This window comes from Orbicella faveolata, unplaced genomic scaffold (genome assembly GCF_042242905.1).
Source record: "Orbicella faveolata isolate gen_17 unplaced genomic scaffold, um_ofav_v1 contig_47, whole genome shotgun sequence".
Classification (NCBI taxonomy): Eukaryota; Metazoa; Cnidaria; class Anthozoa; order Scleractinia; family Merulinidae; genus Orbicella; species Orbicella faveolata.
In genome coordinates this window covers 6,996,876-7,270,000 of record NW_028301577.1, presented here as the reverse complement: position 1 = coordinate 7,270,000, position 273,125 = coordinate 6,996,876, and the positions used below count along the sequence as shown (strand labels likewise).

At 39.6% G+C, this 273,125-nt stretch overlaps 23 protein-coding genes, 2 long non-coding RNA genes and 2 pseudogenes across 34 annotated transcripts; 13 read left to right on the top strand and 14 right to left on the bottom strand.

The window, feature by feature from the left end:
- Positions 1-5,082: 5,082 nt before the first annotated feature.
- Positions 5,083-12,653, bottom strand: LOC149096960 (uncharacterized; annotated as a pseudogene).
- A 33-nt stretch (positions 12,654-12,686) lies between these two features.
- On the top strand, positions 12,687-16,439 carry LOC149096959 (uncharacterized). Its single transcript, XM_089279819.1, has one exon. It carries the CDS (start codon positions 13,218-13,220, stop codon positions 16,437-16,439), a length of 3,222 nt encoding a protein of 1,073 aa, XP_089135945.1. The 5' UTR covers positions 12,687-13,217.
- On the top strand, positions 16,426-17,897 carry LOC149096958 (uncharacterized). Its single transcript, XM_089280525.1, has one exon. The coding sequence runs from the start codon at positions 16,934-16,936 to the stop codon at positions 17,516-17,518; it is 585 nt and encodes a 194-aa protein (XP_089136651.1). The 5' UTR covers positions 16,426-16,933; the 3' UTR covers positions 17,519-17,897.
- A 2,199-nt stretch (positions 17,898-20,096) lies between these two features.
- LOC110051998 (T-box transcription factor TBX4-like) lies at positions 20,097-33,957 on the bottom strand. Of its 2 annotated transcripts, XM_089279812.1 has the most exons (7): positions 33,117-33,954; positions 32,789-33,041; positions 27,383-27,656; positions 26,538-26,705; positions 24,574-24,641; positions 22,802-22,929; positions 20,097-22,173 (listed from the first exon to the last, which is right to left on the bottom strand). In XM_089279812.1, exons 1-7 carry the CDS (start codon positions 33,277-33,279, stop codon positions 21,881-21,883), a joined length of 1,347 nt encoding a protein of 448 aa, XP_089135938.1. In that variant the 5' UTR covers positions 33,280-33,954; the 3' UTR covers positions 20,097-21,880. The 2 variants fall into 2 exon arrangements, with proteins under 2 accessions (XP_089135938.1, XP_089135937.1); XM_089279811.1 differs by having other exon boundaries at positions 32,789-33,957.
- On the top strand, positions 33,038-35,492 carry LOC149096957 (uncharacterized). Its single transcript, XR_016204237.1, has 2 exons — positions 33,038-33,088; positions 35,332-35,492. It is a non-coding gene; the product is annotated as an uncharacterized LOC149096957 (long non-coding RNA).
- A 10,206-nt stretch (positions 35,493-45,698) lies between these two features.
- LOC110051898 (T-box transcription factor TBX5-like) lies at positions 45,699-58,553 on the top strand. The gene is made up of 7 exons (XM_020757987.2): positions 45,699-46,212; positions 46,345-46,615; positions 50,104-50,377; positions 53,104-53,274; positions 57,201-57,268; positions 57,368-57,531; positions 58,171-58,553. Exons 1-7 carry the CDS (start codon positions 46,065-46,067, stop codon positions 58,419-58,421), a joined length of 1,347 nt encoding a protein of 448 aa, XP_020613646.1. The 5' UTR covers positions 45,699-46,064; the 3' UTR covers positions 58,422-58,553.
- Positions 58,554-59,541: 988 nt separating this feature from the next.
- Positions 59,542-67,377, bottom strand: LOC110051896 (uncharacterized). The gene is made up of 8 exons (XM_020757980.2): positions 66,509-67,377; positions 66,015-66,117; positions 65,458-65,526; positions 64,947-65,086; positions 64,708-64,776; positions 63,564-63,651; positions 62,455-62,979; positions 59,542-60,571 (listed from the first exon to the last, which is right to left on the bottom strand). Exons 1-8 carry the CDS (start codon positions 67,340-67,342, stop codon positions 60,342-60,344), a joined length of 2,058 nt encoding a protein of 685 aa, XP_020613639.2. The 5' UTR covers positions 67,343-67,377; the 3' UTR covers positions 59,542-60,341.
- A 37-nt stretch (positions 67,378-67,414) lies between these two features.
- Positions 67,415-76,494, top strand: LOC110051897 (cell cycle checkpoint control protein RAD9B-like). Of its 2 annotated transcripts, none has more exons than XM_020757984.2 (17): positions 67,415-67,633; positions 67,714-67,784; positions 68,751-68,900; positions 69,204-69,318; positions 69,472-69,571; positions 69,983-70,089; positions 70,767-70,873; positions 71,029-71,093; positions 71,370-71,540; positions 71,780-72,079; positions 72,325-72,386; positions 72,814-72,886; positions 73,434-73,477; positions 74,488-74,516; positions 75,038-75,193; positions 75,606-75,641; positions 75,872-76,494. In XM_020757984.2, the coding sequence occupies exons 1-17, from the start codon at positions 67,600-67,602 to the stop codon at positions 75,917-75,919; spliced, it is 1,668 nt and encodes a 555-aa protein (XP_020613643.2). In that variant the 5' UTR covers positions 67,415-67,599; the 3' UTR covers positions 75,920-76,494. The 2 variants fall into 2 exon arrangements, with proteins under 2 accessions (XP_020613643.2, XP_020613641.2); XM_020757982.2 differs by having other exon boundaries at positions 67,416-67,633; positions 72,322-72,386.
- On the bottom strand, positions 76,231-77,816 carry LOC110051900 (CD63 antigen-like). Its single transcript, XM_020757989.2, has one exon. The coding sequence runs from the start codon at positions 77,675-77,677 to the stop codon at positions 76,871-76,873; it is 807 nt and encodes a 268-aa protein (XP_020613648.2). The 5' UTR covers positions 77,678-77,816; the 3' UTR covers positions 76,231-76,870.
- A 6,263-nt stretch (positions 77,817-84,079) lies between these two features.
- Positions 84,080-86,757, bottom strand: LOC149096956 (uncharacterized). Its single transcript, XR_016204021.1, has 3 exons — positions 86,473-86,757; positions 86,061-86,170; positions 84,080-85,527 (listed from the first exon to the last, which is right to left on the bottom strand). It is a non-coding gene; the product is annotated as an uncharacterized LOC149096956 (long non-coding RNA).
- Positions 86,758-88,369: 1,612 nt separating this feature from the next.
- LOC110051975 (uncharacterized) lies at positions 88,370-92,991 on the bottom strand. Its single transcript, XM_089280170.1, has 3 exons — positions 92,855-92,991; positions 91,374-91,515; positions 88,370-90,372 (listed from the first exon to the last, which is right to left on the bottom strand). The coding sequence occupies exons 1-3, from the start codon at positions 92,888-92,890 to the stop codon at positions 89,660-89,662; spliced, it is 891 nt and encodes a 296-aa protein (XP_089136296.1). The 5' UTR covers positions 92,891-92,991; the 3' UTR covers positions 88,370-89,659.
- Positions 92,992-95,918: 2,927 nt separating this feature from the next.
- Positions 95,919-110,328, top strand: LOC149096955 (carbonic anhydrase 2-like). Of its 2 annotated transcripts, none has more exons than XM_089280010.1 (8): positions 95,919-96,266; positions 105,579-105,663; positions 106,143-106,172; positions 106,619-106,929; positions 107,301-107,393; positions 107,902-107,968; positions 108,198-108,355; positions 109,326-110,328. In XM_089280010.1, the coding sequence occupies exons 2-8, from the start codon at positions 105,597-105,599 to the stop codon at positions 109,554-109,556; spliced, it is 957 nt and encodes a 318-aa protein (XP_089136136.1). In that variant the 5' UTR covers positions 95,919-96,266; positions 105,579-105,596; the 3' UTR covers positions 109,557-110,328. The 2 variants fall into 2 exon arrangements, with proteins under 2 accessions (XP_089136136.1, XP_089136135.1); XM_089280009.1 differs by lacking the exon at positions 95,919-96,266 and adding an exon at positions 100,566-100,765.
- A 1,356-nt stretch (positions 110,329-111,684) lies between these two features.
- Positions 111,685-124,688, top strand: LOC110051840 (carbonic anhydrase 2-like). Of its 4 annotated transcripts, none has more exons than XM_089279361.1 (8): positions 111,685-111,861; positions 117,935-118,019; positions 118,512-118,541; positions 120,162-120,472; positions 120,868-120,960; positions 122,490-122,556; positions 122,787-122,944; positions 123,714-124,688. In XM_089279361.1, the coding sequence occupies exons 2-8, from the start codon at positions 117,953-117,955 to the stop codon at positions 123,942-123,944; spliced, it is 957 nt and encodes a 318-aa protein (XP_089135487.1). In that variant the 5' UTR covers positions 111,685-111,861; positions 117,935-117,952; the 3' UTR covers positions 123,945-124,688. The 4 variants fall into 4 exon arrangements, with proteins under 4 accessions (XP_089135487.1, XP_089135486.1, XP_089135485.1 ...); XM_089279360.1 differs by lacking the exon at positions 111,685-111,861 and adding an exon at positions 115,832-116,177; XM_089279359.1 differs by lacking the exon at positions 111,685-111,861 and adding an exon at positions 116,185-116,730.
- A 2,133-nt stretch (positions 124,689-126,821) lies between these two features.
- LOC110051839 (carbonic anhydrase 2-like) lies at positions 126,822-140,297 on the top strand. Of its 2 annotated transcripts, none has more exons than XM_020757914.2 (8): positions 126,822-126,926; positions 132,773-132,849; positions 134,047-134,085; positions 134,546-134,859; positions 135,212-135,304; positions 137,418-137,481; positions 138,100-138,260; positions 138,959-140,297. In XM_020757914.2, exons 2-8 carry the CDS (start codon positions 132,786-132,788, stop codon positions 139,184-139,186), a joined length of 963 nt encoding a protein of 320 aa, XP_020613573.2. In that variant the 5' UTR covers positions 126,822-126,926; positions 132,773-132,785; the 3' UTR covers positions 139,187-140,297. The 2 variants fall into 2 exon arrangements, with proteins under 2 accessions (XP_020613573.2, XP_089135484.1); XM_089279358.1 differs by lacking the exon at positions 126,822-126,926 and adding an exon at positions 132,501-132,638.
- On the bottom strand, positions 140,093-156,666 carry LOC110051838 (uncharacterized). Of its 2 annotated transcripts, XM_089279355.1 has the most exons (10): positions 156,419-156,666; positions 156,240-156,317; positions 155,221-155,317; positions 153,188-153,255; positions 147,036-147,105; positions 146,459-146,530; positions 145,497-145,610; positions 144,251-144,337; positions 143,271-143,405; positions 140,093-142,794 (listed from the first exon to the last, which is right to left on the bottom strand). In XM_089279355.1, the coding sequence occupies exons 1-10, from the start codon at positions 156,457-156,459 to the stop codon at positions 141,607-141,609; spliced, it is 1,950 nt and encodes a 649-aa protein (XP_089135481.1). In that variant the 5' UTR covers positions 156,460-156,666; the 3' UTR covers positions 140,093-141,606. The 2 variants fall into 2 exon arrangements, with proteins under 2 accessions (XP_089135481.1, XP_089135482.1); XM_089279356.1 differs by lacking the exon at positions 145,497-145,610.
- On the top strand, positions 150,118-151,559 carry LOC149096954 (uncharacterized). Its single transcript, XM_089279363.1, has one exon. It carries the CDS (start codon positions 150,771-150,773, stop codon positions 151,554-151,556), a length of 786 nt encoding a protein of 261 aa, XP_089135489.1. The 5' UTR covers positions 150,118-150,770; the 3' UTR covers positions 151,557-151,559.
- A 96-nt stretch (positions 156,667-156,762) lies between the features above and the next one.
- LOC110051822 (potassium channel subfamily K member 9-like) lies at positions 156,763-167,622 on the top strand. 2 transcript variants are annotated; one of them, XM_089279357.1, is made up of 3 exons: positions 156,763-157,039; positions 162,476-162,715; positions 164,807-167,622. In XM_089279357.1, the coding sequence occupies exons 1-3, from the start codon at positions 156,994-156,996 to the stop codon at positions 165,466-165,468; spliced, it is 948 nt and encodes a 315-aa protein (XP_089135483.1). In that variant the 5' UTR covers positions 156,763-156,993; the 3' UTR covers positions 165,469-167,622. The 2 variants fall into 2 exon arrangements, with proteins under 2 accessions (XP_089135483.1, XP_020613556.2); XM_020757897.2 differs by lacking the exon at positions 156,763-157,039 and having other exon boundaries at positions 161,538-162,715.
- A 1,963-nt stretch (positions 167,623-169,585) lies between these two features.
- Positions 169,586-175,492, top strand: LOC110051972 (proline-rich transmembrane protein 4-like). The gene is made up of 2 exons (XM_020758088.2): positions 169,586-170,050; positions 173,935-175,492. Exon 2 carries the CDS (start codon positions 173,964-173,966, stop codon positions 175,029-175,031), a length of 1,068 nt encoding a protein of 355 aa, XP_020613747.2. The 5' UTR covers positions 169,586-170,050; positions 173,935-173,963; the 3' UTR covers positions 175,032-175,492.
- Positions 175,493-176,769: 1,277 nt separating this feature from the next.
- Positions 176,770-194,577, bottom strand: LOC110051970 (putative RNA-binding protein EEED8.10). Its single transcript, XM_020758085.2, has 21 exons — positions 193,924-194,577; positions 192,815-192,898; positions 191,722-191,759; positions 190,119-190,153; positions 189,233-189,327; positions 188,711-188,796; positions 187,292-187,387; positions 186,817-186,930; positions 186,283-186,380; positions 185,887-185,927; positions 185,329-185,404; positions 184,337-184,393; positions 183,476-183,586; positions 182,023-182,071; positions 181,526-181,569; positions 180,691-180,770; positions 180,187-180,292; positions 179,630-179,717; positions 178,489-178,632; positions 178,096-178,215; positions 176,770-177,366 (listed from the first exon to the last, which is right to left on the bottom strand). Exons 1-21 carry the CDS (start codon positions 194,277-194,279, stop codon positions 177,140-177,142), a joined length of 2,145 nt encoding a protein of 714 aa, XP_020613744.2. The 5' UTR covers positions 194,280-194,577; the 3' UTR covers positions 176,770-177,139.
- A 98-nt stretch (positions 194,578-194,675) lies between these two features.
- Positions 194,676-204,082, top strand: LOC110051973 (ubiquitin-conjugating enzyme E2 G1-like). The gene is made up of 5 exons (XM_020758089.2): positions 194,676-194,829; positions 194,931-195,033; positions 195,171-195,268; positions 199,866-200,044; positions 200,796-204,082. Exons 1-5 carry the CDS (start codon positions 194,781-194,783, stop codon positions 200,880-200,882), a joined length of 516 nt encoding a protein of 171 aa, XP_020613748.1. The 5' UTR covers positions 194,676-194,780; the 3' UTR covers positions 200,883-204,082.
- Positions 204,083-205,032: 950 nt separating this feature from the next.
- LOC110051971 (uncharacterized) lies at positions 205,033-211,639 on the bottom strand. The gene is made up of 8 exons (XM_020758086.2): positions 211,379-211,639; positions 211,194-211,244; positions 210,222-210,413; positions 208,892-209,178; positions 207,725-207,807; positions 207,054-207,274; positions 206,274-206,431; positions 205,033-205,800 (listed from the first exon to the last, which is right to left on the bottom strand). Exons 1-8 carry the CDS (start codon positions 211,547-211,549, stop codon positions 205,185-205,187), a joined length of 1,779 nt encoding a protein of 592 aa, XP_020613745.2. The 5' UTR covers positions 211,550-211,639; the 3' UTR covers positions 205,033-205,184.
- A 102-nt stretch (positions 211,640-211,741) lies between these two features.
- LOC110051976 (heterogeneous nuclear ribonucleoprotein L-like) lies at positions 211,742-243,889 on the top strand. Its single transcript, XM_089279353.1, has 22 exons — positions 211,742-212,133; positions 215,495-215,690; positions 220,643-220,691; positions 222,080-222,118; positions 222,877-222,944; positions 225,708-225,804; positions 228,269-228,356; positions 229,028-229,122; positions 229,696-229,771; positions 230,606-230,659; positions 231,307-231,375; positions 231,747-231,818; positions 231,989-232,045; positions 232,698-232,850; positions 233,420-233,520; positions 235,067-235,188; positions 235,875-235,982; positions 236,338-236,366; positions 236,978-237,051; positions 237,722-237,776; positions 238,406-238,504; positions 239,154-243,889. The coding sequence occupies exons 1-22, from the start codon at positions 211,788-211,790 to the stop codon at positions 239,417-239,419; spliced, it is 2,313 nt and encodes a 770-aa protein (XP_089135479.1). The 5' UTR covers positions 211,742-211,787; the 3' UTR covers positions 239,420-243,889.
- Positions 243,890-244,429: 540 nt separating this feature from the next.
- LOC149096953 (E3 ubiquitin-protein ligase TRIM45-like) lies at positions 244,430-247,766 on the bottom strand. The gene has a single exon (XM_089279354.1). The coding sequence runs from the start codon at positions 247,666-247,668 to the stop codon at positions 245,452-245,454; it is 2,217 nt and encodes a 738-aa protein (XP_089135480.1). The 5' UTR covers positions 247,669-247,766; the 3' UTR covers positions 244,430-245,451.
- A 1,616-nt stretch (positions 247,767-249,382) lies between these two features.
- Positions 249,383-251,392, bottom strand: LOC149096952 (ectonucleotide pyrophosphatase/phosphodiesterase family member 5-like; annotated as a pseudogene).
- Positions 251,393-254,667: 3,275 nt separating this feature from the next.
- Positions 254,668-258,342, bottom strand: LOC110051981 (E3 ubiquitin-protein ligase TRIM45-like). The gene has a single exon (XM_089280123.1). The coding sequence runs from the start codon at positions 257,870-257,872 to the stop codon at positions 255,659-255,661; it is 2,214 nt and encodes a 737-aa protein (XP_089136249.1). The 5' UTR covers positions 257,873-258,342; the 3' UTR covers positions 254,668-255,658.
- Positions 258,343-262,265: 3,923 nt separating this feature from the next.
- Positions 262,266-264,872, bottom strand: LOC149096951 (ectonucleotide pyrophosphatase/phosphodiesterase family member 5-like). Its single transcript, XM_089280586.1, has one exon. It carries the CDS (start codon positions 264,750-264,752, stop codon positions 263,427-263,429), a length of 1,326 nt encoding a protein of 441 aa, XP_089136712.1. The 5' UTR covers positions 264,753-264,872; the 3' UTR covers positions 262,266-263,426.
- A 2,435-nt stretch (positions 264,873-267,307) lies between these two features.
- Positions 267,308-271,364, bottom strand: LOC110051983 (E3 ubiquitin-protein ligase TRIM45-like). Its single transcript, XM_089280142.1, has one exon. The coding sequence runs from the start codon at positions 271,314-271,316 to the stop codon at positions 269,100-269,102; it is 2,217 nt and encodes a 738-aa protein (XP_089136268.1). The 5' UTR covers positions 271,317-271,364; the 3' UTR covers positions 267,308-269,099.
- Positions 271,365-273,125: the final 1,761 nt, after the last annotated feature.

The window sequence follows — 273,125 nt, the reverse complement described above, 5'->3', positions numbered from 1 at the left end:
TCCTAACGGGGACAACTCTCAGCGTGGCGAGTGTCACGAAATGTCTAGATTTAGGATTTAAAGTAGAAATGCGTATCAGAGAAGTGAAATTAACTCCGCAAAACCCACTTTGATCGAATGAACGAGACCGAGGAAAACTCAAAGAATTCAAAGAGGGATATTTGCACGTTTGATTATTCAATAAGGGTTATGAATCATCATGCGGGGTCAACTTTGACTCGGACTAAAGAGTCGACGTTTTCACCCCGGGGGAAGGGGGTACTCCCAGAAAAATGGGGTTGGGGTATGTGGCCCGCTTCCCAAAACCCTTACCCTATTTATGACCAAAATCTGCGATTTTCTCTATCCTATTTATGACCTGACCAAATATCCGATACCCTATTTATGGCCGTTGCTGCTGACAAAGTTGCTCTAAACATAATTTATGAAGGGCTTTTGTTGATGGTTTTATCGATAATGATAACAAAGTAGCTTCTTAAAAACATAATTAATTCAAGACCAGAGTGCAAAAACCATATCCAATTTCTGACCAAAATCGATACCCAATTTATGACCAAAACGGCTGATAAAACCATACCCTTTGGGGTCGCACATACCTATATAGCCCATATAAGGGAGTACTCCCCCCCGGGGTTTTCACATATATACGCTCGCTAAAGTTGCCTCAGGGGGAGGGTTGTCTCGGGTACCCGAGACCATATAACTGGGGCCTTAGATGGCCTTGGTTCATCCAGCTGTCTTTTCAAAGTAATTGAGATGGAGAATAACGCAAGGAACTCAGATCTCGCTGTCGTCGTTTGCAGAGATCAATTTACCCGTAATTATATGAGTTATCTTTGGTGATGAACGATCTCGTTGGACGTTACCATTCGCATGTGGCCGTTTCATGGCTCTAGCTGCTCTGCTTCTTCCCAGGGATGGGTGGGTGGGGGGATTTGGCATACTTGTCAACGATGAAAAAGAAGAATTCTGATTGTCTACCTTAATAGAGGTCCGAATTTTACCATATCAGTACATCGTAACAAAACACACTTGTTGGATCAACAGTAAACCACTACAGATTAGAATCCACTTGCATACCTCTGCCTCTAACTGCCAAAATACCGTAAATCCTTGAATTAGGGCCCGGGGCGCTTATTTCAAATTTAGGAGAAGATGGGGGTGGGGAGGGGGGGGGGGGGGGGCGCTTATTTAATTTTTCCCAAATGGTGGCCTGACATGATCATTTTTTTTAATACATCATCTGCGTTTAAACAACAACATAAGCTGTTTATCGACATAAAAAGCTGTTCCTAAACTGGTTTAAATCGCGGCACCGTTAGTTCTTAAAGTGTTCAACGTGTTCACTTAACGTGTTTACAAACTGAAACAATGTACAAATCTAATACTACACGACAAAAACTACACATCCTTTGTTGTCTCAGTCCTCGTCCACAAAATGGGGGTAGGGGAGGGGGCGCTTGTTTTAATTTTTGGCCGATAGGAGGGGCGTTTATTCGAAGGGGCGCTTATTCGAGAGGGGGGGGGGGGGCGCTAATTCGAGGATTTACGGTAACCTCTCGACAGCGGCCAGTCAGTCAATGATTGACGTAAAGTGTATACAAAACCCTAATTTTTATTGTGAAAGGTCACGATCACCAAACGTGATCCATACCACGCGTCGTTGGTCCCTTTCTCTGTTTAGTTTCTGTTTTATTGATCAGTATAATTTTTACAAAAGATGTTGCACCCTCGGAAAAAAAAAACAGGTTTCATATTACACCACTACCTCCTCATAACTGCCACCTCTCTACCCAAGCCGGCCGTCGTGGTCCTGTGGAGAGGTTCAACTGTATAACTCTTTTAAGAATATAACAAAAAGAGCGCTGATAAACATTGTATTCCAACGCATTTTAATACAGAACTTGACGTTTCGTATGCTAGTTAACATACGCTTTCAAAAGTGACCATTGCTCCTGCCATTACAAATTTTTACCACACATGGGCTCTCTCGTTCCGTTCGTGCTTTCCTTTTTAGGAATTATTCTCTTTTCTTTCTTTCTTTCTTTCTTTCTTTCTTTCTTTCTTTCTTTCTTTCTTTCTTTCTTTCTTTCTTTCTTTCTTTCTTTCTTTCTTTCTTTCTTTCTTTCTTTCTTTCTTTCTTTCTTTCTTTCTTTCTTTTTTTGTTTGTTTTGTTTTTTACTATTTGCTGCCGGTATCGGGCGGCCTCCTATCTCGCCTTGAGGTTATCTGTTTGTTAGCAGTTCCCAGACCCCACTGCGTAGAAAGTCTGCGAATCTTTAATTTGATCGTTCGTACCTTGTACATTCGTCGCGTTGTACCTTGTACATTTGTCATCTCTTGATGCGAAAGGAACCTTTTTACTATAACGCTACGTTACTCAGTAGCTTGTCATGTCAGGTGTTAATTTAAGTATTTGGGGAAGTAGTCCTGGGGATAGCGAACGTTTTAGTGACAAATCGAGGGGAAGACGATATTCTTTCATGAGTCTCATTGCCCAGCGAGTAGGCTCGATTCGGGAAATGAGCCCGCGCTCATCTCCCGGGGAGGCACGCGGACCCGATAGAGCGGCGGAAATCGAGCCTACCCAGCGAGGTATAGAGACTGAATTGTAATTTGCCCAAAGAGGGGAATACAACAAGTAAATTGCCCAGCGAAGTGAACAAACTGAATTCTAATTTGCCAGACGAGACGAATAAAACAAGTGAATTGCCCTGAGAGGCGAATAAACTGAATTCTAATTTGCCCAACGAGGCGAATGAAACCACAGGCAGCCCAAGCTCTCTCTCTGAACCACACAAGCAATACAATATGGCATCGAATTATAAGGGTTTATATGAGATTTTCTACAAGATATCCATGGAGGTAATTAAAAGTGAAAATTCTCAATAAAAATGGCTCACCTTATTCCATACGTGTGTTGTTTGCTCCTGGTGTGGTTATTTTACCGATTGAACTTGATTTAAGCGACTTTTTTGAATTCCGGTTTTCCCTTCATAAAGAGAGGACAAGGCGAAACACCTTAGTCGGGACAGCCTGCCGAACGAAGTCAAAAATCCCAGGCTAAAATGTACCCATGGCCACAAATCCACCGCGGAATTCGAGGGCAAAGGTTGATCTTTCATTTCAATTCTCTAGCCACACAATCGCAGCCCTGCGAGCGACGCCAGGCAGCTCTTCGTGTGCCCAATGTAACGAAACGATGGAAGAGCTCCGTGTCCGTTTGATCCGCGACACAACGACCGTTGAAATCGGCTTGGTAACCTCGTCATGTTGGCAAACCAAGACTCGCGGGAGTATTAGACCGCAATTTGTCAACCAAACTTCTTGTAACACCCGGGCTCCTCTCAGGTCGAATTTACAATGCAAAATGACACTCGCACAGACCGCTTTCGCAAAATGGCTTCAAAACCAAAGAAACGTAAGATCAACGGCGAAAGCTCTGTAGAAACTGAGGATTTTTGAAGTTGTCGGAGACTTCGTGTTTCGTGCGTGTTTCTTTGTGGTTTTTATTATAAGTCTAGACATCATGTCAAGAGACAATAGACATTTAGTGACAGACCCAGCAACGACCAATCACATTGTCTAATGAAACAGTATAAAGAGAAACATTTATTTCGTGCATTCAGAGTAGCTATTACACGCCCGTTGTAACAGTGAAAGTTAAGAGAAGAGATTAAAACGTGTGTCAAAACCAAAACGACTTTATTGATTGGGACCTAGTTAGATTACCGAGTGACTAACCCTAGTGAACGGGGCTAAGTTCGCGAAACGTGGCACCTCCGACGGGACATACCGAGGAAGGATAAGGACAACTTTGTGAGTATTTTTTAGTCCTGATTTTCTGTTCGAACGTCTAAAGAAGAAATGGAAGCGACTGAGAAAGCGCTGGACATCAAGCTCACGCAGCTCAAAATGACTATCGGGAAGACGAACGCCGTCATCGAAGCAGGAAAGGCAGAGTCTATCGAGAGGCAGCTTTCGACTTTAAGGTCCATCACTGCCGAAATAAATCGTATGCGACTGGAAGTGGAAGCGAAGAAGATCGAAGCCAAAGAAGAGATGACCGAAATCGAGACATGGAACGCCGAGATTGACGCGCAGTTAGAGAAGGCAGACCTCGAAGTAAAGAAAGTGCTCAAATGGATCGAAGACCGAAAAAGAGAAGCAGAAGCGCTCGTCCAGGAAGAACAGCTTAAGAGGCTGTCCGTGTAAGAACCGACCACTCGATTTTCGGCGGAAAACAGAATTTCTTCAAATTTTCTGTGTGAGACAGTTAGTCCATATGATAAACAAAAATAGCAATAATTTGGCTTTAAGTGCTATTTTTCAATATTTCTGGCGACGATTTCCAAGTACGGTCCAAAACCGTAAAAACCGTTCTGTTTCGAGTCAAATTTAGACGTTGCGCTGAAGGAGCTGAAAAATTACGCTTTTACTCAAATACAATAAAACTGACAGATAATTTTATTTCATGTTTTTTCTTTCGATTAACGGTAAAATATTTAAAATCAGGCTCAAGAAAAATTAATTATGATTTTTTGGGGGCATGCTGCTGGTTGAAGGAGTGTTTCTCAAAAGTATAACGTGATCTGGAGCCCTGACTAATATCCATGTTTAGTACTAGGGCTAGTGTACCGAGAACAGGAAAAAAAACTTTGGGCACTAACCTTTTGGAACTACAGGAGTACGATCAACATAGCTAATATTCAGACGCGAAAGCTTGCGTGACACAATTTCGCACCGATTATTGTTCCTAAGTTTCCCACATAAATTCTTAAGTTTCCCGCATGAAATATTACCTTGAAGCAAATATTCTCAAAACGTGCTTTTTGCTCTGGATTAGGCATGAAAAGCCTTAAATTCACGAAATATTCTTCCAATTGGGAAGTTATAAGCTGAAATGAGCGGCTGCGGTTTAAGTTATCTTCTGTCTGGCCTAAAAGCTGTTTCTAAAATTCAGTTAAATAATTAAGGTTTGGACTATATGTAAAAGGACACTCATATTTAACAACTAGAACCGTTAATCATATAATTTAATGCCTAGAAAGAAAATATTATTGTTCACTAGTGTACTTCAGCTGTAGCGAGAATCTAAAGAAAATGTAGATTTGAGTCGTCTACATTGTAGCACGCTAGAATGTCTAAGTTATTTTTAGCATGTCACGGACATTCTTACCGCGTTGTTTTAAAGTTGCAATAACAATGACTGCAAGATTTTCATGCTGAATTATACGCTTTCTGTCTTTGGCTTCATTTTCTTTGAAATAGCGTTTATCTCTTAATACCAGCATTGTTGGTTGAGTAATTCTCTTCAGCGAATTCAATTGATGCAAATATGGTGCAGGTTTACACCGCGATGTGTCAATAGGGAGTTATAGTTCCTGCGAGCAAAAAAAAAATTGGATAGGGCGCCTGGAATTCAATGTTTATTCTACTCGCTGTGTTTCTGATGGCGTGTAAGAAGGCAAATAAAGTTGACAGTGCTACTAGTTTAACACAGCTGCACAAAGTTCCGCGATTCCCCACAGTATATTTACAATTATTTCACGCTGTTAAAACCATCTTCGTTCACTTAGTTCAATAAAAAGAAAAAAAAAAATTGTTAAGCCGTATGTACAACGCCCAATACATTCTGAAGAAGGCATTTTGTGAACTTGTTTTCCTAACGGCGACATTCACATCCTTCTAAGAATTTGGATAGGTGAACTACCAAATTCTCTTTCCGATCTTTTGAAGCAAAGGGAACTTCAAAATATCTAAGTATCTCCTTCAGCATAACTACACTGAAACTGTCTAGTTTCTCGTCTCGTGAGAGGTTGCACAGGCAGTAGGAATCATAGCAGATTGGATGTCTAGGACTGAGTTGGGCGGCTACATTCTCCAGTACCCCATGCCTTTCTTGCTCTTCCTCTGCGTACACGTCCTCTATCTGCACCTCTTGGTTCCCCTGTCTTCTACGTGTGGCCGCCAGTCTGGAGAAGAAACCTTGCACTTGACTCTTCGTTAGCCAGTCTTTTCTTTCAAACATCCGCGAACCATCTGGTTTCCTCGATGTTCTCATGTCTACAGCCACTTTTCCGGGATCTGCTTTGTTGGCAGTTCTCTCTCCGAGGTCGAATTTCGTGGTTAGGTACTGTTTAACCTCATCCGTAAACCGCACAGCTTGACTTCGAGGCTTGTGTAAAGCCCAGCCAAGCTGTAAGTCACTACAAGAACCAGAAGCTTCATTTTTGTCACTTTGCTCATCGCTAAGTACAACAAGTGCGCGGCCGGTTTCCTCGTTTTTGTTAACAGTAAGGAATTTTTCGGCCCAGTCTCTTCTGAGTTTGTCATACACTGTTTCGGAGCCCCCGCGTACTTGGCGGTGTTCGCCGACATCAAGATGACTCTCAAGCTCACTGAATTTCTTAAACACCATCTGACATCCAGGCTCAGAGCAGAAGAAGAGACCGCTGCTTTGTTCGTCATCACTTGACGTAGCCTTATGGAATCGAGTTTCCTTGACTGCGAAAAAGTCTACATCTACAACAAGATCTGTTGGACCTTGGGGCTTTACGATGATGTCTTGATAGAGAATTATTTTACCTTTCCCTACGCCATAAGCTCTCCACACCCGAATTCCATTTAATTCAAATTCAAAGTCATGATACCTACTGAAACCATCCACTTTATTTACCTCGAGTGTTTTTTGAGTCTCATTTACTGTGCAAACGCAAGCAGTTGTGCCTCGAACAGAACGTTCGGAAAGCGCTGTACACATGTCCTTTGCAGAGAGAACGTCGTTTCCCTCACTGCAATATCGTCCGATCGCTGATTTCATCGGACAAAGGATTCTATCGCACACATCTTTTCCGTACTGTGGCTCGGAAAAGTCATACTGCGTGACAGTAAGGCCAACTCGTTTCCCAGCATCTCTTACGGCCGCCAAGAGGAAGTTGTTGTGGTAACAGCCTGCTTCGTCACTCCTAAGACTCACTTGGGTAATCTGGGGGTGATCCTTTTTTACAACCTCCAGTGTGTTTTCAATAATTGAGCAGACTGCATACGAGTCCTGCTGGCACGAATCAAAGATATGCGCATATGATTTCAGCTCAACCTTCCCAGTGCTAGCATTCTTAGTTATGACCGTTGATACGTGCCAGCTAAGGCCTCGTTTTCCAAACCAATCGGACTGCTTCTCACGATATCTAATTTGAGGAAATTTCATGGCCCAGTCCATTATTAGGATAGCGGACGTGTCGTGGGCTGATCTAAGTGCATCTTGTTTAGCCTCTTCCTGGTTTATCGAACGAATAACGTGGGCTTTCCACACCAAGATGTCTGACTTTGCGCGGTCAAAATCATATAGCAGATCCTCTCGTTGTTCTGAACTGTAAGGTGTCCAGGATGACCCTTCGATCACCAGTCTGACTTCCTGAAGTACATTCTTCATCCCTTGTCAGTCATCGCAACTGAATACGTGCTCATGAGAGCAGGGTTGCTGGAAATCGGCTTCGACAGGATCAGTAGGCGCAAAATGTCGACAGTGGTCAGCGCAAGTAGAATCATGTGGCTGGCAATGTACGCGGAAGTCAGTCTTAAGATAGCGTTTTGCATCTCTGAGCTTTCTACGAACATCAAGACACCACTGTTTCTCCATTCCTCCTTTCTCAAGAGTTTCAACCAGTGTCTCAAGAGTCTGAAATCCCGCCGCGCCATCAGCTGCAGTATTGTCCAAGCCCTGGAGCGACTTACGCTGCGATGCCTCTTGAACCTCCAGGATTTTGAACAAAGTTGACCTACTCAGTGGTTCGTAACATTGTTCTTTGCAATACTCCAAGTATGGTTCAATCATTGTAGATCTGGTCACTGTCCTCACAACATTAGGCATCTCTATTCTGTCGCCACTTTCGAGGATTAATATTTTACTACCATAAGAAACGTCTTGATAGAAGTACGGTCTATTTGTAAATTTCACAAAGTGATCGACCTTACTCATGTCAAGACGTACGCGGTGCTTGGTTGTAACTTCAGGGGTTGTACCAGGGCCGCTTAGATTAGCATGGCAGCGTGCTTGCTTTATTTCCCATGTAGATAGTTTTCCGCATGGTTGGTGAAGTTTTTGCAGCATGCTCATGGGATATCTATAAGCGTAAAGGCTTAGTATCTGTCTCTTTAAATTCTTAGTCTTAGCGTTCTTGTATGCAGTCATAAGTACCACTAGATCACCAGGTGGTGAACCGTCAAACTTTTCTCCTTGTGTAGACTGAGCCATGGACTTGAAGAGCTCCTCGCCACTTCCTGGTGCTATTGCGCTACACACTAGCAAACAGTCTTCACTAGCCTTTTGTACAACATTCAACTGTTCCACTTTGCTCAAGTTTTTCAAGGGGGTTTTCAGTTGGGAGATAAGAGGCTCGCGTTTTGTTTCTTGTGCAGTGAGATTTGCAATCTTGTTCATAGCTGAGTTATACACACGAACGGTATCTGTAACTAAGGGTGTTGGAGGAGACGCGGCATCTGTTCCCGGAGTCCAGCATGGAGTCGAGGCGATATTCTGAGGAGTTGGAGGCTCACGGAATGGGGTCGAGGTGACGAGGAGGCCGATGGTTTCCATGGCAGCCTCTTTGGCAGGTCTATGAAAATGTGAAAGCAAGTACATTTGTCAAGTCACGTTACGCTATTAACAAATGTGACAGTAAAAGTGATTTTTCACTCTTTCTTTTTCAAAACGGATTGCACTCGCTACATACCTTTGATGGGATGCCTTGTCTTCAGGTTCCTTGGGATACAGCCAGTCCGTTTTTTGAGTCACGTCTTCACTGTGTTGCTTCCTGCACGTTGTGCAGATTGCTAGTATAACAAAATAAATGTTAATAAACTTCCTCATAAGGGTTTGTAAAATACCTAGAATCTGCAGCATGAAGATCACACGATTACACACCACGCCCACCTGCCACCATCCAAAACGAAAAAACTCTTAAGAGGCTGTCCGTGTAAGAACCGACCACTCGATTTTCGGCGGAAAACAGAATTTCTTCAAATTTTCTGTGTGAGACAGTTAGTCCATATGATAAATAAAAATAGCAATAATTTGGCTTTAAGTGCTATTTTTCAATATTTCTGGCGACGATTTCCGAGTACGGTCCAAAACCGTAAAAACCGTTCTGTTTCGAGTCAAATTTAGGCGTTGCGCTGAAGGAGCTGAAAAATTCCGCTTTTCTTCAAATACAATAAAACTGACAGATAATTTTATTTCATGTTTTTTCTTTCGATTAACGGTAAAATATTTAAAATCGGGCACAAGAAAAATTAATTATAATTTTTTTGAAAATGCCATACAGAGAGCCTTCGCAAAATTTTAGCGGGCATGCTGCTGGTTGAAGGAGTGTTTCTCAAAAGTATAACGTGATCTGGAGCCCTGACCAATATCTATGTTTAGTACTAGGGCTAGTGTACCGAGAACAGGAAAAAAAACTTTGGGCACTAACCTTTTGGAACTACAGGAGTACGATCAACATAGCTAATATTCAGACGCGAAAGCTTGCGTGACACAGTTTTGCACCGATTATTGTTCCTAAGTTTCCCACATAAATTCTTACGTTTCCCTCATGAAATATTACCTTGAAGCAAATATTCTCAAAACGTACTTTTTGCGCTGGATAGGGCATGAAAAGCCTTAAATTCACGAAATATTCTTCCAATTGGGAATTTATAATCTAAAATGAGCGGATGCAGTTTAAGTTATCTTCTGCCTGGCCTAAAAGCTGTTTCTAAAATTCAGTTAAATAATTAAGGTTTGGACTATATGTAAAAGGACACTCATATTTAACAACTAGAACCGTTAATCACATAATTTAATGCCTAGAAAGAAAAAATTATTGTTCACTAGTGTACGTCAGCTGTAGCGAGAATCTAAAGAAAATGTAGATTTGAGTCGTCTACATTGTAGCACGCTAGAATGTCTAAGTTATTTTTAGCATGTCACGGACATTCTTACCGCGTTGTTTTAAAGTTGCAATAACAATGACTGCAAGATTTTTATGCTGAATTATATGCTTTCTATCTTTGGCTTCATTTTCTTTGAAATAGCGTTTATCTCTTAATACCAGCATTGTTGGTTAAGTAATTCTCTTCAGCGAATTCAATCTATGCAAATTTGGTGCAGGTTTACACCGCGATGTGTCAATAGGGAGTTCATAGTTCCGGCGAGCAAAAAAACAAACAAAAAGAACAGAATGGGCGCCTGGAATTCAATGTTTATTCTACTCGCTGTGTTTCCGATGGCGTGTAAGAAGGCAAATAAAGTTGACAGTGCTACTAGTTTAACACAGCAACACAAAGTTCTGCGATTCCCCACAATATATTTACAATTATTTCACACTGTTAAAACCATTTTCGTTCACTTAGTTCAGTAAAAAGAAAAAAAACAATTGTTAAGCCGTATTTACAACGCCCAATACATTCTGAAGAAGACATTTTGCGAACTTGTTTTCCTAACGGCGACATTCACATCCTTATAAGAATTTGGATAGGTAAACTACCAAATTCTTTTTCCGATCTTTTGAAGCAAAGGGAACTTCAAAATATCTAAGCAGCTCCTTCAGCATAACTACACTGAAACTGTCTAGTTTCTCGTCTCGTGAGAGGTTGCACAGGCAGTAGGAATCATAGCAGATAGGATGTCTAGGACTGAGTTGGGCGGCCACATTCTCCAGTACCCCATGCATTTCTTGCTCTTCCTCCTCTGCGTACACGTTCTCTATCTGCACCTCTTGGTTCCCCTGCCTTCTATATACGTGTGGCCGCCAGTCTCGAGAAGAAGCCTTGCACTTGACTCTTCGTTAGCCAGTCTTTTCTTTCAAACATCCGGGATCTGCTTTGTTGCCAGTTCTCTCTCCGAGGTCGAATTTCGTGGTTATAGGTACTGTTTAACCTCATCCGTAAACCGCACAGCTTGACTTCGAGGCTTGTGTAAAGCCCAGCCAAGCTGTAAGTCACTACAAGAACCAGAAGCTTCATTTTTGTGACGTTGCTCATCGCTATGTACCACAAGTGCGCGGCCGGTTTCCTCGTTGTTGTCAACAGTAAGGGATTTTTCGGCCCACTCTCTTCTGAGTTTGTCATACACTGTTGCGGAGCCCCCACGTACTTGGTGGTGTTCGCCAACATCAAGATGACTCTCAAGCTCACTGAATTTCTTAAACATCATCTGACATCTGACATCTGACATCGGCATCAAAAATGAATGTTAATAAACTTCCATATAAGGGTTGGCAAAATACCCAGAATCCGCGGTATGAAGATCACACGATTACACTCCACGCCCACATTCCCCCATCCAAAACGAAAAAACTCGTAAACCCTGACCAACCAGCCGGAGGTTGTATTGCTAAGCAGCTTTGTAAAAAAAATGAGCAAGTTTGCTAATGTTGTTGTTTTGAATTTTTTGTAATATTCATATTCAGTACAAACTATATTTCATTGCGGCAGGGTGTCCGATAATCTCCCAAACTGCACTCGTGAAATGACTCATGGGAAAATGAAGTCTGTATTACCGTTAAGGCATTCAAACGTAAACAATATGCAGTGGTTACAAAATAAAATCTTCAAAGTTAAAACTTACGCGAACCAACGGGTGTAGCTTCTCCAAAGATGTTTTGAATTTCCCTGGCTAACTTGAAATTAATTACATGGGTTCCAGTCACCGCCGTTTTCTTGCCATGATGTTTTGGATACTGGCAGGTCTTAGGGGCTTGCCAGAACTTTCCCAGGGTAAAAAGATGAGCTAGACAAACCGTCATATTTTTAACCTGTTCTTCTGTGAGCTCTAGAAGACCTGCTCTTGCCAGGATTAGATCCTTCTCCCAAACATTTTCCCTTGACTGGTGGTGATTTTGAAGATGCGAACTGATATCGCCGTCACAGCTGTTTAGGGCTACACATTCTGTAAATCCACGACTACTTCCGCACGTGCCACTTGTAACTGCTGAGAAGGAAAACAATCCTGCCATTGCAAACAGCAAAAACGACGCAAAGCGCAAAAAATAAATTCGTTATCTCTTGTGTAAACTGAGTAATACGCTGTCGACGTCAGACTTCTACAATTTGCATAATTCAATTTTAGCACAAAGGACTACGCAAAAATAGCAACACGAAAAAAAGAGAATGTTGAATAAAAAAGGCAAAGCTTCTAAGCCATTTCTAAAATCAAATATCAACAGTAAAATAATTTACTTCTCAAGTATCCAGGATTGGTATTGCTTTTTAAGGCGCAATGCAAAATAAGCAAAAAGTGGATGAGGAGAGCCGCCAAAATAACTTTGACATTCCAGCGGCCGACTGAAATCGGCATCTTATCTGTGCATCTGAGGTACATTCGCGGTACACTATTATTTTTTTTCTTGGCAATAATCATATGACAAACACTTTTACTTCTTAAATATGTTTAATATGGAATTTCTGTATAGTCCAAGGCCTGTGATGACCCAATTTCAATAATTGTGTTTAGGCGAAACTTACGGCAACTCACACCGCAGCAGTTAGCTAATAAATTCCCAATTTTGGAGGAATCTTTGGTGAATTTAAGGCTATTCATGCCTTATCCCGAACAAAGAGTACGTTTTGAGAATATTTGCTTCAAGATAACATTATTTTATGAGGGAAACTTAAGAATTTTTACACGGACAGCCTCTTAAGTTCCACAAAACGAAGCTAGAGATGCAGGCAGAAATCCAAACTGCGCCACACCCCCAACAAGCTGCGACGGCCAGCGACATGCAAGCAAAGTTACCGAAGCTTGTTATTACTAAATTTGACGGTAGCTTCATGGACTGGCCACGATTTTGGGGACAATTCTCAGAAACGATCGACAAAACAAGTGTGGCAGCGATAACCAAGTTTTCGTATTTAAGAGAACTCTTGGACACTAAGGCGAAGCGCACAGTCGAAGCACTCCCTTTCACGCCCGAAGGATACAATAGGGCGAAGAGTATCCTGCTGGAGAAGTTCGGGAAGGAGTCTGAGATAGTCAAGGCCTATACGAAGGAAATTTTAGATCTACCTACACTGCCCAATGGAAATCCGAAGAAAATCTGCGAATTTGGCGAAAAGCTAATGTATTGCGTGCAGGCATTGCAGACAATGAACAAACTCGCGCAAGTAAATGGGATGGTTTCGATGACTCTAGACAAGTTGCCAGCAATTCGCGAAGATCTGGTCCGCAACGACCCGGAATGGAGAAATGGGACTTCGCACAACTGTCCGAGGCTATTCGTCTGTGGATAAGAAGAAATCCGGTGGATACAAGCCAACGCGAACGTGAACAAGAACAGCAAACAGCGAAACGGAACTTACGCCCATCAAGAATTTACCATGCGCGTCGCGACGCCCATTTGAAGCCCCGCTGTTGGCCTTGCGTTTACTGCGGTGAAGATCACAGGGCAGCAGAATGTACAAAAATAACAAGTGTCGCTGATCGCAGACAAATTCTCCTTAACAAGCGTCTATGCTTTAACTGCACCACAGGAAACCATCGCGCCATCTATTGTAAAAGCAGTTCTGCCTGTCAACACTGCCACAAGCGTCACCACACGTCCATTTGTAATATGCCCGCCCAGGAATCTATTAACCAGCCAACGCCTGCGAGAGGAGTCGCCTTGACTACAAACCAAATTGGAGAAGGTTTATTCCCTGTCATCGTGATAGAAGTCAATGGCATTAAGTGTCGAGCGCTCATCGATTCTGGAGCCGGGAGCTCATACGTTTCCGCAAAACTGATCGAACTACTTCGCATAAAGCCCACTGATGTCCAGACAAAAACAATCGATATGCTAATGTCCTCAAAAGCTGCCAGACTCGAAACTTACGATCTAGAATTACAATCTGTCGACCATCAATTTTCGCTGTCAGTCAAAGCAACCAAAGTAAACAAGACAGAACTGTTGTCCATTGACAACCCTAATTATCGCGCGCTAATTGAGAAGTACTCACATCTGAAAGGCGTAAATGTCAACGACAATGATACGAAAGCGTCTCTTCCGGTCCACGTGATACTTGGCAGCGGAGAATACGCCAGGATTAAAACGGAAACCAGGCCCAGAATCGGACAAGACAACGACCCGATCGCAGAACTGACTAAGTTTGGATGGTTCCTAATGTCCCCAGGGAAAGAATTCGACAAAAACATTATGCTTTTCACCCAGACAAGTCAAAGTAACTACGAAGATCTGTCCAGATTAGACGTCTTGGGATTGCGTGACATGGCAGACCATGATCAGTCAATGGTGTTTGACGAGTTTAAGGAACGATTGACACGCTCGCCAGAGGGCTGGTATGAGACCACTCTCCCGTGGAAAGCTAACCACCCAGAACTGCCGTCGAACAAGGAAGGTAGCTTGAAACGACTAAAGAACCTAAGCAGAAAACTTCAGCGAGAGGGACTAACGGAGCAGTACGACGCGATAATCCAAGAACAACTGTCAGAAGATATTATCGAGAACGCCCCCCCTGTGTCACAGCCGCTGAAAGAATTCTACATCCCGCACAAGAGCGTGATACGCAAGTCCGTCGAAACTACAAAAATGTGCATCGTCTATGACGCCTCAGCCCGAGCGACACCTGATGCACCATCACTAAATGGTTGCCTGTACCCAGGACCAGCACTACAGAACAAACTATGGGACGTACTTATTCAGCAGAGAGCCTACCCAGTAGTCTTAGCGGGGGATATTAAGAAAGCCTTCTTACAAATCCGAATTCACGAGAGTGAACGAGATGCCCTTCGTTTCCACTGGCAAACTGATCTGAATTCAGATGTACAGACATATCGGTTCACGAGAGTTCTGTTTGGTCTCGCGCCATCACCATTTCTATTAGGCGGGGTTCTTGAATGCCAACTTGATACCTGGGCTGAAAAGTACCCGGAAGAAGCGGAGCGACTACGCCGAAGTTTCTATGTAGACGACCTGTTGACAGGTGGTCAAGACGTGCAGCAAGCACAAACACGAAAGAAGATAGCGCAAGAGATTATGAGTGACGCTACATTTGAGTTGCACAAATGGCACTCAAATCATCCACAGCTAGAAGATAACCCCCGGTCTGCATTGAGAGAAGACAGCGCCCAACCTGCATCAAGCGAAGATCAGACCTATGCCAAACAACAATTACCAGTCAAGACAAGTGAGTCCAAACTATTGGGCGTAAAGTGGGACAAGTTCCAAGACACCATCGCCGTGCAGTTCCCAAGTACAAGTGGCGCACCGACAAAACGTGAAGTCTTAGCCAAACTAGCGAAAGTCTACGACCCCCTCGGTCTGGCATCCCCTACTACACTACAAGGGAAGCAAATCTATCGAGAAGTGTGCGACCGCAAAGTACCATGGGACGCAGACATCCCAGAAAACCTTCGAACACGCTGGCAGAAATGGGAGCAATCACTTCCGGCGGAAGTAACCACAAGAAGACCCTTAGCACCTTACCAGCAACCAGTTATCTCGGTTGAGTTGCATGCGTTTGGAGATGCGTCAGCGTACGGGGTCGGAGCGGCGGTTTATTCAGTCGTACGCCAAGAAGACGGAATCACTCAAACCCTGGTTGCGACAAAAGCAAGATTAGCCAAGAGAGCACTTACCATCCCAAGGTTAGCGTTAGTCAGCGCGCACATGGCTACCAATTTAGTTGTCAACGTCCAAAACGCACTGAAGGATCTACCTGAGCCGACGGTTTACGCTTGGCTGGACAGCACCGTCGCCCTTCACTGGATTATAGGAAATGGCCAGTACCGACAGTTCGTCGCCAACCGCGTGCAGAAAATTAGACAACATCCACAGATCCAGTGGAGGTACGTACCCACTGTTGAAAACCCAGCAGACCTAGCGAGTCGAGGAGGCCAGGTGACTAACGCAGAGCTCTGGTGGAATGGCCCAACGTGGCTGCGGGATCCTAACGGTTGGCCAGAGAATCCAGTTACAGTGAAAACCCAAGCTTCCGAAGAAGAGGCGAAAGTTATTAGAGAAGTACTCAGCATGGCAAACGGAAAACCTAAACAAGAACGAAATGTATTCGACGAACTCCTCGAGCGCTATGATCTACGTCGAACTCTGCGCATCCAAGCCTGGGTGCGCCGCTTCACCACCAATAGAGCGCGCAAGGGACCGCTAACTAGCGAAGACATACAAGAAACAAAGAATTGGTGGATAAGAAGAGTCCAGTCCCAAGAAGCGCAAAAGTCTCACTTTGAACAAACGAGACGTGAACTCAACCTCATTCCAAATGCCGACAAAGTGCTTGAATGTCATGGCAGAATCCAGGGACAGTACCCAGTTTATCTACCAGCTGACAGCCTATTCACCAGAAAGCTTGTACAGCGGATTCACGCAGAGACCTTACATGGAGGTGTGTCCCTCACGATGGCAGCGATTCGTGAAGAATACTGGATCCCGACCCTAAGAAGCTAGTAAAGGCTGTACGATCTGCGTGCTGGGGCTGTAAACGTTTCAGAGTCTCACCCGTAACAGTTCCACCCCCTGGACCGCTACCCACAGACCGTACCATAACCCATGGCGGAGCAGCCTCTGAGGTCATTGGGACCGATTTCGCAGGACCAATATTGTACAAACTGACCCACAAACGCGAGGGAAAAGCATACTTGGTGATATTCTCGTGCAGCCTATCGAGAGCAGTACACCTAGAACTAGTTCCCAACTTAGCGACTAGTACGTTTATTCCGTGCCTCAAACGCCTGATAGCTAGACGAGGACGTGCAACTGTCATTTACTCTGATAATGGTAGCACGTTTGTCAAGGCAGCCAAGTGGTTACAGCAGGTTAGAAGGGACGAGCAATTACAAGGTTTCCTCGAGTCCCATGACGTAAGGTGGAAATTCAATCTGAGCCGCGCCCCGTGGTGGGGTGGCCAATTTGAACGCCTAATTGGAGTAGTAAAGAAAGCAATGCACAAGGTCATCGGGAAAGCCACCCTTTCCTGGAATGAATTGACCGAAGTACTCCTAGACGTGGAAACGCAGGTTAATCGTCGTCCACTCGGTTACGTTGAAGACGACGTAGAATTACCCATCCTGACACCAGCCAGCTTTATGTTCCAGCGAACCAATCAGCTTCCCGAACTGCAGACCTGGAGAATCGAGGATACAAATTTGCGACGTGAATATCTGACAGCCTTGAGAGAGCGTCACAACCTTGTCCACAAGACAGCTAACTACAAAGTCAGAGTTGGAGACATAGTGTTAGTACGATCTGATAACAAGAATCGAGGGAAGTGGCCACTCGCTTTCGTCCAGCAGATCTATCCAGGACGTGACGGCCATACTCGTGGAGTTCAGCTGAAAACCAGTAAAGGAGTGATAGAGCGTCCTGTTCAACACCTCTACCCCCTAGAGTTGCAGTGTGAACTTCCAGTAGGAGCTAGACAGCAATTGAACCCTGACGCGAAAACATTCAGACCAACAAGAGCCGCTGCGGCAGCGGCAACTGCAAGAATCAAAGAGATTACCACTAATGAAGAAATCGAACAATGATGAACTTAAATCGAGTGATCGTTGTAGAACGTTTCATTTAGCTTGAAATCGCCTAGTAGTTTTTTTTCAGTCTCCAAAGTAAATGCACCCTCGCATGCAATGCTGCATTGGGGGAGTGTGTCGGAGACTTCGTGTTTCGTGCGTGTTTCTTTGTGGTTTTTATTATAAGTCTAGACATCATGTCAAGAGACAATAGACATTTAGTGACAGACTTTGATCAACCCGTTTTTCTGATTATCACCTAGCAACGACCAATCACATTGTCTAATGAAACAGTATAAAGAGAAACATTTATTTCGCGCATTCAGAGTAGCTATTACACGCCCGTTGTAACAGTGAAAGCTAAGAGAAGAGATTAAAACGTGTGTTAAAACCCAAACGACTTTATTGATTGGGGCCTAGTTAGATTACCGAGTGACTAACCCTAGTGAACGGGGCTAAGTTCGCGAAAAGTGGAAGTCATGGTAAGTTTTCACGTTTATGCACCTTTGAGTTACGTGGTCGTCGCCCCGCCAATTTAACTTCATCTACCCATAATTCGTTAAGAATTCTTCCGAGCAAAACAGAGCTCAATTTGTCGGCGGCATTTTCTTTCTCTTCGTATGCTCTGGACAAAGTTTTCCTGGCTTCCATTACAGTTTCCTCACAATGTTCGTAATTTCACAATACCCTAAGAGAAGCAAATTTAGTTTATCAGCTCGGAAATATTTTATATAAACAGATCAAAAGTGCATAAACGTGAAAACTTACCATGACTTCCACTTCAAAAATCCTCAGTTTCTACCCCCGGGGTGCACTCCCTTATATGGGCTATATAGGTATATGTGGCCCCAAAGGGTATGCAACCGTTTTTTCAGCCGTTTTGGTTAGAAATAGGGCACTGATTTTGGTCTTAAATGGGGTATGCTCTTTTCACTCTAGTCTTGAATTGGGTATGTTTTTAATTAGAATACGCTATCCTACCTATTAAAAGCATATAAACATTGCCTTTAACATTGGTCTCAACTGGGAAACAAATTATTAGGCAGGTCTGAAACAGGGTATGATTTTTAAATCAACAAAAACACCAGCAAGAAGAATTATTATGAAATAAATTACAAAGGCTACGAATTTTTCGGTCTTCCACCGCTTTGCAGAAATTGCTGCAAGTGAAATCCATAATGCTCTTTAAAGTCATACACGTTGTGTCCAAGAGCTTGCAAAGCTTTCGCTAGGCTAGTGGCGTCTGTTTTTGTCAATCCTGCACAAATCACCTTCATTATTCTGAAGTAGAATGAAATCTAGCGAAGTAGTATGGCCACCCTAGGTGTAGACTACGAGTAGTCCCTCTTTCGCTTAACCCGTCGTGCGTGACGCGAAGGAAAAACCGCGAAAATTCGCGCGGCCATTTTTTTCCTCGCGGTTTATTTACGGTCTCGCTCGACGGACTAAGCGAAAGAGGCAGTAGTCGTAGTCTACCCTACGTGCCATGCAGAGGTTTGTATTTTTAATTTCTTTTTCAACTATAGGATACAGGATAAAGGATATCCAATAGGGATAGTGAATGCTGCAGTGCATTTGGTGGAATTTGGTTTATTATGATCGCACTTGTATCACGTGGTCCCAACATAGGATCAACCTGGGATTATTTATATATTTAAGAAATAGAAAACATGTTCTACGTGTTTCTATCGAGTTTTAGTATAAATCTACTAGCGTTCTATCAAGAACGCTGTTCCGTGATTGGGTACGCCTGACTCACTATCTATTCTGTGTTAGACAGTGAGTAGCGTAGCAGTGTACCCTTGTCAACAAAATGAAGGCCGCTTCTTGGCGTTTTCGAAGTGTCTGTGAAGAAGATTTGTATAAAGTTTTGAACGACTAGTATACTTATACTAAAACAATTAGATTATTTGCTTTCGATGTCTATGCGTGATAATTGACTCAGGCTGCGCCCTGGTCAGCTATCGCGCGGTAGAAATCTCGAGCTCATAATCTAATCGTTTAATAGAAACACGAGTGGAAGTTTGGGAGGACGAAAAATGCTGTGGGAACACGAACCGACAGGCGAGTGTTTCCACAGTTTTTTCGAGTTCTCCCAAACTTCCACGAGTGTTTCTATTAACAGCCCTCGTCAACTATCAAGCATAGAAATCGAGAGCGAATAATCTAATTGTTTTAGCATAAGTCTACTGGTTGTCGTTAGTTTAGAACGCTATCTTAATCTTGTTCACAGACGCTTCGAAAAACGGATAGAAACGGTCGTCATTTTGTTAACAAGCGCACTCTGCTAGGCTACTCACTATCGACAACAGAATAGACAGCGAGTAGCGTAGCCGATCAGAGAGCGGCATTCGTGATAGAGCGCTAGTAGATTTATACTAAAACTCAGTAGAAACATGGAGAAAATGTTTTGCATTTCTTTTAGAGAATCCCGCGACCGATGAAAGAAAACAACTTGGCCTACTTTGATAATAAAAAATGTAAATTCTTTTTGCTCGCGCCATCGTGTTAATTCAAATTGTTGTCTAATCACTCTGCAGTGAAACGAAATTAAAATAATTTCTAACTTGGTATAAGTAAGAAAACATCAGTCGTATAGGAGGGGACATCTCGTTTATTGATCAGAAATAAATTGTCCTAGGATAGTTATTAACACAATAAACGTAGTAAACAAAAACACGGAAATTTACTAAAACAAAATTGCCAAAACGAACTGATCAAAAGCGCAGATGCCGTCGAAGTGACAACTCCTAACGGACAAACTCCTTAAATATTAACTTCTTAGCATAATTACGTAACCTGCATACCAACGAATCTACATACCAGCACAAAACTATCTTACAATAACAACGTGAAAAATTATATTTATTCTCGCATTTTGGTTGGTATTTACCTGTGATCTACTGGAGGACGGACGCATAGATGACGTACGTTATTATTACATGCATTTTCTCCTCTGTTTTTTTAAACGGTAGACGGTTTTGAAAGTTTTTATTTCATTTTATTTAAAATTTAGAAAAAAGTCTTGTCGAGGCTGGGAACAGGTACGAGAAGCAAGAAGAAGAAAGAAAAACACGTTTCTTTAAAGAGGATGAGTCGGAAAAATACTCTAGCAGTATCAGTCAAGTGAAACTAAACAAAACACAAAGGAGAGAGAGCCTGGGATCGAGGTTGGGCTTGACCGTGACGATGGTGACGACGAAAGCTTCACCCGAAGCAAAGAATTCTGCCTAAGACCGTTCCTCCGTTTAGTTCTTTGAAGTGTGATCGGCAAAGAATATCGCCAAAGATAAGCAAAAAGAATCCGAACGGATTCACAGACTCTGATTACCATGGTAACGTGGTTTAAAATTGGTTCTTATTCTACAAAGCTATAGACAAATCCAAAGAAAAGAATATTTTAATTAACAATGGCGATGCATGGTTTACCGCAACAGTTGTTAATACTAAGGTCCAAGGAATATGAAAACAAGAAAAGTTCAAATACGAAAAGCAGAGCTCCGCCTCACAAGGCTCATAGCTAAGTATGTGGGGCTCTGTGGGTATAGCAAATGATTTAAAAGACGAAATTTGGGGATTTTTGCACACTGTCGTGATGGGTCATTAAGATATGTATGATTACGTGGCCCTAGGCGTCCCTCTTAGATCATAGCGGGAAATGGTTATGAAACCTGGCAAAGTTCTTTGTTGTATGTTTTTGTTGACTGTTTTGGGGGTTGCGCCTGCACAAAATCTGGTAAAATACAAAAGGATGTCATGTGTTCATATACAACTAACCAATAAAAGCATTGCCACTATGTAAATCATGCATAGTCTATGAACATGAACCAAAAGATGTGCAGGGTCAAGGACCTTCCAACATAAATCTTAGCCTGTTTGTTTGCTTCTTTGATGTTTACCGGGCTTCTTAACCATTTCCCTCTATTAACTATGCTTAGATCAATTGGTGAACTTCGATTCTAGAGATGAAGATTCCATTGTTTGAAAAGAAAACTTAATTATAAACAAAAACGTATAAAAAGACAATAGATTACAAAGCTAGAATTGAAAGCGAATGAATGAAACAGGCTTGGCTAACACTTGTTTTCAATTTTTACGTTTAGCAAAGTAAACTAATCAGAACAATACCATGTGTTCTTAAATAATTATGTTCATTTCTGTCTGCGGACGAAAAATATCTGTACCAACGATTTGTTTTTGCATAATTTTGTAAAATGTCGAAGAAAGAAATGTCGAGAAACCGTGACTGAGCCCGTAGTCCCGTCTTCCCCAGTGGTAGTGAAGTTGCCAGACAACACAAACTGGACTTGTTTCTTCGACGAACAACAGTTAAAAAATACAGTGAAATTCGAATGCAGTCCTCCAGTACTAAACATTTCATCATTGACTTGAAATCGTCCCGGGAGGAGATTGATAGCCAGGTACTTCATTTTGCGGTCCTGAATTGTACCGTAGATAAGGTGTAGGATAAGGCATACTGCGGTGATCTCGTAACGGCGAGAAACCTCTATACACGGCCGTTGTCGCCCCGGGGGAGGTCGGGTGAGGATGGAGCAGCGGTGACGTAATAGTTGGGCTCATGATGGGAGAGCAGGCGGGAACCGTTATGGAGGGAACTGTTAGGGAGGGAATCATACGGCCCATTGGTACCAAAGGTGCAGTTGACATTGGTCCTAGAGAGGAGGGAAAAAAGCACTGTCATCACATTTCACTTTACTGCCTTCATACATATTGTTTGTTACCCTCGGTAGAATTCGGCTTTTCCTACTTGTGATCAATTTTGCTTTTTCTCATAACTTACTTGCTTAATTTTCTGATCGCTGGTGTAAAGAAGTTCGATATTGAAAGCACTGTCTTGGTTAAAATATATTGTAACTGTCTTACCATTCTCGTTTCTCATAACTTCATTGTAACCTTTTTTGAGGGGTATTGTGCTATTTTGGTAGACTATTCTATTAAGGTTTCCTTTGGTTTAATAAAAAGACATTCTAAAATATCGACAGAAAATCGAAAAGTAGGTTCGACCAACGTACAAGTAAATACACAAATTGTGACAGATGACTTGGAAGAAATTTAGATTACAAAGTCCGGGCTGAAGTGAAGAACACTGAATGGGATGGTGGGATAAAAAACTTGATAGATCTCTTCAGGGTTTGGTATTTCAGTTTAGAACAGCAATGCTGGATATTCACTTTTCTTTGGAACTAGTAACAACTGAAGTTAAAAGATAACATGATTAAAAAATGCAATCAATTGTGAAAAGTCCCGCCCATCGAAACAAGCAGAAAGCTGAGCACAAACCTGTGACACCGTCGCCTTCATCTCGGCCAGGATCACATGACTTAGCGGAATACACCTCGCCTTGAAGTCGAGGCTTTGCAGTCGGCATCATGGAGCCCGGTTCTATTTGCTTTATTACTTCTACCACACTAAATTGATATAAAGATGTATTGTTAGAGGGTTTAGTGTATTCTATCGCGCGAGAATGCAAACATCAATTACTGTGTTCATTTTTAACTCGTGAATGGCGATAGCCAGTTACGAGTAGTAGTGTGTTGTAAGGTTATTGTCCCTTATGACCAATCCTAACAGAAGGCTGAATGAACATGTTATCAGGTCATATGGCTGCTCACTCGTTTGTTTTTGACTCGCTAGACGAGCTCGCCGGCCAAACTACAACAGCACTAGTAAAACGAACCACGATACTACTCACAAAATATCTTAAAAACGGAGATATTAATTTACACAAAAACAGAGGTGTACGTATCTTATCACAGGATTATATTAATCATTTAGCATTAGAATGACAAGCAAGGCTTTGGAATTTTTTTTAACAGACACACTTCGAACACAACTTTGCTGGATTAATTTCTTAGTTTAAATTCTTAGTTGCTGTGGTCCCATTCATGATTGCGTTCAATTTAAAAACAAAATGGCGAATTTTTAGTATGATGCAACATTGTTTGCACCATACTAAACAGTCTTTAACAATAAAACGAAAAATCGCGATTTCGCTGACAGATGATTAGAGACGTGAACATGATAATAAAATTAAATCTGGCTTACGCAGGACGGATTGCTTTACATGCCCGTACAACAGTCATAATTTCGTCACTCATCGTCTTGGCATAAAGCTCGTACTTATTTGCATGAAGACAGATTTGGATGGGATAATCCCCTTTCGGTCGTGCTTCAGAACCAAATACAGGATTTGAGAGAAAACGCTATGCAGCGCGTTATCCATGCAAAGTTAATGAAGAGATTGATTATCCGTATTAAAAGATTTATCTGTCTGGTATTCAGTTGGACACGAGCGAATTACAACATACTGTAGGGGACTAATTAGTTCTCGCTTGACTTCAACAACAGGTATCGGGACTCCGAGATTTGATCTGCGTTTAATCTTAAGTCTTCGACGTCTTCCACTACTACTCCTTCTTCTACTTCTCCTTATACTTCTACTTCTTTTTTACTCTACTGAATAAAACTTTGCAATGACCTTCCCTTTTATGCTTAGTCTAGCTACACTCGGGACTCAAGCTAAGCGTAAACCAGGTCGTACAAAACAAAGTACTCGGGTGTTAATCTTAAATAAACGAAGCTGACTAGATAACGCTGCAGAGTTTAACCGATTGAAAACTAGAGAAATACAATGATCTTCAGTTACAGCTAACTTGAGATCTATCTAGCGGAGGTAGAAGCCAAGGTCGCAAGAACGACACAAACATTTACACAGGTGAACTTCCAAACCAAAATTTAAGTTCTAGAATGCAACGTTTCCCGAGCAAACGGAAAAGCCGTTCAAGAATTGAGTGTATGTAAGTTAACCTTGGCTTGCCAAAAAAGATAAAAAAAGGATAACCTTTATTTACCCTCGACAAAAACTAAGCTTTCTTAAAAACATAATTTCTAAATATTTGGCTCCACATGTAAATTTAATATAGAGATTGATTATCCATATTATAAAATTTATCTGTCTGGAATTCAGTTCGATACGAGCGGATTACAATATATTACTTGTCTCAATAAATTTAATTACCCTCTAGGGAGGATAATTCTCTCAAACTACATACCAGTCATCCGGGTCACAATCACGAAATCCTTTGGCGAAAGGGTTGCTTGCTATCTTCAGTTGCGTTATCTGCCAACAGATAAGAATTAAAAATATATGGTAGTTTTTTTTTTTCAGTCTAAATATTAAAGTTTCATTTCGAGGTATCGGAGAGCTAGAGCTCTGTGTAAGACGATGGGCTAGTCTAAACGCAATTGACCCTTGCGTAAGTCCTGCAAACAATGCAAATTCTTTCTTTGAGAAAACATGTGAAAGTGGGATGTTTTGAGAAGGAAGCGTAATACGGCGAAACCTGTATGTTAAGTGGACCCCATATTAAGTGGACACCCTCTATAAAGTGGACACCAGCTTGAGTCCCTAAATTTTGTCCCACGTTTATTGTAAAATAAACCTACATTCAGCGGACACCTCTGTTAAGCGTACGCGGACACCAATATTAACCCACTTTGTTGCACAAAACCTGCAATAAGCGCACACTTCAAGGGCTTTTTATTCTAAAAGCTCTACTCAGACTCCTTTAACAGTGCTCAGCGATGTCTTTTTGAAGCTAAGTAGATTATTCTAGATTGATGCATTGACTGACTGGACATTGTGCTATGAGCAGTCTTTGATCTTACACTGTGTTACAAAAGGGTTAATAATTAATTATTATTGCACAATATATTTTGTGCCTGTTTTGAGCGGACACCCTGTATTAAACGGACACTGGTGATTGTTCCAAGGGTGTCCACCTAATACAGGTTTAACTGTATGTGTTTACAATAGAAGACCCTTAGCCGATGGGCTGGACAATGAGTTTTTGCTTTGAAGAATGAACGAAATGCCTTTCTTCAGGTCATTACTAAATTACACTTATAAGTTTCACGCCGGCCTGCTAATCACTTTGAACTCCACATTGAGTTGTCACTGGAGTGCTTCAGGTTCCAAAACTAGCTGAGTACATTGTTTTGTACTGTTGGAAACGACACTTTTAAACTAATAATACCTTTCTCTATCCAGAAATGCAAAGCGCGCGGGCGCACAAACGTTTAGGGCAACCTAAGAAAACGCTGAACAATAAGGCTAACCTACAACGAATTAGCATTCCATCTAGAAGTATAGCAATACTTGTGGTCTTCTCATGATCATGCTTCAGAAAGCGGGTTATCTGAGCCTTTGGCCGAGTTTCCAGTATATATAATTCAGATTTGGCTTCCCTTGGGTACTTGTAATTTTAACCTAACGCTAAGATTAATTAGGTCTCTAAGCACAATCAGTAGGGTATGTTTGTAACTGCAGTTTCAAGTGTGAGCAATACATCAGACAAATAAAAAATGTTACTGAGAGATCTGCCTTGATCAGCATAATTTGCCTATGTGAAAACTGTCTGAAATGACAGGGACGTTTAACCAGTAGGAAAAGAATGCTAAGATAAAACGGAGTGTATCTAGTTAAACATAATAGTTTCTGATGGAATGTCGGGAATCAAGTTTGGATTACAGAAGTCGGCTTTCAATTGTTCGTAATGAAAATACCATTTTAACAATAATTTTCTCCGTCTGTTTTTTCTTTCATGTTAACCGCCTTTTATTGAGGAAGATACGCGAGAATCACCTTTAATAACGTAACCACGCTCTTTTAAATTGGATAAAAAATATCAAAACGTTTTAAAATTTCTGTCTGGGACAGATAGATACCGGTTTTCGATACATTTGTTACGTAACGAGGTCTATAATTCCCAGATATCCTCCGTGTTTGTCCTATACATGCAGATGATATTTCAGCATAGAATAAATATTTCATGTTATCATACATGCACTTTGCTTCCGAAAAATACCGAAAACGCTTGAAAGAAAAGGATTGAAGATGGTAATCCAAGAACACGAAGGGACATACCTACCACTCCTAACAAAATGTTTCGAGAATCGGTGATTAATGACACAAAGCAATGGGAAAAGCAAACTGATTAACTTATAATCTACCTACCATGTGATTTTGATAAGCGGTTACTGCCATGAACTGCGTTTCTGGAAACACGAACGTTTTAACGTGTTCTGTACTCGCTCCCAGGGCGCTGGTCATTGTGCTCTTCTCCTGGTTGTCAAGGACAACGTGAAAGCGAGGCTGGTATTTATGCATGGAGTTGAGTATAATCTAACAAGAAAAGATAGCATCAATGATCATTAGTTGTCGTTATCATCGACATTACCATCAGCATCATCATCATCATTTTATAACAAACAATTCTTATCTCACGTGTAGAGAGCAAAGTGATAAACAGTAAAGTTATTCATACCATATTAAACGACCTTTTAACGACAAACACAGACAAGACTTTTTCCACAATTTGTCAAGAACAAGAGAACTTGAGATACTTAATATGAGCTTTCATGCTGATACATGAATGCTGTTACATAACGGGGACGGAAGATAGCAGTCAACGGCCTGGGTGAAGTCTGCATACAAGCTAAGTAGCCCATTAGGCCGGATTTTATCCCGGTTTCTGTAGCATGAAGCGACTAGGAATATTTCTACTCCTTCCCGGATGGAATGCTAGTCCATCGCAGGGTTACCCCCAGCACTGAATTCGCCGGTACCCACTTGTACACCTGGGTGGAGAGAGGCACTGTGAGAGTAAAGTTTCTTTCCCAAGAACACAACACAGTGTCCCCGGACTCGAACCCAGACCGCTTGATCTGGAGTCGAGCGTATTTACCATGAGGCCACCGCGCCTCCAGTCTACTAGCGTACTCTGTTTAAAAGGAATCAACACAGCGATACAAGGTTGTAAACTTAAAGCGACCAAAAATAAATAAACGTTCATTACTTACATGTCCGTTGTCATCCATGAGGTTGTTGGTCAATTTGAGTTTGTCAAAAGACACGATTTGTTTCATCCATTGCTGTCCAGTACAGGGTGAGTCAGGGTGAATGTGTACTCTCCCGGGTACACTGGAGTCTGCTTTGCCTGCTACCAGCCACTTGGAGCTGTGAAACGCGTAGCGATAACGTTTGTCGTCCACAGGTACAAAGTCCATCATTAGGATGTACTTGGACGAGGGTTCCAATCCATGTAGGCGCACCTGGAAAGGAGGAAACATGCGCCTAACAAAACAGAAAGAAGTAAATGAGTTTCTGTCTTGGCTTGTGCCGGCATCTTAAACTCTTTTAGCTCATCCGTCAACATACACATCATCCATTTTCGTCTTATACATCTGTGATATGGTGTCAGAAATGTATGAATACCTTTGCAATACGAAATTTACGTGAAATCTAAAGCAGTACTTTTACTTATTATATGTGGTACTGTTTTGTACAAGGAGTGCGGTCTTAACATTTTAGACTGTAGTCAAGGGCCTAACTTTGTGACCATTGAAGTCGAGAAGGCCATTGAAGAGTGGATCAGATGCACTCTCATGTAGTACTATTTATTGTGCTGCATAAGTCTGCGTGAAACCCTAGTGTTTGACCATTCAAATGGAAGCTGTCGATGAGCACTTTCATGTGGTGCTGTCAGTGTTTTTTTTTTAATACGTATTTTGCAACATGTAATTTGGGACTTTTGTCAGAACGCGCCTTCACAATGCCATGTGAGGAGGGGAGCATGCTCGCAGGTTAGCTATCTTAGTCAACATGCCTTTAAAAGCAATTACTGTGTTAGTTTATTTTTACGGAACAATATTTATTTTCTTAAGCCAAACAAAAACAAAACGATTAAATAGCGTAGATTTAATATCCCCGCAAAGGAGGAAGTTTTACTGATGGTCAAATGAAAGGTCTCTCTTAAAAACTTTGATTTTATGTCAATGCATTATGCTTCTACGACTTAACTCGACTTAAATTTTAAATTGGTGCATTCTTGGAGAAGAGACCTAACTTAGACCAGTTATGTTATAATTATTTGTTTATTCGGAATTTTGTTCTCACTTCTTTCTGTAAATCTCAGAACGAAACTTAGTGCCATCTTAATTCATTATTCATAAGTTGTAGTTTGTCACATTTTGAATGAGACATTTGTAGATTTAGATTAAAACTGACGATCGTCCACACAATGAAGGTGGTCAAAATGGCGGCCACTATGGGCGGTTTTCTGACATGTAATGTTTACGTTTTTACTGCCGTGGAGAGAGCAAGCATCGACAAACAGCGAACGTCACCAGCTTACATCATACTTTTGTCCTTAACAGTTTTTCAAGGACGTTTGTTCAGAAATCATATCATATGAGATTCCCTACTCTAAATTTTCCTGTTTAGCCAGCAAGGAAGAGCGGAGACACAGAAGGATGCCACCCATGAAGAAAAAGAAAATTCCCGAGCGAACGTTTTTGCTTACGTTGGAACTTCCCTTAACAGATACAAAATTCCCAGACCTTGAAAAAAACTCGCACTTGTGTTTATTTTCCTTTACTTTACTGAATATATGGAAGACCATATATTTAAACTGAGGAGAAAGCTGCAAAGGCATGAAGGATCATCGCAGTTATATACACAACTTAAGCAGCAGTGAAAACAGAGCCTGAAAAAAAATTCAGGCTTGAAAGGGGTCCCGTTTTTTCAGACTTTATTTTCGCAGCTGCTTAAGTTGTGTATGTAACTGCGATTATCATTCATGTCTTTGCACCGTAGCATCCCTTGCTAGACTTATCTATGAGAATCCTGATAAAATATCTAAGGTTTTTGCCAGCGACTGTCAGTGTGAGTTAATTTGCGAACAAGCACCGTTGAACACTGTTTATGGTGAGGCAAACACTTGCTGTATATTTTTGAGAGCAAGCGCTTTATAATTTTCACAGGAGAATACGAATCAATATCTGTTTTCTTAGTGACTGTCGTGTTCTCAAGATTGTCCTTACTGCATCATCCTTTTCCAGGTCCATTTCTATACATCCTTGCCATTGTTTGATGTTTAAGAGTTCCGTGAGCTCTTTTTTTTTTTTTTTTTTTGAAAAAAAAAAAAAAACCCTATTGGACTTTGCTCTTGGCACCAAAATTGGGGAGAGGGGGATCGGTATGACGCATTCTTAAGTTGACAGAGATAACAATGCCTAAGTGAACACTGTTTGAATTGTCTTGTTTCGTCCTCGGAAACTCCTGATACCTTGAACTGAAATCAATAGACAAAATTGTTGAACCGATTGCTAAAAAGACGGAAAGATAATGGAGTGCATGGTTTTGCTATCTTTATTTCCCAATTATCAAGAAAGTTTTTTAATTTTCCTGAGGCGTTTTGTGGTTTGACATCGAGTTCGCATTGGCAGTGACAGTCACCACGACTATCTACTCCCTTTAGTTGTTGTTAACTCCTAGCCTGCAAACATAAATAACGGTATTCCATGCGATATCAAGACTGATGTTTTTCCTTTGGCAGGTCAATAACACTCCTTGTTTTTATAACGACATTTTTAAAAGAACGTTCAGGCTGTCTGAATTACAAAGGGCAAAATTTTAAGGTCAAAAACATTTTAATTTAAAACATGCAAAAGAACATGTACTCAAAGCTAAAAATTGAGAAAGTACGTTTTCTATTTTTGTGAAAATTACAAATAAATGTACAAAATGTTGAGCTTTACTCTGATAAAGAGGAAATATTTTCTCTTACGATCTCAATCCAAAATGGAGACAATATTTGTCAGATCACTGTAAAGATGTGGACCGTGTGGACATTTTAAGTTTGAATGCGTTTCAGAGTGATTTACTACATTGCTACTTCAACTGTTCTCAATATTGAAATGAAAAGGCAAGAACGTTCAAGAATATTTCCAAGCTTGGCAGCCTTTATAGCCCCGCAGAAATAGACGTTAGAAATACAAATATCTATTACAAGAGGGTAGACCTAAGCCTTAGACATACTACTATATCGCCATCTTCAGTCTCAAACTCAATATAGAATTCTTCTTCCTCCTTACCATGTCCGAGTTTAAATTCACAAATTTCAGGTAAAAACATATCAAAAGCCAAATACATGAACAGGATTGAGTTGACTGGTCAGAGACTCGCTTACGGGTTTCACCCCAACTTTTACTCAGAACAACTTTTCACAGCATATTAAAGAGGACCGCTTTAAAAGACTGTACAAAAGTGTTATTTTAGTAGTCTGGATACACCGTCAAAAGTTCAGGCCTCTTCAGCAGTCTTCCAGTGAAACGTTACTGCATAGATGTTGATTCCAAGAATTTGGCGTCTATCACGATGTCAATATTTTGCAGCTCATTCGAGGATTTCGTAGCTGAAAAATTATTAATAACATGGTAAAGATGCACACAATAGATTTTGTTCTCCTTCGACCTCGGACATCTTGGGAATCCTGCTTTTAGCGTAAACGAAGGGACTTATTGATACTGAAACTTCACGTTGCTTTCTATGGGGTCTATTAGGTTTCCACTCCAATTTTAAAGAAGATTTCATTCTATTGCAAACATTTCCTTTCCTACATGTTGTTCGAATTAAAACCTTGATTAGGGTAATAAAGCACTGAGTAGGCAAATGAGATTTGTGTTAAACGTACATTGAAACGATCTCTCAGTCGAAAAATCACTCTTTGTTAAGTCCGAGGTTTGCGTACCCGTGAGTTCGTGCACGGCCTCTGAAAAGGGGCCTGGAGAATGTGACAACCCACAAATACCAACGCCGTTTCGCCGGCGCCTTTAGCTCTCTTCCATTTAGAGTGCCTTGGAGAGGAAAATTGGAGGAGACTGTTTTGGTTTCTTTAGTAGTGAGCTAAGGGCATGCGATAATTCTTTCTGAAATCCGATATCATGAAATGAGACGTTTGTTTTTTTCCGACAAATGTCGGCCTCAGATCTCAGAGTTGCTTAAGTACCCAGGTTTAATAATTTACCTCCTTTAAAATCAAGTTTTAAGGAAAAAGGATTGCACGAAGTTTATAAGCAAGTTGCTTAACCCAATCAAGAAAATTCATGTACTCCTATAAAGTTTTCCTGCTTTTATATCTAGCCTAGACATAACAATCTTAACGTTTCCTTTCGGCAGTGACTGAAGAATAACATACCCACTTTAGGGTTTAAAAGGTAATGTTGTGCAAGTACAGCTAGTTTTGGACAAACGAACAAGTTGTGTCGCGCCAAATATAGAGGGTATGTGTATTTGCAGAGCCACTGAACTCATGCCAAGAAAATGCGACTTCTTACAAGACAATTATCCACTTTAAAACTTGGACAAAAAAACACCGAAGGTAGGTGGTCTTTCCGAGGTTTACCGCAACTGAAAACCGCCGAAAAGACTGAAGTAAACAAAATTCTGTAAAACAAGCTAAAGCGTATTAACGCGAAATCTTATTAAGACAGTCTTGAAAGTTCTCGCAATTTATGATTCATGATCATTGTTACGTCTGCAAAATGATTTGTCAAAAAGGTCTCAGCGATAAATTCCACTGATTATTAGCCTGAGGCTAATCTACAAAGTCCACAGCCGATATGAAACAATTGTCTGCCTTAAAGTTTACTTTTAAAGACCGAAACATAACAGTAAACAGTAAAGCTGTACTAATTGAGGAGGACACATATGCGAAAATCTCCGAAAAACGCGAATGGTGCGCGCTTGTCTTCACTATCGGCTCAAACCGCTGTTCTCCTGTTATTCGTGTAATCTTACAATCTTTAATTAGCTTAGCATTCATGTAACTTCCTGTCCCTCTCGAGGTAATAGTTTTCTTCAGATATTTCTCAATTTTTTTTTAAAGGCACACTGGTTTCAAATCAAGTGCTTACTGATAATTATTTTGGCCACACGCGCTTCTAGCTCCATGGCGCGTTTGTTCTCAGAGAAAACAAACATGTTCGACATAAGGCTGGATCATAATGGACCGTTGTTGTGATAGCGCCGATTAAGAAATCAAAAACATTTTTTCCGGCTAATGGCATAAACAGACCTTTTCACTGCAAAATAAACGGATTCATGGCAATGTTATTCTTTGACTTCACGAGCGCGCACGCTAGTAATGAGTGATTTCCTTTTACGTTATCGTCCAGCGAGATAACGGCAACAATTTGCGCACAATTTTCGAACAGTTTATCGCCGGCCTTTGTAACCTCCAATTAAAACCAGCATTTAGCTACAAGTTCCTACAGTAAGCGGCTTTCTGCAGCATGTTGTCAATAAAAGCGCATGCTGCATTCAGTTCGCGCGAGACTAGACGCACGAATCTCTCAACAAATTATTTATGCAATGATCGTCCCCTTCCAAGAATGAGGTGTGAAAAGTGAAAATTAATAACTAACCTTCCAGCCTTTGTGACAATCATTTCTGTGCCAAGAGCGAAGAAATCGTCCCATAAATTCTTCATTTCAATGTCAACCTTTACATTCGCTAAAGAACAAGACAACGGGCTCGTCGGCGGCGTTGAAGAGGTAGAACATCGCTCGTCCACTCTTCGTGTAAAATCATGATCCGACCTCGTGGTGTCATTGTTAATTGTTGGAGAATTTTCCGGTGTAGAAACCTTCTTTCCCGTTCCTGCATTTCGTAGCCTCTCTAAACAATGGAAAGAAAACCATGGTGTAATATCAGACGTTTGTGAGGTACGTGCTGAAATATCTACTCTCTCACCTTCCATATCTTTCGTAAGTCTAAAGGAGTCCCAGTTGAACATAATTGGAGCGTGCGTCTGTCGGCTGTTGATGTTCATGAACTCCGGTAGCTGTGAAGCGTCTATCAAATGTGCAATCGAGAACGCGTTGGCCTTGGGAGATAGCAGGCCGGATAGGTCCATCTAACGGTAAATCCGGCTGTTAACCGGTTAATTAAGTCGCAGCCCGAAGGCCCTACGGTTGGCGGTTCTCGAAGCGCGGATAATGGCGCGAATAAGACGCGAATTGTGCACGATGAGCCGACCCTGCGCGTTTCTCTAAAGGTGGAATTTCCAGTATCTTGGCTTTGCTCTCGAATTATACCCTGCTGTCATTCATCATAGTCATTACGAAAACAATAACTGTCATCCGCGTGGAGAAACAGTAGAGTGGAATCCTGCGAGAAATTGCCACGAAATTGCGAAGATCTCCAATTTGTCCTTGTTTACAAGTTACTGGACTGCAACCGCTCTATTTTCAGACACGAGAAATAAATGAAACAATGAATATTCGCGCGGGTCAAGGACGATCATATGTTCTTTATCCCGTTAAGAACGCCACGGGGTGACCGCAAATCTCGCTGTGTAAATTGCCATAATTTGATCCTCGGACAATGTTGTTGTTTTTGCACGTGAGTTAAGAGCCATAAAATGCAATCTGTTGTGTGGGTGACTGCTAGGCTGTTAAAGTTTCACATCATCGGGTAGTTATGACAAGGCTAAGGCTCGAGAGTAGGTCACTAGCTATAGATGGAGAGATATGTAGGGAGATTTTCACCAGAACAGCTTCTTCTCATTTCGACGCACCGTTCTCGAGGGGAGTGTTTTGCGCAAACATCCAAATTTCAAGGTGTTAGATTTGCTATGTAATTGACATTGTTAAACAAACTTCACTGACAGCGTTCGCGCTAGCAAAACAATTACGCCATAATTCTCTGTTATCATTCTCGCTCCTTTTATTAACGAGGTGTCAATCATTTGGGGTGAACGATTGTTGTTGCCCGGTTCGGCTCCATCGGGCGGTGAATTACAGGATTTTAAAAAGCATCTTTCATCGACCATATTATCGGGACAAACTGCAAATGAAATCAAGAGAGCGGCTTTGCGATCGAGAGATGGGAAGCACGGATGAGGGGAAAACGTAAGCAAAATAAAAGATGGTTACCCTTCGTGCTCGAAGCCTGAGTTGCTGAAATTCCATCACATTCTCGAAATCTCTGGCAAAAACCAGATGTCGATAATTTGATGGATTTTGCACAAAATCTCAGTTCTGCATGTAGACTTTCTAGGCTTTATAATTTACTGATTCATCAAAAGATATAGAGCTACAATTAGGTAACATGGCTGTGAGCTCACATTATAAAGCATACATTTTACCTGTTACATCGATTGAAAAATGGCGATTACTCACTTTGAAAATTTGATATTCGGAGCAAACCTAAGTGCGATTTTGAACGACCCCGAACTTGTCATTTTGCCGGGTTGAATTTCGATTAAAAAAACACACGTTCACAGGTTTTCTTGTTTTCATAAGATCCAAGATACTGACAGCCAAAGGGCAAGTTGCTACAAATCCCACAGGCTAAATTTACCTATTTTTCTTTGAACAGAAACTTACTGCTGTAAAAACAACAACTTGGAAAATGTCAGTGTTATTGAGTTCCGCATTCGGAGCGCGAGGGCACATACAATTTTTGCAATTGCTGTTGATAAAGAGGACAGTAAATACTATCAAGAAATGAAAATTGAAATTACTTTTGAACGACTGCAAAATGATGTTCTACGAATGAATAATGGGTAGAAGATAAATAAGGAAGTTTTTAGTTTAGGGCAGCCCCACCCCCATTTTCGAAGAATTCACCCTGCGTACAGCAACTGCATAAAACAAACCTACATACAACGACTTCAGACAGCCCGGCAGTCATAACGTTTTATTCTCAGTAAACAGAACAATTGCGTCGTACTTAAGCCATACAAGCCCTGTAGTCATTGTTTAAAAAAGATGTTTGTACCATAGTCAGTCAGTCAGTTTTTGTTGTTCTTGTTGTTGTTGCTTTTTGTTTTTTTTTTTGGCAGTCAGTCAGTTCCCAGCTATCATACTGAGACGACTGAAGAAAACAACTATCTTTATGCTGTCATTTAGCGACCCTCCCTATCGTTCTTTTCAATTGATTTCCATTTGTACTCTCGCGGCAGAACTATGAGTCGATAAAACTGGAGATGAGAAGAACTTGGAAAGAACTTCGACCTCAACCTAACCGCGGTTTGCTGACGACCCACAAATTACTTGGAAGCCGACCAAAAATAATTTTAAATGTGAAGCAAGATTTGCTAAATAAAGATCTGAAAATGTTGTATTTATTGCCTGTACAAAGCTCCATAAGCCGGTCTTGTGGAGTTTGGTTTTATTAATCTTGAGATTATTACAGCGTCAAAGAGATTACCGCGCAGTGAAAGGCCGAATTGTGGCTTAACCGCACCAAGTGATTGCGATTGCGATCCTATCAGAAGGAAGTGGGGCGGGAAGTGGAAAAAGCTTTCTGTTTTGAAAGCGTCTAACACACAAGCCGCGACATAAACGTTCAGGCGGCTTATACAATAAATACAACATACATCTTCTTTATTCCTTATTCAGCTTATTGAGTAAGACTTCCTTTCTGAGTTCATCAGTACCATCGTCATGGACACCTCAGCGTGCCGGACGAGAACACTCGCCATGTCTACTTGAAGCGCGCGCGCCCTAGTGAAAAATCAGAATTAAGAACATGAAACATAATTTCAGACCTCGTTAAAAATGCATTACATTCATGGTCGTCATTCAGCGTTCGAGGACAGGATTGAGAACATTGTTGACCTCTTTTGAACGCATCATGAGGCGACACCTGAAAATCATTCATCGACTTGGGTAATAGTTTTTGTTCTTGTTCAACGCTGTAAAATAAATCGATCGACTGATAAACGGCGAGAAATGATGCCAACACATGCGTTTTGCGGTATCTTGGTAGATCAATCAGTTTTACTACCAGTTCGTGCTTTACCTAGACCTGTTCTACACAAACGGAAAACCTGGTCTGAATATAACCGAGTAGTTATGGCTTCCCGCACGAAAGTTGCGCTCCTGTTAAAAATGGAAGTTTGCTTTGAGGAGTGAACGGACGGTGAAGCAAGCCCTTAACAAGAGACTGATTTTTATTTAGAGTTCTCGCAATTTGTTCTGCTTTCTTTGAATGATTAAATAGTGACATTTTCGTGTTAAACGTTTTCGTGCACGGTGCTGTCACGGCACTGAGAAGCCGGGGTGCTGAGTCTGTCCTCGAGCGCGTGAGACCGGTTTCGCGCGACAATCTCAAAAATAATCAAATAATGATATTGGACATGTTTTGGAAACACACTGTGTGCTTATTCAGTTTAATGATAGTTGACTCCTCCGCCGAAAATAATTCGACAGGACTTTTTTGTTATGAAACATCACTCCTTAACGAATTTGCTCTTTATTTTCCAATTATACCCCATGGGAGGCACAGGAATTTACAGACACGCGAAAAACTGAGTTCTTTTTTTTTTTTGTATTATTAAACTAATCTTCTATTACGCAGGTATTCATATTCAAAACTCAAAAACTGAGATTTTAGTTAACTTAATCCACTTGGAATGTTCACATTTCTGGAGAGATGACTATCCAGGCTACTACTTCATGTAGTACAGCCGTTTTCTTCACATTTCGCGTCCGCAGAGTTTCAATCTTTTCTCCTCGTGCAGTTTGGATCATATCTCAAGAACTCTTGTCTTGATTACAATCTGGAATGTTTTGCACCGGTTTGAAAATGACGAGACCTCTTCACATCAAAACGACCGCCGTCTGGTCTGGTGCGTACCGCCATTAAGGAGTGCCAAGAATTTTCTCAGAAAAATGTCGGCAGAACTAAAAGAGGGAGGAGGGAAAGCTTTGTGTTCAACCGCGCACCTGATACAAGAAGCGTTTCTCCGAAATCTGCGAGTTTATGCTCGCGAGTTTTAAAGACTTGGTTGTCAAAAAAAGTGTATTCCTCGTTCAAGCTAAAAATGGCCACTGCTGGCTTTTAGAAGTCGTCAACCAGTGTACTTATGAACAGAGAAATCATTTATCAAAGCCGAGCTACGTCACCGTTTTCGCATCTTGAAAAGTTTAGCCTATATTTTTCAAGTTCGTTTGTAATCCGTGTTAATCTTCTCCATCCTTAGCCATCCTTGTTTCTTCATGTTTTGTCATTACCTCTGTAGTGTTTTTCTATCTTAGTAAACTATTATTTTCAGATATTGTTGAATTTAAAAGTAATTTTGTCAGATCGGCCAAAATGACTCAAAATACCGTGACTGAGCTCCTTTAAAATGGCAGGCAACAATTTCTGGTTAGTTCTGGAAATGGTTGCCTATTTCTTTGGGCTTGACTGATTTCCACCACTCTCTTGAATCTGGTTTTAACCTCTCCACATTTGTCCCATTTGGTCGAACATTTCCAGAAAATAGTCAATTATTTCCAATTTTACGAAATGGCTAACCATTGCAAGAAACTTGAGTGAGACCGCAGATTACTGCGCAAGTTTACAGTCCTCTCCCAGAAACGACTAACGTAGTGTGATACGCGTGCCATTTCCATTTATAGTTATTAGAGCTTGCATGCTACTTCACAAATGGCTAGCTGGTTGGTCAGTTTTGTTGCCGGAGAAATCCAGAAATTGCTGGACTTACTAATATTTCTGCGATATATTATTGCAGTAGTGGCAACCTACCTGACCCATTATCTGGGCTCTTTCGATTCCACAATGTTCAAATGCAACTGGCTTGCCTATTTCAGAAATAGCCATCTCGATCGACCTCTCCCTTCCCAGAATGGCCAACTTACTTTCAGTTACAAAATGGTTGCGAATTAGCAGAAATATTGCCATTTTTTAGGAACGAATACTTATCACTGAGACACACAGGCAGGTATAACTTAACTCATCTTAGATCCTTTTATCCCTCGGACCCATGAGCCGAAGGGCCGTTGGTGCGAGGACCCGGCTCCCCAGTTTCAGAAATTTTTAAAATTTTTCGGGCAAAACGCTGATGATTCGGGAAAAAGTACACGGGAGAAAACTTTCTAAAAGGTAGTCCAGGCCAGGCTTGTGGGCTACTTTCTCTGACGTTTGCCTTGTCAAAACAGAGCTATTAAGCTCAAATGATAAAAGGATCCAGGTGTTCTGTTTTGGAAAAGCCATATATCGTTTAATTGTGTATCGTGGGAAACTACGAGATGGATGTTAACTACATCGACAAAACAATGACAAAAGAATCAAAGCAAACGAAGCCCAGGACTTTTTGTGGTGGCTCTGAAAAGAGCCGTTTGGAATGGCTCCAAAAAGAGCTGTTTTAAAATTTTCTTGAACTTTTCGTATGAGGAAGAATTAACTGTTTCATTTTATAAGTTTCTGTTTTTACTAGGCTGTCAATCGAGGTCATAGAGTATGCAAGGTGTTGGAATGATAACAGTTTCATTAGATGTGAGAATTGTGAACGTTTTTTTTTTTCTTACTGCGAGTTGAGTGTGTTTGAACAACATTCACGCTTTTGGGCATTGTGTCATATAATTCTGGCAATGAGGTCAACGCCCCACCACCCACTCCCCTCCAAGTCCGAAGGTGGTAATGAGAGACAGATTATAACAAAGCAGACAAATTTTTGCAATATTACAGGACAAAATATTTTTTTTTTCCTCGGCTGTCAGCAGCTATGATTGAGTTCTGAATTCATTCTCACTAATATTATCCATAAGTCTGTTTCAAATACAGCCAAACCTGTATATAACGGCCCTGTATAAAGCAGTCACCCAGTCTATAACGGTCACTGAGCAACTTCCCAAACATCGTCCCTTATATTTACTGTTAAGCTGATCTGCATATAGCGGTCACCTGTATATAACGGACGCGGTCACACTTTAGACTTCCTGAATCTACAATTTCATTATCTTTTACCTGTATATAACGGTCACGAAATTGGGTTACGATTAACGAATAATGACAAAGTTTATTCATCAGTTCGTTAAACAGCAGCCACCAAGGCAGGAGTCTCACAAAAATACAAATATTAGTACTAAACACAATTACTAATACATGAACATGAAGAACTTTCTTTCACACTGAGTAAAGTTAATGACATACTACATGAAATCAAGCTTCGAGCTCCGAAATATCAGAAAACTATTACAGATATTTTTTTTTCTTCTTGAGATCCATATTTTTACGTTAAAAGCGTTTCCTTATAATTTTATGAGGTGATTTGTTTTTATATGGGATCACGCAACTCTTTTAAAAATTATCCTTATGGCTTATTTTTTTTGTTTGTTGTTCTGTAAATCTGCCATTAAATTGTAATAAATACAAGGAAACGTAGATCCAAGTATACTTCACCTCCCTTAAAGTACACCAAGGACATTTTGTGAGCCTGTTTTATCTTGTTTATTTCGTTGCTGTTACTCGTTATCAAGTTGTCAGTGAAACGTAAATTGAGTGAGTATTTGCACAAAAAATGGTATTTATTGATTTCCAGGGGAGTTTAAAGGAAGCCTGTGTACAGCGGTCACCCTGTATATAACGGTCACCTGGCCATTCCCCGAGGGTGACTGTTATATACAGGTTTGAGTGTATTGGTATAGATCACCATTCCTCCATCCTGTTCCAGTTTTTCAATTTTAAAGAACATAGGTACGCAGTGCGTACAGAGGGGTATAACATCCTAGCCCATGACTGTATGTTCCCCGACAGTGGGGTTCTTCTGTTTTATGCCAATAAGGCGAGGTTAACCTAAAATTCTGTAAAAAAGTTCGAAGTTTTGTTTTTATTGGAATTTGAATCTTACTGTATTGAAGTTTAATTGTGAGAATTTCTGTTACTGTAAGTCAAAGCTCGTTTTCTCAGAACGAGTTATTCTTGCCTTTGAGAAAAGATATTTTGAGAGGGATTTGTCCAATTGAGCCGAAATTTTCAGGATTTGTTTTTCTGAGTAAGTTTTGCGTTTCTCCATCCAAGGTATTTTGTCGAAGTTATGCATTGAAACGTATGTTGGTTTTCTGTGTCCTGAAATTTAACTGATCACCATTTCATGTGTTTTAAAATTTCTCTCTGCTTAAAACAGTACGCTATTTGTCTGTTTTTTTAGAAATGTAAAAATGATTTATTTTGATCAGTCCTTGTAGAAGTTATCTTTCCTCAAGTAAGCCCTGGCATTCCCCAGCAGGTGGCAGATTTAGGGCAGCCGGTGTCAGGTTACAATACAGTTCTAGGGTCCAAAAATATTTTTTTCATACTCTTTGGTCTTCATGATGTCGGCACATACGATGTGCAACTAGTCCCCTGAAGAGTTTACACGAAGGGACTGGTCGCAGGGACTTGTCCCACGAACAATTCACACGAAGCATTTTGAGGGACAAGTCGCAGGGACTTGTCCCAAAACTTCACCAAACTTTGGTCCCTGCGAATAGATTTTGAAGCAAAAATGGTCAGTTCACACGGTGGGACTTGTCCCCGCGACTTGGTGCGGGGACTAGTCGCAGGGATTAGTCCACTCCAGTGTGCCGACCTTAAAGCTTTCTAAAAATGTATACTTCGCCATGGTTTGGAATTAAATCTTACCACGAGAAAAGTTTGAAAAAATGGTGTGCTTTTAGGTTAACCCCCACCTTAAGGGGGTCTTATACTCTCAGATATAAATTTTTCTCCAAAAAACCATTTTTTTGGAACATGAAGATTCAACATCCCTGTCCATTTGTAAATAGTATTTTGAAACGATTTTCCTCTAGTTACTCCTGAATTTACGTTTAAATTAAGAAATCTGAACACTTCTAGCTATATTTCAACATAGCAACACCCATAGCAACCATTGTTTACAGTCTAAAAGTACTCACAAAATGGATTCAATTCAGTACATTTTAATGATACTTTACACAAATGCTTTAAAGATGTGTAGTTATGAGAATTTTGCATCATGGCCCTGAACATTGTTTCTTCTACCATCTTATACACTCCTTATACTTGGTTAACATTTCTATGACTGGTGTGTATTCGGGTGTTCAATGAAACATTTATGTAAAACCTTTCAATATACCCCTTCCCCTGCCCCTAACCACCCTCCCACCTAGTTCACAGGGCTAATTTGGGCTCTCGGAGACTGAAGTAAAACTTTAAAGCCTTATTTCTCAAAATGACCAAATAGACGGATCATCAATATCTCGCACACGACATCTCCACTGGGTTTTAACCGAATGTTGTCAAATTTTCAACATGGATGAAGGACACAATTATCTACATCTTAAACCTCCAAAATTTGCAATGTATGAAAATTTTTCGTGTTATTTAGTTAATACAGTTAATATTAGTTAATATTAGTATACTTTTTCAACATTTCACGAGCAAAACCCCCTCAAAACACTGTTTTCTGAGGTCTGTCTCCTGGACAACTTGCTTATGGACAGGATGAACTTAATTCCATACTTCACGTTATCGTGTTTATTATCGTGTTTATAATGAACACCACTTTTTAACACTTAGGAGCTAGTTATTCATTAACTATCGTGGCACGTGAGCTGGAAAAGCTCATTTTTGAAGTCAGAGTGCAAAGTCCTTTAACGTGATACCAAAACTGTTCCACAGAGTTGTTTTGCCAAAAAAAAAAAAAATTTAGGTATAAGACCACCTTAACTTTACACAGTTTGTGTAATTTTTCGTGACTTCTTTTATAACGTAGCACGCGTAAGAAGAATTCCCGGATTGCATCCTAGGAGTTCTACAGACGCCTTATTTTGGCGCGTGATGCCTGACTGTTGTACCAAACACTGAAAAGCCGTGGTTCCGAAATATAGTTTTGAAATAACAACTGTTTGAAAAAAAAAAAAAACACTTTTCATGTGCATTCTTGCCTAAACTACATTTTTATTCTTGCTCAATTCAAATATGATAATGACGAGTCTGTTTGGCAAAACTGCGTAAGACATTGTTCATAAAAAGATGGCATTGAACTCTCTAGCTAATTCATAGTGCCTAAGGCAACGCAGATCAGTCAAAAGAAACGGCAGACCCCAGCAAACGAACAGACAAAAACAAGCGCTCTTGAAATATTTATTAAAGTACGTTACAAAGGCCTTCGTCCACCTCTCCACGCTTCTTAGTTCGTGCTCTTTGAACTCTCCGTGTACTTTGAAGAATTCCATCACCGTGTTGGGACACTGCGCGTTTTGTTCTAGATTCTATCACGAAACGACGATTCGCCCTCTTTTGGGGTGGGCTCTTTCAGCTGCCCACGGTTATGTTGGTCTTCCTGAGTTTGGACGCTGTCGTGTCGTTGTCACATTACGCTTTCAGCTACGTACTATCGTCCTGTTCCATGTAATATTACGGAGGGGGGATGCCTTAAAGCTACCCTGCCAACTGAAGTTCTAGAAAGGCTCCTGAGAACATAACGACACGAAACATCAAAGAGGAGTCTTATTCTAGGGGTTGTCAGTAATGAAATAGGATGTCGAATTCTTTGTCAAGAGCAAGGCATAAAAATGCTTTTGTTTAAGAGGACTCTCTGCGGATCTCCACTTAGTTAGGCCAAAGTGCTCTAAAGTACTGCGCGGTATTAAAAGTGAATTGAACAGCAAAGTTTAAGAGTCAAACCAATCGTGAAAATCGATATCATGGTTTAGGCAGTTTGCAGACGCATGACTGAAATACGAAGTTCGGTGAACACTCCAGAATTAATCGAGATTGGATTTAGCTCGTGGTCGACGAGTGATGCGTATTCTCAAGGTCAAGTCAAAGTGGACATCGCCGGAGCCATATTTGCTGTCGTGCTGTTAAGCTGAGCAGCTAACTACATGTTTTTAGATGGAGCAAATTTCTTCTAGATGAGGTGCAAATAGTTTGCCTTTTGACAGCAAGAAATAAACGTCCAGTATGTCATACCACCAGCCATATGGCTTTCGTTTGCATAGCACAGATGAACCCACAAGGTGTGGCCGTGGATATTCATGGTGATTTATGTTTTGTTATGCACTAGATCGCAATTGATATGGAGTCTAGTCTAAACCCCCAAGGGGTACATTCTCAAAAATTCTTTCCAATGGAAAAACAACTATCTGTTGCGTGGGTTCGTCCTCTTTATATAGAAAGATTGTTAGCCCTGAGGGTATAAATAAATCTCTTGTTTTGCTTGCACCATATGTTTCTCATCTTTATCGTTTGCATTTAAACTAAAACCCTTCTTATTTGACGCATCAACGATGGCCGGCGCTAGAAAATATGTATAAATATTTTTGTTCGCTGAGAGCAAAACGCTGCACGTGCAATATCCTTCGTTTAGATCATAAACAGGAGACAGAAAAAGTCACTGAGGTGTTACGATTAAGAACTAATCCGCGGATAAGCTTATCATCAAGATCGATCTAGAAAAGAGAGAAGGCTCGTTTGCGCCGAGGGGGGTATTACCTCCATTAAAAAAAATTGCCACCCCACCCCTGACATTCAACTATACCCAGGTCCACTTCAAACGGATTCCTGCGCCATCACGCAATTGAGTCGTTATCATAGCTTACCATGTCTTTGACGTACTCCTTGAACAAATCATAACCACTATGCACTAACACCTGATCATTTAATAGATGGGGGGTTATAAGATATTCGTAGCCTAAACCACCGTACAGTTTAACCTCTGCTTAGTTCTAGTAGTGATTTGAAGAGCAGTATCAAACAGACCTAACGGGGTTGCAAAAAATTCTGAACCAGTACCTTGCGTTACCGTAAGATATTTTTCAAGTACAGTAGAATAACTTTATTTCTGCAACAATTTTCACCGTGTTACCGCTAGACCTCCGCAACATTGCCGATGTTGCGGAGGGCTAGCGACCGGGCAACTGTGGGTATAGGAACATGTTGGGCCCGCCCCTTCCTTGGTGGTTTTTAAACTCTTGGTGCTTTTGCTACTACAAAATATGAGACAATATCGCAGTTTTCTCTTTCTCCAGGTTTCCGAAATCTCCAGGATTCTACTTCCCCAACTCTCCTCTCCTGCATTGCGTTAAGTCAGTTTCCGCCCACTTCACTCCCTGGTTTTCGTCTTCCGTCTCCTTCCTCATTAATCATCCATTTCCTATCCGTTTGGCTATCCGGTCTCGAACCCAAGAGATGAAGTGCCTTTCAACTTAAACAGTAAATTACTCGATATACAGTTTGCGTTTAGCCATGGATCAAAATGACCACTGAAATTAAAACTGTAATATCCTATTTACCGATACAGTTATCCTGTCCGCGTACGTTCAGCAATAATGGCAGCCGAATGTTATGCAAACTGGTCCTCTTGAAAAACGCTGATATCAGAATCTACGACAAACGTTCTTTTGGAGATGATTCCAAAGGTTTTTTTCTCGGCAGGACCTAATGGCTGTTTTACTAAGAGATAAGCTGTGTATCAGGGAATTTTTATCAAAAGCATTGTTTCTTCTGACACATTTTTTGTTCAGTTCCAAAGAAAACCATTCTTGTTCCTGCGCCTATTGAAAACACCCCTCTACAAGTTTCATAAGGTATTTTGAACTGAATCCTTAGTTCCATTGTCAAAGCTTGCCATTATACCAACGTTGTGTGTGCACCAACTAATCTACTCCCTTAGTTTCTCTTAGCAGACTAAGGGGGTCCTACCGAACAGTCCTGGAAAAGTCCCCCCTTCCCTCTCGACATTATCAATCATGTTCTGACTAGACAGATTCGCGCGCGTGCTTGTTTACGTGCGAGTAAGCATGTTGTTGTGAGCCTGGAATAAAATTCTGATGAATCAACGGCACGTCAAGTGATAGCTGTTCGAGAACAAGTTATTTCCTTCCCTTTTCTATCATACCTCTTATCATTACGAGTAAAGATTGTTGAGATTTCGCTGATATTTCTGCTGACAGATTTATATAATGTCGTGCGTTAAGCGTCAATGTTCCTCGGTCGGGGTCAAAAAGGCTCCCGGGCTGTGATGATCGATGATCGTTTTTGCCGTATATTTATAAGTGCTGCTTTCTATTATTGTTGTACAAAACATTAAGTGTCTTAATTTTCGGTCTTATAACCTTGATTTTGTTTTGGTTGCATAGACCACTTATTAAGGCACACCAAGCATGTTTTTGAGTTATTTCGTTTATGCGTTGTTGCATTCCTTCGTTCATTTGATACTGCTCAGTCCCTCGCGTTATAAAAATAGGAAACGGCAAAAATTCCCTTAGCATTCCAAGGGTTCGTCTAACCTCGCCGTGTCTCATTTTGGGACATGTTAAGCGCCAAAACAAACACACCTACTTGAAAACTAACGGATTACAGCGCATTTTGTCGAGTTAAGTGTGATAATATCTTTGTGGAAAACGGATTTCATCCACAGCGCCTCATTTACACCTGGTCTACAACAAGTTGACTGACACAAAGCGGCTGATGTGAGCAGCATGTGGACCCGCTGTGCCTTCCTGGATGGGGTTACGACCTCAAGCAATAAAACCCTAGCTTTTAATAGAGCACATGCATTAACAACCTTTCGTTCATCAATCCACTCCAAAATCCGCACCTGATGTGTCCTAGTACTTCACTGATCCTCAATTGTAGCGTTCATCTCAGATAAGCGCATCACTTTTGCGCGTGCATGGTCGCGAAGACCGACTTCGAATGAAAAGATCGTTTTCCAGCCTGCAAAATTCTATACTCCGCTATTGACAATGTGCCGTCAATTAACTAATTAATGGTCAAGGGATATGTTCCAGCCCTTGGCACGAATTTTAAGTTGCACGTATGCGGATTGGGCCATCTAGCACAAGAACATCACTAGAGAACACATCATCAAGCGACGCAAATCAGCAGTCAAATCTAGGCAGCCAAACTCGACCTTTTATCGGATATTAACTCCGTGTTATGGACAGTTCTGGATTTCTGTCTCCTAAGGCGAACGCTTTTTCTATTGCACACTTGATCGACAGAGCACAACTCGCGGACTTAGCATTTTTGCGCCAGAATCCGAACTACCACTGGAACTCGCAAATACTGCTTCGCGAAATGGAAGGTAAATTACTATGCGCGTGTAGAGTTGCGTTGCTCCCACATCACGCGCGCCATCAATCATTGCACCCGGAAAGCGTTCCTGTGGTTTTTCCTGAGGGTTCATTATCGTCTGTGCTTTTAACTTCTATTTCAGAGCGCCTCATGAACGTAGGAACAGGGAAGAGAGCGCCCATGAGAGGGGTAAATAACCAGCAGCTAATGCCGGAGGAGTCGGACGAAGAAAGCGACGCAGGTAACTCCCCTGCCTCGAGTCCTCCGCCAGTCCAATCTTCTTGCTCGCAAGCCGCCGCGTCAAGGTCATTATGCAACGGACTGATAAATGCACGAGTAGACTTGGAAATGAAGAGCTTGTGGGAGGAATTTCACTCACTGGGAACAGAGATGATTGTGACAAAAGCGGGAAGGTACTTTTTGAAACAAGTACTCCTTTAGTTAAAGCTGCTTTAGGGTTGGCCTTTTCGCTTCTTAGCTTAGCTCCACGTCGCTGTATCTTTGCCCTATCAAGGTTTAATCTACTAAATGTGGGCTTATTTAGTTATCATAAGATTTCTATTTTGTTTAATAATAGATACAGTGGTTTTTCATATCAGATTTCAAATTATGGTTTCCGTGATTTCGATGGAAGAATCGCATCCTCTCCCTACAACCGCAACCGAGAAATATCTTGTCTACAAACTTCAGGAGACATGCACAGGAAATCGAAAGCTCGAAGACAAAGTACCTGTGCTTAAAACGTCTTTCGATGTGAAAGAATAAATAGGGTGGCAATAAGTTTAGAGTCTCAATCTATATTTCTTGATTCTTGTTTATCTTTCATCGCAAATGAAGTTCTAGCGATGGTAGATGATTGTCCCATTGTCGCTCCATGGTGACAAACGACGGTAGACTGTATCCATGAAAGATTGATTATGATGAAAAGAGACCAGGGTGTAATTACGACATCTAAACACGAAACGGAACGAGCAATAAGTCGCTCGTTGACTGATGGCTCGGAGAAATTACACGAGAACAATAAAGCAATAAAAACACTGTTGAGGAAAGCGTAGGTGAAAATGAGAGATGAATTTAATCTGAAACATTAGCTGTGTGAGCTCTCCATTCTTCGTCTTAACTCTCAAACACGCGGAGAACAAAATGATCGCGCGCGGCAATTTTTATTTCCTCTCGCGTTTTAAGCTTTTCCATCGCTCAGTGACCCATGTCAAACTGAAACAAGAGAATTTTACACTTTTCTGAGTTTATAAGCTCTTGAAGTAGGAGTGCTTCTAAAAAAGACGATACCTCTGACCTTAAGTGATAAGATTATTTCGTATGATACAACTTTGGTTTAAGAGACTTCAGAGACCGTACCAAGCAAGACTTAAAAAGTAAGGGCCATAAACAGACCCAAACCAAATGTCTTTCTGTTAATTTAAATGGAGGGGTTTTAGCCACACGTTAACAAACATAAGGTACAATACGTTGATTGAAACCTAAAACAACCTCGTAATTAAGTTGAAAAAGAATCCTTTAGTTGCATTCTTATGCTTCCTCGGGGCAGAGTTTCAGTATCGTTTGAAGCGAATGACGTCAAATTAATTAACTTTAAAAGAGTTATCCTGCATAGCTAGCTTGAGAACTGAGACCATTTGCTATGTTCTTAGGTTTCGTCCCCTCACATGAGATCATCTTATGTGCATCAATGGAAATTAGTAATTGAACTTAAAAAGGTCGATTTTTTTGTTCACCTTCAAATCTTTTTTAAAAAATCATTTCCTTTTTGTTTGTTTCAATTGCTAATGTTTGTCATGATCTTGCAGTACTGTTTCTCGTTTTGAGACACAGACCTTGTGAAACTTTCCTTGTCTCTATCTCTTAATTTCTTTTTGCACATAAATTAGGCTTATTCAGAGTACTGTACGTACATGAACGAATGAATGGTTAATGCACCTATTCACGTATATATCTCTTTTTTCTTCTCAATGTTGCTTTGACTAAATTTTCTTTTAATTAGAGGAATTTCATTGAAGCTCGCAGTACTTGACACTACTTAACGTTTTGCTCGTCCTCCTTGCTGAGTCAGAACTAAATTGAAACCAGACTTATAACCATGTGGTTCCACCTTGTTAGCCTGTAGATCTGACGAAATCTTAATATTATAATGGGACTAACGTGGCATGAACACTCAAATGCATATAGTCTATCAGAAATATAATTTACTCCAACTCTTAAAAACGATTCTACTCTGACCTCGAGCTACACTATAGTGTAATCTGGATGAGCTGACTCTGAGTTCTTGGGCTGGTAAAAGTCTAATTTCTTCTAACAGTACAAGCAGACTGGAAGGGAGAATAAAGAAAATCATTCACTTGCTCACAGCAGTATTGTCCTGGTCATGTACCTCTTTCTCTGTTCACTTTTTTATCTTCCACATGAAAGACATACACTGAACCAGTAAACGTAAGGACATTCTGTGCTTTGAAGCAAGAGATCAGAGCTTTGTAAACATTGCATTGGCTGAAATTTAAGACCAGTCAGTACTATGTCGATGACTCAGCCTTAAAAACGTTGACGATTTACATTTTTTGTTGTGGTTTATGTTAGTCTCTTTGTTAGGTAGGATTTCTTCTAGTCGTTCATGTGTCCATTTTCTGTTAAACAATAGACAAGATTGATGATTATCAGAAGAGAACCACCATAAGAGATTTGCATCATCACTGTCTGTCTTTAAGCATGGTCTCTCTAAATTAAACCTCTTCGTAATGAATTAATTGTCTTATCTTGTCCTTCCAGGTAGCCATTTATTTTATTTTTAACGTTTTACAGTTTGTAATTGCATAGTTGTTAGCATACCCTTAGTTATTCAAGTCTTGTGAGGAAGCTTGAGAATCCTTCTGTTGCTGAACCACGTTTAATGAAGGTGGCTTCCTCAATAAAGATTTCCTGTCGTTGTTAATAAGCAACATACTTCATTTAATCAGTACATATTCCCTTTCAATCGAATTTAGCACCAAATTGCATTTCATAAAGTACCTTGATGAACATAGAACTCCACTTGAAGGTGCTGCTTAAAAGCCTTCAGCGGAATAGCTACCACCATGTAATGTTTTATCCTAAGACGTAAAAACTGGACGCACCTTATTCAGGAAACAATGCTTTTGACATGAAAGTGCTGCTAAGTAGCTTTCATTCACTAAATCAGTGTTCACACGGAGCAGCAAAAAAAAAAGATCTGCATAGTTGGGCGCATAATAGTCATTCACTTTCATCCCCAACCTAAAATGTTGAATCACTTTGTTTAGCACCATGTCAAAGAATTGCTCAAAATATATTTCGAATGGTCACACACTTCACAGATTTTAAAGTTAGGACTACCTGATACTGCATAATAAACAGTACCAAATGAAAGTACTTCTCGAAAGCTGTCAACTGAATGGTCTCACACTTGGTCTATGGTTTCATCCAGAGACTGAAAAGTTAGAATCATCTTGCACAGTATATGCGACAGTACCTCATGAAAGGACTGCTAAATAGCTTTCATTTGAATGGTTACACACTAAGGTTTCTTCACATTTAAAAGTTAAGACCACCTTCTTCAGTATAATAAACAGTGTCACACAAAAGTACTGACCATTTGAATGGTCACACACAAGGGATTCATCTACAGACTTTAAAAGTTAGAACCATCCTCTATACCATGATAAATAGTACCACATGAAAGTATTGAACAAAGGTTGTCATTCGAGTCAGTCATCAGGATAATTGTCAATTTATCGGCTGGAATTTATGTAGATGAATATATCGAAATTCACTTCTTTGTCAGTAAAGTTGACTTTTTTCTGTAGTAAAAATCACGTCTTGTGAGGATATTAAAACTCACTAACTGCCTTCAAACCACTTTAATTCTCTATAGACGTATGTTTCCTACTTTCCAAGTACGCTTACAAGGATTGGACCCCTCGTCCAAGTACATCCTAATGATGGACTTTGTACCTGTGGACGACAAACGTTATCGCTATGCGTTTCACAGCTCCAAGTGGCTGGTAGCAGGAAAAGCAGACTCCAGTGTACCCGGGAGAGTACACATTCACCCTGACTCACCCTGTACTGGACAGCAATGGATGAAACAAATCGTGTCTTTTGACAAACTCAAACTGACCAACAACCTCATGGACGACAACGGACATGTGAGCCATTTCCTTTATGAAATACCGTAAATTGCCGCATATAAGGCCTCCCGGTTTCTTTAAACCAAAACAACTATCCGGTTAAAAGTCCCTACAGCTTTCCTTGTTTTGAATTCGTTTTATTATGATGTTTTAAAGCTTAATTAAAAACCAGTAAATGAAAGACCTATTTCGATCAACACAGCTATAGTTCGTTTCAAAACAGTTTCGTTGTTCCAGTTATAAGCGCCCTTGGATATAAGCCCCTCCGTTTATAAGCCCATCCTAAACTCCTTACGAGGATGTATAACCCCAGGGCGTATAAACGGCAGTTTACGGTATACTATTATGTGAAAAAATGCACGAATGAGATAAGACTTAAACAGCTATCAGGGATAGCAAAAAAAAAAAATCCTTTTCCAATTTGATGAAGAAGTAAAAGCTGTGGTCACATGTTTAAAAAAAGGCGCGAATTTTGTGGTCTACGCCATCATATCCCTATCTTCTGATTGGCTAATATCCATGAACACGTGTTTTATAATAATGTTCTTCCTGTCTGGAAAGAACAATGGTGCTTGATAGCTATTACCTGAATAGCTTCACGTACGCGCTAAGTACTAGTTCATGTTGTTTATTTAATTCTTATGACTGAATTCCCGAGAAAAAATATACTCGGAAATGGTTAGAACATTAATTATGGTATTAATTAATTTTTGCTGTACTGTGAACCACGTTTCAAGAAATTGCATGCAGAACTACATTTTCCGACTTGTTATTCTAAACCTTGGTGGGCCGAAATCTTTTCTCGTCACTTAGAGTCTTTAGGTCTAAAATTTCAGGATGTGCTTTGTTTTTGTTTTTACGAATTAGGTGCGGAAATTCTTGTTACTTACCTAAAATCCAAACACTTAATTTGATTTTATAATCCCTTTCCAGCACCCTGGGCGGCACTGGTTTAGTTAGACGAGATCCCATGGCGGTTTAACCGAAAATTTACGTGATTTTGATCAACAAAAAGACAATGAATATCTTGACGAGTTGGTTCAACTTTGATTTTTCCCACCTTGAATTAAAAATAGTGATCGTTAAAACAAACCACTTGGCATTCCATTAACCTTTACATCAATAATCTTCTCGCAAAACCCAAATAACTTGTCCCTGTACGAAGATATACTATAAACATTTGAGTATCTCTCTTATGGAAACATCCTTTATTTTCGCGCCAGTTAAGGTCTTCGTTTGATCCAGCTTATACCAAAGAAGGCAATAATCGCGATTTTTTTCCTTAGCTGTTGTTATTATTGGCAGCAACTAAACAAAAACATTTTCGTTGACCACTGACTTCAACTTGGGGGACATAATCCCTGATTATTACACTTCGCTTACGTTTTAAGAGAAGACAGCTCCGGAAAATTTTTTAGGAAGCAATTTTGATTGACTGTCTGCACGGATTATAAGTTTGCCAAGAAAAAAGTGGATCTTTCGGCACTCAAATTATCGTAGATTTGGGTTCATAAAATGAGATGATGGCTAACCGCGAGATATAATGAACCGACGAGTTTGTTTTGTTTTCACTATCAGAAGGAGAAAAAAGACTGTCTATTGATTTAACAACCTTTGATTATTTCATTAGCTTTGGCTCGGAACACGTCACGTTGATACGCGGTGCTACTTCGCAACGTCAGCAAACACGCAGGAAAGATGACATTTCTATGGCTATCGAGAAAAATGATCGCACAACCCTGTCATTCTAATCTCTCCACAGTGCGCATACCGAGAAAATACAAGTTGCTCGTGGAATATTCCATGGTATACCACGAGAAAGTATTGTACAACTAGTATTTACAAACTCTATAACTTTGCATGGAATCAGAGTCACTGCATAGTGCTTATCGAATTACAGAACCTTCCCGAGCGATCACTTCTCGCGCGGTAGCAACCCACATGTGAAAAGCTTTAAGTTTTCTTCAAACCTGAAATATAGAACCCTCTTAATTTGAGTATTACTTAAGCTCGGCAATATTAACTGGTCGCCTACTTGAAGCTCGCTAGTGTCCTTTCAAAGTTCAGAGTTATGCTTGTTTCCCACACTTGACACAAGTGACATGTTTTCACGCACTTGCATTAAGCTTGGATAAGGTGGCTACGCCCGCCGTACGAACTGCAGTCAAAACCGAGCTGTCCTAAACGACACGATAATCTTTTTTTTCGTCGGTAGCTAACAAACGTCATGTTGATTTGGCCTCTTCTAATACTTAAATTGCGAATTCTAGGTTTAATTTGACGAGGTAGAACGTATTTTGGTCATAATAACACAACTATTATCCTACCTGGCGACACTCGACGAACTACGAGCGAGTTGCCGAAATCGAGCGACCCAATTTTGGCGCCAAATTAAAATTTTGCAAATGTAAATGTTTCATATTTTTCACTTTTTACAATCTGATACGGTTTTCTGAATTCTAAATTACTTTTCGTGAATATTCAATGCCGTCTCCAGTGAGAAAAGTTGCCCGACTTTAACGTCTTTCTTCTTGCAACATGCATTGACGTCAAGACAGCACAAATTTTCCCACCTGCTGAATTCTTATTGGTCAATTCAAATTTCAGGCGCACCAGTCGTATGTAAAGTACACCAGTTTAAAATATTTTCCCGCGCTTGGCACAGGCTATGTGTCTTTAATTCGAGTTCTGATTGGTCCACGAAACGTTTTCACAGTAACGATTGGTTCTTGTTTGTCTGACAGATTATCCTCAACTCGATGCACAAGTACCAGCCTCGATTCCACGTGATTCTCGACGAATCAGAGAAAGGAAGCTCTAGAGCAAATCTCCATGAAATGAACAAGGATCACCTGCGCACCTTCATCTTTGCTGAAACGCAGTTCATGGCCGTCACAGCTTATCAGAACCACATGGTATGTGTTGCACAATGAATGTGTTTTGTTTGGTCAGCATACGAACTCTCATTCCTCGTATTCTTGCATTTTTCTATTTCACTTTACGAGAATTTTATTCCACATCAAGACAGTTTGCTTGGTAATGCTCATGACCATTATGCACCTTTTGTATATTGATATTGTCTTGGAGAAATTTGAAGTTCATCATTGGAGGTCTTACAACTTGACCCTTTAAACAAATTTTCATTATTGGCCTTCCTTTTTCGCACGAATCTCTAGTTGAGAGAACTACTATCGTAGATTATAGCTTGGATTCAAAGATCTCGGTTTTTCAGCAATTACATCTTTCAATTCTGCTCGTGAAGAAAACTGAACTCGTTTTTACTCATATTCAAAGATGGCGGATTTTAACTATCATGTAGTTACCTCATGTATGCTATAATGAACTATCCTCGTCCCATCTACATTGTAGTCATGTTCTTTGTCGATATTGTTACCATCACAGCATTTAGACAATACATCTCTAGATCAAAGCAACAAACAAAACTCTCTTCGAAATTAAACTTGGCTTGGACTCCCGGCTGAACATTTAATTAACTGCAATCCGGGTCAATTCTCTTGGGGTACGAATAGAAATGAAGGTCGGCAAAATTGTACCTTTCCGCTTCTCTTCCCTTTGGTGTACTGGGGGCGAGTTGACGGGTCGTTTTTATCACAATCAGCATTTCGTGGTGGAGGAAGAATACTGAAAGAATCTGTGTAACAACATTTTCAAGCCCTCTTTGAGTACAAAGCTATGACTTTATAGCTGGTTTTCACATGACGTCACCAAAATTCGAACTACAAAACTATTGATCTTCCTGAGATTATACTTAAATGATGTATAAGAGCAGCTGAAAACTAATATTCATATAAATTTTCGCTCCGAATGGGTTCTTGGTTTTGTGATACACTACGCTTGAATTTCTAAGCTTTTACGTGACGCGGCATTTACATGACGGCCTAGAGAGCTGTCATGATGGTTAAAAAAGTGACTTATTTCGGGGAACTTGGCTATCTGAACAGTTCATGACTTAGAAAAAATATTATTTTAATGTTTTAGAGTTCCTTGAGGGATAAATTCACGCTTTTGTAGCAAAACTCAGTGACAGATGTTTCTGTTGGTTTCCGGCCGCCATGTTGGTGCCCATACGGATGGGCACCAGCATGGCGTCTGCATACAAATCTCTATAAATTTGGGTAAAAAATTTCTCCGCATATCTCGCATAAGAAAAATTGCTGTGACCAGAATTTTGGCGAGAGTCTTTGTATATTTACCTTCTTTCATTTCCCAGATTCTGGACTTTATCTATTGACCGGTTTTGATATTTATTTTGATCTATTTTGAATTGCGTGACACTGAAAACCAGCAATTGGCCAAGTGTATTTTGCGCGAGTAATCGTCCAGAAAAGTATTAAGAAGTTCGTCTTTGAATTCTGTTTAAACTGAGTTCAAAGTTTAATAGAAGGCCAAATATTTTTTGTGATGTTCAAATCTATTTTTTTAAGTCGGCCAACAAAAGACAAAATGGTAGTTTACAAAATTACAAGAGTAGAGAAGGTTGAAAAGGCATTTTGCGCCATGTTTGAACATTATAAAAAAGGGCGGGAAAAACTGCACACTGTTCTATTGGGGAACGTCATACCTCCAGAGGCCTGGAGTCGATTTGTAACAAATGTCCACAACGTTAACCTCCACTACATTGACCAAGGTGAAAGAAGACGGAGTAGATGTTTATCAGTAATCAGTTCAAGCAGCATAGGTGTGATATGACATTCTCGAAGGTGTCTAGATAACCCTGCTTAGTTTGTTTGCCAGCGTCGTCGCCGGTTCTTGTGACTGAGGCCGGTTTTCTTGTTAAGCCATATTCAATAATGTGGACCGTTCATTTCCAGCTCAAAGATAAAGCATTTGAAACCAATTATAAAGATTACGCATATGAAGATTGCATCGACAGGTCAATATGAGTCACTGCCAAGCATAGGTTATAGTTCTGTTCTTATTTGATGACAACTTCGATAGACGTTTTTCAGCGTGTATCAGAATTCTAACTTGGATGGGCTTGAGGGCGTAAAACAACTGAAATCAATTAACTGTCTCAATATTATTTATTTTCTAATTTTCATTTAACAGGCCAAGTTTGGTAGTTAGCAAAAACATGTAAAACAAGACTGTAGTAGCTATATGTCCTAATGGGACCTTCAAATATTCTTAATTGATTCACTTTAATGACAATGCCACAATTTGTATGACAGAATTCAAAACTTCTCAAAATGCTCCATTCCGCATGTAATTTCTTCTTGTTACCACCATTAATCTCTTAAGAAATTCTGGGTAAAGAATATTAATTTTGTATGACTGACTGAAGTGCCCGACAGTCATTGTTCACATATAAACAAACTCCATACTTTGAACCATCGCTAGCGTGAGTGAAAATAAAGAAAAAAACTTGGCTATAGTCGGTAGCACCTTGTTTGTGTGTTTTGTAATTCAATTTATTGACCGCAGCAAACAATAATTCTATTGAACTAATCGGATTCCAAAGAGATTTTGGTTGGATTAGATGACACTGCACGATAATTTGTAAGGGGTTTTGCTATTTTAGTTCTGTTTATTGGTGTGTTTTGTTGTCTTGACCTGGAATGAAGTGCCTCAAGGCAAAAACGTACTGTGAGAAAATCGGAAACTGGAGTCAAGTAATTGTCCGTCTCGAGTGTAATCCCTGAATGGGGCCGACTGTGACAAGTTATCGAAGCAATTACATTACTTCCAGATCGTATTAAAACAGTTTACTCATTTTAGGAACGATCTGTGTGAATTTAAAGATGGCAGATGTCTCCAAGGGATGCTCTTGCACTGAAATACGGTCTTTTGTTTTCACTGCCATCGACGACAGCAAGCGGTTAAGGAATTCTGCTTGATATAACCGATTTACATTTGAGTATTTTTGAGACTAGCTTTCACAGGTACAAGGTGCACTTAATTTAACAAAATGTGCTCAAGAATTTTATTCTTGTGAAAAGCTTAAACCATCACTTATATAAATCTTAATAATGAATAGCAAACCACCTGAATTTCTCCATAATTTCATTATACTATCCACCATACGTAAAAGATAATTTTTATGCTATACATCTGTTCTAGAAAACACTCTAATTGAAGTGTGCTGTAATGCCTACGTGAGAGTTTAAAATACCTAGCATCGTTGTATGACCCACACCCTTCAAATACTCTTTGCCCCTGTTTAATTGGATTATCTTGCACGATTACAACAAGCTATGTGAAATAATACCTGTTAAAAACACAGTTTCTAGTAGCTACTTTAATTGAAGTGTTAGTTTACTTAAAGTGCTACTTGTGCCCAATAAACATAGGCACTTGGCCTTAGCGAGGCAGTATACTTGGTCGGCTAATCCTACTTCAGTTAAGTCCATTATAGCGTCGGAAGAGCTCAATAAAAAATTATTAGAAAAATGTCAAAATGTTGTTTTGTCAGCCACGACATGTACTTAATTACAAATGAAGTATTTTGATTAAAGGGCAGTAATAGGAAAACCTTGTTTTCATACCGCAAACTCTTGCCGAGTCAAAGACATAAGCCATGCGCAATCAAACCTTTGCAAGGGATATGGAAAGATTCTAAGGTTACTGGCTCGGTAGGGACTTCCATTAGTATGATCAATTGTTCCGACTGAAAATTCAAATGAAACAGTTCTCTGGACAATAAAATTTTCTGGGAAAAAATAATAAAATAATGTACGGTTGTACTATTTTTTGGATTTTGGATATTGACTTAGAGATGTAAATTAACCGCCATCGAGCTCAATATAAAATGCTAACGTTTTAAACTTTAAGCCACAACAAATACAAATCTGTTTAACATTATGAAATGTTCTATTTTCAGATAACCCAGCTCAAGATTGCCAGCAACCCTTTTGCTAAAGGCTTCCGGGACTGCGACCCCGATGACTGGTGGGTATTTTCATCGGTCTCGTCCTCAGAACGATCACAAGGCTGGCTAAAAACGAAACAACAATCTCATAAGAAATAACTATTTTCTCCCCTGATTAGTGTAATGGAAGTCATGAAGCAACTTGACCAAGGAGAAATAGCAGCGACAGCTCGTGCCAGGTTACATGGAGACATGGTAGCTCAGAGAAACGAGGTCCAAGTACCTCGTCCTCAGGCCCCCCGGCCAGTGCCTCCTGCTATGAATCCAGCTTTTTCGTATCCTGGTGAGGAATTTTTTCAGAACAAGTCTAACAAAACATCTCGCTTTATTCATTTCATAGTTGTAAAATTACCTTAATCTTCAAACAGAGCGCGAACAAGCCCAAGGGTACTTTACTTAAGATAGCCAGGCATTACGTTCTTTGAATTGGGAATAATAGACCAATTTCGATGTATTAAAGTTCAGCCTAAAACAATAGACCTCAGCACGGGGCTCTGGGGAATAGCTACCGAGTTTGTGGGGTTTATTCTCCAGAGGCTCGTGTTGAGGTGTATTGTTTTAGGCTGAGTTTTAATATATCGAAATTGGTCTATTGAAAAAATACTGACTTTGTTTTGCAACTATAAGCCAACGGCTTCTGCTAAGAGTTTAACGATTTCTGAATCAGATATGCAGAGAGTTTATTCTAAAATTATCCAACGAATTGTTAATTATTCCCCAGTTGAACACAAGAAGGAGAAGAAGGCGCCGTATAATACCGTCCCCATCTTGCTTAACAATCTTGAGGCTTTTTGACTAAAAAGCTGTGGCTAAATCAATTCTAAGAATCGAAATTCGGGCTAGAAAAGTGCTTTGTTTTCCTAGAAATAATACTCATGGATGCTGAAGGGACTTTCCTTATTCTTAATTATATTTATATCAGGTCCGTATGAAAACAGAGGAACTCCGCTGACCCACGTTCCCAGAAGCCTTCCTAATTCTTCGCCGCCAGGAGGATACCTTCCCATGATGCCCCAAATGATGGGACACGTGGGACCTAGTCCGATGTCGCCGACATCTCCGACCAGCCCTGGATATGGTCAGCGTACTTACCAATCTCTGCGCATGCACAGGGCAATGCCATATCCCACAAGGCAAAGCAGGTCTTCTTCTAGCGATGAAAGTATCCAATAGTAAATGCACTAGTAATTTAAAAATTGGATTGAAACTGGATTTTACGAAGAGAACTTTTCAAAGTAGAAGTTTCTCAGACGATTGTTTTTGTACATATACAAATTTAATAAAGAATTTGTTTTCAATTTAGAATCTTTCTCAATTACTGGGTTGTATTTTTTTTTTTTTTTTCACGTGCGACAAAGTCACTAACTAATCTAAAATGTAGTAATCAGTTGGAAAGGTATTTAGCTTTTTTAACTCTACATTTCCTCTATTTATTTAAGCTCCTTTTTCAAACTACGCCTTTTGATTTTGTTCTCATTTGGCCTTTAGTATTACTTTAAATACAGTTTGAAATAAAAGCCCAACTATATATATCTGAATGATTTTGTTGTTAATAATAATACCGAGCTTACGAACAGACCCTTTTGAGTCATCGACGACAAAAGGAAATGAAATGCTCTCTATGTGCATTTCTTTGCCGCGTATTTTCGACTTTAGAGTCAAAACGTCAGGTTTTAAACGTTAGAACGCACGAAATATTTCAAGTGGATAACTACGCTTGTAACACCATTGCAACTGTTGAAATGATCGATAATTATCATTGTTCAATAAGGATTCACTGTTTCAGAACGGTTGGTTGAGTTTTTTTCGTGTTCTTTTCAGAAATACCGTTTAGTCTGGCTGACAGGGTAGCGGAACTTGGGTGCAAGGAAACGCGTCCGATTAGAAATGAGCTGCTGACTCAAATTAATAAAGCCCCAGTGTCGTTTGTAAAATGTAACTGACTGGATAGCTCTGCAGGCTTGCTTAGTCGACTCGGGCAGTTATCCCGAACTTCAATGAAATTCAAGGTTTTAAGATTTTCGCATACACTTGTTTGTTACAAGCATGAGGCAGCCTCACGATGCTGTTTTAGTTACTCAGCCAGTTCCCAGGATGCTGTGCGCACCAAGCCAGTAACTGCTTCTGAATGGCCCATCGCCTTTGGACGAGTTTGGACTGGGTCGGACTCGGGATAGAGTGCTTGATAAGTCAGGCGCTTCGCGAACTTTGATTGACGAAACTAATCGAAATAGCGGTTATCACACAAAACAAACGCACATCTACTCTAAACTACACTGGAAAACACAGGGTAAGTCTACTTAAGCTATTTTATTTCAATTTTGCAAACAGAATGAGCCGCTCTTTAGAACGATGTTTCTGTTCCATACATTTCTTTGTAGAAAATCCAGAATAACGAACAGAAATGTCACACAACACCACCTTTTATCACGAGAGTCACGTTTCACACTCTGGCTAATGATCAGTTTAAAGAAAAACTGATTATACGATGGAAGTGAAATAAGAAAAAAAGTAATGCATAGCTAGATCCGAACCACATTCGTTTTATTTGTTTAACCTCTCCAACGCAGAGTAAGACTGGAAAGAGTTGGCCGGACTGAAATAAATAGGTACCAGTCTCCTTATTCGGCCGCGCGGTCACCACCTACCACAGAAGCCGGACAGGAACCAGAAAACACCATTCTCTATTTTCCAATTGCCCATAATGCACCATGTTTGCCCCCCAAATTTTGCATAAACTATTGTTGTGAAATGCTCTTGGGAATATGTAGACCTCCCAAGAAAACTGGAAAAGAGACTATACACTCTAATGGAAAATGGCACGTGCTTCATATCTTTTTGGTTCATTTACGCACATATATATAGCAATCAATTTCATCAATGAAGGCGTTAAGAAGGCGAAATTGTTTGACTCTTTCACGAGCTGCTAACCTGTAGAACAAGCGGCTTAGCGGGATATAGTGCGATCGCGATACACGCACGCGAAGCGCGAGGACGCGCGCGGAGTGCGAGTAAACTGCAAAACTGATTGCGTGCATGTTAGATGTTAGACCGTAATCACAACAGCAAACTGTCTATCGTTTATTTTTACACCTATGTTCCAGTCTCGTTTAGCCTTTCATCTCTCTTTTCTTTCAATCTCGTCATGAGTTTCTTCGTATTCTCGGTTCGTTCCCCTTCCTCCATTCCGTCCCAGTCGTCGGCTTCAAGTTCCCGACCAAATAGTTCAATCTCGGCGTCTTTGTACTCTTGGGAGTTTGTATCTAAAGAGTCTCTAGTCTTTGCGTCAAGGTTTCTTCGCTGTTCCTCTGGGCCGTGAGCCACTGTAACAAAGCAAATTCAGATTTCAATGCAAACTCAATGACTGTCGCGGGATCCAACGGGATGACGCATGCGGGTTGTCCTAGTCCGCGTGTGCGGTTTCATTGCGCGGTTATATTGCGCCACAGGAGGCTAAAAAACGCAAGCCTTACAATTTTTATAAATGGATAATGCGTAAAACACCATCAACATTATTTTTATACACACGTAGTTTTCAGCCTCAAACCGTACTTGGACATTTGCGTGTCCTTTCAACTACTCAATACTCGGTACTTTTGCTTTATGTCAAAAGAAAAGTCCCCTCATTTTCTCTTGTTTATGTTTATAGATGTTTTCAGTCAGTAGTTTTTTGTCAACTTACGAAAAAAAACCAAGCTTTACAACAATGAACTAAGCATCGACAGGGTTTAATACAAAAGTCATCCAAATAAAGTCTTCAGGAGCAGGCTAAGGGACCGTTCATTTTTTATCAGGTAGGGGGGGCTGGTGGGATTTGGGGGGGGGGGCCATGCGAAAAAAATGGCTTTCGAGGAGGGGCCATCCCAAAAAAATAAGGGAAAAAGGGGGGTCACGTGAAATATTTTAGTAAAACTTTAAAATGGCATAATGTTTGAATATCAAAAAAATTGCTATAGAATAAACATAGAAGGCAGGATACAAATTTATTACAAATTTTCCTTCTGCTTTGAAAAAACGTTTGGCGACAAAAAGCATTTGTACCTACTGAAAAGAAGTATTTAACACTGTTATTTTCGAATGCAACTTTCACTGGCACTCATCTTCATCTTCGCTGTCGTCGAGTTCTTCGTCGCCGCTTGTGCTGCTATGGGAGTCTCTTTCACCGATGCTGCAAGAAGCAGCAATGCTTTCCGTCAGAGTGTACTCTTCAGGGTACATGAAGATGTAAACATAATCTCTGACTTCCTGCTCAAGGTTGGTGGTGATTCTGCTTCTTGCAGCATTGGTGAAATAATTCCCTTCCAAGAGCTGTGCGATGTATGGCCCATCTCTTCTAAATAACAACGTGGCAACATCCTCAACTTTAATACACTCTTCCGGGACGGCCGTTCTAGGAGGGTACACAAGGCATTGTGGAAGATCATTTCCTAGCGGGTTTCCAACACAGATTCCATAAACTCGTTGGACGTTGTTTTCAGTCCGCTTCCTCTTTCTATCATTTGACTTTCTGCGGTTTTCTTTTTTCCTTCTCCTTTTGTTGATGTGCTGTTTGAGTATGCCCTTGAATATGCTGTTATAATTGCTCTTCTTATTTTCTAGTGCTTCAATGTCCTGCGTGACCTTCGTCAACTTAGCTTCTATACATTTGATCTGTTTTACATTAAAACTGTGGGCATTCATCAATTCAGATGAGGGTGATGCCAATGAGAGGCCAAATGCCACACGCTCAGGGCGAGCCATAACTAGGAGATCCGAAATTGACTTCTCTTTCTTTTGATTTGTTTTTCAAACAACAGCTCTCTGTAGTATAGGGATTGTAAATATTGTCTTCACAGTGAGCACAAAACGTGAAGTAGGGGGATAATAGAGAAATATTAAAAAAGTTGAAATCTAAATATTGTTTGTTCAATTTTTTTTTTGGGGGGGGGGTCATCCCAAAAAATGACCGCTATAAGGGGGGGCCATGTGAAAAAAATTGGTAAGCTGAGGGGGGGTCATGCGATTTTTAAATGGTGCTTCCCAAATCCCACCAGCCCCCCCTCCCTCATAAAAAATGAACGGTCCCTAATTGTCGGAATAAATTATAAATATTTCACATTTGTCTCTGGTCTTTACGTCTGAAATTTTTAGGACTTATTTTCGAAGAGACGAGAGAAATATTCAAAGGATTTCACCAGGGTTAGGATTTAACGAAAAGAGCTCTTACCCGTATCAATGCTCTGTAGTGTTGCTCCCAACAAAGACCGTACCAGGTCCTCAGCCTGTTGGCGCGAACTTCCCGGAGGATGAGGACTAGGTTGAGCTGGAGTCGGCACCACGGAGGGTACACCAGAAGAGGGTGCACCAGAGGAACGTACACTTGGACTGGGCGCTGGCGTGCCGTGCAGTCTAGCGAGTTCAGCCTGCAAACGAGCTATCTCTTCATCCTTCTGTTTTTCAGCCGACGCTCGCTCGCGTCGTTCGCGGTCCAGCTGTTTCTCGAGCGCTACAATCTCTTCCCTCTCTCGTTGTTTCTCCGTTTGAAACTCTCGTCTCATCTCTTGTTCGCGGAGTCGCCGCTGCTCCTCCTCTTCTCGTTTCCTTCTCGCTTCTTCTCGTCTTTGTTCCATGAGAAGTCTTCGTCGTTCTCCCTCTCTTTCTTCGCGAGTCAGTCTCCGGTCTTCGACTCGCTGTCTGCTGGGAGGCTGTCCTCGGAACCACCATGACCACGGCTGCGCGGACCTGCCAACCGCTAAACATGACAACAAAATAATGATAGAACTATCTTTATCTTTAATATCTTTAATAAGTATACTCCTTAAACAGTGGAACTATACTAGGAGTTTAAAATAACATAATAAAAGCACGTAATAAATAATTACAATATGTATATATACAATAAAAATCATAAGTTAGTAAAAGATAAGATAAAATAGATTAAGTAAAATCTCGTCGAGACAAGTTAGGACGTCTGGATATACATTTTACAAAAAGATTTAATGGAAGTAGATTAATTGTCCTCTTGAAGCTATGCCGTCAGTCTTTGGCACAAGGTTTTCGTCAACCCCTTCGACGTTTCACCGAATACTATAAACTGATCAACAAATGAAAAAATAAACTCCGTGGTATGAGTAAAACAAGATTAATAGCAAAGAAGGCACATCTCGTTCACTTGCCCAGTATAAAACCAAACCAATTACGTCCTAATAAGACTATTCAGCCAATCTCAAACCATAGTAAAACCAAAACCAAAACCAAATTCATTGCCTGATTACTCTCGACACTCATTTAAAAACCGCTCTAAAGAACCTAACGACGAGGAAATAAATCTCATACTTGCGACTGGATCCACGAGAGGTAATTCAGACCCATGAACCTCTTCGGTCACTTGCTTCTGCCAGTCATCCATGAAATGGCGGTCAATCTACAGACATTAATAGAGTAGAACAGGATCAGCGTTGATACCCACAAAACTACCATAGTTTTCTGGAGAGACCAGCATACCCAACAGTTTCAATGGGAAACGTTCCAAAAACACAAGCGCCTTGTTTTTAAAAGAGCCATGAAGATAACCAAGAAATTTCCGGTGGTCATTAACCAATCAGAAACCTCTACGATCACTCACGAGAGAACGAAGGCATAACCTTATCTTCCCGCTAGTTGCTGCGACTAGTTAGTAACTATATGTAGGATTCAACGTGGGAATTTTTATTTTAGCTTGCCATTTATGTATGCAAATTAGGACTATTTAAATGCTACGGTTTCCTAGCGCGCCAATCTTTTCAACGTTTTCTCTAGCTTCAAGTTAATATTGTTGCGGAATCTATTCTACCTAGCTTCACCGTCATCGCTACAGTCAGGAAACATTTGTAAGTCTTTATATTCTGTCCTGTATTTCTCATATCGCTCGGCTCTTCTTCACATGTATTTTTATTTATTTTTCTAGTCGAACCTCGCTCGCTCTATCTTTCAATTCTCAAAGGGCTCCTTGAGTCTCTTCAACAGAGCGTGAGTTCGAAATCTCTAGACGTAGCGTCAACAAGAACTGTAAGCTACACTATATATGCCTCTGTTTCTTCTCAAAGACGAGATTTCCGCATGGCAAAGTTTGGAAAAGTTATCTGTTATTCAGCCTGGACAATGAAACCACAGATTAGTCTTATGATGATGCTCACCGTCCGCTGTCCCCTTAACAAACTTTTAATTCAGTTTTGCCGTCTTTTTGAGATTTTGGGGGTTCTGTTTGAAAAAGAAACGGCCGTAACAACCAAACAGCCAACGCAATAAGCCAATCAGTACTCGCACTGTGACTGGTACAAAGCGCGCGAAAACGCGCGTAAGCCAAGTAACGGTTAGTTATTACTTTGCTCTTGATTGGTTTAAAAGACTTGAGCTGATTGGTCAGACATTCTGTTCTGGTTAGAGCCTCTGATTGGTTAGACACTGCAATGGTTTTACAAACCAAACCAAATAGACCTACCACTGTTTGAAATTCTCTTATGGTTAGTGCCTTGCTCTTTGCAAGTAAAACTTCCTCAACCTCCTTCGGCTAGTCAGACAGGAAAAAGAAGAGAAATCATGTTAACCTCACGTATTGTTTTATATTGCCTCTCATCGTAGGCACGGAATGCGTGCAAAAAGGCCGTGGGAATAAAATATTGAATTGATTGTGATCTTTCGCTGATAATGAATATTTTTCAATACAAACTTAAGTCTCACATTGTGGCACGTTAGTATGTCCTCTCTCAGCAACATCAACATAGCAGAAGAGAATGTAGCAATACAGTGGAAGGATGAAAGCTTCATGCTCAAAATGTACTGATCCCAAATATAGCACACCACATCAAGAGAGAGAAAACCTGCAATGATAAACATTCATGATAAATGAAGAGATTTTTAACATTTCAAATTCCTTTGGGTTGCCTCTCTCACAAAAAGTGATTGCTTGCAAAAGGTGTTACTCAAAGGTTAGAAGTATATTGGACAGGCTCCAATGATTGAGCATTTATTTAAGAGGAGGTGTCTTATTAAAAGAGTTGGCTTCTTATATGTCCTTTTAAGGTTTCAGCTCAAGGTGGGTAAACCTGTAAGGAAGGTATCTGTTTTAAAGAGTGTTTGTTTAGAGAAATGCCTCCTGGAAGGTGTCTGCTTAAGGGAGGAATCCCCTTAAAAAAAATGTGTCTTTTACAAATAGCAGCAAGTAATGATTGAGAATCTAGTTAGGTCTTACCAACAAACATGCATCTTGCATAAGACCTCATGAGAGCTGCCAGACTTTCTGCCAACTGAACTGGTCGACCTGTTCAAATGGACAATTTTATGACCTGCTCACTTGATTATGACCATTAGCAAATCAATGTTTTTGTACAACCATAAACTGAACATCCATTAGGTTAACTGAAAGTAATCCATACTTACAGATATTACAGACTTAAGGTAAAGGTCAAGATCATTTAAATGTGTCAAAATTGAGTCAATAGTCTATTCCATCATGCAAATAAGTCTACAACTAGACCATTACTGACCACTGATCAGTCAATACACAATGGCATTCTTGGTAGAAATTATAGGGTGCATTCCATTGGGGTCAGTGATCCATGATTACTCACATCATAGCACATTAAAAGAACCAATGAATTCACTCTAGTCATGGATTCATTACCTACTTTGATGCTGCATGATCTGAGTGATCTTGGATCACTGATCCTGATCCAGATCCCCCCAAAGGTATGCACCCAAAGTCAGTTTGATGTAAATGCATTTTTTTCTCATCAACACCTGGTTTACCTTGTGAAAGTATTCTTTGTATTGTAGATGCAAGTTGTTTATCTTTTGTCTCCAGGATATCAGCCATTTTTATTCCATATTGTTTTTGAGCTGACTGGAATTCCTAAAGATAATATGTCAATAAAAAAAATGGGTTAAATAAAAAACTTCAAGGAAATTTAATACTTTTTATTAACCTGATTTTCAGCAGTCTCTACCAAAGCATATGAGGGATAAATGAGCATCAATTAAAAGAAATCGCTCTGGACAGTACAAATGCAAGACTCAGTGGAGGCAATGGAATGGAAGAGGAGGTCGATGATGAGTACAGGCATCCCACTGCAGCGTGGTGCGATGCCTTAATGATTAGTGCATTGGATAGCACTTTCAAGCCCTCGCCAGGGTCATAGTGTTGAACTCTCTCTGGACAAGACACTTAAATTTCCTGGGTCCTTCACAGGGCACAGGACACAAGACTGTAAAGGAGAACCCGATTTTTCTGACATGGAATTTACCTTCGATCGAGAATCCCTCATCAGTGGAGGTCTGGACTCCATAAAGGTAAAGTACACTTCAATAAAGTCTGCAATTTCCTCAGTATCAACCTCCTTCGCAGCACGGTCTGCTGCCATTACTTTCAAAAAAGGCAAGGCTAACAAGTAGTCTGTATCAACTATTGTTGATGTGCCCTTTATATTTACGTGCCGGTATGATAAGGAAGTTTTCATGATACTGAGAAGGGCTGGGTGAGTAGCGAGCTCATGAAAACTTGTTTCTGAGGACAAAAATGCTTCACACTTCTGGGTTATGGCCGCATCGTGTGGTGAAATCGTGTCTCGTTTGCTCCTTGAAACCTTTTCCAAATAGTCTTTGCGAACGATCAAATTCGCTAGAAACATTTTCCACACTGCTTTTCGCAACTCAGTTGGCAGAGGACGGTTTAGACAGGCAAAAAGTTTTGATCTTAAATCAGGCCATCTTCGCAACAAGTTGATGGCCGCTTTTGAGGCTCCTTGAAGAAAAAGTTCTGCCTTTGTGTGTGTATTCGATGGATCAATGAGCGTTTGCGTAACGTCTTCGTTGAGATTTCGATCAAGAACTTCTGACACTACCCCTACCAGCCTTTGATACGAAGAGCCGTCACGGACGAGTTTTGCCGCACGATCAAGAAACATGATTTTCTCTGAATCTGTGAGATCGGAGAAGTAAGAAACATGACTCTCGGTAAGTTGTTGTTGTACTGCATCGAACAGCTCTGAAGTCAAATTATTCCACTCGCTGGATTTTACGATATCTTCCTTTGAAAGTAGTAACCAAGAGGGCAACTTTGTTGTTGTTGTGGACGCCATGTTGAATTGACTGGTTGCTCAGGATGTGAGCCAGATGTTTGGTTAGCCAGCGGATTCGAGGATTTGGCGCCATTTTGAATTGGAGGATTTTTGGAACGAATCTTTTCACAATTTTAACCATTTACGAATAAAAACGCTAGTAATGAAGATCTGTGAAGATACATATGGATAATTTCGAGAAAATAGCCATGTTTTGTTTCTGGAAAATCACGCCATGATCTCAAAAAACGTCAAAGGAATCTTGTCAGCTGTTTAAGATGCGTTGTGTGATTCCCGGACGATCAGTGAAACGCAAGTACTCCGTACTGTTTGAGTTAACAGTGAGTTAAAACTGTCATTTGCCATCCTAATCTATTTTTCTGACTCTACAGTGTTCGCCAAAGCGATCCATTGTTTGTCCAAGATTGGTTGTGAGCTGTATTTGGAGGCTCTGTCAGAAGGGGTGAGTAACTATTGAGTGCTGTGATCACGTGATCTAGACGTGTCTATCTAATTGGCTTGGGGTTTGAAGTAATGGAGTCTCAGTTCAATGCTAGCACATGATTTCTTAACAAAATTTAACACCAGATGCAAATAGTTTACATCCAAATAAGTAGACAGCCTTTGGACCATGTGAGATTAGGGGTGCATTTCTTTGGGATGATCTTGACCATGTATCGTTGTTCGTATGTAGAATAGAGAAGAATCAACCAGAACTGGAGATACAAACTGCTGTGTTTATTCTACACTCTTGACTAAGCCTAACAAGTCAAAAGCGGAAAGCATGGTCTGAACCGTTACCATGGCAATGTCAGTCATGAAACTTAGACCGAATCAAATAATATGGATATCGTTACAATGGTCCATGAAAAGAACCAATGAATCCTTGATCTGAATGGATTAATTGATTGCTTTGATGCACCATGGGATCTTGGATCATTGATCTTGATCTTGAGCTATACCACCAGATTGCTAAGTAATACATACATACCAGCAATTCTGAGTGGAAGTGGGTAATAGCTCTCACAAAAAGCCCTCTCAGCTAACTCCCAGGGATGTTCTCCATCACAAGGTCTCCTGGCATTATCCCAACCATTTGCTGATACCCATTTATACTTCAGGCCCTAGTTGTTTAAGGGTGGATAATAAACACTATACATGTTATACTGTAAATCGCTTTCCAATAGATAAGTGTTGGCAAAACAAACTACACTATCCACCAGCTAGTGATTTATCCAGTGGATAGTTTTATCCACCCTTTGCACAACTGGGGCCAGGGTAAAAAGTCACACAGTTGCTAATGATCTCAGACAGTCTGTAAAGTTTCTGGGGAGTAGTAAATGTTTCCAGTGTGGAACAATTTGAATCGTCAAGATTGATTCCTATTTGTATATTTATACATTAACTGCCCAATCTCCCATTTTATCAGCTTGCCTTAAGAACTGTTAGCTCATCTCGTTCAGCATATGCCTGCTTTCTCTTCAATGAGAGCTTTTTCATAAGTTATGATGATGGATCGAGTGATCAGCCCGCTGATTCACAAGAAGAGGACTTATTCAAGTGCAAAATTGCTATGAAGGTCAGAGGAATTATTTGTATTATATGATAGAGGCATTCCACCAAGCTAACCTTTAGGCATTGATATTACTGATCATTGTCAAGAACTGAGACTCAGTTGGAAGAGAGACTTGTTTCTTTATACACATGAACTTTTAGCTAGACGAGTATGATAAAAAAGACAGCAAATTAGGTCCTCAAGTCTCTCCCCCTTATCTCCTTTCAGCTCTCTTCTCTCTCCTAAATGAAGGATAATACCAAATTGTTAAATACTGAACCACAACACATATGTAATAGAGGACTGTGAACATATTTTTGTTGGCAGTCATGCCTGTCGGCATTCAAATCCATGAATACCATTGAGAAGACAGTGGATCAGTGCAAAATAGATCTGAATGTCAGAGAAGCTAGGCTGGTATTCCTCCTTTACTGTAGACATGGTAAGTAACTGCTGTCAAATTCAGTGCTCAGTTAATTTAGTTGTCACTGTTAGTTCTTGGCTTGCAGCTTGAGATAATTTTCTGTTATTCATTCTAATCATTTTTCAGTTGTGATGTATTCATTTTATTATTATTTCTTTATTTCCTTGACAGGAATCACAAAGACATACAACTTGACTTTCCAGGAGTGTGAAACACTTCAAGCTGTGTTCTCAAAAGACTTGTGTCCCAACTTTATGACTGCACAAGCAAAGTAAGAAGTGTGGATCATTTGTATTAAAGGAACCTGTGGTCAAGTGTGGATCAATACCCTTGATCAACCCTCAGCATCTCAATTGACACTTGATGGACATCTTGACGGATACTGGGTCAACACTTGATCAACTTGTCAGTTGACAGTCAGTTGAGAATTGACTAATTTTCACAGACATGCCATGAAGTGTTGATTGATACATATCATATCACCATGGAGACGTCAATTGAGGGTCGATTGAGAGTATAAATCAACACTCGACTGTAGATTTCTTTAGAACACATGATCCAGAGATGTAACTTTGCTTACCATTTGAGAAAGAAAAAAAAACAGTCAAACCTATCACTGGCAGCAATAATAATATTATTATTCATAGCATTGTTGACAATCACGATGTCTCATTTTCAACAGGATTCTTAATGATGCGGTGTATAATTTTCCAAATAACCAAGAAGAAATCACCCTTTGTGTGTGTCCTGAGACATTTAAAGTCAAGAACTATGTGGATGATGAGCCAGGTAAGAATTGGAAACAATTAATAAGAACTCTTAGTAGATAAATGTTGGTAGTAACTTTAGGAAAGTGACCAAATTGGGGTTTGTTGCTATCATGCAGCCACACCCCTTCTTGCTTATGTACAGAGAAAATTAAATATTACAACAGTGGGTTACAATGGCATAATATTATCCTACTACCAAAGTGCTAAGGGATGTACATGTATTGGGAGAATACTGGCCACAGGTCTTTTTTGTATAGAGCGAGTGCAATCAGAGATTTATTACTCTACTAAAAGTGTTTTGAAAACGTCCCATGATCACAGACTAAAAAGACTCTATAAACTTCAAGTAAGCCATAAAATGACAAGGACACCTCTAATGAAAGTGATTGTGTGGGATCATTCAGGGCTATGCCCAGTCCCATAGTTGGAAAATATTGTACTGGCAAGAGAGCAATCTGATTGGTTGATTTTCAAATTGCTGGCATTCGTAACTACCTTTTTATTAGTTGTTTAATAACAAGCACTACTGATGATATGCCAAAATCATATTGCACAATTAGATGCCAAGTTTTGTTTTGGAACTAATGAGGTTCGATCACTAGATTTTTATGTATATCACTCCCACTAACACATGCAACTTTGAAAAAGATAAGTTATGAAGCATTGATTTTTCTCTAACTGCTCTTGTTTTTGCAGATCCAAATAGAGTTATTCACACAGAGATGATGCTGGTTCCAGAGGAGTTTGATAATTACCAGATTGGAGTTGATACAGATGTGACGTTTTGCCTCAAAGAGCTAAGGGTACTCACCAAATTCATCAGGACTTTTTTAATGTAGAACAAAAAAATGAAAATCTCTCAGAGGGGAAAATTTCCACATTTTTGCCTATGTCAAGATTTCTTCAATCTGGAATTATTAATTTTTGCTAACCTTATTTCTACTGTATCTTATCATAGGCTATTTTGATATTTGCCGAGTTCTCAAGTCAGCCAATAAATGTACATTTTGAAACAAGTGGCAAGTAAGTGAACAACATGTAACGAGCAATAATAAGCAATCATATTTACACTCATTGTCCTTAATATATTCTAATCATTTGTGTCACCTACACCAGGAGAAAACAAAAATAAGAGCAAGCTAAAATTCAAGGTATTTTTCAAGACCTTGCTATCCCTCTCAGATACTTGTAAGCACCTGCACTCGCCTAGGAATGATAAAACTATAAACAAAAAACTTTCTTGCCTTAAAAAAATCAAAATTTATTATTTTAATATTATGATTTAAATCTTTTTTTCAGACCCATTGTATTCAGTATGGATGGTGATCCAACTTATGAAGCTGACTTTGTGCTAGCAACTTTGGTTGATCATGATTCATCTACCCAGTCTTCCCAAGCCTCCGTCACAGCAGCGGCCAGTAGCCAGCAGCCATCAACTAGCAAAGTATCAAAAGACAAGCAAGTCAACAGGTGAGAAGGATCTTTGAATAATTCCTTTGTTCAATATTGTTATTGCAAGGTTTTTGAGATTGAATTACCGGTATTGAGACCGAGATCTTACCAAACCTACAAGATCTTACAGGATCTTTGAACATCTCTGGCAGATGAAACTTGAAATCTTGAGTAGGAGAAGCCGCATGAAGAAACGTTAATAAATACAATATATTTTGCAGACTATTTGTTTATGTTGGCTTGTTTTTGTTCGTTAGTTCTGCAAAAAAGAATCTACCGCCACAGTCTGAAAAAACTCGACAGAAGACTACTGGCAGGTTGCATAACAACACTTCAGAATCACAGAACTCACAGAGAAGTGGTCATGTCAATAACAATGAGCGGGATGACTCCATGTTTAATGATGATGATGATGATGATCTGGATATCACAGAGATTGATCAAGCATTGTTAGATGGGAAGCATCCAGTATCATCTCAGAAAACTGAAGAAAAAGATGACAGGATAATAAATCATAAAGATTCTGTTAAGACAGACCCAGTGTTGAGAAGCCAAAGGTACATGTTTCATGGTGTGATTGCAATAGTTTTTGATGTTATACAGAGAATAATTTCAGATTGGCAGGAATAAGTTGCACACAAATAGTTGGAGCAATATTACAGAATGTTAGGTTGTGATGTGAAGCCTAATATGGACCTGACCAGGTACAAATACTGCTAGTTGTTTCATGCAGCAGGAACTGAAGTTAAACACCGTCATTGATTAACCATATTTATAAATGTGTGTTTTAATGTGTCAGAAGTGCAGATGCCAATAAAAGCTCAGTCCTGGATGACTTTTTCGGCGACTCATTCCCCTATCAAGGTACTAGATATTAACATATGATCGATCCAAGAAACATGTCAGAGAAAAAGAAATTCCTGTTATACAAATGTTATTAAAACGGAGAAGATAAAAGTTAAAACAACTCGGGGGCGATGACTGTGAAGAGGCACAGATGGTTTGCCAGCCAAGTTGGTTTGGTTTTTGCTTAAATAGAAAGGTGTTGGATCTAACAGATATAATTAGAGAGATGTTTACTGACATCCATTCTACCCTTGTCATTGTCATTTATCCTAACAGCGTAATGTCTTTGTCGTGTCTGTTCTACAAAATTAAACCATTATTGTGAGATGCATTTGATATGGATTCATATCTGTGCATGAAGGAACTGTCCTAAAATTGGGTCAATGAAATTGCACCACCAAACAGTGCAACGTTTGATTCAACCATTCCTTGCTCTGTTTTGCAGATTTGTTCACCACAGGAAAACGAGATCTTTCAGTTATTCCCGAGGCCAGCCAGGAGAATGCTAACACCTCTGCGTATCCTTTGACGTTCTTGTAAAACTGTAGCTTTGAATGCTTTAAGTTTGGCGACAGTCATTAGAGATCTATATACTAAACCCTATTTAACAATTAGATTATGAGCTCTCGATTTCTATGAGGTGATAGTTGATTCGGCCTTCAGCCTCATGAACTATCACCTCATAGAAATCTCGAACTCGTAATATAATAATTATTGTTAAATAGTAATTGGTAGTTTAGGAATTTGACTTAAAATAGTTAAAAGAAGGAAACAGAAGAGAGTTTTTGTTATGTGTTTTATACCCCCCCTCTTGAGTCGGACTTATTTATTGACCATATTGTGAAAAGTTGTGGATGGAGACCGAAGACCAGACGAGAACTGAAATTAAACATGCTAGTCAAGTTCAGTTATTTAGGGTTTATGGTTTTTCTCTTTGCTTTTTAAAACTCGTCACTGGATCAATGGATCTTCTTCCTGGGTATATGGTTTATATATTATAACAGACATGTATTCTTGAACATCACGCAAATGTTGTCATTGTCATTTTCCTTAATCTGTGATTAGCTGCAGTGCAAGACCCATACAGACCCCGCCAAGTTCAGGCACAGGTATTTCCAGTGTGACTCAAGTATAAGCCCGATTAGAGCGGTTTTCATTTGAGTGTCGAAAAGTAATTGGTTTTGCATAACTATGCTACACCATTGGCTTAAAAAACTCGCGCCACTTTTTCATCCAATCAGAAGTAAAACTAAACCAATCGTGACTCGCGCGCACGCGTTTTCCCGCGCTTTGCGAATGCTACATGTAATTGTATCGAGCTTTGATTGGTTTGTTGGATTGTTTGTGTCCTTTGTGATTGGCTGGAGTGATTACTTTGGTTTTGGTTTTATGACACTCAAATGAAAATTGCTCTAAATGAAAAAGTCAGTAAACAGAGCTTATTGTATGACTTGCATGCTATTTTACAGATGCAGTCCATGTGCAGTTATACATATACACGGTCTTACCAATTTCAGAGAACCAACCGAGAAAACTTGAATGTCTCCTTCAGTTGAATTTTTAATGTGTCTATAAAGTTGTAATTGAATGAATGAATGAATGAATGCTTTATTTAACGTGGATATACGCTTAGCTTGAGAGCTAGTTTACAGGTATTCCACCTAATAACTAATGTATTTTAGTAACCAAAGCAGTTAAGGTCGGCACACACGAGGGGACTGGTCCCTGCGACCAGTCCCTGCAACTAGTCCCCTGAAGAGTTTACACGAAGGGACTGGTCGCAGGGGCTTGTCCCACGAACAGTTCACACAAAGCGTTTTGAAGAACAAGTCGCCATGACTCGTTCCAAAAATTCAAACTGGTTTGAATTCGTGGGATTAGTCGCACGGACCAAAGTGCGACTAGATTTTGAAGCGAAAGTGGGTAGTTCACACGATGGGACTTGTCTCGCGACCTGTTGCAGGGACTAGTCTTAGGAACTAGTCTCCTCGTGTATACCGACCTTTGTGACTCGGAGGGAAAGACATGTTCAACGCGGCCTGCCAGCTAGGAGACTTAGTGCGACAACGTTTCTTAACAGCGTAGAGTTAAACAACTTGTTCTCTGTTTTTCCCTGCAGAAGTATCGTTTGTGAAGAATGTGGACATGGTAAGAGAATGTTGGTCACTTTTGAGCTTTGCAAACAAATTTCGACAAAGTGTATTTAAGTATGAAAGATTAAGGTCTTACTTTCAAATTCTCATACACTGAATTCTTAAGGGTTTCTGAAACGTTTGCGATTACTCGACAAGTTCGGTTGTCACCTGCAGTTGTATCACCCCAGCTTTCAAAATGATTGTATGCAGAACCTTTTTGAGATTGAAGTATGGCAAAGATTAGACCCAGCCTAGATATTGGGCGCTGTTCATTAAGGGCCGGGCACCGAGCAAATTGACCGGCTGTGATTATGATTTTGCCCGCTTGGTTTGGCTGTCTAGAGGAAAGTTTTTCTTATTAAGAAGTTCGGTTAAAAAGGTTAGTTTGCCCGCCTTTGAAAAAAACAGTTGCCTTCTTGCTGAAAACGTCAATGAAACCCGTGCTTAACTATGTTTTATCAGTTGAAACAAGCATTATTGTAATATCACTGCCAGACAAAATGTATAGGTCACTCAGTCTTGTTTTCAAATCAGCCTTCTCTTGGGGACAGTTGTGTGAGCCCTGACGGCAACTCACTGAAACAAAGCGGTAAAAACAAAACAAGAGGACATGAACTTGATGACAGCCTGATGGATGTGGTGGCTGATGAGGACTATGACTTTATTCCAGGGACTCCGCCACATAAAAAGGTAAAGACTTAGCGCAACAAATGTTCTTTGTGCCAAGTTTCACTGCATTGCTTACGTAGCACCATCGCTTGCCCCGTGCATAACCCTTTGGGCTTGCAACAAAGGGTGACGAATATCGTATGTAGCGTTTTAGCCCGAGGTGACTTTCCTGTCAAATCTGTGAACTGCGCATTCATTTTTTAAGTTAAGCTTTTAGAGTAAACGTGGCCACATTCTCGAGTCCGTTGATGTATGACCGAGTCACCTTCTTTACTGGCCAGTGAACGAAGAACTTTTAAAGGTCAGAACAATGGCTCTTTTCTCAATATTTGGACTTCTATTAACCTTATTTTCTTCAGATTCCATTAAACCTTTTAATTTCTACTCTGTAATGTAGTTTATGTCTGAATGATGTATTTTTGTATTCTTTCAGTTTAAATCCATGTTTTTCAGCGCATCGAAAAGTCAAGTAAGTTTTTAACCCTGTTTAGTTTTGTACTGTTATGTGCTGTGCTGTGTTGTGCTGTGTGAGAAATTTGAAACGTAAAGGCCTGGGAAACTTATAAGTCTTTTGGCAGTTAGGTAACAGGGAAAGACACGTTGCAACTTAATATCTTTCGTCTTGTATTGTAAATAAAAAATAACAATTTTACCTCTGCAGTGTTCTTACTGAAGTGCTTTGTTCCGTTTTGTTCACAGGGTGTGTCACAAGATGTTGTACTTGCCGCCGATAGTGACGAAGACTAAAGAACAATTGTTTACCCTTGTCACAACACCGTCACTACTACTGCAGATGTGTCACGCAACATTATGGCAGACTTCAAAATGGGAATAACTGTAAGACTGCTGCTCAGCCGTTATGGCATGGCCGATAAGTGTAACTATGCGGAAAGATCTTTTCAGTATTCTGGAACTTAGTTACATTGGAATCTGGCCGTAAAGACTTTGCTCGTTGAGGAAAAGAGGTGTGCCAGAAAATTGTGAGTTAGCCGTCTATTGAATTATCTAGCCTTGTTAACTGGTAGGATTTCACGAACTGAGCAAAGACAACAAGAACGTTTTCTCCTGTATAACACCTTTTATTAAGAATAAACAATGGTTGGACTGACTTATACATCCGTTTTAAGAAAATCGCTTCAGAGAGTCGATAACACTTTCAACTTTGTAAGAAACGTAACGTAAAGTAAGTTTGAAAAAGTATGAAAACTATATCTACTATAACAGTTGCCATGCTGCAATCAGAGCTGTCTTAGCCATTGTGAAAAACATAACACTGACATGAACATGTTCAGAACATATTAAAGATATTGCTTGAATGTTTACATTTTGTGTCGACGTCGTTTATCTTACTTGCTGACAGTTTTTCTTAGTTGTTTAGTCGCAAATTTACAACACCATGTAGATTTTAATTCAAACAACGGTGAGTATACATTTCAAAATCTTACTGTAAATTATGATAAATGGACATGTCCTACGAGAGCTTGCGTGACATACTACGTGACAACTGACGGCAGACACTATATAAAATTCGTAGATTCCCCTGCATGCACCGATGTTCTTCGAACGTTCTTCACGATGAGTAACGATTGCGTGACGGATAAAAATTGTGTGGCAAGTAAAATTGAAGCTCTACGCCTTCTAGCTCCTATTTCGTATGCAATATTTCCCATTTCTCTTTGCCAACTCTTTACAAATAAATCAAGTAGAAATCAGTAAAATTCCATCAGCATGCTGCAACATATACGAATGTTTGATTGCGCGACGCAGACAACACGTAAACAAAATGGCGAGAACGTGTAACGCCATCACGCCTGCGCCGAGCGAAATCATAAACGTGATATGCTTCGAGAAGAACTCCTTGCGAAGCAGACAGCCTTCTGTATGGACAAACCTCTCGGCTGGTTTGTTAGGGGTGTCCAAATCGTTTCCGCAACTCGGCAGATGCGTGGTGTTGGAAAGACAGCAGGATCGCGGGACACTGTTGACCCAATTCTGCGCGCTGTTTTTCTGACGTTGGTTGTTCCACTCCGAGTTAAACCAGTCTTTGTAGCTTTTTGAGCCGCAGCAGTGGTACTCACGCTGGATCTTGTCAATTAGATGTTGTATGTCTTTATCTTCCTCGTACTTGCTTAATATATTGTCAAGGAAATCCTTAAGGAATTTCGCTAGGCTAAAATGCGCGAAATACAACCACAATCCCAGGGCGATTTCTGCAATCAACAGCAAAGTCAGCAAGTACGAGAACACTTTAAGCGTGTAGTAGTTTTCTCTGATGGCGCCATAACAGCCAGCGAACCCTAACACCCCTATAACACATCCTACTCCCATAAGGATGGCTGTGGCCGAGGTGAAACCTGTTTGAGTGATGTTCTTGTAGTCGCCATACAGGAGTTCGCCGAGTCCACCGATCACCACAAGAGCCACTATGGTCAACCAGAACAGCACGTTGAAAAAGAACATCAAAAATTTGACCCACCGCATTGTACCGACTATCCTGCTCCTCATTTTGAATAGCTGTGTTGGAGAGAATTACAAACGGTAGAGGTCCTTGTTGCAAAACGACTGACCCATTGGTATTGCGTAATTAATGTGAAACCTGATGTCACAGAAGAGGTCAAGGGAAGATTATGTGACGATGGTGTCCGCGATCATTACCCTGGCATTTATAGCCACACCGTGCATTTAAAATACCTATTACGTGCGTTTGTTTGAAAGGGAGAAAAGGGTTAAATGGGCCTTTTTAGAAAACCGTCCCTAAAAGTGACGGTTTTCTCTACCCTTCTCTAAACTTGAGTGCATTACTGTAAATCACTGCCTTTTGATATACCACCAACCTAACAACACTTTCAGGTGGAGCCTCCCAGTATAGTCCATAACGGGGAGTTCCCCCGGGTATACGGTAAAACATGGACTTCCGCGTGTTGACTCGCGCTTGGCGCTCGTTAGGCTCGATTACTAGCCGCTGTTCGGGAAAGGAACCTGCGCAACGTAGACCAGACACGAGAGAGCGGCGCAAATCGAGCCTAGGCGCTCGTGTCTTGCCAATAAATCAGACAACGCTAGTTACCAGTGTCTTACAGGGCTAGGCCACCATAGTAAAATATATGCAAGTCTGTACTGGGGAGGGGAGGGGTGAGGATAAGGTGAGATCGGGAGGGTGAGGACGTACCTAAGTAGGGCACTTGCACGTAGTTGAGATTTTGTGTTCGCTTGCCCCACCCCAGGACATTTGTAAAGCATTTGGGACCACAAGAGGGAATAAGGTCATGGAAATTTGTTAGAAAGTCCATCAGAACGATCACAAGAGTTCCATCACCGGTAAACAATTTCTTTCAAATTCTTTGCCGAACCTGACCTTTCTCGACCCCTCCCCCGTGTAGCGTAATATTGATAAACCCTATCAATATTACAAATTCACGGTGAATTTGTTAGTTCTCAAGTAGAGGACTGTATGGGGCAACCGATCATGGGAGTGAATTAAAACCCACCATCCCTTGTCCCGTGTAATACGGCATTTTTGAGCTAGAGCGAGGGTCATCCTTTCCTGCTGTCAAGCTAAAATAGGCTGCGTTGAACGAAGGGATCTTCCATCGATTTAGTTTCACTGTAAACCCTTACGTGATAGAAGATTTCGAGTGAACGTTCGACCTTATAGTTCTAATGTAAATAAACAGAGTTAAGAAAAAAGTTTGAATGAATTTTATCAGGCACATTAGCTTATGTTGTCTTATATATTCTTCACAGTGTGTCCTCTACAGTACCCAAATGTATTTTCAATACTTATGTCTCCTCGTGTTCCCGAGGGGGGAAAAAAATGACTGCTTTTTTTTTTTTCTGCGCAAAGATAATGACGAGAGAGCTACACTGTTTCAAAAATAGGTAACTTACATGTACATGAGTCTACTGCTCCTCTGCACGAAAGGGAATGACAGGAAAACAATCGAGTCGGGGTTAGGGCACAAGGAGTCATGCTCAAAGTATTGAGAGCTGCACAAAAACTGCTTCAGAATTTGTTAAAAACGTTTTTGTTGAAAACGTCTTGGTGAGCACAATGACTGCTGAATTGCGCACGGGTGGTATACAGCACGGGTGGTATACAGCACGGGTAGTATACAGCTGAACCGTAGGGGCCTGGACAGTCTTTTCGGGACCGGCTCAAACATCAACCCGTCCGTGCCAAAACACATGTCAACTCCTGGCACTGGTTTCTAGGTGCATGAACGGGTTCATAAGGTTGATTGACCAGTGTTTCCATGACAAATATTACCACTTCAACCCTGAATTATTTTTTACTGTGTAAGCGTACATATTTTGCTTTCCCAGTGTCATTAAATTCTAGTGACCAAAATGGCACAAGTCCGACCTCACTGTTTCCAGCAGGCTTGTTTTTGACACATGCACTGTTCTTGTCATCCGTTCCCATACACTCTTCTCTTTCATGGTTCTATCTGTTCACTAGCTACGCAGTGACACTGTCAATACTTACCTGACTCCGGAGGCACGAATTCGATCTTTTTTTCGCGCGCCTAAGAAAAGAAGTGCGCGCTTGAGTCATTTTTACCTACAGTGTGAAATTTTATTTGTGCCTGAAATATATTCCTTTCTTCCTGCCCTGTATCGGTTGTTTACAATTTTTGAGCTTGGAGTCCTTGAGTTTATTCCGTGAGGAGAGAAGAAACGGTGCTAAACGTCATTTTTTTTTTTACGTTCTCTCCAGTGACGGACTGAGCGCGATTATTCCTTGCATTAGTTTACGGTAACGGATCAAGCTGATTACGTCCTTTTCCATGTCAGTAGAATTAATGTACTTGAAATAATTAGTGAAAATTTCTTGACATATAGAACTGTACGCTCTTAGACAACAAAAGACGATACCGTTGCAAGTGGAACCATATGGCAAGGTAGATAATACCGTTGGATGCAAATGAAAATTAAAAAGCCTGGCAGATCTATCAGAGAATAAATGATTTATAATGGTAATAGGACTGAGTGGAGTCCAATTCGGTCTGTAATCATACGAGTGATTAACAAAATCGGACGACCGCGAAGCGGGAGTTCGATTTGTTAATCACGAGTATGATTACAGACTGAATTGGACGACGCGAAGCCCTGTTACCAATTAATCAAAACTATGACAAAATTCGAGAAACGAACAAACCAACATCGCGCGCAAAATGACGCGTACTGTCCAATTACAAGCATGACGCGTACACTGTCCAATTAATGCTCTAATCGGGCTGCTGATAGCCAATCACGTTCGAGAATTTTGTTATAGTTTTGATTAATTAAATTATCGGCCATTCCAGTGAAAGGTCACCGAATATTACATTTTCTCATGCTCGCAGAAGTTAAATTTGATATCTAACGAGAAGAAAATCAGTTCTCGTCCAATGCAATCCGCTGGAAAAAATACAATTTTTTACCGCATTGTTGCATGTTTACAGTTATCCAATCACTTTGATCTTTTCCTTTGATTAATTTTAATGACATGTAATTTATTCAACCTCGAAGGATGTGTGAACTTTTCTCTGGTGCTGAACACGTTTTGCTGTGGCTGTAAAAGTTTTAAGCTTCAAAGCTTTGTATCTCACTGAAACGGAGGGAAACCTCCGCAATTACTGTACATAAAACCAAGCGGAAGGTATGAAACGAATAAGTCTTGAAGAGTTGGTATTCTGAACAGTTCTGGTCTTCTCACAGCGGCGAACCACTCAACGAGAATGAAATGTCGACGTTTGCTCCCGGCAAGGTAATTGTGTTGAATTACAGAATCCAAAACTTAGTTGCAGGATTATCATTTGAGTCCCAGTGCAGATTTGACGAAAGCAAATCTTGAATATCGAATTAGGAGTTATTTAATTTACAGACAGACATTGTATCGAGTGGTGTTTAAAAGCAGGTTGTTTACATGGCATATTACTTAAAAGATCCGCTTGCCCTCAAACGGCCAAACGGCTTGCGATCCGCCTGAAGTAATAAACGATGAGCTATTTCTAGTTTTTTTTTTTTTTCTTGAAACAATTTTGCATGAGCCGTTTATGGCAGCAAAAATTATATCCACAAAGAATAGCGGTTATCAAATCTTCTTCTTATTTTATTGTTTTCAAACCTGCTTCGTCAATGAGGTGGTCACTCCTGTTTTTAAAGCATTTATCGGAAGAGAAAGAAGAGACCTCTAAGATAAGATCTTGGCCTGAAATTCAAAACAAACTGTTCATTTGAAAAACTAAAATAACTCAAGCTCAGGTGATGTTGATGGACTTTAATGGTGTTTTTCTTTTTCAACAGAGAGAATCAGGCCTGGAAAGGATTTATGGATTGACGTTGTATCGGTAAGTGTATCATTTTGCATAAAATAACCCATTTACTTGCAAACTAATCCTAAGTACTGTCAACGTTAGTTGTTTACATATTTATATTTTGAAAGTTTGTTCTGATTTTGCCAACTGCTATACCAGTCTTAAAGATGTTGGTGTACTCTTATAAGAACAGCTAGACTGCAGATTCAAATGAGATTGTTCTCTTTATCTAAATCGTCTTTCAAATGTCTCAAATGTGCTCAACTGTCACAGCACCTTTAAAGACTTTTCTAAACTTTTCCAAAACAAAATGGTTAACTGTGATTTGTCATCATTATGGTACAGCATTGTATACTCGGAGATTAATTTCTGTGCGAATTTTCGTTTCCAAAGGTTAAAGATAACTGCAACGTTTCTGCAAGCCTCCTTATTTTACATTGATCTAATCAAATTTTGTGTTATTTCAGGTTACGAAAGCTGCTCAAGTGCCCGACAAGGCTGGATCAGAACATCAAGGCAAGGACGTAAGGCTCATGAAAACTATTCTGTACTTCTGAACTCATTTATGGAATAGAAGGCTAAGAGGTGACATATTGTATGTATAGAACCCCTGTTTAAGAATTTAAGGAATCGAGACAGTATAAGGCAGATTGTAAACAAATAACGAAACAATGGCAACGAGAACGTCGGTTATAAAATCGATAACTACAATAAGTTCAGCCGTATTTGTGTTACAAAAAGTTTTCGTTAAATCAAAACTTTGTATTTTGGAGGGTTAATTATACTTTCTTTCTATTGGAATTGAATATTGTGTCTACAAAATTAGCTATACAATAGTCTGATATCAAGAGCCAAAATGAACTGTTTGAATATTGCATTTCCAAAATCAGCTGTACGATTGTCTGATATGGAGAGAATTAATGAATTGTTTGAATGTTGTATTTCCAAAATCAGCTATACAATAGTCTGATATATCAAGAGCCAAAATGAACTGTTTGAATATTGCATTTCCAAAATCAGCTGTACGATTGTCTGATATGGAGAGAATTAATGAATTGTTTGAATGTTGTATTTCCAAAATCAGCTATACAATAGTCTGATATATCAAGAGCCAAAATGAACTGTTTGAATATTGCATTTCCAAAATCAGCTGTACGATTGTCTGATATGGAGAGAATTACTGAATTGTTTGAATGTTGTATTTCCAAAATCAGCTATACGATAGCTAGCCTGATGTCGAGAGACAAATCTGATTGTTTCAATGTTGTATAAGTTACAAAATCAGCCATAACGATTGCCTGATATCGAGAGACAAAATTAATTGTTTAAATGTTGTATTTCCAAAATCATTTATACGATAGTCTTATATCAGGAGACAAAATGAATTGTTGTCATCGTGACATTGTTATTCAGAGTTTAAATACGTTCTCGTTGCCGTTGTCTTCGTTGTTTCACTCGCTAAAGATTTTGAATTTCGACAATCTGGGTCCGGTTGCTCAAAAGCTGGTCAATGCTTAAATTAAAAATTAAGGATTGAAAGTCACTCAAGGTATTAATTCTTCTTTTATAAACGTATTTTCATCGGTTCCATTAAGTAAAGTTTTAGATTAGTAAAATTCAAAACTGAATAACAAAACATTGAAACGGAAAACATTACTGAAAAGTTACAAAACTGAACTGATCAAAATTCATGCTTGTCTGCATTAGTTTTTCGTCCTTTGAGCAACCGGATTCCATATTACTTCCAGGTTTTCGAGATTAAAAAAAAAACCGTAGCAAGAGTTGAAAGGCTGTCGTGAAAAGATCAAATCTTTAAGTAGGAAAAATTGTTTCGTTTTATAAGACACTATGAAGTAAAGTTAACTTTTCGTGCGTTGATTTTCGTTGAGAAAAAAATCACTTGTCTTGATTTTGCTTAATGTATTTAATAAAGAAAATACATGTTTTTGGAATTAAAGAGCAGTCTTTGTAGTGGAACTCGCTATGTTGTGTAAAGATATTCAAAGTCTTTTGGCTGGAAAAAATCTTGCTTCGATAATGTAGCATGATTTCTGGCGAAAAAAAATACAAGTCTTTTGGCGGGAAAATTGATTACGTAGAAATAGTGTGCGCTTTTAAAGGCAGCCTGGTATTTATTAAAAATTATTCTAAGTCTTTTGGCGGGAAAATTTTTGCCCTAGAAAAAAACGCCTGCGCTTTTGAATGGAGTCTGATTTTAAGTCAAAAAATATTCTAAGTCTTTTGGCGGGAAAAATATGTGTGGTTTGCTACCGGATTTGTCTCATCAAAGGAAAAGACTAGACTTTGACTTGCTATCAGCCCTCTGTTCAAAAGTGCAGAAATTTTTTTCTTTTCGGCAACCCTACATAGTCAAAAAATAGTAAAAGAGATAGCCTACATTCCGACTAGTTTCCAGGCCTCTTTAAAAGCGCGCAAGTTTCTTATTCTTGTTGTAAACAATAAAAGAGGGAAAACAATTCCTTTTCGTTGTACTTTTATTTCTTTATCTGTATTGTTGATTAATTACAAGTTGAAGTTCATTAATAACAATGTAATTATACTAGACTGATTACAAGTTACAGTTAATAAAAGACTATTGACAAGAACATTGTTGTAAAACTTTTATTGAAGCGCAAACTAATCGATTAAATTTAAGACCACGATAGACACAACAGAGCGTTACAAGATATCTGGAGCTTGTAAATGAACAAACTAAACAAACTGCTGGCAGTGAAAAACTATACAGCTGTGTTTTGAAGCTGTTGGCGACATAACAAGCGAAAATTCAAAACTTAGTTGGACTATTTCGGCAAAGAAAACTTGCCAGAGCGATTTCACAAAATACTTAAAATAGCAAATAATATCTTAAAAACATTTGGCTGTTTCTCCGTCATTTTGAGCGAGGTACAAACATGGAGCGAAATACAGAGTTTATAAAGAAACTCGATATCGACTAATTTCCGTTGATTTCTAAAACATTCACAGTCTGGAAACGTAATATACCCTACAAAAACATTCTACTGGTAAAATTTTAGCACTGGAGATACATTGGAAAACGTGCAGTCGTGTTTTGCTTTGATGACACATTTGTCCGAGTAAACATCCAGAGTCAAAGTTCGCGAGAAAATTTGCAAAACAAATGAAAACACTACTGCACGCTTTCCAACAAATCTACATGACTAAAATTTATCCAGAGAAATGTTTTGCCAGATATATTAAGTTTCCAAACAGTAAATATTTAAGAAATCAAAGTTACGGAAATTTTTCGACATCGAATTCCCAAATAAACACTGTATTTAACGCCATGTTTGTACCTCGCTTAAAATGACAGAGAAACCACGCACTAATTTTAACTAGCTGTATTGTTTCGACAATGAGATTTTGAATATTAAATTTTTTCACGAGTTTTGTGAAATCGCTCTTACAAATTGCTACAAAATCGGTTCGGCTATTTCTATCCTATTCCTGGTCAAAAACTAAACGAATCATTTGGTTTAAACTCGGCGATTGTTGTAAAATTGAGCAGCTAACCGGTATTTTGGGGTAAAAGTGACAATTGGTCAACAACAGTAGCTTACTCAAAAAAACAAAAAAACAAAACAACAACAACAAAAAAACTGAAAACAAAAAAAAAACAAGCGAGTTAGTTTGCATTGAGAGAAATTTGGCCCTCGAAAAGCAACTTATGAGACTTATATCGAGCGAATTCTAATTGAGCGGCTAATCAGTATTTTTTGGTGAAATAGACAATTGGTCAACAACGGCAGCTTACTCAAAAAAAAAAAACCAAGCGAGTACACTTCTTTAACGAAAAAATAAAGCCCTGGAAATGCGTTTATATGCGAACGACAACTGAGTTTGCACTAAGAGAAATTTAGCTATCGAAAAGAAACTCGAGAGAACTCTACGTCACCGAAAATCGTAATGAAAACTAGTCGCTTACAGAGTCTTACAGAAACCTACGAATCCAGGTTGCTTTTAAATCCTCCACTAAGCATCTGGCATCTTGCTTGTGTTCTTTTAAGGTCCTTGTCTTCTCATACATGACCACAAGCACTAAAATTGAAACACATAACAGCGGTACTCACAAAAACACATATTTTTATACCATGTTATACCGTAAGTTACCTTGAAAATATGCAAAAATAATCTGAATGTCATATAATCCCTGGGGAATTGCAAATTTCTTTATTAATTAACATTCGTAAATAAGTTGCAAGTGATGAAATAACGTTTGTGAAGATGGAATCACCAAATTAAAGTACGGATTCAAAATACAACCTATGAGGCAAAATTTAGAATTTTCTCTGCTGAAATTTGCTTCATCCAGTGAATTCAAATTAATTTTCCATTGCCCTCTGCTACATGATCGATTGTCTTTCCTCTTGTCTGTTCATCACAGTAAAACTACCACGCCCCAGAAAATTCCGAACGTAGTTGAGCTTGTTGTTAATTTTTGTAACATACTTAGGAGAAATACATGAAATCTCGCTTGTCATCTGTCGCGTTAAACATTTTCATGAGAATCTTTGAAGTTGAGAGGCCCAGAAAGCAAGGGTGCGAGCGAGCGTGTACTGAATACCACTCACCATTTTATAAAAAAATTGCCTTCTGGTTTGTGAAGCTCTACCTTCGTTCCTTGGGGTGTGCACTGTATTCAGTCCTCCGATTTGACTTTCTCTTGGATCCACGGTGTTTCCTTCATCCACAAAAGCAAAACGATGTTGTCAAAATGATCATTAAATAATAGAGCTCATATATGTTTGGCAGCATTCTGCCAAAGTTAAACTGAGCAATAAATTGTGTCCGTCATGAAACACGTTCAAAGCAAGTAGAACTTGCGAAACGTCTTCATTGAAAGTTGTGACTGTAAGTCGTTCAGCCTGCTTAGCTCTGGAAGAAGTTTGGAGAACATTACTACTAAAGTCAACACTGCTTTCAAAGCAACTTTTTACTGACTTTAGGTTCAAATTTTCTTGTAAACATTTGTACTGTTCTTACCTTTTGTTCATTCAAATCAGTTCCAAAAGCTAAGTTCAATGAACCCCTTCACTCTTTCATGCTTGTAAAACATTCTTTACTTTCCTCGCGCAGTACAAGATAAGGACAAGATTGCAACGAGTAGAGGTTTCCAAGTGAACGCCGAAACAAACTTTCCTCTCGCTCGGCGAAGAAGATAGTTCACCACGAGGAACAAACAGAATGCAAATTACCGCCTTCGACAAAATTACAAATTCAGCACGTGCAACTTTTTAAGGCGAGGTTTCATTGCCTTTTGTTCAGTTTGCCACGAGGGATAGTCCATTATTTTGTTATAGTAGGGAGGGATGGGGAGGACATAGATAAGAAAAAAACTCGAGCTCCGGAATATACACGAAAAAAGAAAATTCTGAGCCATATAAAGTAAAGTTCAAAGTTTCAGTTAGTATTTATAAAAAGTCAAAGAAATCCGAAACAGTGAAAAGCTGCAAAATGCTTTGGTTGTTTCGACATTGTGGGTAAAAACTTGTATGAAACCCGAGTTGACGTTGATTAAAAATATTTGTTACTAGACGTTTTGATCACTTCCATGACCTTCGTCAGTTAGAATTCTGACTAAAAAGGTCTCTTTGGCAGGCTTAAGCAGTTACAAGGAAAACGCGGACATATTCTTAATGCGCGCAGCCGTGAAATTATGCGCAGTCAGAATGCACTACATTGCAACATACACTGAATGAAGAACGGAAAAACGGCCACAAAACTGCAAGTATAAGAGCAATCAAATTTCAGCTATATAACTCAATCAGTTCCCGGTCACATCAGTGGAAAATTCAGACCAGAATTATAACGCATCTGACTCTTTCTTCAAATGATCATGGGAGATCGATCATCGAATTGAAGGGAAACGCGAGCGCGCGCCCGTCCACGCATGTCTCCCTGTAAGTTTTTACGCGTGTGCTTTGTTCAGTCCGAGTCATTGAAAAAAATCAGGCAACTTTGCAAACGGCCTACGCACCCTGAGATGAAAATTGTAAATTTGGATAAGTGAGGTATAGTGCGGTTGAACGGATCTGTGAGTTGAACTAGTAAAGCGATGTAATGAGTAATAGCCTGTTTTGACACTTCATCTTGCATTCAAAGATGCTGATACCGGAGATAGCAGACTGTGGGCACCTGGAAAAAAATAAAACGCTCAAGTTGTAATTTGCGAAAGTCTTTTTGGCTTTAAATTCATGGTTCATCATTCAACAAAAAATGCCGGTGTAGCAAAAAGACTCAGTGAAGTGGTTTACGAGCTCGATGGTACATACAGGAAAAGGACAGAAAACTGAAAGTGAAGACGCGGACAGCATGGCGGACAGGGTCGAGCATGGCACACGTACTGTGTTGCACACGTCTGAAACGCTCCGTGTTTCCACCGCTTAAATTGCTGCGCGCAATTGCAGAAGTACGGTAAAACCGCGACATCTACTTCTGCAACATTGCGTACAATAATTTCAACGCGAGTCCACCATCAATAACATGGCGCGCAAAAATTTTTGCGCGAGTACACCTACAACATTCCGCACAACCATGAATAGTAGAAGGGACTCCAGTCCCTCTACTATCCACGGCACAACAATTTAACGTGAGTCCACTATCTGCATATTGCGTGCAACCATTTCAACGTTAGTCCCCTATCTACATGGCGCACATCAAATCGACCAAGAGTGCACTGCTCACATCAATTTCAATACGTGTCCACTGTATGCAAAATTGCGCATGGCAATTTTAAAGTATGTTCCACAATTTCCAACATTTCGCGAAACAATCTTCTACAACATTGCTGCTTCTTTTCATGTTCTCTGGCCAGAGAGCAAAAGCACGAAAAACTATTACATCTAATGAAAAACAAACAAACAAAAAAAACAATCACTGATCGTCATGAAGTACGCTACATCCACATTTATTGGTTTTGTTGTTTATTTCTCATTCACAATTAATCCCCATTCGAATATGTTAATGTATCATTAACCTGCGATCCCAGTGTGATGGCAAATGCAAAAAATATTTCTTTTAATAATACCCTTATTTTTTTTAAAAACTTATCTTACACATTGACAAATACTCCAAAACATCACATCATTGTTGTTTCAAATATACTTATTAAATCCTCTTTTTAAGATTCTCGAGTACATTGGCAAACACAAAGCATGACTTTGTGAAATATATTACTGATTTTTTTCTTTTCTCAATTTGTGATATATGTAAAATTTAGCGCTTAAGATTCATTGAAGCCTGAGGCCATTTCAGCTGGTTGCAACACGTAAGGTGAAGGTATCACACGACTTTGTAAAAAATTATCCAACACAGCTTACGCTACAGTACAATCCATCTTTTTGTAGTCTTAAGGACTATCCCATGTAACTCATTCTGAACCAAATTTTATCTCAGGTTAACCGTATGCAAACATTACAGTATTTGGCTGTACAAACACTTTGCAAATCCCAACAACAAACACCCTCACATAATGAAAATTTATATTAACACCCCTTAATATTACTCTCTTATCCCTGGGATGATTGTTCAAGTTTTCATATTTCTTTCATAATTAAAATCAAGTAAAAGGCCAAATTCTACAAAAAGGATTGAAGTGTGTTTTTGATGTTCACCTAGTCATTGAAGGCCATCAAATAGTTCCACTTCAAAAGGGGACAGAAGATAGGCACCCCTATGTATATGCATATACATGCATTTCAAGTTTTAGTGTCTGGTTTTTTTTTTTTTTGGTTGGTTGGTTGGTTTTCCATTTTTTCTCACTGATTTTAAGCCATTACTTTGAGATCTAGTAGTAAAAGAATAAAGCAGAAATTGTTCTTAATAATTTATGATATTTGACAACAAAATCAAATTTGATGCTTACTGTCCTTGGTCAGCAAAGCCACAAAACTTTGGGAGACTGGACCCGCTGAGGTCAGACCCCAGGGCCAGGTTGTCCAAAGCTAGATTAAGTTAACCCAGGATTAGCGAGAACTTTAGTTTCAGATTTGTAACTTCTTGGAGAGGTTTCCTGTTTATATGGTTTGTTTTCTACACAAAACATAGGCAGTGAAAAACATTATTAAACAAGAAAAATGAATACTTTGGTTAACTTTTAATCCTGGGTTAGCATTAAACGGCTTATGTACAACCCAGCCCAGAAGAACTTCTCGTGCCAATTATTTAAGGATTAAAATGTATATTGATAAATGCAATCAGCAACATCGTGTTCTACAGGGTCATCCTGAGCACGAGATGTAAACACGTATGTCGGCACCTCTGGAGATATTCTCTCAGGAATACCAAATTTGAAATCTAGATGTCCTGACCCACAAATGCCGAGAACTCTTGTCCGTCCGTTTGACTTCTGAACAATATCCATGACTGTATATGCAAATGCACTGTCTCTTAGTACTTGCGCTGGAAATATCCGACGATACTTGTCCACAACTTGGTCTAGATTTCCACTAATCAGTCCTTGAAAGTATCTGTAGTGATCCTCAGAGCCATCAACATAAAATTCTTTGGGTGGGCCTCCAGTTTCTTCAATTTTCTCCAAAGCACGACTTTTCCCTTCCTGAACAATCATCTGACAAAATGGCTTTGGAACAAACCCTGCCACAAGCTTGGCTCCGAGAAATTTGGAAACTTCCAGAATATATCCGTAATGTTCTAATGCAAAACCTTCAGTCCCATTGTATTTATTTTTCAGTTCAGCTAATGACATTTGGTCAGCTTGATATGCGTCAAGCAAGGGTTGCTGTTGGAGGTTGAACATCTCCATGACGACAGTGACAGTAAGGGCACCCTGTGATTGTTCGGTGGTTTGGGTGACCATTCTTTCAAGGACACAGAGTTGAGCTTTGAGGATTGATGGCTGGTGGTGCTGTTCACCAAACAAAACTGGAACAAGATGATTGAATTTACTGTAGTTATAGTATATTTTTCTTATAGATGAAAGTTTACAAAGTCACACTCAGGCCAACTGGCCCAGACTGCCAGGCTTATCCTGGCAGTCCTGTAGCGTTACACAACTAGGAGCACTGCTACTTCCCCCTGCTATGTGTTAGTTGCAGCATTTTCTCAGGTTTCTTTACCATGTAGGGTGGGGGGGGGGGGGGGGGGGGGGAGAGAAAGTACACTGCCCTGCCCAAGAACATAACACAATGATCCTGGCCAAGGCTCAAACCAGATCACTCAACTCACACATGCTAACCATTAGGCATCATGCTTCTCACAAGAGTGCCTTGCCAAAGTGCCATGCACCCAGGTTTGCCACACCCAAACAAACAATACTAAAATGAAGAAGTTAGTAGGAATATTGCTACTCCCAAGATGCTGTCAAAATTCCCATGTTGCCCCTGGCCAACAATTTGTAGGTCAGTACAATTAATGTAATACTGAAATGTAAGGAGCCTTGATTATATGTCTGGCTGGTGCATTTATGGCTCACTCTGAGGGTTTTAATAGTCATCTGTTTTGCTGGGGTTCTCAAGAGGTTTTTTTTTTGGGTGGGGGGGGGGGCATTTTTGGATTGGAATTTCTAAGCAGGTTGCATTGTATTGTACAGCTTTGCAACTGAAAAACAACATGATTTAACCCAATAGTTCTTTTTGCAAAGAATGTTTTTAACTTTTTTTAAGACATGAAATCAAGTAAAGTAATCTATTTTTTTAATATCTTTTTTGCATTTGTTTTAACCCAATTTAACGGAGTAATATCAACTGACAGAATTTTCCTGTAGTTCATTATTGCTCTTATTCTTTTAAACTGTATTTATTTAATTATTACAACTTGACAATATTATATTGATACTGTGAAGAGAAGTATACATGTTGATGTATAAGATGCTGATCAGCCTCAGATGATCTTTAACTTCATCATCATGGACAACATGTACATACCAATTGTGGCATTTTTTGCCTCAGACATCACTGAGTCAAATGTTAATTTTAATCCAGGATTCTTGGCAGAGACAAACACTAATGACTTTGACAACTTTCTCAGGTTTCCCCGGAGGGATGAATTGAGTTTAGTCCAGCCTGCCTACAAAAGTATGAACACAGTAAATATTACATATATATTTGCATAACTGGATTCTAGTAAGCCCATGCTGAATTATCATGGATCTATATCAAAAATGTGTTACTTGTTTAGTATTCAATAATTAGAAATAAGTAAACCATCACACTAGTTCCTGTCCATCTATTCTCACATACAATATCTAACACAAGTGGTTTGTCATCTCTCCCACAGCCCATGCAAGTCTTCCAGCTTAATTCACAGTGCACACATAACTTCCATATCCTGAGCCTGGTTTTGGTTTACGCTTTTAGTTCATCCAGCTTAGTTATTGTTTCAATATTCTGATTAAAGTATGTCATTTGCTGGCAGAAGGTCTGTATCCAGAAAAACTTTGCCAAGGTCTTGAGTTAAGGTTCAAGGTTTGACCAAGTCAGCTAATAATTTTTTTTCTTTTTTCTTTTATTAAAAGGCCTAATTGACTATGTCCTGTTTCAGACACATCTACAACCAGACCATTGTCATCAGTTCATCTTATATTAAGAAGGCCTAAATGCATCGTAGTGAGACTGAGAAACTGAGAAAATCAGTTTTGGAAGCTCTTTTTGGAATGCTATAATGCTGCCATGGTAAATGGATATGACATAATAAATATGGGTTATTGAACAAACATGAGGTCAAGATGGCTGGATATTGACCAAGGTCTATTTTTGCATGTTTATGGACTGAGACAGAGTTGAGGTCCATAAACTCACACAAAAAAACAAGGTCAATATCCAGCCATCTTGACTGAGCAAGCTTGGTTAATTAAGGATTTATTATATGGATTTCAGGGAAACCTTCTGTGCAGGACACAGTGGGTAGTCCCGAGCGGGCAAAATAGCTCCATCTTGCCCACTTGGGTAGCCAATCACAGTGCAGGATTTGGTTCATCTTGTCAACTGGAGCTAGACATAATTCATAATAATTACTCTTAAGCTATTGCCCAGAGATAGCTTTACAAGAATCCCCCATCATCAACAGTACAATTCTCTCATATTTTATCATTTAAGAAAAGATAAAGAGGGAGACTCTTTTGAGCCCCGTTATTATAGATTGAACCTCTCATATCTCCTTTCATCATCAAAATCTAAATTTCGAGGGTTTCAGCGCTTTGATTCCCGGTTTGATTACATCAAATAAAGTCGTTTCGTGCCTGGAGGGCTCGCAGTTCTCATTTATACTATTTTATTGGCTAATTATAACTATTATACAAGTTAATAATTATTAAGCACTTAAAAAACTTGAGCGTGAAAAATGTTGAATAAGACTTGATTTGATTTCAAATGCATTCGAATTACTACGAAATTTAGAACTCACTTACCATGCAGTCTTCGTGTAAATCCCGAATTAAGTTCATTGAATCACCAAGAGTACAGGAGAATAAAGCCAGAGAGCTTAAAAGCCAGGGGATCAAGTTAGATCTTGAGCACCACGTACACCATACTACAGCTCCAAGAAAACAAAGCTTGGTAGCCGCGCGACATAATAAACAAAACTGAAACTCGCCCCAAGCCGCTCTCGTTAAAGTGCTACCGACAGTGTATAAAAAGTATCAATTAAAAGTGTAAGATGAATATTTAAGCTATTTTAAAACATAGTCAGGTAGTCTCTACGAGAAGAAAAATGCTGTTTACTATTTTCAAATATCTCTTTTCGTTTCAGAAATATTTAATTTTTTTTGATATGCAAATTAGCTAAGTGATGATGTCATAAACTCAACCAAATTTTGATCAAATATGATGAAAAAGATATCTCAGCCAATCTGGAACAGAAAAGTTTGATTCTTTTCTAACTATGCTCCAAAATATGAGCTTAACAGTTTTGTTTCGATGGCATTTACCGGTTTTCAGACCTCTCCAAAGTTAAAGGCTTTTCTGGCCACCTTTGCTGTTTCAGTTCGATTTTTGCCAATGGTGCTTCATCTGTATGATCCAGCAAGCATGTAAATACGTAAGGTCAAGTTCATTGCCTTATTTAATGTTTTTCGAGCTGAAAATAACTAGAATATTAAAATTCACAAGGTTTGGACGGTTACTAGAGGGTTGAAGGGCGAGAGGGAGGCCGAAAACAACCTAGAGAAGGACGGTTGAGAAAGAAAGAAGCAAGGCTGGTTGGAAGAGCTGAAATATATTTTAGGTAACGTGACGGCTTGCTCGTAAAAGAGGGGTGTTTTGTGTTATCCGGTTGGGGGCGTCATGGCGGGGGCGTTATGACGGGTTCCTAAAGAGATGATGAAGATGATGACGATGATGATCAAGGAAAACAAGAAAGGTAGAACGCACCGTGACTATAGTGCTGTTACTAGTTACAGTCGGTGAAGGCACCTCCTCACAAGTGCTATCATATCCATGTACAAGTGTACAATGAGTCGGCAGAATATTGCAGTTCAAAGCCCCAATATAAGCTAACCCACAATTAACGAGAATTTTGATTCCAGTTTTGTATTTTTTCGGTGCCGATTTCTGTCTTTATTTTTGGCCCTTCAGTTTTTTTAGAGCTTGAGTAATCTCTAACTACACCAAACATAAGAAGTGAAAAACATTTTATACAGGAAAAATTGATATTTCGGTTAACTTTTAAAGTTAACCGGCTTTCGGACATACCTGCCCTGGCTCCTGAAACACAGCTACGTTTGTATGGCTAAATTTGAAAGATTTCTTGTTGTTCATTCGCTCTAAAACTTGGCGTGTCATTATTTTATTTTACATAAATTGGAATTTTTACGTTTTATTCACGTGACCTTAACCCTTTCAAACCTTTTTTGTGTTGCTGTTTTGAGGTGTTCAGTTACCAACAGCTTTTGCGCAAGACAAGAAAAGAGAAGTAGGGAGTATTATATATGGTTTTTAAGAAGAGAATATGGTATTTTCAATTTCGACAAGATTTCCATTGTCAGGTGACCCCCTCCTTCCCCCCCCCCTTCCCCAATAGATTTGTAACGTGATATGTGTAGATTTTTCGCAGTATCCAACGAAGGAAATCGTATATATGCAGCGCTACGGTCAAGGGGCATCAAGCTGGAGGCTTTTTAAGGCTTCGATAAGTAATTACAGCATGTGGAATCCTGTCTGGGAAAATTTTTGGTTAAATACGACGATTTGATTCCAAGGTGGGTTACTTTCAAATATGTGGTTTTCAAACCCCTAATTACCGTATTTAGTGTAATAAGCGCCCAACCTCGAATAAGCGTCCAGCCTCGGTATGCTCATTCACTGCTGGTAACAACCGCCAAATTTGCTCACAAGCAACAAGCTCAGTTTGGTTTGTTTCTGAAGAACTGTAACTCTTTTGAAAGAGTAATTCTTCAGAATAATTAAGGATACTTAACCAACCTGAAAAGCTCTGTTATTATAAATGGTAAGTCACCATCCGCCGGCGAACAATATGACAGAGCTATTGCGCTAAAGGGATTTTTTAATATAAACTTGCTGACGTGTGCCAACGAAGCCGGATTGTTTTTCTTCCTGAATCAACTCACGTCCAATCACGGTATTGCCATTGAGTCCAGGATTAAGCCAGAGGAGCGTTTTGTTTTTATATTAACGGCCATAACGCCCCCAAGATTTACCGTTTTCGACATAACGCCCCCAATGGTTAAGGCATAATGCCCCCTATCATAAGATTTATGGCATCTCTTATAGCTATTGGGGCGTTATGACCGGTTTTCCTTTGACGATTGGTTTTAACAGAAGTTTGTTATCTTTGTAGTGTGTGTTTCCACACACTACAAAGTTTAGTGAAACAAGCCGTGTGACACCTTAAGCTACCTTAAATTCGGAATTGCTCACTGGAACTGATTATTCCTGTCTTTATGCTTGCAGCATTGGTTCACGTCATGAAACGTGTTTTATGACGTCCCAGACAAAGTTAAGTCAGGTAACTCTACTGATAACGTAATAAGCTGGACTAAAGTTGGGACATTTTAAAGTTAGTTACGTTTTCAATTCTCTGCTCGAAGCGCTTGAGTGCCTAACTTGGCCAGGCTTCATGTTTTTCGACGTTCCCTGATTAGGAGTTGAGTTTATTTCTGGCTATTCAATACACAAACCTATCCATAATTTTCAATCGTACATCAAGGACCTCTCGAAACGGAAGGGTACTCTGAATGACTTGTTTTTGATGTTTTCTGACGTCAAATTTAACATGACGGACATAAAAGCGAGTGTTAAAATATAATTCAAGCCATATAATAATTGTGAACGCGTTTTATGACGTCACCGTATGACGCTACAACATGTAAGCTGTAATAAATTAAATGTAACAGAGGACTTCCAATTCTCTGCTCTATCACTCAATCAATCAATTGCAATCAATCAGTCTTTATTGTGTGTTTTAGTGCTTAATCCCAGGCTTCAGTTTTTTACGCCGTCCCTCAGTATTAGGAGTTGAGTTTCTGGCTATTCAACACACAAACCTATTCAAGTTTTACAATCGTACATCAAGAGCCATAAAATCAAGTGGCCTCTTGAAGACTTAGGAACGGCTTGGTCGTCTGAATGACTTGTTATTTTCTGACGTCAAATTTATCGCAACAGACGTAAAAGCGAGTCTTAAAGAACAGCGATTTTCTACTGAAGTTGATAAACATTACTAAATATAAACCACCACTCCATTTTCGGCTAGTCGAGATTTTATTTAACCAGTGGACCATGATTAAGTTGTTATTCTCAAACAAACACAGGCAGCGCAAGGGTCAAGAAGTGTTAAGAGGATACAACTTCTATCTTTTCAAGGTACGTTTTTTAAATGGTTCTCAACAGTTACTTGTATAAGTTTTGTATGTACTTGTTAAGATCTGATAAGATGTGAACACAACAGGTTTAAAGCCACTGGATTAACGAAATAACTCAAAATGAACGTCTTATCATGATTCTTTTCCTTGTTTTCCAATATTTGGGAATAAAGTATTCAATGATCATACTTAGAAAATCGAAACATTTCGAAAAACCTGGCTTATGGGCAGACAGTTGTATAACTACCTGAACTGAACTTTCTTGTTGTTTGTTTTCATCCGTTCAGTTTATACTGAAAACCCAAAATTATACACTTCCTTTTAATAATTCTATTATCTGATTATTACATAAACTGTCACTGTCTATGGTTAAAATTAAGTATATTACAAAATCAAAATTTGAAAACTCTGGCAAATAGAGCTGTTTCATCTAAGAACGTCTTTGTGAAAGTTGAGGCTAAAACATTCTTACCTTCAAGACGATTTTAACGAGAAACGTTGTTAAACATTGTTCTTGCTTTACCAAACAAGGCACTATGATGTGAGATAAGTTCCCACAGGAATATCTGAATGCCTTGCACAGCATTGTCATGTGATAAGAGGAATAAATAAGTTTATAAGTTTCTCACCTATAGATACTTTCTTAGTATGTTCAGTATATTTTTGACGTTTCTTCGCTTCAGCTTCGTCATACATGAAAGCATTTTGTACATGGCTGTTTTATCTAAGACTGTCTGTTTGGAAGTTGAGGCTAAACATTCTTATCTTGGAGACAATTTCAACTAAGAACGTTCTTAAACTGACATTGTTCTTATTTTATCAAACAAGCCACTATGATGAGATCGTGTATAAATTCCCAGGAATATTTGAATAACGTGCACAGCATTAATGTCATATGATAAAAGGAAAAAAAATGAGCTTTCAATTTTCTTACCTAAATGTCACCTACAGACACTTTTTAGTATATGTTCAGTATAATTTTGACCTTTCTTCCCTTCAGCTTTGTCACATTTTTACAAAAAAACAAACATACATACAAGAAGCCATATCCTACATTACGTAGCAGCAATGTTCACCGTAGTTAATTTTGTCTGGTTCAAAGTTCAATATGTATCTTCTTTGGTAAGAAAAACCCAAGACCTATAACTTTACTTTATCTTTGAAACAAGATTTAAATTATAGGCGATTAGTTCACAACAAAGCTAACAAACAAACAATATTTAAACAAGATTATCTTCTTGCAAAATTTCCCTCATACTTTCGGACCTCTCGAGTAGTCGTTACTTTTAGACTACCTCGTGGGGTGCGCGTGGAGTTCAGTGGGTTGTTTCACTCGAAAAGACAAACAGCCGGCTCCGCCTAACCACCACGCAACGCACTCCCTGTTTCCCGCTCTTCGCCAACAGCAGCAGACTTTGATATCCACTTGTATTACGTAACCTTCGCTGGAAAGTATTATTGTTGATATTGAGCTTCGAAATTCGTTACCACATGCATAGGATAAAATATCATAAATGTACTTAAACATGATAAAAACTCTTTCAGCTATACAATGTTAAACGCACTAACTCACTAGCTAAGAACTGAAAATAACTGTAGTGCTCACTAACATCTACAATAATTAATATAACTGACATTAAAATAGAAAGAAGCCGCCTTCTCAGGGTGCCGTGCGCGCAGAGAAAACATCGCGTGAGTCAAAATGTGTATCTTTGTTTATTTTCCATGATAAATTGAGCATTATCTATATTGTATTGATCCGCGGCTTCCTGCGGGAGGAAGGGATTGTGCAGTGATGACTGCTTAGCGTTTGGAAATTGAGTGACTTTGACTCGAGACGTGGATAAATGGCCAACTGATTTTTTAATCCAAGACCAAACATGTGTCATCACTTATGCAGCGTCCACACTAGTACTACGCCGGAGAAATTTGAAAACGAAGCTTTATTTCAACGCCGGTTTGGCCCACTAATCCGTCACGAAAATGGAGCTTTTCGAAAATGCTTTTCAAACCGGAGGAATTTGAAAGCGCCGGCTTTTCATTTTCGTTTGGACGGAAAACACTTTTCTAAAACTATGACACCACGATAATCATGTCCAAAATGATCGGTGATTGTTACGTTTTAAATTTCTCCGACGTAGTGTAGACGGAAAACATTTGACGCGTTTTCGGAGTGAAACCTCCTTTTTCAAATTCCTCCGACGAAGTGCAGACGGGTCTTTAGCCAGAGCTTAAACCGGGCTTAAGTTAAACAAACGATGCAATAGCGGCACCTCTGTGTAAGAGGTGTATAATTATATGTAAAAATGGCCAACTGATTTACTTAGGAGAGAGAAGATCTTGATGCTGGAGGAATATCTCTGATCACTTAGCAAGAGCTTAAAACAGGCTTGAATCAAACACACAATGCAATATCGCCCTTACACCAGGGTCTGTCCTCAATTCCACTTTAAATACCTCTATATGTTTCTCTATATAACAGATCAACTCTAGCTTACCCTGCTGGGTGAAAAACCCTTTGATATTAAACAATCATTTTCCTGGGAGCTTCCCAACTATTTCGTAATTTTCCAACCGAAGTGCACTTATACAAAAAAAAAAACGGATAGTTCAAAGTCCATGAAAACAACACAAGCAATATTTCCTGCCTGCGGCCGTTTAACAAGGTATATTGGCTTTAACTTCTTGATTAGAGCTGATCCGAATCAAAGCATTGTTTATAACAAGTGACGCAGCAATTTTTCTCTTACCAGGTATACTGATTAAATTTTGACACACCTCCCAGTTTGCGTTCGACTATGGAATTCTAACTTTTTTCCGATACAGCTAACTATTAAAGTCATTTAAGACACTTTGTCTGTATATACACTGCAATGACCGTTCAGTTTGGGCTTTAGGACGTGTTTTATTATTGATAATCACTTGATCATGATACTCAGCGAAACAAACTCTTCAGTGTGCCCTGGGGGTACTTCCTATAATTGACTTTACAGGGTGGGTCTGCCCCCAAGGGGTCACTTATTCTGGCTGGGGTATTTAGGAGGGTAGGGTTTTCACGAGCTGAAGAATAGAAAACAGTAGAAAGTTTTCATTAAGGTGTTTGAAAAGTTCATTTGAAAACATCTTGAAAAAAGTCATCAGGTATTTCAAGGGGTTACTTAATCTATGGATAGAAGAGGGATCCAGTGCTTCTACTGTCAGTATCCAAAAGAGATATAATTTTGTAATGCAGGTATGGAAAGGGTTACCTTTTCTGTCAGAAACAGAATGTTAAGGAGTGGGGGTTTGGACCTAGGGGCAGAGCATGGTCTCCTCACCCCCCGGAACACTTGCGTAAGAGATTTTAAAAGGCCAATGGCCATTAACGACCACAATTTGCGTCAATATATGAAGTCAGCAGTTTGACCACAAATTTGTGGTTTTGAGTTATTTGTGGTCCATCTTGCAAACAATAATCGAATATGTTGTTTATCTGAACTGATTATTAATATTATTATATGACTGCACGAGAAAATTACTTCACTGTGGTTGACTGAGAGCGGGCCAAAGGCGTTTATTTGCAGTGCAAATTAGGGACGGGCCCTAATTTTTTTGAGGGGGGTGGGGGGAGGGGGGGAAGGAATTTTATGGGGCATGGAATTTTTTTCTCACTTTTAGGTTGTGCATGATTTGTTTTTTTGGTGGGCAATAACTTGTGCAAGAATTTTTTACAAAGTCAAACACAGAACGTGGATAGTAGAAAGCACATGCTCGATTTTTACCCCGTGACTCCGTGATTGAATAATTTGCTTAATGTTGTTATTGTTGTTGTTGTTGCTGTTGATGGCTCCCCTTGCAAACTAAATAAACCGCAAAGTTGTGAACGAAGATCCCTGCTTGTTTGAACGTTGGATCTCACAGATCTAATCAGCCAAACTTGAAACGTAAAACGATGAGAAGTCAAAGACTACTGCAAGGCTGACACAACGTGGTATATTAAAAACAATTTTTCTTCAGGCTCAGGTAACATCTGAACTGAAGAAGGCTGGTCTGGCGAGCCCATATATTGTTTTTAATATACCACGTTGTGTCAGCCTTGCAGTAGTCTTTGACTTATCGTCGTTTTACTCGCCTTGCACGAATTGTATTTCCGCAGTTTTTGCCGTGCAGGAACTTTATTCAGTTTTAAAATTGCCTAAACCTCTCCCCCCGCCCCCTCAAGAAAGTAATGTCCGTTCCTTAACTCTCGCACGTTCGTAACTTAGCCAGTCCTGTAATAAATTAGTTATCAATCAGAGAATATTCAAATCTGATATCACTCGTAGTGTATCCGGTAAATTCTTAATGATACAAGTGACGTTAAAGACAAGTAGTGACAAATCATAGTTCCCAGGTAGCCTGGTTGGATTTTTCTTATAAGAAATCGGAGGACCTCTAGCAATCAGTCCTAAACAAACGGCTAGGAAGACAAGAGGCTTAAAAAGTGCCGAAGGATATCAATCTAATATCAACTATCTAAACGTAAGTATTTGTCTGCATGCTGCCGTATGATATAAAAATGTATGGTAAACTACTAAACAGAATGACAAAGTAATTTTGTTTTTTGATATTATATTCAACAAAATGTTGCGAACGTTTAAATACACAACCAACTGACAAAAATTACAATTAAAGATTTTCAAACAAACCGTTTTTGATGAGTACACACTTATGTAGCTAGTATTATGTATACAAACTCTCGTATTGTTCCCGGCTACTGTTTGATTCTGAAAGCCCTAATTTACGTACTCAAGGTTAAAAAATGGCGCGTATAAAAATTTTTTTGCAAGCGTAACAAAGCAGAGTCAAAAAGCATTTCGCGACGAATATGTTTTACAATGTAGACAAGGTTTCATGGATTTACTTTTAGAGTTATAGTTTTCCTGTGGAATTCAAGTTTACGATCAGTCCAATATTTTCAGGCGCCGGGCGAACATCTTGAAAACATTTCTCAGAGTTGATTGTTATGGCTGCTTATGGCATAATGAAATAATAAAAGTTACAGGTGAAAACTATGTATTTATGATGCATATATGAGGACAACGGATGAACTAATGGTTGGTGTGCAACACTCTGAGTCAAGCGGTCCAAGTTAAGCAATAGCTGGGATCACTAGAGAGCTTAGCTTTAAGCTATGACGAAGGCGACCCCGAGGACAACGCTTATAATAAAAAATGAATGTATGTAAGTGTATGCACATACGAATACATACTGAGGGGCGCACAGTAAGGTCCCACAAACTCTTGAAGCGGTGTTGTAATATCTTTGTTATATTTATCAGAAACAGCAAAGGTAGAGATTTCGACTTAACGGTCATGTCACACAACAATTTACTAATGATTTCCGCTGAAACACCCTTTGTCTGGCCGATTTTTCTTCATTTTCACGGTGTGGGTATTTCAAGCGCGTAGTTGTCAACTTTGCATGTCTTACAAATTGAAAAACTTGCTGAATCTTGTTAAAGATCGATCGCGATTTATTGTTGCTTTCTCGACCAGAAGCCACAGTCTAGTTTTGGTCAGTTACGGTTTTGCCAAGAAATAAAGATTCATCCACCAGCAGCTGCTGATTTTTCGAATTTTTCCCTAAAAGTCCGATCGTCATTGTTAATATGTGCTATTGGAGAGAAAGACTGTGTAGAGTCAAATATCTTGACCAAGAAGACAACACACTTCAAATCTCCTTCAGTTTTCCAGACTCGCCTTTTTAAAGCTTAGAAAAAGGAATGAGTAAAATGACTAATAAGACAAATTCCATCGGTATCCACTCTCCGGTGAATAATTAGAATCTCTAGAATTTTCTGTATGTGTACTCCCAAAGAAAACAGCCATTAAGCCGCTTTCTTGATGATCCCAAAGTTATGCATTTTACGTATTTAATTGTTACAATTTAATAAAGACAAATTACGAACATAAAATAATAAAATATTAGAAGATGCAGTTCTGATGTCCACTGACGAAAGTGATATAAACAATATTGCGTTGATCTTTCCTTCAGGCAAACATCATTAAACAAAACCACAGAAGGAAGCCATATTGGCCTTTGCTTATAAACTGTAGCTGATCATAAGAGGCATTATAATATTGGAAGTCTAAACAATGTCTCCAGTGCATGACGAATGAGTCGGCAAACTATTGTCTTACTAGCTGTAAAGATAAGAACAATTTTACAATATCGCGTTTCCTATCTGTTGATTAGCTTTGGTCCTGCTTTGGTCTCTGAATTTTTATTCGCTTTTCAATACATACTCTGCACTGGAATATAGGTTTGACGGAGAGACATTCATAAATGAACAATGTGAACTAAAATCACTTTGCTGTTTCGTCTCTAATTAGTTTTTAAAATGGTTTTCTCTGATACTTCCGTAACAGGCTCTATAGTTTTTCATATTGAGTTTACATGTTTAAAGCGAGATTGGCCGTGATTCTTTTTCATTTTCAATCACCTTCAGAAGTAGTCCCTCGAAACAGCGACGTGATCGGATTAATTTAAGGCTTAAGCAGACCGTTGTGAGACAAAACAAATGATTTTAGCATTGCCTCTAGTCCAGCATTTGTCCAACTTATGAATAGACTGTTTTGATCAAATTATCATTTCAAGAACACAGAAAATTCGCTTTTAAAAGAACTAAATTGAGGACTGTTACTATTTGTCACAGGTTTTTTTTCCCCTGTAAATAGATACACATGTTTAAAATAAGGTCCAGATTTTTTCCTCAAACGAACACCTTATATAAATGCATATCTCGGGGCTTTTAGCACATTCCTCTCGGAACAAAAGATGTCTACTTCAATTGCCTTTATGTACGATTTTTTAATTAGTTAAGAAGCTGACCTTTTTCGGAATTTAGCTGAAGTTCGCGTTTGTTTTCAAACTCGCCGCTGAGACACTATTGTTTTATACGAAAGTTAAGAACTACTTTAAACCTGTATAAGATCAGGCGCGTATTCCCTGACTGATTTTTTGTTAATTAGCACAAGCTTAGGTAAAGTAATGAAAATGTTTTATCGCTTGTACTCGTATGCTTTCAGAAGATATTGTGTGTTTTAAGAAAAGTAAGTACTGTAACTTGTGTAGACTTAACTCAAATTTGGATCTTTAATAGCGTAGACAAAATAGGTCAAAAGAAGACTACACGTGTTATTCTATGCAAACACAATCCGTTCATTAGCCATGGCAACAGCTTCAAATAGTCGAAGCATTTCTGTCAAAAATGAGAATTATATAAAATTTATCAATGCAGTACTCGCATAGAATTAAAGTGCACCTAACCCCAAAAATTTTTTTTCGCTAGAACGAATCTACTTATTATTTGAAATAGTTCTGCGAAAAAATTTTTGGATTCCGTTAAATCCTCGATTTTCTGTGCCACGACGAAATCTCGAAAATAGCTCCAAAACACCGCCATTTTGTTTCACGACCGAGTTTGAGGAGAATGGGTCCAGCGGCTCTTGTGACGTCTACCCAGGAAGGTTGGATATCTCATTTCCTCTCATCTCCTTCAGGATGGTGCAATACACATTCGAAAAGTGCGCAGAAACGCCTTCCAGAGGTGCTATCGGCTGTTGCAGCAACATTCCAGATTTAAAGAAAGGTATACTGTACAATTTACTGGCGATGATCGGCTAATGGTGCAATAAAGACGTAAACGATGGTTGATTTTGTCGAACCGAAACAAGCGAACTGAATCTGTGAGAACCATTGAAGAACTCTCACTGGAATTTGTTCCGCAGACTTTCGAACGCTGTTTTCATAAATTTTCTGCTTAAAGCTAACCAGCAATTTGTAGAAATACCACCGACAACCTATATCTTCCAATCCCGCAGTATTTATAACATAACCGGCAAAGTTGTGTGATCCGGTCATGATCAAGAAGCGTTATACTGATACGTAAATAGATCGCAACTGTACGCCGCTAACCAACACTTATTTCTCTTTCGATTTAGATGAAAGTCGCAGATTAATCCTCTAGAATTACATGATAACAAAATTGTTAGACTCACAGAGTTTTTCGAAGGTTTGGAAATCAGCAGTGTGACAAAGATTCTGTGCAATAGCGTCGAAAATATGACCGCGTAACATTATCTGCGGACCGCTTAGGGAACACATCCTTTTCGCTTATCCGACGAATTTCACTGCAAACTTTGAGAACAATTTACATTGGTTATTTGGAGTTACGACTTAAAACGTGTGACAATGTGAAATCGGTAATTGTATGAAATGTTTCCTTCCGCCTTGCTTCCCGCAGCTTCAAAAATACAGGTCCAAACAATACGATTTTCAATCGATCGAAGCCAATGTTTTGGAGGTCGTCAAGTCTCGAAAACTGCAACACGTACGTCGCTCTTATAAATATGAAGCATTCAACTGAAAGTAAAACACAAACTGGATTTAACAGAACCTTGACAAAATACATTCTCGGTAAGGACAAATGTAAACGGGCTATAAACACGCGTGGGAATCTTATATTTAGTTGACGAAATTACCATCCAAAGCAGTCCTTGAGTTTTCTTTCCTGCTGTTTGTTTGCCTGCTCCTCCACTTCGTATCTAGCTTTCTATTTCTAATATACAAGCAGCTCGTCCGCAAAGACGTCTTCCCCGTCGTCGCTTGAAATATTGCAAATTGCTCTCAAAGCTCTAAGCAGTGAGTTCACAGTTGTCGAACGTGCTCGATCGAAGTTTATTTCGGAGCCTTCCGAATCGAAACTTAACTCTGACTCCAGTGACGAAAAAGAAATGATTCTGAGACAAAACTTGGACGTTTTAGTTCCAAAATACATCGGAACGATTAGTTTTGCATTCTATTTTCTCGAGCAAATACAGTGAGTTGACTGAGGCGCTATTGTGTTTGGTTCCTGGGTAGACGTCATCAGGTACCGCCGCCCCAGACTCCCTAAAACGCGGTCGTGAAACACTTAATCGCGAATTTGAAAGGGCATAGAAAATCGAGGATTCAACCAAATTCAAAAATTTCTTCGCCCAAATGCTTCAAATAAAGTCTAGATTTGTTTTAGCGAAAAAAAAATTTTGGGGTTAGGTGCACTTTAAGCATAAACGTCAACGTTGGTCGGTTATCTCATAGTTCTATTTCGTAGAGTAAACCCCAATGAATCTACAGTTCTAATAATATTTTTGGGGGGCCGAGAGTACGCTTACATCCTTTCGTTTCTTTTCACATTTTTGTGTACATTTAGATTGTGCAATAAAGTAAGCAAGTTGTCAAAACCTTTAAGTCAAAACAAATCACTGAAGTACTTGTTTTTTTCTCTTTTTTTTTTCTTCTCCCATTTCAGGAAAACTTTACAGAGTGAATGATGGACAAGCTTTTGTTAGTTGCATTTGTGTGTATTAGTGGAGTTTCCATCACTTCTGGTGCAAGTAAGCATGCATGTTTCTACTAAACTATGTCAGCCGATAGACCCGCAATGCGTACACATACATAGAGATACATAGAGTAGTTTCATTTGTGCTGTTTACACAATCAAGACAAAAATGCTATAACTAGATGTACGAAACCTTCTTTTATATAGCACGAGTGTCCATTTTATAAAACGAGCCCTGAATTCATTAAAGCAATACTATTAACTATATTAATTTACTTAAGGAAAAACTCATAAAATACTTAAAATGTCCTCATGGAACATAATTCAATTCTACAGTACGCACGCGTTGCAGACCCAATTTTACTTTGAATACTACGAATCATTTATATATAGCGGCTTAGGTCTTTACTGTTTGCTCGATCTGTTACGGTGAGGTGAGTCTTATTCTCTACAACGTTCTAGGTATTTCAATCCAATATATTTGAAGTTACTGTTATTGAACTTGATACCTTTGCCGTTTGGTTTAACTTTCAGACTGGAACTACATTACAAATTCTGCATATGGTATGAAACTATCTTCATTCTTTTCACCATGTTTATCCCCTGGTTTATTATTATTATTATTATTATTATTATTATTATTGTTATTATTATTAACTCAAAATAGACCTTACAGCTGTACTTTCTTAATGGCGCTATTTTCTATGGAAAGCCCCTTCGGCAGTTACCACTAGCAGTCCCTTTATTTGGTTCATAGTCCCTTTAGGTCCCTTGGTAGTTACCTCTGGCAGTCTCTTTGTTACCTCTCAAGGTCCCTTTAGCCCCTTTAGTAGTCACTCCTGACAGTCCCTTCAGTTACCTCTCATGGTCCCTTTCGCCTCTCTGGTATGTACTCCCCGTTCAGTTCCGTCCATGTTACTTTAGCATTTTCTTTTCATGTTCGGCTGAAGTGCTTTTGAATAGACCGCCATTTCGCTAATTTCAACTTATTCTTCCTCTTGTAATTCAAGGTCCAAGCAAATGGGAAGGACTATGCTCTAACGGAACCAGCCAGTCTCCCATTGACATAAACTCCACTGCGGCGACCTACGAGTCAATGGCAGCCTTTAACCTGCAAAACTACGCAACAGTACTATCGGTCAATTTCACTGGCGAAAACAATGGCCATTCCCTACAGATAAATGTTCCCCCCTTCAGATACTTCGTCAATGGAGGTGGTCTCTTGGGTAACTTCACCACCGCCCAATTTCACCTTCACTGGGGATCCAGTGACTCCAAAGGATCAGAGCATAAAATTGATGGCAAGCAATATGCTGCCGAGGTAAGTGGAATTATTCCTTGCTTTTTTCGACTAAAGGAGCTGCTATGTCACGTAAATTTCACAAGCTTAGCATATATAAGTAGACCTTGTCTTTGCTTTATCGTTGCCTCTATTTTGAGGCTTTCCGTAATTTGAAGGTAAGTTCGCTCATAAATACCCAATCACTCGAGAGGCTAGCAGCCACACAAATTTATTGGAAAAAAAGGAGGTGTTTTCATAGGGGAAGAGTTCAACTTCCACAGGATTGGTTTGGTTTGGTTAGTACACTTGCCGAGACGTTATGCGAAAACACTCTTTACCTTTAAACCGACTTCTGTGTTAGTGTCGCTCATTTTACCCTTTTCTTATTATGTTCTATTTTATATTAACAGATCCATTTTGTCAGCTTTAATGTCAAGTACGCAGACTTGAGCACTGCGGCGAATGAGTCAGATGGTCTAGCCGTCCTTGGTGCTTTCCTGGAGGTAGAGTGGGCTTTCTAAACCTCTTTCCCAGGCTCTGTTCTTCCTGTCCCCGTGGTGCTCAACCTCTTTCCCAGGGCTTTCCATCCAATTTTTAAGATAAAAGTCCTGGTAGGGAACGTGGTTGCCTGAGGCGGCTTCAGGAAGTCAAGGAACGTGTTTGTGTAATTGTGTTTTACTTAAGTGAAGTAACCAAGACGAAGTTATTTTCGGGAAGTAGGACGTGACTGATGACTGATGCTTAAAACAATAGTTCGAACGATCTGTGCCTAAAGATATGCCCCTCTCCACTCCCCCGCCCTCTCCTCTACCCTACCCCCCAAATCGAGATGTTCTCTCAAATGGTGATTTAGTGATGAAACACAGCATTCAAAATTCACCTTAACTAATGGCTTCTCTGTTGACCAAATGCCCCAAGTTAACATCACCATTGGGTGGTCTAGGTGTCACCAAAGTTCCCGGTTTTCTCCTGAATATCTCTGCTTATCTGTTTTCTTTCTTTCTCGTCCAGGTCAGTGGAAATGGAAACTCTTACTATGACAAGATCTTTACTCCTGCTGCACAACTGGTAAACGCAAGTAAGGGCCTTAGTTCTGTATCAGAATGCCAAAGCAATTATAAAGTTTTGTTCCTAATACAGGTATTAGTTGTTTGTCGAACAATTTGTCTGTGCATTATTGACATGAGAACAGCTAGTCTCTCTTCCACAACCATGTCCTAAGTAAAGAAAAAAAAAACACTCTTTGCGTTATCACGTCGAAGTATGAAGATCTAGAAAATTTTATTAATCCTTCTTGTGACTGGTAGGTTCCACTGTAAACATTCAGGCCTTCAAACTTTCTGACCTTCTCCCTGCCAACATGTCTAAGTTCTACCGCTATCCTGGGTCTCTTACCACTCCGAATTGTTATGAGTCTGTCAAGTGGACCGTTTTCAGCGACCCCATCAAAGTTTCATCAGCTCAGGTAAATATTATGTCTGTTGTTGTTCAGTTGTTGTTTTTGTTTCTGCTGTTAGAGAGTTTTGTATTACTACTCTGCACGATTGGCTTAGAAAACTCGCGGGACTTTTTCATCCAGTCAGAACTAAAACCAAGCCTATTGGAACTCCGCTCGCACACAGTTTTCCCGCTTCGCTTCAGTTACATGTCTTTAATTAATTCAAGTTTTGATTGGTTAATTGGATTGTTTATCGGTTTGCTTTTCTAGTGATCTCTTAAGTTTTGTTACTACACCATTCAATAGAAAACCTCACTATTGTTGTTGTCGTTTTTCTTATTGTCTTAAAATTAAGATGCTTGACTACAATTTTCACGCGCTCTTTTGTTCTCATGTTGGAGCGAGTAAACAAGCTCTCTAATGTACGCTAAGGTTGTGTGTGTTTGCGATTTTATACATACATACATGATTACATACATACATGATTTATTTGATAAAGCAGGTTACAGATCAATTGGCAAGACGTTAAGTCCTGATGTGGACCTGCACTATCTAAGATAATAAATTACAATAAGATCCTACATAATACATGATCCAAAATTTATTTACAATAGCTGAATAAATAATGATAGGTAAAATAGATGAATTAATAACAATGTACAGTAAAAATAAATAAATAAATTAATCAAAAATATTTGAAGTCCAGTGATTTGTTAGTAACGCAGCAGGACGCTTTAGTGAAACTGATAGAATTCCGTTACAATTTCCATTACGATTTTTATTGGTTTTGAAAACAATGAGAATGAGCGGAAGTAAAACACCAGCGATTCAATTGAGTCACACGTATTTGTCAACTAGGCATGCGCAATTTAACCGGAAGTCCGATATTTTCAGACTGCCAAACAGAACTTTCTAAAGTCGCTCGCTTCCTAACCGTGGTTCAAGGGGAAGGAAGACTTTGCTTACGAGGTTGATATCTTTGTTTTTTTATTTACAGATCAGGGCTCTGCGTCTTATGAAGGCCAACAGTACTATGAACCTTGTAGATAACTTCCGCCCGGTCCAGTCCCTTGGCAGCCGCACAGTGCGAGTCAGTTTCAAGGCCCAATCAGAAGCCACTACAGTAGGATCGTCAGAGATCCCAACTGCGCTTAGTCATGCTGTGGCTGTCAAACTGACTACCGCTCTGTTTCTGCTAATGCTGTCTGTTGCATTTCACTTGAATTAAGAGGTCCACGCTGATGCTTAATGACTTATGGCAGCATATTGGAGCTTTCTACCACAAGTTTTGACTGAAGAGATGAAATTTTAGTGTTGTAATTTTGATGCGCGCAGGGACAGGTGGGGCTTCGAGGAGCAGACGACGTAATGCGCAGAGGGACCCGATGCACACAAAGAGCCCATACGAAATGCTTCACACGAAGGGCCTCTAAGCAAGGATGTCCGTCGTAATCATGTCTTGGCCCCTTGACTTGTCCGCTCCAATAAACCAATCTTACCGTACCTGTATGTAATAATCGTTTCAATTTTAGAGAATGTTCTCGTTGTTAGGACGAATTCACAAGTAGTCTCTTAAGTAATATCCTCTGTGGTGTACGTTTCATGATTTGTGTCGATATTTTTTTGTGGCGTTAAACAGGCCATTTTCGTGTTGACTTTTGCCTTTGTCTCAAAATACGTTATAGCGTAAACCTTTCTCGTTTCATTCTCGCGCAACTCACATATCACCATTATTTATTCAGACAACTGAGAAATACCTCGGTAGCGAGTTTCTGGTCATTTCAACGGAGGGTCTGATTTGTCAGGATTTTTCCCTAGTTATGCGGTGATCTGAGAAGTAATTTATCAAACAGTCTCTAAATTGCCTGTTTGAACATGAAGAAACGACCTTGCCTTTTCGCCGTCAGTTTTGTAGAATGACTGATGCTAGCTCGCACGTTGTTAAATTGTTGAATGTAATATTAATAAAGAGTGCCGCACGGTGTGAAATTTTGCCTTGAGCCGTTGTCCTTTTTCTTTTACATACCTGAATATTTTTTGCTGTCATCGCCCCTTTGTTCTCTCCACCCCCACCCCCACCCCCCGCTTCATCTTAGTGTCAAATATATTTAGCATTGTTGTGCTAACTGGGGACACTGTAAATAAATAAACAAATATTCGAAATAGAACATAAACTATAAGAATCCTTATTGTCGGGAGGCTGACCATTTGGCTATGACACAACGCGGGGGAGGAGTTGAACTCGGGGCTACCGAGAACAAATCCAGATAGCGGTAGGGCGAAGGATTTGGATTAGGCACTTCCAGAGTTCAAATCCAGCGCCCTAGTGACCACTCGGCCACGCCGCCCCCACTAAACAAAACCGCCTTCTCAACTAATACAGAGCGTTACTCAAAATGCAGTGAAAGGGGTGTGTTCATTTAACTGACTACTCCAGCAGAATTTGTTTCGTAGACGTACGTGACATAATAATAATTGGGAGTTTGCATCAGTCAGTGATTCAAGTGATCTTCAATCAATCTATCAATCAATCAATCTTTATTCAAAGAGGGTAACAACTAATAGTCACACAACTAATAAACTTGTAGCCCTCTTAAATATACAGTAATTAAAAATCTATTAAAAATCTATGTAAAATTATGTAAAACCTACTGGTAGATAAAAGTCGAAAATGCATGCAAGATTAGCTAAAAGGTAAATTCACGTTACATTATTTAATATAGATAGGAACCTGTGCGCGCTCTGATTGGTCGAAAACCCATGTTTTATCATTATCAGAGTATAAAACATAGAAAAAGCGTGTTTTATTGTTATATCGCCACATTACCTCTATATCATAAAGCAAATGAAGAAGCCTAAGCAGTTTATTACACTGTGATAAAACACTCCGGACATTTGAGAACACTCGAGAAATGTTGAAAACACGAGTCTCAGGCGAGTGTTTTCTACATTTCCCTCGTGTTCTCAAATGCCCGTCGTGTTCTATCATAGTGTAATACACGGCTTAGGCTTCTTAATTTGTTGAATGAATTTTAAAAATTAAAACTGTGCGAGTTAAACAACTGTAAAATGATGAAAGTCTTTAATACTAGACGCATAAAAATAAATCAAGCCCTTTTTAAAACTGTGCGAAATGATCGCCCCCCCTTGGATTCTCGTTTAAAACGAGGACAGGCCAAGTTTATAATCACAAACCGGTCATTTTGAGTTATTTCTGCTAGATCCAGGTCAAGGTCCAGTATATATTGCTCGATTGAGTAACTAATGAATTGAGACTGAATAGCAAAAACTCTTACCTCCCTTTTGGTCATTAACGAGCTAATAAATATATAGAAAACAAAGCAGTTCTAAATAAACATAACGAATCGAAACGAGCTTTTAATGGCGTATACTAACTTAAATTCCACCCAATTCTAAGATGAGGTTATTCGAACGCATCCGTTGTTCTAGCTATCAGTCTCAAACAAACAGTTAGGAAGACAAGAGGTTTAAAAAGTGTCGAAGTATATTATTCTAACATCGGCGATCAAAACGTAAGTATTTGTGTGCATGCTGCCGTATGATATTAAAATGTTTGGTACACTATATTAAACAGAATAGTAACGTCATTTGTTTTTTTGATATTCAACAAAATGTTGCGAACGTTTAAATAGACAACCAATTGACAAACGTTATAATCAAAACATTTTCAAACAAACTAAGGACGTACTTATATACATGGTGCATTCTATATATACAAACACTCGTATTGTTCCCGGCTACTGTTTGATTCTGAAACCCCTAGCTAATTTACCTACTTAACAGTTGAAGAATCACGCGTATACAAAACGCCGTTCATTTTCATGCAAGCGTCCAGGTCCCAAAAAAAAAAAAAAAAAGCCAAAATGTTTTACAACGTGGACAAGGTTTCGTGAGTTTCCTTTTGGAGATATTAGGTACATAGTTTTCACGTGGAATTGCAGTTAGCGATCAGTCCATAGTCCACATTCATTTCACGAGGCCGCGCGAGCATCATCCCTGCATTTCTGGAATCGATCGTTATGGCTGCTCATGGCATACTGAAATAATGAAACTTACAGGTGAAAAATATGTATTTATGGGTGCATATTGAGGATACCAGGTGACCTAAAGGTTTAGTGTTCAACACTCTGAATCAAGTGGTTTAAGTTATGGCCTAGCCGGGGTCATTGTGTTGTGTACTTGAACAAGACACTTCAGCACTTTCAAAATGCCTCTCTTCTCTCAGGAGGGGAGAGGGGAACCTGCGATGGACTAGCATCCCTTCCAGAGGGAGCAGTAAAACTCTAACTCGCTTCATGGAAACCTATTTGAATAAAAACACCCACAGCTGTAGCTTGTAGTTTCGTGGAAGGCTTCCTTATCTAAATGTATGAATACATACGAATACAAACTTAGGGGTCCCACAAACTCTTAAATCGGTTTTGGAATATTTTTGTTATGTTAATCAGGAACAATAAAGGTATAGACTTGGACTTAACGGTCATGCCATTATATAACAATTTATCAATGATCCGAAACACCCTTTGTAACTGACGAAGATGATATTCAAGTCTGATCGAAACATGTCTTACAAACTGAAAAACTTGCTGAATCTTGTTAAAGATCGATCGCAATTTATTTGCTACTATCTTGACCATTTGATTCCATCTAAGTAGCAAGAACCCTTGAGTTCTTCTAATCCTGGACGCGACAACTTTTTTTTCACTTTGTGGCGCAGAGTACGTAGTCGTTGGAGGGTAAAGCAATCACTTCTTAATAGCTAGTTATATTACGTGGACATCTTCTTGGCACGTGGGAAGCAGGTGGAACGCATTTTCAAGTTCATGATGATCAAAATAGACATCTTTTGCATCACTCTACTCGCCTGTAGCTGCTGATCTACAGCAGTGGGTAAATTGGACAAAAACACACGTGATGGACTCATGTTACCCGGGAGTAGGAAGTCTACTAAGTTAAACATATGTAAATTGTAAGTAAAGAAGCCGTAATCTATTTATTTACGTCTTTCTGACCGTCTCTTTACTGCCTGAAGTCCGTTTCAGCCATTTCTGGCTATTATGAAAGTTTACAAAATTTCCTTGTCAATAAAAAAGTTAGCTTACGATGCAGTCAATCTGTTTCACCACTGCCATCGTATCCATTATTTGCATCGCCTTTCCATACATCTCACAGTGGCTTTTGCTCGCTTATCTGGCAACTTCTCCCTCAGCTGTCTGGCCGATTTTTCTGCATTTTCACGGTGTGGGTATTTCAAGCGCGTAGTTGTCAACTTTGCATATTTAGTAGGTGTTTCCAACTGTAGTAGATGATAAGCACATGGAGTAGAGTTATGGCGAAAGTGCTCTAATAAGACCGCGGACTGTAACTACACCTTTTTTGGAGACAATAGCCCACAGCTCAAAATAACTTGTCTCAATGGCTAGATGTCTTGCAACCTCTGCTCATTCGTGATCATGTACAAGCTAGACAACAAGGCATATCGGCATATCTATGAAGAGCCCACTTGATCAAAATAGACGCCTCCTGACGGCAGTGATTGCGACAAATGGGTCAGCAATTGTTTCCTTATACCAGATATAGCGCTAACTTTTACGCAACACTTAATTTGTTTGGGATTTGAATCTTCACAATCAAAAATGTTCCAAAGACAGAGCGTTTCATCAAAATGCAGTGAAAGGACTTTATACATTTAAAAATTAAACGAATAGCTACTTCCGCAGAAGTTGCTGAAATAGACCTACGTGATATGATAACAATTGGGACTTTACATCAGTCGGCGATTCAAGTGCCTTTCTAACCACAAAATGACCATTTGAGTCATTTCAGTGCTAGATCCAGATCAAGGTCGAGTATATACTCTATCGCTCGATTGAGTTAACTACTGAATACGTGAGATTTATAATGTGTCGCAATAAAAACTCCTAACTCCCTTTTGGTCATTGACGTGTTTACAAATATACAGTGAACAAAGTTAGCTGTAGTTCTAAACAAACACAAGGAAACGAGCTTTTAATGGTGTAATTAAATATATTGGGCCCGCACCTAAGATTAGTTGATTCGAACGCTTGAGTTGTTCTGCTGATTTAGATGCAAACATGTAGTGTTTAGTCTACGATGAACTAAGATTCTAAGTTAGAATATTTTTTGTTAAATTTATCATGAATAACAAAGGTACTGATTTGGACTTCACGGTCATGCCATTATAAAGCAATTTATTAATGATCTTAAACACCCTTTGCAACTGTCGAAGATGATATTTAAGTCTGATCGAAGCATGTCTTACAAATTGAAAAACTTGCTGAATCTTGTTAAAGATCGATCGCGATTTATTGTTGCTTTCTCGACCAGAAGCCACAGTCTAGTTTTGGTCAGTTACGGTTTTGCCAAGAAATAAAGATTCATCCACCAGCAGCTGCTGATTTTTCGAATTTTTCCCTAAAAGTCCGATCGTCATTGTTAATATGTGCTATTGGAGAGAAAGACTGTGTAGAGTCAAATATCTTGACCATGAAGAAGACAACACACTTCAAATCTCCTTCAGTTTTCCAGACTCGCCTTTTTAAAGCTTAGAAAAAGGAATGAGTAAAATGACTAATAAGACAAATTCCATCGGTATCCACTCTCCGGTGAATAATTAGAATCTCTAGAATTTTCTATATGTGTACTCCCAAAGAAAACAGCCATTAAGCCGCTTTCTCGATGATTCCAAAGTTATGCAATTTACGTATTTAATTGTTACAATTTAATAAAGACAAATTACGAACATAAAATAATAAAATATTAGAAGATACAGTTCTGACGTCCACTGACGAAAGTGATATAAACAATATTGCGCTGATCTTTCCTTCAGGCAAACATCATTAAACAAAACCACTGAAGGAAGCCATATTGGCCTTTGCTTATAAACTGTAGCTGATCATAAGAGGCATTATAATATTGGAAGTCTAAACAATGTCTCCAGTGCATGACGAATGAGTCGGCAAACTATTGTCTTACTAGCTGTAAAGATAAGACCAATTTCACAATATCGCGTTTCCTATCTGTTGATTAGCTTTGGTCCTGCTTTGGTCTCTGAATTTTTATTCGCTTTTCAATACATACTCTGCACTGGAATATAGGTTTGACGGAGAGACATTCATAAATGAACAATGTGAACTAAAATCACTTTGCTGTTTCGTCTCTAATTAGTTTTTAAAATGGTTTTCTCTGATACTTCCGTAACAGGCTCTACAGTTTTTCATATTGAGTTTACATGTTTAAAGCGAGATTGGCCGTGATTCGTTTTCATTTTCAATCACCTTCAGAAGTAGTCCCTCGAAACAGCGACGTGATCGGATTAATTTAAGGCTTAAGCAGACCGTTGTGAGACAAAACAAATGATTTTAGCATTGCCTCTAGTCCAGCATTTGTCCAACTTATGAATAGACTGTTTTGATCAAATTATCATCTCAAGAACACAGAAAATTCGCTTTTAAAAGAACTAAATTGAGGACTGTTACTATTTGTCACAGGTTTTTTTTCCCCTGTAAATAGATACACATGTTTAAAATAAGGTCCAGATTTTTTCCTCAAACGAACACCTTATATAAATGCATATCTCGGGGCTTTTAGCACATTCCTCTCGGAACAAAAGATGTCTACTTCAATTGCCTTTATGTACGATTTTTTAATTAGTTAAGAAGCTGACCTTTTTCGGAATTTGGCTGAAGTTCCCGTTTGTTTTCAAACTCGCCGCTGAGACAAACACTAGTAGGACAGAAGGGTCGACACACATGAAAGAAAAATTTGGTTATCATTTTGCAAGCCCAGTCGCATCTGACGTTCTTAGGTAATTTGTCACTTCTAATTAACAGGGTTATGGTCGAAGAAGAAGAAGAATTAACAACTTAACACAGTCATGTTTTTATTTAGGACGACACAAATTCCTTAGTAACATGAAAAACACTGTGAACATCTATGAACAACAAATTCGGACGGTGCAGCGGCTAAACTTTTGCGAGGCAGTGATATAAAGAAAGAACACTGCAGTACGATGTAACTAACTTAGAATAGCGACGTTGCTTGGCAGTGGTTGTGCACGAAGAAAATTGCAGTCACAGTTGTGGGTGAAAAATTGTTCCTTTCGCTCAAAGACATAAAATCAAACATTTCGTTGCCATGAAAACTCTAACAATTAACAACAGCGGGCGATTACGCGGGATACCACCTTCAACAATGGCGAAACAAATGCATTCTAATCGAAAAGAGAGCAACACTCGAATTCCAATTGCGCAACCAATCAAAAAGTAGCGAGCACCCTAAGGGTCCTGTTCCAAAGCTTAACTTGCAGCCCCGCCAAACCTTTTCCTCCGTCGCTTCGCAACAACGTTGGACAATTTGAGGTAAGTACTTTACAGTATATACTTGTGCTTCTATCATTACGTGCGACCTTCTTCACATCGAGAGCTGGATACTGTGAGCCAAAATACACTGTCAGGTATTGCTGGTTTACTATCTGGCGCAGTTTTTCCAGGCAAATGTTTGAAGCATGTGGGTTCTCTAATCCCGCTTTAATGGTATACGAGCTGTTTACTTTACTACGGCCATTCCTCGTAGAAGATTCTCTTCACAAGTTCGCTTGACTAAGTAAAACTAGTGCCTTTGTTTTATACGAAAGTTAAGAACTACTTTAAACCTGTATAAGATCAGGCGCATATTCCACGACTGATTTTTTGTTAATTAGCACAAGCTTAGGTAAAGTAATGAAAATGTTTTATCGCTTGTACTCGTATGCTTTCAGAAGATATTGTGTGTTTTAAGAAAAGTAAGTACTGTAACTTGTGTAGGCTTAACTCAAATTTGGATCTTTAATAGCGTAGACAAAATAGGTCAAAAGAAGACTACATGTGTTATTCTATGCAAACACAATTATTGCTTCATTGTAGTAGCAGGAATAAATTACGAGCAACTTCTAGAACTCAAATTTTTTGGTCGGGACAAAGAAGAAACGAGGGAACGTTTAAAGTCTATAACACAAATAAAGCTAAACATCATTAAAGAAATATTATCAAGATTCGCCGAATGCATTTTGTACATTTAATTTAAGAGTGCATATAATTCAACAACTATTTGATGTAAATGAGTTCTATTGTTTTATATCTCGCTGTCGTAGACTTTTCGAAATTTTTTCAATGCGTATTACCTGATATAACGACTCTCAAATTTCGCTTATTAACTCCTCAGGTGAACTTTTCAGTCAAGTTCATTAGCAATGATAACAGCTTCAAATAGTCGAAGCATTTCTGTCAAAAACGAGAATTATATAAACTTTATCAATGCAGTACAAGAATAGAAGCATAAACATGAACGTTAGTGGATTATTTTATATAATTCTATTCCGTAGAGTAAACCCCGAAGAATCTACAGTTCTAATAATATTTTTTGGGAGTGAAGAGTGTGCTTGTATCCTTTCTTTTCTTTTCACATTTTTGTGTACATTTAGATTGTGCAATTAAGCAAGCAAGTTGCCAAAACCTCCTATGTCAAAACAAATCAAATTAACTGAAGTACTTACTCGTTTTTTCTCTTTTTTTTCTCCCATTTCAGGAAAACTTTACCGAGTGAATGATGGACAAGCTTTTTTTAATTGCATTTGTGTGTATTAGTGGAGTTTCCCTTACTTCTGGTGCAAGTAAGCATGCATGTTACATGTACTACTAAACTATTTCAGCCGATAGGTCCGCAATGCGTACGCATACATAGAGAGACATAGATACATAGAGTAGCCTTATTGGTGGTGTTTATACAATCAAGACAAAATGCTGTGACTAGATATACGAAACCTTCTTTTATATAGCAGGTGTGTCCATTTTATAAAACGAGCCCTGAATTCATTAAAGCAATACTATTAACTATATTAATTTACTTAAGGAAAAGCTCATAAAATACTTAAAATGTCCTCATGGAACATAATTCAATTCTACAGTACGCACGCATTGCAGACCCAATTTTACTTTGAATACTACGAATCATTCGTGTATAGCGGCTTAGGTCTTCACTGTTTGCTCGATCTGTTACGGTGAGGTGAGTCTTATTCTCTACAACGTTCTAGGTATTTCAATCCAATATATTTGAAGTTACTGTTACTGAACTTGATACCTTTGCCGTTTGGTTTAAATTTCAGACTGGAACTACATTACAAATTCTGCATATGGTATGAAACTATCTTCATTCTTTTCACCATGTTTATCCTCTGGTTTTTTATTATTATTATTATTATTATTATTATTATTATTATTATTATTTTATTATTATTATTTAAGGGAGGCGGCGTGGCCGAGTGGTTTAGGGCGCTGGATTTGAAATCTGGAGGTCCCTCGTTCAAATCCTCCGCCCTACCGCTGTCTGGATTTGCTCTCGGTAGCCCCGAGTTCAACTCCTCGGCCGCGTTGCGTAAATAGGGACCTTAAGCACCGACGACGACGAGCCCAGAGGACGACGACCGGAAGTAAAATTTCACCTTACCGCGCTACTGCGCATGCTAGACTCGTCGTCCACGTAAAGCTTAGGACGTCAAAACGTCAGGTTTGCCGTCCTGAGCGAACGTGAGTAAGTATTAATCTATTAACGCTGTGTTTCGGGCAGAAAATGTACATCAAACTATTGAAATGAAAGTTGGTTATTTATTTAACCTCTTAGCTTTGTATCAACTAGATTTTACGGCGAGTTTGGTGTAGAAATCGTTGGTAATAACCTTATTTTGTCGGCGATTTGTCCGTTGTTGAATTTGCTTGTCAGCGAAACTAGGAAATTAAATGAATTCAGAAATTGAAAAATGACTCTGTATTTCATTTCTTCTGGTTCCTATCTACATGTAGGCTTTCGCTTATGTTTTTAGGATAGCATTTTATACCGTGAAGGTCGTTTCAGATTATATCGGGCGAAAATTCGGCATCATTCATCTCTTCGAGTGAAAACCTGTTATGTTCTTCGTATGAGAAATCGGGATTTTTCGACATCAATTCCTCACGTAGGACTGAAAATGTGTTGTCATCGATAGTACCGTTTTCGTAGAAACAGGTCTTGGAGCTCGCGAAAGGAAGACATCACAAAATTTTTCGATGGCTTTAGGTCCATGTTTACAAGAACTCAGCTCTGTTTACATGTACTCGCACTTGGATTTCACGCCGTGAACGACGTCCTCGACCCAATCCTACAACAATTTTACTCGTCGTCGTCGTTCCATTCGTCGTCGGTGCTTAAGGTCCCTAATAGCCAACTGGTCAGCCTCCCACCAGTTGGGATTCTTAATAGTTTATGTTATATTTGAAATATTTGTTTACTTATTTACAGTGTCCCCAATTAGCACATTAGTGCTAAATACACCGACACTTAAATAAAGTGACTATTATTATCATTATTATTGTTATTGTTATTATTATTATTATTATTATTATTTTTGTTATTGTTATTATTATTAACTCAAAATAGACCTTACAGCTGTACTTTCTTATTGGCGCTATTTTCTATGGAAAGCCCCTTCGGCAGTTACCACTAACAGTCCCTTTAGTTGGTTCATAGTCCCTTTAGGTCCCTTGGTAGTCACCTCTGGCAGTCTCTTTGTTACCTCTCAAGGTCCCTTTAGCCCCTTTAGTAGTCACTCCTGACAGTCCCTTCAGTTACCTCTCATGGTCCCTTTCGCCTCTCTGGTATGTACTCCCCGTTCAGTTCCGTCCATGTTACTTTAGCATTTTCCTTTCATGTTCGGCTGAAGTGCTTTTGAATAGACCGCCATTTCGCTAATTTCAACTTATTCTTCCTCTTGTAATTCAAGGTCCAAGCAAATGGGAAGGGCCATGCTCTAACGGAACCAGGCAGTCTCCCATTGACATAAACTCCACTGCGGCGACCTACGAGTCAATGGCAGCCTTCAACCTGCAAAACTACGCAACAGTACTATCGGTCAATTTCACTGGCGAAAACAATGGCCATTCCCTACAGATAAATGTTCCCCCCTTCAGATACTTCGTCAATGGAGGTGGTCTCTTGGGTAACTTCACCACCGCCCAATTTCACCTTCACTGGGGATCCAGTGACTCCAAAGGATCAGAGCATAAAATTGATGGCAAGCAATATGCTGCCGAGGTAAGTGGAATTATTCCTTGCTTTTTTCGACTAAAGGAGCTGCTATGTCACGTAAATTTCACAAGCTTAGCATGTATAAGTAGACCTTCTCTTTGCTTTATCGTTGCTTCTATTTTGAGGCTTTCCGTAATTTGAAGGTAAGTTCGCTCATAAATACCCAATCACTCGAGAGGCTAGCAGCCACACAAATTTATTGGAAAAAAAGGAGGTGTTTTCATAGGGGAAGAGTTCAACTTCCACAGGATTGGTTTGGGACCCCAACATAGCTGCCGTTTTATTATGTTAGTACACTTGCCGAGGCGTTATGCGAAAACACTCTTTACCTTTAAACCGACTTCTGTGTTAGTGTCGCTCATTTTACCCTTTTCTTATTATGTTCTATTTTATATTAACAGATCCATTTTGTCAGCTTTAATGTCAAGTACGCAGACTTGAGCACTGCGGCGAATGAGTCAGATGGTCTAGCCGTCCTTGGTGCTTTCCTGGAGGTAGAGTGGGCTTTCTAAACCTCTTTCCCAGGCTCTGTTCTTCCTGTCCCCGTGGTGCTCAACCTCTTTCCCAGGGCTTTCCATCCAATATTTAAGATAAAAGTCCTGGTAGGGAACGTGGTTGCCTGAGGCGGCTTCAGGGATTTAAGGGGGTCTTATACTCTCAGATATAAATTTTTCTCCAGAAAACCATTTTTTTGGAACATGGAGATTCAACATCCCTGTCCATTTGTAAATCGTATTTTGAAACGATTTTCCTCTAATTACTCCTGAATTTACGTATAAATTAAGAAATTTGAACACTTCTAGCTATATTTCAACATAGCAACACCCATAGCAACCATTGTTTACAGTCTAAAAGTACTCACAAAATGGATTCAATTCAATACATTTTAATGATACTTTACACAAACGCTTTAAAGATGTGTAGTTATGAGAATTTTGCATCATGGTCCTGAACATTATTTCTTCTACCATCTTATACGCTCCTTATACTTGGATAACATTTCTATGACTGGTGTGTATTCGGGTGTTCAATGAAACATTTATGTAAAACCTTTAAATATACCCCTCCCCCTGCCCCTAACCTCCCCCCCCCCCCTAGTTCACAGGGCTAATTTGGGCTCTCGGAGACCGAAGTAAAACTTTAAAGCCTTATTTCTCAAAATGACCAAATAGACGGAGCATCAATATCTCGCACACGATATCTCCACTGGGTTTTAACCGAATGTTGTCAAATTTTCAACATTGATGAAGGTCACAATTATCTAGGTCTTAAACCTCCAAAATTTGCAATTTATGAAATTTTTTCCTGTTATTTAGTTAATATAGTTAATATTAGTTAATATTAATACACTTTTTCAACATTTCACGAGAAAACCCCCCTCAAAACACTGTTTTCTGAGGTTTGTCTCCTGGACAACTTGCTTATGGACAGGATGAACTTAATTCCATACTTCTCGAACCATTCATTATTACGTTATCGTGTTTATAATGAACACCACTTTTTAACACTAAGGAGCTAGTTATTCATTAACTATCATGGCACGTGAGCTGGAAAAGCTCATTTTTGAAGTCAGAGTGCAAAGTCCTTTAACGTGATACCAAAACTGTTCCACAGAGTTGTTTTGCAAAAAAAAAAAAAAAATTTAGGTATAAGACCACCTTAAGGAACGTGTTTGTGTAATTGTGTTTTACTGAAGTGAAGTAACCAAGACGAAGTTATTTTCGGGAAGTAGGACGTGACTGATGACTGATGCTTAAAACAATAGTTCGAACGATCTGTGCCTAAAGATATGCCCCTCTCCACTCCCCCGCCCTCTCCTCTACCCTACCCCCCAAATCGAGATGTTCTCTCAAATGGTGATTTAGTAATGAAACACAGCATTCAAAATTCACCTTAACTAATGGCTTCTCTGTTGACCAAATGCCCCAAGTTAACATCACCATTGGGTGGTCTAGGTGTCACCAAAGTTTCCGGTTTTCTCCTGAATATCTCTGCTTATCTGTTTTCTTTCTTTCTCGTCCAGGTCAGTGGAAATGGAAATTCTTACTATGACAAGATCTTTACTCCTGCTGCACAACTGGTAAACGCAAGTAAGGGCCTTAGCTCTGTATCAGAATGCCAAAGCAATTATAAAGTTTTGTTCCTAATACAGGTATTAGCTGTTTGTCGAACAATTTGTCTGTGCATTATTGACATGAGAACAGCTAGCCTCTCTTCCACAACCATGTCCTAAGTAAAGAAAAAAAAAAACACTCTTTGCGTTATCACGTCGAAGTATGAAGATCTAGAAAATTTTATTAATCCTTCTTGTGACTGGTAGGTTCCACTGTAAACATTACGGCCTTCAAACTTTCTGACCTTCTCCCTGCCAACATGTCTAAGTTCTACCGCTATCCTGGGTCTCTTACCACTCCGAATTGTTATGAGTCTGTCAAGTGGACCGTTTTCAGCGACCCCATCAAAGTTTCATCAGCTCAGGTAAATATTATGTCTGTTGTTGTTCAGTTGTTGTTTTTGTTTCTGCTGTTAGAGAGTTTTGTATTACTACTCTGCACGATTGGCTTAGAAAACTCGCGGGACTTTTTCATCCAATCAGAACTAAAACCAAGCCTATTGGAACTCCGCTCGCACACAGTTTTCCCGCTTCGCTTCAGTTACATGTCTTTAATTAATTCAAGTTTTGATTGGTTAATTGGATTGTTTATCGGTTTGCTTTTCTAGTGATCTCTTAAGCTTTGTTATTACACCACTCAATAGAAAACCTCACTATTGTTGTTGTCGTTTTTCTTATTGTTGCAAAATTAAGATGCTTGACTACAATTTTCACGCGCTCTTTTGTTCTCATGTTGGAGCGAGTAAACAAGCTCTCTAATGTACGCTAAGGTTGTGTGTGTTTGCGATTTTATAACTTTGCGGGTCCGTTCCCCGAATTTGCTCGAGTCTTTGCAATCTCGTAAGTTCCTTACGGCGCAAACTCGACAAAACAAACGACTTTTGAGAATTCCGTTACAATTTCCATTACGATTTTTATTGGTTTTGAAAACAATGAAAATGAGCGGAAGTAAAACACCAGCGATTCAATTGAGTCACACGTATTTGTCAACTAGGCATGCGCAATTTAACCGGAAGTCCGATATTTTCAGACTGCCAAACAGAACTTTCTAAAGTCGCTCGCTTCCCAACCGTGGTTCAAGGGGAAGGAAGACTTTGCTTACGAGGTTGATATCTTTGTTTTTTTTATTCACAGATCAGCGCTCTGCGTCTTATCAAGGCCAACAGTACTATGAACCTTGTAGATAACTTCCGCCCGATCCAGTCCCTTGGCAGCCGCACAGTGCGAGTCAGTTTCAAGGCCCAATCAGAAGCCACCACAGTAGGATCGTCAGAGATCCCAACTGCGCTTAGTCATGCTGTGGCTGTCAAACTGACTACCGCTCTGTTTCTGCTAATGCTGTCTGTTGCATTTCACTTGAATTAAGAGGTCCACGCTGATGCTTAATGACTTATGGCGGCATATTTGAGCTTTCTACCACAAGTTTTGACTGAAGAGATAAAATTTTAGTGTTGTAATTTTGATGCGCGCAGGGACAGGTGGGGCTTCGAGGAGCAGACGACGTAATGCGCAGAGGGACCCGATGCACACAAAGAGCCCATACGAAATACTTCACACGAAGTCATGTCTTGGCCCCTTGACTTGTCCGCTCCTATAAACCAATCTTACTGTACCTGTATGTAATAATCGTTTCAATTTTAGAGAATGTTCTCGTTGTCAGGACGAATTCACAAGTAGTCTTTTAAGTAATATCCTCTGTGGTGTACGTTTCACGATTTGTGTCGATATTTTTTTGTGGCGTTAAGCAGGCCATTTTCGTGTTGACTTTTGCCTTTGTCTCAAAATACGTTATAGCGTAAACCTTTCTCGTTTCATTCTCGCGCAACTCACATATCACCATTATTTATTCAGACAACTGAGAAATACCTCGGTAGCGAGTTTCTGGTCATTTCAACGGAGGGTCTGATTTGTCAGGATTTTTCCCTAGTTATGCGGTGATCTGAGAAGTAATTTATCAACCAGTCTCTAAATTGCCTGTTTGGACATGAAAAAATGACCTTGCCTTTTCGCCGTCAGTTTTGTAGAATGACTGATGCTAGATCGCACGTTATTAAATTGTTGAATGTAATATTAATAAAGAGTGCCGCACGGTGTGAAATTTTGCCTTGAGCCATTGTCCTTTTTCTTTTACATACCTGAATATTTTTTGCTGTCATCGCCCCTTTGTTCTCTCCACCCCCCACCCCCCTCCGTCCACCAAACACCGATGAATGTATGTCCTATCCGTTTGGCTAATACGGCTGCCCCCCCCCCCTCCTCCACATTGCGTCAAACTGCCCCCTTAACAAACCTTCGCCTCCTTTACCAACGTTCGTCCACTTAACTAAACTTCGTCCACTTTACCAACTTTACTACACTAGCCTACACTTCGTCCCTTCGCCCCATGCCCGACCACTCTACCAACCTCTGCACACAGGAATAAGCAGAATACGCAAGTTACACCTGTGACGATGCCTTGAGAGAAAACACTGCTAGAATAAAAGGGGCGCAAATGTTAGCCACTGTAGCTCAAAGGATAAGAAAATCTTTACTTTTCAGTCGCGTGCGCGGTTCCGCGCGAGAGCGTCTGCCATGTGAAGACAAACATATTTTGCAACGTTTGCAGCTAATTAGTACAAGAATGTGCTCGCTCCTGGTGCTATGTTTGTGTTTACTATTAAAGATTAGTTACAAAATGTCATATAATTGTTTCAGTGTGATTAGAGTATAAAGTACGTCAGCTAACCTAGGCCTTACATAATCACTCAGCGACATTTCTTTTGAAATCCTGCTCACAAGAGGTGATTTTTTTTTTTTTTTAAAGGTCATACAAAATTATAAATCATTAACGCGTCTCGTTGATCAAGTCAATCAATCAATTTGCGAACTTTCCTGTGCTCTAGCTCTGTGCATCTACCGTAACTTCACGTCAATCATTGGATAAACTGACGGTCGTAAATTTCGACTGATTCGGACTAGTCCAAATTACAAAACCATAAGCTTATAATTCAGAAGCGAGACATCCACACCTGCCAAAACGGAGCCCTAGGGTATGTTACGTGCAGGCGTCTGTCAGATGTAAACGTACCCTCGTGATTTAGGTTTGGTCCACGGTGACAAAGGTATTCGGTACTTTCTAACAAACACGCCGGGATTATCACTCCAAATTGTCATCTCGAACAGGGCGTCTTCTCTTCAATATCAGTATAAATTTACTAGCGTTCTATCAGGAATACTTATTGGCTACGCTACTAACTTCTGATCTATGCTGGTGTAGATAGTCAGTACCCTGGCGGTGTGCGGTTGTTACCTGGGGACTGTTCACAAAATGGCGTGTGCTTCTTTGAGTTTTCGAAATTTATCTGAAGAGGATTTAGATAACGTTTTGAACGACTTGTAGATTAATAGTAAAATTTGATCATTTGCTTTCAATTTATATGCGCGATAGTTGACTCGCGATAGAAATCTCGAGCTCATAATCTAATTGTGAATTAAGTAGACCAAAATGAAAGGGATTTTGTTTTAACTAAGGTCAGGGACCATGAAACTTTCGTTACGCGTCCTCCATCTGGCAATGCGCCGGAATTTTGTTTCGCATGCATGTATTTCACGGACACCGAGACGAACATGAAGTGAACAAGTAATTCCCGAAGTACCCCCCACGTGTAATCTTCGAAATTCGAATTCCTATCCTTCGACACAGACGCTGTACTGTGTGGCCATGGGCAGCCACTTCTAACTATCATGTCGCAATGAATTAATTTCCCGCTTCAAAAGAAACTAAGCGCAATTAAGTTTTAACTAACATATGCTCTCGGTTCTGATCGAATAGTTCATGACATTTCCTAAAGACATATATTACTATCCGAAACCCATGACAGCTACTTAAAAAGCGCAACTAATTACCAGTGAAGTATAGTAACATGCCCATACAGAACAGGTGGTTTAGCGGAGCAGAACGGGCGGTTTAGCGGGGCAGAACGCGGAACGCAAAGTGCGAGGACGCGAGCGTTGAGCGCGGGAAAGGAGTGACGGATTATGTTCAGGTTTTATTTTAGTTTTTGCTTCTCCTTAGCCCTTCAATCCCGTGCTCGCCACTCATTCTCATGCTTTGCGCTCGTGTGCACATCTCATGCACCTCGCACTGCCCAGCTGGCCAGTCTATTCTGCCGGCTTCAACGGAAACAACAGCAGTTGTCACTGTCAGTCAAAGTTTGAAAGGAAAAGGTCACCTGATCTGACGATCCGCCCCGAAATAAAATATTCTTGCACAAAACATTTTATTGCATTACTTGTCTCGCCCATTGTAGTTCTGATTCACCAGGCAACAGAGCACATCTACAAGAACGGTCACAACTCCCACTGAAGGTAGAGCATTAATTTTTAACACATCTAAATCACCCAGGCGCCGTCTTTTAACCGGGAGATCGCTAATTTTTGTAAGATTTAACTTTCATATTGGTTGCGTCTTTACATTTCTAAATAAGGCAACGAATTTCCGTACTCACTCTCCCGGTTTCTGTATGTGACTGTAATATTCGAAGCGCATTATTCAAAGACGGATTGAACTTAAAAGCTTCCGACTTAAACCGCCTGTAGTGAAGTCTAATGCGTTAATTTTTGTAAAACATCCTCAAGTAGAAAAACAAAACTAGGCAGCTTCAATACCCTTCTTGTGAGTAACATTACATAACCATCTGCAACGCGCTGAGTGTAACGTTCTACGACTTCTACAGAATGTATCCTTGTCGCTGTTTACAATGCGTTAATTTTTTAAACCTTCTTGCGTAACCATCCGAAATGGGTTGGGTGTTCTGCAAAATGTCCTTGTCGCTGCTAGTTTATAGCCCGGGGGGGTACTTTAGGAATTTCTGGGTGGGGATGTGCCGCTGGGACCCTGGAGCCCTTAGCCTATACTAGAGCTAGTTCAGCTGAATTTTGTTACCCTATACTAGAGTAACCAGTGCTAAAACCACCGATTTTCGTCTGAATACCGATTTTTGATCGTGACAGTTAATAATATCCGGTAGTGTTTTTTGATAGTCATCTATCGACGCTGTTGAGGCTGAAGTGCAAAAATTTTAACTTGCCGATTTCATTTTGTTATATTTTTGAGTGGCAATCCCTGGTTTCCTTTTAGTCTAGGTAAAGTCTTCAACCAACTGGTCAGTTTTGTGAAAAATGATACCCTATTTTAGACCCAAACGCTCTGATTTATATACCCTATCCCAGAGTAAACTGCATGAAAACCATACCCTTCACAGCGGCACATACCTATATAGCCCTTATATGGCAGTACCCCCCCCCCCCCCACGGGGTTTACAGCCCTCTCTAAAACCGTTTGAGACTCATATCATCGGGTTTTAGAAGCTGTAGTAAGATCCGCTTTATTCCTTCCTGTTCGGTAACAGTAGTTCTCAAATCAAATTCAACTCAAAACTTCGCGTGTCCATAGCCTAATTGAGGAGAGAATTTAGTTTTCTAAATAAAAAAAACGAAAAAATATTCGAGGTCATGTGCGCGCGTTCCAATTATTCAGTCTTGTCGGCTCAGAAATTGCTGTTTCTTTCATTTGCATGTCTTATTGCCAAACATAGGCAGGTGTTTAATTAAACAAAGTAGAGGTCTTGGGGCTTTCTTTTTGTGTTGTTCACCTTGTGAGCGATCATGCACTAAAAGCTCTGACTGCAGAGTTACGAAAACAAAACAAACCCCTCAGGCACACTGAATATTTCGTGATTCTAACCTTGTTCAACCTTGGTTCGATTTTCTACCGCTTTGAAATCGAAAACCACCAAAATAGCTAGAGCTCTTGACTTTTAATGGATTAACCATGCGCAACCACAATCAATTTTAGCTTTATCAAGTCGCATTTGAAACGAACGACATCAACGTAACCGCAACACAAGTGAACGTGTAGAAAATTCATACCATTAGGTCTCCATTTCCGTTTATCGCATTTTTCCAGTAGAACAGTAAGAGGTCTTTCCAAAGTACTAGCTTTTCGAACTGTTATTTCACGTGATATTTGAAGAGAAAAATGAGGATCTAGAATAACCCATGATTTTCATATGGGATCAAAGAATTCGTTCACATCCCCACGAATCCGCCAATGTTTGGAGGGATTCAGTGTTTTATAGCTCCACTCTGATCTTAGTATTTTGCTTTGTTAGTTTATAAATTAAGTTGAGAGTTATACCGTTTCTCGAGAGCTAAATTTGACGACAGAATTGTGAAACACCATGATTAGGATCTTTATTGAAAGCGTTATTGACGAGTATTTTTACTGCATGCTTGGACAAATACAAGGGATTATTCATCGACGGTGACCGCCCCTGGTAACCATAAGTCGAGGTCACTCTAATGATGACAGGAGGATTGAAATCGGCATCAATACTGCTTGTCAATCAACGCTGACAAATTATTTCCTTAGATTTGTTTTCACAAAGTCAGTGCAATTACAAATACAACGCCAGATGTCTGTTTTAGGTACAAATTGATGCCTCTGATATTCAGCATAAACGTGATAACCGTCCCGCAGTTGTTTAGAAAATTTCAAAACAGAACGCCACATGCTGTGCTTGTATGCAACTTTACGCTACACTGACGGCGCACTTTCAAAGTCTAAAACCGGTCCACGGTGGAGTTAAGAGTTCAATTTAAAATCTACTTTCCAATCTATATTAGTGTTGAATTGGGGGAAAGTTTCATCTATAGTAGAGTTAAACAACACTATCACGCGCGCGGGGGCGTGTATCGGGGTGCGGCCGTCTTGTGAAGGAATATTCGTCTTTGTCATTTGCAGTCATATGATAGACACACTGATTATGTTCACGCATTCAAAGCATGTTTTGTACGTGTACGAATGTTATCTTATCATCAGTAGACTTCACAGTAAGCCTCCAGGCTCCAGCATGCAGGCGCGAATGGCACGCAAATCTTTGAAGTTCTTTATCGGGGGGAGGTGTGCTCTCTTAAGTTTAAAATTGGTAGATAACGGTATGTTCCACAGATTCGTTCCACCCCAAAGGGTATGATATTTGAGCCGGTTTGATCTGAAATAGACTTTAGGTTTTGCTCGTTTTGGTCTGGAACTGGAATAGGGTAATTTCACTGATTTAGCCTAGAATTGTGTTTATTGTTAATATGGAATTAAATTTTTCACATTGAAACTCGGCGGGAATTGTAGCTCTTTTGACAAAGATTTTTGCTAATTCAACGCTTGTTTACTTGCGGAAATAAAAATACAACTGGTTGACTTGCATAGGTTCCATACTAACCAGCGCAGACTTTGCTTTTGTCTTTGATAGGTTCGATACTGAACAGCGAACATTTTGTTTTTAACTTTAATAGTAATGTAATGTAAATGTAATGGTACGTTCAATTTGCAATATTTGATTTGCATTTATAATGTCCCCAATAAGCTCCACAGTGTTCAACACATTTAATAATAATAATAATAATAATAATAATAATAATAATAATCGATATTTAAACGGGGTGACCCCTTTGATATATTTATTTATTTTATGAAAGCGACTGCAATTAACGATTTATTTCACTTAGAATTTCAGAAGCCCTTAGGCGAGTGCAATTTGAATGAATTTTCAAATATCACGAGTACTGTAAAAGCGTTTTAAGACTTCTCGAGTATGATTGGGAAAGTTACGAAGGCGCCTGTATTAATTTGCACTGCAGCTCAAATTAAAAATTAACGATATTAAGTAGCCTTCTCTCAGTCAAACACAATGTAGCAATTTTTTCGGTCATTTAAATGAATAAGGTTCGATACTAAATGGGCATACTTTGCAAATGAAAATGAAAATGAAAATGAAAATGAAAATGAAAATGAAAATGAAATCATGTGTTTACTGAGCCACTGCTCCCTGATCCTGTTCCAAGGCTTCACCGGCTAAGTAGGTCAGGCAGCTCTGGGAACGAGCTGTTTCTTGAAAGCCCCGGAAACTTTTCGTGCCCGCAAAGCCATTTTTAGTTAATCTGTATCTCAAAACAGAGAGGTATATGCGCCTGAAACTTCTTGTATGAAGGGAAGTTCTGGTCATATTAAGAATATGTAAATAAGACAGCTCTGTAATCATAAGATTTGAGATTTTGCCACGGCTTTCCGGGTGCGAAAACATTTTGGGACCTTCGAGAAACGGGCCCCTTGATCTCCAGTTTCCTTGATCGGAAACGAGGTTGGCTGGCTCCAAGCCACCTTGCGTTATCAAAATGTTTGTCAGGTATGGTTCGAACCGGGGCTCGAAAAAAGGCAGGCCGAAAGATTGGAAGAAAATAGAGCTAGCGGAAATAGCCACAAATCAGAAATTAGCAACACCTTTTTGACTGAGCTTCCACCATTTAGTCTATTTAGAGGGGGTCCTTTTGTAAGCCAACATAACAACAGAGCCAGGACACAAATAGAATGTTGGCAGTGTACCTTTTGCTTTGGGTCGGACGAGTGGTATTACGCAATAGGGCTCAAGTGCTGCACCATGTCTCGTTCCAGTCCCATCTAGCCTGGAAAATCTCGTCACATAATCCCTGACTGATTTCGAGAGAAAAACTGATTACCAGCAGTCTAGCCGGATGAAATTGCAAAGACGCTCCAATTATTTATGGCCGAGTTTTTACCAAAACTAAGCTCTTTTTTTTTATAAGAATATTGTTTTTCAGGCCCAGGCTGAATATTCTTATTTTTCTGCCGATTTTAGGCTGAAAATATTCTTGTGAATATTCTTAGATTATAGCATATGACTTTTCCATTTTATTGACTTTGATGGCGTTGAAGTACTTTGGAGCCGGATTGCAGGCAAGAAAGTCTGATATGACAGTGAATAGACTGATGAAAATAATGATATGACAGTAAATAGACGACTGATGAAAATACCGTTTATAATTTTGAGAAGTTATCGTAGCGTATCGTATCGTATCGTATCGTACATAACTTCTCAGTCTTGCAGAAATGATACTTGCATTAAACATACAGCCAGTGTTGATTTTGTTAGTTTTTGGCTAGTTTTGCCCTTTACAGAATGGAAGAATTTTTTACGTTATAATGGTATTGTATTCACAAATTTTCAACTCACAAAATTAAATCCTTTTAATTTCAAAATCTCAGCCTCGGGTTTATTCTTAAAATATTCTTAAAATTTCGCAAATTTCAGCCTCGATATTCTTTTAAAATACAAAAAGAGAAGAGTGTAAAGCTACTAAAAATGCTTTCGTTTCAGTGTTGAATAGATCGTTCTTCACTTGTCAAGCCACTGACAAAAGACGGGTCCTCTGGAAAATACAATTTTCTTTCAATTTCTCTCGGTTGGAGCTCACGTTTTCCAATCAAGCACTGCTTTGATATGTCACGATCTTTAGATAAATATTTATAAAACAAACACAACATTCTAAATTTTAATTTGAATTTTAAAAAGTAAGTTGACGTAAGTCAGGAGCCCATTGTAAGTTGACGCATTTCCTTGCAGCATATTCCTAATCTAAACTAGTCTAAATCGGCTTTTTGCGTTGCAAGTTTTGTTTCAAATGCCTTAGTTCCTGAACCGTTTTTCTGTCTTACCTTCTTTTCACGCAACAGGAGTCCTTTTATAGGTCTTGTAGACAGAAAGTGTTAGTTTAATAGAGTACGTCTCAGCTTTTTCCAGCTGAAGCAATCAGAACTGCATCATTAATTTAAACCTCAAACGAGGTTACGAAATGTTGAAGAACAACTGTTGCCACATCCCTCGAGATTCCGGCTCTATAAACAAATGTTCAAAATTAAACCTCTTACTACGCATCATAGGGGAAAGATAAAGTACAGCAAAAAAAAAAGCTACTTAGCCAAAAGTAAACATCACATTTATTGAATGATCTCTCGGGGGTATTATTTTTCGACAACTAGGTAATTGCGTGCCACTAAAAATACGATGACGTTTTTTCGACCGTTGCCTGTGCGCTGTTTGACGCGAGCAAGGCTTTAGTTGCGTCCGTTAAGAACCGCGATTTATCCAGCTTGAATCTTTTACCATTCTGCAGTTACAAGCGTTCAACTGATCTTGTAATCCTATCTTGGCGATTTTACGAGCGGTAAAATAACCATGGCTGTACAAACAGTTTTTGAACATTCGCGTGACAGCTGTCATTACATTTTGGCAACACTACCAGAAGTTATTTTAATTTCACTTTCATTTGGAAAACCTTTAACTCTTTGATGTTTTCAGGTAAAGAGTAACCATGGAGCGTTATATCTTGGTCGTCGTTCTCTGCTTCGCTTGGACACACCAGGCTTTCAGCGACGGTAAGTACAGTGCAAACGTTACGCTACATTCTCTCCCGTTCTTAGTTGATTCGACTGAAATATCTACTAAAAAATAGTTTAGAATGATACATCATCATCATCAAAACTGGATAAAAGTGAAGCAGATTGCGCATATTTTAACTTGATAAGTATTACCAGGTTCACAGCAATGAAATGTTTGCTGGGAATCCCGCTGTTGGAGTCGGCCCTCTTGCTCAAAAGCGGTTCCTATGGGCAACTTGACGTGTGGCACAGAGCGTTTTGGGATTATGAATTTTGTGATTCCTGGGGTTTTAGAATCTGATCGATCTGCAAAAATTATATTCCCGCCACAAAAACCCGCAAAATATTTACACTCATGCGAAGACGAAGATTACTGGTACGAGAAGGAAACCGCTAGTGCTAACTCTCATATAAACATTTAAGCCAACATGTACAGGAACCTCGATTTAACGAACCTCTATTTAACTGAACGAAGACCTCGGTATAATGAACGACATTCCTCGCTCCAGTAATAGTAAAATATATGGAAAAGCACCCCGATATAACGAAGCCTTGTTATAGCGAACATGTTTTCCAGTCCCTTGGCCCTTCGTTTTATCGAGGTTCCACTGTACTGACAATTAACGTCCAAGTATTCGATCTGCAAACGGTGCAACTGATATCGGGAAAAACGTGTTTTTCGAAAGCAGTGGTCACGTTATTTTACCTGTATTGCAGGCTGTATTTCACTGAATTACACGAGTCATCAACAGTAGCATGCAAATCCTACTACTTTCTCGTGGTTTCGATTTTTACTAAATATTATGCCTTTTTTATAACACTGTTTTCTTTGCGACCTCATGAGAGGATTGCTCCAGGGATGCGAAGTTTAAATAGCTGACATCATATTTCTGGTTTTGATGAACAAAATCAAAGACTGGTCTGTGGTCAGTTCTGTCAAGCAGAGGGCCCGTCTTGTCCCCAGACTCCCCTCAATCTGATTTCTCGCCGAGTAGCAGGGATTGTTCAACCTCTGGCCGGACCAAAGTTTTGTTTTGAGCATGCGCAGAGCTGTCGTTTCTTTTGTATCTCGTGTCTTGAATTTTGTTTTTCTAGTAACAGAGCTTTGTTACTTTCTTCGTAAAAATCCCTTTTAGGGGTACGTTTTGGTGTTCACAATTTTCTTTTTAATTGTTACTACTTTCTTTCTGTTAGGTCATGATAAATGGGACTATGTTCTAGGTGGCGAACATGGTAAGATGTTTTCGTATTAAATTATTGAAGGGTTAAGTTTTTAGATGTAGCAGTGATATTCTCGGTCAAGAGAAAATGCTCTTGTCTCGGTTTAACAAACTCGAACTGTAATAACAAACAAACAAACATCAGAATCTCGGCCATTTTGAAGGATGTTGACCACAGTAATACACACCCCCCTCCCACTCCTCCCGTCCAAAAATAAGCCCGCAAAATCTCGGACCCAAAAATCCTCCTGATAATAAGCCCTACCCTGTGTCTCTCCCCGTCCCCACCCATCCTGGAGCCGTAGAAATGTTCAGTCGTTCCAAGGTGTGACGTAATAAAGCGTTCGAACCGACTAGCCATGTGCAAACGTATACGTTGTTATCTCGGGTAACTATGGAAACATAGTTAACGCCAGTCTGATTGTTGGGCTCTGCGCCCACTCACTTACTGTCCCGGATTTTCCTCGTTACAGGCCCGTCGAAATGGGGAGGTGACTGCCAGACAGGAAAGAAACAAACACCGATCGACATAGAAAGCATAAAGACAACTTGGAAGAAAGACCTCGGTACTCCCACTCTCACGAACTACAACGAGATGCCCAACGTTAACTTTACCGCCAAGAATAATGGCCACACTCTTACTATCTCATTCCCTGAGGACGTCTACAATGTAAGCGGGATAGGCCTCACGGGTGTTTACACCACGGTTCAGTTTCACTTGCACTGGGGCTCAACAAACATGAAAGGGTCAGAACACTACCTGGACGGTAAACAATACGCTGCTGAGGTAAGTGACATTAAGGAAAACGGCTGGTGATCCCTTCGTTTAAAAGGAGCTCGGTTAGGGTATTTTGAGTTGTTTGTCATCTAGAAAATCAGCTTGAAATTGAAGGAAACCTGGAAATAGTAGTTAACTAAGATAGAAAAACACCAACGAGATAGTATTAGGGACCTTTAGATTTGACTACGAGTACGAGAACGATTATCGAATTTCAAACGAGTGACGTTTCCAGAGCCCTCGCTCTTCATGTTTGTTTTAGGTAGAGAGGGTAGCTCATGGGATGAGATGGGTATGTGACGTGATAATGTGAAGCCTGCAAACTAGTTTTGTTCTTTAATTTCTCTTTCTTCTTTTATAGTTGCACTTCGTCAGCTACAACACTAAGTACGCAAACCTTTCCATGGCAGTGACGCAGCCTGATGGGCTTGCTGTTCTGGGTGTGTTCATGATGGTATGTATTTTAAGCTCCTCGATTATAGTCGAACCTCCGGTTACGACCACCTCCTGTAAGCGACCACCTCTCCTCAGTGACCAGTTTTCCAAAATACAAAAAGTTTTCAAGTCAAATCACCATATTTGGAACCTTTTGTAAGCGACCGCAATAACTTTTAAAGCTAAAAGTTTGAAATTTTCTTTTGTTTTTAACCTCCCGTAAGCGACCACTTGACAGAAAATAGAGCGTAAATTGGATAAAGTAAAAAGACGCAAAGTTTTCAATGGCAAAAACCGGATTTTTTCTTGAAAGTGACTTTTTACATGAATAAAACATTTAAAAAATGGGTTAGTCTCTACAGTTATTATAGCTAGTTAGGCAAAATATTGACTCAATATGGTCTAAGCACTCGTAAGCGGCCACCTCCCGTAAGCGACCACCTGGGCTTTACATTTTGGGTGGTCGCTTACGGGAGGTTTGACTGTAGTTAAATCTCTCCACAACGGCCACGTTGGAGACAGAGGAAAGTGACCGCTGTAGATGGAAGGCCATTATGGGGAGGTAGGGGTGTGATATGGGTGCACAATTTTTTAATTTTTTTAAATGCTTTATAGTATCATATAAATACGTAACGCACACAGGGTTCCGATAAAAGTTTCGGGGCCTTTTACAAAGAAAAATGGTGTTTTGAATATGAAAAGATGACGAACTGGCTGAACTGGCAACAACAACAGCAGCAGCAACAACAACACCACAAATTTTATTTCCAAAACAGAAAAACTGTTAATTACAAAACAGATAATTGAAACAGAAAATTACGTAAATTCACACAGAAAAACTTTAAAGCTAATCAAACTCAATGGAATAAATAAATAAATAAATAATTTATTTATATGGAGAAGTTGGTTGGCGGTGAAACTTAAAAGGGGTGGGGGCAGTAAGAAGACAAAACAAGGAAAAAAAGGGAAACAACAGCAAATGAGTAAGCGGAATAAGTGGCCGTTGTCGAGGGACGGTTGAGACGCGCTTTAAGGGGCGTTGTCGTTGTGGAGAGGTGGCCGTTGAAGAGAGGTTTAAATAAGATTGAAAGTTGTGGACAGTCCACCCAGACAAAAAACAAGTGGCCATTGAAGAGGAGTGGCCGTTGAAAAAAGGTGGTCGTTAATGGAGGTTCGACTGTTTATCTATTTCTTTATTTATTTGATTGATTGATTGACTGATTGATGGACTAATGGATTGATTGATTGACTGACTAACTGATTGATTAATTGATTGATTGATTGATAGATTGACTGACTGACTGACTGACTGAGTGATTGATTGTTTGATTGATTGACTGATTAATTGATTGATTGACTGACTGAATGATTGATTGACTGATTGATTGATTGATAGATTGACTGACTGATTGATTGATTGTTTATTTGATTGATTGACTGATTGACTGACTGATTGTTTGATTGTTTGATCGTATGATTATTTGATTGATTGATTGACTGCCTGAATGATTGATTGAGTGATTGATTGAGTGATTGATTGAGTGATTGATTGATAGATTGACTGACTGATTGATTGATTGATTGTTTATTTGATTGATTGATTGATTGACTGATTGACTGACTGATTGTTTGATTGTTTGATGGTTTGATTATTTGATTGATTGATTGATTGATTGATTATTTAATTGATTAATTGATTGATTATTTGATTGATGGATTGACTGACTGAATGATGGATTGACTGATTGCTTGATTGATTGATTGATAGATTGACTGACTGATTGATTGATTGATTGTTTATTTGATTGATTGATTGATTGACTGACTGATTGTTTGATTGTTTGATCGTTTGATTATTTGATTGATTGATTGATTGATTGATTATTTGATTGATTGATTGATTGATTGATTGATTGACTGATTGATTGATTGACTGATTCATTGAGGGCCAGGAACGTTATGACATTCAAAACTTTCTGTTTCAACTACGAAACTGGAGAGCTTAGATCAACGTACAAGTCATGCCTAGCCCCTCCCGACCTGTAATGTAAATTCTTATCTATTCTGAAACCAACCATACTTCATGACAAATTAAAGGAAGATGAAAATCGTATTTTTAATTTTTGTTTTAGGTTGAAGGCGATAATAATACAAATTATAACTTTTTGAAATATGCCAAAGATGTCATTGGCAAGGGTACGTAATGCATTGTCTCTGTCTTCAACAATAGCATTTATTACTCATTAGTAAAAACTAAACGCAATATTTTTGAAAAAAATGTTTCAGCGTTGACTATTTGTCACTCAGTCTCAACTGTTACTTTTAATGCAGATTTTTTTGGTTGAACATGGAGAATATATTAGCCATCTCATAACACATCCAGCTTCACTTTTAGATATAGGATACATGCTTTACGGTACTGTATTCTATTGGAAATTATTAGATTCTGAGCTCAGGAATACTATCACCAGGGCGCCGCCCAACGCAGCTACTACGCATAGAAATCGAGAGCGAATAATCTGACTGTTTTCGTATAAATCTACCAGTCGTTCAAAACCTTCACTAAACAGTCCACTTCACAGACGCTTCGAAAACGCAAAAAAGCGGCCGCCCTTTTCTTAACAACCGCACACTGCTAGGCTACTTACTGTCTTGATGTCTACACTTTTTGTAAACCTCATGAAAATGATTCCAAGAGTCCAAGAGTCACGTCATATGTAATCTGTCATGATCGAATGCTAAGTCTTGAAGTAGCTTCATGGTTTCTTCCAGGAGTCAACCACTGATATTCTACATTTCTTACTGTTTACACAGACACTGATAAAGAGGGCATAGCCGCATTCAAGTTGAAAGGAATGTTACCGACCGACCTGTCCAAGTTCTTCCGTTACTCGGGTTCTCTGACCACCCCTGACTGCTTTGAAAGTGTGACCTGGACGGTTTTTAAAGATCCCGTCAAGATATCCGAGTATCAGGTGCGGTATCGTGTTCTTCGATTAAACTCCGGGCTCCGAAAACGCCGGCCCCGGTGTTTACGCGAGATACTTGGGCGGAAGGGATAGCGCAGTGCTTAGAGAGCTCGCGTCCCAAGAATGTGGCTCGGGTTCAATAGACCACGTTCGATATATCAATATTCTAACATGCCTCCGAGGAGGAGAGAGGAGCCTGGGAACGAGGTTAAACCCTGATGATCCGTATGATGGAATTTGACTTATCATGACTTATTGCTAAAAATTAGTCATCATTTAAAATCAGCTAGCTTTTCTGTGCACCTGAATGCTTTTCCTTTTTATCAGTTTCTTCGCGAATTCTCACGGGCAGGAATAAAGGAAAATAAACGAATTTAAAATTGATGGATTTTCAGGCCCCGTTTGTTGTCGTCGTAATTAGGATTGAGGAACAATTCAAAATGAAAAAGTTAATTGAGATATGAACCTCAGATTGTTGAAGACGAAATACAGAATTACTTAAGCATGGTCATTTGATTTTGTGCCGCTCTGATTGACAGCCGGCAATACGTCTGCGTTCGAAGGCTACGCTCTGATTGGCTGAGACACGTGTCTCGTAGTACACGCTGAAAATGTGCCGTGATTATCTTGCGTGTGATTGATGAACCTGTGAGGCTGTGACACCTTTTTCGATGCCTTACTACTGACTCGGTTCTTTTTTACAGATGGGCCTCTTGCGCAATCTCAATGACAGCAATGGCGTAAAAATGGTCGACAATTTCCGTCCACTGCTACCCGTCAACGACCGAACAGTCTACTCCAGTTTTAACATTTCTGGCCAAGGTGCGACCCCTCCGCCAAGCTCAGAAGGCCCTACAGCCGATGCGACTACTGTCAGCATGTCTGCTGCACTGTTCTTATTGATGTTGGTTGCTGCTCTTTTCATGCATTAAATTTCACGCTAGTCATATGAGCGCTGGAGAAATATTCACATCTCCAGCTGTTGCAATAGCTTGCTTGCCGTAGTTTGATCGACACCAGAGAACTTTGCTGGCGGGTTTTTGTGGACCTATAGGTCAAAGAAATCTTTGGTGTCCAATTTTGCCTGTGTACAGCCCCGCGCTCTCCTATCTTCGATTGTTTTTTGGAAGAGAGTGCGCGATTGTACACAGGCTATAGGTGTTGAACATGTTTTCATTAGAAAGTTTTCGTTGTAGCCTTGCTATAGCTTGAACAAAGAGAAGCCTCTATTCGCTACGTCATCAGAATGGAATTTTCGGGCATCTGATTCTAGTCTCAGACCTCTGTAGAGCAGGAGAAAAGAAGAGAGACTTTTGTTTATCCAGGCTAGATTTATTTCTTAATTAGTATCTGTTACCTTGACATACAAGGCCTTATTAAGAGTCATCAACACCTCAATTTTACTTGTACAATAATACAAATACAAACAGCGAGTAGAAAACATTGTTGGGGTATCACTGATTTATCATACATCTTTGTAACTGCGTCGCAACCTTTAAGGATTTAGAAATGAAAAGGTTAGAAAGTTCCCATAATAAGTTATGCACTGATCAGCGATCAGAAAACAAAGGAATTTGGTATAGCTTTGAAAGAAAAACCATTTTTCTAGATCAATATGTTGGTTTTAAGGGGATATAAAGTGCGATGGGGTTTTGAGGTTAAGTTTCTGCTCGACCGTTCCCAGTTGGAGCAAGTTTCACAAGGGAGGATTCGGGGATTTAGAAAAGGGGGACCGTAGTGATTGGGGTGACAACCTAGAGGTAATGAGGGTATTCAACAGCATTAAGGCTTAAATTTTCCCAAGGGTCTTAGCCAGAGCATTCTCATTTTACCTTAGGGTTTTTCTTTTTCTTAAACTTATGAACCGTGTTTCCTATATATTATTTGATAGCTTGATTTACACCACGCTTAATTTAGGACGCTTTTTTCAAGAAATTTGCACTTTTGCTAGTTGGTATCTTTATTGCGGAGTAGCTGCAAACTTGAGTAACTGAATTTGTAGCCTTATTACAACGTGAAATAAAGAAACAGTATTTTGCACAAGTATTACGTGAAGTGTTGTTCTTAGAACAGTCCTTCAGTGGGAGTGAGTCAGGACACGTACTCCTTTTTTGGGCTAAAAATTCAAGGACTTTTGAAGGACATTCCAGGACACAATACCAACTTTAAGGACTCCATACTATAAAAAATATCATTGGAATGTGACCCTCAACCTTCCAGATACGTTCAATTCTTTGTTAGTCCTTATCTCAATTTTCTTTAAGGACATTAGCGAACAGTTAAGGTGGACTTTCAAGACCTTGAATTTTGATTTTCAAACTCAATTTTCAAGGTCCGAGCGAGTTCGTCTTGTTTATTTCTCTCATGCCTTCGTTTCCTCTCAATAAACCTACCAGAACTAGCAGAATACAAGCGCCTGCAGACAGCCTGAGAGCCAATCAGTTATTTAAAAGCACTGCAATAAACCAATCGCAACTCGCAAATTACACAAAGGGCCCAAGCGCGGGAAAACGCGGGTGGGCCAGCAGCCTGACGGCCAACAACACTAAAATAAACCAATTAGAACTCCCAAAATAGATAACCGACGTCAAGCGCGGAAAAGCGCGCGTAAATCAACAAATTGTTGGCCAATCATTACTTAGTTTTAAAACACTGCAATAAACCGATCAGAACTCGCAAAATAGTTGCAAGCGCGGGAAACAGGCGTAAACCTAATGATGGTTGCTTTTGTTCCTGATTGGGTGCGAGGTACTCTTCGCTCTGTTTGGTCTGAAACCGTGCGCTTAAATGCAATGGTTGAACATGCTGCGCGGATTCTGTGTTGCTACCAAAAACGTTCTTCTTTAAAAAGGAAAGAGCTTTTTTACCGCCATGTTTGGGATAGAAAACAATTTTTCGAAACTCGTATTATCTAGGGAACCAATAAACGTCCCTTAACAACATATCCCTCTTTGTAGTAAAATTATAAATTACAAAAGAACAAGAATGGCGAAGAATGCGGGCATGCATTTTGCCATCAAATGAGATTTCACACTTCTCTTAGATGCAACATCCCTGCTGTAGTCCCTAGATTTTGTTTCTTTGTTTTTATGTACGTCTGTCTTACTTTCATAGCTCTTGACTTGCAAGGTAAACCTTTACAACAAGAAAGAGAAATCATCTTATAAGCACTTTACTTCAGTGATTTTAACATAGAATTTGTGTTGATTCATGATCGTCAGGCAGACAAAATTTATTCTGGCCAGACAAAGAATACATACATTTTTTATATTAGTTATGGAGTCTGTCTTCTTAGTGAAAACTTCTTTAAATTTAAAGATTCACCGCATTAAGTGTTGCAAGCTGCTACTGGTCAGCTTGCGATTGATTGACTTGTGTTCTGACCGGGTCCTTCCGCTAGGTTACCAAGCCCAGGGGGAGGCCTGGGTTTGGTAGAATGTTGTTTGAACCCTGGTGGGGGTCGATGACCATTGGTAGACTGTTCGCGCCCCACTTTATCAGCCTGGAAATTCTCAAAACCAGGGGGAGGCTTGCCAACCTTGCCCTTCTTACTCACACGTCCCTCCTCTCCAGAAGGATTTATTTCATGTGAACTATTTTGCGCTTGAGGGCGTCCATTTTCTTCACAGGAAGGCTTGCTACTTTCTAATGGCCCAGTCATTTCGGGCCGTTTGACAACTTCTCCGGACAAAGTAAAACTATTATTTACATTTCTTACACCGTCTCGGGATTCGTTTGCACTGCCAGCAGATGGCTTGCCTTTTCCGGACCTTCCTCGACCTCTCCTGGCAGATCTTGGCCTCTCTCCATAAGAATTCTGTGATGACTTGATATTATTGCTTCTACCCGTAACGCCTCCTTCATCCTTCCTAGGGCCCTTTCCTGTGTCCTTCTCTGCATCTTTTCCTGGACCCTTTTCTGGGTCCTTTCCTGGGCCCTTTCCTGGGTCCTTCCCTGGGTCCTTCTCTGGGTCTTTCCCTGAGCCCTTTCCTTGGTCCTTTCCTGGGCCCTTTCCTGGGTCCTTCCCTGAGCCCTTCCCCGGGTCTTTGCTTAAGTCCTTCCCTGTGGTGTCTACAACAGGGTATTTTTTCTCTGATTCCAGCTCTGTCCGATTACCATCTGGTTTAGTTTCCGCCCAAAGGGCGCAGTCACTCCCTTGCTTATCAGGTTCTTTAGCGGATTCTTTTCCTTTATCCTCCTTTTCAACACTCTCAGGTCTGTCACATGTTGTCGGGCGTTTCTTGTCAGTTCTTCTCTGCTCGTAATGTTTAAACTTCTCCCCACTGGATCGATGTCGAGTTTTGTCAACGGGGCGCCGAGGCCCCCGAGAGGTTCTCGAATATTTTGAAAACTCTTTCTTCTCGATCCTGTCTGGTTTGTCCTTCCGCATAACATTTTCTGCTTGACTAGCTTCCTTTTCTGCGTCTACTCGCTTAGGAACACTATTTGCCATGTTTTCCACTATGGGGTTCTTTGTTACTGTGTCCGTTTCGGGCCCTGTTGGGGGCTCGCTCTCTGGACTAGTTTCTTCTTGACGGACCTGCCAAACACGGAAATAATGTTAGACTAATACACTCAGTTGGGGGAGATAAAGTTTACTTTCACGGGTTATTTCGCTTATTTAACTTAAGGCTAAATTACAGAAAAGAACAGCCCATGTACCTTTCTGACAAATTTCAAGCGACGTTTAGATCAATGTAGCCTACGTGCAAGGAAATAGTTCGACTTCTGCACTTGTGCACAGCCGTGCACGTGCAAGAACACCCAGAAGCAATTTGGCCTTAACAAAACGCTCTGCTCAACCAGACACTCTTCTGCGTAATCTCCTGTTTTACCGAATGAAACAGCCTGGTGGAAAGAAGTGTAAGATCTTTACAATGCAATAATATATTGACAACAGTTTTTAGAAGCTTGAGCAAAGTTTAACCACAGTGAAACATGTACTGTAATTGGACAAGTGATAACACCAAGCTTCAAAAAGTGTATCAGATCGGTGTAGACCTTGCAAATACATACAGATGTTATGTCAATCAAAAATTTGTTTCTTTCTTGTTCCACGTCAATGACCCCGCCTTTGCGCTTCTGTTTCTCAAGCAATGAAGACATTTTCTTCTGCAGTTCCCGTATTTCTGCACTGGGTTCGTAAATCAACTGGAGGACAAACCAAATAGAAAAAGATGAGTTACAAGAGATTACTTCATTTAATACCAATAAAGTAGCCGTTCTATAGGCGAATCTTTGTTTACAATATTTACCTCATTAGCATAAGCGATCCTGTTTCTAACTATGTTATGGAGCTACAAAAACATTAGTTCTGAATATTGAAAGAGCACAGCACGATTAACGGTCCCATGAAGTTTGAGCCTGATGTATTGAATACTTTTTGTGCGCCGCAGGATTAAAAAACTCAAAATTTTAATGAGAATGTATGAACTCATTAGCGCTTTTGCCACTAAAAAGTTTGCAGCTTTTGAAGCTAATTCCTTCTCGAATATAACCCCCAAAGAGACAAAAATGTCACCAATTACTTAAGTTTCACGAGATCTTCAAAATATGTGTGAAGTCAATTTGTATCTTGCATTTTTCTACGCAAGGTCGTGTGTTGATGAGGAAAAATGTAAACAATGAGGTTAGCAAAGATTCTCCTACAGCAATTTTGGCTCTCGTAAAACTGAAAGCAACAAAATCACCTCTGACCGATCAGAACAAATAAATATATTGTAATAATTGACCAATCACAACTCAGGGAAAAAACGTGCAAATCAGTTTTCCAATATAACAAACTCTCTGTGAGGAACACTTGCACGATTTAAACGTAACATTTCTGTTGAGAGTTTGGTGGTACATGAAGGCTTTATCTCAAATTGATGATATTCTTTATTCTCATCACCTGGCTTCTCACAATATATTGATACTGTGAGGAGAAATTTGATTTTGATAAATCTTGGAAATTAAATATGATCATGATTATAAATTGCCAATAACTTTGAACAAACCTCTTCATCATTCTCTGCACTAGAAGCAACAGTTTTGAGTTCTGCAAGGTCGTACGTGATTGGTAGTCGACACATAGGGCATTCTACCTGTGGATTCAATTTTGCATGGATTTTCACCATTGTCAAACAGCTTCCAATTAAAAAGTGAGAAGTCTGGAAACACCTCAAGTACACAACAATCAACTGTCTTTCCAGTCATAACAAAAAAAGAAAAAACACTGTATCTCCAATCATAAAGTAGGCAAAGCAAATGAAATTACATGTGATTATAAGTAACCATCACAGTTTTTACGGCCAAAGCAATTTGTATATACATCATATATCAAATCAAAAGACATCTTACATATTGTATGTATAATTATTAAATTAAAAGCAGTAACATAAACCAAAATGGAACAGGATTGAGATGGATTTCAAACAACAAACTGTCCACATGTTCTCAAAATGCATGATCTTCGATGCTTTTTATTCTAATGATTTTATAGACTTTTTAAAAAATTACATTTAGTATTCTCTTTACTTTCTGAAGAAAAACAAAACGTCTGGTCAGTACACCTGCAAACCACTCAGCATCAATGTTAACAATTTGTTGTATTCCTTGAACAAATTCAGTTACAAAAACCCCCACTGATGGCAACAGCTTTTCATGCTTATAGAATGTTGATACAGTAAAACCTGTATTAAACAGACACCCTCACTAGAGTCCGTATAATTGAAGTGTCCACAGGTTGGTTTTAGAATTTAAAATATGGGGAAGAAAGTTTTGACAGTACTGTGATTAGTAGCCACTTAAAACAAGTTGTCAGCTTTAATATGGAATCTGCTTAGTTAACCATGTAACGGCCTGGCCGGGGACATTGTGCTGTGTTCTTGGGCAACAGGCTTTACTCTCGCAGTGCCGTTTTCCATCAGTGTGTACAGATTGGTACTGGCCAATTTAACACTGGGGTTTACCCTGCAATGGACTAGCATTCCATCCAGGGGGAGTAGAAATACTCCTAGTCGTTTCATGTGACTGAAACTGGATGTAAGTGCCAGCCTGATGGGCCACTTGGCTCGTATACAGACTCATATACAGGTTTACTGTGCCATGTACTCAAAGTATCGTAAAAACACCTGTAGACCCAATATTGGTGTCCTCTAAATGACCATTAATTTGATTACCAGAGGGACCTTTGTAAAGAGATTGACTAGGATACACTGTTGTATTACAAACGCCTTCCCTGGGCCATCCCAGACTATATACCTTTGTGTCATCTTCAGTTTTCTTTTCTTGTTGAAGTGAAAATTCTACGTATCTTGCTAAACAGCGACAGTGAAAGTAATGATAACATTCTGTCTTTGTAAATTCATGATCATCCTACAGTGAGAGATTTAGGACAAGTTAAAATACTTCATCCTGTTAACAATTGTACAGGTCTGGATTCAGAAATCAAAATGCCTGATGCACAGATATCAACATCAGAAAGCACAAAGCAGACCTATGAAGTCACCACCATTGTTTCATGACATGGACAATGCAAATAAATTTCCCTCATGAGGGAAAGTTAACTTTGCACACACTATTAGCATGCATCATTGAATTTCAAAAAACAGTACTAGGAAAGTACGCACGCTGATTGATTAAAAATCGTGTTTCTGTAACTCGAAGGAAACACAGAACTAGCACAAGCTGTTGATGTAATGATGGCACGAGCAAAGAGAATTTACATTTTGATAATCAAAGTTAGCAAGTTGTTTTCCTTTTTTTCCTCATGATGTTTTCTAAAAGAAATAGAAACATGTTCTCCATGTTTCCATTGAGTTATAGAAACACTCATGAAAGTTTGGGAGAACTCGAAAAAGCTGTGGAAACACTCGCCTGCGGCTCGTGTTGCCATAGCATTGCTTGTTCTCCCAAACTTCCACTTGTGTTTCTATAACTCAATAGAGACATGGTACATGTTTTCTATTTCTTAAATGATGCAGGCTTACATACATAGTGCAGGACAGACCGCTTTGCAAGCAACATTTACAATAGTTACAACATTTTTTAAGCACATAATAGTAATAAAAATCAACAATTGGTTGGTCTGGAATACAGGACACAATATTTAGGTCTACCAAGATTACTAATACATTTACTTGACCTCTATTCCCTACTCCCCTCCCCCCCTCCCCCCCCCCCCCCAAAAAAAAAAAAAACAAATCCTCAAGTTACATACTAACCTGAAAGTGACAAAGGCAGATGGCACAAGCACAGCTGGGTGTGTTGTTGTCTGTTAGACTTTCCTTGGCATACTAAAAGACAAATAATAAAATTATTGTGTAAAAGTTCATTCAGACAACTACTGTTAGCCCATTCCAAACACCACCCACGCATGCACCAAACCTAACTGATGAGTTAGGAAGTGACACTTGAAACAGTTTGGTTCTGCAATTTTAATTAGGTACAGCAAAAATCTTTCTATTAAATACAAATGTCTCGCAACTGAATTTGCTATCCCTAAATAGTGCTTATACAATGAAAAACTAGCAACAGCTTTTCGATTTGGACAGAATTCTTGAATTCACAAAGCAGATTTTTTCACAGAAAATTTTTTACCACAGGTTTCCTCGATTTGATACAAGTACGCTGTCTGAATCAGCCTTCGCTCCAAAGTCAAACTCATTGAATTAGGTCCGTCGTATGAGTGGAGCCACATTTGGACTGGGCCATTACATGCTATTTATACACTGTACAATGTTTTTGAACAATATTTACCACTACAACCCATAAGTAATTATTTCCCTTCGTTAAATTTACCTCAATAAGTTCATACAGCATAGGCCTCCCTAGGCAACCCTCTGCAAGTTCTCTAAGGTTTTCCAAAATGCTGCAAAAAAATGGCCACATAAACATGTGAAAGAGAGTATGCGTAGAATGAACACTTTCAGTTTCAAGTTTGAATTAATTTATGTTATTTTTCATTCTAAAAACTACATTAAAAAAATGTCATTTCTTTCCTTTGGTGATTTTCTTAATTCTCATTACCTATATACTTGGAAATGTATTTATATCACAAGGAGAAATAAGGTGTTGATCATTCTTGGGATCTGTAGTGGAGTGGCAGTTAAATGTTTAAATGCAGTTAAATGCAATTTAACGGAGTTAACAACAAAGAGCGCCAGTGTTGTCTGGAGTCAGCGGCGTTTCATACATGGGCATGCGCCAGATCCCATGTGCTCTTTGACTGAAGTGTGTTTAGCGTTGCAGGCGCTAGCGTGTTATTTGCGTGGCAGTTCATGGGACCTCATCTTCAAGGCTTCCTCCCGGAGTAGCGTGTGCATTATTTGTTCTTCGTTCGTCGTTTTTCGAACCTTGCCGTTGTTTCTTTCGTTTGGTATGGCACATCGTCGTGCAACAAACAACAGTGTGGCCGCCATGTTGGATTCAAGTCAGCCTTCTTCTTCAGCCGATTCTCCCTCTTCGGTCGTACGTCCTCCCATTTCTTCGACTCCGGTGTCCACTCCGCCCTCCTTCGTCCTCTCTCAACAGGACCTCAGTCAAGCGTTTTCACAAGCCTTGGGGGATACGTTACCTCGCATTTTGGCGGCTTTGCAAAGTCACTCATCGAGTTCTTCGACAGCGGGAAACGCGGCGTCGGGCACGACGTCATCCGGTTCTGTTGTCATTAACCAACCACTGCCTTCTTCTGCAGGCCAGTCCTCAGGTAATTTGGTCGTTCCTCCCTTTATTTCAACATACTGCACGTTAGGCAATTCTTCTTTATCTTCGCCATCGTTGTTTGGTTCTCGTGGTGCTGCGAATGGATTGCCATCTTCCAACCAGTCTTTCACGCCATTGGTCTCCTTTGGTTCTAATTCCTCCATCGCCTCTACCTCAACATCCCTGAATAGGCCGTTTGTTGTTGGCCCCGGTTATTCCCCTATCCCGGAGAAGCTGGTGACAAAAATTAGGTCTGGCCAATTTGTGGATCTTGCTGACTTGCTAGCAGAGAACTTGAAAGCCCAGGAGACAGAGCCCCAAACGTACCTTGATGGCAAACTTCTCGTGAGTTCTTCCAAGAAAAGGGTGCAAGAGATCACTGATATCGTGACATGGGTTGAAGCTTTCACTGTGTACTCGTGGATCTTCTGCTGTGCTCATTCTTCCAGATGGCAGGACATGACACAATACAAGCTGCTAATTCTCAAGACGTCGCGCCAGTTCCCTGGGAAGGCTTGGCTCCATTACGATGTTGCATTCCGCAAGGACGCAGCTGCTGCAGGTTTGGTGGACTGGTCTCACATGAACCATGATTTGTACAACTTCCATACTCTTTCGTCACCTCTTCCCCAGTCAAGCCAGCAGCCAACCACTTCGTCTTCAGCTTCAATTTCGATAGCCGGTTCATCCACCTTTTGCCGATCTTGGAATGATGGCACCTGTCGCTGGACCTTTGGTCAATGCCGGTACCTCCATCGCTGTGAGAAATGTGAAGGTGATCATCCACGTGTCAACTGTCCATTTCGGGCCTCAACCTCTTCCTACCGGCGCTCCCAGTCAACTCCCCCATCCCAAAGCAAACGTCTGCGGCGTTGAAGTGGGATCCAAACCATATGTAAATAGCGTACATTCATCTTGTTCAGTTTCCTTTTCAAATTTTTTGATTCCTGTTCCTGTTAATGTTGTTGTTCCTGCACCACAAGATGCTTTTGGTAATGACATGCCCTCCGAAGTGGCACACCATGCTTTGCCCTCGTGTTCTTTGTCCATTTTGAGCGCCCCGCAGCAAGACCTGGTCCCCCCATCCAGAGTAACCCCCATAGATGCGGAGGAACTTCGGCATGAACTGTGTTCTTACCCCGACCAAACGCAAGTGGAGTACGTGATTTCAGGTCTCACAAATGGTTTTCAGCTGGGTTTTGACCCTCGGGCGGTATCTTTAAAATCGGAGAATAAAAACATGCCTTCAGCATCCCTTCAGCCTTCAGTCATCGACCAGTATCTCCGCACGGAACTCGACAAAGGCCGTGTAGCTGGCCCCTTTGCTATAGCCCCTATCCCAAACCTCCATGTGAGTCGCTTTGGAATTATCCCGAAGAAGTACCAGCCTGGAAAATGGCGGCTTATCTTGGATCTGTCTAGTCCTTTAGGCCATAGTGTCAATGATGGCATTCCAAAAGAACCCTTTTCAGTGCAGTACATGAAGGTTGATGATATCATCGATGGGATCATGCTTCACGGCAGAGGAACACTGTTGGCAAAGTTCGATGTGGAAAGTGCTTACCGTAATGTCCCTGTCCATTCTGATGATCGTTACCTACTTGGTATGAAGTGGCGTGGGAAATATTTTATTGATATGGCGCTTCCATTTGGACTACGCTCTGCTCCTTTCATCTTCTCGTCCATTGCAGATATGCTCGAGTGGATCCTCAAACACAATTATAATGTGAATTTTCTTTTACACTACCTGGATGACTTCCATACATTGGGCCCTCCTAACTCACCTGTTTGCCAGAACAATATTGATACTTGTGTAAAGCTATTTAAAAAGTGGGGTATTCCTCTTCACCCGAACAAATTGGAGGGGCCATCCACTTGTTTAACTGTGCTCGGTATTGAGCTCGATTCTCTCTCACTTCAGGCCCGTCTGCCGCAGGATAAGTTTGATCGTATTGCTGCACTTCTGGAAGCCTGGTCCCTCAAACAACATTGCACACGGAAGGAGCTGGAATCTCTCATTGGCAATCTCCAACACGCATGTAAAGTAGTTCCTCAGGGGCGTACCTTCTTGAGACGCATGATCAATTTATTGTCAGCCTTTCGACGTGATAGCCACCCAATTAGGATCAATCAAGACTTTCGCTTAGACCTCCGTTGGTGGCGAGAATTTTTTCATTCTTGGGGTGGTCTCAGTTTCCTGCTTTCCCCACAGTGGGCGACCTTGCCTGAATTTTACGTTTCCTCAGATGCTGCTGGTGCTCGGGGTTATGGTGCAATTTGTGATCATGAATGGTTTGTGGGTGAATGGTCAGCTGTTCAGCATCCCTTGGCAATTGCCTACAAAGAGTTGTTTCCGGTGGTTATTGCAGCTTCCCTATGGGGCCACCGATGGGCTTCTAAACGAGTTGAGTTCTGCTCCGACAACATGGCAGTCGTTAGTGTTTTGCGTTCGGGCACCACGAAGGATCCGAACATGATGGTTCTTCTCCGTCACTTGTCACTTGTGGCAGCCCGACATTCCTTTGCCTTTACTGCCTCTCATACGCCGGGTAAAGACAACTCGATTGCTGATGCCTTATCTCGTTTTGATTTTCAGCGTTTCCATCATCTTGCTCCTCATGCAGCTCCTGGGGCGACTCCAATTCCGTTAACGCTGCTGGCTCAGCTGCCCGTAATTTGACAGATAAATGCCAGTTCTATTTGACCAATGGCCTCGCACCTTCTACTCGCCAAGTTTATGCTTCAGCTCAACGTCAGTTCTTAGATTTTTGTAGTCAGGATACTCCCTTCGAGCCAAGTCAGCCTCTTTTACCAGCCAGTGAACAAACTCTGATGCGCTTCTGTACCCATTTAGCAGATCGTCTTCACCATTCTTCCATTAAAGTATATTTGTCTGCAGTCCGTTCTTTACACATTGACTATGGCTTCCCAGACCCAATTGTGAACCGTCTTCAACTTCAGCGTCTCTTACGAGGGATCAAACGTCATCAGGGCCCAAATCTCCCTCAGCGCCAACCAGTGACAGCCGACCTTATGTCTGTTTTGCACAAGTCTTTAGATTTTATCAACCCTGACAGTGTCATGCTATGGGCAGCCTGCTGTCTTGGCTTCTTTGGGTTTCTTAGAGCTGGTGAATTTACATCAAATGGTACCTTTGATCCATCTGTTCATTTGACCGCGGCAGATCTTCAAGTAGATTCCTCCACCAATCCCCAAAGCTTTCGAGTGTTAATCAAGTGTGCAAAGACTGATCCTTTCAGGCAGGGTTGTTTCATCTATCTTGGCCGTGGTTCCCTTCCTCTCTGTCCTGTGACTGCATTAACAAACTACCTTCATCTTCGTGGGCCAGGCACCGGACCTCTCTTTATTCACCAAGATGGCTCTCCTCTTTCTAGATCTCGGCTTTCCTCGTTTCTTCAAACCACTCTACAGGCAGCAGGTATTCCTGGAAAGTTCTCGGGTCATAGTTTTAGAATTGGAGCCGCTACAACTGCTGCCCAGAGAGGTGTTCCTGATCATCTCATTAAGACAATGGGTCGCTGGTCGAGTGATGCTTACTTGTTATATGTGCGCACACCTGTGGAAACCATCCTTTCAGTAGCTGAACGACTTGCCTAACAGGTATGGTTTTTGTCACTAATTTGCCAGTTACTGGGTGCCTACGGATTTGGGCATTTTTCTCGGGGCTCTGGCCTCCCCATCCATGAGCCCCTCTCTTCTCCGAGCTGGCTAGCGCGCTGCTCGGAGGTCCTCCGGCTTGGCGTGGGGGCTCATGGCTGGCTTGCCAGGATTTGCCAGCCATGGGAGCAGTCTCCATCTAGGAGCTGGCTGCCAATAGTGGAAGCTCCTGGATATCACAGGCACCCAGCCTCCATTTTGCGATGCAGTTGTTAAATGCAGTTAAATGCAATTTAACGGAGTTAACAACAAAGAGCGCCAGTGTTGTCTGGAGTCAGCGGCGTTTCATACATGGGCATGCGCCAGATCCCATGTGCTCTTTGACTGAAGTGTGTTTAGCGTTGCAGGCGCTAGCGTGTTATTTGCGTGGCAGTTCATGGGACCTCATCTTCAAGGCTTCCTCCCTCCCCCCCATTTCCCTCCCTCTTTTCCACTGTTCACACAGTGTGACGGGTGCCTGCTCTCCCTTCTGCGTGGGGGCTCATGGCTGGCTTGCCAGGATTTGCCAGCCATGGGAGCAGTCTCCATCTAGGAGCTGGCTGCCAATAGTGGAAGCTCCTGGATATCACAGGCACCCAGCCTCCATTTTGCGATGCAGTTGTTAACTGTAAATTTGACCCCAGCAAGTAGACCTATTCTCCCACAGGAGAGCTAGGACTATGATGATGAGTGAACCAGCTTCAAGCTTGTGATCCTGAGTGACATGTTTCCTGTCTCACAATGTCTCTCACAGTTTGGATGGTGTGGTGGCCTATTGGTTAGCATCCTAGGCTCTGGATTGAGTGGTCTAGGAACTTCAGGCTTCTAGCCAGGGTCATTCTGTTGCTTTTTTGGCAGGAAAGACACGTTATTCTCACAGTGCCTCTCTCCACCCAGGGCTGGGTTGTTTGAAAGCCAGTTAATGCTAACCCATGATTACAAGTTCATTTAACCAAAGCACTGATTTTCCTTGTCCACAAATGTTTTTCACCACTTACGTTTTGTGTAGTTTGAGATTATTCAAACTCAAAACTGTAGGACAAACAATATAAACACAAACTCTCAACGAAAAAATACAAAACTTTATGATAATTCTCGCTAATTTTGGGTTAGCTTAATTGCGCTTTGAACAACCCCACCCAGGAGTATAAATGAGTACTTGAAAATTGTTGGCCAAGGTAACCTGACAGAATGTCACGTGGTAACTTGTGATGGACTAGCATTCAGATTCCATCCAGGGGAAGTAGTGATATTCATGCAACAGAAACTGGACTTAAGTGTTGAGAGCTATAAGGCAGTTGAGCATACTTTTCATTTATGTCTCTCTCCACACAGCTGTACAGTTCTTTTTAATGTTACAGTAGCTCTTAGACTGGTAATCTGGTGGCATACACACACACTAATTTCCTTAATTCTATGCACTTGACTGTTTCACAATGCACTGATATTGTAAAGTGGCATTGTAAAGACATCAAATCAATTTTTTAGACCTATAAGACTGTTATTTTGTGCTATCAAAATAACCTGTCATTTGATGCAACTACACTATTCTTACAAGGAAAGATCAAAAACTACATCAAATTTGACCCTACCTTTCAATATGGGCTTCAGATAATCCCCTTGGAGTCTTGATATGAATGGATGGTAGCTCCGATGGATACTGGAAATGAAATATAGAACACCAGCACAAACATAAATTTAATATAACAATAACTATTGTTGTTAGTATGTAATATATGAACTCATGTTACAAATGCTCATCTTGCAGAGGTTTACAATAAAAGGTAGACTGATAGTCACAAAAAAGACATTTCATTTCTGAACAGATGGGTAAATTACTTGTTAGTAATTTTGTGTTACAAGTAGATTCTGAAAAAAGGCAAAAAATATTAATTAACACAATCTGTTGTATGAATGTATCTTTTTTTAAAAGTCACTCACTTTTGATATTATCAATATGTTATAACAGATAACCACATTTTGCCATTTCACGTAACGGATTATTTACTAGATTGTCTCCCATTTTCATGAGTAAACACAGAGTCTGATTCTGGAAGTTAGAGATTAAATAATAAAAATCATGACCAAGCCAAAGATGTCCCCTTCCAGCGGTCAAACCCATTCAGCAGGAGTGTATCTAATTGTCAAGGGTCGAGAGTCGAGGGTAAAATGTCGAGAGTCAAGGGTACCATGTCGAGGGTTGAGGGTAACTTTAAAAAAAAGTGGAAAAAAATAAAAATAGAAAAAAAGATATAGTATACATGAAATAAATTACTGAAGAAATCAAGACAGACTTTTCTTTCGCCAGCTTTTCTTTTCTTCGGTAAAGCATTGCGTGACACAGCCAAATGACTTCTCGCTTCTTATAGTCTTGGGATTTTGGGAGGTGATAGCAACAGCGCTGTCTGTACTGTCATGCTAACGTAAACTCTTATCAGAGGAAACATGCACGCTACCTTTCATTTCTCGATATTCATGCTTATTATCTCCATTTAGGACTTTAGAACATTATTATAAACCATTAACTATCTTTGTTTTCATTGTTTCCATGCCTTGTTCTAATACTCACCAAGCAAACAAAATTAACGTAAACACAGTGGATTGAAACAGGGTTATGTGATGTACTAAGGAATAGGGGATAGCATGTCTGTTATCTTATCTTATCTTAGCCTTCAATGCCTTGCTGTTTGTTCATCGACTGCCCAAGATAACATTGGATACATTCAAACAATTCTCTCTAGTTTATTTGGTATTTATTGGAAGCTGTGCAATACTAGACCACCAGCTCCAAAGCAGGATGTAACCATAGTCATTTGAGCATACAAGTATGGTAAATAGAGTTAATGTAGTTCATTTCTACAACCAAAATGTCACGTGACAAGTGGATAAAACAGACATTGTTACCGATGTCACCCAAGTTTCAGTTTAAGATTATTGTACACGACCACCAATTTTGTTCAGATTGCCTCATTTTTATGCTCGCCAAACAAAGAAAGTAACTGTTAAGCCAGTGGACTGACTTTGGGTTGGGCAGTGTGATCTTCTATAGACTTTTTCCTGTTTTCGTGGCTTAAACTGTGCAGATATGATAAATGATAAAAAAGTTTATCAACTTCACTTTAGGCATCACATTCCTGGAGAAGCATCTGAAGACTCCCTTTGTAGCACAGGTCACTAATTGCTTTATTCACAGTACACGCTACCACTTCAACATATCAGGCTCATTAACATTCTGCTGTTTTGTTTCGAGTTATCTGTTTAAGAATGAGGTCCAAGTCAAGAAAGGAATTCTGTCTTGATTTCTTCAGTAATTTATTTCATATATACAATTTTTTTATTTTTCACTTTATTTTTATATATTTTCTAAGTGAACCTCGAACCTCGACATGTTACCCTTGACTCTCAACATTTTACCCTCGACTCTCGACCCTCAACAATTAGACACAGTCATTCAGCAATCAGCCATTGACATTTGCCTATACACTTAGCACGACAGTCTATGACTTATTATTTTCCTTTTAACAACGATCATGTTTCAACCATTAAAGCAGGTATAACTCAACCTATAAACAACTCAGGCTGGGTGATCTCACAAAACTGAATTCATGTGAAGTATGGTCATTACCTTTTCAGGAAGGTAAATAACTAATGTCAGACACACAAAACGTTTGTCCTCTTCCTCTCCTGTGCTTGGATGAAGAAGAACACTAACAGCCATGGGTCTGAAAGACAAGGCTGGTTACAAACTGCATTGCCACAATACTGTTACAACAATGAGAAACTTTTTTGTTTATCAACTGACAGTTAAAAATCTTAATGGGAAAAGATTAACTTTATTACTCTCCACTCAGGTGCATGAGTGAGCGCAGCTGTAGATGTAAATTGTTACGGTCATAACAACACTGTTAGCGAGGGGAGGGGGGGCAGTAAATCAAAAAACGTTACTCTTGGTCACCTTGCAATAAGTAAACCGATGTTAGACACCCCTGGGGGTAACTCCCATATAAAATGGGCGGGGGTGTTTGTCAGAAATTTTGAAAAGAATCCCTCAGAGGTACCAAGATCCTGCAGTTGTAGGTATGGCTCCAAATTTTTTTCTCCCCAAAGAGATACCAATTTTTGCATTACACATTATCTCCTGTCATATTTTTTCGGCTCAATACCCTAAAAGTTACCGCAAAAGCTCCAGCTGTGGTCCTTTTCAGGTTCAGTACCCTTGCAGATACCAGAACTGGTATTTTTTTTAACCCCTAAAAGGTAAGACGAGTACCCCATTCTTTTTATATGGGAGTTCCTCCCCCCCCCCCCCCCCGTGGGCATCAGCCTGGAAAGTTAATGTTCACTTCACTAGCATAATTCTCTCCATATTGTGGCTTTACTACCCCATATATAGGTCGTGAAAGGGAGCCTTCAAGAAAACGAAAGAAAATATTCTGGGGACGTCAATAATTTAAACGCTGCCAAATTACGTAAACATGATAATTATGTTTCTCTAAGCTGAAGTCGAGCCTTGTTTGCATTTTTTATTTTTTTTTCTTGGACACACAGCCTTTATTGAAACCAGTTCTTTTACAAATAAATAGCGATGTTAGCTGCTGTGGGTAAAATTGATTGACTGAGCTATCTTAACGTTTTTCCGCCTACCTTTCCCGCGGGCCTTCGAGCGTCAACTCGTGAATGTAAATAGCTTCCAGTAACTCAATCTCCTCTTCAAGAGAATAACTAAACGTTTTCAAAAAAGATTTTAAGTTAACATGTATCACATCTGCTGCGATAAAAAGGACGTCACGGAAGCTTGTTCGAAAGCAAATTGCCTAAACTACCTTCCATCTCCATGATCCATGGCCGCAGAGCTGAGCGCCATATTGCATCATCAGTGGTAATGTTTGCTGGCTCAGATTTTTTTACAGGGGAGACTGAGGATACATTGTGCATATTAGCCGGCGAGAGCTTGGTACGAGGAAAAGGTGGCTCTGTGGACACATGATTTGTATAAATCATGGAAAATACATTCAAAATGTCCACAGTCTGTAAACATATTGACTCCTGGTAGTATATAAGTAAACGTATGAGAATTGGCGGTCTGCTCTGATCTTGGTCGTTAATTTTGCATGCGTCTTCTGATTCAATTGTAGAGATATTGCGTTACGTTATACTGCACGTGCCCTATCCCGTGTTATTTTGATCACCAGTTTGATTTCAGCCAATCAGATGCTTTGTATGATTATTTGATTTCGTAACAATTTAAGCACAAAGACCGTCTGTATTTTTGGGAGCCTGCATTGTGTGCAACACTGGGCGAATAAATGACTTAAAGCTGTTTCTTTGTTGTACGTTATTACACATTGATTTCGCTACATGGTGTCAGAAGTAGGACGGTCTAATCACACGCCTAAGGATGCCTGACCCTCCAGCACAAGCACAAGCGCAAGCAGTACAAGCAGGTACGACACAGATTTTTGTTCCACCGTCAAATTTGCCGCCGCCTAAAGCGCTAAGCTTTGACGACAATTTAGCCACGACATGGAAATCGTGGAAATAAGCATGGAAACGCTACGAAATCGCCACCGGCGTGCACAAACAAGAAGGTGTTGTTCGCATCTCGACTCTATTAAGCATCATTGCCGAGGACGGTGTCAAAGCCCACGACACCTTCACGTGGAATGAAGGAGAAGACCAAAATGACATAGAGTTAGTTTTGCAGAAGTTCGATCAGTTCTGTGCCCCCAGAACACAAGTTATCTATGAGCGCTATCGTTTTAACAATAGAAACCAAGAACCAGGCGAAAATATTACCAGCTACCTTACAGAGCTGCGAACGATCGCCAGAAATTGTGCACATGATACAATTACGCCAGATGAAATATTGCGTGACCGCCTCGTGTTGGGCATACGTGACGATCGCGTACGCGAGAGACTTCCGTTTAAACGATTTGACCCTTCAACAAGCCGTGGACCCAATCAAATCTTCAGAGCAGACCCAACAGCAGATAAAACAAATGACCGGAGGAGACACGTTGGTCCACGCATTGAATAAATCCGGAAACTCAGATCATGCTGAAGACGACAAGACAAGAAGACCACCGAGAAAAGAATGTGGAAATTGTGGAATGTTCCATGGACGCGACTGCCCAGCGTATTGTGGAAGAATGAATCACTTTGCGCATAGATGCCAAGCTTCATCACGAGGAAGGAGGAACAGAGTCGCGACTGTTCATGAAACCGCTGATCCGAAACAAGATCCATACTACATCGGTTCAATTGCTGAGAACAAACCCCAGGCATGGATGGCTGTCATCAAACTGCAAATCTCTTCGCCTACACCTGAGACAGAGGTTCAGTTTCAAATTGACACCGGATCTCAGTGTGACATACTCCCCGCCTGGATATACAAACAGGTCACAGGAGACACTCAGCTTCAGCGTCTCAAACCTTGCCAAAAGGAGATCGTTTCGTACATAGGAGAACATCGCAAAATCATCGGCAAAGTCAACCTCCCCGTTTGGTCTGGAAGACATCGAAAGTCACTTGATTTTAACATCATTGATGGCGATTACCAGCCAATTTTGTCATTAAACACAAGCGTTGGCCTTGGCTTTGTAAGTCTGCACAACTGCGATGTTCTGGCAATCCACGTCGACTCCCCCTCCACCACCCTGCAAGACGAATTCACAGATGTATTCGAGGGATTAGATGCCCTTCCAGGAAAGTACCAAATCGTTATTGACGAAAACATTCCACCATGTGTTCATGCCCCGAGACGAGTGCCAGTGGCCCTGCGACAGCGCATCAAAGAAAAGCTTGACGAGCTGGTTGAACGTAAAGTGCTCGTGCCAGTCACGGAACCAACTCAGTGGGTATCCAGCATGCTGGCTATAGTGAAACCGAACAAGGTACGGATTTGTATTGACCCAAAAGACCTCAACCGCGCAATACGTCGAGAACATTACCAGCTGCCCACCATCGACGAAGTCGCATCCCGATTAGCAGGCGCCAAGAAATTTACGCTCTGTGATGCCAAGGACGGTTTCCACCAAATCCTTCTGGACGAAACCTCTAGCTATTTGACAACGTTCAACTCGCCTTTCGGACGTTACCGTTGGGCACGTATGCCCTTCGGCATATCCAGTGCTCCTGAAGTCTGGCAGCGACGAATGCACGAGTTCGTTGAAGACCTCGAGGGCGTTGAAGTCATCGCAGACGATTTTCTCATCGCTGGCTTTGGTGCAACCGATACAGAGGTTAATGCCAGCCTCGAAAAGAATGAACGTGCGTTCCTTCAAAAATGCCGTGAGTGGAACCTCAAACTTACCAAAACGAAGTTCAAGCGAGCCCAAACTGAAGTGCGATTCATGGGCCATCTCCTGACCCCGGAGGGCCTGAAGGCTGACCCATCCAAAGTGGAAGCCATCTTAGAAATGCCTCCACCGAGTGACGTAAAAGGGCTCAAGAGATTCCTTGGCATGGTCAATTATTTGAACAAATTCTTGCCCCTATTGTCTGACATGACGGAACCATTGAGAAGACTAGATGACAAGGACGTTGAATGGTGCTGGCTTGAGCAACACCAGAAAGCATTTATCACCATCAAACAGTACTTGGCCGATGCTCCGGTATCGAAATACTATGACGTCAATGAAGAAGTCACGATCCAATGCGACGCTAGCGAGACAGGTCTGGGAGCGGTTCATATGCAAAAGGGACAACCCATTACCTATGCGTCCAGAGCTCTGACAGATACAGAAACCCGATACGCACAAATCGAAAAGGAGTTATTAGCAATTGTGTGGTCAGCCAACAAGTTCGACCAGTACATACTGGGACGCGATTGTGTGCATATCGAGTCTGACCATGAACCACTGAAAGCGGTCTTCAACAAGCCAGTTCATAAGTCGCCAAAAAGGCTTCAGAGGATGCTGATGGCTCTACAGAACTATTCTTTGGATGTCCAATACAAGAAAGGAGAACTCATTTGGATATCCGATGCCTTAAGTCGCGCCTACCGCAACACAACTGAGTTTGTACAGCATGACACAAGTCTCGTCTGCTCAATTGAGGAAATCGACCAATCGGAGAACCTCTCTATCGCCCCGTACAGAATCGCCGAATTCAGAGGCGAGACAGCGAATGATGCCGTCATGCAAAGTCTAATTGCGTCAATAAAGAGCGGATGGGCACCGTCAAAGAAACAGTGTGATCCGGTGCTTACACCGTACTATGACAAGCGAAGCGAACTCGTGGAGGACAAAGGATTAATATTCCTTGGGGAACGGCTGGTTGTACCTACATCCCTGAGGAAAGAAATGTTGAAGCAAATTCACAGGTCACACATTGGAATCGAAGGATACCTCCGTCGTGCCAGAGAAGTCTTGTACTGGCCACTCATGAACGCCGAAGTGAAAGATTTTATTTCCAAGTGCTCAATCTGCCAATCCCATAAGCTTGATCAGTGTCGTGAAGACATGCAACCTTATCCAGTACCGCCACGCCCTTAGTCAATGCTCGCTGCTGATCTGTTCGAGCTGCGACAACAGCAGTTTTTTCTTCTGGTGGACTATTGGAGTGGGTTCTTTGAAGTACAGGAGGTAAAAGTGGCAACGTCCGCCAGTGTGATAGCTGCATGTAAAGTCCAGTTTGCACGACATGGGATACCCGAAGTGCTAATCACCGACAATGGATCGCAGTTTGCGTCATCAGCTTTCACTGCTTTCGTGAGCGAGTGGCAGTTTGAACATCGTACCTCCAGTCCTCGTTATCCCCAATCAAACGGCCGTGCAGAAAATGCCTTGAAAACCTGCAAGAATCTGATGAAGAAAGCAAAGGCAGATGGACAGGACCCCCTGTTAGCCCTTCTGGATTGGCGCAACACACCAACAGAAGGGATCGGTACATCACCGGCTCAGGAGTTGATGGGACGCCGTACTCGAACCTTGCTCCCTACACATGAAAAACTCCTGCTGCATTCCGGTCACAGTGATACTGCAACCAGACTGGCTGATCGCAAATCGCGACAGGTGCGTCAGTACAACAAGAAGTCGCGACCCCTTGAACCACTGAGATGTGGACAGGCCATCCGCGTGAGACTCCCCGGAAAACAGGAATGGTCTCTGGGGACATGTACACGTGTTTTGAAAAACAGGTCTTATGAAGTCGAGGTATGTGGGAGACGCTATCGTAGAAACCGTTGACAACTGAGAATGACACCTGAAGTTCTTCCGCCCGGTAACCTACAGGAAATTGAGTTGCCTGACCCTCTCCCGAAACAGTCCCAGAACTTGAGGCTAGAGACCAATCACATCCCCGAGCAAGACACAGCTGAGCCACTGGTAGCCAGTCGTAACCTCAACAGTGGGGCTCACACCGAACCTGAAGTGGAGCCAGTAGAGGTGCTACCATGCCGTTCAGAACGCAGGCGTTGTCCGCCTGTATGGCAACAAGACTATTGCATCACGTGATTATCTCGTGATCTTGTAATCTCAAAGTAAACTGAACATTTATCATTGGAGCCTTGAACTTGAACTTTCAGATTTTTTTTTTGTTTTTTTGTTTTGCTTTTCTATTTCTCGTTGCATTTAATCTTATATAAAGAGGGAGATGTAGAGATATTGCGTTACGTTATACTGCACGTGCCCTAGCCCGTGTTATTTTGATCACCAGTTTGATTTCAGCCAATCAGATGCTTTGTATGATTATTTGATTTCGTAACAATTTAAGCACAAGGACCGTCTGTATTTTTGGGAGCCTGCATTGTGTGCAACACTGGGCGAATAAATGACTTAAAGCTGTTTCTTTGTTGTACGTTATTACACATTGATTTCGCTACATCAATAGAAACATTTATTGTTGCTAGTTTCGGGTTTCAAGTCATTAATTTCAGATTTCTCAAAGAAACAAATGAATGAATGGGGACAAAGTCCTGTAGGTTGAAGCAATAGGACCTAATACTCTAACTGTCGAGAAAAATTGAGCAACGCTTGGAAAAGAATTTATTTAGCCTCGATCTCGAGTCCGATCTATGTTCCTCCCCTTCGGGGGAGGAGCGGGGTATCCTTTCCCGAACAGGGGTTGGTAATTGAGCATACCTGCCGGGTTTTACTGTATTAATTGGAGGATTCCATACATAAAATGACGAACACAAGGGAACGAGTCGTTAATAATTCATCATCAGCAGAATAGCTCCTTACTAGATATAAATATCGATACACTACAAATAGCTTGGCTCAAGTTAAACAAAATCGCTAATGCGGTGTTGAAAATTTCGAGCTTGATTGCAATTAAAATCATCGCTTATCTTTCTCTGAAGGTGCATGTCAGTGACAGGTACGATAATCTTGTTGTTAGAGTGATTACCAGCTTAGGGAATAAATACTTAAGTTAACTAGCCAGAGACGGAAAATGCCCGCAGGTGGCTTCGGCAATACAAATCAAAGTGACAAAGTAGTTCTGTGGTCAATTGAGAAAAGATTGTTTTTGTCGGCAAAAACGCTGCTATAGTTAAGACAAATTAAAAATCAGTCGGTTGAAAATTATCCCTTAATAGTAGGCCGTTTAACGAATACTTGATTTTTATCCGGCCGAGTCAATTATCATAGAAGATTTGGTTAATTTACAAATTGTTTGTAAACAGACAGGTACTGGGAGAAGCCAAGTTCAAAATGAAGCTAAGCTTAACGTAAATTGCCTCCATTCAATAATCTGCCAATCAAAGGTTACGTTATCTCTTAAAAACTGGAACAGCTGCAACGAAGACTCCGCAGTAGAGAATCGAAATTTCGTAGTCACTGCATACGCTTCCACTATGACAGATGTAGAAGAGACTATCAAATTTGAGCCAAAATCGCTTGTTATTAAAATACTCATCTATGCTATCGTCCTTCTAGTTGGAGCGGCAGTTTTCATGGAGTTGGAGCGAGGAAGGGGGGAAACCACTACAGGGAAATCTGACGCAACAAAGCTCAAGGAAAGCTTGGCAGAGAAGTACAATATCAGCCCGACAGACATGAACCTCCTAGAAACTGCTTTCGAACAGGAATCAAGCGCGAGGGCAGAAGCTGAAAGATTGAATCGCTGGACTTATAGCAATTCCGTCTTCTTTGCTTTTACAATTATGACAACGATCGGTAAGAATTGTTAAAATTTTCTTTTAAATAACTTGGTGATCGTAGAAGATGGTAAATGGTATGGTAAAAGGAAACGTTTTAAACAATTTTCAGTTCTTAATGTATAGGCTTAAAAGTATCGACTAATCGGGGGATATGAATTCATCTCAATTTGTAACATTATTTGGTAAACTACGTGAAAGTACCTCTATTTTTCTAGACATGTAAATGTTTGCTGTCTAAAACACATGAATGGAAATCACCATCACTAATTAAAAGTGTTATTTTAGTTTTATGCATCTCTTATATATTTTCAGATCAGAAACTCGATTATTTTTTGGCGGCGCCAAGTTTTCGTTTCTCGATTTGTCATTACAGCCTATGGTGACAAAACAAATTCTTATTGACATAAAATGTTACGAATAAATTAAAAACCACTCAAAACTCGAGTTCGGTTTCTTACAAACAAAGCGATTCCAATGTTGGGGTCTGACTAAGTCACCTACTTTGTTAACTAAATGGAATTTAAAACTGGCTGTGTTAATGAGTATTAACGTTTTAACCGCGTAATGAAAAACAGATTCAGAAAGTCGTCGCTCTTTCAGTCAGCTTATATCCGCGGGTTCTCAGAGATGAATAGTGACAGTGGTAAAAAGCTATAAAAAAAAATGTGTTACTAATTCACTACGGCTCAGAAATTTCAGAGACAATCTTGTAACAGAGACAGCTTAAGGTTGCTTGGAACTATCGCTTATTTTCTATATTCCTCGATAGAAGATCTGCATCAAAAGCGGGTTGTTTTGTGGAGCCCCTACATCTGGCAGTTAATTAACAAAAAGTCTGCTGCAACTAGGTAAAATCCGATAAAAAATGTATAGACATCAGATATTTATTTTATCTTAGCCGGTGCAAGTGACGATTTCCAAGCCTTAGAATTAATAAACCCTGAACAGTGACTTGTTAACGTAACAATGAAAAAATTGTGGTAGCCGATGAATGCTTGAAAATGCGTGGTGGAGGAAAATGCGCCCGAAATTCATGTTATCACTGATTTGTGGAAAATCTTGTTGGAAACACTTTATTTTTAATGAGTAGTTAATGTCCACAATACAGTATTAATGCAGATATCATTTCATGTCATGATTTCATGTCGTGTAGAGCAATTGAGGACGCCGCGCAATTTATAAAAAAGAAGCTACACGCAACGGTATGGTGAAATTAAAGAAAAATCAAGATTACTTTTTCGTTTTGCAGCAGACTGAGTATCTAAATGGTGAGCTGAATCAGATTAATTTTGACCCACCGTTAACTGCCGTTCTTAAGCTCTCCGGCTTATAAGCCCTCCCTTTGATGTTTTAAAGCTTAATTAAAAACGTATAGATGAAAACGTATCAGTCAATGAACACTTCTGTAGCTAGTTTTGACTGCTTTTTTTTTTTTGTTCCACTTACAAGCTCCCTCTGATATAAGCTCCCCTCTTGTTTAAAAATGAAATTAATTCGATTTGTTATGACGTTTTACAGCTTCATTAACAACATCTATATGCGAAAAACGTACCAATCAATCAACACTGCTGTAGCTTATTTTGAAACATTTTCTTTTTTTTGTTCCGCTTATAAGCTCCCCTGGATATAAGGCCCTCCGTTTATAAGCCCATTCAAACCCCTTTACGAAGTTTTTGGAGCCCAGATCTTATAAGCGGCAGTTGACGGTACCTCCATCGCGGGCAGCGCTGGCTATGTTTGACTATCAAGAATGACTGCGTACTTGGTCAGTCTGCGTAAAGAGTCTAAAGAAACAGATGTATTTACCGATTCAATTTTTCTCGCGTTCGAACCGGCTCCAAAATATTACAGATTCGTGCCCGTGTGCTGATTGGCTACTGTAGGATTTTCGCGCACAAGTAACAACCAATCACGGATCTCTGAATAGCTATCTCCCAGAGGTCTTTCGAGCCGGAAGAATTTAAAAACATGCGCAATGTGTTTTCACTCAAGCAAAACATTGTAATTTCCAACTATGGGTTGAAATAAAAGTTTTTTTTGTTGTTTGTTACAGCGTGGAGCAGTTCTTCAATGAGTCTTTACGTTTTTCTCATTGTCTCTTTTTAAGGTTATGGCCACATGTCACCTCACACATGGCAAGGCCAGCTGTTCTGTATTTTCTTCAGTCTACTGTCCATACCAGTCGCGGGCATCATGTTATTGAGTGTCGGGAATCACGTGAGCTTAGTTATCCGGGTCTTCATCCGCTTCATGGAGAAAACCTGCCTCAGTAGGGTGGTGTCGGGGAGCGCTGAAATGAAGAGCACCATCGTTACCTTCCTTCTAATGATCCTGATGATTATTTTTGGCGCCATTCTGACGTCACACACCGACGGCTGGTCGTTCATTGAAGGAACCTACTTCACTTTCATCAGTGTTTCTACAATAGGATTCGGCGATTTCGTCGTTAACGACGGCGAGTTACAGTCCACGGACCACGGCAAGACGTTTGCTGTGAATTTCACTATCGTGTTGATCACCCTGGGGCTGTGTGTCGTGTCCAGTGTCCTCTGCTCGGTCAGCGCTGTCATCGAAGAGAGGCAGAGGCGCATGCGCATTGAACTGCCCGGATCAGCGACCAATGCTCTGAATGCTGCTAACTTAGCCTTCAATACAGTCACTAGTAACCTGCCATTAAGGTTGTCGACCAAGGCCAAGGTTAAACAGGCTAGTGATCGTAGTCCAGAAAACAAAGAAAACGGAGAAGTAGAAACGATAAGTGTTGGTTAGTAGCCGAGCTCAGTTGCGTCCTTTGAGCTTTCATTCCCCTTTGAAAAAAGGTAGTGGAAAAGAAGCTGGTGTCGAGCCTTGGCCCCAGTTGTTGACCGTTGGTCACGGTCAGTTGATGAGATGAACGGCCTTGTCAGGTCACCCGAAAACGATTGACCGAAGCGAAATATCAAGGCCTAGGAACCGGGCAAACATTATTCCATGGCTGGTTCTAACCGGCTCAATTATATAACCAGGAAGGTCATAACACTTATAGGAATTCTCCCATGGAGTGTAATAAGTATAGGTAATCTTATGAATGCGAGTGAGGTTATGGATATACACTGCGAGTGATATTTGAAACTCTCTCAAAGTTGCACGAGCCTTTATGCGAGTGCAATTGAAAGAATTTTCAAATATCTCGAGTAGTGTAAATCCCTCATTGCTCGAGCTTTCGTACGGTTATACAACTGGGAAAATCACGAAAGCGCACGCGTTAATTTGCACTTACGATAAATGGCAGATTTGCACGATGGCGTCATTTGACTAAAGCCACCAAAATTCATATCGGTTTTTCTTTGTTTTGGTTTGTTTGTTGTTGTTTTTTTTTAATTTTAAAGTCCCATGCAGTAGAGTTTAATAATCATCTTAAGAAAAAGAAATAAGGGATTCTGGTAGTTGAAGTCAAATGACCCTGTCACGCAAATCGCCTATTGGTCTGCTCTCAGCCAATCACAATGAAGTAATTTTCTCAGTTATATAATAAACAATGTAAAGGCAGAGACCAACACAACATAGGATGATCTTTTAAGATGTGGCTATATTTCGGCTGGCCAAACCAGCCGCCTTCTTCAGGCGCAATGAGAATTTTACATTGGAAGGGGTGTTTTGTAGCCCGCGTAGCAGTCTTTTCCGTTTTCTTTCAGGCAAGCATAGGAGTCGCGCAAGGGTACGGGGACAGAGGTAACAAAAAAAAATAGTGGCAGCTCGCCCCATGCGTTCGCGCGACTTCCCCTTGGCTCTCGCTTTCTCCCGCTCAGAGGAAACGGAAAAGACTGCTACGCAGGCTAGGTGTTTTGTAGTATATTTGCGCGAGAAATGATTATGATCTGGTCATAATCTCTTGATTATCGTAATACCGGAAATACGTAAAACTAAACTAATTAATTGACAGTGTAAATCAAAGATAAGGTGAGATAAAATAATGAAATAACATAATAACAGGAAATTATTAATATGTTTCTTCGCAGATGTTAAGACCATCGGGTTCAATTGTGCTGCCTTTTTTAATTAAAAAAGCTTCCCTGGCCTTGCGGATCGAGTCTTGGTTTGAAACGGTTTTTTCGATGGGGATTAATTGCATGTTAGCAATGTGGTTAGGAGAGGAGAGGAGAGGAAATGTTCTGCGGCTGTAGTAGGTTTAGATTTGGTGTTAGGGTTGTCTATAACTCAGCGGTGTTCATTAAAGTGGTATTTTTTAAAGAGTCTTTCCTGTTATTATTTTATTTCATTATTTTATTTTACCTTATTTTATAATTTACACTGTCAGTTATAGTTAAGTTTTACGTATTTCCGGTATGATTACGCAAACCAAAAGACTATTATAATCTCTTGCGCGAATATACTACAAAACACCCCTTCCAATGTAAAATTCTCGTTGTAACTGAAGAAGCATGGTTTGGTCAGCCGAAAATATAGTTAACTGACAAATAAAGAAGCCTCGCCTGTTCTGCTCTGTTCTGTTGTAAAGTACGCAGGAAGCGGTGGAGCACGAAAGAAGTGTAGGAGAAAACAGGAGACGTAATGTTTCTTCTCTTTTTATGTCTTTTATCGAAGCATTTGCTAGGTTGAGAATTTGTTTATTTCGCTACGTGTTTTGTCGGAGTCTAGCAACCTGTTATTTTAGTACAGTTTTAACACTACTGTTTTTAACAATAGTCTCCGTGAAGCAATAGTTTTAATTACTACAGACAAATAGTTCGTTTCCATTGCGTTTGTCTGAGTCACAGGGCATGTTTAATTTGGGTCAAATTTGTCGAATTTCCGAAGCAAAAATTTGAAAGCCAGCTTACCGTCATCAACCCGTGCTCTGTTCTCTGATAAAGCACGCTGTTTCAGCCAATTAGAGCGCACGTTGTATGGAAACTTTAGCATGCAATACAACTTTAAAAATCATCCTACGCTGCTTTTTATTTTCTACCATAAGCCGATTAGATCACTATTGATCCAACGTATACCAGCTGGATCATTGTCTGCAGTTGCTTTGTTAAATATATCTTATTAGAGGTTTTGCTGTGTAATATCGCTGTATATTTTTATACAAACAACGAGACGAGTTAAAATATAACGCGATACTACACACTAAAACATCTATTAATAGATTTATTATCCAACTGCTGTAGTCAATAAATTTAGCAACGAAAGAGGGAGAGTGTGACACTGCGCGCTGACCTGTACGGCAAACAGGTTTTCTACTGTGCAAATAACTGTACAATATCGCTGTATATTTGTACTGTTACTTGGACGATACTCACTGCCGTTGGATAATAAACATTTTCAGTATAATAAAATACGTATGAAGAACCGTATTCAGAATTTGCATGTGACAATGGACCTCACCTACACCTAGCTAGTTCACAGGCATGCCGCTTAAACTGAAAGAAACAAATATCAAATAACCATAACAGGCTTAAAAATTTATAATGGTGGGGGGCATTTACAAACATGACAGAGGAGTTGAACTAGGGTCTACCAAGAAACAACTCCGGCTCAACCTCGTTCCCAGGGGCGGGAAGATGAGAGACTCTGGGAACGAGGTTGACTCCAGCAAGTCTGACGCCCTAACCACGCGGCCACTCTGCTGTTGTCTGTAGTCTGTAGTCTGTAGTGCTTACATCCTAAATGTTTTAGTATACAGATAACGAAGAAAAAGTAGATTAAACTACTGAGAAACTCTCTCCTCCGCCGAGGCTCAGAGGTTTTTTTTTTTTCGGGTGGGGAGAATCTGCAGAGCGATATGAGTGCAGGCGCAGGGTTAACATCGCGCCTCTACTCACCCCCTTCGGAGGAGAGAGACAGAAAAGCTGAGAAAGACGCCTGCAACGGACTCCAAGTGATATTTTATAGGGAGTGGATGACTGTTATTTTTCCCACGCGCGTTCTTTTAGTAACAATAACCCAAATAAGGAAGGCCAATGAAAACTGTCTTAACAGAACAACTTTCGTTGTCTATAATGTCACTACGATTACTGAAGTCGCGCTGCTGCCTATAAGTTTTTTGACTGAAATCTAATAAAGATAGTTGCTAAATTCACTTTTTAAATGGTTGCTGAATTAAATAGTTGCTAAAAATAGTAAGCGATTTTAAAAGTATATTTTAAAATTCTTCTAGCATTCCTAGAGACGAAACATTTCTATTTAGATCCTTCTGCAGAAGTGAACTTAATATTAATATGTTCTTTGCGTTTTCGGAACGGAGATGATATCAAGAAAAAGGGACTTAGCGAAATCAAATGAGTTTTTCCACAACATTCACTTTTACATGTATAAATCAGCTCGAAACGCCACAAAAATATTGGAACTAAGCTAGAAGTCTTTTTGCAGTGTATTTGTTGAATAGTCAACTAATCTAAACTGAACAAATAAGGCTATACTATCCCGCGACATGGCGGCGCCCCTTGAAGCAAATAAATTAAGAACAACCTTCCTTGAATTCTCTTTATAGCTTCTAAATACTCGTTTTAAATCACACTATACATCTTGTAAACTACTTTTACTTCACCCGGTACAATGGTATTAAGCTCTTGCACAATATCAAATAATTGTTCTTGACTTTCATCCCTCCTCGTCTTTTGAAATTACAGGAGCTCACAATTTCGTCTGAAAAGCCCGGGCGATTGACTAATTTTGAGACGAACTTTACACAACTATCTTTTTCTTCTTCAAGCTTAGAGGATTCGATACAAAGTTAGCAACCCCGCCTCCATAACGTATTTGGTTTCGTGAGAGACGATGCAAAAACCAATATAACTAAGTTCGTACGACAAGTATAGAACATTTCGTCATGTCGAGTCAACCAATTGGACGCGTTTTCGTAGTCAGAAAGAACAAAAAAATGTGCAGTTGTAGTTGTTTCACAAAACATTGTGATACTCTAACTGATTGCTGATTGAAAGGAATAGAATAATAAGGCGGCACAATTAAGCTTGCATTGTCAAAGAGAATTTGCCTAAAGCGTTGGTTCTCTGGAGAGAAAAATTATTTGGAGAGGGTAGCGATGCATAAACGAACCCATTCAACGCGGGACTAGGATTTGCATAGATAATTGCATTTCAAAGAGCCAGCGATATTAAACAGGCATTCTGGATGTACTAAAACAGAGCACTAAATGCATCGACGAGACATATATAGAGCTGTATATTCATCGACAGGTGCAGACTTGTAAGATTTGACTAACTAACGACCAAACTCAAAGATTATTTGCGATCATTGGATGTTTGCAAACATTTCAGCGTCATTTTCTAGCTATTGATACAACATTCAAAGACCGGCAAATGTGATCTCATGCGACAAGGCAAAAGAACCTCTCTTGGACAAAACTGAGGTAAGACCTTACTCTTTTTCCAACATTCTCATACGCAGTTACATTTGGGGGTTTTAATGAAAGAGCGTTTCATAACGAGTTGACAATTTATAAAAAGTCAGAAAGTGTACTGATTAACTAAATTTGCCCGCGGTTAATGACATTGCACGCATACGACAACAGTTGGTCTGGGGAAAACAGCACGAAATACCTCAAGCATTTTGCTCAGTGTGAATTCAAACCACGCCATTATGTTTCAAGACGACCGGAGCTTCCATACACAAATAAAAATACGGGACTGACTCAATCCGCTCGAGAGATACTGAAACTGACGGCATTGTGACTAATTGGTCAAACCGTGCAGAAGTACTACTCCATCTGAAACTGATTTATACTCAACGAAAGAGTAACGACGACCGCACAAACTATAATGCATTCACTGTACAAAGTACAGAAACTACATGAACTACACCACATGAACTAGACAAATAACAGAGTCTTCATGTATGATAACTAAACTACAGCAGCAAATCCATTGACACCGCTCAGTTTCTTAATAATTTTAATGATTGTTTTTATAAGTTTTATATTCCCGAGGGTTTAAAGGCGTTATTCGTGAGGGGCGATACCAGATTTTTTGCCCTGGCATTTCATTCTTGTATTATTGTGGCAAATTTGTGACGTTTCCAACTTTGTTGACAATTTCGTGCTTGCCCAACTCATTCATCAGATTCTAAACATTTTTTCGCATTTGTGTATCGATCACGTTACTTTTGTTTACTATAAATTATATTTTACCCCTTGACGAGGGAAATAAGAAGTGATATTGCATGGAGTTGTGTGCGATATCAAGAATGTTGACTAGCCAAGGTGTATGGATAAATGTATTGCGTTACTTCGACAACTTGGGATGCAAAAAAGGTTCACAATACTAACAAGTTGCGACATTCTTATAAAACTGCTCAGTGATGTATTTAAACTTCGGAAGACGCCTTAATCGTTCGCTCAAACTATCCATTAAGACATAAATCATACTCACGACAGTTGCGTAGCAATTAAATTTTCCAAATCGCAATCCTTTAAGTGTTTTTCAAATGTAATACTGACCTTTTTCCTTCCTTTATCATATTTTTCAAAACGTTTTTCTTATTTCTCTAATGGTCTCCCTTTGGAGTCCAAAAAATCGGCAATATCGGCTCCTTGTGATCAGCTAGTTTACTCTAATTATATAAGTCTGTCATTTTCTTTATTTTCGGATTAACGTTGTGCGCGAACAAATTGACGTCAATTGCCTAACAGAGTGCAACTTGCAGGCCGGCCGCTGTTAGCTGTTCGCCAATCTAACTACATCAAAGAAAAAAAAACTCTCTTTCTAGCTAGCTCTTAGTCTGCGTCACAGACACTCTACACCGGATAAGTTGGACCGCAGACTAGCTATGTTACAGTGATAACTGAACCATAAAGGGCAAGTTTCTGGTTAGTTTTGATTTGAGTTATTAGTTTAAGAATGATAACCGGGTCACTCATATAAACTTCTGACGCAAGACGGAATCAGACGGAGTCCAAGCGCTGCACCGCCGCTTTCTCCAAGGACGGCGCTCCGATCACGTGATTCCGGTTTTTGAGCTTTCGAGTTGTTCAAAGTACGATCGCATCGCCTGAAGGGCCAACAGAACGTACCTTGTACTGACGGAACAATTTGGGCACTTTTTTTTCGCAAGGACAAATTCTTAACCCGTACCAAAACTATCAAAATTTTCACACATCACATGAATAAACAGATCGACTGAGTTTGTCTGCCACCTTTCGTAAAATCTTCCGTTTTCCGGCGTTGTTACGGTCAGTTACGCTTCGTTCTGTTCTTACGTCATGACGGGTCTAATAATTTCCTGTTTGGCCTTCCCACTCAGTCCTCAAGTACCGTTATTACACGACCCTTGACGGCCTCTCGTATGTTAAAGTCATTTGTTACCCCTGACAAAGCCCCGCCGTATGCACTTCGCTCATTTTTACGTCACACAAAACAAAGTTTAAATTTTCCTTTATGACGCACTCTCCTACTCATCTATTAGGTGTACAGAATTAACCTGGCTGCGTAAAACTCTGCAGTATTTCATTTGAAACTCTTCGAGGTACTTATGTAGAAATCCACTGGATAATTCACACTCACAAAAAGGTATAATTCTCTACTTGGCCGCTTAAGGGCTTGAACAACAAAATATATCTTTTGTTAGGTTAATTTTATGTTGTGTATTTTTTTTTCACGTCCATTTAATTTCATGGAATGTGGATTTCTAGCCATGGGTATTGGATTTCATATTTTACATCAATTATTCGTCACTTTCCATATTAATACCTTTTGAGAAGCCGACAACTGAATTAAGATTTTATCATGAAGCCAGCTTTATAAATGAAACAGCAATTACGGATAGGTATGCTTATTATCGCAATTTTTCCACTGAGTCTTCAATACAACTCTGTACATTGTGTAGAAGCCTACATTAGCTGTCATGTGACTTGTTCCATATTCAACAAGCCCTAGCCTCCTACGCTGACCTGGGCTCGTCACGCAATCTTCCTCTCCCACAAAGAGACATTCTCGTCCCCATAGCCCTTTCCGCTTCTCTTAGCCGGCGGGGCCTTGGCGAAAAGAGCCATGGGGACGAGAACGACAAATTGATCGCAACATATTCAGGGCGGACTATTATTTTTTCAGGAGGGAAGGGGGCAGGGGGTTGGGGTTGGGGTTGGGCAATTTTCTGGGGCATGAATTTTTTTTTTCGTACCTTTAGGTTGTGCATTATTTTTTTTAGTGGGGAATAGCTTGTGCAAGAAGTTTTTTAAGTCAAACACAGGACCTGGTTAGTAGACAGCACTTGCTCGATTCTTTTGTTCCCATGGCTCCCCTTGAACGATTCAGTTCGTTTTCAGCGGTTTTTGATGCGCAGGAATTTTTTGGGGGGAAATTGCCCAGCCCTCCCTCCTCAAAAAAAATAATGGTCAAGCCTCAGAGGGGGCGTGTCTTGTGGTCTGATCTTGGAAGTGCGTTTTCTTTTTTCCCTTTCTTATTCTCCTGAAAACACGCAACGACAAAAAAGCAGTGATTTAATCAGGTGAGAAAAGCCTCGTGGTCTAACGAGGGCTGAAATTGCTAGAAAGATACAAAAAGTTTACTTCTAGCTACGAGTCTAGCAAGAATCCCTCCTCTTGCGAAATGTTATAATAATCTTCCTGAACATTTGGGACAAAAAGCGTTCCGCTTTGTGGTTTCTTACGTGGCTTCACCCGTAGAACTTCTACGTCACTTTAACCGCTAAAGATGACTCGTCTTGTTAAACAAGGAAGGAGGAAGCAAAAAGCTATTAGCGTTTCTCGTGTCAGGGCATGCTGAGAAGGAATTTTATTAGTTTGAAACCTTCATTTAAAGGTAGGAAACATCAGTGTTTGCGTTGAACTGTCGATGTAAGGCCGATATCGTGTGAGCATCGTAAGTGTTACTGGACACGTTGTTGTAAAACTACTGTAGCGATGATTACGTCTTAATTATTCTTGCATGTTCGTCAAGACGTTTCCGACAGGTGTAAGCCAGTTTTGTGAAATGTAGAATATATCCGAGTTGGCAACTTTGTCGCTACACACTCAGAAATGTCCGACTTCCAAGATGATCCCCCTTCGAGGTTCCTTTCTGGTCCTTCCCCGCTGCTTTCCTTCCGTTCTATTTTGTAATATATAATTTATTACATATTGCTCGTATGTTTTCTTATGGCTTATAATCACGTTTGTTTGTTCGATTTTGTGATCATTTTTAACTACCTATTTGTAACGCCTTGCTAGCTCGGGTAGCACCAAGCCTCTTTGACTTTGCAATTACCTAAATCGAGTGCTGTCAATTATTTTCCTTCCAGGGGAAAGGACTAAAGTGATTGCGCTACCTATGGCTAAAATGGAGCCCTATCCTGCTACCTCATCAAGCCCTTCTATGGCTGCTGAGCCCGTCCCAGAGTGGGGCCCTGCGCTGAAAACATGGCAATGGGCTTGGGAGATGCACTGGATTGGTTTTGGCATACTTTTCATCCTTCTCGCTGTGTACTCTCTGATAACCATGATAGAAATTATCATTATTAAACGGCGGACAAAACGGGGACATTTAGCGCTGGTTATAACAAGCCTTTTGCTCATCTTTGGTTTGACGCGAGGTTTGTTTCTCCTCGTGAATCCCTACGAGTCTGAACAATGCAACTTATTGCCCGTGTGCCCGGTGATATTGACTCGAATACTGTTCGGTATCGCCCTACCGTGCATCACGGCGTCTTTTTCACTGGTTCACCTTGCGTTCCTTCAAGTGATGAAACTCAAGCTGTACCCGGAGAAACTTCAGAGTGGCAGGTTCTTGTCCGCTGTTATCATTTTCCATTTCAGCCTAACGTTCTTCGCAGAAGTCATGGTGTCGCTGTTCGCCAGCTGGAAAGCACTCGTCATCATCTGCCAGTCGTTTTACATCATGCTCAACTTAATTCTCTCTGTAAGTTTCTTATACAGTGGCACGAAGATTGTCAAGTATGTTCAAAAAAACAACACTCACGTTTCCCGCCTCGGTCAAGCAAGCCAGCGTGGCAGGGCCACCAGCTCTCGCCCCTATCGACCGAACGTGTCTAAACTCGTCAAGATCACCTACATCACAGTTTTTCTGGGAATTGCCAGTTGCGCGCTACAGTTGTACTCGATTATTCACGTGTATAACATGTACAAGGACGAAGGTATGAAGACCCCGGAACCATGGCCTTGGCTAGCGTTCCAAACGATACATCGCGCCATAGAAATCGCTGCTGGTTGTACACTGGCTTACGTGGCCGCGCGACAAGTCAGCCGCAGGCTACATCTGTTCATGCGCTGTTTTACCAGCGTTCAAAAACCGTGCAAAGAGTTGGAGAAAGTAAGTTCCTCCAATGGCCACCAGAGCAGTGTAAAGTACTTAACAGGAGAACAACAAAGCGCTGCGTGATAACATGATCGACTGTCAGTGTTGATTTGACAATCATTTGAAGAGTGAAAACGCAGAGAATGTAAGAAGTTCTTTTGGAAAAACGTAAACCGAAGCTCCAACGAGTTGTAGTCAAGGAAAGTGAACACCGAGTTTCATTGCCGTTGACCTTGTCGTGTCATTATTAAAGAGGCTACCTCAAGCCATTTGCCTTCTCAGCTATCAGTTGGAAATAAAACAACCAATTTAATTTTAACTTGAAAACAAGAAAGCATTTCTTGGTTGGACAAAATAGTGGAAGAGACCGTAGCGTAAGACTGATCTACAGTTTATAAGAGAAGCTATTTAATCAGCAGAATAACCAAACAGAACAGCAGTTAATTCTGCCCATGTTAATTAATAACACTGTACAGAATAAAAGAGTTATTATTTTTAGGGTAACGCGGAATTTTGGAATAAAATATTTACCTTTTGATAATAAACATTTGTCTAGCCAGCTTGTAATAGCCACCAGTAAGGTCATCAGTCCACAGTTTTGGGAAGTTCTTTCTTTTTTATTAGAGAGACCCTGGTTGGGTCTGGTCACGTGCCACTTTGACAGTTGAGAATATCAGGGAGGGGTCCTCTGTAATCAGCAATTTGTCGCGTTGAGCTTTGTCGAATTCGAAGTATCGCGCTGCGACCGCCATTACCCGCGGCGTTTATTAATACTTTGCTTTGCTACTCAGAGCCCTAAAACATATCTTGCAATAGAAACGAACCTAAACAAAGTATAAGCATGGCATGGCAAATTCATACAGAGGTGTCACTCTGAGAAGCGACGTGCAGGTAACAGCGGAAACCATGCAGACCTACGATCTCTAAAAATATGCTGCAACACAATCAAACGACTCCACTCTACTTATAATTTCCATTTCTTCTAATAACACGGCATAAAAAGTGCCCCTCAGAAACGCGTGAAGTAAAGAAAGGTCGAAAATTAAATGAGAATGTGCACAATTGTCACGAACCGTTGGAGTCACGTACACTAATTTATTAACGACACAATAAAAATTATATTTTTCTTTTTCTAACCTCCTTTCGGTCGAAGATAAATCCAGTTTATCAGCAACTACGGCGAAATGCATTCCGCGACGAGTTCGTTGTATTATCCTTCGCGCTCTGCAAAGTTCGGGGCGCCGACGGTGCGGTGAAACTTAAACTGATCTTTTTAACCTTTCGCTCCTTTCGAGGTGACCTTTGCTTTCAGTGATCAATCAAAACGTCCTGAATTCTCTAGAATTATTTAATCGCCGTTCACAAGACCTACGCTTCTTTCTGAGGTAAGGTTGAGTCAAAGATCTTCCATACACAGCCTCGGTCGCGGTGTGCAATTCTCCATTCGCCTTATTGAGAGATTTTTACAATATGTAATGTCCTTCACTGAACCATACAACCTTCAGCGACTTGGATTTCCGCCATTAGATGATGCATAAGCTTTCCTCGGCGTTTGCAGAGTATTACCGCCGGACATTGCCGCAGAACATATCGTTCTTGGTTTACTTTGGTGACAACACATCCCGCACTCCCGTGGGCTAAGTATAGACAAGATTCCTACTAGGCCGCCCATCCCTTCATCCATCCAGATTCTGGGAGACACGTGACCAGACCCAACCAGGGTTTCTCTTCGCTCGCTCCAAGGGGCGGTAAGATGAGAGACCCTGGGAACGAGGTTGAGAAACAGAAGCGATAAGAGCAAATAAGTAATGTTCTTAGTATGTTTCGTTCTTTTTTTTTTGGAAAACAACAAACTTCTTCGTCCTTTTCATCGGCTACCAAGTTACATTTCGTACCATTCATATACGTTACAAGTTATGCAATTTGAGTCACGCCATTCAATTATTAGTAGCTCGCACTGCTGTTTCGTCATGGGGCATTAGTTTGGCTGTCTTTTTTTCCTGACCAAATAACAGACCAGATAGCTGTCTTAACCATTTGTACTATGTTAAAGAGTTTACGCAGTTCGTCACGCAGACTTAGGTCACACAATTCTAAGACTTCTCGTCACTTTCGTGACACTAGTCACGCTCGCGTCCGTAACGCGAGCGGCACTTCATTTAAAGAGAGATTCTTCGTTCCTTTTCCTTTCATTAAGACCGGTACAACTGTTCCGCCAGTAACGAAGGATAATCAGCCTCCAGGTAATCTTCTGCATCGTCTGGTCGCCACCATAGCGAGTCCTCTGCCATCCAGGTCTCCTCGTCATCAACTATGTTGTGAACGAGCTCTGCGCCTTCGTCGTCATCATCATCAAACTCGTCCCCAAATTCCTCAAACGCTTCATCGTCATCGTCGTCGTCCTCGCGGTAGAAAGCGCCTGTAAACAATTCAAGAGTTAATCTATGTAGATGTCGGTTCTTGAAGCACAATGGCAAAATAAGAGCAGCATCGTTTTCGTGACTTCTCCTCTATCACTCTATCAATCACCATTGTACAAGAAGACCCGTCGACTACGTCGCTTCTTTCAGCCGTTCAGTTTGGGGCGCAGTACGAACAATATGGCGCACGACAAAATAGGGAAGAGGCGCGGGGCGGGAAGGTGCACCAAACCTGTCTCTTCAGTTTATTCCGCTCAGCCGTTTTTTATTTCGCGCTGCGTCCCAACTAAGTGAACGCCTGGAAGAGGCTACCAACTACTCGGAGACTACTTCCTATTTTCAGTTCCTCTTAAATTGACAGTCGGAAACCAAATCCAAAGGAACTTAAAGAGTCAATCAAATCAGAACAATACGCCAATAAGACCTATAAATGAACACACGCAACGAGCGCCAAGCGCGGAAAAAAGGCATGGCTATGATTGGTTGAATAAATAGCGCGAGTTTTTGGGTTTTTTTTTAACCCTTCGCTTCACCTCCCCCATCTCGCAACAAAAAACGCACCGCTACTGACCCGAGCCCAGCAATCTTATAGCTAGCTGGTAGAGCTTTTGCATTAGTGTGCGACGATCAAGGCCTCGAACCCCATTGAAACCTCAGATCGTGGGCTTCGGGCCGAGAAACAAGCGAGGTGAATGAAGTTTAAAAAAAGGTTTAAGTAACATACGTACCTGAGCCATAAGACGGAACAGCGTCAGTTCTCGTACTAATGGAGAAATCATCACGAAACACGTGACACCGACACGATGTCTGCTGCAGTCTAGCTATTGCTTCCTCATCGATGGATGTACCTGAAGGGTTCATTGAGAATGATTTTACTAAGTGAGGGTTTACGATGATTAACTATGCTTTTTTAAAAGTTTAAGTTCGCCTTATGTAAAGTAAACAGGAGGGTTTCCCGCTCTCCCACTAACTGAGATTACCTTGACTTTTCCTTGCCTTATTTCTTAACACTAAACTCCAGCTATATAACAAAACACTGGTCCCTTGGGAATGAAGATGCAGACGTGGGAAACGTCGAGATTCTCGGTAAAGTAACTGTTTCTAAAGAGACCAGTCCCTACCTCCCACAGTGCAGGTGAGACTGGGTCGCTCCTCCGATGCACAATACAGAGCCAGCAGTTCAACAGATGCGTTCGTGATGTTGCCACAACCACTGATGTCCAAGATTGTCAGCTGACAGCAATGCTGTAACAGACTCTCAATTGCTGTGAAAATAACGAGAGAAAAATGCGTCCATATTTCCTGTTTAACTTCCTCCGAGATTTCTACAGTTGATGAGGCCGAAGGCTGAATCAACTACCACCTCAGAAATCGAGAACGAATAACTGAATTCTGACTGAAATTCCTTGCAAATAATCATTTTCAATTATTTTTCTACGTAGTATCAGCAAATCGCGCGGACTGAACCGTCTTTTTCCCGTCCTCAAAAGTTTTTTTCGACAATTTCGAGTTTTTAAAGTTGAGTAACACCGGCGAATGTTCTTAGTCTTGAGAGGAACTTAATGGCTCAGTAACGTTTTTAGGTGCTTCTATGAAACTTCTGAATACCGAGAAAACGTCGCCATTCTGCAGATAACATCCAGTCACTGCACACTAATGGCCCGGCGATTCATTACGATAGCTCAGCCAAATCAGATTGCAGTATTTGCATCAGACTAAGTGCAGAACAAGCACGAGCCGTTGACGTGATCATGGCGCGAGGCGAAACATTCGGGGCATGTTCCTGGGGTAGTTGAAAATTATGTATGATGTTCAGCTGAAGTCAATGGGGAACTTACGTAAACTAAGACGACGACGGCAACGAGAACGTTACCAAACAGAAGGTTTACTGAGCAAAACAATAGCTGTGCACGTGCGTTATAAATCTTTGTACATTTCTTTGCCGTCCTCTGCAAAACGACAAAATGAAATGACCAAGTTCTGCGTCGTCTACGGAACGTGGACGACGACGGCTAATTTTTCGTATTTCGATTTGGAATTAAACGCCGTCGTTGCATATTTAGCTTAAACACGTTTTTAGAGCCATTGGCGTACCGAACAGATCTAGACAATCGCGAATTTCGCTTGTAAAATATAAATTCATTTTTTACTAGGCGTCGTCCTCGGCGTCGTCGTCGTCGTTGCTTAAGCTCCCTAATTATGATAGTAGTCCTTTAAACAGGAAATGGGATAAGGACAAAAATGTAACGAATAATCTCTCACATTTATCAGTGAGTCCTGTGCACACTCTAGCCACTAGCCGCTCCAGAGTTCCATTTGCAGACAGGTGAACCACGCACTCGTCTGTTATCTGACAAGAAAACGATATTGATCAGGGCCATGTTGTTCAAAGCCCGATTAAGCTAACCCAGGATCAGTGAGAATTCAGTTTTGGAACTTTTTGGTGAGGTTTTCTGTTTATAGTGTTTGTCCTTCAGTTTTGAGTTTGAATAATCTCAAACTACACAAAACATGAGTAGTGAAAAACGTTCCTCTACAAGAAAAAGGACTTCTTTGGTTAACTTTTAAAGCTGGGTTAGCGTTACACGGCTTTGAAACAACCAGACCCCCTGTACAACAACTGAACAACAGTTACACAGGCTACACAGCACACGTTTTAAGCAAAACCCGATCAATTTCAAGGGATCCCCTGGAGCAAAAACGCAGTTATATTTTGCCTACCACTGGGAACAAAGATAAAATTCTCAGTTGGCCTTACTAAATTGAGTCGCTTTGTTGTTACACAGTATCCTTCTTGACTTTTGTCACTGGGTACCCACCTTGTCTAAGTAGCTAATAACAAGTGAAGACAGCTGATAACAAGAGACAAGACACTGTATCCCTGCATCTGTTATTTCTCCTTCACATGAATCCAGGTTTAGAGAACTGCAAAAAAAGTCGAAAACCCCCTCAGTTGAGTTACTCCACGGTTGTTACAAATTTAACCCTGATTTTTCCTGTTCTATGGATTACACAGGAATACTCCTATTCGAAGACTCGATTAATTACTTAAGATTGAATCTATCGAAGGAGAGAATGAAGACATGTTGAGGTAAGGGGGAGGATTGGGAAGGAACTCACTATAGAAATGAATTTAGCGTTACAGGAAAGTTAGCCTGCGGGCAGGCTCACGTTGGAGCACAAGCGCGGAGGGGGTTATTTTCGTTGGGGTTTATCAATAGAATTATTCCATATAATTTGCTACCCCATACCGAGGATAAGAGATTTGCATGAATGAGGCAGCTTCGATTGTATTTCTCACCAGCAAGAAAAAGCAAACCTACCTTAGATGGATACAACCTCTTCCAATGGTATATAATAACTCGTCATTCACAACAGAATTCTTTGATAGATCCAGCTTTCTCTGAAAGGATCACAACAAGAAAGGTTTTCAGTGTAATAAGCTTACGTACGAAACAAAATTGATGGTTTGCAACCAAGGCCCAAAGACGTTGTAGCCATGTTGGCCGGACGTCAAGTACAAGAGAAATTTGCGTCTTTCTTAGCTCGTAACAATGACTATATCGCAAAACTCAAACAAATAAAACAGCCAATTACTACATTATGATATTTAACAAATAAAGAAGCCTAAGCCGTGAATTACACTGTAATAAGACACAATGGGCATTTGAGAACGTGAGGGAAATGTAGAAAACATGAGCCGCAGGCGAGTGTTTTCTACATTTCTCGAGTTCTCTCAAATGCCCGTAGTGTTTTACCACAGAGTAATATACGGCTTAGGTTTCTTCATTTGCTTTATCACATGGAGGTAATGTGGCGAAAAACAATAAAACACGCTTTTTCTATGTTCTAAACTCTGATAAAACATGGGTTTTTGACCAATCAGAGCGCGCGCAGGGTCCTACCTATATTTTCAAATCTAATAAACATGTAATGAGTACGTTTCCGAAGCAACCCGAAGAAAGCCGGTAGCAAACTCGGGAAAAAAGAGCGGGAAAACGCGCAGAGGCGATCAGGATTTGTTTGGGATTTGCACCTGATTGGTAGAAAACAAATCACATCTGCAATGCCATTGGATCAAACGACCACGGGTTAACTCTAATAAATTCTGTTTAAGGTTTAAAAGGAAATTACTAATCAATATTTTCCTACACTCACCAGAAGTAACAAATTTCCAATACCCTGCAATCCATGGCTGGTCACTAAGTAAAAGCAGGCAAATAATTCCTGTGTGTTTACTAAACTTTCAAACGGAGTAAGTACTCTTCAACGAGGTTAAAGTTAAACTATTGGAAATCCAAGCATTGACTCAATGACTGAGCCAAGTGGTTTTTCGTATAAAGATTGACTTAAGGCGCCCAAAAACTTCGAAACACTTTCTTTCAGAGTGTTCACAACTGCTTGTAATTTTGTAGGAATGGGGAACTCCTCAGATAATCAAACGAAACGGTACTTGTATCCTTGACTGAAGGAGTGTAAACTCATTTTGCCCATTTTATTGTTAAAGCCATTGAGTCCCAAAGTCGCACTCCTCTATTGAATTCTTACATAACAATACAGAATTGCGAAGACACTGCACCGTAAATAAATAGCATTTCCACTCTCTTGAAAATACAACAATAGAATTGGTAATAATTTTTTTGTTATATCTTAACCATTTGGTCCAGCCTGGGAGAGAGCCAATGATTCAATCATACAACAGTGCTGAAACAAGAATCAAACAACATATCATTAACCAAACAAGCAGTTACAATGACGAGTGTCACGTCAGGTCAGGAATATCAGTATGACCCAAGTGTTCGACTTTATAAAAGTTATTTTCACCGTGTTTTATGCTAACCCACTAGCTCTGTTTGGGTATAATTAGCTAACGATCTAGCAAGCGAATAAGCTTCTTGATTTACTATCATTCTCCCATCTAACGAAGTTGTCATCTAGAGCCTAGCATATGGTTTTTTTGTAATCTTATGTTTTTTATTGGGTAAGGTGACTCTCCTTTATCCAATCCCCAACCTAGCTGTCCAGATGTCTGTCTGAATTTTCCTAACCGGTGTATGGTAGCCTTCTGAGGCTGAGACCTACATGTAACTACGGATTCATTTCTAAGGTGCCAACAACTCGCTGTCACCAGGCACTCGGTATGGCGGTGGAATCTCTACTAACAGAGTACTGTTCACCCCCTATTAAATGGCCACCCCCGGGAAATGGACAGTGGCCGCTTATAGAAGGTTGGCGGCTAATAGAGGTAATAGAGGGGCCGTTTAATAGAGGAGACTTTGACAACTGGCTGCTTAATAGGGGTTCGACTGTATCTGGTAGACATCACATATCTGAAGAGTATTAAATTTAAAACAAGATTGTCCCTAATCCCTCTGATTCGTACATTAGTAGTTCAGGACGAAACGCGACTATTTTAAGCCATCTAAATATCTCTTAGGGGTTACCCTTAAAGAAATAATAAGTAACGCTGCCATGTTTGTTTTAAAGGGGTATCTTTAGTCTCTCTAAGGGTCAAGTGAATCTCGACCCACGCCCTGATAAATTCCCGTTCAGGGGTTTAATTCATTATTTTTCTGATGAGTATCCCCGACCTTTTCAAACGGGAGAGTGCCCCCTTCCCCTGAACTTCATTGGGGAGCTTAAGAAAACCACGACGGCAACGGCAACAGCAACGGCAACGTCGCTAAACAAACGATTTAATGAGGAGAACAATGGCTGTGCACGTGCGTTATAACTCTTGGTACATTTCTTTGCCGTCCTCTGCAAAACAAGAACGTGAAATGACAAATTCTGCGTTGTCTCCAGAACGTGAACCACGACGGCTAATTTTTAAAATTTTTATTTCGAATTTATCGATGTGTCCTATATTCCGTTTCGTGATAGCTTTGACAGTGATAAACAAACTGAATGACTTTAGGGTACCACAAGATTCGGAGATAAAATATAAAATCATTTTCCAATAGACGTTGTCCTCGGCGTCGCCGTCGTGGTTTCTTACGCTCCCTATTCTTGTTTACTAGGAGGCTAAATATTAAACGATAAGAGTCCCTTGAATAAAAATTACGCCCTGGCAGTTTCTACTCCAGCAATTCCCTTACCATAACTGACCTGTGTGAGTTGTAGGATTCCCTCATCAGTCAGCATGATACAGCCTGAGATGTCAATAGTTTTCAAGTTCTTACATTTATCACCGAGATGGCCCATTCCTTTATCTGTCAACTATAGCAAAACCACACTTAAATCATTCAGAAATACTTTACTACAGTTTTCTTAAAGACTGCGGTTCAGGGAACTTAACCAAGAACCTTTGTGACTATCAAACAGTAAACCACAAATACGTCGAGCCTACAGAAAGAAAGGCTTCCTCGGGACCAGTCAAAAGTGTCCTCTATGCAGCGGTGTCTGCCTTGTTGTGTTTGTATGTTGACGTATGAGTGCAATAAGGAGATAATAATGAGAATCAATTTTCCGAAATTTAAGTGTTAAAGGTTAAGTGTTACAAGTTAATTGGAACATTATTTAACTCTTTTGATTGCAATCCATCTTAATCTTTCCAAATCTTCGCCAGCCTCGTTCCTTTTACAGCTTTTTATCAGCTCTTTGGTCTTCCTGTCAATCAAATGACTTCACAATAATTGATCCCTGCTCAGTGTGCAAATAAAGTCCTGTCCGATTGCCCCAAAATTGGTGGATGTCACAGTCAGACTTGGGGATTCTGTCTGAAGCCTTTTTGAGGAAATTCAAATTGCAGATTGAAGTACTGTAAGAGGCAAACTTTTTGGGGCTAGTGAGAACAATTTTCGGGCTAGTACCCGAAATTTTCTTTTCTTTTCACCCTGCTGCTATCTCGAGCCCTCAAGGGAAACGAAAAATAGTTCGAGATAGTGGGGGTTTAAGATAGTTGATAGAAAATGAATGAAAAAGCACATCTAGACCTAGCTCCTTTGGAGTGAACATCATATATTGTACCTGAGTGCATTCTTTTAGATACAAATTTTCACAAGATGGTGGCAGCATGAAGAAACACTGGCGAGAGAAAAACATAATAGATAGTTAGATAGACACTAGATGGAAGTTTACAAGGACAAGATGACGGTTGTGTGGCTCAGGGGTTTCATTAAGGGCATGGCACAGGGCAAATTGACCAGCAGTGAAGATCATTTTGTGCACATGGTTTAGCTATCCAGAGGAAATTTTTTTTTAAAGAAGTTCAGTTCAAAACGTTTCACCCACCTGTGAAAACCAGTTGCCCTACTGCTGGAAACATTAATGAAACCCCTGCTGACTTGTCGTTGAGTATTGATAGTTAATGTGGAATAGCTTTGCAGTGTTGCTTAATAATGCAGTGTGACTCAAACAATTGGATGGAAACCAAAACAGAGCATTATTCAATACTTAGGGCTTGCTATGTGTATTTATATTGGGTTTTCACTGGTTTGTTGTGGTGTTTAAAATATTTGTGCTGTTTACATTTTTTTAACGGCTTTATTGGCTTTCATTGCAAATCATTGCAGTCACATCTGATGGGATTGAGCTTTGTGATTGCTTTGCTTTTGATTTATGACACTCAATAAAAAGATGATCTAATGCTGATGATTTTAATACTGCAGTTACTCCAGATTACAAGGCTGATAGTGACGTCAATGAATGACAGCTACAACCATGATGACAAGGATAATGATAACAAGGATGATGATGATGACCATGACCATGATAATGATGATGACGACAACAACAATGATGATGATGACAATGACGAACAATGATAACAAAAGGAACAAAGCTAAAGAGTAAGAGATGGGAAGTAGGGGCATCGTATCTTCAAGCATGCCCAAATTTGAAAATATGTACACTGCTTAAGACCATCATTCTGCCAGTTATTCTACAATAATCAAATCCATAAGAGCTGAATAAAGAGAGTATCAGAGTTATCTTAGACAATTGACCCTGCATCATCTTACCTGCCCTTTGAGACTTTTGTTTCCTTCCAAATTGGCATGGCTCAATTTCTTACAGTTCTTAAATAGCCACCAGAGACTGGGAAACAATTAAAGTGTTAACTTTTTTTATCAACTAGGAGTTTCCGTTCTGATGTACCAACAAAATAACAATGAAAAGGAATAACTGGTAATCAATTAAAAGAGTAAGTGTTTGGAGTTTGTCCACAGTAAACATTGTGCAATAGGTTTTGGGTGTGCGTATGTGTGTTTTGTTCCATTAACAAAATCAAACATTTCTAATAAAAAAATGGATATTAAGCAACCGGGCTAGAACATAATGAAGACATTTCCAGGGAAAAAAAATGTATATCGCTTCAAGCTTTCAGCTATATGTAGAAGTCTGTGTACAAGCTTACATGAATGATGAAATTAGCACAAATTTGTAACTACAGTTAAGGTATGACAGTGTAAAACTGTACAAAGAAAGTGAGTCAAATACAGCCCTGATATGCATAACTATAAACTTGGCATGCATAGTGTATGCAGAAGCATGTAATCACCAGAGTTAAGAAGACTTACGCTTTTTCACCCACTCTGTAGCACTTTTGAAGGGTTATTTTCTGTAAAAATATAAGCAAGTTAAATTACTGCTCACCGTACATTTTGTTCACAAGTCTACTTGTATGAGAACTGTGAAGGGTAACACATGTAACTTGTTCAAGTGTTTGCCTGAATGAGTTAACTAACAAATGAATGAGTGAATGAATAAATGATTAACTGCCCAACTGATTGACTGACTGACTGACTGATAGACAGATTGATTGATTGATTGATTGATAATGACAGATTGATGATTGAAAGAATCATCAACTGACAAAACAAACAAAACATGAAAGAATGAATGAGAGCAAAAATACATGTGCCCAGTAAGAAACCTTAGCATTGTGGTAGATCTTTAATTCATTAACTTGTTACCTGCAGATGTGTACAGCTTTTGGATAAAGCTTTTAAAGAAGATGTATTGACAGCAACTCCACTCAAATCAACTTCCTTCAATGATTTGCACTGTTTCGCTATTTGGGGCAAAAAAATAAAAAATTAAATTAAATTAAGCAGCACCCCAGATGTGAATATTGATTACATAACCTATTTAAGTAGAACACATTTCTGCCATTATAAATTAAAATAAACAAAAATAGATCACTTTATTTAGGCATCAATGTGTTAAGCACTGCTGTAGTAATTGGGGACACTTGAATACATCAACAAATATTGTAAATTGGACAAAAACTTGTTAAAAATCCCAACTGATGAGAGTCTGACCAAAGCACAGAGAAGTTGAATTTGGGACCACTAAATGCAAATCAATCTGACTAGCGGCAGGGAGGAGGATTTGAACCCAGGATCTTTTAAATTAATGAAGAGTGTATAGAGTTCCTGTTGCCAGACACTGACCAACTGAAAGGAAAGCTATTCTGCAGCTAAATTAGTGTACCGCACAAAACGTACCAATACAGAGAACAGCAAATTCTGTCAAGAAATGTGGTGACAGAGACAAATCCAGAGAAGTAAGATTCTGGCATCCACGTCTTAAAATGGACCACAGAACTTCATCAGTAAGACCTGAAATAAACACCAAGTGGCAGTTATTACCATGTTAAATAACTATCTCAAACTCAGACAAGTCTAAAAATAAGGTTGAAAAATGCAAAGAAAAAGTGTAGAATGTACACGTCAACTGATATTTGAAATTTTTATTAAGCTGCATGAAGCCCTGTAATGCTGGCGAAAAAGAGTTCCAGATATTTGACTGATATCACACCAGTAAGTACAATGTACTGCAGATCCCTTAAGATGTAATAATTGGTTGTCATAGCAACAAGGAATAAAGGTCAGCTCCAGAGAAGGTGCCACCATTTCAGAATAAATCACAACTGCAACAATGACTAACTTTAAAATAAAGGTACATGTATTTAAGAAATACCTCCGATCCCCTTGAATGATGTGAAGGCTCCATGGAAGTCAAGATGATTCAAACAGTGCCATGACTTAATGGCTAATAACCTCCACCTTCTGCACACTGGAAGAAAACAGGTAATGTGCTGTCAGTCCTTCAATTTCGTTACAGACAAAAAACATTCATAATAACAATAACTAATTGAATGGGTGCGTGGAATACCAGTTAAGCACTAAGTGACTTTTGGAAAATTTTGAGGTGGCCAGGATTGAAATACGCACCAGCAACTTTCAGTTTATTCTGGCTTTAATTATTGTCTAAAAAGAACTCAAAATTATAACTGTCTTGTTCTTTTAGACAATAATGAATGAATGAGTAAACTGCAACAATATGGCTGGAAGGTGTTTCAAGATCTTCAACTGATATCACAGATCTACTTTATTTTCAGTAATGTATTTTTGTTCTCTACATCTACTTTAACATGGTGGTAACCAGTTCGAAAGCCAGTGGTTACTCTGGTTACCACGCACATTTTTTTTTAATTTTCTCCATAGCCACGTGCAACATTTATTTCTTTTCCCATCTTTGTTTTATAATACTGATGTAAAATTTAAAATTCTGTAACTATTGCACAATAAATTGAAATTGAAATTTTGAATTGAATTGCATCAAGAATGGTTACCTCAAAGTTTTCTAAATTCACCTGGAGCTTTCTTCCACACAACCCTTCAATTACTGTCAGTTATTAGTAAACATGGGTGCAAAAGGTTGTGGACTGAACGTACTGTTACCCACGATAACTGGTAACTAATTAACAATTTTTGATCCAATAATCTCAAAATCTTGGAAGCTGTTGGCATGAGTTACAAAGTTTTGTGTTTTTTTTTTCACTTCTTTTGGTCTCATAGTCTCAAACTCATTGCCAGAAAGCCTTAGTCTTGTTTAACTAATGCATCAGTCAATTCCAGCAGTGCCCATCCCCCCCCCCCCCCCCCCCGCCCCCGCCAGGCTAAACCCTGGGCATTAGCATTTTTTTTTAAATAAATGGGCAAATTCCCCGGGGTGGGGACACATAAGCTGTCTAAATGCCCCAGCGTGGGGACGAAGAAAGAGGGCAAATGCCCCAACCCCGGGATCGTCGCCTTCCAACACCTCTGCAGTTTTTTTATTAATCAGGGAATAAAACGTTCAACTGTTCAGTATTTTAATGCAACGGTAAGACTTCAAGGACAACAGTACATGTACAGCACAATGCTTTTTAAACCAATGAAATTGGAATTGACTGATGCATAAAATCATTATTTCTCGTTTTGGCCAAAGGGTCTCAGTCGAAATACATTTACCTGCTACTGATATTGGTTCAAATAATACTACTACCAATGATAAAAGCATGTTTTGAGTATCAAGTGTTGATTGATAATTGTAAATTTCTTTGGTGTACCATACCCCTTTCAATTCTAATCCTGTCCTTCGGACCTAAATATGAGAAAATGTGAAGCATGGTGTATTCATTGAGCCGAAAAACTGCTGGCCTGTGGAAAAGAGACAAATGAACATGGTCAGCTTTAAGGTGTTAAAAAAAGAAGTAAAAAAGCTGGGAAAACAACACAGTCATGTTACAATGATAGGAGATGTACCACTCTTCTGAGTGAGATAATTCTAGCGGAGCAAAAATAATTATAACAATAATCACAAAATTAATATTTTAACAGGATGACCCATCAGTGTATTAAACACTGTTATCAGAGGGGTCCTGTAAAAGAAAGTGGGAGGTTGGAATCCCTTGCAGAATTTACAGAAGGGAACTGTTTGCAGGTACACAGTGATTCCATCTAATTCTATTTGCTAGCAGGGACATGTTCCATGATCACCACACACTAAGAGACTGTGTAATGATTTGACGGGGGAATGATAAATTAAAAGGTAAAGTAAGTTTCATTGGTTTAAAAAGCATTGTGCTGTACATACACAGATTGAATCGTGTTTTCTTCACTGTTATCATCTTCTTCATCCATTGTTTCCTTGTTGCCACTGCCATTTTTATTATAACACTCCAGTGCTTCCTAGAAACATATATTAAGGAAATTTTGACCTTCTGACTCAATTTATAGACTGTTGTTTATGAGCGTTTTAAGGGAGATGTGTTGGCCTCATGGTTAGTACACTTGCCTCTGGACTGAGGAGTCTGTGTTCAAGCCCTGGCTGGGCACATTGTGTTGTGTTCTTGCACAAGACATTTTACTCTCGCAGTGCCTCTCTCCACCCAGGTGAATAAATGGGTACCGGCAAATTTCATGCTGGGGTTAACATTGAGATGGACTAGCATCCCATCCAGGGAGGAGTAGCAATACTGATAGTCAATTCATGCTACTGAAACCAGAGATAAGTGCCGCCCTGATCGGCCACTTGGCTCATATGCAGACGTTAACAGTGGCCTAATGGTAAGTAAGCTGGACTCTGGATCAAATGTCCTGAATTTAAGCCCTGGTTGAGGTCACTACATTGTGTAATTCTTGGGGAATAAATAGGACATTTTAATCTCACAATAAATGAACCAAGCTAAGTAGATGTTGCACTACATCAGCAGGCAAGTGAAAGAATTTTTTTTATTAACTTGAAGTTCATAAATGTAAATTAACTGCCACTGCACCTTTGTGAAGCTGACATTTCAGAGCAAAGTTTTCTGATGGGGTTGATGGGCAAATGCTTTCCTGAATCATTAGTCAATCCAGAGCCAAAATTATACATGTGCATTCAAAACGTTTTTAGTGAGTAGCTTGAAGGTGTGAGTCATGCAGAAATATTTTTTGGAGCTGTGAACTGTAAAAATCCTTTAAGTGGTTGATTTGCTCACCTCTAGAGTGGTTTCATGAATGAAGTTTTTAGCACCTGTGAAGAAAAGTAGACTTGGATTTACAGACTGTATTCATTCTTTTATCATTTGTAACTACCAAATGACTATAAAATGGACAAGGGTGCTTGTCGTACATTTTAGGGGTCAAAAAAATGGTTTTGGCATCTTTTAGTGTGTTCGGCCCTGAAAGGGCCCCAGAGGAAGCTTTCACTACACCTTTTAGGGTATTGAGCAGAAAAAAATATGATAAGAAGTAATGTGTTGTAATTAGAATTGGTACAAGTAGGGGTGAAAAAATTTGAAGCCACACCCACAAAACAGGATCTTGGTACCTCTTAGGGTTTTTTTTTTCAAAATTTACAATGAGCACCCCCATCCTTTTCATATGGGAGTCCCCCAGGGCATTCAAGCCTAAAATGGCTATGGAAAACATGTTTGTTCCACACAATGTGAGAGGGTGGAGGCATTCCTGTAATACAGGAGGCTTATGATGTTGCTGGTCTAAGAGTCTGGGCTTTACTGACATTTCTTTGCTCATTTCTGGTAATGGACACATTCAAAAACTATGAAAACTATGTGTTCTTAACAAAAGTTTTAAAGGTGGACAGGCATTGCTTTTAAATCTGTCAATCCAAGTCTGCCTAATGCTTTCCTTTTTCATCTTAATTACTGACAGACTTTGATAAAAATACTATGTGGAGGCAGTGTGGCCAAGTGGTGAGGGTGCTGGGACTTGATGAGTGGAGGTCATAGGATCAAGTTCTGCTCTGACCACTTAGCTGGAGTTGTTTCGTGATAGACCCTAGTTCAACTCCTTGGTCACGCTTGTAAATAGCCAACTGGTCTGCCTCCTACCAGTTGGGATTTTTAAGCCTACTGCTGGTATCTTTATTTCACAGAAACATTTCTTTCTTTCAGTTTAAGTGGCATGCCTGAGAACTAGCTAGTTGTAGCTAAGAGCATGGACCACTATAAACATTCATAGACAACTGCCATCAGAATACAGAGCAATGGGGCAGAAAAGACTGCAGAGAGCACCAATATTGAGAAAAAACTACACTGACCAGCTTTAAGCAAAACTTCAAACAGTTACCATAATTTATTGTAGCCTGTGAATGCAGATGTATTTCTGGCTGTCGCTTGTCTCCGCCAAAAATAACGGTGTGTGAAACAAGAGCCGAAAAAAAACTGCATGCTCTTGCAGGCTACCATCATTTATTACACTCAGCTGAAATTATAATCTCGTGAAAGCCTGGGAGTGAATTATCTCAAGCACAGTAATGAATATGTGTTACAAAAAGACAGAGTAACGGTATTACACAAAGGCAATCATATAATATAAAATGGAGATAGAGAATTTATTTACCACATTCTTGTCTCATTAACTGGCCAGATAGAGACTGGCCTGAAACAGAGCACCAGTGAAAAAAATTGGCATGAGAACTATGCAAAGACTGGACAAGAAACCACTTGTTTGCAGACCAAGTAATTTAACAGAAACGTCATTGTAAATAACACTGTTATTAATAATGGTTGTTCACAAGAAAAGACCTATTATTTTGAGTTATAAGAATTAATATAATTTTATAAAGTGGTTAGGTACCTTTTTTCTTCCTTTCAGGTGAACAAACCTTCATGATTCTAAAGAAAAAGGAAGTAGACATTTCAACCAAAATAACTACATCTGTGGTAACATGTAATGGGGTGTACAACATTTCAGTGCAAATTACCTCACATGCACGTGGAGTTTCAAATTCGTCACTAGCTTTTCAAAACTAACCTAAAAATAAGTATCTAATATAACTAAAGTTCATTCTTAGTTTCATTACTACATGTACTAGAAAGATACAGAAATCATCGTTAGCTAGTTTATAAGCTTTTGATTCAAATATTGTAGCTGAAAGAGATTCATAGTCATATTTGTTGTGAAAATCGCAAAAATATCTTGGCTTTACACATGTCATCTTGATATCTGAGACGTCCTGTAACAATATATATTTGTTTCAGTTCACCATTAATAATAAACGACCAACAGCACAAAAACTTGGCTTCAGTAAGAAGAGCTATGTGTACAAATACCTTTACCTATATATTATGCTAGAATGATATACGAGCACTAAGATACATAATAATTAGTGTTATCATTCAATACAATTTTCCCTCCCTTTCTATGGGCCCAGAGCCCACCACATGACCTGCAAATAAATGCCTCCAAATAACAGTCTGCTCATGTGCAGTACTGTCTAAACGTGTTTTGTTGCAAATAATATTCTGCTCATGCGTAATTGAAACCGGCCCACTCTTGGGTGAAAAATGGCAGATCACTTCCCTGAGCTGTCAGAGAGTGATTTAAATATGACAACAAACTTGATAATCAAATGATAAAACAATACCATTGAACTCAGTTATCGCAAAATACCATGATTTGTCAGTGTCTCACAGATCAATTATTTGCCTAGACCTCAAACTTTGGCAAATAACTGATCTGCTCACCAGTGTCAAATCACAATGATAACATTTTGCTTGAACTCGTCCAATAACATTTAATATTGGTGTCACTAATCATACATTGCTATTAAGCGAACTATGTAATATGGGCAGTGTTTGTCAATATTTTGCTCCATAAAATATGCTGTTTCATTCATTCATTTATTTATTTATATTAGCAATGTTGGAAGTGAAATCAGGGCTGTTACCGTCCGTCAAGAGTTCTGTCCTCATCAGGAGCATCCTTTGCTTTTCGTGCTTCCCATTCATTACTAAATGTCACAAATCCAAAACTGTAATATGAGACAGAATAAAAAGTTCCAGAACCAAACAAAAAAGAAACAAAGCAAAATATATATATATATATTTTTTAATATGGAGTATTACTTGATATATTTATTTCAATCATGGTTAAAAATAGAAGTTTAGTTCATAATATAAGAGATTCATGAGCAGGATTGAAGTTACTGTGATCAAACTTGCAGCCTTCTGAGCATGTAAAAGTTGAGAAAGTGCTTGATTAGCAATGCCAAATATTGAAGTCTCATGTCAAAGTGGACTGCATTGATGTTTGCACCCTCAATTGATGGCAACTTACCAACATTAACTTCAATAATTTTATGCTAAAATTTCACTGGATTGACATGCAAGACAGCTGGACAGAAAACTTGTTTGTGGGTGAAACTTTTTTTTAAAAATAAACTTTCATTTGTGGGTGAAACTGGTGAGGAATATACTGGCAAAACCTCAGAGGGGATAGGACCCACTGACTAGATGGGGGATGATGGGCTTGGGGCACATGGCACCATACCAAGGGAGTGCCTCATGCCTGTACTGCAAAGTGGACATAGAGACCGGTATCCTATGCCAAGCAAGTCTAACAAAATTGATATGCCCCCTGCCTCACTGACAGGGTTTATGATTACGGCTGAACCGCTGTGACAGACAGCAATGACCTGCCAAAAAAGCTGAGCTAAGTGAGGAGAACCCTGTGCAAAGCCACAGATGAGCTAGGCAATTGCAGCTGCACACCTCCCAGCCCTGTCTCCGCAAACCTGGGCAACACCCATTGTCATTCTGGATAGCATTACTGTAGTTAGCCTGAATAACACTCAGGTTAGCCTCTCTATGGTAAGCTCTCAATAATGGTAATGAAAACACCCCTCACTACTCACCCCCTACCCCTCACCATTATTTAGACTTGCCGCAGACAATCCCATGGACTATGTAAACTGCTGTAAAATACTCTTGCATTCCTCTGCTTTTTATGAAAGTATAGCAAATGGCTTTGGCATCTGTATTTGTTAATTATACTCACCCTCGAGAACGCTTTTTGATGCGATCCGCGATGATTTGAGCATAAATCACTTTACCAAAACAGCTGAAAAATTCCTTCAACTCTCTAGATTTCACTCTATAACTGACGTTACCAACAAACACCTTGCACTTGTTTGCGACCACACGAGTTTTTCGGCAAAATTCTTCAGCTTTCTGCAGCAGCGTTCCAGAATGGACACAGTTCGATTCACTTTTGGGTAGGCTTATTATGGAGACCTCTGACAACTCCAATCCATTGGTCTCACTTGCTGCAACTGCTATCGCCAGTAAACCCTTGCTCCGTGTTTGGCGGTGAAGAGCTTTGAGTTTTTGTAAGTTTGGAGACTGTTTGCTCATCTGCGAACGAATCAGGGTTCATGGAAAGAGTGACTGCCTGGCAAGGTTCAGTAATCTTGGAACGAGGAAGGACCCTTGAGAAATCCCAAGATGGCGACGATTCCTGAGCATACGGTTCTTTGGTTAGCAGTTCTCAAGGAATCAATTGATACGTCATATATGATTGACAATTTGTTCTGATACTTGACACAAGTCATTTCCTACTCAATGTGCCGCTTTGGTGATTAGGTAACAAGCGACAAGACTGGTCTCATATAGTATTCGTACACTGTAACAAAACCATTTCTCTCTGGGTCTAAAGAATAAGAACAACGTGCCTTTGATTTCGTTTAACCGGAACAAGGAAGCTTCAAATATGAGTTGACTTCCGGTTGCGGACAGCATGAAAACGAGGTAAATTACTCACAGAGTATGCGTGAGAAGTTCGAAAAATTTTGAGAGGTCTTTGGTTGTTTTAAGACTTGTCTTCAAACGGCGTACTTTGTCTTGTTGGCCAGCTAAATGAGTGCAGAACAACAAGGTGCTCTTCTTCTCAAGAGACAGCTTAAGGGTATGCGATCTTTCTCGGTTTTTAGCCAAAACTGTGGCTGTTTTTGCGTGATATTTGTGCCAATGCAATGCTAATTCGATGGCGTCGTTTCCTTTCACCAGAACTAACCAAGAATCCGACTGAAGGTTTTTCTGCTGGCCTTATCGACGATGACAATCTTTTTAAATGGGAATTAATGGTGGTTGGACCCCCGGACACCTTTTAGTAAGTTTGCGCAAAAAATGCTTTTGTAGTCGTGATTATACAGGGCGCTCTTTCCGTGGTCTCGTGTACATGTTTTACCTCCCTTAATATTTACAAGTCTAAAGCTCATTCTGTCCTTTTTTTGTTGTCTGCTGTAGCGAGGGAGGCTTGTTCAAAGCGCACTTGTATTTTCCTAAAGAATACCCACAAAGACCACCGAAAATGAGATTTATATCGGATTTCTGGCATCCAAATGGTAAGTTCGTCACGACTTGGCATGATTTTTCCAATGCGTGTACCTTTCCTTTGCACGTTGTTCTTTCTCTTTGTTTTGTGCCGCGATGACGTTTTTATGTTAGATGATTCTTCTTTCGTTTAGACACGGCTTCCTCAAAGATTGAAAGTAAAACTCTTTGGGCATGGATAAATAGCCAATTTTTATCAACAAAAACCCATTTTAGGCTTTTTTAAGCTTATATTCAACTATAAGGACCCCTAATCATGAGTTCTAAATTTCCTCGTAAGGTTATATATCATATTGATGATCATATTTTGTGTTAAACTGGTCGATTTTTCAGACAATTGTAAGCAATGATTGATCTTTGTTTCTGGGTCACCTCATTTCTTCTGAATTCGTGTATATTTGTCTTTTTTTATCCCACTATTAAATAAATTAATTAATTAATCATAACTTTAACAAAATTCTTGATTCTGATTGGTCTCCTATTTGTCATGTAAGTGATAATGGCATGTGATCACAGTGCTGGAAATAATTTTTCTTCTTTAACAGGACATGTGTCCTTTCAAATCTTCATTTTGGTCGGACATCTCATCAATTTGATCGGACATTAATTTGCATAATTGATTAGCATAATTAATTAGCATAATAAAATTTATAAGCATGCTGTAAAGATTTTCAATACAAATCCTTGAAAACTAAATTTGAATTTGATTTATTTATCATTTATGATTAACTAGATGACTTTATCTACTAGATGACTGCAACAATCTCTCCTGGTTATGTGTTCTTCAAGCAAACCTAGTTTCCTATTGAAAGCTACTATTAAAGCAGGAGCCCATCACTAGGAGTGTAAAACTACCCCAATTATTCCTGTCCCAACATTTTCACAGGCCGATCTATTTTTAGTTTGAATTTACGCGAATTCAGACCCCCATAGGACTCTAGCCGAGTATGGTACATACTTGAAATGCTAACAGCATATCGCAATGCACGTAACACATAATAGGGTGATTTCTGAAGAGTACTTTATTTGGCAAGTACAGGAAAGATGAACACTTCTGCTTTATGATATGGCAGCAGTCCATAATGGGCTCCTGGATATGGCTCAGACTGTCAGAGTCATAAGGGCCCAAAATTAAAAAATTCTTGAGTGGCCATCCGGCAATGTAAGTGATAAAAATCAAGGAGGAATTTTATTCAGAAAAGAATTCAATCATAAAATCTGTAAAGAAAAAAATTCCAACACCTTTTTGGCCGCTAATTTTGTATAGGTAGCTGATGTAATGTCTATGAAGGATTCACGCATTCCAAGAGACACCATCGGTAGGCATACATGACCTACTCAATGCTCAAGGGTTTGCAATGCATTATAGGGCAACTTCCAACACATTCAGCCATTTGCAAGTTTTCCAATGTGAGAGAATCCTCCACAGCAAAGCAAAAGGATATATTGCTTTCTTTTCTTATGTTGAATATCGTAGAAGCAAAGATCTTTGACTATGTATTTCTAGAGGGACATAGTGTCTGAGAAAATAACCGTTATTGATCGTCATAACAGAGAAACGTAGTCGCCATTGTGGTAGCCTGTGAACACAGACGTATTTTCGGCTGTCCACTAAACCAGAATTTTTAGTCGCCAAAGATGAAATTTTAGCCGCATTGGTGACCGTACCAGTTGCAATTTTGAGCCTTTAAACAATGTATCTAACCAAATTTTATGGATGGAGTAGGAGACAGGGCTCAAAATTGCGACTCACTGGTTGCCAATGCGACCAAAAATTGAGCACTGGTGACTAAATTTTCAGAAGTGGTCGCCAGCTGGCAACTCGCATTTTGTCCGATAACTAAAGAAAACCACAACACAACTTTTGTTTTTAAATCTTTATATTAGGAAATCAATTGGATATGGTAGCTAGTACACAACTCACCTTTCTGTCCCCAGTAAAATAATGTCTGAATATTACAAGATAATTGGAAAAATTGAATGTATTTCAACACGTCAATACTGCGTTCACGGCATGCCATACTGTTTCAGCGGCTTCTTCCGAAACTGGGATCGCAGGCCAACTTCAACACCATGTGCTTTTCATTTGCTGCGAAAATGTCGGCAGACACCAGTCAGTTGAAGGAGTGACGTGAGTTTTTACTTGTGGGGAATGGAGATTCAGCCAAAAGGTTAATCCAAACTTTGAATCCTTCGAAGAAAGCAAGTCGAAAATAAAGAACGGCATTTCGAAGAAGTAGCAAAGGGAAAATACGCAAGGACCCGTTTTTGTCTCACAATGAAAACCACGGACTTAAAACATCTTCATTTGAAAATAAAATGACTATGGAGACAACCATCACCTTTGGACCAGAGACATATCACCTGAGAACAACAGTAGCTTTATAATTAAGTGTTACTCATGTTGTTTCTAATAGTTTTCACTCTTCAATTGTGACTTCTTGCATGCAAAGTAACGTATAAAATCGTGTTCTTGTGTAAGTTATTTATAAATAAGTTGGCGACCAACATTTACAATCTGGAGACCAAAATTTTTCCGTTAATCACCAGCTGGCTCCCAAATGAAAAAGTTAATTTCGAGCCCTGGGAAAATAACTTGGTGTTGGTTAAATGTTTGGACATCATGTCCGATCATAATGTGAAATTGGCCGGACATATTCAAAATTTGGTTGGACAATGTCCGATGACCGACTGTTATTTCTAGCCCTGGATCATATGGGTGTCAAATTACAAGTATTCAATTGCAACTTTTAGGAACTAGGTACCTACTATATTAAGACACCTGTGTCATTCGCACATCAGTTAGGTGCACTTTAATGGCTTCCTGTTTGTTTCCTCACTGTCTGTAAACTTAAAATACTACCATCTTTTTCACTTGAAAGAAGTTCTTAATGACTTTGTAATCTCAAATTTTGCTGTTAATAAGATTTAAATGGCCCATTTCCGAGTTGCCTTTTGCCTCTGTGTTAGAACAAGTCTTTGTATGAAACAATTCTTATGAAAATTTGTTCCATCTGCTCTTTCATTTTCATGCAAATCCAAACTCCTCTCCATATGAAATGTTTTGCGTGAGGAATTGTTATTAGTAGTTGGACCTTGTGTTGTACAATTCAGATAATAATTGTGTGTGTAATTTCAAATCTGCCTTGCTCGATGCACTTGTCTGATTTTGACATTAACTGCCCGCTTACTTCCTGAATTGTACTCCACTTGCTCCAGTTACTATTACCAGGGTTTGAAAAAAGTGTTGTCCAATTATCTGGGACAAGCAGATTTTCCTACCAGGCAAGTAACTTTTCATTCTCACTTGGTAAAGGGAAAGTCTGCATATGAGCCAAGTGGCCCATCAGGCCGGAGCTTATTCCGGTTTCTGTAGCATGAAGCGACTAGGAGTATTTCTACTCCCCCCTGGATGGAATGCTAGTCCATCGCAGGGTTACCCCCAGCATTAAGTTCGCCGGTACCCATTTATACACCTGGGTGGAGAGAGGCACTGTGAGAGTAAAGTGTCTTGCCCAAGAACACGACACGATGTCCCCGGCCAGGGCTCGAACCCGGACCGCTCGATCTGGAGACGAGCGCACTAACCATGAGGCCACCGCCATTCTCACTTGCCCAGATCAATAAATACTAAAATCCTGCAGAATATGATCACAATGAGATTTTAATTAATCAGTTATTTAATGAGTGTAGGATCAGATAAAAATGCCAGTCTATGACACAATAAATTTCAACCTATGACCTCTTGCATACCAGGCGGAATCTCCGGTTACTAAGCTACTGAGAACATGTGATGGATTCACCAGCAGTTCTCAGTGAACGGGAGGTGCAGTGGCCCTCATGGTTAGTGCCTGATGGGTCACTTCGCTCGTATACAGACTTTACCTACATACCTTTTACCTCTCAGTGAGCATGAAACTGGTATTGCAAGACGTAATGGTTTCAAATCCTATCAAGGACTCTTGATTTGTCCAAGCTCCATGATGTACTTGTAGGTGATGAACATCTCTTCAGGGTTTCACAGAGGCTCGTATTTACCCTGATTCAATATTTTACCATACACTAAAGACTTTGAGATTGCTAATCCTAGCCGAATATATCAGCAGGATGCTTGGTACTGAAGAACCGAGCAAAATTACCAAGCTCCTCAATAGTTCTCACTAGCTCAGTGGTTAAAATATCAGACTGGTACAGTAGAAAGTCTTAGGTTTGAAGAAAAGGAGAACTTGACATGAGATCAAGATTCGCTTAGGGCTTTTTTCTACGCACCCCTTCAATTGTCCCACACTCATCACATTTTAGGAAGCTTTTATTTACAATCATTTCCTTTCTAATGAACTTAAATCAATATGCAAAAGATATATACAAACCTACCCAACCCTGCCAAAAAGCAAAATTTTTCTTTTTTATACAATTCAAGCAGACCAATGTTGCAGACAATTTCTGTTTCAAATGAAAGGGGAGTTCCTTTAACTTACTAGGGGTTTCAACTAACACCAGAGACTTAAAATATTGACTTATAATAATTTATTAAGTTATTGATTTTTTTTACAAACCATGATTCCTAAAAAAAGGTAGTGATGTAGTGTTGTTTTTTTTTTTTTGTAGTGCACAAAGATGGTGAAGTCTGTATCTCAATCCTTCATGAACCTGGTGAAGACAAATTTGGTTATGAACGTGCATCAGAACGTTGGTTGCCAATCCACACAGTTGAATCTATTTTAATGAGTGTTATTTCCATGATTTCTGACCCTAATGACGAGTCTCCCGCCAATGTCGATGCTGCTGTAAGTACACTGTACTGCTCTTTTTTTCTGTCGTTTCTCAAGTAGTAATTTTCCTTCCAAGTTGCAAGTAGGTACAAGATAAATAATAAATAAGTGAATAATAAATTAGAATGATGTTTGAACCTGTCTTCCTACATTAATTTATTTCTAGGAAATCAACAGTAAGCTTCATAATGAATTTTAGAGGTGCTGTACAACATTATTGTGAGAAACTAGATACTCTCCTACCTTACAAACCATGTTCGAGGTCCATACTGTAAGTTATGCACCAAGTTTTTTCCACTTTGATTTATGGCTGGCGCACTTCACACTTAGGCCATAAAACAAGGATCTGTAACTTACAGTACAGACCGAGAAGACAAGATTAGTAAGATATTTATTATATCTCTACTGTGCTTCTGAGTGGTTTGGGAATGATTGCTATTCATGCAGAACGTCTTCAACTTTCTGACACATGTCTAAAGCGAAACAAGTCAATATGAAATCATTGTTTAAAAAGTCTTCAGCACGTTTCAATACACAATTTAAAGTAAAAGAAAGTTTTAAACTTTACTTGCTATAAAAGTTTAAAAAAATTGCGATAAATCTCGAAACATTTTGGTAACAAAAACAGCTTTACATATTAGCGGGCCGTGCAGTAGAATACCATTATAAAGCCCGCTAAATTGACCAATCACAGTGCATGTAGTAACTGAGAGATATAGTAATAACTTGTTTGTTGAATGGCTTTCTTGTATGATTTACTTCACAGAAAGAATGGAGGGAAGATTACTATGGAATTTTCAAGAAGAAAGTCAAAGCATGTGTTAAGAAAAGTCAAGACGATCTCATATCCTAATCATTGTACAGTACTCTTTTTTGCCTTTGGAGGAGACAACAAAAATGCAGAATTATAGTCATAGTCATTAGTAATACTTATATAATTAAGTTTGCAGGGGTTTCGAATTAAGATACTACTGGCAGTTTACAAGAGAATTTCATTGTTTGTGAATTTGTTTACATTAGCACAAAATATGATTAACCAAATTAAAGATAACCAGTGTTCAACTTTTGAGCAGCTTTTTCAACCAGAACAGGGATTGGCAAATTATAAAATGTAGCCATATAGAATCAGAAATTTAAGCCTGCTGTAGAGAGTGTACAGTACAACTTTTAGTTTGCAAATGGTAGGTGACTGACATGCACATTGCAGCATGTTATTGACTGTACTTTGCAAGAAAAGAAAAATAACTAGGTTGAACAGGAATGTGCATTAATTACTATCAGAATAAAGCATTAGTTTTTAGACCTCAAATTGTGCTCTTGAACATCAAAGGTAGCCGTAGTGATTATATGCCTTCAGATCTCTATGACCAGTAAGCTTTTGCATGAATTTACAGTATATTTAACTGGTGCTAAGCCGAACAATTGCTGCCTGCCTTTATACTTACTGGTAGCTAATATCAGTGTCAAGCCCTGGAAACTGTTGCTTAAAAAGGGTACAGTTTTTCCAGGTCGCATTCAACTTCATCACGTCATTCCTAGAGCTTTACCATTAGGAGCCACTGTACTGTAAACCATTTGATTGAAACCCCTGCAATATATAGCTTGCTAGATTCTTGCAACATTTTTGTAATATATTTCTCACATTGCTTTCTATACATGTTGCAGAAGCTTACCATTTTTTGGCTGTTGTAGTTTATTGGTGTAAGCAGCTGCATGAAAAGGTTGATAATAGCTTATTATAAGTTGATGGTCAATTAACCTTGAATCAACGAGAAAAATTCTGACTCTTTTATATTAATTCACACTGCTGTGAATCTGAGTAAATGTGATTCAAATCACAAGGCTGGAATATTGTTGTGTAATATGTTGCTCGACATCTTTTTCTTGACACAAAATATGTGAACAAATGTGGATCCTTTGCAATCATAAGATTTTCAAGCGTAATTAGTTGGAAAATGTAATGATCATCATTCTTTCTTGGTAACAGTGCACCATATACAATACATAAGTTGTAACATACATGTACTTAACACTTCTTTTCAATGAAAAAACAACTTCTCTTGCTTTCTCTCAAGTGAATGTAATTAACAGTATCATGACTAATGATGGTGCTGATTTGTACAATGGTAAATTATAAGGCAGCAGAATACAAAGTTAAAACTAAAATGAAATAGCAACTTATCACCATTTAACAATCCTGAGCTCAACTATGTCTAAAATGTTTAAAAAAAACCTTTCAGATTCTTTCAACTGTAAGTTCTGGCCATCTCTGTTCCACACAATGTTATGCCATTGGACTACAAGAACCATATACCCCTACCTCTTAAACAACAACAGAAACAAAACCAGTCTGACTTTTTATACTATACAAAGGTATAATGCAACTTGATTTTACTTGGTGTCCTATAGATACTCTGACAATGATTTGAGTTACTTTTAGTACTGGATATCAAATAAATTCGCCCTGCCCCAAACATCCTTTGGTTTTTTCTTGATATTTAGGTATTCGTACATTTAGAAGGAAATGAGCTGCTTACAGTACATTCAAGTTTCGGAGACAAAGCTTGGTCGTCAACTTAAAAGGAAAATATTCTGCCTAGGGCTAAACATCCTTATTGCTTTCTTTGTTTGAATTTGGCCTTAATTTTGGAGACTGTTTGAATCTGTGGCTGGTTTTCGACAAAGTGCACTTTGTCAAATTAATTTTCTACATCCAGATTTTTAAAATTCTTGATTGGGGTGTTAATTCTGTGTTTGTTATTAATAATGATTTGGAAACCATGCATTCTGACTTTGCTGATTGAGGTTGATTGATATGTTTTTTTTTTGCATTGTGCTTGGTTTCTTCTTACCTGTTACAAGGCACTGCAAATAATTATAAGTCTGGTCCAATTGGACACCCTAATTGCAATCGTGTCTACATTGGTAGCCTAAGCTTTGCATGATTCTTAAGTTTCAGCTACCATATCCACAAATGTGTTGCTTCTAAGGTATGTACTGCGTTACTTGGAAAACTTGCTTGACATATTTCTTACAACCCTTTAAACTTTGGGATTGTATGATCACTATCTTGCAATGTGCAGTTCCAGAAAGTATCCATACCCACCCCAAAGAAGGTTAATGGGAATTCCAAGGGGGAGGGGTCACAAAATCTTAAGTATGAAGGTATTATACTGGAATTTCAAAAGGGGTAGGTGGGGGGGGGGGGGGGTTCAAACTAAAAGCCATCCGTGGGAGGTGTATGTGTATTTTCTGGAACAAAACAACAAGGGTCACAAGCAAGGAAATGATCTAACATTTTCTTGCCATTTTCATGCCTTAAAACTATTACCACAGTACTATGTGTGTTCTACTAGAAATGTCTGGAGACTTGCAAGAGTTGACAAGTTGATATTAAGCATTTGTGTTCATTTACTTGTTTTACGCAACAAAGTTATTCAGAAATGCTCACAAAAACTACAAAATCCTGACTTGATTCAACAGCTTGCTGCTGCTGTGTGCAGATTTATGTCAGTGTTTTGTATAGCCCCCCTTGTACATGTATGCATCTGTTCCTTCGGCATGTCACATAGGGGTTCAGTAGGGTTTAATATCTTGTCAACTGGTGGCTAGTATAAAGAATTGGAATATAGCAGTGTGGTAATTAGGAGCAAGAAACTGCCATTATTTGGATTGCAAGAAAATGTTAGTGGCAACTCTTTCATTATTTGAGCAAGCTTGATCATACAACTGCAAAGTCGTGCTGAATGAGAGCTAAGACAACTTTTGGGTCCTCTTCCTCAATAACCCTTTCTTTCGCTATTTTGATCCAGCCTGAATGAATGAATGAATGAATGGCAGCAAAGGAGGCTATGCTTTATTCCTTTAATGGGCAAAATACAGATGTGATAATAATAATGAAATAATTTCTTGTAGTGTACTAACAGTGTTTCAGTGAAAAGGTTTATCTGCATCAATAAGTTTGTACTGTATAAGCTAAATGACTGTATATTTGATATTATGCTTGAAATGTACAGTACATTTATTGCACAAAATAAAGAAATTTTTAAGGAAGCTAAGTTGTGGATGATTGTTCTTTGTCAATTTTTCATTGACTGCAAATATTATATAAATATTACAGTCAAAATAGTTCAAAATAATTGTGAGTTTCCTGGACAAAGGAACCCTTTGTCAGAAGGTTCTTCTTATTTGTCAATTTGGAAAAATTATAAAGTGAAGGTTTTTCCTACATGGGTGCTATGTTGTAGAACAGCCTTTCTGGTGAACTTTGATCTACAGTTTCTTTCAGTGAATTTAAAGGTAAACTGCGTCATTACAGCTTTGAATGAGACACTACGTCCTTGAAAAGCAGCTTTGGTAACATGATAGGTTTTTATTCTTATAATACTATTAAAATAATTATTAGTTATTTTAGTTAGGCAGACTTATATATTATACTTTTAAATTATGCTGAAGGAATTTTTACCATGTATAAATAAAGTTATCAGCATCAACTCATACCACCTGCGGTTTCACGGTGTCGAGTTGGCAGCTAATCAGCATAACTTGAATAACATGGAGAAATAGTCTGTTATTTGTACTATTTCAGATTTGTGTAAATAGTGAAAGGGTAACGCTTGAACCAATAACAAACTGGTACATGCTTGCATACTAATCTGTAAATGAGAGGTGAGAGGAGCTGTTCCTCATCAGACATGGTTACCGTATTTGCCCCCCTAAGCATCCCATAATAGTTATTTGAAACAACAGAACTAAAACTGGCCATATCGCCAAAAAGGTCCATTAAAGTCTTGGAGGAGCTTTGCAAAATACATGTACAACCCATGTTGGACTCACGATAGACCTAAACACCACACTCGGGTTGTTGGGAAAGTGGTTAATGCTATCTACGCACCGGATAAATCCAGCAGATAGCTTGGTTTGTTTTCCTAACACTTATCCACTAGAAAGCGATTTGTCCAGTGGATAGCGTTATCCAGCCTTCGAACAACTGGGGCCTGAAATTTAACACTAGCACGGTAGCTTTTATTTAATTATGTCTGGACAAGAAAAAGAATACTTCACAGTGTTAATCAGTGTATGACCACGTATAATCACATATTTGTTACAAAAAATGTTACGTCTCACAAATCTTTCACATCAGTCACAAGTCACATTAATCACTGTCACTGCTTACTAACACTCTTGCTCGCCTGGGTTTTTTCTTCTTAACTAAGGGTGACGTCTCAAGTTTAATAACAGTATCACTCTTGTGTACCAAAGAAGTCTCTGTTCTCTTGTGATTACTGATGGTTTTAAGCTGATGGTTGGTTAAGCCACTTTTCTTTCGTTGCATTTCAGTAGGGGAAATGGCATAACCTTCTAAGTGATCAAATGAAGTACTTGGAGACCTGCGCTGTCTTTTGGTGAATATCGATCGCTTTTTGTTAGATTGAGGAGTGGGTTTTACAAATGTAACAATGGAGAAATCGTCTTCCTGCATCTCAGTGGATGTAGATGTTGAGGGAGAACCAATGCCTCGTTGTTGCAGCTCCTGCCTTGCACAAAACTTGTTAGTCTGTTTATTTTCACTCTTTCTTGTAGTGACAGATGTTTTTGATACATTTTGGCATTCCTTTTCTTTCTTGACATCACTTCTAGCTTTAACCCTTGCTTTCTTGATTCGCTCACTTAAAACTTCATTCTCAGAATCACTACTACTTTCATATGCTTCACTGTGACTGGAACTTTCTCCATTTTCAACTGGCTTCTTTCCTTTACAGGCCCGTTTCCTGCGAGATTAAAATAATATCATTGTAAATAGAGTGGTTTTCAACTGAGTGTCGAAAGTAATTAGGCAATTACTTTGGTTTTGGTTTTGGTTTTGGTTTTAATATAATGGTTTTAGATTGGCTGAGTAGTCTAATTGGTAAGTAATTGGTTTGGTTTTGGTTTTACGACACTCAATTGAAAACCTCTATGCAGTAATACAAATGACTTGCTTGCAAATTATAGCCAATGGGGAACATGGTTTAAGGATTAAGAGCCCTGCTAACATGAGAAGTGGTTTTCAATAAATAAAATTTCACTTATGCTTCATACTTTCCCTTTAAATCTTTTGCTTTTGAAACCCTATCCCTCAAAATTTCTAATGATCTCCCTGTCAGTGTGGTTGGTATAATGGAATTTCTTGGAACCACACATTTGTGGACAGGAATGTTTATTATCAAAGTTGCATTTGGTATCTGACACATGCATAATTTACCTAGTAACTGTCCTCTGATTAGTTGTAGATGGGGTCAAAGAATGTGCTTCAGCTCGTTTTGTGGCCATGCTGATCCAGCCATCAGTCGATCGCTGGTTGGTTGGTGATCTACTTCTTGAAGATGTCCCTGGTTGAAATTCATCATCACTGACAGAGGTCTGATGAATCAAGGAAAGAGCACACAAATGCTTTTAAAGCACATGCACTTATAACCTGGCCAAATATTGTTCTTAACTATAATTTTTAGTTTCCTTGCCTGCTTCCAACCTCTGAAAGAATAAAGTTAAATTTATTGAAAACTCATATATTAGGTGACTACCATTCATTTCTTTAGCCAATTCTTGACAGCAAGGTTTGAAATTGCTGGCATCAGTTTATGCAATAACCATCAGTTAAAATCAAATTGGCTAATTCACAATATTTAAGTTAATACACTAACAGAGGCACAGTGGCCTCATGGTTAGTGTGCTCAACTCCATAGCAAGCAGTCCTGGTTTGAGCCCTGGCCAGGGACACTGTGTTGTATTCTTGGGCAAGACACTTAACTAACTTGGTGCCTCTCTCTACCCAGGTGTATAAATGGGTACCGACGAATTTAATTTAATGCTGGGGGTAACCCTGCGATGGACTAGCATCCCATCCAGGGGGGAGTAGAAATACTCCTGGTCACTTCATGCTACTGGAACCAGTAAGAAAAAAAGTATGGAAAGTTTAATCATTTTTGTTCAGTGACAGAACCATAATTATATCTACTGCATCATCCTTTGTTATCTTCCTTACCTGTCTCTTTCTTTTACTCTTGCTACTCTCCTCCTGAGGTTCCTGTTGTTTCCTAGGTTTGTGTGATCGTTGTGATCTCCTATTGGTACTAGCATTAGGTCTGGATGTTTCAGAACTTTTTCTTGTCCTAGAATTATTGTGTTTTCTTGTTTTCACCTTACGTTTGCCTTTGGACTTCTTACTGTGAGTTCCAAATGGTACTGCAATATTGTACCGCTCATCTAATGACACAAAATTATTTAAAATACTAAACTTGTAATTCAAGAAAGACAAGAAAACATGTGTTTCTGAACTATTTTATGGCTGTTTATAGACTTTTTCCCAATTCTGTACCATAACAGTTACAAAAATATGTTTAGTATGATCTAATCCATAAACTAAAGAAACTCTTTCATGTCTCTGTTTTAGTGGTTTTTGAAACATTGCTTTATATTATTGTTTCAGGGCTTTCATTGAGGGCCAGGCACTGGGCAAATTGACCCGCTGTGAGGATGATTTTGCCCGTCTAGTTTGACCATCTAGAGGAAAGTTTTTCTTCAAAAATGTTTGCCCGCCTGTTATAGCCAGTCGTACTGAAAACATTAGAGAAGCCCCTGTAGTTTACTGAGGTAGCAGCACCAGGGCAAGGTGCAATGGTTACTCACTATTATAACTAAGCAATAGCTACTTACCTGATGACTCATCATCTTCAACTATAAAGTTGCCAATGCTTGCAGGTGATAGACACAATACATCCACTCCTATCTCAGACAGGCTTATAAAGCAGAAAATTTCAAAATAATGATGCTTAAACTCTGAGGCAGCAAAGTCACTTATTACATAGCCTTGAGTTTTAGATTTCAAGCATCAAAGGAAAACAAGGTGTGCAGAGGAATCAATGGATAGAGACCTATGGTACTATAGCTTTCTGCATTCATTGTGGGCCAATCATACTTCTGTAGGTAAACATTTTTATTATCTTCCTTTACTCAGGAGGTCAGAAAATCAATCTAATAATATTATAAGTTGACTTGACAAATAAAAACTCAAGACAAACTAGAAACTACTAAGCAAGGTCATTGAATACATATTCTGTAAAGGAAAAGAATGTTTTCGTAAATTGACTTGGGCAAGTAACCAGAGGGACTTTTTTAAGACCTGGCACCCACCTGCCCACCCTACATAATTTGTATTTCAGCCGACTTGATCACTCCCTACTTCTTGGTACTTTAGTTTTTCCGACTGAAGCTGCTTTCCATACTATCGCTCTTAGTGACCATAACCAAGGCAGGAAAATATAGAGTGGTTTTCAATTGAGTGCCATAAAACCAAAACCAGAGTAATCACTCTGACCAATCACAAAGGATGCAGGCCATCCATTGAACCAATCAAAACTCGAAGTAATTACATATTGTGGATGCAAAGTGCAGGAAAATGTCGCACAAACAAGTTACAATAATATTGGTTTTGGTCTTACTTCCAACTGGATGAAAAAGTGATGCAAGTCTTTTCCTGGCAATTGTGCAGCATAGTTTATGTACCACCAATTACTTTTCGACACTCATTGAAAACCACTCTATTCATAGACAATTAAAAAATAGATTGACCTCCAATGGAATGGCACTAAACAAAGATACCAAACATTACCTGCACTACCAGTGGCAGGTTTTACCTCCTTCTTTGAATTGTTAAGGGTTACAAGAATCATTTCCAACAAAAACTACATAGTGGATGCATGTTTTAGGATATGAATCAGTGGCATGGGCGAAACTGCTCAATTTGTACCTTATTGCACAGTTCTATTTTCCTATTATTTATTACAATTACCAGTACTTAATTACAGCGTAAGCATACTGTACCTGTCAAAAGTGGAACTTCTTGTATTTCTTGAAGATGTTCTGAGAGTAGCACGCCTGTTACGGAACTGATATGGACTGGTTCTTTGTCCTACACTGTCATCATCACAGCTTTCTCCAGAACTACTTTCCTCACCATCATTATTAATCACGCCTAAATCTTCCTGGCTGTAAGTAGCATAAAGGTATGCTTGCAGTGCTTCATCAGTGTCATCGATGAAGGAGTCCTCATGGTCGTAATCATCAAGACGTAGCAGTCTGGATGTCTCAGAGTTGCCCCTTCTGTCAACCTAGAATTGTTTGCAAAGAACACTGACTTCAAAGAATGAAAATCTATATACCCAGCGTTATGATGTACATGTATATCAAGTAAGAGACCTATTTAGTAATAATAAACTGTTTTTGTTTTTGAAACCTCAGTGGTGACTCCTCAATGGCGTCAAATTGAAATTAATAAGGAACTTGCTAATAAATGTATTTGAAAGTGTTAATGACAATCAACACTGAACTTCAGTCAACATAGCACACAGAATTTGCATTTTATCATACAGTGTAGTTGCAAAACAAATATTCATGTGAAGATTAACTACGGTAATTAATATTGAATGGCTGTATCTTCTTTCATTTAGGAGGAGAAATAAACAGTTTCAGGATCTACTAAAAGATATTTTTGTCTATAGTAAATTAGTTATTTTTTTCAGAAGTTGCTTATTTCAAGGGTTATTGCTTATGAAGCTTTGTTATTACATGTGGCCTAGCAAGCGCAGTTTCCCATTGTGTATCATTAAACAAAATGAGAAACAAAACTTTGCCTGAAATGTCCAGTTCTCACTTGTTGACCAGTCCATAAGAACAAAAAGAAAAACTGCATAATGTGTGGTTGAGAACTATTGATGTGATTTAACGGATATGTGCTGCATAAAGAATCCCGCTCCAAAGCTTAAGTTTCCAACTGAAAGACACACACCCCATAGTGTAAATATGAATTTAAAAAGTTGATCTGCAATCTGAAGAAGCCTTACAACATCCTATCTTTTGTGATTTATTACCGATGAAAGTTTCCTGAAAGTTCCCCACAAGTCAAGAACTAACACTATTAATCAACTTAAGTTTGAAAAACAAAGTCAGCAACAAGAAATTGAGTCATGCGAAAGTGAAATAATTGATTTAGTTCTGTGGTTTACTAGACGCCAAGCAACTTGTTCAATCATTTAAAATTTAAAGTGCCATCAAGTGTCAATTAGAAGATACCCTGGGAAAAAAATTTGTCAAATTAAGCAACTGTCAATGAAGAAGTATCAATTTCACACAGATTAAACATATATACACAAACCTGTCGCCTTGTGCTTCTTGTCCGTGGATTTTCTACAGAAATAGAAGGTTCCTGATCACCATTAGAATTATCTGAGTCAATTGCATCAAGAAGGTCGTCAGCTACTAATTCGTCATCATCATTCCAGACTCTTTGATCGCAGTCTCCTACTCGAACTTTAGTTGGTGGAGATCTGAATGGGTCTAAATGAATCTGAAATTTATTTTTAAAATTTACCTGTATGAGACATTTTCGGGTAAAGGCAATTTATTATTTTGAGCTGATCAAACTTTGAGTAGTTTACCACACGAAACTTGAGTCATTATGTCTATTGGTGACTGTGATAAATAATAAAAAAAATGGTTTAATGAGAAACCTCAGAAAAGATCTGCTGCTCTTGGGAATAAGTCAAGATGAATTTCACTTTAAATATTCAAAAGAGAAAGGAGACGTGGAGAGGATGATAATGACATCTGCTTACTTTTACACTCATTTAAAATACATGGGAGTTTGGGATTAACATTCCATGTTTAACGTCACGTTTTATTGGCAGCAGTAGATAACATGTTTAAAAGCATGCACTTATCTTGGGCAACGGCTCGGATCACTAATGTATATCACGGTGGTTTTAATTTTCCTGTCAAGCCAAAACACACTAGTCAAGGTATTACTAGTATTTCAGAGGTAACCTGACACAAAGGTAATTCCAGTAATTAACTCTAAGCCGACGTTACACCTGCATCAACCCACATCTGTTAAGATTTATCGCTTCCTTGACAGGTAAAACTAAGAAAGTTATTATGCTAAAGAAACAAAATGCCTTAAAAATTAAAATCACGTGCCAAATTAGCTTTTAAAGTCTAGATCTAAAAAGCGCTATTGTATACTGCTGAATCAAAGTGGAAATATTCCGTCATGTGAGATCTTGATAGAACAAAACATTTAAGCTTATTTTTAATCGAATCATAACTTTTCTACGTCCGGTGGGGATACCTTTGTTATGCAACGGAATCGGGTCTTGCAAATCGGGCAGGTATTAGTATTCTGAAATGAAAACATACTTGGCGTTAGTGAGAGCTTTAATAATTGATTTTCATTTATCCATGAATCCAACAAGTGAGATATCCACTGATATTATAAAGTTAAAAACTAAATAAATTCAAAAGAAAAGTCCCGACCTCCGACCACTCCAATATGCATGGAAAACAGAACCAGTGATTGCAGACGCTCAATTTTCCACGACAAACGACCTTTTCCAAACAAATAATACAGTTAGAAGGTTCGTCAGGATGTTTTGAATCTTCAGTTGTAGTTTTGGTGCATTTTCGAGCTTTTGTCGACCGATACATCGCTGTTCTGTTTACGAATTTTACTTTTCAAAATGGCGCGTTTTTCAGGCAAGCAAAATGGCTGGCTAGCTCCGAAATAAATGGCGGGTTTTCATTGGTCAATATTTTAGAGCAATTTTGAGCCAATCACAATTGTTATATGATAGCTATGTGAGAGCCTGGAACGAGACATTTTTGTTGTTATTACCCGCTGACTCGCTTAATCGCTGATATTAGAAGGAAACATTTCATTGAAAACATGGCTGACATTGGCGGTATGATAGCCGCCACAGGCATCGAAAGCCCGAACAAACGGGCGAAAATGGATAGCGGACTGACAGCAACAAACTTCGATGAATCAAAATTTGCCAGATATTACAGAACAGACGCAGCCAGCTCTCCCACAAGCTCGCATTCCGCACCAGTTGTCAGTGATACATCAGCATATTATTCATACCCGTACACGTTCGCGAATTCTTTCTCTTCGTATTCGTATCCTTGTGGACAGCAGACGGACGCAGCAGCTTTGTACACATACCCCGCATCTTATGGCGTTCCCTACAGCACACTGAATGGCTTCAGCACGGAATATTCGCCATCCTCAGGTACTAGTATGCGCTTCCTTTGTAGCTTTTGCGCTGATATCGCTTAATGCGTTACTCGAAAAATCATAAATATTTCAGCTGGCGTACTCAGTTTCAACGTCAAAGCAGGAGTAATGTGTTGTGGAACGTCGCTTTGCCGTCATAGAACAGGGGGATTTAAGGTCAGAAAAAGAAATCGTGAGAGGGAATCAGCTATAAAATGTGCGCCGGGGCTGGGCGTGCACGAAATGCATGGTTTAATGTTCTTAGGGCACCATTACCTCTGAGTGTGTCTGCTTCCCTTGTCTGTTGTCTTAATATTGTTGTTAAACTTTGAAATTCATGTATTCTTAAATGACTGTCACGTTTAGTCAATAAACCATGAATGTTGTACCGCTTGGGCTCAAAAACGAATAAACGCCGTCGCCAGCACCGGGCGCATACGAGGAGTGCGTGTTTGAGATCGGCAAGGAAATGTCAATTGAAGGCTGTTATTGTGGCTTGTCAGTTATTTGTGAGCTCAATGACCACGCAATGTCTGGAACGGCTCTTCCTGAAAGAATGAAAGAAGGATATCTTTCAGTGATACTTGAACTGCCAAACAGCTGTACTACAAAAACGCGGAATGCGTCTGTTTATTTTCTGATGATCTGCTTTGTCAGAAGAAATCGCGGCTCGCCTGATGTGCGAATAGTACAAGGTACATTTCTTGAACCTCGCTGATATGAATGGAAATGTTAATGAAGAGGTTTTAGGGCAATATCGTGTTGACTTTCTCGTAGGAGTCGTGCAGGCTTTTCTAGCGATGTTATCGTGAGTTTAAATCTATACGTTAAATTTCGGGTCGCAGCTTCTGACTTGTGAACCACTGTAATTCTATCTTTTCCTAAAATGCGTAACACACTGATAAACGGCATTTTTCCCTGTTGATATTAATTTTCACAGTCATCTGACTTTTGATTAAAATATAAAAGAAACATACATCTTTAGTCATTGGGGCAATTATTGCTAGAGCAGATAATTGTTCGCACTTGCGTTTTCGTTTCGTACTTGGTTTAACACAACGGACCGTGAAATCTTTTGTTAACTTTGACTGATCGGTCAATAACAAAACTCACTGGACCACATCAGCGAGTTTATATTTGGAATCTCGGAAATACATACTTGAATTCATGAATACAAGAATTATTCAAATCAATGAACCGCCAGAGATTTACTCTAATGCCATTTATCTTGGCTCCTGTTTTGGCTGCAAGCATGCCACATCAATACAAATTGTCTTGGATTAGGGGTGCTTAAAATTCTCCCATGGTAACTTATTCAGAATGGAACATTTGATTCTGCCTCATTAAAATTTCTGAAAATCCCTGGAGCAAAAAAAAAAGTTTTTAAGTCTTTGTCTGACTGAGAAAATTCTGGGGATTTTTAACCATGGTAAGCAAAAGAAAATTACTCTGCTTAGTGTGATTTTCCTGAAATGACTTTCTTAATTAAGAGCTCTAAAGAGGAGATAAGAAATATTGTGCCTCACCTCAAAAAAAGTTTGTAAACTGTAAAATTGCTGTATCTAATTTTAGTTGAAGTAGATCCCTGTGACACATTTTTTCAGCTAACTATAAAAATAAATATTGCTTTAATTCATATTTTTTAGTTACATGCAAAGTATTAAACTTGCACCCCAAAGGACTCCAAGAAAATTTCTAGTCATTTTTATAATGATTACTTATTTTGAATTCTCAATATAATTCTATGACCACGAGGAATGTACTTTGAAAACAATGTTGTATTAAAATAGGTATTGTCAGACTTGCTTGGGGCTGATTTAACAAAGCTCGGGGCAGTTGTAGTCATTCCATCCTAGAAACACTTGCTGAGTGTGTGGGATATGACAACCAAAGGCATTACTTAATAATCGAATGCCTTCTGACCAATGGGATGCTAGTTTTCTTCAGACTGTACCAAATTTGCATTGGCTCTAGACTTTCATTTGTTCAGAAATGTTATTTGCTTATATTTCTTGGCCAGAAAATCAATATTCTGTCATTTAGAAGCATCTATTAGGCAAACTAAAAAATGCATAATCCCTTTGAGCACTGCAGACCTCCCTGGTTAGAAGACATTTGAGAAAAAAAAATCACTTTTTTGTGTGTGGAAAGTAAAGTGAGCTTTGTCAGTTTATACAGTGTAGAACATGTAGCTTCCCTTTGTATTCAGCCATACGCACAATGTCTTTTATAAGATCAGGCTATCAATAAATTTGTGCTGACCTATGGAAAAATTGTCTAAATCACAAATCGGTGGCCTGGGTGTGTAGTACAGGTGTTGCCAATTTTGTTCAATTATTTTTATCATAGTGTACTTCTCAACTATTACCTCAAATATCTTTCAATCTGTAAAATGACTGCAAGTTACTTGGAATGTTGTACGTAGCATAACAAATACGGTAGAATTTTAGTATTTTTGGTGCTGTCCAGCTCGGCTGACTGCTTTTATTTCTTCTTCCCTCTCTCTGTTCCTTTATGTTATTAAGTATTATTTATATTTTTTGAGATTTTTTTACAAAATTGTAATTTTGAAAAAATAATTGCACATGATAGAAATTGCACTTGTTTCTCTTAACATCCTGCTTCTAAAAGCTACTTGTGTGTCTAGTAAGTCGAGAAGCACTGTAAATTAATATGTCAGTTAAATATTTCCAAGGTTTGTCTTAATTCTTTGCAAAGGCATATCGTTTTGTAGACAAAACTTTGGCTGTAAAAATTGATTGCTTTTTGGGGCAGATGTTCTGCAAAGATGATTCTCAAAAATGTCATGGTTTGATTTATAACCCCCTGATTGTTCATGTGTCACCCTAAACAGACATTGGGTGAAAAATGAAAATGTACTGAATTTATGTTTAATTTCAAATGGCCTCGGGCAGAAAAACATGCTTAAGAAGAAATGTGAATTTTTTATTTCTTTTGCTGTACATTGCTTAAAATTTAATGTTCTCCCATGGCCTGCAGAGATTTTGGATGCTATGTAGAGGTGTTGTGGGATCTGGAGACTGAATCACAATACAAGCTCCCAGCTGCATACAATAGTATATAGACCTGAATGGAAAGGCTTAATTACAAATACTGAAATTCTAAAATATTGTTGGCTCCTTTCCAGCAGAAAACATTTGCTTTCCTCTTCTAGAATCATAACTTTTCTGGCATAACTTGTACTTGATTAATCCGAAGACTTTTCAGTCTCATTCCATTGCTTTCACAGATTTGTTTGGGTTTTTAATTTGTGGTTTTAGCTGAGATAAATGTGGCAGGCAAGATCTCTTTGCATTTAGTTTCCATCATTTGAGCTCATGCATTCATTAATAATTGTACTCGTTATTTATTTTCAGGTTATTCATTATCTCCCAGTTCTTCAGTTTCTACGTTGGCATCAAACTCAAGCCTCACTCTTCCACAGTCATTATCTCTAAATTCTACAGCACATCACAATACGCCTCCTTCGCGTGTCATTCACTGTCGAGCAGTTGCAGATGGTTGTAAAGAAACAGACTTAATAAACGTTCTTCAGCCTTTCGGGAAAATTACGTAAGTATGAAAACCTTTGATTGAGGATACAAGCATAATACTAGATTTCTTGAGAGTTAAACTGTAATGAAAATTTGGCTTCCTAGATTTTCTCTCTCTTGCATTTAAAGGTGCTCTCAGAAAATAAAAATAAAATAAAATAGGGAAGACTGCACAGAGATTTTCATTGCAGCTGAATTCTTGTCATTTATTCAATATATGCACTTCCTATCATGTTTTATTAAACTTTCAAGCTACATTTAGACTTGGGTTCTGGGCCATGAAATTGTACCCCTCCTCTAGATATACTGCAGTGCTCGATCAAAATTTCAATCTTGTTGTTGATTGAAACACTGTTCTTTTAAAATTAGTTCTGGCAATTTGATGGTTCACCGAGACAAATACCCTCAGTGGGCAATTTCCTTTATTCTCATCACTCATCTGCTTGAGAATGTATCAATATTGTTGGGGGAATTGCAATATTGATCAACTTTGAAGTTGTGGGTCAATACCACTGATACATGTATCTTTAAATGGGAAAATGCACATGAGAGGTTTCCTGTAAAATACTGCCCAGACAAATTCCTCTTCAGATACAGATGACATGAAGAAGATGAGAAAAGTCTGTCAGAAAAAACAAAGGGAAAAAAAAACGTGATTACTGTTGCAGAAGTGTTTTCACAACTCAAGGAGGTTACGTTATATTAATTACTTGGGGGCAAATATTGTACCTTGGAGGGGCACTCAGATGTATTGTAATCATGGATAAATTTATGAGTTCATGTAGGTTAAAATGTCCTCCACCTTAGGCAAAATGAAAATGGTATCATCAGGGAATTTTAAAAGCTTTGGGAATAATTCACTGCCAAAGGCCTCAAAAGAAGAGTGGGAAAAAAAATCAATCAATCAAAGCCAAAAACATTTCAATTTAGTGTCATAGCACCTTGGATAGTTTGTAGATTTTCATAATGCTAGAATAATTTGAATAATACAGTTACATGTACACATGTATATGTCCAAATTATAGGTACATGTAATAACTTTTAGAAGTGATTGATAGTCTTGAGTTCTCTGCGTTGCTGTGCAGTAAAACATTTCTGTATGCAGTACAAGACATTCCTGATTTATCAAGAAAACAAGAAAATAACAAAATGTGCTAAACATATATTGTCCTTTGACACCAGCTTAATAATAGTGTATGTAAGGTCAAGCAAATTAACATTAAATGTTCATAATTTTCACCTTTTTTGATATTAAGGTTTCGCCCTGTTAAATAATATCTTACAAGAGAGGAACACTGCTCAAAATTGGAAAAAAAATGCCAAAATTTCCATTCAATGTATTGTTTCCTCCCTTTATCTGTCATTCCATCAGTTCCTAATTTTTTTCATGTAGCCAAACATGTTTTATAGAATTACACTGAGAAACCATGGGAATGGCATTGCTGTGCCACTCACAACAGCCTTTTGTTTTTGCAGGATTTTTAAGCAACATCATCTGCAGACATTTTAAGAGCATTCTTTTTAAAAATGTGAATAAATTTTTAATTACCTTTAACTCAAAAAGTTATTGAGTTGTCACATTTATTTTGCATTTCTGTTTTACCGACTTAACCTTTGACCCCATAATGCTTTTAGCTGCAACAAAATTCACTTAATGCTATTTTAGGCTTAAAGTTTCTCACAGTTAGGTTAAACTTCACAGCTGTCTTTCTCAGTTTTATTACTATCAAGTTTTACAAACTAAAACTATTTGTTTATTTGCTTATGTACATTGTATAGTTTTCTCATAAAATCAAACATTCCAAGCTGACAGATCTTAATGGTTTTCTTATTGTGTTGCAGATTGTTATCTGTTCATGTGCAGCAATTTGCATCAATACATTTCAAAAATATTAGTTAATATTAGATCCAGCAGTTGATTGATTCTTGTGTATGGATGGAATGATTGCAGTCTGTAGTATACGTGTACATGTATGTTCAAGCTTCTAGAGTTTAACACACTTGTAGATAATTCACCCACAGAAGGACAACTATCTCAATTATCCAAAAAGTGAACATGCATCATCTTGAAGGTACACATTGAAATAAACACCCAAAGATTTGACCCCCCCCCCCCCCCCCACCTCTGACCTCCATAACGATGTGTAAACTTGATATGGTGCATTACTGTCAAACTGATGGACAATTTAGCAGGTCTTTTGTCCTCAGAGCATAAAGTGGCAATGCTCCAACACCTTGATTTGTCATTTTGTTTTAGTCTTGAAAATTCTGTAAAAATCACGATGCTTGGATTTTGTAACAGAATACGGCTTGCAGATGGCTACATGTTGATTTCAAGATAAAATTCTTAACCGTAAAAGGTCATGTCACTGCTTTGTTTTTAACATAATTAGACTTGTGAGCATAATTTTTTAGGGTTAAGACAATGACTAATTCTTTTTATAGCCGATTTGTTTGTTTCCTTTGCTTGGCCATTTTTGGATTGGCATTCCATTAAGTATTACATCATTGACGTTCTTCCTGTAGGTGTGGCTGATAAAATAACAGTTATTTTTTGTTGAATTGTAAAATGTTGTTGTCTGGTTTTAAATGTACACATGCACATCATAGAAAGTGCAACAGTGTTAAATATTCTTTGTAGTTAATAATTTTAACTTACTAAAAATATTATCAGAAAGTATTTAACTTTACAAGGGTAAATGAAAGGTTGAATTCTTAATGCAGATTACATTGCCAATTCCTCGTATTTTGACCCTGTACTCGATGATCAAAAGTTCCGCTTCACTGGCTTCTCTGTGGCCGGAAATAGTGAGCTGCCAGTCAGGCTGGCAAAACTGTTAAATGCTCGTAAGAATGTTAGCTTTCTCTGATCGGTTTAGAATAATCTTACAGTTTAATTGTCAGCATGTTCTACACTATTGAAGAAGGATGACATAAAAAGGAGGTCTCAATTACGATTTAATTGAGTTTGATCTTTGATTCCGTATGTTGAATTTGCACTCTATAGGGTGCATAATTTGACTTGAGAGTAAAGTACGTTGTGCATTTTAATTATTTACATTACACTGTACACTTTGATCTGTGGCCAAGTTAAGTCTGGCGACATGCTAGAAAGTGAAATAACACGGTCATGCAATAATATTTTACTGGCAGGTATTTTTGACCATATCCAATGCCGGAACTTATTGAGTTATGATACAGGAGAAAGTCCATCCCTCCTGTCGTATTTGAGGTTCAGGAACAGGAATTTGCCATTTATGGCGTCTAAGAACAAGACTATTACCTTTGATTCAGAAGTAATTGAGCAAAATTGTTTGGAATGTGGAAATAAATGATTTTGCTTTTTTTCCATCTTGATCGAGTGTAATTAAAAGCCTTTGAATAACAAGTTTGAACATAATAGTTATATTAAATAATAACAAGTTTGAACACAATAGTTATATTAAATAAATAAATTAAAATTCTAGTTGTTATTAGAGATATGAAGTGCAGTATCTCAAAGGTGTGCATCTATACTAAACATGCTATATTTTGGCAAACCTATTGTGTGAGTCAAAATATACAGTGGATTCCCGATTTTTTGAACCTCCAAGTGAATCTAAAATTGATTTGAAAAGTCAGATTGTGTGGGAAATCTGGGGTAAAATTACAGTGTTGGACTGAGAGTAGGGAAGCGACTTTTGATTCAACTAAGTTATTGGGAGGTAGGTTTCCACTGTTTGCTGTTAATTAAATGATGTCACAGGGAAGCTAGACAAGATTTTATACACAAGAATGTTTGAAAGCAGTTTCTGAAATTGTTTTCCCATGCAATCTGGACTTTGAACCAAGGGTCAAGGACACTTGACTGTACAACACTAGTACAAATATATATGATTATAGAGTTCCAAAACAATTAAAGTTACACAGTTGCAGTCTTTATGTGTACTTGTTTCATTATACACTGTACTCTGCCATAGGGATGTCATAATTGCTTGCACAAGTAAGTTAGCTTCACCTTCATTACCTTCATCTTCACACCTGTAACAAACTTGTTGCTTTGTGGGTTAATTTATGAAGGCCCATGTATGCCATGTGTGATGCCAACATGAATGAGTGAACAACATGAAATTGCATTATGAATTTCTGACCATAAAATACTAGAGCTGCCATTGATTTAAAATTAATACAGTGGAATCCTGATTTCTCAAACCCTTATTTTTTCGAACCTGCTGATAACTCGAACCAGAAGTTGTTTCCCTCTTCTCAGTCAAACAATGTGATTTTACCCCTGATTTCTCGAACTATTCGATTTTTTGAACCAATTTTTGCTTCCCTTGGAGTTTCAAAAAATCGAGATTCCACTGTATATCTGCGGAGTGTACAGCAATCAATCTCTTTATTGGCTAACTGAGCAGTTTTCATAACCACATCCCAATCAATGGCAAAACTCGAAACACGTGATAAAACTATTTGTTCAAAACATGTGGATTCATCTATGATAACTGTAAATGCACAGTGAACCCAAGCAACAGATTAACGTTGATACTTAACATCAGGGTCCCATAGAGGTATACTCAGCCGTAACAGGTATTACAGGTTGTGGCCCTAAATGACTGCCCAGTACTGTTATTATGTGCTTCTTACTCCAGATCTAGATCTCCTGTACTTTGTTAGGTATAATGTTTTTGAATTTTTTAGTAAACAATAATAGTAATTAAAAAAAAAGTTATTAATAAACAATTATATATTATGGCCTACCTGTATTGATTTTCTGTATTTTAATCTGTCCGCTTGTCAACTCTCATACCATGAGGAAAACTAATTGTTCAACAGTTTAGGAATCATTGTCTTGTGGGGCTTTCTTAAAGAGTGGACTTCATTGCAACAGTTTTGCCCCAGGTCCCCTGCAACTTTACCACTGATTGTCATGTGATTAAAATGTTCTAAGTTTTTTTAATAGGCTGTATGTATTTTCATTTTCCCATACAGATATGTGACATTATTGCCAAAAATTAGACAAGCACTGGTGGAATTTGAAGTAAGTTAACATGATTGCTATGTTAGTTACACAAATTAACATATTTAATACGAAATGCATTGTTAGGAATCTCTTGTTTTGTGTCGTGGGGTGAAATCATGTAAGAGCCTGTGTATAAAATACTGACAATTATGGTATAGTTATTGTTTTTGACTATTACATATCATTCTTGAAAATGAAAATGACTAAAAAATATTAAAATTTCATGGCTGCAGTAGATATAGCTTTGTGCACAAAGAAGCCATATATTTTAAAACGTTTTTCTTACATCAGTGTAATTTAGTGCTCAAAACTTGTAAAAAGTCGAAATTTGTGGCAAAGTTACTGGAACCAGGGCTGTCGATAACGGTCGCAACCCATAACACCTGCTGCGGCTGAGTATGTTTGATACTGTGGGCCCTTGATGTTGTGGGTGAACATGCCTGTTCTTGATACAATTCACCCATAAATCAACGTGTTTGTTATATGTATGAGATCAAGGCTACAGGAGACTCAAAACTTAATGACAGTCCAGGGAACTATGGCTGAAATTTGTTTCTCAAATTGTGGCTTACATTTTCGATGTTGAAAACTGATATTTAGACTTGGTGGTTATGTTAATTTCTTTCTAAATAGCCTAACAAATATCTAGGCATCTGTCCAAAGCATTGTAGGGTCCAAGACTTATTTAAGGTGCCTGCTTGAGTTCAGGTATCTGTCAAAGGACTGGCAACAGCCTAATGTCACCACCAGCAACCATACGTATCTGCCAAGTTTAGTGTGTCCTAGATGCATGTTATGAGCATGTCTCAATATTGCTTTTGGGTCTAAAGCATAATTTTATCCATTATGTTTGTCAAAACTTAATTTCCTGTGCCTGGCTCAAAGTTCTGGGCTAACCAACTTGAAGCATTTGTAAGGAAAATATGTAGATTTTAAGTCTGGTTGAAGGAAGATTTAGTTATAGTTGCTGTATTGGCAAAATGTGGTTATGGAGAATTCCCAGCACCAAGACTATCAGGGGTGTCATCAAGGGGTGTCATCAAGGGCTGTGCACTGGGCAAATTGACCAGCTTTGAGGCTGATTTTGCCTCCTTAGTTTGGAGAAAGGTTTTTCTTATAAAGCAGTGTGATTCAATAAGTTTTGCTTGCCTGTGAATATCAATTGCCAGAAATCCTGCTGCTTAGTTTCCTGTGTGATAAATGCTGAAAACGTCACTGAAACTTCTCAGACTTGTGAAATTTAACTACCAAAGTGTAATGTCTTATAGTGCATGTCAGCAGATCTAAAGTGTGCTGTGTTAAGATCCTAGCACTTCTATAATCTTGAATCACTCTGCATTTGCATTTAAAGAAATGTTTAATTATTACTGGAGAAAAACATGCCTTTTTTCCTTTCACTTTTGCAGGATATTGAATCTCCCATAGCTCTAGTATCATTCTCACAGGTAAGATACACCTGGCACCTGTACATATATATTAAGAGTTGCCTCCATTTGGTGCGGAAATATGCTCGGATATTTGTCCATTGACATTAATTGTCTGTTCCAAGAAGCGAACAGTTTTCCAAGAGCATAGCTCGAGGAAAATTGTGAGCTTTGAGGAATAGATAATGTCCAAGGACAAATATCCAAGCATACATCTGAGAATTCTCAGGCCAAATGGAGGCTATTGTGTTTATTATCCTTCAAATGTTTTTCGCAACACATGTGGTTTTGAAAATTGGGGAATATTACTTGGATAGTCCCTGGGGAATATTCAGTCAGGTGATGCGTTTAGACCAATTGCGCCTGAGCGAAAATATTTGCTGGATTTTAATGTTTGATACATGTATATTACTTTCTTATTGACCTCAATTTCCTGGTGTATTGTGTAGTTCCAGAAAATATCCATACCCCCCCTCAGAAGGGATTTTTTCTAACACCTTCCCACCCCTCTGGAAATTCCAGCTAAGCTTCCTACATATCTTTAAATTTTTTGATCTTCCAGAACCCCCCACCCCCCAGGAAATTCCAATCCCTTCTGTGGGGGGAGTATGGATATTTTCTCGAACTGCATATTTTAATATGCTGTTGCAGTTAATAGTCTGGTGCTTCTCTCATATTTGGCCTTTATCAAAGTCCAAATGATATTCGTCATGCTGTTACCCATGTTCATATTTATTTAATAGTTAATTTTGAATATTATGTTTTTGTTTTATTTTCAGTCAAATACACTCACTGTTCTCGGTAGACAAATGTTCGTGAATTACTCAAAAAGTCAAGAAATAAAAAGGTATGCAGACGTACATGTACAGATAAATTTGCACATGCATGCCACCAGTTAGGAATAGGCCCTTTGCACGATCCGGTCACATGGTACAAAATCACACATGCTGGTGAGCAAGTTGCACAGTGGAACTTCCAAAACAATGCAACTCGTACCAGTCCACTTGGACCTGCCGTTGTTTTGGAAGTCCCACTGCGCAACTTGATCACCAGCATGTGTGATTTTGTACGATGTGACCGGATTGTGCAAAGGGTCTATTATCTAGTTTATAGAAAAAGGCATTCCAATTCAACTCAAACTTGCAGATGTTTCTACAATCTTGGACAGAATAAAATGGAACAATTATCCCCCATCCCCCCCAAAGCAATGATGAAGGCGCGAAGGAGCAAAAGCGTGCCATTTTGGCATCATTGAAATGGGGGAGGGGTGGTCCAGATGTTCCATTTATTTTGTCCAAGATTGTATTTAAGGTTTCAACGTGACAAGACAACGGGAGCCAGTAATTAGGAACTAACATGTCAACACATTTATTGGCAGTACAAGGAAGTGGTGTCTGTCGCAGTCACGCGCGTCAGAACCCAATGGTAACGCTGATAGCTTAAGTTTAGGCACTACAAGTAGAGTGTATTTTGATAACAATGAATAAATAAAAGCGTCATTCTAACCCCAACTTTCCAGAGTAGTACTGCGATTAATAACGAATCATATTGGTGCTCGAAAAGCTCACTACAAACATGCCATTGAAAAAAAAGAATACCGAACGAAACACTGAGTTTCACTACAAATTCCTGAAGACAACTTCGAATTTCACTTTAAGCGAGATGTTTAATACAGAACAATCTGTCGTATTTCACAGGAGTTGATCAATAAAACTGTCGAGTCTGCGAATAGTCGTATCACTGCCATAATACGAAGTAATGACGGAAGACTGAAGTCAATAAAACTACCGTTCTCTATAGGCACGTGCACCATGTTAAAACGATGCTTACACGTTTAAGTGACGGTTTACGACATATTTCCTACAATTTAGGTTGGTTTTTGGACGGTTTAAAACGGTTTTTGGCGATTTAAGCGATCAATAAAATAGAAACTAAGCTAAGAATATTATTTTACTGCCCTGCTACAAAACCGTGCTAAACCGTAAAAAATCGTCAATAAAAACTTGTAAATCGTTGAATTTGATTTCAACGTAGATAAAAATTGTGCAAGACTCTTTTTTATAAAGAAAACTATTCTACAGAAAGAAAATACTTCAATAGGAAAATATCCAATAACTGCCTGAAAAGTTAAGGCTTTCAGAAAAATAATGGAACGAAAGCGTGAGGGCTTATATGGCGCACTGGAGTAGCACGTAAATCGCGGGTCAAGGTGGAGTGTGAGAACTCTCCCAGGTTCGAGACCATTCTCCTCGTCTGCTGTTTTTCTTTCTTTCTTTCTTTCTTTCTTTCTTTTTTTTCTTTCTGCGGGTAAGTTGAAATCTATTTTTTTTTTGGTCGTAAAATCTGCTGGCAAACAGTGCCAATGCACTGCTATCAGTTCACTCTGTCTCCCTCACATCAATGAACCCTCCCTCCACGTGCACCATTGCCGTCCACATATTGCCACCACGTCAGAGGTGCAAAAAAAAAAATCAACTTGTGAAGGTATCGATAAGGTACTTTTAAAAGGATCGCAATTCAAAATTAATTTCTGAAAAACTAAGAAAGCGAGCTTAATCAAAGATGTGCAACGTTTAATATTTTTATTTCCCGCACGCGCAGTACCAACAATAAAAATATATTCGGCTTGGCTAAAGAAATAACTTTGCTTTTGGCCAACACTTCAACACGCACTTATGCATATTCAATTTTCATATTGAATATGCATAAGTGTCATATACATGACACACCAGAAATAAACCATGTCGGGATTTTATTTCAATTCTGCTTCAATCACTCACAGAGATCATTAGATTTATTTCGGCTAACGTTCTTTTCCCTTGGTTATCGAACGTGCGACAACAAATCAGATGTGATCTGCATAGCAAAGATAGCTTCTTGTAACGCCAGTGTGGTCCTCAGACAATCTTGGACAGAATAAAATGGAACAATTATCCCCCATCCCCCCCCCCCAAAGCAATGATGAAGGCGCGAAGGAGCAAAAGCGCGCCATTTTGGCATCATTGAAATGGGGGGAGGGGTGGTCCAGATGTTCCATTTATTTTGTCCAAGATTGTAGCAATGGAGTATTACAGATAAGGGAATGAGGCGGGAATAAAAAATAGAGGATGGGGAATAAGTGGCCCAAAGATAGGTAACGCTTAAATCTGTACATGAGCCAAGCGGCTCATCAGGCTGGTGCTTATCCTGGTTACTGTAGCATGAAGTGACTAGGAGTATTTCAGTCTACTCTTCCCTGGAGGGGAAGCTAGTCCATTGTAGGATTACACCCAGCATCAAGTTCGTCACCACCCATTTATACACCTGGGTGGAGAGAGGCATGTGAGAGTTAAAGTTCTCGCCCAAGAACACAACACAATGTCCCCAGCCAGGGGTCAAACCCAGTCTGCTCGATCCGGCATGGAGTGCACTGACCATGAGGCCACCGCTCCTCCACAGTGGCCCAATGACACCCATCCCTTAGTCTCTTCTCGCCGTGATTTTTGACTTGTTTCCTCTTATTAAATAATCATAACTGCTTATCATTGTGATCGACTACTCTCTAATTGATTTACAATAGATGAAACATTAATTTTTTGTTTTGCATTTTTTTTTTTTTTTTTCCTGTCAGGGATAAAGTTCTTAATGGCGACAGTAATGGAGCTTGTTCTGAAGCTAGTAATATTCTCCTTCTTACAATAATCAATCCTTTACATCCAATCACAGTGGTGAGTACTGGAGACCATTTTCATATGAGTGCCTGAAAACCAAAACATATAAGTCACAACTGGCCACTGACTTCAAATGCAAACAGCAAAGTGAACAAATCAAGAGCTTGAAGCAAAAACATGCAAAGTCCTATAGGTGCCAAACAACAAAAGGCCTTAACAAAGTCATCAGATGAAAAATTGGGTTTGGTTTTGTTCTTGATTAGTCAGAGGTTTTCTGCATTACTTCTTGCACCAATGATAGATAGAGCTACCGTAAGTGAATGCATACCCATAGCTAACACATGAATTTAGATCTTGCAAGCAATAACCCTTACTGTGTAATCCATCGCTTAAGTCAATACAATGGTAAAGAAAATGGCCCTTAGCCTGTTAGCCCATGACTAGTGGATTTCCCAGTTGTCTAGTAAACTGTATTTTTTCACCCTCTTGATATGTCATGCAGAAATTTTTTTTTTGGGGGGGGGGGGGGGGGTGTTCTAGTGTTCTAGTGGGGCCAGAATTGAAAGATTCAAATGGTGTAAAATACTTTCAACTTAATATTGTATGCTAACTATGCAAGGGAGTTTTGTACTTGTTTCCATTCCTGCATTTTTTTTGAGTCAAGTAAGCTGGAAATAAAATCAAATTTTGTCACAACCTCTTAAGATGCCATTCTGAAATTGTGCAGGGAACTGGGGCCAGTTTCAAATTTTAACCAATCTGTAAACTGACACCTCCACAGGAAAGATTGCATTGAGAGTAGTCATTTGACCTAGTTTGATGCCTACAGGGTGAACAGAGACCAAGTTATAGACCTTGAAACATGGTTCAAAATCCATACAAACGTCCCTTAATGTTGAGACAGCATCCCCCAAAACCATATAATCTCTTAAAATTTTTTGTCAGTTTTGTGACAACTGTGAAATCTAGTCATTCACCTACCATTTGAAAGAAGCTGAGATGAAAATCACATATGTTTGCCCATTTTTAAGAGTATCACAGAAATCATAAAAGATTTTAAGAGTTTAATCATAGTTAGTAGAGGGGACAGGTTATGACGCCCGGCAAACATCAAAGGAGCAAACAAAGATGACAAGATTTATGTTGGAAGGTCCATGACTGTACACAATCTTTTGTTTTGCACTCATCCACAATGCATGAATTACGTAACCAGCACGTTTCTATTGGCTAGTTCCTTGGTACAGAGTAAACAACTATTGTGTTTTGTGCACGGTTAAGGCCAAAAAAGTGAACAAAAACGTACAGCAAAGAACTTTGTTGGGTTTCATAGCCATTCCCCTCTATTAAATATGGTTTAATATACGGTTTTGGGGGACACTGTCTCAACATTAGAGACATTTGTATGGATTTTGAACCATGTTTCAAGGTCTATAACTTGGTCTCTGTTCACCCCTAAAAGCATCACACTTAGTCAAATGACTAATCTCAACGCAATCTTTCATGTGGCAGTGCCAGTTTATCGATCAGGTAAAATTTGAAACCCACCCCAGTTCCCTGCACTATTTCGGAATGGCCTATAGACTGTCGCATACTGCAGTACATTGCCATTAATATTTGGTCACCTAATGATAATCAGTTGATTCTATGAAAAACCAACAAACTAAGATGTCATTTATTAGAATACACATGTGATGAACATTTGAACAGCATACTCGGAAACATCCTTGTCATTTCCACTCCTTGATTATGTAATCAAACCAATAATGACTAGAATAACCTGCAAACCAAAAGTTCAAAACAATTTGATATGAATAAGTGGCTCAGGATTTCCACCTTACTGACAATAAACAAAGTGACACTATGTGCCAATTATTTATTGAGTAGAATTAATTTGAATGCTCTGATTGACAGGTGGTTGTAGTGTCAATAATTAACTCTGTTTACAATTAAAACACCTGAGGGCAGAAATGGCTTAATTAGTTATCAGAGAATGCTAGGCTTACATGTAGAATCTCTTGAGATGTTTTGTCTCTCTCAATTAGGCTCTGTAATTTGACACTTGTGTTTAACTATACTCTTTGCCCATAAAAGTAAGAAAACTGTCTTGTAGCAAATGAATACTCCATTCAATTATTTGAAGAAAATTTCAATTAAGGTTTAAAGGTTTCCAATTATATATCTGATGTTATTAACAATTTGCATTATAATGAAGGCTTACAGTTCCAGGCATTATGCATTTGCGGCAAGCAGATTAATTTTACTTGTAAACAAAGTATTTTCAGTGTTTCATAATACATGCATCTCAAAGAAATTATGTCGGCTAGTGTTTGACAGTTGAAAATTGCAATTTGTGACAGTTTTGGCATGAGCTTAAAGCAATTATGATAACTATTATTTACATTGTTTCAACTGAGTATACAGTAACACTGCTATTTCTTAAAACAATTTCAGTTTTCAGATTTGGTCTCTATTGTATGCTTAAAGAATGCCTAATTTATTTTTTCTCTGTTTTCTTTTGCAGAAAGTGCTTCATAAAATATGTAGCCCCCATGGGAAAGTGTTGAGAATTGTGATTTTTCACAAAAACGGATTACAAGCTTTGGTTGAATATCCTTTCAAACATATTTTTAAAATTATAATGTAAAACTTAAGTCCCTTTTTCTGAACTTTTACATGGAAGATTTAAATAAATCCTCCAAGACCTGATCTCAACATGGATATTCTCATTACTAGTTCCCTCCCATTTCTCATATTAGTAATTGGAAGAATATAATCATGATGATTATTTTGCCATGTGTTCTGAAGACCTTTGTGCTTCAGTTTACTTCATATTGATATTTACGGAGGGATAAGATGTTCATCAGTGTTGAGGTTTGTTCAGGATCAAGAACTGCTGTTGAAAATATTTCGGGGATCTTTGAGGATCCTCAAATGTATGTTTTTGAGGACCTTTGTAGCTCTTTATCTGCAATCCCCTCAAGATCTTCTGGGTCCTTATAGGAACCCACGCGGCTTTCAATCTGTGGCCACTGGAGTAACCAAAATTCGTGCCGTGGAAGGGATAATTAAAGATCTTGCAACAATTCCTTAAAAATCGGTAAGGTTCTTGCAAGATCCCTAAGAGTTCCTACTAAGAATTTATTCCAAGATCCTGATAAAATCCTCATCAAATTTTTGAGGATCTTTAAGGATCCTTGTAATGATTCCAACACTTAAGACAAGTAATGTCTTGTTTTGTCTTGTGACTGGGGTGAAACTCTTTCCTTGACAGTCATTACATTTGACAATGTCGAAGCAGCACAGCGAGCTCTTGCAACACTCAATGGACAAGATATATACGCTGGATGCTGTACTTTGAAGATTGACTATTCAAAGGTAGGAACTGAGTTATCTGCTTATACCTGCATCTTGCAGTGATGCACAAATTGCATCATATGACATAGCTCAATGCTACATTTAAACATTGCCCTTCTGAACAAGAATGCGTTCTCAATAGAACATGTTCTTGTTCAGAACACGCTCCAGCTCGCCAGAAATTTTGGCGTTCCCGCAGCGTTCTATTTCGCGTTCCATTTGCGTTCCAATAACGTGTTCCCTGTTAGGTTACTTCTGTCCAGTACTGTACATTTAAACATTCTTCAAAATCCTACACCAGTTTATGTCTTTTTCAACAACCATAAGTAAGTTTTAGGCTAATGACTTATATGGAACAAGTTGTTCATGTACCTGTTGTAAGTGTAAGACCTATCTTGCAGAAACAATTGATGGTGATTGTTTTGTATATTAAAGACATAATTGTAAAAATAAATTAAACTAGTTACCATTTTAGCAAAAATGAAAAGGTGCCAATGAATTGATCAGTGAGTACGTACAAGGTTTTTGTCTACTGTAGCCTCTATCAGTAATGTCGTCCACTAATATCCTTGAAATGGTTTGTTTTATTTTCAGAAAGCGAAAAAGTTAAATGTTTTTAAAAATGATGATGAAACATGGGATTACACTGGAGCACTTAGCAACAACTCAGGTCTGTGATGACAACTTCACATTACATGTATACAAATGCTGAGGCCTGGAATTAACCCACACCAACCCAGGACCAGGCACTGGGGCAGACTTGTTGTGACTTTAGATTTTTTTTATGAATCAGTGGCCACTGACTGCACTCAGGAGCCAATAAATTGATAAATCTGTTAGCCTATGTTTACCGTACAGTACTAACATTTTGAATGTGTAATAGTAGTTTCGCATGTCATTACAACTCAGAGAACTCATATTTTTGAGTTTGGGAAAAGCTCTCTCTTTGTCTTCTGAGATCAGTTGTAATGGTGATATACAGAAAAGCTAGCATTAGGAGTTGATATCCTGTCATCTCAACCTTTTTCCAGTTGTAGGGTAATAAAGAGCATCAGTATCACCCAACTTAAGTGGACTAACGCAGATTCTGCATTTTAATTGGCTACTCTAATAGAGGTCCTCGAGTAGAGAAATTGGTGCAATCGAGCATGACGCTTTCTTTCGTTTTGTTCCCAAATAAATATTTCTTCAACTTGCATTTGCTAACTTTATTATTGCCTTTTCTGTCCGACTAGTTGGGTGATACTAAAAAAATTAGACCTGTAGCCCTTGCAGGCTATGGGTCTAATTGTTAAATAGTGCAAAACCCCACATCAAAGAAATATCAAGAAAACCCTATGCATTGTAATTTGTTGTAACTCAAGCTTTCACCACACCTGATGTTTCTTTTGCTTATAAATGCGTGGTTAGAGATTTAAATACACTCTGCTCTAACTTGAGAGGTGGCACATTCATCTGTAATTATGATACTAAAGATGTATTGATTATTTTTTTAATTTTGCAGGGATTCCAAGTAAGACAGCTCTTTTGGGTTCTGGCCTTTTGTCTGCAATATCAGGTTAGTTTTAATTTATTTCTACTTTGTCCTAACTGGTATACATACAGAGAGGCTCTGTTAGTGTACATATTGGACAACATGACTTATGACACAACTTATAACAGCAATTTGAGGACCATTCAAATTGCAACATGACTAGTTTTGAGATTCAGACTAGAGATTAGCAATACTTTTAGCTACCACGCAGTCATTTGAATCACTGCACATTCACATAAGTAGAAATGCGCATCAGCCAACTGCTTGGGCTATGCAAGGGAAAATTCTGAGGAGTTACCTACACAGGGCTCAAAGAAAGTGCCATCAGGTCGTCCAGGACAAGTAGATTTTCCTGCTGGTCAATTACCTTTTCATTCTCATTTGCCTGATGGGCAAAGACCCAGGCAAGTCCTCTACCAACTAAACCAAAAGAAATGTCAACTACGTCTTGCCCAGGGCAAGCATAGTTTGAGAGCTGCTTGTCTGAAGGGCAAGCTGGAATTCACGTTTTTCAAGCCCTGCCACAGTTGACTAGCATCCCATGCTCAGCGAGTTAAGCCCCAGCATTCACAAGCCCATTTTCTTAACTTGATGTCTCTCTGTAAGGTTAATACATAAATATGTATGTAGTAATAAACAAAACTAATTAAAACCAAATTGATTGATTCCAGGAAATGATGCAAGTGAATCACAGTTGTCAAGCTCACCACCTAACAACATTTCCCTAAATGGAAATATGAGTGAGTATTTAACAAAAGTGGAACAACAACAAATTATTAATGCTATGCAATGATCATGTTATTGTTTTCTTTTGCAATGCCCTCATTTCATATTGTGAATCCAAAAGACTGAACATGGTAGTTATGTGAGATCAAACGATATTGTGGACTGAGGGAACACTGATCAGTTGTGAGGAGAATTAAAAGTCCCAGTAAATGCTATCGATTGATCTGCAATCTGAGCTGTTGCAGCTAAACTTACTAGCATTTGAAAGTCGAATCAAGATATTTGTGTTTCTTGGATTTACACAGTGGAAGTTTGTATCTTGTGGTTAACCTTGAGTATACAGTGATTTTGCTCATGCTTAATTAATTGAATCCATCTCTGTTAGATGTGAATGGATCATCAATTCCCATCAGTAATGAGGCCATTGCAAGAGCAGCACAGTTTCCTACAGTGCAGAGTAAGTGTTTGCTCTGTGCTATATATAATTTTAGCTTGAACATTCTTGAAACGAGTGGAATCTCATGATCAGACACTCGAAAGTGCTCTGACTATGTCAATATGTATAAGTTTGTTGTCACAATTTTGTTGAACACTGAATGATGCGCCAACTTTCTGTTTGTTTTTCAGGTATTCTAGCTAAGGTTGCATCTCTCCATGGTAACCCACCAAAGAGTCCAACATCAGGTATGGAAATGGCACCCTACATTGATAGTCAATTTCAGAATGACTTCAACTTCTGTCAAAGGGGAGGGATGACTTTGGGACCATTAACTTACTTGACCAACAAATATAAACAAATTTGCAACAATTGCTTGTGTGGTCTAGTGGAGATGAAGCTCGACTACAAAGTCAGATTTTCAAACCCATGGGTCAGAGTACAAAATTTAAAAAAGGCTTTGGGTGGGGCGGGGGGGGGGGGTAGGGTTAGGCTAGGTGGTGTTGATATGGAATTCTGGCAGGGTAGGGTAGGGTTAGGTACTGTGGGGGTGAGGGTGTGTTTGGTTTTAAAAAACCCCCATTAAAGTGAAAAATTAAATAAACTGGTGTGAAAAATTTATCCTGGGTTGAAGCAAATTCATCTAGGTTGAAATCATTCTGACTTAAAGAACAAATTGACCAACAATGGGACCCCCTACCTTGCTTCTCTGAGTTTTATTGAGTGAAAAAGATTTTATTTTCACCTAGAAACAACTGCAGTCACTATTGTTTGACACTAAGTCAAGAACAGTACATTGGTTGTTGCCCACAACACGTATTTGCCACTTAGGGTAGTACTAATAATGATATTTAAAGCCAGGTTTATTTTTAAAAACGTTTTTGCCTTCATTATCAACAGGTAGTAGCTCTCCAGTGGAGAATGTTGTCAAAAAACTTGGTATTCTGGGAAGCTCACCCTACCAGCTGCCGCAGAGTGGACTGTTGGGTGCCTTACCTGGGCTGTCTCAGCAACAGCAGCAGATGAATGGCATTTCCCATGCTCTGAATGCAGGTTAGTGTTGGGGTTGGTGGGCACTCTCATATAAAAAGCACTGGGTTGCTCATCGAAAACAACCCCTAAGAGGTTCCAAGACCCTGTTTTGTGGGTGTGGCTTGAAATGTTTTTTACCCAAAAGAGGTACTAATTCTAAACCAACACATTAACTGACACCCTTATTGTGTAAAATAGTGATAAAAATTGCTTCAAATACCGTCTACTTAAATATCTCCTGTAATATTTTTTTTTCGGCTGAATACCCTAAAAGGTATTGCAAAAGCTCCCACCTTAAGAGGCACCAAAACCCCTTTTAATGCCTTAAAGATACGACGAGCGACCCTGTCCTCCCCGTCGGGGAATTTACCAGCAAGACGTTCTCCTATTTACAGAATTTACAGGATTGTGCCATTATGCCATGCGTTTTGGGGGCAAGCCTAGCTTATTGTTTTGCTCCGGGCTGATGTCAAGAAGCAAAAATCAAAAGGGGAAAAACTTGCCAATCCATAGATGGACGGTTTGTAAATTGTAAGCTTTATCCACTGATCTGTGTGCTTGTTGACAGTAATGTTTTTCGTGGTGTGTAGGGGGCACCGGTTGTGTGTTGATGGTTTATGGACTGAATGCAGAGAAGATGAACTGTGATAGGATTTTCAACTTGTTTTGCCTGTATGGTAACGTTGTCAAGGTAGGTAGTCTGAATTTTAAGATCACTTCATCGTCATTTCATCAAAATCATTTTATGATTAAAGGGTTTAAATAAGTGAGTTCGTTTGTCTGTGCAAGATGGCTGTAACGTTAAAGTGTGTGGATGAAACCTTAGTGCACGCCCATTCAAATGACAGCTTTTGTACAGTATTTTTATGTGGCGCCGAATGAACGAAGTTGATTAAAGTGGTTTTGACGGTTAGGTCTGGAAATAACTTGCTGTGCAACCTTTTAAATAGAAGCTGTACAGGAAAATTTTTGTGGCTCTGTGGTGATTATGCTACATCGTGTGGTTCTAACTCGTGTGTGTGAATGAAACCCTAGTGAGTGACCTTTCAGCTGAAATCTGTTGAGCAAGACTTTCGTCGGTGATGCTGTTTGTTTTGCTGGACAAGAAGGGTCGAACTTTCCTTTAACCATTCAAACTAATGAAAGTTATTAATGAGTAGTAATTTCATGCGGCACTGTTATTTATCCTGTACAGGGTGGTTCTAAATTTTAAAATAAGTGTGTAGTCTATGACTATACAAATGAAAGCTACTGAGCAGTACGTTTGTAATATTGTCACACCCACCCGTTAATTTTGGCGCAATTTTATTGGTTACTTACGTCACGTGGTGAAAACTCACAGGACAGTTATCACGCAATAACCCCCGCTTGCGTCGATTCATTTTTGCTCCGATTGCTTCCGTCGAAAAGAAACACAGTCAGCACAAGACTTTCAAATTTTCCTTTCTCTTATTTTACATGGAAGGAAACCAAACTCGTTTTGTTGAGTCTATATTAAATAGCTGGTCGCAAATGCTGTTCCGGAAAGTACATCAAGTTTTTCAGTTCTTGGTCTAAGGGGCGTTACGAGAGTTAATTTCACATGACAGCTTGTCATGTTTTGGTCCAATCACAGTGGAAATAAAGTTAGTTAAACCAATCAAATGTACTTGCTTGCTTAAGTCAATCACGTGCATTCGCCATCACACCACTGGCTCTTTTACCATGTTTACGAGCGGTTTAATTGCGATATGAAAATTAATGGGAGGGTTATAAAATAAATAAACCCCTTTCTGGCTTCCGGTATGTCGGCTGATAATGTCCCTGGCTGAGAGATTGTCCTCAAAATTTCACATTTGCCCTCGATTCCTCGAAGCTTCGCTTCTCGGCCAAATGTTCATTTTTCGGACAATCTCTCATCCGCGGACACTATCAGCCAACATACCAGCCGCCTGAAGGGGTTTATTTACTAATTATACTGTAGAGGGTGGTTCTAAATTTTCAATATGTAGAAGAAACCTTAGTGTGTGACAATTCAAATGAAAATTTTTTAGTAGCATTTTCATATGATTCTGTTTAGATTCTCAATTTTGCTGAGTTGATGATTTTGAAAGTTTGTCTCTTTTGGGCTTTGTCATTGTTTGAAGGTAAATGGGCAAAAGCATTTTTCTTGGGAAAATATATTTTGTCATTTACCAAGAAGAATGTGGCCTATTTCTGATTTTATTGTTGCTAAGCCGGAGTTGTTATTGTCCCAGGTGAAGTTCCTCACAAACAAGCTTGGCGCTGCCATGGTACAAATGTCAGATAAAGTCGCTTCTGAGATGATCATCAGGAACTTGAGTGGCGCCATTCTCTTTGATTCCAAGATAAACATCATGTAAGTTTGTGTTGAACTGCGCACTCCATGAGCGGAAAATAGCGACCTGTCGTCGTCTTGCATCGTAAGCTTTCGAACTAGTTTTGAGGCATTGTCAAATGAACATAGAATTCGTGTACTCTCTGCACCGGGCATGCCCTCGATTTAATTTTCACGTTACTTTCGCTAAAGTGACTTTTTAACGAGTGAAAGAACGATTAAGTTTTGGTAGTTTTCAGAATGTTTAATGTTCCAAAATCATGGGACTGTTGTAAAACAAAGCCCAACAATAACACAGAGCAGGTTACCACGCCTGCAAATATCTCCCCGGTTGTAAACCAGTCCCAACTCGAAACGACAACATGTGGCTAGTAGAAAGAGCGGGAAAACGCGCTTCATCGAAGCTAATCACATCTCGAAACGGAAACACGTGACTGGTTAAAAGAACGGGAAAACGCGCTTTATGTGAACCGCGTTTCTCTTTGGTTTTGCCTGTCATTGGCCGGAAAAGCGACAGCTTTGCCGTGATTGGTTAATCATAGATGAGCTCAAAATTTATTCTTACGATATCAGCACTCTGGCTACGCAACAAGTTATATGAGAAACGTGAAAAGAAAAAAAATTAGGGAACTAACAGAAGAAGTATGCTAATTAAAGAATATGCCAGTGAAGAATTACTGTTCGAGTAACAATCGCTTTCCTCGCAGGTTTTCCAAGCACCCGTTCATAGCAGATTCCTCGGTAGTCACAGCTTTACCCGATGGCTCGCCGTCGTCTATGAACTTTGCTGACAACAGAAACAACCGCTTCAAGTAGTAAGTTCAAAGAAATTTGTTGCTTGAATCAAAGTAGGTTTGTTTCGTAAGAAAAAGCTTTCTTTTGCGTCTTTCTATCCGAGAAGGAATGGTGTTGTTTTGTTTTATAGACGTTATTTTTACGTGCACAACAGATATTGACTTTTAACTTTGTCACCAACTCATTGTGAACAGATATGTAAACAGGAGTTGGTCTCTACAGATGTTGACTAAAAGTGCTATTATTTCAGTGTTACTGTTATAAGCCAAAGAGCATTTAAAGAGATTTCGTAAGATAATAAACATATGAAGACATTTTGTAAGGTTTGGCTGATTGTAATGCGTTTGTTTTCATGGTTTCTGTTTTTTTGTGTAGTCTTCCAGAAGGTCAAAGTCTCAAGAACAGTATCCTTTACAAAATTCCAGACACGTTCTTTGTAAACTATTTACCGTTCGTTCTTTGTGGCTCGACAAACATCTCTCTAATCCTCTGTTTGATTTGACGCGTCAAAATCTTACAGCGCGTGTCATGAGAGCGAATGCGTGAGCAATGCAACATGCATTGGTCAGGAATTTATGCATCCCATGTAATAGATTTTGATTGGTCAGATCAAAGATACCCATCAAAAAGTTTAAATTAATCACAAGTTGGTTGTTTGTTTTCAGCAATATGGTGGAAGGTTGTTTAATTTATGTTTCAGGTGAACACTGCGAACAGTTACTCTCTTTTTCTTAAAACGTTTAGAGAAAACATATGCTGCTTTCAGTCTAGTTATATTTTTAAGGAGTATAGACGGGAGCAACTTGGAGTGGAAGTAACAGTTAGCTGTTCGGTGGTAATCCCGATCTTTACTTTCGCAGTTGTGCAATTCGTACGAGTTAAAAGCTCCCTTCAACTCCTATTCATCCTGTTAAGGCTAAAAGGGCATTGGATTCTTGCGTAGTTATTGTGAGATATGAGGAGGCCTTGTTCAGGCATCAAAGCTTTGTACGTAAATTTCTTAATAAACTGTCAGGATACCAACCGCCAACAAGAATGCTTCATTTCTTTAATGCTCCGCCAAACTGCACTGTGGAAACACTCAAGGAGGTCAGTGATTTTGTCTGAATTGAACTTTATTTGTTAGACTTTTTTTGTTTGGTTGATAGGACTTTGTTCGACTTATAACTGATCTTGCGTGAGCCAGTAGTGAGTACTAACCTTGCAACAGGATCTTTGCTTGAGAATTAAATAAGTGGATGGAGAAAGGCAAAGTCCATGCCAATCTCGCTTGCATTGTTAGTGTCTCTTGGCCAGCAGGTGCTGTATTCGTCGTGGCTTCAGACGCGTAGAAAAAATACATTTCTTACACGTTTGAACAACTGCCAAGTGACAGTTCTCCTTTAATTTAAAGCTCCAGACCAAGATCTGTGGCTTAATGTAACCATTTCTTGAACTTGCATGGTGTCTTGAACACGTGGGAACTAGTAGCTTGCCTTGTACTGGTCTCAAGTATAAATTCACTAGCGTTCTATCACGAGTGCCGTTCTACCTTTGTAGATAGTGAGTAGCCTAGCAGTGGGCGCTTGTTAACAAAATGGTCGCCGCTTCTTTGCGTTTTCCAAGTATCTGTAAAGAGGATTAAGATGAAGTTTTGAACGACTAGTGATTTATACTAAAACAATTAGGTTATTCAGTCCAATTTCTATGCGTGATAAAAATCTTGAGTTGATAATCTAATTGTTAAATATAAAGCGAGTTGTTTTGTATTTCGTTTTAGGTCTTTATTGCAGCTGGCTCTTTGTCTCCTCTTAAAGGAACGTTCTTTTCAAAAGGTGAGGCTTTGTATGTTTTTGGCGTGTCATGTGCCGTGTGTAGTGAAGTTTCTGTGTCATTACTTTGCATGGTTTTGGGGTAGTGAAGTTTCTTTGTCATTACTTTGCATGGTTTTGGGGTGTCGAGGGAGAGAAATTATCAAAAAATGAAATTACGTTGACCTTATGCTAGTATGTTAAACGCAGAGTCGAGCGGTCCGTGTTCGAGCTATGGATGAGGTCATTGTGTTGTGTTCTTGGGCAAGACACTTTACTCTACATACATATACATACATACATATACTTTTTGTTGAGGCAGGTTGGTTTAAGGCAACCTAAAGGCTGGTGGGGACCTGCCAGAAACTTCATTTAAAAACTATTTACTTAATTAAAAACTCTCACAGTACCTCTCTCCACCCAGGAGTATAAATGGATACTGGTGAATTGTTTGGGCAACCTGACAGAATGCTGTGCAGTAGCCTGTCATGGACTAGCTTCCCATCCAGGGGGGCTGGGGAGAAATACTCCTAGTTGCCTCAACAGTCATGTGAATTCTCCTATAACTAGGACGGGACATTTGCTTTGACCTTGTTTTTAAAATGACCGAATTTTCTCTGTTAAAAGAATCATTTCCTTTTTTTCAATTTTAGCCAATGCCAAGTCATCAGCAGGATTACTTGAGATGCCAGACATTCGTTCAGCTATGGAGGCGCTTACACTCACAAATCACTTTACCATCAATCCGCCAGGTAATCAACTGAAGCTGTATTGTTGTATGTATTGATACCTTAGAGGCTTATTTTCGTTCAAAATACTTTTTAGTGGGCTTTGGGTGGGGTCAAGTGGGTCCAGGAGGGGAAGAGAGGGGCTTAATCATAGCAGGAATTGTACGTTCTTGAAATGATTGGTTGTATTTGGAGGGAATTTTGCGCGATTATTTGGAAAGTGGTCTTAAAAGAGAACTCTAAAGCCAGCAAAACTAGAAGAAGGTGCACCTCTCTGAACATCAACAGTAAGGTTCCTTATAATCTGAAGTAGATTGTTCTTTCAGAGATAATGGCAATTCTCTACCATCCAATTCCCCATAATTCATTCTTCACCCCCTACCCGCCAAATTTTCCATAAACTATTATGTTTTAATGCTCTTGGGAGGTCTGCATGTTCCCGAGAGCATTTTACAACAATAGTTTATGCAAAATTTGGAGGGCAAACAGAGTGAATTATGTGGAATTAGAAAATAGAGAATTGACATCAGTTCTGAAAGAACAATCTACTTATATTTTGGGAGGGGCTATTATCGAAAGGTTTTGGGTATTTTCAAATATGGTGGGCTTAGGGAAGCATCTTTGGGAAGGTTTATCACAAGTACGTTTGGTAACTCATGTTTATTTTCGTCAGGAGGAGGTTCCTATACCCTGAAGCTAGCCTTCTCCCCAAGCTCCTCAATATCTCCTACGGCTCCAACCGTTGCTCCCGCTGTTGCCGCAGCAGCGGTTGCCGTCAGCAATGGTGCCAATCCTTTGGGTCCCATTGGCTCCCCTGTGCACCCAAGATGCATGGCGGGAAGTCCTATCAGTATTGTGACCAACGGCGTCAAGGAATTGAACGGCGACGCGGAAAGGAATGGGCTGAGTCCGGAGCACCTGACTGGTTCCAGTCCCTAGGGAGGGAGAGTAGTACAAAGTTTGAGCCAAAGGTGAACAGTTACAGCAGTCACATAAAAGAATGGAAAATACTTCAAGTAATTACAGGGATAATGACACCACTGGAAAGCAATCTTCCAGGTGATGAATATTACTTAATAACAAAAATTTAGTGTCATCTTGACGCTGTATAGCAGAATAAACTAGTTTATTATTAGGTCGTTGTAAAAATCGTGAAAGGTTGTACCCACCATTCACCGAATCTGTTAGGTTTTTGCTCTTTCGTAACAATTTATATTAAGCATGCATGGAAATACCAGCGGCAAAGTTAGTTTGTGCACTTTTCAGGTTCATGCTTGGGGTTTTAATAGTTTGGTTAGGTTAATGGTATTTCAAGTTAGCTTAGGTAAACTTTTCCAGTTTCCTTCGTTAGATTAAGAATTTTAGTACATTCCCCCGAAGAAATGTGGGCCTGGGTACGAGCGAGCGGTAATTAAATTAAAGTTGAGCAGCAAAATGTCTGCAAAAAATATATAGATATATATAAATATGTATAACACGGATTAGAGTAATTTTTCGAAACTCGAATGTGCAGTGAGTCTAAACTGAGATTCTTTCGTTAACGTAAAACGGATTTTTTTTTCCTACATCATAGTCAGTTATTATTAATTCATAAGTCGCAGAGTGAAGTCAAACTTCAGGATCTCCCGACAAATTGTTATCGTTAAAAACGCCATGCCATAAACGATTTTGTTCACTTAATTTACATTTTTCGGCGAAGTCCGTCGTAATCTTTTTGAATGACTGACTGGTGTTTGACAGCTTTTCGTAGAACTTTCTGTTGATTTTGTTGAAACTCCTTGGCCAGTAATAGAGCTGACAACCACACGTGCTGTGAAATTTTGTTTGGTAATCTCGGATCTACATCTTTTTGAAGAATTTAGTGACGTGATTTGAAATCTCTGCTTTTCACGAAATTCCTACATTTGGAGTGATTCTTGACTTAGTTTTCAACTGGCCAGGGAGTTTGAAAATCAACATTAAGATTTTACAAAAGCGTTAATAATTAAAAAAAAAAATGTTTTCAAGTGATAGAAGACGGCGCATTCGACTGTAAAAAAAGAAGAAATCTTACATAAAACGCAGTTGTCCTCACTTATTTTACATTTAACTCAAATTCGTTCTAAAGTAAATTTTCTTGTTTTGCCATTGGTTTCAAAACACACCAAGTCGTATTTATAAATTAAATCAGGATGTTTTCCGCAGCTTACGCACCTCTTTGTTTAATTCTTTTATCCTGTTGTCAAGGTGTATTTTCTCCTAACATATCTCCATACATTTTTCATAGCATTAGTTGGGAGAATATGTTTGGCTATAATGGCAATCGATATCGTTCTCTTTAGTGATCAAGTCCTGAATTCTCGTCACATGAATGCTTGATTTTGTATTGTTATTTTAATGAGAAATCGTATGTTGATCACTCTTAGAGGTTCAAGGTTAATTTAAGGAGTTAATGCCATGCGGTATTGAAAGCTCTGTTTCACTGAACGTTTAAAACTCAAATTATTTTTATCACAGTTTAAAAGATATTTTTCTTCGTTTTTCTTGACATTAATTTTTTGTAGTTTCACTTGTGTTTTGACGTTTTATGGAACGGAGCTTGAAAGAAGTACAAGAATAATCGCACAATGTTTGTGAGGTTCATTCCTCTGCAGTTTGACGGCGCTGTCCTGGCAGGAAACGCGAGGAAAAAGCTGCTACATTGTATCATAATTATATATTCGCATTCGCAGATTTTACGAATGAAATTTCTGAAAAATTGATATCTATAATCGTGTTTTTATATTTGATTGATTGATTTTCTGGAATAATTTTTTGATGGAAAGAAATATGTTAATGAATTAATTTTTTTCTGTGTTTCCTCGCCACCGGGTCGCCTTGGAACTGCATTTTGTCACTTATATGTCGAAAAATTAAGAATACACAACATATACAAAAAAAATGCGGCTTATCTTCCCAAGGAAAAGGATATACAGTTCTGCTGGGAATGGCAAAATAATTATTCCAATTTAAAAAGAAAGATTCAGAATCTAGGAAATATTTCAAATCTAATACACACGTGCGATGGAACGCAAAACAGAGACATATATATAGAAATGTTAATTTGTTCTTGCGGACTTGTTTCACCAGTCCAAAATACATAATTTTTAAATGGAATTAACTTAATTGCAAGGTCAGGCAAAGAGGTTTTTTAATATAAAACGTGCACATGTTGAATTTCTCATAGGATCATCAAGTTACAGTAACGTTGTAAATATTATAGGTTATAGAATTTAAGAAAAAACAAAATCATTATCCCAGTTTAACACCTCATAGTAGAAAAATTATATGAAGTTAAAATTTGCCAAAAACATATTTTAGTGGAATTTGGTAAAACAATTGTTATTTGATCCATTTATATTCAAAGATAAGTACAAACCGCCGAAGAATCTTCGCAAGACACCGGCAACGAATATTAAATGTACTTTTGTTCAATTTTGTTTTCCTAGCGTAGCATATATTTGAAAGACTGCTTTTCAGTCGCTGCCTTAAGTTTGGTTCACTTGTGTTCTATTCTCAATCGTCATACGCACTAAAATTTTATTCTATATTATACACTATATACACTTCGATTGCTTGTTTGTTTTTTAAAGCTTTTGGTAGGAATTTTTCCGGCAGTTTCATGCAAATTTAAATTACTGTTAGTGGGTTTTCAAGTTTTGGAGAATATTTTTGGAGGTAAATGCGATAGAACCTCATGGTTTGTTGACAACTTCACTTCTAACTTTGTCGTGATTCAATGCGTTATAGGTTTCCGTTTGTCGTAAATTTAAGTTTTTGTTTTCATTTAAGTAAAACGCTTTGCATTTTCGGCGTTGGGGTTTATGAAATTTGCTTCTGTATTCGTTATTGCGTTACAATTCGTTTGTTTCTTTTCATGATTCTACCTGTTTTATTGTACTCATGGTGGTTTTTCAACGGGTTAATACTGAAAACAGTTGTTCTGGACGTAAGAAGTGCAGCGAACTAATAAGAACTCGAAACAGGATCACGTGACCTGTGATAAGCGCGGGAATGTCGCGTAAGCTTAATCCGTGTTGATTGGTTTAAGCGCGTTGCACAAGTTTTAGGGACCAATCATATAGCTCAGAAAATGTTAAACCACGTGATTGCTTACAAACGTCATCAGAATAGCACTCTGTCGGTCCGCAAAGCAAGTTATTACGAATATTTGTTTTCGTTAATACTGGAAATAGTTTTCCAGGTCTGGTCTTCAGGGTTGTCAAATTAAAGACGAGGTGTTGTCTTAAAGACTGTTAGAAATGAGGCTTTTCCTCCTTAAAACTCAAGAAAGTGAAACCCTCTATAGTTAGGTTCTTGTTCAAATAAAACCTGTCGCCGGAGGGCTGCATCTCTTATTGTTAGAAGGCTTGTAGTGTTTTGAACGAATAGTTATCTGAATCTGGTGTCAAAAACACCGTTTTGCGCTGTAACAAAAATGGAAAAGTGTGCACCCGCGCAGATATGGGAGTATCAGTGAGAGAAATGTGTCGTTTGGCAATTTATATGTGATATGGTTGACTCGTGGCGCTGGTCGCTATAAGTATTTGAATTCTGAGTTAGTGGCTTGTAAAAATATCACAGATCGTCAAGTTTAGACAAGCAAATAGGAACGACTCTTTGATCTTGATTTGTGTCAGTTACCTTCGGAGCCACTCAAAGCGAAGTAACGCAATGCACCGGGAGTGTTGCGTGACCTTGGCCCGAGCGGCTGCAAAGGAAACGATTTATGTGAGCTACCAGGTAAAATAGTTATTTTTCTTGATTTGCTGGACTAGGGTCTTTTCCCTGAAGTTCCGAACCTTTGCGCGAGGTTTGTTATCTCTGTGGTGCAGGCCGCTCACTTTTCCATTTTGTTTTTTTTCTTTGTTGTTACTGATACTGGTTCTAAAGATAGGTGTAGTGTAACTAGAATTTGGTCGGGGTGTCTTTATGCAGAATCATCTTGATACTTTTCAAAGGACTTGCTTTCGATCTTGCCTTTTCGACTGATAGCAGTCTCGCGGTGAAGGCTGTGTACAATCCTTGACAAGAAATTTTTGCAACCTTCGGGAAAGCATATTTCGTGCTTCGGACAATCCTCGCGGATGGACCCGGACAGTTTCCGACTCTAATCTGGTAACAGCGTGAACACGAATTGTTTTAAATCGCGGAACGTCGTAGGAAACGTGGATGGGTGCCAAGATCGAAGCAATATTTGAAAAATGTCTCGTGTTTTCGCATGTTATGGGCACTAAGTCTTCTACTAAGAGCTTAACACGACACCGCGGGATTAATTTAAACACGACTGTGAACCAGGCTTAAGATGTTGGAATCCTACGTATGATAGTTCATCGTTATGACTGCTTTAGCGGTTTTCATGCTCAATAAAGTTCTTCTTTCAATGCATCATTTGAAGCCTCGTTTTATATGAGTTGCTGTACTCTCTTGTCACAGAAAGAGCAACCTCGTGCCCAGGATCTTCTCGGTCTCACTGTTCGAGGGCAGTTCCTCTCGAGACAAGGGGGCCGTTTCTCGAAGGTCCCAAAACGTTTTCGCACCCGGAAAGCCATAACAAAAACTTAAAACTTACATGATAACAGTGCTGTTATTTTTTATTTTTATTTTTATTTTTTATTTTTTATTTTTTATTTTTTATTTTTTATTTTTTATTTTTTATTTTTTATTTTTTATTTTTTATTTTTTATTTTTTATTTTTATTTATTTTTTTTTTTTTTTCACATATTCTTAAAATAAACAGAGGTTCCCTTCATACAAGAAGTTTCAGGTGTATACACTCCATCGTTTATAGAAACAGATGAACTAAAAATAGTTTTGAGGGCCCGAAAAGTTTCCGGGGCTTTCGAGAAACGGGCCCCAGGTGCCGTTCTAGAAAGAAATATTACGAAGGCCCTGGGCACGAGATTGGCAAATCCTATAAGCTTCCAATAATTCACTAACTAACAGAGCCACTTTTTATTGACATCACATACTAGTAAAACAAATCACATCGTCAAATCTCTAGAACTACTTAAAGTAAGCGAAAGCGAAATCTGAGACTCAATACTAATGAAAGCCATTTAATATTTTTAGAGATTTTCAAAATGTAATAACAAGAGAATTGAGTTGCACGTCTAAAAGGCTGATCATCAATCATTACTACCTTTTTCCCCTTGCTTTCTCGGTAGCAAAAAGAAAGTGCAGGTTAGCTCGCCAAGTCAGACTCGCTCGTCCTTCCGGCTTTCGCTTTTAGGGAACAAAAGTTTAAACAAGTGAATTTTACAATATGAAAACGTTCATTTTTGAGTTTTTCTGACACGGAATAAAAACAATGAGTCTTTCCAGAATTACAAGAGATAACAGTTTCCTTCAGTACTTCTTACGCTACAAAGATAAATTATAAGACTATGCCTCACCTAAAGACACTAAAAAATATCACATAAATTATCAGAAATTAATTTACTGAAAACTTGATGTCACTAACGTATTGAAAGAAATGTACATTGCGAGTTCACCTAGTTTATTTTTTTCTGGGGTGGGGAAAGAGAAGAAAAACCCGCGTACCACGCTAATAGGAGTCCTTATGTCACACCTATCGACAAAAGATGCAGGTAAAAGTAACTCAGCTAACATGGTAACACTTATCCGCTATTTAAGTTTGGATTCAGTGAAACCTCTCTGCTAAAAAATTCTAAGAAGAAAGTAAGAATACGCTCGTATTTCCTTCATTGCCCGAATGTTACATTACCCCCGTCAACAAATATGTGATAACAAATCAGATACTGACAAAAACACGGATATAATTAAATACACTATTGGTCTGTTATTCACCTTTAACGCAGGTGAGGGCTAGGTTATCATAGAAACATGACGTCATATATTTAAAGACCAAATAGACACATTGTTATCTGAGAGATCGTCCGTCTTACATGTAAGACATCAAGAATTTTTCTACACACTAACGATTGAACCATCTACTTCAATATGTATACTTTCTTTTCTGTAAAACTAGTCACGATAATACTTCCGTCTGGTGCTGTTGCTATTCCCATAGGTTCTCCTAAAACAGCGTTACTTTTACCTGTGAAGCGACCGTCTAAAGAAAATTGCTGAACTCGGTTGTTTGCTTTATCACATACAAGAAGATTATTGGAACTGTCTACATGCATGAGCCTCGGCCCATTAAATTGTCCGTCTCGATTCCCTTGTTTACCAAACTTGTACAAAAAGGTTCCTGACTGATCAAAAGCTTTAACGCAGTAATTGTCTCTATCTGAAACGAAAATCATATTTTTGAAAGGAATGCAGCCAACCGGATGGTTGAGTTTCTCTGGACCATTGTCTCCAAATATGGAATGAGTTTCGCCCTCCTTGGATATCACCTGTATCCTATTATTGCCCCACTCGGCTACAACAATGCGTCCTTCATCATCCATACAAACATCCCTTGGACTCTGAAACTCTCCTTTTCCTGCACCACGTTTTCCAAAGGTTTTCACAACAGTTCCTGTCTCGATGTTTAAGTGTTGTATTCTATGATTCCCGTTGTCTGCAATTAGAACCTCGTCATTGCTGAAAAAGAAAAGGCCTTGTGGGTGCTGAAATTGTCCAGACTTTCTGCCTAGGCCACCAATTTTCCTTAAACACTTGCCTTCTTTATCAAAAACGTAAACAAAGTGTCCAAGGTTATCTGTAACAGCAATATTGCCTTCCATGTTAATAGCGATTCCATACAGCCTTTCCAGCTGGTTTTCTTGAAAGAATTTTAAGTCCAGGTTACCGACTACAACAAGCTCGCGTTCTTTCACCTGCGTATTAAAAGGACAGGTCGGAAGTTTGTCGCCATTGATCTTCACTTCAATGCTGTAAGCGCCCGGTACTATAGGAGTAAACTTCACTTGAAGATTGCCGTCTTCTGTCTCGCTAGCAATCGCATTGGTGACATCTTTAGCGGGTTCTATCACTACTCCAACTTGATCTTTAAGGTCAGCCTGGTTACTCGTCTTCCCTTCAGATGTTTTGGGGTATAACGTAAACTCTGCTTCTACACCAGCCTGAAAAGTTTGATCCAGTTCTTCAAGCCTTGATCGAGTTGCATCGGCCTTTTCGATGTCCACAGTCTCAATAAAACCCAGTTTCAAGCTTTCTGCAGGGGAAGCCGCGGAAAACTTGACGAATGCTGTCTCGCCGTGTTTTGGAACTTCAGTAACACGAAGCTCTTCAAATCTCTGCTTCAAAGTTTTCTTGTTCCTCATGATATCCGAGCTTGAGCTTCTCTGGGCCAAATTATTAGCAAACTCAACCGCTTGGTTCATTTGTTTGACCAGAGACTGTGCTTCTTGTATAGCGGAGTTAATTTTCTCGATTCGCGTTACGCGTGTCGTGTCGAGTGAGATAATGGCCTCTCGCTCGCGCTCACGAATTTCTGCGATCATCTGCTCTGCAGCTTGCGAGACTCCACGTTTAGCAGTTGCGACATTCTTTTCCAGCTCAGAAGCCGTTTCTTCAAATTGTCGAATCACTTCACCAAGCTCTCTTAACTTTTCCTTGATCATTTCAGCGCCTGACATGATGTCGGGTTTCTCGTCACGAGCTGCTTTGTCGAGCAAAACGACCTTGTGGTTTTGGTGATCCGTGACTATGCAAATTTGGCAAACACAAGCTTTACACGAGAAGCAGAAGAATCGGGTAATTTCCTTCTCGTGAAACTCCTGCGAGCAGAATGGTTGTCGCCTCAGCAACGCCTCGTAATCCTCTGCTTTAAACTCATTGACTGGTGTAACTCTGTGTCCTTCGAAAGATGCTTTCAGTACTTCATGTGCGTTGAAACAGTCTGGGCACATAAATCGTCCACAGTCAAAGCAATAGTACACCTGAGAGCTGTTCTTCCTACACTGGGAACAAGTATTGCTGCTTCCCTCGCCACTCCGTCGGACGGCAAGAAGACTCAACAGACTGTTGTGGAAAAAACTGCTCGGCAACCTGTCGAAGTTATTTCCTTCGGGTAAATCGATTTGCGCCTGACACTCTGGGCATCTGAACTTGCCTTGTCTGTGGCTCGCTCTTGCATGATTCGCCAGACACTGAAGGCAAAATGTGTGAAGACATGAGATAGTCTTGGGTTTGTTGTAGATATCGAGACAAATCGAGCAAGTAAGATGCTTCTTGAGGTTTTTCAAAAGGGACTCCATCGCGACGCGTCGCTCAGTTGACTCTCAGTTGCGAGACAATTACTTCAGATTCCGAGAAATTAGAATTGATCAACGTCACGACTGTGTCAGTATAACCAATCAGACTGTTAACAAAGAACCCTTTACTGCTGATCTGATGCGTGTAATACGATAAGTTAATGCATGACTGCTGGGTTTGTTGTTTTTTGGAGATTACGCTACATTAATCTTTAGAATTTTATCCGTTAATCTAATCAGGTTTTGACCCTAATTCATCACCAATAGGCTCTCATTTTATAAAACCACCTAATAGGCAGCGTGCTAACGTTTCTGAGGATGATAAACGAAATTTGAAGGTCTTTGTGTGGCTCGCTATATTGGCGTGTGAGGAGTTTTTCAGTTCACGAGACTGCTATGTCACATATTTGTTAGCTAATGTCACTAATTTTGGATAAGCCTGGTACTGTATGCTTTGTCTTAATTTACTCTCAAAAGGCATCTTTTCTCACGGGCGCAGTGGTTGCACTCTACGCATTGGACCCGAGTTCGATTCAGTCTATGTCGTTCTTGGCAAGGCAAATGTCATACAAAGTAGCTAGCTTACAAGCCTTGAAACCTAAAAGACAAAGAAAGAGTCTACTGTGGCGTTTTCGGCAGATACAAGCAGATACAAATGATAACAGTCCAACTTCTAATTCTTTTGAAAAATGTTCCAAGATGTTTTCCTTTAATTTCTCTATTTACTGTTTGCCTAAGTTTTTTTATCGTTCCATGTGAAACTTGAAAAATTTAAGGTGATTTCCGCAGAACATTCGAGCAATAATGGCAAAAATTAAGTTACCAAAAAAGATCATGGCATCGTAATATTTTGAATACAGTTAAGAAGAACTTATGAGGCAAAATTAAATTTGAAGTTATCCAAACACAATAACACACGCTTTAAGCATTCTTACTAGGTTTGACGTTAACTTTCTCAAGAATGCTTGAAAATTTAATCGCGGGGTCACTTAGAGAAATGAACGAAAGTGAGTTCTTTTAAATAGTATTCCAAAAATTACCGTGGTATGAGTAGATTTTATGTAAATAATTTTTGCACTTAATGCTCGAACTTTGGGGGAATCCGTTTTAAACGTCAACAAATGGCCAAAATGAACGACCGAGTTCCTAAGGAGAGACTGGGCACAAGTAGGTTAAATGACGTTTTCCTTAAAATCTACCTATATGACCCCACTTCAAAATTTCAGGAATTAGAAATTGCCTCTGATTTAACATTCATACAAAGTAAAATAAAAATCTGTAAGACAGATTTTTCGCAAACTAAGAAAAGGTGAAATCAAAACTAGCTCAAAATCGGTTTCACAGGTTTTTATTAAATTTTGGCTCTAAGCGCGATTCACGCCTACAAATCAACTGTGAAAATTTCATCATGGGTTGTACGGTAGGTTTTCTAGCAATCCTCGATCAGACTAGACTCGATTGACAGCCGTTTTGTGAGCCCACGTTCCTTGCTCGACACCACGGATAAACAACCGCACTCCCAACACGGCTAGAAATCGAGCCTGCTATCAGACTGGCTTTTTCAATCTTGGACGAGAATTAAATTGCGCATGCCCTTTATTTAAGAGCGCGCTCATGTGACGACCTGCATCTTATGAGAGAAAGCAGGAGTAAATTAGAGCTCTTTTACCGGTTGTTTATCGACCTTTTTTATCATATTTTATTCGTTCTAGGCTTAAGTACATGTTTGAATGGAGCTTAAAACTATCTCTGCCTATACCGAAGTGATTTAACGCCTTTCAAGTGCTGAAGTGGTTTTCGCTTCTTCTTAGGGCTCTGACTTGACGCCTGGCACCTGCCGACGCTCTGTAGAAACCACTTGACAGCCTACAGACCCCTGGTCTGGCGTCTAATCACACAGAGATTCATAAAAATTAACTAACTAGAAACTCTATTTACGAGATTTGGAAATCGCATCAACAGCATTATTTTGTAATGTTTTCTCTTAAGAGTCGTTGCTCGAAAAATTACTTAATTTCCGTATCTGGGGGCCGGTCAGCTCCGTTGATACGCGATCAGATCTTCCAGTCCCATATTCAACAATAAAAGGACAGTTACAAGTCCGGAAACGCTTGACACGCTTTGTTCATGTTCGCAACTTTCTTTAACCTTATCCCACGATCCATGGTAACGAAATTTAGAGTCGAGTGCAGGTGGAAACAAAAGCCTGTAAAACAGCCACACGTGTAATTTGCTGTCAATGTTTGTTGATTTTTTTCCTTATTTAGTATGTCTAATAATTTGACTCATTAAGCTAGCGATGGCGCCCGTGCAGGCTCTCATTTTGGCCAGCTCGCTTCGCTTACCGACTCGTCTTCCGCGCTTTTGCGCTTTCGCTTATGCTCCTGCCGCAGAGTATAAGATCTTCCTCGCAGGCTCAGCTATCAGCTAACGCACCCGATTCAGGTCAAACTTGTCTCAACGTAAAGCCCTCACACAGCCCCTCATCACATCGGCATATCATGGCGCCAACAAGTCTACTGTTGGAACTAAGCTACCGTTGTTCGGAAGAGGCTGCATTCCTAAGATTTTACACATCAATGGATACAGACTAACGGATCCAAAAGGTTTTCCCTCAAAGTTCTCCTTGAATGCAGGTCCGCGCGCAATGAATGCAGCGGACATCGACTTGCACTTGCCACTAAATCCGTGTGCGAGCTCTGTCCATTGACCATTTTTGGGCATTGTTACGCGCCGGCCCTTTTCAGAACTTACAAGCCAGCCCTCTGAAGGAAAGACCACAAGAGGCGAAATACGTGGGTTGTTCCTGAAGTGCAAATATTCGGGAACTTCATTTTTTGTGATAAACGTGTAGGTGACATACGTTTTTAAGGCGTTTATAAACATCCTCCATCTTTTCAGCTTTCGGCGCCAGCAACATGTTAAACCAGGAATCCCAGAAATCGTAATTCTCTGGGTCGACATATTTATCAAGGTCAATCACTTTGTTACAAGAGGTGTTAGTCATGCCATGATCTGCTGTGATTATTATGTTTACCTTGTCGAGAAGCTCGTGTCGTTTTAATCCTTCCACAATCAAACCAACAGTTTTGTCGACTCGTTGAATAGCTTCGGGCAAGTCACACCATCCCTCGTGGTGGCATGTTTTGTCTGGCTCTTCGAAATAAACAGCAACAAAATTGGGCGGGTTTGTAGCCGTCAACCAGTCAATTACTTTCTTAGCACGTTTCTCAAAGCCCATAACCTTACCTGTTTTGTTGAACTGGTCAACAATGGGTGAAGGCGAGTATTCCCTGTATTTCGGATACATGCCTTTAATTTTAATGTTGTACCCAGGCCAATATAAGACACCACTGTTTCCCTTTTGCTTTTGGTTTGTCACCCATATTGGTTCCGCACCATTCCACCACCGCGGATCCGTTTGAACGGCACCAAATCGGGCGTTGAGGACCGGATCGTACATGGTGTTACTTATAATGCCGTGGCTTTCGGGGTAGAGGCCCGTTACAATACTGTAGTGTCCTGGCATTGTGACTGTTGGGAAGACGGATCGGACGTATGGAACAGTGACGCCAGTTTTCTTGAGAAATTCCAAGTATGGTGTATGAGCTTTTCCAGCAAAATCCCACCGGAATCCGTCCAGAGATATTAGAAGAAGTGTTTGAGGCTTACAATTGAGCCCAGAAAAGAAAAGTATGGCGAAGAAGACAAGGCAGTTTACTAACATGATCGTCGATAACTCTGCTTGTCCCGATATCTCTTCCAAACAGGCCTTATTGGCAAGGTTTAATGTAGGAACAAATCAACTTGTCAGATTTCTTGACATCAGAAAATACCTGTTGTTTTGACAGTTCGTTTGTACCGGTAGCCTAAATATGTAACTATCTATTGACAGAAAGGCGATATTCCCTCCTGAACCTAAATCTTCTCAAGCTCTTTTAATATTTTTAAAATTTACTTCCTAATTTGTTTTTATGTCATCCGTTTAGTGAAACGCAAATTTCTAAAACGAGAAGTAGGTCTGCCAGTAAAGCAAGAGAGCCAGGGCTTTAATCGCCAGGTGAATATATTTTTCCTTGGATAAAATTAAAGTGTGAATTTAATTAATGTGCGCTAGTGATTTGTTCCAGTGCCCTGATTTATTTTCCAGAACACGTGACATTCAACGCACGAATTTTTCTAATCAAATTACATGTACCAATGATGAGAAGATCTGTCATAATCCACAGTTCATTCTTCTGAGCAATAACCCTTAAGATCTCACATGGATAAATTGGAAAGTCTGGCCTTCAATCAAAATTAAATGGGGGGTCTGGGGAGAGAAAGCTTTAACCATAACCCTTTGGGCTTAGAACTTGTACCAATCTTTCTCTGCTTTTTTATTCACAAAAACCCCTACATCTTACACATGTAAACTGGAGGAGACGTGTACCACCCGGAGGACTGAAGGGGAGGGCTTTTTCTCATACAAAATGTACACCGACGAACAGGAAAAACAAACAACACATAGTGCTGAGGACATGAGATAGTTGAATTAAGTCCAGATTTTATTCTTATGACAGTGTCAATAATTCTAAGAATATTTACAAACAGTGCTACACTGACTGAGAACCGAGAATGACTGAGTTCTTCCTTGGGGACGCAAATTCTAACTTCACAAAACAGCGCTTATGACGGCAGAAGTAGAGTTTCTACGACGTCTGAAACAAACTACAGCAAGTCATCAAAAACAGACCATACAGTCTAAAACTTCATTTCTCACAATGGAATGTTTAACCGTTTCTGTTTTAAATAGTATCAAAAAAGGACCAAAAATGTAAGAGGCAAGGAAGGGCGCGTTTTAGCGTTAACTCTGCAGTGTTCTTGCGCCCTGCCAGCAGAGCTTTCTAGACTTGGTTTCCGTAGTTAACCTGCAGATGATTAAGTACGCTTCATAATTGTTATATGACGACAGAAGTGATCACTCATTACAACGCGAGCAACAAAAGCAAATTAAGCTGCGGCACAAGGCACAAGGCGAGGCCGCGCGCGACAACTGATTTCAGATTTTTATTGTTTTGCACTGTTTACAAAACTTATAACTTTAACAGTATTTACAAAAACTACATTAATTAAAAAGAGAAAAGAAATATAACAGTAAATAGCCAAAATGAAATGTACTCAGTGACCAAAATAGCATAGGCTTTTTTGTTGGTCACTGGCACGTACAAACAATTGACACGACATATCAATTATATTAATTAATATCAAAAAAGTACAAAAGGAAAAAATATAAATATATATATGAACAATAAACACGTAAAAGGATGGCATAACGTAGATAAGGTATACGCAGAATATAAGCAGGCTATACAAAAGAGTAGGATCGATTGTTTAAAAGGTATAGTTTATATTGGTTGTAAAAGAATGTGTAAGGCAGTTTTTATCTCTGAGAGCCTGCCTGATCTTAGAGGCTCAGCTATCAGCTGACGCACCCGATCCAGACCCTCGGGGGCTGGACGTGCTGTCGTCATGGTTGTCATGGTCGGTTAAACTTGACTCGATGTAAAACCGTCATACAGCCCCTCATCACATGGCCATATCATGGCGCTTAAGAAGTCTGCTGTTGTAACTAAGCTACCGTTGTTCGGCAGAGGCTGAATTCCAAATATTTTACACAACAATGTATCAAGACTAACGGATCCAAAAGGTTTTCCCTCAAAGTTCTCTTTGAACGCAGGCCCGCGCACAATGAATGCAGCGGACTTCGACTTGCACTTGCAACTAAAGCCGTGCGCGAGTTTTGTCCATTGACCATTTTGGGCATTGTTACGCTCCGGCTTTTATTGGAACTGATAAGCCAGCCCTCTGAAGGAAAGACCATAAGTGGAGAAAAACGTGGGCTGCTCCTGAAGTGCAAATATTCGGGAACTTCATTTCTGTAGATGACATGCGTTTTTAAGGCGCTTATACACATTCTCCATCTTTCCAGCTTTCGGCACCAGCAACATGTTAAACCAGGAATCCCAGAAATCGTAATTCTCTGAGTCGGCATATTTATCAAGGTCAATCACTTTGTTGCAAGAGGTTTTAGTCATGCCATGATCTGTTTACTTTGTCGAGAAGCTCGTGTCGTTTTAATCCTTCCACAAACCAACAGTTTTGTCCACTCGTTGAATAGCTTCGGGCAAGTCACACCATCCCTCGTTGTTGCATGTCTGGCTTTTCGAAATAAACAGCAACAAAATTGGGCGAGTTTTTACACGCCAACCAGTCAGTTGCTTTCTCAGTGCGTTTCTCAAAGTAGATAACCATCCCTGTTTTGTTGAGCTAGTCAACACTGGGATTGCAACACTGGGAGTGCGACACTAGGAGAATTCGAATTTTCATTTTCGGGGTACCGAATCACTTTCTGGCCCTCTAATCTAGGCAATTCGTAACTAATTGCTGGTGGCACTGTAATCGTGTGTTTTAAATCGCGAAACGTTGTAGAAACACTGGGATGAAAACCATCCCCTGACCAGGCGCCATCTTGGAAAGCAATAACTTGTGATCAGGCATTCTTTCTTAACAGCAGAGGGAAGAAGAAAAAAAAGAACGTCTAATACAATTGCTTCACAAGTTGTCTGCCTGTAGTCCAGAATCTGGACTTTTTGCTGATTGGTCGTAAAACAAGATTCTTTAGGCCGACCTTTCTCATTGGTTACATGATTGGTTATATGACTTCCGGTGCAATTTCAAACGCGAAGCCTGACGGCTGCGGAGATAAAGATACTCATAAACTTTGAAATTTCAGCCCGGAGTCCTTGATCTTGATCGAATTTCACTTTGTCTCTTCTAGATTTTATACGAAAATCCTTATAGAGAGAGGAGATGCTATGCATGCTTTTTATCCCTCCCCGCCTCCCTCCCAAAAAAAAAAAACCAAAAGAGAACGTCTGATCGCAGGTTAGGAAAGTAACGCTTCGAAGGCCCTGGGCATGAGATTGACAAACCTTACAACTCATTCCAGGCTTCCAGTAATTCACTAACCGACGAAACCACTTTTTATTGACAATACATACCAGTGAAACAAGTTACATCGTCAAATTCCTAAAATTAATAGTAATAGTTTACACTAGAGTGAAATCTGAGACTCAAAAATAATGAGGGCCAGTTTGATCTTTTTAGAGATTTTTGAGAATATTCTTGCTTTCTCAGCAGCAAAAGAAAGTGCAGTTTAGCTCGCTAAGTCACACTCACTCGTCCATCCGGCTTTCCCTATTAGGGGAAAAAAAAGTTTAAAAAAGCGAATTTTACAATGTGCAAATGTTCATTTTCGAGAACCAAATGTCTAATCTAACAACGCGCAACAAGTCGTCTCAGAAATGCAAGTAATAACAGTTTCTTTCAGTGTTTCTGCCGCTACAAATACAAATTATATAACCATGCCTCACCTACAGACAGTAAAAAGTGTTACACATAAATTATCAGAATTTAATATTCTGTAAACGTAATGTGTCACTGACTATTAAAATAAATGTAAATTGCGAGGTCACCTATTATATTTTTTGGGGGGTGGGGAGAGAGAAGATTAACCCGCGCACCAAGCTAATACGAGTCCTTATGTCGCACCTATCGACAAAAGGTAAAAGTAACTCAGCTAATATGAAAACACTAATCTGCTATTTAATTTTGGACTCAGCAGACAATGAGTTTTGAAAACTCTCCGCTAAAACACTTGACGAAAAAAAAGTAATAATATATTCGTATTTCCTTTGCCCGAATGTTAAATTACCCCAGGGCAAGAAATATGTAATAACAAATCATACACTGATAAACACAGGTTTATTACACAGTTTGGTCTGTTGACAATTACGACTTTTGTTCACCTTGTAACGCAGGTTAGGGCTACGTTGCCATAGAAACATGACGCCATATATTTTAAAGACCAAATAGACACACTGTTATCTAAGAGATGGCTCGTCTCACATGTAAGACATGAAGAATTTTTTCACACTAACGATTGAACCATCTACTTCAATATGTATACTTTCTTTTCTGTATAACTACTTACGAGAATACTTCCGTCTGGTGCTGTTGTTATTCCAACAGGATATGGTAAAACAGCGTTACTTTTACCTGTGAAGCGACCGTCTAAAGAAAATTGCTGAACTCGGTTGTTTCCGCAATCACATACAAGAAGATTATTGGAACTGTCTACATGCATGAGGTATGGCAGACTAAATTGTCCGTCTTGATTCCCTTGTTTACCAAACTTGTACAAAAAGGTTCCTGACTGATCAAAAGCTTTAACGCAGTGATTTTCTCCATCGGAAACGAAAATCATGTTTTTGATAGCAATGCAGCTAACTGGTTGGTTGAGTTTCTCTGGACCACTGTCTCCAAATATGGAATGAGTTTCTCCCTCTTTGGATATCACCTGTATTCTATTATTGCTGCACTCGGCTACACCAATGCGTCCTTCATCATCCAAACAAACATCAATTGGATTCTGAAACTCTCCTTTTCCTGCACCGCGTTTTCCAAAGGTTTTCACAACATTTCCTGTCTTGATGTTTAAGTGTTGTATTCTATGATTCCCGCAATCCGCAATAAGAATCTCGTTGTCGTTCAAAAAAGAAACGCCGTCTGGGTACTTAAATTTTCCAGAATTTTCTCCTCTGCCACCAATTTTTCTTAAACAATTGCCTTCTTTATCGAAAACGTAAACACAGTGTCCGTGGTTATCTGTAACAACAATATTGCCTTCCATGTTAATAGCAATTCCAAATAAGCCTTGGAGCTCGTCTCCTTGAAAGAATTTTAAGTCCAAGTTACCGACTACCATAAGCTCGCGCTCTTTCACCGGTATATTAAAAGGACAGATCGCAAGTTTATCGCCATTGATTTTCACTTCAATGCTGTAGGCGCCCGGTACTATAGGAGTAAACTTCACTTGTAGATTACCATCTTCTTTGTCGCTAACAATCACATTGGTGACATCTTTAGCGGGTTCTATCAGAACTTCAACTTGATCTTTGAGGTCAGCCTGGTTACTCGTCTTCCCTTCAGATGTTTTGGGGTATAACGTAAACGCTGCTTCTACACCAGCCTGAAAAGTTTGATCCAGTCCTTCAAGCCTTGATCGATTTGCGTCGGCCTTAATTTCCTCTGTCTCAATAAAACCCAGTTTCAAGCCTTCTACAGGGGAAGCCGCGGAGAACTTGACGAATGATGTCTCGCCATGTTTTGGAACTTCAGTAACACGAAGCTCTTCAAATCTCTCCTTCAAAGTTTTCTTGTTCCTCATGATATCCGAGCTTGAGCTTCTCTGTGTCAAATTATTAGCAAACTCAACCGCTTGGTTCATTTGTTTGACCAGGGACTGTGCTTCTTGTATAGCGGAGTTAATTTTCTCGAGTCTCGTCACGCGTGTCGTCTCGAGAGAGATAATGGCCTCTCGCTCGCGCTCACGAATTTCTGCGATCATCTGCTCTGCAGCTTGCGAGACTCCGCCTTTAGCAGTTGCGACATTCTTTCCCAGCTCAGAAGCCGTTTCTTCAAATTGTTGAATCACTTCACCAAGCTCTTTTAACTTTTCCTTGATCATTTCAGCGCCTGACATGATGTCGGGTTTCTCGTCACGAGCTACTTTGTCGAGCAAATCGATCTTGTGGTTTTGGTGATCCGTGACTATGCAAATTTGGCAAACACAAGCTTCACAAGGGAAGCAGAAGAATCGGCTAATTTCCTTCTCGTGAAACTCCTGCGAACAAAATGGTTGTCGCTTCAATAACGCCTCGTAATCTTCTGCTTTAAACTCATTGACTGGTGTGACTCTGTGCCCTTCGAAAGATTCCTTAAGCATTTCATGTGCATTGAAACAGTCTGGGCACATAAATCGTCCACAGTCAAAGCAATAGTACATCTGAGAGCTGTTCTCCCTACACTGGGAACAAGTAATGCTGCTTCCCTCGCCACTCCGTCGGACGGCAAGCAGACCCAACAGACTGTTGTGGAAAAAACTGCTTGGCAATCTGTCGAAGTTATTTCCTTCGGGTAAATCGATTTGCGCCTGACACTCTGGGCATCTGAACTTGCCTTGTCTGTGGCTCGCTCTGGCATGATTCGGCAGACACTCAAGGCAAAATGTGTGAAGACATGAGATAGTCTTGGGTTTGTTGTAGATATCGAGACAAATCGAGCAAGTAAGATGCTTCTTGAGGTTTGTCAAAAGGGACTCCATCGCAAGGCGTCGCTCAGTTGACTCTCAGTTGCGAGACAATTACTTCAGATTCCGAGAAATTAGAATTGATCAACGTCACGACTGTCTCAGTATAACCAATCAAATTTAAGACTTGTGACGAACTATGCATACCCGTAATTAGGTGTTATTGTGATTGTTGTTATTTTCGTAAGTGCACGTGTAGACTACGAGTAGTCCCTCTTTCGCTTAGTCCGTCGTGCGTGACGCGAAAGAAAACCGCGAGAAAAAAATGGCAGCGCGAAATCCTGGAGGCGAGGAGCACGCGAAAGGAGGGACTACCGCCTAAGCCCAAGAGTTTGAATGAATAAGTTGCCAGTAATCGGATACCCGTGTTTGCGCAAAGAACTCTGGGATCGTCAGGGGGCAAACATTGCAAGTCGCTAGAAGGAAATACATGGCGAAAAGTTGTTTCGACGCCCAAAAACACGGTTTTGGGGAGAGATCAACGCTTTTTCGCCGTTGCTTTATCGCAAATTGACTTTGGCAATGTTGATACGTGGAAAATGTAAGTTTTTCTTCGAATAACCATGAAATAAGTGATAAATTTACCGATGAACTCCCTTCTCCTTGCGTGAGGTTTATTGCGAAATACATGGAAGAGAATATTGAAAATTTCAATACACGCCTGATCTCGAGAGGCTACCCGGAGCAAATGGTAGAGAAGACCCTTCGAGAAGTTAAATATAAAGACAGAAAAGAAGCTCTAAAACAGAAATCGAAAATTGCAGAAAGAACTACTACCCTTTGTGTCGGGCAATTTCACTCAACCGTCAATACCAAACTTTGGAAAGCATAACCACGCACAAATGGCACTTTTAAATACAAATGCTCAGAGATATATTCAAGGAGCCACCATTGATCTGTTATAGAAAAGGAAAATCACGGAAATACGAGCTTGTAAAAGCAAAACGAAGGCTTTGAGCAACACAGTAGCCACACAGCATGAGTCGCGCGGACTCATTTGTCATTAAATCAACCCCAGACAGTACAATGATCGCCACCGGACTTATTTCCAGTATTATTTGTATGACTGAGCTTTCAAAAAAGCCAAAAGTAGCCTGTACACAACTTAAAAGGCTTTACTGGGTTATTTTCCTCTCGATTTATACCTAATTAATTTTGTAATATTTTCAGACCATTACGCGATGTAAATTTCACAATAAACCTCACGCAAGCAACGGAGTTTATCGGTAGATTTTGTCACATATTTCTCGGTTATTCAAACAAAAACTTACATATTCCACATATCAACATTGCCCAAATCCATTCGCGATAAAAATGATGGCGAAAAAGCGTTGATCTCTCTCAAAAATCGTTTTCTTGTACCTCGAAACAACTTTTCGCCATACATTTCCTTCTAGCGACTGGCAATGTTTGCCCCCTGACGATCCCAGAGTTCTTTGCGCAAACACGGGTATCCGATTACTGGCAACTCATTCATTATGCGTTGCTCTCACGACGCAAAAATATGATTGGCTTATGTTAGGAGCGTTGACAACGTGTTGTCAACATTCGAGATACCTGTGACGTCTTGCAGGAATGTTTTGGAACCGGAGCAAATCGAAGCGGTACCAGAGCAAATCGAAGCGTTGGAATCGCGCTTCGCAAGCCGTGATGTTCTTGCGAATCTGCCAACAGGCGCTTTGGAAAGATTTAAATTTATCCAGTGTTTTTTTTGGCAAAGCTTTCTGCCTCCACCCCGACTGTGAGCATGTTAGTGATTTCGCCGCTCAACAGCATCATCTAAGTCAGCGAATATAAATTCACTGAGCTTGGCCTTTCTGCCGTCCATTTGAAAGATTGAACCGGACTCTCACTTGACACTGGCCATTCACCTGAAATTTTCCGCTGCTATCGGCAAACATTTCACCGCAGTTGGATGATCTCCTATGTATAATGTATAATGTATAATGTATAATGTATAATGTATAATGTATAATGTATAATGTAAATTCTCGGTTGAAGCTCTGTTGAAATTTTCGCAATAACTTTTAGACGACGCGAAAATCGTTACAAGAGGCCGCATTCGCCGTCTTCTTTTTAAAACTTCTTTGACAGTTTCGCTGAACGAAGACTGAACGAAGATATACTTCTCACGGCATATGTTTTTGCCTGGCTACTTGAAGGGTAGAGTAGAACAATTTTATTCAGATCTCGCGGGGCTATTGATAACAGGCGATAATAAGAGGACGTCAAGATGAGAAATCCTACACCGAAAAATCACTCGGCCGTGAAAGGGCAAACTCTTGGGCTTAGGCGGTAGTCCCTCCCTTCGCGCGCTCCTAGCCCCCAGGATTTCGCGTGGCCATTTTTTTCTCGGGAATTTCTTTCGCGCCCACGAGCAATACTGCTAGCCATGATAACCATGTGAAAATCAACTCATAGGTTTCTTTTTCTTTCGTATATGGGTATGGGGCTCTGCTTGGCGGCCCTTCGGGTCGCCAAACCTATTTATAGCTCCGCTATAAATAGGTTTGTTTACGCAACTCTTGTCACTGAATCGGCCTGCGCGCCCTCTACTAACGATTTGTAAAAAATCTTGGAAACGAGCGAGTAACTCAGATGGTAGACAAAGAAAGATGTATTAAAAACAGATTTTTTTCGAACTACTTTGTGTTAGTTGTATTTATTTCACCAGTTAAGTTCTCCAAAATTGTTTTTGCGGTGTGAAATTTCGTGCGAAGTTTGAAGTTTTACTACAAAAACAATTTCTGTCAGTCGTTGTTTTTAAAGTCACTTCGTCACTTTTCTACCGTAAATTGAATAGCAGAAAACGAGGAAATTCGTTAAGTGCATTCCACAGAAATTCCTCTAAATACAGCAACGATCAGAGAGTTAAACTCGACTGAAATTGACTCAAATATTACGGCGAGAGAAACAGGATTACGCGCCATTACAGCGCCAACCTACAAACATTTAAGCAAACCCTAACAACTTCAAAACACTCAATTGAATTTACTTACAGTGACTTTCCTTACCATTTTAAAGTGAACAGAGATAAACTGGCGTTGACTAATCGTCGATGGATGAATAAAAAAGGCAAAAGATTGACGATTACCGCTAACTTTTAGGAGCGAAATTTAGGCAGCGGAAAATAATCCGGCCCGTGGGCCGTAGCGTAAAAAGCTGGACCGGACACGTGCGTATGATTAGCCAATCAAATTCGAGGATTTAGGATTCCGATCCGCTCAGATGCTTGAGAAAAAAATAAGATAAGTTAATGCATGACTGCTGGGTTTGTTGTTTTTTGAAGGTCACGCTATATTAATCTTTAGAATTTTATCCGTAAATCTAATCAGGTTTTGACCCTAATTCATCACCAATAGGCTCTCATTTCATAAAACCACCTAATAGGCAGCGTGCTAACGTTTCTGAGGATGATAAGCGAAATTTGAAGCTCTTTGTGTGGCTCGCTATATTGGCATGCGAGGAGTTTTTCAGTTCACGAGACTGCTATGTCACATACTTGTAAGCTAATGTCGCTAATTTGAGATTAGCCTGGTACTGTATGCTTTGTCTTAATTTACTCTCAAAGGGCATCTTTTCTAACGGGCGCAGTGGTTGCACTCTCCGTATTGGACCCGAGTTCGATTCAGTCTATGTCGTTCTTGGGAAGGCAAATGTCATACAAAGTAGCTAGCTTACAAGCCTTGAAACCTAAAAGACAAAGAAAGCCTGGAGTCTACCGTGGCGTTTTCGGCAGATACAAGCAGATACAAATGATAATAGTCCAACTTTTTTTATCGTTTCATGTGAAAACTTGAACAATTTAAGGTGATTTCCGCAGAACATTCGAGCAATAATGGCAAAAATTAAGTTACCAAAAAAAGTCATGGCATGGTAATATTTTGAATACAGTTAAGAAGAACTCATGAGGCAAATTTAAATTTGAAGTTATCCATATTTCAATTAAAACAAACGTTTCGCGTTACTTAAAAACACAATAACACACGCTTTAAATTAAGCATTCTTACGAGGTTTGACGTTAACTTTCTCAAGAATGCTTGAAAATTTAATCGCGGGGTCACTTAGAGAAATGAATGAAAGTGAGTTGTTTTAAATAGTATTCCAAAAATTACCGTGCTACGAGTAGATATTTAGTAAACAATTTTTGCACTTAGTGCTCGAACTTTGAGCGGAATCCGTCTTAAACGTCAACAAATGGCCAAAATGAACGACCGAGTACCTAAGGAGAGACTGGGAACTAGTAGGTTAAATGACGTTTTTCTTGAAATCTACCTATATGACCCCACTTCAAAATTTCAGGAATTAGAAATTGCCTCTGATTTAACATTCATACAAAGTAAAATAAAAATCTGTAAAACAGATTTTTCGCAAACTAAGAAAAGGTGAAATCAAAACTAGCTCAAAATCGGTTTCACAGATTTTTATTAAATTTTGGCTCTAAGCGCGATTCACGCCTACAAATCAACTGTGAAAATTTCGTCATGGGTTGTACGGTAGGTTTTCGAGCAATCCTCGATCAGACTAGGCTCGATTGACAGCCGTTTTGTGAGCCCACGTTCCTTGGCCGACACCACGGATAAACAACCGCACTCCCAACACGGCTGGAAATCGAGCCTGCTATCAGACTGGCTTTTTCAATCTTGGACGAGAATTAAATTGCGCATGCCCTTTATTTAAGAGCGCGCTCATGTGACGACCTGCATCTTATCAGAGAAAGCAGGAGTAAATTAGAGCTCTTTTACCGGTTGTTTATCGACCTTTTTTTATCATATTTTATTCGTCCTAGGCTTAAATACATGTTTGAATGGAGCTTAAAACTATCTCTGCCTATACCGAAGTGATTTAACGCCTTTCAAGTGCTGAAGTGATTTTCGCTTCTTCTTAGGGCTCTGACTTGACGCCTGGCACCTGCCGACGCTCTGTAGAAACTACTTGACAGCCTACAGACCCCTGGTCTGGCGTCTAATCACACAGAGATTCATAAAAATTAACTAACTAGAAACTCTATTTATGAGATTTGGAAATCGCACCAACAGCATTATTTTGTAATGTTTTCTCTTAAGAGTCGTTGCTCGAAAAATTACTTAATTTCCGTATTTGGGGGCCGGTCAACTCCGTTGATACGCGCTCAGACCTTTCAGTCCCATATTCAACAGTAAAAGGACAGTTACAAGTCCGGAAACGCTTGACACGCTTTGTTCGCTTCTTTCTTCAACCTTATCCCTCGATCCATGGTAACGAAATTTAGAGTCGAGTGCGGGTGTAAACTAAAGCCTGTAAAACAGCCACGCGTGTAATTTGCTGTCAATGTTTGTTGATTTTTTGCTTATTTAGTATGTCTAATGATTTGACTCATTAAGCTAGCGATGGCGCCCGTGCAGGCTCTCATTTTGGCCAGCTCGCTTCGCTTGCCGACTCGTCTTCCGCGCTTTTGCGCTTTCGCTTATGCTCCTGCCGCAAAGTATAAGATCTTGCTCGCAGACTCAGCTATCAGCTAACGCACCCGATTCAGGTCAAACTTGTCTCAACGTAAAGCCATCACACAGCCCCTCATCACATGGCCATATCATGGCGCTAACAAGTCTGCTGTTGCAGCTAAGCTACCGTTGTTCGGAAGAGGCTGAATTCCTAAGATTTTACACATCAATGGATACAGACTAACGGATCCAAAAGGTTTTCCCTCAAAGTTCTCCTTGAATGCAGGTCCACGCGCAATGAATACAGCGGACATCGACTTGCACTTGCCACTAAATCCGTGTGCGAGCTCTGTCCATTGACCATTTTTGGGCATTGTTACGCGCCGGCCCTTTTCAGAACTTACAAGCCAGCCCTCTGAAGGAAAGACCACAAGCGGCGAAATACGTGGGTTGTTCCTGAAGTGCAAATATTCGGGAACTTCATTTTTGTGATAAACGTGAAGGTGACATACGTTTTTAAGGCGTTTATAAACATCCTCCATCTTTCCAGCTTTCGGCGCCAGCAACATGTTAAACCAGGAATCCCAGAAATCGTAATTCTCCGGGTCGACATATTTATCAAGGTCAATCACTTTGTTGCAAGAGGTGTTAGTCATGCCATGATCTACTGTGATTATTATGTTTACCTTGTCGAGAAGCTCGTGTCGTTTTAATCCTTCCACAATCAAACCAACAGTTTTGTCGACTCGTTGAATAGCTTCGGGCAAGTCACACCACCCCTCGTGGTGGCATGTTTTGTCTGGCTCTTCGAAATAAACAGCAACAAAATTGGGCGGGTTTTTAGCCGTCAACCAGTCAATTACTTTCTTAGCGCGTTTCTCAAACCCCGTGACCTTACCTGTTTTGTTGAACTGGTCAACAATGGGTGAAGGCGAGTATTCCCTGTATTTCGGATACATGCCTTTGATTTTAATGTTGTACCCAGGCCAATATAAGACACCACTGTTTCCCTTTTGCTTTTGGTTTGTCACCCATATTGGTTCCGCACCATTCCACCATCGTGGATCCGTTTGAGCGGCACCAAATCGGGCTTTGAGGATCGGATCGTACATGGTGTTACTTATAATGCCGTGGCTTTCGGGGTAGAGGCCCGTTACAATACTGTAGTGTCCTGGCATTGTGACTGTTGGGAAGACGGATCGGACGTATGGAACAGTGACGCCAGTTTTCTTGAGAAATTCCAAGTATGGTGTATGAGCTTTTCCAGCGAAATCCCACCGGAATCCGTCTAGAGAAATTAGAAGAAATGTTTGAGGCTTACAATTGAGCCCAGAAAAGAAAAGTATGGCGAAGAAGACGAGGCAGTTTACTAACATGATTGTCGATAACTCTGCCTCTCCCGATATCTCTTCCAAACAGGCCTTATTGGCAAGGTTTAATGTAGGAACAAATCTACTTGTCAGATTTCTTGACATCAGAAAAAAACCTGCTGTTTTGACAGTTCGTTTGTACCGGTGGCCTAAATATCTAACTATCTATTGACAGAAAGGCGATATTCCCTTCTGAACCTAAATCTTCTCAAGCTCTTTCAATATTTTTAAAATTTACTTCCTAATTTATATTTTTATGTCATCCGTTTAGTGAAACGCAAATTTCTAAAAAGTAAAGCAAGAGAGCCAGGGCTTTAATCGCCAGGTGAATATATTTTTTCTTGGATAAAATTAAAGTGTGAATTTAATTAATGTGCGCTAGTGATTTGTTCAGGTGCCCTGATGTATTTTCCAGAACACGTGACATTCAACGCACGAATTTTTCTAATCAAATTACATGTACCAATGATGAGAAGATCTATCATAATCCACTGTTCATTCTTCTGAGCAATAACCCTTAAGATCTCACATAGATAAATTGGAAAGTCTGGCCGTCAATCAAAATTAAATGGGGGGTCCGGGAAGAGAAAGCTTTAACCATAACCCTTTGGGCTTAGAACTTGTACCAATCTTTCTCTGCTTTTTTATTCACAAAAACCCCTACATCTTACACATGTAAACTGGAGGAGGCGTGTACCACCCGGAGGACTGAGGGGGAGGGCTTTTTTTCTTACAAAATGTACACCGACGAACAGGAAAAACAAACAACACATAGTGCTGAGGACACAAGATAGCTGAATTAAGTCCAGATTTTATTCTTATGACAGTGTCAATAATTCTAAGAATATTTACAAACAGTGCTACACTGACTGAGAACCGAGAATGACTGAGTTCTTCTTTGGGGACGCAAATTCTAACTTCACAAAACAGCGCTTATGACGGCAGAAGTAGAGTTTCTACGACGTCTGAAACTAACTACAGCAAATCATCAAAAACAGACCATACAGTCTAAAACTTCATTTCTCACAATGGAATGTTTATCCGTTTCTGTTTTAAATAGTATCAAAAAAGGACCAAAAATGTAAGAGGTAAGGAAGGGCGCCTTTTAGCGTTAACACTGCAGTGTTCTTGCGCTCTGCCAGCAGAGCTTTCTAGACTTGGTTTCCGTAGTTGACCTGAAGATGATTAAGTACGCTTCATAATTGTTATATGACGACAGAAGTAATCAGTCATTACAACGCGAGCAACAAAAGCAAGTTAGGCTGCGGCACAAGGCACAAGGCGAGACCGCGCGCGACAACTGATTTCAGACTTTTATTGTTTTGCACTATTTACAAAAAAATTATAACTTTAAGAGTATTTACAGAAATTACATTAATTAAAAAGAGAAAAGAAATATAACAGTAAATAGCCAAAATGAAATGTACTCAGTGACCAAAGTAGCATAGGCTTTCTTGTTGGTCACTGACACATACAAACAATTGACACGACATATCAGTTATATTAATTAATATCAAAAAAGTACAAAAGGAAAAAAAATATATATATATAACGGCTTAGATACTACCACATGTGTAGTATTTGGGGCGGCTTTTTAAGCTTAGCCTCCATCCTAGTCTTCAGCACTGCACTGATGAGGCCCAGAAGGCCGAAACAGTACTGTCTGCAGTTAGTTATATATATATATATATATATATATATATATATATATATATATATATATATATATATATATATGTATATATATATATATATGTATATATATATGTATATATATGTATATATATATATGTATATATATATGTATATATATATGTATATGAACAATAAACGCGTAAAAGGATGGCAGAACGTAGATAAGGTATATGCAGAATATAAGCAGGCTATACAAAAGAGTAGGATCGATTGTTTAAAAGGTATAGTTTATATTGGTTGTAAAAGGGAGTGTAAGGCAGTTGTTATCTCTGAGAGCCTGCCTGATCTTAGAGGCTCAGCTATCAGCTGACGCACCCGATCCAGACCCTCGGAGGCTGGACGTGCTGTCGTCATGGTTGTCATGGTCTGTTAAACTTGACTCGATGTAAAGCCGTCACACAGCCCCTCATCACATGGCCATATCATGGTGCTAACAAGTCTGCTGTTGTAACTAAGCTACCGTTGTTCGGCAGAGGCTGAATTCCAAATGTTTTACACAACAATGTATCAAGACTAACATTCTTTTTTTTACATCAGAGGGAAGAAGAAAAACAAAACGCCTCATACGATTACTTCACAAATTGTCTGCCCTTAGTCCAGAATCTGGACTTTTTGCTGATTGGTCGAAAAAAAAAGAGTCTTTGAGCCCGCTTTTCTCATTCGTTACATGATTGAATATATGACTTTCAGTGCAATTTCAAACACGAAGCCTGACGACCACGGAGATTAATATACTCATAAACTTTGAACTTTCAGCCCAGAGTCCGTGATCTTGATCGGCTACCTATAACTTTGTCTCTTCAAGATTTTATTAGAAAATCCTTTTAGAGAGAGCAGATGGTATGCATGCTTTTTTCCCTTCCCCTCCAAAAGAGAACGGCTAATCGCGGTTTAGGAAAGCAACGCTACGAAGACCCTGGGCATGAGATTGACAAACCTTACTACTCATTCCAGGCTTCCAATAATTCACTAACTGACAGAACCACCTTTTATTGACATCACATACCAGTAAAACAAATTACATCGTCAAATTGCTAAAACTAATAGTAATAGTTTACACTAAAGCGAAATCTGAGACTCAAAAATAATGAAGGCCAGTTTGATCTTTTCAGAGATTAAGTTTAAGAATGTTCTTGAATTCTCAGCAGCAAAAGAAAGTGCAGTTTAGCTCGCTAAGTCAGACTCACTCGTCCTTCCGGCTTTCCCTTTTAGGAAAAAAATTAGTTTTAAAGAGTGATTTTTACAATGTGCAAATGTTCATTTTCGAGTACCAAATGCCTAATCTAACAACGCGCAACAAGTCTTCTTAGAAATACAAGTAAGAACAGTTTCTTTCAGTGTTTCTGGCGCTACAAATACAAATTATATGACTATGCCTCACCTAAAGAAAGTAAAAAGTGTTACACATTATCAGAATTTGATTTTCTGTAAACGTGATATGTCTCTGACTATTGCAATAAATGTAAATTGCGAGGTCACCTAGTATATTTTTTGGGGGGTGGGAGGAGAGAAGATAAAACCGCGTATCAAGCTAATACGACTCCTTATGTCGCACCTATCGACAAAAGATATGGGTAAAGGTAACTCAGCTAATATGATGACACTAATCTGCTATTTAATTTTGGACTCAACAGACAATGAGTTTTGAAAACTCTCCTCTAAAAAATTCGAAGAAAAAAAATAAAAATACATTCGTATTTCCTTTGCTCGAATGTTAAATTACCCCAGGCAACAAATAATGTGATAGCAAATCTTGCACTGATAAAGACATGCGTATTACACAATTTGGTCTGTTATACATTAGGACTTTTGTTCACCTTGTAACGCAGGTTAGGGCTACGTTGCCATAGAAACATGACGTCCTATATTTTTAAGACTAAATAGACACATTGTTATCTGACAGATGGCCCGTCTTACACAAAGGAGGGGGGGGGGGGATGAAAGGACTTCCCATGATGCTTTGGTGTAATCTGATCGTTTTTCATGATGACCACGTCGACAAATCGGGTGTTTGCAGCGTAAAAAAGCGTTGGTTTCGTGTCCAATTTTTGACTTTGTTTCGACCTCTCGGTGAGTATTTTTGTTTCCCATGTGTTCTTTACGTTTTCAATTACTGCTTCAACCGTTCTTGATCAATAATCATAGTTTATATTCTTTCATTCAGGGCTATGTTTTTGTGCAACATGCCGTGACGAGGTCATTGTTGTTCCAATGTAAGCGAACAAAGGTCAGAACACACCAGCTTTTACGTTACGTTTGTGAATACATTTGAGCAATGAAGCTTAAAATTGTTAGTATAAAGTTCAGTAAGCAATATGTGCTTAAATGTATTCTAATGTACTCAGGTTTAATCATAGTAATAAACGGTCAAAATTTACATAAAAATGGCGCCAAGCGGCCATTGCGCTGTCTTCTCCTGTTGCAGTTTTCGAGGAAATAATTGTTATAAATCGTTGAATGGCGCGATGTTTGGGCCATTTCGTCCATTTTATTACTTTTCTCGATTGGAAATAAGTTTAGCTTTGTTATTTGAAGATGACTGGTTTGCCTGTGAGGTTTTTTACGAAAGGAAATCTTTCTTTTCGGCTCTTTTATCAACAGAGTCTATTAATATGGATTAGAAGAGGTTACATGTCACGTGACACAAAAATAATGATAATTTAGTTGGAAGCAAAGCATCATGGGAAGTCTTTTCATTCCCCCCTGCGTCTTACATGTAAGACATGAAGAATTTTCACACACTAACGATTGTACCATCTACTTCAATATGTATACTTTCTTTTCTGTATAACTGGTCACGAGAATACTTCCGTCTGGTGCTGTTGTTATTCCAACAGGACCTGCTAAAACAGAGGCACTTTTACCTGTGAAGCGACCGTTTAAAGAAAATTGCTGAACTCGGTTGTTTCCGAAATCACATACAAGAAGATTATTGGAACTGTCTACGTGCATGACGTGCGGGTAATCAAATTGTCCGTCTTGATTCCCTTGTTTACCAAACTTGTACAAAAAAGTTCCACACTGATCAAAAACCTTAATACAGTGATTGTCTCTTTCCGATACAAAAGCCAAGTTGTTGATAGAAATGCAGCCAACTGGCTGGTTGAGTTTCTCTGGACCACTGTCTCCAAATATGGAATGAGTTTCGCCCTCTTTGGATATCACCTGTATCCTATTATTGTTGTACTCGGATACAACAATGCGTCCTTCATCATCCAAACAAACATCAACTGGATTCTGAAACTCTCCTTTTCCTGCACCGCGTTTTCCAAAGGTTTTCACAACCGTTCCTGTCTTGATATTTAAGTGTTGTATTCTATGATTCCCGTTGTCTGCAATTAGAATCTCGTTGTCGTTCAAAAAAGAAACGCCGTTTGGGAACTGAAATTGTCCAGAATTTTCTCCTTTGCCACCAATTTTCCTTAAACAGTTGCCTACTTTATCGCAAACGTAAACACAGTGTCCATCGTTATCTGTAACAACAATATTGCCTTCCATGTTAATAGCAATCCCAAATAAGCCTTTGAGCTCGTCTCCTTGAAATAATTTTAAGTCCAAGTTACCGACTACAACAAGCTCACGTTCTTTCACCTGCTTAATAAAAGGACAGGTCGGAAGTTTATCCCCATTGATCCTCACTTCAATGCTGTAAGCACCAGGTACTATCGGAGTAAACTTCACTTGAAGATTACCGTCTTCTTTCTCGCTAACAATCACATTGGTGACATCTTTAGCGGGTTCTATCACAACTTCAACTTGATCTTTAAGGTTAGCCTGGTTACTCGTCTGACCTTCGGATGTTTTGGGGTATAACGTAAACTCTGCTTGTACACCAGCCTGAAGAGTTTGATCCAGTCCTTCAAGCCTTGATCGATTTGCGTCGGCCTTAATTTCTTCAGTCTCAATAAAACCCAGTTTCAAGCCTTCCACGCGGGAAGCCGCGGAAAACTTGACGAATGATGTTTCCCCGCCGTGTTTCGGAACTTCAGTAACACGAAGCTCTTCAAATCTTTGCTTCAAAGTTTTCTTGTTCCTCATGATATCAAAGCTTGAACTTCTCTGTGTCAAATTATCAGCAAACTCGATCGCTTGGTTCATTTGTTTGACCAGAGACTGTGCTTCTTGTATAGCGGCGTTTATTTTCTCGACTCTCATCATGCGTGTAGTCTCGAGAGAGATAATCGCCTCTCGCTCGCGCTCACGAATTTTTGCGATCATCTGGTCTGCAGCTTGCGAGACTCCGCGTTTAGCAGTTGCGACATTCCTTTCAAGCTCAGAAGCTGTTTCTTCAAATCGTCGAATCACTTCACTAAGCTCTCTTAACTTTTCCTTGATCATATCAGCGCCTGACATGATGCCGGGTTTCTCGTCACGAGCTGCTTTGTCGAGCAAAACTATTTCGTGGTTTCGGTGATCCGTGACTATGCAAATTTGGCAAACACAAGCTTCACAAGAGAAGCAGAAGAATCGGCTAATTTCCTTCTCGTGAAACTCGTGAGAGCAAAATGGTTGTCGCTTCATTAAGGCTTCGTAATCTTCTGCTTTAAACTCATTGACTGGTGTGACTCTGTGCCCTTCGAAAGATGCCTTTAGCACTTCATGCGCGCTGAAACAGTCTGGGCACATAAATCGTCCACAGTCAAAGCAATAGTACATCTGAGAGCTGTTCTTCCTACACTGGGAACAAGTAATGCTGCTTCCTTCACCACTCCGTCGGACGGCAAGCAGACCCAACAGGCTATTGTGGAAAAAACTGCTCGGCAATTTGTCGAAGTTATTTCCTTCGGGTAAATCGATTTGCGCCTGACACTCTGGGCATCTGAACTTGCCTTGTCTGTGGCTCGCTCTTGCATGATTGGCCAGACACTCAAGGCAAAATGTGTGAAGACATGAGATAGTCTTGGGTTTGTTGTAGATATCGAGACAAATCGAGCAAGTAAGATGCTTCTTGAGGTTTTTCAAAAGAGATTCCATTGCGACGCGTCGCTCAGTTGACTCTCAGTTTCGAGATAATTACTTCAGATTCCGAGAAATTAGAAGTGATCAACGTCACGACTGTGTCAGTATAACCAATCAAATTTAAGACTGTTAACAAAGAACCCTTCACTGTTGATCTGATGCGTGTAATATTTCTGAGTTTGTTGCTTTTAGAAGGTCACGCTATGTTAATCTTGAGCAGTTAAGTAGTCTAATCGGGTTTTGACTCTGATTCTTCGCGAAGAGGCAGTCGTATCATTGGAACAACTGCAATAAAAGATTTAATAGGTAGTGTGGGAACGTTTGCCTTCGTTGCAGTTGTAAACGGGGAAGGGGTTCCTTAGGGAGGCAGAAAACACGTCCACTCATTCCACCTCCTTCCATCACGCTTTGCCTCGATCCCCCTCCCCCGCTTAACGCCTGTTACGCAAGGTATAGGAACGTTTTTAAACTCGTGGATACGCGAAGCGTAGAAACGTGTTTCTTACGGGGCCTCCGATATGCAAATGCGTCACTCACTCACTCACTCACTCACTCACTCACTCAGGTGTAGACACTGTTCGTAATTAGTCGGCCCGAACGAGAGCGCCCGAGACCGACGCCATGTTGGAATAGTAACCGAGCCCGACGCCATATTGGAATAGTAACCGTGCAGTCAGCGCGAGCCTCGCTATCGTGTTTGCGCGGTTACTACTCAAAGGATGCATCGTGCCAGCCCGAATTGATGATTTTGTAGCTTTTACACGACCATTAATGTTAGGTATTTCGCTAAATTGAAGTGGAGTTGACTTCGAATGTTCGAATTAGTACTACGGCCAACTTGAGCGCTGAATTTCATGAGCATTTGACTCGTCCAGGCGTTCAAAATGACCAGGAGATGAGCACTTGTTTGCTGGAAAGTGACCTACTAATGTGGTAAGCTTTGATGAGAATGTGTCTTACTCGAGGACCTTAATGAACTTATATGAGCGAAACGAACACTTCTCAACGAACGAAACCAGGACAAACACCGACACCATTATATAATATTGTAATTTCATTTTTATAATTAGTAACATCTAAACCTGAGGCCAGCCGAAATATTGTTTTGAATAGACCTTGTGTCAGCGTTGCAGTAGTGTTTGACTTATTATCGTTTTACTTTTCAAGTTTGGCTGCTTAGATCTCCTGTGAGATCCAATGTTCAATCAAGCTGGACCTTCGTTCAAAGCTTTGCAGTTTATAGTACTTACGTTTTTCATGTTGAGTAGTCCACGTTCAACCGACATCGAGTGAAGTTTAGATTAAAGTTGTGTTCTCTATACTTGTCTTGTTTATTTTAGTATATTGATCTGAACTCTGAGTGGAATGTGAAATGCACATAAACTTGGAAAAAAAATCCCAGATACTTGATTTTGATAAGCTTAAATGATTTTTACCCTGTCTTGTGTTTACACTTTTGCTTCCCGATTGAAAAGATAACAAAGGGAAAGAAACACTATGTGAGCTCGTAGGAGCACATGTTTACGGGTGGACAGATGTTTTGGATCAACACTGAAAATGCTTGCAAAAGAGGCTACTTATTTTAATGTATTTTACGTGCAATATATATAGAGACAAGCAGTTCCACATTGGAAAAGAAGTGCTGTCTCATAAGAAACCTGACCTATAGCCTTGAGTGAAATGCACTGAAGAACGTCTGTAAGCTCGTACAACTTGAATACATGCAAATTTTCCCAGCAGGCAGACATACATCAACGTCAAGATCTGGGTGTATGTATGTTGGGGGGGGGGGGGGGGGGGTAGTCTATTAATTTTTTTTGGCAG

Bases quoted from the DNA above. Each gene is read 5' to 3' on its own strand.
- LOC149096959 (XM_089279819.1), top strand. From the start codon at position 13,218: ATGGAGAAATGGGACTTCGCACAACTGTCCGAGGCTATTCGTCTGTGG.
- LOC149096958 (XM_089280525.1), top strand. From the start codon at position 16,934: ATGCACAAGGTCATCGGGAAAGCCACCCTTTCCTGGAATGAATTGACC.
- LOC110051998 (XM_089279811.1), bottom strand. From the start codon at position 33,279: ATGGACCTATCCGGCCTGCTATCTCCCAAGGCCAACGCGTTCTCGATT. The intron at 24,642-26,537 runs GTAGGTAGATTA...ATCTGTTGGCAG, and splicing joins CCGCTTATCAAAATCACATG to ATAACGCAACTGAAGATAGC. The intron at 22,930-24,573 runs GTATGTAGTTTG...ATATCAATTTAG, and splicing joins GATTGTGACCCGGATGACTG to TGTGGTAGAAGTAATAAAGC.
- LOC110051898 (XM_020757987.2), top strand. From the start codon at position 46,065: ATGGACAGTTCTGGATTTCTGTCTCCTAAGGCGAACGCTTTTTCTATT. The intron at 50,378-53,103 runs GTGAGCCATTTC...TTTGTCTGACAG, and splicing joins TCATGGACGACAACGGACAT to ATTATCCTCAACTCGATGCA. The intron at 53,275-57,200 runs GTATGTGTTGCA...TTCTATTTTCAG, and splicing joins CAGCTTATCAGAACCACATG to ATAACCCAGCTCAAGATTGC.
- LOC110051896 (XM_020757980.2), bottom strand. From the start codon at position 67,342: ATGGCGTCCACAACAACAACAAAGTTGCCCTCTTGGTTACTACTTTCA. The intron at 65,087-65,457 runs GTAAGACCTAAC...TTATCATTGCAG, and splicing joins TGCAAGATGCATGTTTGTTG to GTTTTCTCTCTCTTGATGTG. The intron at 64,777-64,946 runs GTGAGACTTAAG...CTGTCTGACTAG, and splicing joins ACATACTAACGTGCCACAAT to CCGAAGGAGGTTGAGGAAGT.
- LOC110051897 (XM_020757982.2), top strand. From the start codon at position 67,600: ATGCGTTGTGTGATTCCCGGACGATCAGTGAAAC. The intron at 72,080-72,321 runs GTACATGTTTCA...TTAATGTGTCAG, and splicing joins CCAGTGTTGAGAAGCCAAAG to AAGTGCAGATGCCAATAAAA. The intron at 75,642-75,871 runs GTAAGTTTTTAA...TTTTGTTCACAG, and splicing joins TCAGCGCATCGAAAAGTCAA to GGTGTGTCACAAGATGTTGT.
- LOC110051900 (XM_020757989.2), bottom strand. From the start codon at position 77,677: ATGAGGAGCAGGATAGTCGGTACAATGCGGTGGGTCAAATTTTTGATG.
- LOC110051975 (XM_089280170.1), bottom strand. From the start codon at position 92,890: ATGAACTTAATTCGGGATTTACACGAAGACTGCATG. The intron at 91,516-92,854 runs GTAAGTGAGTTC...ATACTTTTGTAG, and splicing joins ATTTACACGAAGACTGCATG to GCAGGCTGGACTAAACTCAA. The intron at 90,373-91,373 runs GTATGTACATGT...ATCTTGTTCCAG, and splicing joins GGCAAAAAATGCCACAATTG to TTTTGTTTGGTGAACAGCAC.
- LOC149096955 (XM_089280010.1), top strand. From the start codon at position 105,597: ATGATGGACAAGCTTTTGTTAGTTGCATTTGTGTGTATTAGTGGAGTT. The intron at 106,173-106,618 runs GTATGAAACTAT...TTGTAATTCAAG, and splicing joins CATTACAAATTCTGCATATG to GTCCAAGCAAATGGGAAGGA. The intron at 106,930-107,300 runs GTAAGTGGAATT...TTATATTAACAG, and splicing joins GCAAGCAATATGCTGCCGAG to ATCCATTTTGTCAGCTTTAA.
- LOC110051840 (XM_089279361.1), top strand. From the start codon at position 117,953: ATGATGGACAAGCTTTTTTTAATTGCATTTGTGTGTATTAGTGGAGTT. The intron at 120,473-120,867 runs GTAAGTGGAATT...TTATATTAACAG, and splicing joins GCAAGCAATATGCTGCCGAG to ATCCATTTTGTCAGCTTTAA. The intron at 122,557-122,786 runs GTAAGGGCCTTA...TGTGACTGGTAG, and splicing joins TGCACAACTGGTAAACGCAA to GTTCCACTGTAAACATTACG.
- LOC110051839 (XM_020757914.2), top strand. From the start codon at position 132,786: ATGGAGCGTTATATCTTGGTCGTCGTTCTCTGCTTCGCTTGGACACAC. The intron at 132,850-134,046 runs GTAAGTACAGTG...TCTTTCTGTTAG, and splicing joins ACACCAGGCTTTCAGCGACG to GTCATGATAAATGGGACTAT. The intron at 134,860-135,211 runs GTAAGTGACATT...CTTCTTTTATAG, and splicing joins GTAAACAATACGCTGCTGAG to TTGCACTTCGTCAGCTACAA.
- LOC149096954 (XM_089279363.1), top strand. From the start codon at position 150,771: ATGCGCTTCTGTACCCATTTAGCAGATCGTCTTCACCATTCTTCCATT.
- LOC110051838 (XM_089279355.1), bottom strand. From the start codon at position 156,459: ATGGCGCTCAGCTCTGCGGCCATGGATCATGGAGATGGAAG. The intron at 144,338-145,496 runs GTATATAGTCTG...TTGAATCCACAG, and splicing joins AAACTGAAGATGACACAAAG to GTAGAATGCCCTATGTGTCG. The intron at 143,406-144,250 runs GTTTGTTCAAAG...TTTGTCCTCCAG, and splicing joins GTGCAGAGAATGATGAAGAG to TTGATTTACGAACCCAGTGC.
- LOC110051822 (XM_020757897.2), top strand. From the start codon at position 162,394: ATGACAGATGTAGAAGAGACTATCAAATTTGAGCCAAAATCGCTTGTT. The intron at 162,716-164,806 runs GTAAGAATTGTT...TCTCTTTTTAAG, and splicing joins TACAATTATGACAACGATCG to GTTATGGCCACATGTCACCT.
- LOC110051972 (XM_020758088.2), top strand. From the start codon at position 173,964: ATGGCTAAAATGGAGCCCTATCCTGCTACCTCATCAAGCCCTTCTATG.
- LOC110051970 (XM_020758085.2), bottom strand. From the start codon at position 194,279: ATGAGCAAACAGTCTCCAAACTTACAAAAACTCAAAGCTCTTCACCGC. The intron at 178,633-179,629 runs GTGAGAGATTAT...TTATTTTCACAG, and splicing joins CACAGGACTCACTGATAAAT to CAATTGAGAGTCTGTTACAG. The intron at 177,367-178,095 runs GTACGTATGTTA...AATTGTTTACAG, and splicing joins TGTTCCGTCTTATGGCTCAG to GCGCTTTCTACCGCGAGGAC.
- LOC110051973 (XM_020758089.2), top strand. From the start codon at position 194,781: ATGAGTGCAGAACAACAAGGTGCTCTTCTTCTCAAGAGACAGCTTAAG. The intron at 194,830-194,930 runs GTATGCGATCTT...TCCTTTCACCAG, and splicing joins TCTCAAGAGACAGCTTAAGG to AACTAACCAAGAATCCGACT. The intron at 200,045-200,795 runs GTAAGTACACTG...TTTACTTCACAG, and splicing joins CCGCCAATGTCGATGCTGCT to AAAGAATGGAGGGAAGATTA.
- LOC110051971 (XM_020758086.2), bottom strand. From the start codon at position 211,549: ATGTATCGGTCGACAAAAGCTCGAAAATGCACCAAAACTACAACTGAA. The intron at 207,808-208,891 runs GTACAGTATGCT...CTGCTTTATAAG, and splicing joins AGAAGTTCCACTTTTGACAG to CCTGTCTGAGATAGGAGTGG. The intron at 205,801-206,273 runs GTAAATTATGCA...TTAATCTCGCAG, and splicing joins AATCAGAGGACAGTTACTAG to GAAACGGGCCTGTAAAGGAA.
- LOC110051976 (XM_089279353.1), top strand. From the start codon at position 211,788: ATGGCTGACATTGGCGGTATGATAGCCGCCACAGGCATCGAAAGCCCG. The intron at 220,692-222,079 runs GTAAGTTAACAT...TCACTTTTGCAG, and splicing joins AAGCACTGGTGGAATTTGAA to GATATTGAATCTCCCATAGC. The intron at 222,119-222,876 runs GTAAGATACACC...TTTTATTTTCAG, and splicing joins CTCTAGTATCATTCTCACAG to TCAAATACACTCACTGTTCT.
- LOC149096953 (XM_089279354.1), bottom strand. From the start codon at position 247,668: ATGGAGTCCCTTTTGAAAAACCTCAAGAAGCATCTTACTTGCTCGATT.
- LOC110051981 (XM_089280123.1), bottom strand. From the start codon at position 257,872: ATGGAGTCCCTTTTGACAAACCTCAAGAAGCATCTTACTTGCTCGATT.
- LOC149096951 (XM_089280586.1), bottom strand. From the start codon at position 264,752: ATGTCAAGAAATCTGACAAGTAGATTTGTTCCTACATTAAACCTTGCC.
- LOC110051983 (XM_089280142.1), bottom strand. From the start codon at position 271,316: ATGGAATCTCTTTTGAAAAACCTCAAGAAGCATCTTACTTGCTCGATT.